The following is a 285,940-nucleotide window of genomic DNA, read 5'->3' as shown; positions in this document are numbered from 1 at the left end:
AAGTATGTGGCCCCATCACCGTGTGTATCATCTTTCAAGGACTCAGTCCCCTTCACCTGGTGTGAACGGGGCCTCTCCTCATAAATGAGCAGCCATGCCCTGCTTTCTGCCCAGGCACATGCTTACACACACATGCACACATGCCTGAATGCACATGTGCTTGCACACATGCAGACACAAGAGCATGCATGCATCCGTGCACACACAAGTGCAGGCACACACAAGCAGCAGTGCCCACTAAGAGCAGGGGGCAGGCCTAACTGCTGAACTTATATTAGGTGGCCATCCCTGGTAGACTCAGAATTGGACCCGGTGTTTCCAGGCTTCCGGGGAAGGCAGTGTTAGATCCTCGGGCTCAGGGCACAGCCCCCTGGGGAGCTGGCACACGGCGGTAACTGGTATCTCCTCTCTCACACTCAGCCCGCTGGGCTGCCCTCACATGGGGGACAGGCAGGGGCTGCATGATCTCATGGCTCCCCCAGGTCCCCCACAAGGAGGAGCAGATCAAGACCCTCCCGGCCTGGAGCCCACTCCCCCACCTGCATTGTCCCTGCAGCCGCCCACGCTCTGCCTTGTCATCGTGGTGCTCGACCGGCTGAGCAGACTCTGCTCATGGCTTTCATTATTGGTGGCCCTCACCCAGCATATTGTCCCCTCCATGGGACCAGGACAGCTCTGGCTGGTCACAGCAGTTTCCCCAGGGCCCAAAAGGGCATCCATGTTTGCCAAATGAATGATCACCATGGGATAGATGGGGAAACTGAGGCCTGGAGAGGAGAAGGGCGAGGCTCAAAGGCTGTAGCAAGCAGGGTCAGCACTGGCCTGGGCTCCAGGGCCTTCTCTAGTGGATCGCTCTGTGACTGGGATGGAGGCCATGAGGGACCGCTCCGTGACCAGGACAGAGGCCACGTGGGGACCACTCTGAAAGACAGTGATTGGTGACTAAGCACGGGCCTGGCCTCCGGTCACCCCCGTCCAGCTCTGCATGGCCCCCAGACAGTGTCACAGTACAGCCGGCTGTCTGTTCTGATGCCCGCAGACTCCACCCCCCCGAGAAATCCAAACTGGAGGCTGCGCTAAGGGGGTATCGGGGCACCGAGCCCTCGTGTCACTGTGGTGCAGGGCACAGAGCTCTGGTTGTCCCCACGTCTGTCCACAGCTCCCAGCACAACCACACTCAGTGCCAGGCAGGGCCAGCCCTTGGTCAGGAGGGGACAATGAAGCAGCCAGCTCTGGGACCCAGCTCATGGGGGTTTGAGAAGAGAAGTGCCCCAGGGACAGCCAGGACTGCCAGGCCTACCCATCCGCTGACCTCACCTCCTCTCATCCCGGCAGACCCCTCCAAGCCCTTGACACTCACAGAGTCGGGGATGAGGTTGGCTTTTTCTCCCACCTGAAAACGGCATCTGGCCAGCCCTAAGTCCTCATGGGCGCCCTGCTCCCCCTGTCAGTGTGGACAGGTGTCCACAATTCACCCGCAAGAAGTTGTCTCTCCCTGCCTCGGGCTCCAGCTCTTCTGGACGGCAGTGAGAGTGTCCACCCTCTGTCCCCTGAAGATGAATAAGCGACAGGACAAGAGACAGAGAGAGAAGGGATGAGCAGATGAACAAAGGGGGCAGGGGGTGGTGGCAGGTGCTGTGAGACTCACATAGCCTGCCAGGCCCCCCCCCCCCGGTTGACCCCATAAACCGTGAGACTGGTGATGCCCCAGCAGGAGGGGAGGGGTCCCCAGGCCTGGGGGCTGCAGGGAAAGGCTTGCTGGGCTGGTCCCCACGGAGGTAATAGCCCCATAAACTTTTCAGTAACACCCAGCTCAGGTCCCCAAACCCTGACCGGCTGGGCCCCTGGGCGGGTTTCGGATCCAGTGCCACCCCCAGAGGCTGCAAGCAGCATCTGCTCGGAGACAGCTTCCTTACCAATAAAACGGACACAATCACATCATCAAATGTGCTCCGAGGAGCACTGAGAAGTTTCGTCTCAGAGCACGGAGCTCCTCAAACACAGGGCGGGTGCACCTGCCACATCTAGAGAGGATGCCGGCACCGCGTGGAGTCCAGAGGCTGGATGTGCCCAGGATTTGCCAGCCCCCAGCCAAGGTGAAGCAAACATGGCCGGCCTTTCCCCACGAAGGGGACACCCCAGCACGGGGACGACCTCTCCCGCTACGCCTCCCCCATCTCCCTACACGGCCCGCTCTCTATACCAGATGCCCTCACCGCAGAATGCCCTGTCCAGGGTCACTGCCAACTGACCCCAAAGCACTCGGCCCAGCCATTACTGTGTCCTTCCGGGGCTCCCTCCCCGGGCCCCAGGCTGCACTGACGTCTTCTCTGGATCCTCCTGGCCTCTGTCCTGGACAATAATGGCCTGATTGTGTGACCCCATGGGCTACGGCCAAACTGAGCACAGTTGTGTTGGAAGAGGTAATGGCTGGAAGGAAGGATGGGAGAGAGGGAGTAATCGATGGATGGAGGATCAACAGATGGGTCAGTGGATCCATGGAAGGAAGGGTAGGTCATGGATAGATGGATGAACGGATGGATGGATGGACAGATCAGTGAATCAATGGATGGGCCAATGGAGTGAAAGAAGGAGGATGGAAGGATGTGAGGGCGGGAGGGAGGATGGACAGACTGGCCAAAGGACTCACTTCCTGTAATGGAGAGCCTCTCCTCGACGCCCCCTCGCTGCTGCGCCCCCGGGAGACAGAGCTGCAGAGTGACCCCACAGCCTCCCTCCATCATGAACTGTCCTCTGAAACCAACTTTAAGTTACCACGCGCCATCGTCCCAGCAACTCTCCTGCCTACAGCCCCGTGGGGTGGAACAAAGGGGACTGAGGAGAACCTGACACCCACAGCCACACCCAGGCATGCCGTGCCCCGGGGCTATCACCTGACCCACTGTTGGTGGTGTGGACCCAGAGGACCTCCAGATAGCTGTGCCTCCTGAGCCTCAGCCGCCCTCTGATGGCTTTGGACTGACCACAGATGGGAGCTCACTAACCAGCCGAACAGCCAGGTGTGGGCAGGGCAGAGGCCCGAGAGAGAGGAGCTGGAGCTGGGGCGGGGGCGCCCATAAGATAGAGAATCCAGCGGCCTCTGCATGAGGCCAGAGAGGGAACCGAGAATGGGGGGACTGAGGCACACTCCCACCTCCTCCGGGCATCCCTGATTCTCCTAGCTGAGAGTAACCTCTCCTTCCTCTTTCCGGAACTTTCTCTGACTCCTCTCATGCCATGCCTGTCTCACTCTCTCCCTTCTGCCAGCATCCTCTGTGCTGCATCCTGTATCTCTGAGCCCAGGTACCCCCGGTTTCCTCGTCTCTCTAGCCCCCCACCCACGGTCCAGCCCATGGGGCAGCTTACCAATCTCCTGTCTGCAGAGGGGACAGGGCTGGTGTGTCCCGAACTGGGAGGTGACTGTGTGCACCATTTGACCGTCATCTGCCATCTGTCCTTTCATTCAGCTCACACGCACACCCCAGGCGCAAACATCCCTGTGAAGTAATTAGCTAGACCCAATGCCGCTGCATAAAAGCCCCAACAGGCTGGTTTGACGGAAGCAGGAGCAGCCAAGACTGTGGCAACCGGCCTCCATGTGAGGGGTGCCAAGCATCCCCAGGATGGCCATCGAGACGGGCCAAGCCGGTGCTGGGCTGTGGTGGATGCAAATAAGGACCTTAACAGTCGGCGGGCCGCCAAGCTGCTTGGCATTTACCTGGCTCACAGGAATTGCCCCGTTGGCGAGAGCACAGCAGGAGAAGGACCCCAAAGCTCTCCCCATAAAACCCACACCTGCCCAGCTTCTGTTTGCCACTGCGTGCCCGCTGCCCACTGGGCAAGGGCCAGCCGTGCCACCAGCTCTGCATATGGTGGGCATGCCTGCGCGGTGGGCACACGTCTCGGACTCGGGGGCCCCGGGGGAGCCTCCAAGCCGGAGTCCGAGAAAGCTGCCTCCCTCCACACCCCCTCCCAGCCCTTCTGCCGCTCCGCACCTCCCAGAGAACATTCTAAATCAATACTTAGCACCAGTTTAGAGCCAGGGCTGAGGGAGAAAGCAGCGGAGGAAGCCAGTTTAGAGGAGAAATCTGGTGACAGCTGGTCGGTGACTCTTCCTGGGAGAAGAAAGGAGCTCAGGCGCCCAATTCGGAGGAGGAAGCTGGGGCTGGGGTAGAGGCCACACACACACACACACACACACACACATGTGCACGTGAGCACTGCAGCCCGGCTGTGGGGCCTGGTGTCAGGGAGGCCCCGGGGCTCTCCCTCCAATGAGCCAGCCCAGGCCTGCTGCCCCCTCCACTCGTCCCTCAGCAGCCCACCCAGCCTCTGTCATCACCCATGTCCTGGGGTCCCACAGAGCCCAGCCGGCCGGGTGAGGAGGCTCAGGCCTCCCCGATCCTGCTTCTCTGAGGGCGGCCCCAGGCCAGAGGTTCAGTGACACCCCAGGCCACACAGGAGTGGACAGAGGAGGGCCCCCTGAAACATCCTGTGTTTGGGGTGCAGGGGAGGGACATCTTCAGTCACATCTGTGATGGCATCAGGGACAGGCCTGGTGCAGGCCCCTCCCTCCACACCTGCCCAGCCTCCGGGGTCCCCAGGTCCCTCCACCCTCCGTGCCGTCAGTGCAGCACAAGGTGAGGGGCTGACCCAGACCTGCTCCTGGGGTCTGTCAGGGACTGGACTGGCCCAGGGCTCAGAGGGCGCCTCCTGCCTTTAGCACCCACAGCCACAACCTCGGCAGCTCCCACTGGGCCACTCAGGTCCCAAAACCTGATGGGAGAAACCCCAGCCCGGCACGTCCAGTTGGAGCTAATGGTCCTTCAAGTACCAGCTCATCAGAGGCGCCAGCCTGGGAGCGGCAGCTTCCGCCCAGGCCTCCAGCAGCTCAGGGACCCCAAGCCACCAGGACAGGGCACCAGCACTGGCCCTGAGCCTTGGCCACGCCCTCCTCTGCACCGTGGCAGTTCTGTGGCTGCCCCCAGCAGGGCTCAGGCTCAGACTCCAGCCGAGGGTACAGCCTGGGAGCTTGGGGGGCTCCTCCGAGGGCAAAGGCCCAGGACTCCCACACACGCTCGCTGCCACCTACCCAAGGAGGGCTGTAATTGGGGGCTCCAGGGACAGGCGGGCCCTGCTGCCAGGACACAAAGCACCCAGCGCTGGTCCCCCGAGAGAGATCAGGCTGGGCTTGGCCCCCTAATCCTCATCCCTGTCCCTGGAGGGTGCCCAGGTGCCCGGGCTGGGCCAGGCCTCCACTAAGAGGCTCTAATTGGTAGGCCCAGAACACGGCCGGTCCCCAGGGCCACTCACATGGGCGCAGGTGGAGGGAGGAGTATGAGCCAAGGGCTGGGAGGCCTCCATCCCCCCTACTCTGGAGTGGGAGGGTCTGTGGCAGGCCGAATACTGGGGGCTCAGAACCCTGCAAGGGAATCTGTGCTCTCCAGACCCTGGCGGCCTCGTCCATTGCTCCAGAAGTGGGGGACAGTCAGCACCCTATGAGCCCCCTTGACAAATGGAGGTCAGGATGGATTCATGCTTCGCCCGTCCTCCCCTGGGCAAGTGGGGGGTTTCAGCAGCTCCACAGACGTCCTGGGCACTAAGCACCCACAAGCCCACACCTGTGGGGAGACCAAGGCCCCCTCCCGGACTTGCAGCATGTCTGTCCCGACATCTGCCGGGGGCTGCTGCACAAGATGGCATAGGAGACCTCATCCCACACTCCACTGTGAGTGAACAGGGAGAAGGTGAAGGGCACCCAAAAAGAGAAGCCGCAGTCCAGGATCCGAGGAGCTCGTGCCCCCTGCTCCAGGCCCCCCCAGGGGTACCCCGGCCCGCAGTTTCCCACTCAGAAGTCCAGGACTTGCTAGCCCCTTCTTCCCACAGGGCCCAGCCATCTCCATAAGGGTTCCCAAGCCGTTCCCCAGCCACATCCTCTGTGTCCAGGGCCCCCACCATGCCTCCCTGCTGCCTCCACCCCACACTGTGCCCATGAGCCCTTCTCCTGGAGGCCGTAGGGAACTCTAAAAGGCAATCTGAGCCCTTCCCAGAACGTCCACTCCCCCCATTGCCCAGCTGAGTCCTCCCACTGGGATGCACTGCTGCCCGCTTCGAGGGGGCCGCCTTGGGAACACACTGGCCTCCTCCACAGTCCCGGAGGACAAACACCCCCACGTCTCCTCACAGCAACCGCACCAGGGGCCACACTACGGGATCCCAGAGGGCCCACCCACCCAGGTCAACCGAGAGGAGAGCCCTTCCCGGGCACACACATACACACACACATACACACACAGGCACACACGGCTAGCACTCCCCTATCGGATGTCCTGCTTGCCGGGATGCATAAGACACCTGCCGGCTCACCGTGTGACCTGCACGAGTCCCCTCCCTCAAGGGTCTCCACACGGGGCATGAGGTGGCTGAACGCCCGGGGCCCCCTGCCTTGCCCGGCAGTTCTGTGGGCAGCATCACTGGCGCTCCTTCGAATGAGGCGCCCCCAGAGGTAATTGATGATCCTGGTGCAGACAGGGGAGTGCGGGCAGAGCGTGAGATATTAAACTATTAATTGTGCCCATTGCTAACCCTGGACAGCCCCGCGTGCTAGACAAAGGCAACACGTTCCCCTTCACACACATAATTTATCCTCTATTAACGCTCGCAACAACCTGACAAATTGAATCTCTTTTAAACGCAATCTGTCTCTAATAATCAGCAGAAGGGGGAAAGCTCTACCTGGCTTTGAATATTTAAACCTCCATATAAAAATTTTAAGCCCCAGGAGTGCAGGGGCATCAAGGAACCTAACATTATCTTTCGGGAGGAGAGTCGCTCCACACCGTTCACTTCCCTGATGCAAATGTCCCGTTTTTATCTGTGGCTTGCAGGCATGTCACAAATAGGATTAGAAAACCATTTCATGAAATGGAAACGAACAGGATTTAATGGAAAAACCAAAAGATGGTCCAAGACCCATTTTTCTTTAATAATATTTCTGGCCAGGAGATTCCCCTGAATCAGCTCCCAGTGGCACCCCCCTCAGGACCCCTGCCCCCACATTAGAACAAAAGCCAGATGGAGCCAGGGGACCCCAGTAAGGAGGGGGCCGTGGTGAGAAGAAAGGGGGCTGGCCACCTGCCAGCCCAGAAGCCATTACGCAATTGATCCACCAGTAAAATTCACTTAACGGCTTCGCTGGGGCTCAATTGCCGTGAACAACTTAATCCTTTGCCCTGCAAGTCCATCCTGGGGTTACCTGGGGACTGCACTCTGAGCCTCGGGCACTGGAATGATGCAGCTGGGCACACTGGAGCTACCTGGTGGGACCTGAAGGCTGGCATGCCAACCTGCAGGCCAGTGACCCGCCCAGAAGGGAAGTGTGTGACATGGGGGCCAGCCCCATCTGCCCTGGCCCTCTGCCCACTGCCCTGGTACCCCGCAGGCGGGAATCCGCTGATCACACCCGACAGACGGGTGCAGTCCAGCCCCCAGCCCACTGGTCCCTCACCCCTTCCTCCTAAGCTGCAAAGGCGAGGAGACAGAGAATTCCAGAGTCTTTTATTGTGGCTTCACGGGAACCCTCAACCTTGCTCTACCCATGGGCCAGGCTCTCCCACACCCACGACCCCTTGCCCACCCCTGGGGCCCTGACTCCACAGGCCCACTGCCTCTGGGACATCTGTCTCCACAGGTGTCCACAGCTACCCCCAAACCAACACACCCTCACTGAGCCCCTATCCACCCCTCGGCCAGCTGCACCTCTCCCCAGTCTCCATCCTGGGAGCCCCTGCCAGCCTCCTCCCTGGGGGAGCACCCAGGCCAGCCCAGAACCAGAGATGGCACTTACTCCCTCCTCCACCAGGCCACCATCACCAGGGCGGGTCATTTGCACCCTGAAAAGTCTCCCCAACCAGCCACTTCTCTCATCACAGGGGCCCCCAGGTCCACGGCAGGCTCACTCAGTTACGTTTGCACATCGACCCGCCCCAGGCAAGGCCCTCTGCAGCCAGCCTGCCCTTTTTGCCCTCAGTCCAGACCAGACACCCTGCCTGGGCCCACCCCAGTATCCACGGGGTCCTCCCAACCCTGCCTTGTGTCCCTCCAGCCTGGCCATCCTTTCTCCAGCCCGGTGGCACTGCCTCATCGCCCCTAGCACGCCAGGTTCTGCCCATCTCCTGCCTTCCACCTGCTGGTCCCTCCGTCCAGAGGGCCTGCCCCCTCCTGGTCTTCTGGTGGGACTCAACTCAGGTGCTCCCTCCCCCAAGCAGCCTTCCAGGCCTGACTCCCAAGTAGAGCCAGTCGTTCACTCCTGCAGGATTCAGCACTCATCACATTGTGGTCCCCATGACTGCGGGGTGGTCTTCCCTGGCCCCAGACATCAGCAGTGTGGTGAGCCTGGAGCAGGCGTGGTGGTAGATGGGGACAGCCTGCAAACCAGGTGACCCAGACCTGACCCAGCCCCGCCTGGGAGTTACCCCGTCTCTCTCCTCTGACTTCAGTTTCCCCCTCTGAGCAGCTAGGAGGTCAGTCAGAAGGATCTTGGAGCCCTCTTTCCCCCTGGCTCAGGCTCCATCCCACACCTCTCACCTGCTCTGGCAGTCTTTCCCACCCACCAGCCCACCAGGGTCCTCAGCCTCCAGCCTCATTCGCTGGACACATGCCCCGCCATCACCCAGTAGGATGTGAGCCCTGGAAGGCAGAGCCCCTCTCATCTGCCTCCACCTCCCCCCATCCTCCACAGTGCTGTCTGGGACCTCATGGCTGCAGGATGGGCAGATGCCACCTGGTGACATCGTGCTGACTTGAGCTCATCTTTGTCCCGTGAGGCAGAGCAGGCTGGGGGTGCAGGGAAAGGCCAGGCCAACAGTGCCACCTTCCTTCATCGGGGGAGGCAGAATGTATTCACTCTTGTAAAGTCCTTAGGTCTAGCTGGCATGCACTGAACCCAATCTGTGTGGGCTGTTGTTCATTGAATGATTGAGTTAATGAAGGAAGGAGTGTGTATTTGGCGCATAACTTGCCTCCCCTCCCTCTGGCATCCTCGATGAGAAGCTCTCCAAATGCAAATTTTCCGGTTAGGTGCCAGAGCTCAGCTCTAGGGTTTGAAGTATCTTGGTTGGAAATAAGCACTCTTCATAACTGCACCCCACCGTTCGGCTCAGAAAGAGAGCAATGGATACGCCTTCTCTGTGTGATGTCCTGGGGTCGACCTTGAGTGTTTGAGGGGCTGGGATACAGAGGGACCCGGGGTCAGGCTGCCCCTGCTGATGAGCAGATGTCCTGGCCATCTCATGCTCCTGTGGCTGTCCCTTCCAACCTCGTCACCCCACCTGCCTCTAACGGCGCCCATCCTCCACCCTGTCTGCCCACCTGCTGCTTCCGGTCAGAAACCAGAGGACGTCTGCTGCAATCAGGTTTAAACTCTGGGTCTGAGTGCCGGCCTGGAGGGCTGAGCCCGTCCGGCTGCCTCTGCACAGTCCCTGATTACGTGGAGGTGGTACTGGCCATTAGAAATGAAACGTTATTTTAATAATAAATATTTAGGTTCAATCCTTTACACTTAAATTTTTTTGATTTTTTTCATCTATTTCAAAATAGCTCAAGGCCATCGTGGAAAATCCAAACAACACAGAAATGAAGGCGAGCCGTTGCAGCCCCAGGCTAACTTCGTGGGCCTGTTGCCCAGCATCCCTCCTGACCCCCAGGTCTTTGTCCGCCAGGGTTCAGGGCTTGGGGCAGACAGAGCCCTTCTCTTGGCATTTTGCTCCTGCCTCCTTCACACAGTGAGAGAGCAGGGGGTCTGTTCTGTGTATAACAGCATCTAAATTGCACCAGCTGGGGCGTCTTAAAGAGCGATATAGGACGATTTCCCTCCGACGGGCTGTCTGGGCAGAGGGCTGAGCACGGGCTCTGTCCCAGCTGACTCCACGGGCCCCTCCAGAAGGCAGGGCCTTGGGAGCTGGTGGCTTCAACCCTGTCCTAGTGGAGTTTGTAGGGACAGCAGGTCCATGGCCAGCCCACAGCCAGAGGCCACAGAGATCTCTTGACCAGCAGTGAGGCTGGTGACACAAAGGACAATGGGGAGCCCTCTGTGTCCCCACCACCCCAGGCAACCAGGCTGGTGCCACACGGGGGCTGAGGGTGAGGAAGGCCACACACACACCCAGTCACACTCTGCACACCCCAAAACGGGCCCCTACACATGTCCCCCTGGGTGGGTGTCACTGGTGGCCGGTGTGTCCCTCGGCTCAGCTCCAGGCCCCCGTCCGGAGGGGGTGGGGAGGTGAACCTGACCACTGACTGCCACAGGGTCAAGGAGGAAGCCACCCGGAGCTGACCGTTGAGAAATGAAGACAGGTCCAGAGCAGCCAGAGTCTGCCAGGGGATGTGGACACCCTCACCTGCCCCCGGGGGCCACCACCACCAGGCCCTGAGTGGTCACCCGCCTGGCGAGGAGCAGCTTCACTCCAGTCTGTCCCAGGGTTCACTGCTCTGGAGAAGCGTGGCTCCAGAGGGCCCAATGTTTATACAAGTAGCGTTTCACAAGCACTTCTCAGCCCGAGCGGCTTACGGTGTGCAATGTGCCACTTACACACGGGAAGCTCACCTGGCTCCCCGAGCCCCCTTGGCTGCCTGAGCTCCATGCCCACCAGAGTGCAAGGCTGAGGGCTGGAAGCTGGCCCCAGCAGCAGAGTGGGGAGCCCCAGCTGCATTGTGGGGAGCCCCAGCCTACTCCCTCCCGCCCGCCCTGCTGGAGGGGGAAAGGCCTATCCCTCCACCATCCACCAACTTCCACTGCTTGCGTGTCCGAGATGCCATGGGCTCCACTGTGAGTTCAGGGTTCAGGGTTCTCGGTGCCCGTGATCTTGAAGACAGTCGTCAGCAAAATGTAGAGACCAGAAAAGCATGGATCCCCCCGCTGTCCCATGGCTCTGTGGGGTCTTCTCCAAAGTTCAGGCCAGCATCATTCACTCACTCATCCATTCATTCACTCACCCCATGGCAACACCAGAGCCCCTCTGAGGACGATCCTCACTTTGAGGGCTCTGGGGGTGGGGGGGTGAGCCCAGACCTCACTTTGCCCCTCATGTCTCCCCGCAGTTTAGCTGTGGGGCCTCAGCCTGTGTGGGGAGGCGGAGAGGAGGACTCCTCAAGGCCGGCAGCCCCGCACGTGCCTGCAGAGCCCTGCCAACCACAGACTCATTATCACTGTGATTAGCACTAATGGCCTTCCTGGGCCGCCTCCGCAGGGCCCGTTCCAGGAGCAATTAACAGCAATTATCCCCAATCCCCGAGCCCCCCAGCCCACCCAAGCCAGAAACGTCAGGGCTGCGTGAGCCCCCCCAGCTGCCACAGGTCCCTGCCCTCTCTGGCCTCATCGTCTGTCCCAAGGGGGCTGTAATCTCCGGGTGGGAAAGGGGGTCAGGGAGGGTGTCTCCCAGGGCGAGGCTAGCTCCTCCCTGCTACTCTCTGTGCACCCCCCACCCAGCCCTACCCATACCCCCATCCCCACCCACTGCCCACACAGGGTGCCAGCCCTTCCCCCATGCCACCCCTCCCCACACTCACTAGCACTTTCTGAGTCTCAGGGTCATCCCACACCTTCTCTGGCCGTAGCAATCTGAGAGGAGGACCCCTATTCCTACCTCAAGGACAAGAAACTAAGGCTAAGAGACAACCCCAAGAGCTGGGAGATGAGCCCCTGGACAGGGTGGCATTAGGCCTGGCCAGGGCTGACCTAGAGGTGGGCCTCCGGCCCCTGCCCTGCCCCAGCCCAGAGCCAGAGCTTCCACCAGCCTGGCACCATGCGGGGGCCGTGAGGGTGACAGGGGGTCAGGGAAGGAGGCACCAGGATGACCCAGCTTTCTGGCTTGGACTACACGTGAGGGGCGGTCCCTCCTCTTGCCCCAGGGGCAGAGGCGCAGGGTGAGGGCAGGCTGGGGACAGCGATGAGTTCTCTTTGGGATGTGTTGAAACAGAGGCCCCTGGGGTGTCTGGGGTCCACACAAGGGGCAGTTGGAAACCTGGGTCTGGAGTTTAAGTAGCAGGACCAGCTGGAGGTGGAGGCAGGGGTGCCCAACACAGAGATGCGGCTGGAGGGCACGGGTGAAGCTGCTGTGCCCCGGGGGTCCCAGGACACAGTGGTGTGTGGGGCGGTGCAGACAACTGAGAAGAAATGTCCGAGGGTCAGGGGTGAGGGATTGTGGAGGCTGCTTCCTGTGAGCTCAGGGCCCCACCCATCAGGCCTCCACCCGCTCCCAGCAGAGTGACTGGGGGTTATGCACACGCCCTTCTCCTCCTTGGACTGTGGGGCCCAGGGGCAAGGACAACACCTTCTGGGGCCTGGGATGCAGGAGAGGCTAGAGGTGGGGGCACAGGCTGGTGGGGGGTGGGGCGGAGGCAGCCAGGCACTGGGGGATGAGGTGGGACCTTTCCCACAGTCTCCCTTGCAGAGGCAGCTGAGGAGGCTGGAGGCTGGAAGAAGCCAGCTGGATCTGGACACCAAAGGCTGTCAAAGGGCCAAGCTGGCCACAAGGAGGCTGGAATGGGCTGAACTATGTCCCCCCAGATTCATGCATTGAAGCCCTGATCCCAGCACCTCAGAATGTGACTGTATTTGGGGATAGGGTCTTCAAAGAGGTGATTAGGTTAAATGAAGCTGTTAGAGTGGGTCCTAAGCCAGTCTGACTGGTGTCATTATAAGAAGAGGCGATTGGGACGCACACAGAGACACTAGGCATGAGCGTGCAGAGAGAAGACCACGTGAGGACATGGCAGGAAGGTGGCCATCTGCAAGCCAAGGAGAGAGGCCTCAGGAGAAACGAGCCCTGCTGACACCTTGACTTTGGACTTCCAGCCTCCAGGATGGGGAGACACTAAATGTCTGTTGTTGAAGCCACCCAGTCTGGGTACTTTGTTCCAGCAGCCTGAGCAAGCAAATACAGATTTCGGTGCCGAGAAGCAAGGCTCAGGCTGAGGCCAAGGCCGGGCAGAGGGCAGACAGGCAGGCTGACAAGTCTCAAGTCCTGGCTCCAGCAGTCAGGACCCCAGCCCTATATCCTGGGCCTGAAGTGCCCCCCTCCCTTCCTTCACCTCCTGAAACCCACTCAGGTCCAACCCTCCATCCCAAAGCCTCCCCAGAGACCTCACTACCATTACCCCTCATCCTTCCCACCTCTACAGCCCAGGCAGCCCCCCAGAGCCCCTGCCCAGATCAGCCTCCCCTCACTTCCCTGGCCCACCCCAAACCAGCCCTTCACCAAACACAGTCAATAAATTATTCAGTTTGCAAAATGCCATTATGTGTGAGTTTACTTAATTGAATAGAATAATTTATGGCAAAACCTGGGGAAAGAAAGATCGATGAGGCCTGGCACAGAAGAGTGATTGAGTTTCAGTGAAGGCAATTTGATTTTTATCCCTCATTATAATAATGTTAAGGAGAAAACATCAACCAGGGTCAGAATCAATATTTGCCGAGTGGCTGGACCATGAATTTTAACTGGAGGTGGCAAGGAGGCGGGCAGGCGCGTCAATAGTTGATGCCGCGTCTGCCGCCACCAATAACGGCTGGGCTCCAGTGCAAATGCCCGCTACCCGCGGAGTCGCTGGTGATCATAAAAGATAATTTAGGAAGAAGTCTGTCCACAGTACGTGTGTAACACCCCCGACATGATTCAGGACGTGGTTACACGTCGGCTTCCCAGCAAATCACCCAAGACAAATGGTGCAGAGTTTCGGCTCCTTTTCCCTGGCACCCTGCGGCAGTCAGGCACGGAGCCAGCAGCTGGTGCCAGGTCGGGCTCCCGGCGCCCTGACCAGCTCAGCCTGACCGCCTGACCGCCCTGCACCGTGATGCCCAGGACTGGGCTGGCCCAGCCCGGGGAGGGCAGCTCAGGGGGACAGCGTGTCCCGCCATGAAAAGCACAGCCAGAGGCTCAGCCACCTGCCAGCTCTGGGACCCTGGGCTTGTCACCTCTGCCAGGACCCTCAGTGCCCTCACCTAGAAAGCAGAGCAGATGCCCCGCGCTCTGTGTCCTGTGGGGCTCGGGCTTCCCTGGTTCTGCGTAAGCGGCTGCTCCTGATGCTGTTTTCCTCTAGGTGACGTTTCCCCATCTGACGTGTTCAATCCAGACCCCAGCCCCATCCAAGTCCACAGGCACAGGTGTAACCACACCCACGGCCCACACCATCTGCAGAGAAAACCTTTGGTTTCAATCGTGCAGGTCTGGGGAGCCCCCCAGAGTGGCCCACTAAGCCACGGCCCCCAAGCTTCCTGCACCTCCCTGAGCCCTTCTGTGCCCCCACGCACACGCACCCATGCGGTCAGCACCAGGGAGACTGCAGCCCTGTGCATGTAGATTCAGGATTCCTGTCCCCATCTTACAGATGAGGAAACTGAGCCTCAGGGAGGCTGGGGGACTTGCCTGAGGTCACTCACCCAGTGGCAGAGCCAGGCCTGGGTCTGCCCTACCCAATTCCCCCTCTTCAGAGGACCTGGCCACATGTAGGGTCCAGCCCCCATGCAGGGCTCTGCAATGGGGGCAGAGCAAGGCAGACAGCACCACAGCCCTGGAGGCCTGGCAGGGATCCCCTGGCACAGCCACCACTGTGGGCCCCTTTGGGGACCAGGGACATCTGCTCAGCCAGCTATTGGCTTTACAGGCAAAGGGTGGTACCAGGGGCCTGGGCTCACTGGGTGACGTTGAGCATGGCTGTCCCCTTTCTGGCCTGACTCCCAGTTTCTAAGGGCCTCTCCAAACCCTCAGTGTCCCTGGGGCTGGGCAGCAGGGAGGTGGGCTGTGGGCCATGACCTGCCCTCTCAAATGCAACCTCAACTGACAACACAGGAAACCAGAGAGTCAGGGCCCCGTGGGGGAGCTATGCCCACCGCAGCCTCTCCCCTGCAATGCAGGCTATCCGGAACCCAGTCCCAACTGCATCGAGAACCAAGTGGCCTGAACATCTTCAGATTTGCACAGGCCCTTCAAACACATTTCCCACAGGTGCCTCTCCTACAGGCTGAGGGGTTGCCAAGAGCAGAGAACATGTCTGCCTCATATCTGTGCCCCCACCCCAGCTCTGCATCCAGCACCAAGTAGCCCTAATTGCTATTAGATGAGTGGGTGGGTGGGTCGATGATGGGTGGATAGATGGATGATGGGTGGGTGGGTGGATGATGGGTGGATGATAGGTCGATGAATAGATGATGGTTGGATGATGGGTGGATGGATGGATGATGGGTGGGTGGGTGGATAGATGGATGATGGGTGGATGGATGGATGAATGAGTGGATGGATGGATGATGGGTGGGTGGATAGATGGACGTGTGAGTGGGTGGATGGATGAGTGAGTGGATGGATGGATCACGGGTGGATGATGGATGGATGGATAGATGATGGTTGGATGATGGGTGGATGGATGGATGATGGCTGGATGGATGATGGGTGGATGGGTGAATGGATGGATGGGTGGGTGGGTGGATGGATGATGGGTGGATGGATGGATAATGAGTGGACGGATGGATGATAGGTGGATGGATGTATGGAGGAGTGGGTGGCTGAATAGATAGGTGAGGGTATGGAAAATAGACAGTAGATAGCTGGACACATAGCTGAGTGTTCGGGAACCAGGGAACAGTAGACAGATTGGAGTATTGGTGAATAGTGGACAGAATGAGAAGAAGAGAAGATGGTTGGATAGATGGGTAGATGGGCATATGGTTGGGGGAGGAGGGGCTTCAGGAGGGCAAGGACCATACCTGTGCCTGTTTCTGGCATTCAATAGATGTTTATCAAATGAATGAATGAAAGAGTGAGTGAATGGACAGGTGGAAGTGGGTCACTGGAACAGCGATTCCACTCCCTCTCACCATACTGAAACGACAAAAGGAGCCCAAAGCTCTGACCCTGCAGTTTCTCTCAGCATCCTGGTGGACAAAGCTGGAACAGACCCCAGGGGCAGCACCCCAGGCCCCAGTTCATCCAGCAGGACAGCGAGGCCAGACAGGGAAGGGGCTTGCCACAGGCCTCACAGTGTGGTCCCCAGCCCAGCCCTGCCTCTCTGTCCATTTGCCACCCCTCCTGCGGCTCAGGTCTTGGTTGGTGCAACAAGCTCCTCGGGTCAGCTGGAGGCAGTGACCCCTCGCCCACCCCTCTCGCCCTCTGGGTTCCCTGCTCCAGGCAAGCAGGGCCTGTCTGATCCCTAGAGCCATCAGGCCGCTGCCCCACAGAGAGCATTGCCAACTTCCCCGCCCTGATTGACAAGTGCATGAATGTTTCATCACATCTGCTTCGCTCACACTGGACTCCCCACTCATAACAGGGTGCTGGGCGGGGGCACCTGTCAGCATCAGGACAGGCAGAGGTGGGCTGAGGGCAGGCAGGCAGCCGGCTGGGGCGGGGGCTAATAAAGGGGCCTGGGTGGCTGCTACCCGTCATGACAAAGGAAGAGGGAGCGACAGAAATGGCCTGGAGGGAAATTGGATGGGGTGTGCTTTGGGAATGAGCCATCGTCGCGTCAGAAAGGAAACGTAAGCCTCTAGACCAGTCCCACCACTGCTGACCCCACCTAACAGTGCCCTGGCGCCCTGCCTTCCCACCCTCCTCCCCCACCCAGCCACACAAAGCCAACTTCTCCACTCTAAGCCACGCTGTCCCACCCTAAGAAGCACCCCCTTCCAGGCTGCCCCACGATGTGATGGTAAATGCTCAAAACTGGCTCTCTGAGGAAATAGCATATGCATATGTACAGATATGCAGTTTCTTATAATTTCAGTGCTATAAAGGATGTTTACACACAATTTACAAATAACAAGAAAATATACCGTACTCTCCACCGTGACTTCCACCCAGCCGTGATTCCCACAGCAGGCTCTGGGCGACTCCACCCCACTAGAGCTTCCATAGTCAACCCTACCGCTGCCGTGCCCGCAATGTGACAAATGAAGCCACCGTCCCACAAGGCTGACTCTTCCCAGGAACCTCGTTGTCATTAAGTCTGATATGTGACCCACTGCTGGACAATCTCTGGCCCTCATGCAAGTTTTCTTCATTCCACAGAAAGCTCACTCAGCGCCAGTGCTGCAGATTGCAATAGGGCTGGCTCTCGCGTTAGCTTTTCCTATCACTGTGGGGATGGGAAGGATTTCATTCCACATTATTTAATGAGAGGGATGCTTAACACTGACTCACAAAAGCCCTGAAAACTCAGCAGCTCGCTCTTGCTGGCCAAGAGGACCAGCTCCCAGCACGGTTTCCATCTCCACCCCTGCCTGGCATGAATGAACAAATGGACAAATTCTGTGTCTCAGCACAAAGCTTCCTCCCGGAGCTGCCTGTGGGTCCATTTGACCATCTGAAGCATCTCGGACTAAACAGGTTCCCAAAACAGTGTTGGCAACCCTGTAGTCCTGGGCCTCACGCCTGGCCAAGTCTCCTGAACAGCACGACTGTGGGCAAGGCCATGCCCAGGAGCTCACCACACCGGACACTAGCTCTGTGCTGGGTCCAGGCTCCTCTCTGGGCCCCGTTCCCTCTGGAGGGTCCTCACCACACAGGATGGTCTATGGAGAGACCTGGAGCCAGGAGGCAGGGATGCTTTGAGGACCGAATGAGGTCTCAGGCGCTCAGTGAAGGGCACTGCTCTCAAGTCTCCATCCATGAAGGACGAGGGAGGCAGCCAGTGCGCTGCTTCGTCCCTTAGTCCCTGTCCTCAGCCTGGCCGCTCCCCTCCCCCGACAGCAGAGGGAGCAGTGGAAGTAAATTGCTTGCCTCGCTGAGCACGTCCCCTGCCATTACACCTTCCACCCTTTTGCCAGGCTGTCCCTTCTGCCAGGAGGACCCTCACCCTAACTGTCTGGTCCTCTCTGCCCTCTGGGTCTCCACTAAGCACCTCCTCTTGCAGGAAGCCTTCCTTAACCACCCCTGCCCCAGGTGGCAGGCTTTCTCTTCCTCTGAGTCCCACACACATGTTCTCTGCCTTCCCTGGCCTGGATCACCTGTCAGACTACAGGTCACGTACTGAAAGGTAGTGGGTCTCACTGCCAGGACCGGAAGGCACTCAGCCTGGGCATCTGCGAGAGGGGCTCCAGGACGGCAGTCTCACTACCGAGCTGACTGGGCTTGTGGGCAGAGGCTGGGTCTCTGGGGAAGCTGCCCCAGCCCCTCACCTTCGCCCAACCTTGACCACTCACTGCACGGGGTGTGCTGTCCACCTCGGCCACAGGCCTCCCGGGGCTGAGCTGAGCAACAGCGAATCCTATACGAGTACTTGTTCCTTTAAACGAGCAGAAGATCCTCAGGTCCATGCACAAAGAACACGTCAGATGGGCCATGAAGTCCACTCCAGGACTGTGCACTGGTCCACGGCGGGAAGCCACGCAGCAAACAGACAGCAATGACCACAGACAGACTAAAAGGAGTGGATGAGATTTCAAGGGAAATAAACTTTCTTAATCTTTTCAAGTGAAACGCTGAGTTGTGAGCAAAGAGGCCCCTCTGGCCTGGGTGTTGCTGAGAGACACCCCCCTTCCTCTCTTCCCAGCCCAGGACAGAGAGACCTGGGTCCTTCCCAGCCATGCCAAGGGTCGAGGGCCGAGAGCCATGGGTCCGGACTGAGTGTGGCTGTGGGGTTGGGTTGGAGGCACTGGGGGTGGGACCCAGGTCACATGCAGGTCCTGGGAAGGGGGCGGAGCTCTCACACGGGGTGAAGGGCACAGGTGAAGGGGTTTGAGGGGAAGAGGGTGTGCAGGTTTTGATCCTGTGGGTCTGGGGAGCCCGAGGGGCACAGGGCAGATGCGGAGGGAATCACAGATCTGGAGTCTGGGGGCCCCAGTGTCTACAGTGGACATGAAGCCACAGGGTGGGGGCAAGGTGGTCCCAGGGAGAGTGTAGATGGAGGAGAGCCACCAAAGGGACACAGCAAGGACACCCACGAGGGCTGAGGGCCATTGGGGGGGGCGAGGAGAGGGGGACCCCAGACACCAGGCAGAGCAGCTCCCGCGTGCCTGCCTTTACCCACGCTGGGAGAGCACCCACGGTGACCTCAGTGTGGGGGAGGGAAAGCGGGGCTGCCCTGTGCAAGGTGCCCCCACCCCGCCTCGGTTTCCTCAGCCTTGCACTCAGGTCTCACCCTGGGCCTGCTCGCACTTGGGGCTGCGGCCCCATTTGCAAGTCTAATCTCCCCGTTCCAGCTCTGTGTTCACACCCCATATATTGGCACCCACAGCCTGAGGCCGCCTGGGTGAGCTGCCGTCTGTAAGCTCACGAGTATAGGGACTCCCTCCTCAGCAGACTTAAAGCGTGGGGGCTGGGAGGGAGAGCAAGCGCCAGCTAGCCAGGGGCGGGGGCATCCCAGCACCTGCCCCTGGCTCTGGGCGAGACCCTCGGGGCACAGAACCAGGGCAGCCCCCAAGGGTCGGGCAGGAAGGTGGGGGGACAGGGCCTAGGCTGGGCTGGGGCCTAGGGGGCTTCCTGGAGGAGGAGGCCAGGAACACACAGGGGCAGGGCTGTCTCCCCAACTCCCAGAGCTCTCCATGGGACCATTCCCCACGAATTCCCATGGGTGGAGAAACCCTGCCCACCCAGATCCCAGCCCGGCCCCTCTCCCCCTGCCTCCAGCCCTCCTGCTCTCTCTCTCAGCCTCCCTTGCCCACTACCAGTAGACACCACACCACCCACACATGCATACGCAGACACGTAGACACACCCTTCACCAACGTGGGGTCCTTTCTGAAACCTTGCGAGGTGGGTGTGAATAAGTGTCCCCATTTTCCAGATGAGAAACGGAGACACAGAGAGGTTCAGAGCGTGCCTGGGGTCACACATCTCGTAGGATTTTGCACAGACCGTCTGGTGGGGCCAGTCCCTTTCTGACCCTGGGTCCCTGTGAGCCTGGACCAGTCTCCAAGCCCTGTGCCTGGAGGCAGAGCCTGGCGAGCCCTGGGCAGTGGGGTGTGGCAGGCAGGCGGGTTCCCAGACAGAGGCCCCACCTGCTGACCTGGGCCGTCACGCTAACGGCCGCCTCGCTCCACGTGTGTGGTTAAGCTGACAGCAGCGCAGATTTCCCAGCAGCTCTTGGCCTTCCTGTGGTGGCCGAGCCGCCATTCCTGCTCCAGCACGGGCACCAGTCCCCTGACCTCCCAGGGGACTCTCTCAGAAGGAGGTGCGGGGGAGGCCTGGCCCAGGGCCGCCTCCTGCAGGGGCAAGATTCCCACCTGCATCTCCCCACCTCGGCCCCTCGCCTGCCGGCCTCCTCTACCCAAAGTCCTCTTCTGCTCTCCCACTTTGGGGGCCTACCCACCCCCACTTTCCAGGGGTGCCCAGGTCCCTGATGGGGAAACCGAGGCCTAGAGGGCTGAGGTCACAGACCAGAGCTGGTTCTGAGACAGAAAGGTCAAGGGTCAGTGTCCTCATTTGACCACAGATGACGGTGACAAACAGAGAGGTCAAGGGGCTTTCCTAGGTCACACAGCAGTTTTTGATAATGCAGCTGGGACTGGAGCCCCCACCCCGAAGCCCCTAGCATCTAGTCTGTGAGCTTCTGGGCCTGGCTCAATGTGGGGGAGGGGGAGAGGAAGTGAATGGAGGGGCTGGGGTTCAGGGCCCAACTCCAGGGGCAGCCGGCTCCTGGCAGGGAGCAGGGAGCAGGTGGGGCCTGACTCCGCCGGGGCCAGGAATGGAGAATTCCAAGGTGGCCACAGCTGAGCATTAACACAAGTGGGGGCCCTGAGCACCCCCGGGACTATACAGGCCTCAGCCCTGCCCCCCTCCCCTCCATCCTGCCAGCTCCATTGCATTCCACCTCCAGAAGCTTCCCTGCCCCTCCCTCGCTGCCCATCCCCTGAGCCTCCCTTCGGGGAGGCCTTCCAGGATCTGGGCCAGTCTACCTAGGCTCCAGACTGGGAGGCCATGGCCACTCAAGGCCCACCTTCCCCTTGCATGGCCTGGCTGGGTGCCAGCCCATGGACAACAGCGGCCAATAGAAGCTTCTGAAAGAAAATCTTTGTTCTGAACTCCAGGCTCCTTCAAGGGAGACTTCAAGGCAGCCCGAGGCCCTGAGCTAGACCCTCAGATCCCAGACTCTCAGATTCCTGAATCCTCCAACCCTCAGACCACAGACCCTGAGACACCTAGAGCCTCATCACCCCAGGCCCCCAGACCCTAGATCCCCAGACCCTCACAGGCACAGACCCCCTGACACCAGAGGGAGGAAGCTCAGTACTGCGGGTCAGAGCCCAGGCCCGGGGCCCAAAGAGGAGCCACTGGGACAGGAGTTGGCGGCTTGAGCAGAGCTTGGGATGAAGGCATGGAGCAGATGAAAAGCTCCTGGAAGCTTCCATCACCCACTCAAAGGAATGGCCCCCTCACTCGTGCCTCACTCAGACCTCACCTACCGCTTTCCTCCCTGTGAGCAGCGTGTCCTAACCCCAGCACTGGGGCAGGGGACACAGAGGGCCTGCCAGTCCGGGGGCAGGAGACACTCCCCGGCTGCCAGAGCCCCCGTTTCAGGACGGGGCTCTGACGAGGGTCCAGAGGGAGGCAGGGAGGCCCGAGCCCCCAGACAGCTGTGGCAGGAGGAGGCTGGGTCTGAGGGAGGCGACGAGAGAGGCAGCCAGAGCCAGAGCTGCCCCCAGCTGCCTCCACCCCTCCCAGTCCTCTTCCAGGCCCCTGCCCCGTTCCTGGGTGCCGAGGAACAGAAAGAGGGCCTCCCAGAGAGAGGCCACCTTGTGATCTAAATGCCAGGCCAGGCCTGAAAAACAGACAGATTGATGTCCCTGTTCCTTGCATGGCAGCCGGGGAGGGCCCGGCCAGGGGCTGGGGCAGGTGACGGTGGCTTGTGAGGGACAGTAAACGGGCCAGGGACAGAGCTGGTCAGTGAGGGACAGAGAGACAGTGAGAGGAAGCAGACGGAGGGGCAGGACAGGAAATGGTAGTGATGGAGACCTGGGGGCCCTGGGGGCCAGTCCTGACCCCTCCAACTGCCTGGGAGACCCCAGCAGGCCCTCTGCTATCCCATGTCTCAGTTTCCCCTCTCCTTGCTGAAGGAGGCTGTCCAGACTCTGCCGCTTGGGAGCTGACATTTGGCACCCCACCCCCGCAGGCCTGGGAAAGGAGCAGGAACCGGGGTGGAGGGACCCTGGACCGGCCCCCCGTGCATCGTCACCCGCGGACGACTGACCTGGCCCCACTGCTCCCGGGAAAGGCAGCCTCCCCTGCTGGCTGCTCCCAGTGTTTCCTCCTGGTCCAGCCTGGTCCGCTGCCTTCGCGGCTCCTGTCACAGCGGGACCACTTATTGACCTGGTCTCTGCCTTCCTTGCTGCACTACTGTGTCTGCTGCCCGGCTCGTGTCTCCCAGGGCCGGGCACAGGGTGGGCCTGTGCCCCTGAGGATGAAGGATGAGCAGGGGCCTCAGCCAAGAAGGGCTTTGTTTTCTCCAAACAAAGCCCAGGCCTGAAACACAGCAGAGCCAGCATCGCTGGCTGAGGGCTGACCCTGGGGGCTGTCAGCCTGTCCCAACCGAAACTGACCTACACCCCAGACCAGACCTCGCCCTGTGCTCTTGGACCCGGGCCCCTCTCTGCCCTGGAGCCACAGGGGCTCTAGAAAGGAACATTTCTGAAAAAACAAAGGATGAGAAAATAAACATTTTTTAAAAGATGAATTTCAAAACAATATCCACTCAGCCCGCCAGAATGCTGCCCTCACTCTGGGCAGTCTGGGGCCCGAGCACCGCCTCCCACACCCATCTCCTGCAGCCTCCCTGACCCCTGCTCCTCCAGCCCTGGGGCCCCCAGCCCCTGGGGGGCTCCCAGGAAGCCGGGGTCTCCTACAGAGCTTCAGCATCTCAACGTTGACTGCCGAGAGCTGGGACCCCTGCACGTGCCAAGGGGCCGCACCCACCCCACTGCAGAGGGAAGGAAGTCTCCTCAGGCCGGCCTCATGGAGACCGTAGACGCCCAGCTGAAGCCATGGGCCCACCCAGCCCAGGACCTGCTCAGATGCCATCAGCCAGTATGGACTCATATATTACACTGAAAGACCCCCGGGTGACCCAGCGGGGGAGCTGGTGAGGGGGCAGCTGGGCCACCGGCCTCCTTAGAGCACAGTGCCCACCAGGGCCTCCTGCTGCCCTGATGGTCTGAAGCTGGACTCTTGCTCCTGACGGCACCAGGTGTCCAGCAGGCCGAGTTTGGGACGCCCCGCCCGCCTGCCCATCATCTGCTCACGTGTCACACGCTGCTTCCTGCCGGGAAAGTCACCTCTCCTGCCTGGGGCCCTGAGTCGGCCGTCCCATCAGGACCGAGAAGATGGGGAAAGAGGCTGAGACCAGGGTTCTCGGCTCAGCCTCCCCTCTGAGCAGCAGAGACCCCTCCTGCCCATGCACCCCCAGGGCGCAGGGGGCAGGTTTTCTCTTTGCGCCCTGTGGGCCCCAGGCCAGGATCCTCTGCTCCCCACAGATGTGCCAGAAAGAACTGGGGGTGGGGGGACTGGGGAAAAGAATCCCCCCACACCGGAATTCCAAGAACTTTGATGTGACAAGCACAGAGCATCAGGGCCAAGACTCTAGCATGTGTGTGCATGCGTACGTGTGAGTGCATCTGTGTGCATGTGCATGTGTGTGTGTGTGCACACCAAGTAATAAATCTGGCCTCCTAGGGGAGGTGTGCTTCCACCGAGGTCTGTTCTCTGTGGCTTATTAACAAATTGCATGGCCCGACACGCATGTCCCCTGGGACTCAATCTCTCCATCGGATCAGCATAATGTGAAATAAGTAAACATCAGAATGCATGGCCTCCAGCCCCACCAGCCCCCACCTCCTCGCCCTGACCCCGTGCCCCCGCCCGGCGCCACCACAGGATGGCTGAGTCTTGACCTCCCTCCAAGGCTCAGAGCCATGCAGAGGGGTGGGGCTGGCACTCCCTGGGACTGTCCCCAGACCCCCTGGTTGCCCTCACATAGCTGCCTGCCCTGGGGAACCGCCTCCACCCAAGCCCTCCACCATCCCCCTGGAAAGAGCTAACTGGGGATGTTTGGGGCAGGACCCTGGGCCCACCATAGTGTTTGTAAGGAAACAATGACCTGTGTGTGGAAGGGCCCACCATCGGCCCACACAGGCACCCTCACTGTCAGGAGCCTGGAGACCATGAGGCCCAGCCTTGCTCTCCCAGGCCAGGCAGGGGCACCAACTGGTTTGTCCCAGGTCACTCCTCCGACTGCCACCTCCGGGATCCTGGATCCCCTTCTGTCTGATGGGAAGAGATGCTTTTCTCTCTAAGAGGGAGAGCACAGCGAGCCAGCAGTTAGGGCCACGGCAGGGAGACGGGACAGTATGATGCTCCCCGGTGCCTGGGACTCGGAGAAGGGGTCATCTGCCTGCACCACCCAGCTCAGAGTGTCTGCTCTGCTGCTCTGAGTGCTCCCAGAGCCTGGTGTAATTTTGGGGTCTCTTTCAGGGCAGCGTTCCCAGGCTCAAATGGCCTGAGGAGGGGAGGCTCCAGAGGGAGCTTGCCAGGCCCTGGGGGCATCCTCAGCCCAGAGGTGCCGTGTCAGCATCCCCCCAGCACATGACAGAGCCCAGAACATTCCATGCTTGGGAAATCCTGGGCGTCCCACTGCCTGGTGCCCCTCTCTGAATGGACCAGTGCGGTTGGGCCAGAGGCTTGAGGGCACTGGCTTCAGAGAGATGTGAACATCTAGGCACATGTCCCTGAAAGGGTCGGCCCTGCCCAGCCTCCAGAAAGCTTCAGAAACCCCCAGAAATCTGAGCTTAGAAGCCGTTGTAGGAGGCAGGGATGCCAGCCCATGGTTGCCTGAGCACAGCCCTCAAGCCCCGGTAGGCGGGGAGGTGCTTGACCTCAGAAGGACGCCCCAGAAGGCAGTGCACATGGCTGAGTGCACACTCGTGTCCCCTCACTACCACCCTGAGAGACAGGTTGTTACCCTCCTCACTTTCCCAGTGGGGAGACTGAGGCTCAGAGAGGTGAAGACACTCCCCCACATCACATAGCAGTAAGTGCAGGAATCCAGCCACACACCTGGCTCTGTCCTGCCCTGGAGTGTGGGCAGCACTGTGCTTCTCGGCTACGGAAGGGGAGCTCGCCAGTGTGTGTGTGACCAGCCTTTTGCAACCAGCTCAGCCGATGAGTGTGTTGGCTGAGCCTGGATCCCTCCAGAGGAAAAGCCCACGCTCAGCCAGAGAGGGACACTGGGCAGATGGTCACTTGCAGAGGAAAGAGCAGGGCCTCCCCCATCTGCAGGCAGTTTAGGGACCAGGATCCCAGACACGGGCCACACCTGCAGTCAGAGGGTGGTCTTGAAGTCGGGAGTGGCCAGCAGGCTTGGTAGCAGGGTGGGCCCCAGTCAGGGGTCTTTCCTGAAGCCCATCCAGGCAGACCGCCACCCCGGTAGCCAATGTGGCTGAGGTCCTCATGGGGGTCCGAGGCGAGGGGCTTGGTGGGAGCTCGAGGTGGGGTTGGTAAGAAGGGGCATAGCGGCTCAGAGGATTCTAAATGTGTCCTGGCAGGGACAGTCACCGAGACGTGGTGACCAACAGGGATACAAATACCAAGGGTGAGCCCCGAGCAAGGCCTAAGAGGGCCCCAGCGGGTCAGCTTCCCATCCCAGGGCTAGCTTTCTCCGCTGCATGGGCTGCCACTGCCCACCCCTTTGGGAGACCCGTGGGGCCCTCATAAGAGGCTGACCCTTACACTGGACCCACCACTCCTGTCTCTAGGGCCACCCAAGTGTGCTCAAGCCTGCCCCCTCCCCTCCTCCCACTGCCCTTCCCCCTCGGCTCCCACTCACCCCGTAAGACTTCATTAGAGTTGTGCCCACTTCTGGGCAAACCCAATCCCAAAGATGAGCCATCAGAAGCTGGAGCGGAGACCTTCGCTCCTGGGAAGGAAGCAGCAGGTTTCTTGGGCCTGGAGCGACACCGGAAATCCCCCCAGGGAGCCTTGATTTCGGGCCAGCTGCACTGACAGAAGTGGAGGGTCGAGAGTCAGCCCTGACGTCAGAGGAGTGGAGGCTGGCGCTTGCTGAGCACACATGTACATGCACCGGTGAGACGTGTGTGAGCACACGTAGTCCTCGTGACCCTCGCTGCGGCCTCGTCTGCCCATCATGGAGATGGTGAAACCCCAGGCGGCAGAGCTGGGATTCAACCCAGGCAACCTGGTGCAGAGCCCAGGCTAACACCAATGCTCTGTTGGCTGCTTTCAGAAGCACAGAGTCCGTGCCCTTCTGGCTCATCTACCCTCCAGGCCTGCACCACAGGCCCCTCCTGCCTCCGCTGCCTCCGTCACCTCCTGTCCCCAGGAGGCCCCGGTTCCCTGTAGCACGAGCTGGGTCTCCCTCATCTGTGCCCCTGGACTCAACCCAGCTCAGGGTGGACACATAGGGCTCAGGAAGTCCCTGCAGATGACTGGGTCCCATGAAAAGTCCTTTCTGAAGCTAAATTTCAAGGCTCCTAGAGCAAGCACGAACACCTTCTCGTCCTCAGCCTGGGTCCCAGATGACAGCTGATCCAGGCCCAGCTCAGAGGACACGGTGTACATGGTAGACAGGCAGGCAGGGGCGGCTGGGGGGACACAGAGTGACTGTGGACGGACACTATGTGAAGGGTTGACAGGCAGACAGAGGTGGCTCAGGGGACACAGTGTGACTGTGAATGGTGGATGGGCAGGCAGGGGTGGGTGGGGGGACACGGTGTCACTGTGGATGGTGGACGGGCAGGCAGGGGCGGCTGGGGGGACACAGTGTGACTGTGGACAGACAGGCAGGGGCAGCTGGGGGGACACTGTGAGTGGTGGACAGGCAGGCAGGGGCAGCCAGGGGACATGGTGTGAATGGTGGATGGGCAGGCAGGGGTGGGAGGGGGGACATGGTGTGACTGTGGACGGGCAGACAAGGGCGGCGGGGGGGACACAGTGTGAACAGTGGACGGGCAGGCAGGCGCGGCTGGAGGGACACGGTATGCATGGTGGATGGGCAGGCGGGGGTGGGTGGGGGGACACGGTGTGACTATGGACTGGCAGGCAGGGGCGGCTCGGGACACAATGTGAATGGTTGACGGGCAGACAGAGGCGGCTCAGGGGACATGGTGTGACTGTGGACAGACAGGCAGGGGCAGCTGGGGGGACACAGTGTGACTGTGGACAGGCGGGCAGGGCGGCTGGGGGGACACAGTGTGACTGTGGACAGGCAGATAGGGGCAGCTGTGGGACACGGTGTGAGTGGTGGACGGGCAGGCAGGGGCGGTTCAGGGGACGTGGTGTGAATGGTGGACGGGCAGCCAGGGGCGGCACGGGGGACACGGTGTGACTGTGGATGGGCAGGCAGGGGCAGCTCGGGCTGTAGATCACCCTATCCTGTCCCGAGTTCTCAGCAGAGGCTCCTCCTGCCTCATAAAGATGCCAGTGAGCCCCGCGCCAGAACAAGCAGGCCCACAAATCAGCGTCGGGCACTGAAGTTAGAGCGTTAACCCTCTGCCAGGCGGATCACCTCCCGGACAGCCACCGAGGCTGCAAGAAATACGGCCCGACGTCTCCGCTGCTGGAGAGACAGGAGAGATTTATTCCAAACCGTAGAGACCTGTGTCCAATGCCTGGGGCCGACTCAAACACAGCCAGGCACACCGCCTTCTACAGGAGGGGAAATCGAGGCACGGGAGGGGACCCGCCCAGGACTCACAGTGCAGCAGCCGTCCCAGGCCCCAGGGGTCCAGTCCATCGCCCTCAGCCTCAGAACCCATGATCCCTGACCCCAGCTGTGCAGAGCTTCCTTAGGGGGTGCCTGGGTCACCAACAGCCCCCAACTTGGAACTTTTCTCTCAGTGGGCACGTGGGTCTTCAGAGGACAGGTAAAGCCATTCTGTTAACCCAGACCATGTTTTCCCAAATGGCTGAGAAAAGCAGGGGCCAGCAAGGGGGAGCGGCCACCTCCCTTCTGGTGGCAGGTGGAGGCAATGGCTGTCCCCGCAGACGAGGAGGTGGAGGAGGCAGGGCAGACCAGCATGACTGATGGCGGGAGGCCTGGCTGCCCGGGGCGGGCAGCACGTCCCAGCTGACCTCACATTCCCCAAGTGACGAGAGCATGAAGGCGGGTATGGGGTGACCTCACCCTGGAGCCGCCCTGTCGGTTCTCAGGGACGTCACTGCCCCTTCTCCAGCCCCTGGGCCAGGCTGGGTCGCCAGGTCACAGCAGCAATTAGACCAGCATCAGCCCTGTGCCAGCCAGCCAGCAGGCGGCCTCCTGCATGCCCTCCCATGGTCAGCCTCTGAGTTCGCTGTGAGGCCCAGAGTCTGGCCCCAGCTGTGGCTGTGAAGGGGACCAAGCCAGCCTCAGGCAGCTCCCAAGGGCCCCATCACCGCTCCAGTCTCCCAGCTCTCCAGGGCTGCTCAGAGGTGAGGAGGGCTCCCTGATCACAGGGCCTAGGCTGCCTCCCAGGCAGTCTCTGTCCCCAGGAGCCCCCTGCGCTCAGGGAGCCCCAGGAGAGGCCAATCGCGTCCCCTCCACCTGGACGCTCTGAGATAGCACGCCCCCAGGGCCTCAGCCCCCACAGCTGTCATTTCTGAGGGTCAGAGCATCCCAGCGCTGCTGATCGAGGCCTGCGGGCACCGGACATCGAGCAGGAGCCTGGGGAGGACAGTGTGAGGCCGCTGACATAAGAGCTGGCGGAAAGGCCAGGCCAGGCCAGGGGACCACGTCTGCCTGGGAGGGCACAGGGCCTCCACCAACCGTCGAGGACTTTAAAAACGGCTCTCGCCAACAGCAAGGGCTCCCAGCGGCCAAGGCTGGACAATTTTAGTAACAAAATTAAGTAGTATTGGATTAGAACCCGGAGTACAAAATAAATACCACAAGAAACAGGTGATGGCACTGTGAATAAACGGGGGAGACGAGGCCCATCACTCAAGTAGGATAATCCCCAATACTTTGTGTAGGTGTCTCGCCCCTTCAGGGTGGTGTCCTGGCTGGGACCCTGGACCAGAAAAAGAACATCAGGAGAATCCAAATCAAGTATGGACTTTAGTTAACAATAAATAACGCATCAATACTGCTCACTCGCTAGTGGTAACAAACATACCACACACACCATATTGTGTAGGATGTGAATACTGGGGGAAACGGGTGGGGGGTATATGGGACCTCTCTGCACGAGCTTCAGAATTTTTCTGTAAATCCAAGATAAAGTTTATTTTAAAAAGCTGATTCTGAAACAAATACAGTTTAGCAAAAGGCTGAGGTTTGATGCAGCTGGGTGGTGGGTGCATGATGAAACTTGTCCTTGTCTCTCTGTGGGGGGTGTTTCAGGAGGTGAAAGGGGCAGGGAGGGGAGAGGAGAGGGAAGGATGGAGGAGAGGAGGGAGGGAGGAAGATACACATCCATGAAAGGCGTCCAGCCCCAGCTAAGGAGCCAGCTTTTGTTTAGAAAGCTGGGGAGGGCATTTGTGGTTTTAATGGGACAGGGTGACCTGCTCAGAAGGGCATTTTGGGAGGACCCTCTAGCTGCCCCAGGCTGGAGCTGGCCTGTAGGCTGGTGACCCTCAGGCAGGGCAGTGGGCATGGAGAGAGGGCCCACAGGACATGCTCCGGGTACACTCGCATCTGGGGAGGCCCCACACTGGCTCCCACCTGGCCACACCCTCTGCTCCCAGCCCTCCCAGAAGGCCCCTCCCCAAGATCTCAAATGTCTCTGTGCCAGGCTGCGCTGGACTCTGGGGAGGGGAGACACAACATCCCTCGGCCCTGTCACATCTGATGGGGAGATAGTCCCTGGGCCTGGGCCTCAGTGTCCCCAACGACGACATGGGGTGGGGGGCACAAGGACTTCCAGGGCCACTCAGCCCTGAGTGCTGAGTGGGGAGGGACATCTCTGGGCTCTTGGCTGCCCCCAACCCCCCCACCCCTCACACTGCAGGCCTAACCCACAGGAAGCCCGGCTTCTTGGCCGGCCTGGGGAATTCCTTCCCGGCCCCCTCCCAGCCTCCCGGGTTTCCTGTGTGGAAATGGGGCCTGGATCCCGCCTCGGTAAACACAATATCAGGAGGGAGAAATCACCCTTCGAGCTTCCTGTTTGCTGGGAGCAGACTCCAAGGCCAAGCCCCAGCCCCCCAGGGCTCCCAGGCACCCGGCTGGGGTGGGGCGGGGGCTGCTCCATCCCTTAGCTCCTGTCCCAGGAGTGGAGCGAGCAGCAGGGTCTCTACCCCTGAGACAAGCCCTCCCCGACCTAGGGCTGCAGGGAGGCCCCACTGGGGAGAGTCAGACTCCCCTGAGACCATGGGGCTGAGCCCTGAGCCAGCGTCGTGCACCCCAAGACAGGCCATGCACCCCTAGATGGCACCATGCACCCAGAGGTGGGCCGGGGGCTGGCACTGGGGGGAGATCTGGGGGTGGAGCAGACACCCAGCCGTGAACATACTCACCATCTACGACATGGACAGACGAGGAAACTGAGGCCCAGACCTCAGAAAAGCACCAGGTGCCCAGAGAGACGGGCAGGGCAGGCCAGTCACTGAGTGATGACCCCCTGCTCTTTATTTGGGACCTGTCACCTCAGGCTCGCCAGGCCACCCCCACCCGGCTGCAGGGCCCAGGCCCAATGGGAGCCCCACAGAGGCTGCTGACCTCGCCTCTGTTTCCTAGGGGGACACGGGTCAGGGGGTCAAGGCCTCGCAGCTGGCTTCACCATGGCCCGAGCCGGGGAGACAGGCGGCCCCACGGGCAGAGAAGGACCTGAGGCAGGCAAGACGTGCACTGCAATCTGGGCTCCAGGAGGCACCGGGCTGTCTGCCAGGCCCACCCGTGTCTGCTGCCCCCATGCCCACCACTGTCACCACACCACAGCTGTGTCACCCTCCCCACGGCCATTACTGCAGGTCACCTCCACCACCTGCGTGACGGTGACCACAGAAGAGGCTCAGAGGGCCAAACGCTGGCTCTCACAGCTCCAGGCTGCTCCCACAGCACCTGAAACTCAGGGCAGGGGCTCACCATGCCCATTGGCCCAGATAAGGCCCAGGAAGGAGGGGGCAGGACTCTGAACCCAGGAGAGGTGCCTCCTGGGGGCTGCAGGCCTGGCCCGGCACGTGGGAGCAGGGCGGGGGGTGGGGCAGCTCCTGGGGCCCCTGTGAACCAGGTGCTTAGCTCCCGCCCCACTTGCCTCCCCACCCACCCTGGCTCCAGCCTGGTCCCAGCCACCTGCTGGCCCCTGTAAGCCCCCGGCTGTGGTCAACTAGATCAGCCTGACCCCCACCCAGCCCCGCCTCCCCATGTGGCCTCCTGGTGCCCAGGGCTGGGGTGGGCAGGGCGGGCGGAGCAGGCCTGGACTCGCAGAGTGAGTCAGCCGGGCACCTCGCCCCGGGGAGCAGGCTGGCCAGGCGCCAGGCCAGCCTCGGAGGCCATGAGAGATGCCACCTGGGCGGGCTCATGCCCCCATCCCGCAGGGCCCAGGCAGGTTCCCCAGCCTCCTCTCAGGGCTGCTTGGGCTTTGGTCAAAGAGCTGAGTCCCAGGCAGCAGCACCTTTCCCATCCATAAAATGGGCATCCTCGCCCCGCAGCTGCTCCCCAGCTGGGTTCCCGCCTGTAATGACGGGGCTGAGAGCTTTGATGTCCCAGATGAAAGGCCGCCGCAGGCCCCCGGGCTGGCCCCAGGACAGAGGTTCCCACTCAGAAAAGCAGGCGCCGCCCTCCGCGAGCCGATCCCGGACTGTGGGAAGTGGGCTCCACTGGCCGGTCCCAAGGTCAGCCAGCCCAGCCAGGACAGGTGCAGGGGCGGGAGAGGCCCCTTGGCGAGAAGCAGGCTCTGGGCCCCTCCAGTGATCGAGGAGCAGGGAAGGGAACAGTGTTCTCTGCAGGAGGGGACCCACCCAGCACAGCCCACGAACCACCCACCCCCCACGCGGCCAGGTGAGACGGTGCAGGGCGCACTGGGAGCGAGAGTACAGCCCTCACAGTAGACCTGGGGCCCACGGGCAGGCCTCCCCCAGCCTTCCATGACCTCACCCGGACCCCAGCACCGCCCTGGCCCTCAGGACAGAGGGCTGGGCCAGGGCCTCTACACAGCCAGCTCAGACTCTGGGTCACGGCCAGCTGGACTGGTCATGGGAGCCGCGGACCAGGTGGGCTTCTCAGCCCCTCCCCTCAAATATTAGGTCCTGAAAGGATCTATCTCCCCATCCCTCTTCAAGTCCCACCACACCCACCCCGACCCCCCAGACCCCCCTAAATTCAGTGACAGAGCAGCAGCCTTGGGTGGCATCTGGCTGGGTTCCCGCTGGGAGCCAGATCTGACCTCAGAACAGAGCGAGGGGGTAGAGGGTCTAGGCCCCCAATGCCTCCTGTTCACATGTGACCCAATCCCAGGGGCTGTGGGCCCAAGTGCCATCAGCAGCAGAGAGCAAGGAGGCAGCCCTGGGCAGGTGGTTCCGTGTGGATGGCCCTGTGGCCTGACCCATGGAGGCCACACGGCCACGCAAAGGACCAGGCCTGTTCGAGGATGACAGGGAGGGTCCAGGGAGGCATTCTGCAAACTGTTAAATGCTGTCAATCTTGGACCTGCTTCTGCCTCCAGCCAGAAACTCCCTTGAGAAGAAGCCTTGCTCATTTGTTCATTCATTCGTTCATTCATTCAGCAAGTGCCACCTGAGGCCCCACTGGGGCCCAGCCCTGTGCCCAATGTGGGGGGTGCAGCAATGACTCAGACACCGCCCCATCCCCAAGGGATGGGAGACATCAAGGCTGGGAGACAGGCAGAGATCACACAAGGTGTGAGTGCCAGGCGGAGGGAGCCCAGGGCAGCGGGGCCACCAAGGAGGGGCCCCCACTCACCACTTGAGGGTGTGTCCCAGGCGTAGGGGCTGCAAAGGGCCCAGCCAGCTGGGAGACGCCATGGTGCCTACACCAGAGCCCGGGGTGGGGGACACCCAGATGGGGTGGAGCAGCACCGGGGGTGCCCAGGCCAGGACCAGTTTGAGCACCTGGTGGAGCAGTGTGAGGCCAGCAGAAAGGTGCATGGTGGGGAGGGCGCACAGACGCAGCCTTCAGAGGATGGAGTGGGGACCCTGACACCCGAACAGAGAAGCTAATGGGTTCACCTGAGGACACGCTGAGTACAAGGGGCACACAGGAGCCTGACAGAGACCAGGAGGCCACCAACGCCAGGTGAGGGACGGCCGGGGACGAGCCTAGTGGGCCCTGTCTCCCTCAAAGGGTCCAGGGGCTCTGGAGTCGACAGAGTCAGGGCCCAGTCCTCTAGGGATGAACTCTGACCCCAGCCCCAGAAAGAGGCTGGCCATGCTGAGTGGGGGCTCCTGCCAGCTCCGGGGTCCAGAGCCTTGACATGCCCACAGGGTGTCTGTTCGTCTGTCTCCTGGAAAGGCAGGCAGGGGGCAAAGGAAGGAGACCAAGAGTCTCCCAAGGGGTCAGCATCACTCCTGCCTCAATTTCCCCAGCTAACATAACCTCTGGGGAGGGGGCCAGGAGCTCACCAGAAAATACTATTTCCCATTAGCCCAACCCCCGCTCCCCTGCCTCAGCCTCGGGACCCCCAGAGCTAGGCGACTCAAGACAGTGGCTTAGGAAAGGGGACAGAGAGGAAATGGGGGTTTGAACCCCAGCCCTGCAGGAGACACCTCCTCCCAGGGTCGGTCCCCTCGCCTGCAAGGCGCGTCCCTGCAGGGTGTGTGGGCAGAGGCGAGTCCCCTGCTGTCCACGAAGCCCTCAGATCACGTGGTCGAGTCCCTCCTACACCCTGCGGCCCCCTCGCCCCAGGACCCTCGGAGGACAGCACGCCCAGTGAACTCAGGAGCCACGTGAACAATCGGTGCATCTTTTATTCACAAATAAAAGCTGTAACAAGATGTTATCTACACATTTGTACAAAGGTTTGGACGCCCCTAGAAAATGCACAACGGTCAGAAAAGAGAGCCCGTCGTGCCAGGGACACCACCCACGTCGACAGGCTCACCCCTGGTCTGCATTTGGCAAGAAGTGCCCCCCGCAGATCCCCACCCTGCCCGGGGTGCCCCCCAGAAAGAGCCCGGCGTGAGGGACACACTCCATAGAAAACCGTAAAAACATAGATCATTTGTCTTCAAATTCCCACTGCAAATACCGCATGTATAGGCAAATGATATAAAAATAAGAGCCTAACAGAACCTTACAAAACCCCTACCCCCCATGTCCTGTGTGTGTTGGTTTTTGTTTTTTGCATGTGGTTTTGGTAAGAATTCCTGCCGTGGAAGAAGGAGCCGTGTGCCTGCGGCTCAGCCCTTGGGCGCTGCCCTCCCGGTGGCCTCAGGACAAAGCGGGTCCGCGGGAAGGGAGGGTCAGCCACCTCGCCCGAGAGACCCCGCTGGCGCGACCTGTGGAGAACTGCGCGCAGACTGGGGTCTGGAGACCACTAAGGCGGGCCCTGCCGAGAGGAAACAGCGGTAAAGGAAAAGTAATCCTGAATCCTAACGTAGAATCCAGCCAGGCTGGCTGCTACATGACACTGCTTGGCTGTAAAGAAGGCGAGATCAGATCCAACATGGCTGGCTCCAGCCGGCACCCGGTCGGCCACAGCCACCGCCAGGTTGCGGCCCCGAGCACACCGTCTGCTGGTGTCTTGAGTCCTTAGCACCAAACGCAAAAAGGACAGAAGTCCAATCCGGTTAAAGGCACTTGTGTTGCTGTCTGGGTGGCAACTGTCTCCCCATCTCATGCACACTCACTTCCTCTGTCCAAGCCACTGGGCCCGCCCCTCTCCTCTCTCACGCTCCATCGCCTCTGAGACGCCGGGTCCCGCACCGGACCCTCTGCATCCTCGTCCCTCCAACCCCCACCACATCCTCGCTCCATCCACGTCGCATCCTCACACTCCTGCACGTCCCCCCCCCCCCGTCCCAGTGCCCAGTCTCAGACGTCCACCTCCTGCGGCCCCGGGGTGGCAGCAGGAGTGGTGACACTGATGTCGAAGCAGGTGACCATCATGACGTGGGCCTTGCACAGGTTCACGCACTGCTCCAGGGCGGCCGTGGCACGCTCCAGGGCCACCAGGTACTCAGCAGACTCCGGTTCCAGCTCTGGGTCCACCTCGACTGGGGAGGGACAGCAGACCCGGGTCAGGCCCGGGGTCCCCACAGGGCTGAGGAAATGCTTCTCTCCCCTCCCGGCTTCCAGGTCCCTGTCTGGGCCAAGAAAGGAAGGGTCCCTGCCCCATGTTAAGGAGAACAGCTGAGTTCTAGGAAGGAAGCGGCTGGCCTGGGGGCACACAGAGAGTAGGCAGAAAGGTCTGGGGTCCTGCAAGCCTGTGCGTCCCTGGGGTGGGGGTCTCACTACTCCAGTCAGCAGGGGTGGGGACTCACACTGCTCCAGCCAGCGGCCGGGCTGCACCATCAGCCGGCCCTGGGTCTCGGCCAGCTCCTCGCAGAGGTGCCCGTGCTTGGCCTGCACCTCTCGAAGCCGCTGCTGCCTGCGCTCAGCCAGCAGCTTTGCACTGACGCACACCAGGCCCTGGGCAGCAGGGGACGGACAGAGGGTGGGCTCAGGCACGGAGGACAACCCGCTCCCCAGGGGCTCCCAGCACCCCAGCAGTGGTCAGGAGCCTCCCTCCACTCTCCAGACCTGTGAGGTGCACAGTGGGGCCTCAAAGGCAGGCAGGGGTAGGACCTAGGCCCACAGGGCGGGGCTCTCACCAGGTGCTCCCACAGCCGCCTGCTGGTGCCCGTCTGAAACCTGTGCCCAGGATGGGTGAGCACGACGGCAGGAAGCCCCCACCTGGTGCAACTCCAGGGGACCATGGCGGTGGTCCCAGGACCCCTCCAGCCACCCACTCTCTGCACAAGGGTGACATCGGGGGCCACCACGGGCTCAGGGCTAGGCAGGGATGGTCCCTACCTTCTCCACATCCTGAAAGGGCTGTGGACAAAAGGAGAAGGTGAGGTCAACAGGCTGCCCGGCTGCACCCCCAGGGGCCACCCACCATTCCAGGGCCTCCCGCCACCCTGACCTCAGCTGGGTCCTCCCTTGTGGGCGGGCGGTGCCGCTGCAGGCGCTCCACGTCGTCAATCTCGTACACCTTGATCTCAAAGGGCTCCTTCAGCGAGCCGGCCAGGGGCAGGGGTAGGTCCACCCACTGCCCGGGGAGGCTGGGCTTGCGGCCCAGGGCGGCGGTGTCGGGCAGCGGGGCCGGGATCAGCCGTCTCCGCTGCAGACCTGGAACAGTGAGCCGGGCGCTGGGTGAGCGGAAGCCAGAGACCAGCCCCAGGCCCAGCCCCTGGCCAGGGTCCTGACAGGGAGAGAGCATGGGGCCCGATCCAGAAATCCTCAGCCTAGCGCCCAGCCTGGGGTCCCAGCCACCCCTGCCTCTGTCCCCAGCCACTACCAGCCACCTCTCTCCTGGACAGCCACCCAGCAGCAGCCTCACGGTCAGCCCTGCCCTGGAGACAGCCCTCCGACACCCCAATTTGCCATGCCACGTCCTAACTCCCAGCACTCCCTTCCTCCCACCACCCCCTCGACTGCCTCCTGAGCCAGACGTGCAGGCCCTCACTGGCCCCACGTAGGCCTCCTGCTTTTCCACCTCAGCTTGGCCCCCAGAGTGCGCCTCCCCCTCCCACATATCAGCCAGTGGCCGAATCCCCCAACCACACACCACGTGAGGAACTGGCCCACCCCACCTGGATCCCCAGAGACAGAGGGTCCAGAGGATGGGGGCAGTAGCAGCCCTGGTGGGGGGCTTCCAGGCAGCTGGGCACTAGCCCAGAAGAGCACCAGGCTTGGAGCCCCCAACCCAAATCCTCTCCCGGCTCCCCACACCCCATCAGGGGGACCCATGAGGGCCCATCATTGACAGCCTGCTCTGACAGGGACGGGGACCAGCCTCTGGGGCACTGTGTGGATCAGAGAAGAGCACACAGTGGCTATGCTTATAAACTGTAGAGGGTTATACACATCTATACGCTGAAAAGTCCCAGGCACCTTTGTAAATCTGGCAAGGGTCATATGTATCTGGGGTCAATGAAGGTCGTGCCCAGCTGTCAAGCGCCTCACAGACTTATAAACTGTAGAGGGCTGTGCCCAAGGAAGGCTGGTGCCACACCCACCTGTGGCCCTCTTCTTGGGGGACTTGAGGCTGCGGGAGCGGGCCCCTGGAGAGGCAGCGCCGCTGTCACTCATGGAGTCGGGGGCGGAGGAGGCACTGCCGGTGGCCTCACTGTCACGCATCATGCTCTCATAGCCGCTGCTGCCACCGCTGTGGTAGAAGAGGGCAGTGCGGCCCATGGCGGGCGGAAGCTCCCCGCTCAGCACGCTGCTGTTGTCGCTGCCGTGCCCGCTGCTGTAGCGCTGGGGCCGCCGAGGCGCTGTCACCTTGCTGTAGGGGGAGGGCAGCGCCGGGCCCGCGGGGGGCCGATCCTCGCCCACGTTCACGCCACTGTCATTGCCGCTGTCTGAGTCGGCCGAGCCCCACGAGGGGCCACCCCTGCCGGATGCTCCACCAGCCGCCAGCTCGTTGACACGGCTGTGGGCGGCCCGGAAGGCCTGTTTGGTGCCCATGATGGTGCCCCGGCTGGCCTTGGCCCCGACACCAGGCACTGCACGTGGGGCCACCCTGGGACCTGTCACAGTGCCACCGGGGGTCCTGCCCGCCGCAGAGGCCAGTGGCTTCACCGAAGCACCCAGAGCCCTCGACCCACCAGCCACTGGGTTTCGGCCCTTGCCCCCACCGGCTGGGGGCTTGGGGACCCCTATGCCCTTGGCCAAGCTGCCCCTACAGGCAGGAGCGGGTCCGGGCGTGGGGCTGGTGGGCGGAACACCCAACCTGGGCACAGCCCGGGCTGGCCTCCCAGGGGCTTCCCTTCCCTTGCCGCTGCCGTGCGCCAGGCCCTCACATCGCTCCAGAGACCCGTGGGTGGCAGGACGGTATGTTGCCTCTGCCTTGCTGGACCGGGCCTTTAGGCTAGACGTGGCCCTGGGGACCGAGTGGTCAGCTCGGCTGCTGGGTCTGGCGTCCTCCTCCCCTCGGAGGAGGGCAGCAGCCCCAGCCCGAGAAAGGCCCACGGCCTGGGGAGGGGCCAGCACCGGGCTGTTCTTGTGCTCCAGGCTGGACTTGCGCACAGGTGGGGCCGGGGGGGCCACCCCACCAGGCCTCGGGAAGAGGCTCCCCTTGGGACCCACACTCTTCTTGCTGCTGGGGGCAGCCTTCGGACTGCCCAAGCAGGCCACAGCCTCGGCCAGGGAGTCCCCACAGGATGTAGTGGGCGTGGTCACACCCAGGGTGGTAGCCCCCCTCCGCAGCAGCGGTGGGATCTGAGCCACAGCCTCGGGCCTGTGGGCCACCCTGGCTGCCACCTCACAGCCGTCCACCACCCTCCGGGCACAAGCCAGCATCGGGGCCTGACCAGGGGCTCTGCTGGCAGAGGCCACCTGGAATGGGCCACATTCATCTGCTCGGAGCAGCCAGGGGTCCTCGAATAGGCCTCCGGGGCCAGGTGGGCTCGGAGCCAGGTGAGCGCAGCCCGCACGACTGGCCGTTGAGGTAGTCCTCAGTTTCCGGGGAAGGCTGGAGTGGATTGTTTGTGCTGGGGCTGCCCCCCGTGGAGACACAACCTGGGGCTCCCTGCCAGGTCGAGCGGTGGCTGCTGCAGCCGGGTCCCCAGGATGAGGACTCCGGGGTGGGGCAGGACTGTCCGGTCTGTTGTTCTCTGAGAACCGAGAGCTGCCATCCTCTAGGGAGCTATCCAGTCTCGGGGGGCCCAGAGGCCCTACTGGAGAGTCAGGGCTGAAAGGGTCCGGGCTGGCCCGCGAGGGAGGCTGTGGCGTGGGGCCGCGGCTGTCGGCCGTGCAGACGCTGACTTCACTGAGCCAGGAGCTGATGGAGGAGCCGTGACTGCCGCCAGCCCAGGCCGCCCCCTCCAGCGGTGCGCCGGGGGCCTGCGAGGTGTACGCGTCGAACTCATCATTGATGCTGCTGATGATGCTGACTGGCCTCGAACCCGAGGCCAGGGCCTGCAGGGAGCAGTCACTGCCAAAGCTGGCCAGGCTGGCAGGGCGCCCGGGGCCGGCAAGCCCACCCAGGGACAGCTCCTCCACCACTGTGAACACCAGCTCGTCCTCGCCGTTGAGCTCCACGGGCTGCTGCAAGGTCACTGTGGTGGTCAGCAGGCCCCGCTCCAGACAGCGGCCACGTGCAGAGGGGCGGGGGCAGCCCGCCTGCCCGCTCATGCCCACAGGGGGCGTCCGTACCACACCGTCGGCCCCCCCTCCCCCAGGCTCCTCGGGGGCTCTGCCAGCTTCTTGCTGCAGAGGCGGCGGAGGGGCCGGACTGGGCAGTGGCCTCCTGCCTCCACCCGCTGTGGCCTTGTCCAGCACAGGCAGCTCAGGCCTGGTGCTGCCCTCCTCCTTCTGGTCGCTGCCTGCCTTCGAGGGCTCCAGGGCACTCCGGTGGGTGTCTGGGCCAGGGCTGTCTCGAGGCGTGCTGGTGGCCATCAGGGAGCCCACAGCCTTCCTGGGGGCCGTGGCCTCAGGCGGCGAGGGTTTCCTGCCCCCGCGGGCTGGGCTGGCCTGGGTTCCTCCGGCGCCGCCCGGGGCTCCCGAGGGGCCCTCGCTGCCGTCAATGCACTCCAGCCGCTCCTGCAGCTCCGCGAAGGTGCTGCAGCGGAAGTGGTCGGCATCACGGGGGCCCTCAGAGGGCCGGCGGCGGCTCAGCGCGGGGATGATGGGCACGAAGTCCGGCGGCCCCTCGCTGTCGGTGAGCTCACGGTCTGAGAGCGCTGCCCCACCAGGCCCCACGTAGATGACCGTGTCGCAGGACTGCTCGCTGCTGGACGAGTAGTCGGGGTCGCCGGGCGAGCTGGGGTCCAGGTGGTCAGGGTCCGGGGCCACGGCTCGGGGGTGGAAGGGACGCAGGTGCGGGGGGCGGCGGGCGTGGCCTTCCTCGCAGGAGCTGTCCCCACCCGAGGAGCTGGACGCATACTAGGGGCAGAGCAGGTCCAGGTGAGCAGCCGGCCCCCCACGGAGCCCCTCTTTCCCCCAAACCCCACAGCCGCACATGCCGTACTCCAGGGAAGGAGATGACAGCAGCGCCACCAACCACGTCCCACCAGGCACCGGAACAGCACTGAGGGTCTTAGATACTGAACATAACTGAGTTTCTCAGGACTTGCAAGGAAACAGCATTAAGCTGACCCACAGGGAGGTGAGAACGCGCCACAGCCACACAGCCCGTAACTGCAAACCCAGGACTCAGACCCAGGTCCATCTGATCCCAGGGCGCCCTTCATTCCACCCTCCGGCCCCACCGAGGCCTCCCAGGGAGTGAGTGCCCTGCTGCTTGGCGCCAGGGGGACCAGGGCCAGCAGGGTCACAGGCTGTGGGGATCCTGCCAGGCTGTCCTGAGCGCAGGCCCAGCCCTGGGCCGAGCAGACAAAGGCCTGGCAACCACAAGGCCTCCTCGCAAGCAGTTCCAGTTCTGCTCAGGGCATCCGGGCGACCTGGGGCGCAGCTCCCTGCCTCCTCCGGGCAGGGCCTTGTGGGCACCGCCCCGTGACCCCAGGGCACACAGGGAGTCCGAGCAGGGCTGGGTGTCTGGCTCCCCCACCATGCCGGGCAGGGGCCCAAGACCCTGGGCCCTAGGGGTGGGAGGGGCAGGTAGGAGATGAACCAACCTTGACCTTCTTCCTGCGCAGGCGGTGGACACGGGCTGCCAGCTGCAGGGTGCTGAGCGTCTCGGCGTGGTGGGCAGGCGCATCTGAGACGTGGGTGATCATGGTGGCGTGGCAGCTGGTGGTGGCCAGGGACTCCCGCAGCAGCATGGTGAGCCTGTGCTCCCTGGGGGCCGACGGCGAGCTCAGAGGCGGGGGCCCAGGAGGGATGTCAGGGCGGGGGGCTGGGCATGGAGGGCTGCAGGGCTGGAGGGAGGGAGTCCTCTGCAGGACCAGGGCCATGCCTGGAGCGCCACGGTCAGGTCTGGCATCCACCTCTGTCCCCGCACCCTGGGCACCAGGACCCCCTCAGCCCTCGGGCAGTGAGGCCCGTCAGGTGGTAGAGAAACAAAGAACCGAAGAGCTCAGGAGCCACAGACACACGGGGCGTGCCTGACACACATTCGGCAGGCTCCCCAGGGGCCACACGGCCAGTGCCTGCCGTGGAGCCCACCACTCACCTGTAGGGCACGTGCTTGGCTCCACTGACCAAGGCCAAGATGACACTACCCAAGGCCGACAGGGACAGACACAGGGGGCCTCCGGGGGCCTCCCCACCTCTGCCAGGCACCCCCTCACAGCTGCCCAGGTCAATGAGGTGCAGGCGGCTGCGGCCTCCGGACACTGAAACCAGAGGGCAGGCAGGTGAGGGTGCGGCCGCAGGGCACTCAGACCCTGCCCACGGCCTCCCCCCAGGGGACTCCCCCGGGGCACAGCCCTGCTGAGAAGGTGGGCAGGCCTGACCCCCAGCCAGCATGCAAAGCCCCTGAGCCAGGCGCTGGGCACGAGGCCGACACCTACTGCCTCCCCGGCCGCACTTCTCCATGCGGTACTGGTAGACATGCAGCGTGAAGAGCACATGCGAGCTGCGCCGGGCGTCCTCGCTGCAGCCGGCCCGGCTGGTGCTGCGGACGGCCAGGGCCGCGTCCAGGTAGAAGGCCGCCTTCTCAGCCGTGGGCGCCCGCAGCTCGCTCTGGTTCTGGAGCTGGGGACGGGCAGGGGACAGCGCCTCAGTGGCTCAGGGCTGAGCTGCAGCCCCCCGCCCACATTCCCAAGGCCACCCTCGCAGCCCCCCAAGACCGCCAGCCCCTGCTCCCAAGCGTACCTGCGCCCCACAGACAGGGTCCTCCCGCAGGTACACGCCCGGAGACGGGGCATCCTGGAGGCTGCCGGAGGCCACCTCAGCCAGCAGGTCCCGCAGGCTCTCGTCCCGGCCGCACACCTCCACAGCCGAGACGCGGACCGAGAAGCGGGTGCCCGTCTTCTCCTTGCGCTCGTCGATGAGCCTGAAGAGCCAGGAGATGGCACAGGGCACGATGCCCAGGCTCTGGGGAGAGCTGTCCTTCCCGATCATGGTGTATGACTTGCCTGGGGGCACGCAGGCAGTCAGCGCCCACCCCTCACTCACGGTGACAAGAGCCTAGCCAGCCCCAGCAGCCGCCTGCCTGGCCCTGCCCGGGGTCCTCAGGGCCAACCTTGGGCCACTGAGATCCCAGGGGCCTCCTCCGATCTGCTCTAACGCCCGCTGCATCCCAGGCCTGCAGGATTTTGGCTTCCTCTCCACGAGCCCCCCACCCCATGTGCCCACCCACCGCCCATACGGGATATGCCATATCCCCCTTCACCACCCAGAAACGCAGCCCAGCGACTGCAGAGAGGGAACGATGAGGAGGTTGCTTACCAAGGTTTGTGTGGCCGAAGGAAAAAATGCAGCCATCAGCCCCACTGACCACTGACTGGAGCACATCGGCCACTGTCCCCGAGCAGACCTCAGCCTGGGGGAGGGGCACAGAGAGTCAGGCAGGCTCAGCCAGGCCCAGCCACCCGCGGTGTCTGTCTGTCCCCATCACACGCAGGTGGCCAGCTCAGAGGGAGGCCAGGCTGACACACACAGGACCGAGGACACAGCGATCTCCACGTGCACACAGATGGACACACACCACACACGCAGCATGAGCTGGCCAGACACACGGCTGACTGAGAGGCACACGCAGCACACACGTGCACACACAGAAGTCCCACTGCCACGGCGGACACACCCTGGACACAGACCACACCACGAGCATGGTGTCGGCACACACAGGAGGCATAGAGGAGCATCTCGGTGCTCATACACATCCAGTGCTCAGAGAGCTCCCACGGAGGTGGGCTCCAAAAAACCAGGCGCTTCCCGGGAAACAGGGCCAGAGAACCAGGCCAGGAGCTGGGTGGAGATACCAGAGGGCCGCAGAGACCGCCGAGGAAGCGAGATGCAGCAGGCCTGCCCTGCGCTGCTCGGACGCTCCCGCACCTTCTCCCTCATCACTCGGCACAGAAGCAAGCACAGGCCCGACCCATGGTCCTGAGTAGGCAGCCGCCCCAGGGCCCCCAGGCCACCCGCCGCCCTCACCTGCTCCGAGTCCTGGGGGAAGACAGCATCGAAGGCAAACATCTTGGGAACCGCAGCAGTGGTGGCGCGTCGGGGGCCCGCGCTGCCCGGGGGCCCGGCAGCCGGGTCGTAGAGGGTGACTTGCTTCTTCCGTGGGTCCGCCTTCAGGAAGGACGTGGCCTCGGCCGAGCGCTGAGCCCCCTGCGCCGGCCAGATCCGCAGCATGACCTTCACCTGGGGAGCGGGCAGGAGCGGGCATCTGAGCAGCTGCCAGCCGCCCAGCCGCCCAGCCGGCCGCTAATCACAGGGCGGGAGGAGCCTCGCGCGAGTTGGGACAGCGGGCCAGGCCCTGGCATGGGTCCACACCGCAGGAATGCGCACGCCGCGCCCCAGCTCCAGGCCGGAGCGGATCCCATATGAGGTCAGTAAGGCAGGGAGAGCAAGGCCCAGAGGAGAGGCTGGCAGGGTGCAGAGCAAGTCAGCACAGGACGGGGGGCAGGGCCCGGGGGAGCACAGGGAGGGGTGGACAGGATGGCGGACAGGACAAGGGAAGGACAGGACAGAGGACACAGGACAGGACAGAGGACACAGGACAGAGGACAGGACAGAAGACAGAGGACAGAGGACAGAGGGAAAGACAGAAGACAGGACAGAGGACAGGACAGAGGACAGAACAGAAGACAGAGGACAGGACAGAGGACAGAACAGAGGACAGAGGAGAGGACAGAGGACAGAGAACAGAGGACAGGACAGAGGACAGGACAGTGGAGGACAGGACAGGGGACAGGACAGAAGACAGAGGACAGGATAGAAGGCAGAACAGAGGGCAGGACAGAGGGCAGGACAGGGGACAGGACAAGGGACAGGACAGAGGGCAGGACAGAGGGCAGGACAGAGGACAGGACAGGGAGCAGGACAGGGGGCAGGACAGGGGGCAGGACGAGGACAGGACAGAGGGCAGGACAGAGGGCAAGACAGGGGACAGGACAGAGGGCAGGACAGGGGGCAGGACAGGGGACAGGACAGAGGGCAGGATAGAGGGCAGGACAGGGGACAGGACAAGGGTCAGGACAGAGGGCAGGACACGGGGCAGGACAGGGGACAGGACGGGGACAGGACAGGGGACAGGACAGAGGGCAGGACAGAGGGCAGGACAGAGGACAGGACAGGACACAGGACAGGACACGACAGGACAGAGGACAGGACAGACGACAGGACAGAGGACAGGACAGGGGAGGTCAGGAGGGGGAGGCAGGCCTGGACGCCCCAGTGGGCAGAGACACAAGCCCGGGGGCTGTACCCCAGTGCACCCCACCAGCCCTGGACCTGGGGTCCCTCCACACCCCCTTGCTGACTCCAATACAGAGCCGGGCACCAAGGGGGCCGAGCCCAAAGGCACAGAGGCTTTGAGAGAGGAATCACCCCACACACGCACACCCACAGCTCTGCCCGCTTCCCCGAGTGGAGCGGCCATCACAGTGACCCCCAGACACCCGCCACCCTGAGGAGGGAGGAAACATGCTCAGAGAGGTCGACTGTCTCGCTCATGTCACACAGCCTGAGAGCAGTTCTCCTGAAATCCCAAACCCCAGATCTGGAGAAAGGGAATGAGAGGGGCACACAGAGCGGGGCAGCGAGACCCAGCCCACCCTGGAAAGGGAGGAGCCGCAGCCCCGCCGCCCCAACAGGGTCCCTCCTCAGAGCCCCAGGCCCGCAGGCTCCTCTGTGGGTGCGTTCCCCACACCTGATGGGGAGGGAAAGAGCTGCCTCAGAGCCCAGCCCTCCCTGTGGCCCCCCAGCTCCTGACTCCGCCGGCCGGGCTCAGTAAACTGTAAAGTGCAGCTCCAAGGACTGGGCTCCAAGGGCAATGGTAGAGGGACACTCAGGTCCCACAGCGCGGTCCACTCCCAGCCAAGAGAGGAGGAAAGAGTCCCCCATGCCCCAGCCCCCCAGAGGGCTCTGTGCAGCCTCCGCTCCTCCAGGGAGCCCCTTCCTCCCACTCCCAGCCTGGAAGGGAGACAGGAGTCTGTGGACAGGGAACAAATGGCGCAAAAGGGGGACCCGCCTGAGGCCAGTGATGCCCTGGGGGAGAAACTGGGGGGTCGGGTGCGTCCGACCCCAGAGCCACTGGAAGCCAAACTCTCAAAACCCCGTGTCCTGGCAGGAATCCGGGTCAGCAGAAGGCCAGAGGGAATCCTATTAGAGTGAGAGGCGGGAGGAAGAGGAAATGGTAATCCCACCAGGAAGAGACCTAATTCTGAAACCCAGGGCCTGGCCATGGAGAGATTGAGGCGGGATGGGGGGCAGAGGACGGGGACCAGGGGTCGGGGGGACAGAGCAAGCAGGATGAGGATGCTCTGAGCTCAGGGGCCGGCAGGCGACCAGGCAGCCTCTGCTCCTGTGTGTCCCCAAAGCACAAAAACAGGTGCCAAACCATGGCCCCAGGCGCATGCAGCTCCAGAAGACCCGGCTTCCCCGGGCTGGACCACCAGCCCCGACACCCTCGATGGAACAGAAGGCTCAGTGGGGAGGGGGGCCGGGAACCAAGACACAAGAGCCCCAAGCAAGCTGCACTGCAGATACCCCAAAACCTGCACCGAGAACGAACAGCCCGGAGCACATCTTGTGTATGGCCGTGGGGTGCTATGGGGCGGGCTCTGACCCAGGTGAGCCCCCTAAATTAGGGCCCCTCCTGGGAGAAGGCACCGGACTCCAGTTTCTGCTGGAAGACACCACCATCCACTCTCGGATGAAATCTCCGATTGCTCCACTACAGTGTAAATCAAATCACCAGACTCATCTCAGAGCCAATATTTTTCACGGATTTAATTGTAAGTGACAGATACATAACGCAGGCAAAATTGGTTTACCGTGGGGTAGTTCGCACGAGGCGCCATCTACTCCCCTTGGGCTCGTGGCAAATTGACATGCAAAATCGCTCCCGAGGAAGGAGTGTGGCGTTCTCAGGGGAGCTGCCTCGTAAAGAAACACTTTTCTATTGCACTCCTCCGAACTGGGGCTCCATCAGGCGAGAATCGATTCTCTTATTCCCCGATGACATGAACAAAACTATTTCATTTCCAAACGCCACTGCCAAGCAGACGAAAATGTGCACTTTCCAGTAATTTTTGGCAATTTTTTTTCAGCGTGAACTCTCAGCCACATCAGGAGCCAAATGGGTTCTGCAGATTGGAGAGGACTCCTGGGCGGGGGAGAGGCCCCCCGAGGAGCCTGCCATGGGGCTCTCGCAGGAAACACCACCGCTGCTGCTGATGGGCTGCGATATTAGTCCCCACCAGGGACCCACAGGCTGGCGGGGAGGGGACAGAGTGGGGCCACCACAGGGACATCGGCCGTCCAGCCTGCCCCACACACCCCGTCCTGGCTAAACACACAGGCCATTGTCTGTGAGAACCTAGTCATTACCGCAGGGAACCACAGGGTCTTCTCAGAAGACAAGCACGTCAAGTCGCTCCCCCTAAATGTTCAGATATTACAAAGCCCTGCTGAATAGCTGTAGGTAGGGAAAAAACACGTTTTGCATAAAAAAGGGCCTCCACGCCTAAGAGCGAGGGGGGAGGGGCACCGCTTAGCACCCACCGCGAAGGGGATGTCTTTTTTAATACCACGAGATGATGAATTCTCTTAAGTAGCACATTAATGTCAGGAACAGAGCATAATCTAACTTCTTTTCTGTGACAATATTAAATGCTTTTCAGGAGGCATTTCTGACTATGCGACATTCGTGCAAATAACATCCAGGGAGCAGGGAGGGGGCCCTGGGGGTGGGCAGTGAGAGGACTGGTGGCCATAGGCCCCTGGGTGACGGGGATGGAGGAGGCAGTCAGCCACAGGGAGAAGGGAGGAGGCCCCACCCCGGAACCCCTCGGGAGCCTGGCCCCAGGAGAAGGTGTGGAGGCCAGCTGGTGCCCTAAGAAACACAGTAGAAAACAGGGGTCCGCGCTGCAACACTCCTCAACCCTCCAGCGCCCCCCTGAGAGGTGGACACTATTCCCACCCCACACCCCTGTCTGCAGATGGAGAAGCCCAGATGGTACAGACAGGCCAGTGGCCACGTCAAGGGGTCAGAGTCAGGCCGAGTCTGCTCTGTCCGGTGTGCAGTGTCTGCCCACTGGCCCTGGCACTTCTGTGTCCACAGCCGGGCGGGCTGAGGTTCCCCACTCTAGCAACTCCCAGGCGACACCGATGCTGTGCAGCTTGTCAGGGGCCACAAGGGTCTCCGTCTCAGGGAGGGAGAGCTCAGGAGGCCCCTCGTGGGGGTGACGGAGAGCACCTGTTGCCATGACTCAAAGGTAAAGCCGGTGCTCACCGTGCCGCAGAGGGGGAGGCCCCAGACAGAGGGACTGACCTTCAGGGCGTGTGGGGGTAGGGCTGGGGTGGGGGTCTGTGGAGCGGCTGGGGGTGACGTGCAGGAGACCCTCTGCAAGTGAATCCAACCCCTCTGCATTCTGCAAATGCAGAAGCCCCCTGAGGTGTTTCCAGGGCTGGGCAGAGGGGAGAAGGCAGGCTGAGCTCAGGGGAGCATGGAGCCCGTCCCACCACAGGGTTGAGCCTCTGGGCACTGGAGAGGCTGGGACTGTGCCTGGGTGGTCGGCAGGCCAGGACCACCCCTACCCCACCATCACAGGCGGGCACCTGGGAGGGGCCAGTGGACAGCAGAGTGGACAAAGGTCAGGGAAAAGCACTCGGGTGCACAGTCAGGGTCGGAGTCCAATCCTCACCCCCTCACTGTGCTTTGGTCTCCCCACCCTCAGTGGGCACAGAGCCCACCTCACGAGAGGGGCTCCTGAACCCAAGTGCTCACACAGTTCCCACACATGCAGGGCTCCGATGCAGGTCACAAGTAACCCAGACGGGCCAGGACGGAAACCTGGCCTCGGTGAAAGGCCACGGGAGCCAAGGGGAGCCAGGAGCCAGCCAGCATGTTCTGTGACCAGGCAAGGCCCTTCAGCCTCTGGGCCTTGGTTTCCCCATCTGAACCAAGGCGGGGGCCTAAATCAACCACCACACGTTCCCCGTTTCCCCGTGGCGGGCTGTGGCTGGGATCTGCCTGGACTATGGAGAGCTGAGGGGTCCCCACCCTTGCCCCCCAGCCCCACCTGAGGGCAGCACCCCAACAGAGACGAGGCAAGGGGGGTCCTGGGGTCAGACACAGCCCCCAGTCCCCGGAAACCCTGGCTGTCCCGCCCAGCAATGAGACCAGCATGTGCCCCTGGGACCCCACCCATTTCCTGTAGCCCCATCACAGTCTTCCAGGCTCCCTGCCACCACCTTGAGCCAGCAAGGAGGGCCTGGGCCTCAGTCTCCCCATCTGTACCCTGCTGACCACCCTTGTCCACCCTGGGAGAAGGAAGCCAGATCTCTCCATCTCCTGCACCCCCTCCCCGCACCTGCTCAGACACCCTGGCCTCCTCCCAGCCCCTCCAGGGTTGCCCCCACATCAGGGCTGGGCCTACCTTTCCGACACTGCTGGGGTTTTCCTTGGCCTTGGAGGCGGCCCTGAGCAGGCAGGGGGGCACGGGGGGTGGCCACAGCTGCAGGACCCCGCTGAAGTCCGTGGGATAGGTAGAGGCACCTCGGGGGGTGGGGGCTGGTGGCGGGTGGGGCTTCTTGCGCTTGGAGGCCAGGCTGAGCTTCTGGGCGGCCCTGGGGAGGGGAGGAGAGGTGGGCGGGGGGGCGCTCAGAGCTGTCCCTGTCACCCGTCCAGCCCTAAATGCTGCACAGCCCACACTTCATTTCTCCCCCAGCCAAGTAGGGGCCCCTGGGGCCGAGGCCACCATGTCCAGTCCCTGGCGGCTAAGCCCAGCGCAGGGACCTGGTGCAGCCCGGCCAGGTGACAGACAGACAGACATGGGCCCCTGTGCCCCTCTCTGAATCCTGCACCCAGCGCATCCTCTTCCCACCAACCTCCACCTGCCCTGCGTCAACCTAGCAGCTGCTGTGGGACCAGATGGCACGTGCTAGGGTTAACCACTCACAGGCTGAGTGACCCAGGCACGCTGACTTTGTCTCTGTGCCTCAGTTTCCCATCTCTAACACGGGACGATGTGACCACCAGAGGCCCTCATGTGTGGCCCTGATGAGCACATGCATTCAAGGCCCCCAGCACATGCCAGCACACAGGAGACGCTCAATAAACGCTGAAGTCGTCCAATACCCTCCCCACACACCTGGGCGCCCTCGCTAAGGCCCTGGAACCTACTGGAGATGCCATCCCGGCTGCCTCGGCCTCGGCTCCTGGCGGCCACTCAGCCCAGTGAGGCACCTCCAGCGAAGCCCTGGGTATCCCTCCCCACCTCACCCCTCCTCAGCCTGGCACTGGAGCCCTGATGATGTGGCCCTGCCACCCTGCAGCATCCCCAGGACCTGCAGACCCACAGTCCGGCCCAGACCACCTGGGGTCTAACCCACCCGCGAGGGGATTCTGGAGCATGTTTGAGAACCACTGTTCTGGACTCCTAGGGGACCCTCGACACACATGTTTACACACACACACACACACACACACACACACACACACACACACACTGTGGGCCCAGCACACTCCTGGGCCTTGGCTCCCATGACCCTGGTGCCAGGCCTACCCGCAGGGGCCGTCGCAGCCCTCCAGCACGTCTGCCTGCTGCACTGAGTCCGAGTCGGCTCGGCATGCACCCCCCAGAGCCCCTACCCCAGACTGTGGGCCACCAGGGCTGCCCTGCACCCACCCCACGCCGCCAGCAGGTGACACCTGGTGACACAGATATGAAAAGACACACCCCCAGTGCCCAGATGGCCTGGGCCTCAGTCACCCCCTTCACACGGTGGAGTCCCTGGTGAAAGGTGCCGGAGGCCATGCCGCCAGCTCGGGGCAGGGCTGGAAGGACCTGCCCACCAGGCTGGATCTCTCCCGCATCCTACAGCGCCCGCCCTCCTCCCTAAGCCCCCGGCCTCTCCATCTGTTTGTCCTCCTCAAAAGGATCCCAACAGAAGGGACGGCACTGCCGGGCAGCGCAGCCCCTCAGCCTGCCTCCCGCGTGGCGAGACCGACCACGGCGTTTTGCTAACTCCTCTCATCTTTAATAGGAGTTGCCCTTTAAGAGACCCCAGGGACAGCTTCCCTCCTAGTGAGGTGTCATCGAGAAAAATAAAAGTAATCTACGATGCGTGGCAGATCCTTAATAGAGCTGTGGTGGCGGCGGCGGCGGCGCCGGTGCGCGCCTGGGCGGGGCGGGGCAGGGTGGGGTAAGGGTCCGTGAGCGGAACCCACGAGCCGCCCGGAAGGAGGACAGACCACGGGGCGCGGGGAGCCCGCAGCCGGGGCCTCGGGTTCTCTGGCCACAAGCAGACCGCGGGCAGCAGTGGCGTCCACATCCCAGGCAGGGCCTTGCGTCTAAGACCCTCCAACCTCACAGGGCATCATGAGCGTTAACCCGATTCCCACCTGAGCCCACGTGTTTGTAAACCTGGAAATGTCCCTGCAGAAGAGCCCCCGGTTCCGCTCTGCTGAGGACCATGCAGCCAATCAGGGCAGGCCGGAGGCTGCCAGCACGGCCTGAGCGCAGGGTGAGGAGGCCAGAGGGGAGAGGGGTGGGGCCCAACCCAAACTGCAGTGTGACGGTCTCGGGCTAGCAGAGGGACCAGGCAGACCTGGGCAGAGACCGGGGGAGTCCAGGGCCATTTCATCAGAGCCTCCCCTCACAGCTCCTCCTGCCCCGCTCACCACCCACCCTGGACTTCCAACCGCAACCACGGCGTGGGAAGGAGCTGCAGCCCCACCCCACGTGCCTGGCACTGCCCCCAGGGCTGGGACGACCCGGGAGGGTGGAGCTCCACGGGTGCAGGTGGGAAGCCCCTCGGCCCACCCGGGCGGGGCGGGGCAGGCTGGAAAAGGCCAAGCAGGGCCCGGGGTCCTGAGTGGTGCCTGTAACGGTCAGGAGGCCCCGTGGACTCCTTTCCCATCTGTAAATGGGTGCACTGGGGCTGTTCCCAGGACTTCAGGAAAGGGCAGCACACAGGGGCCCCCGCACTAGAGGATGTCAGCGGGGCCCTCAAGTTGATGGGAGGGGTCAGCAGATGGCCATGGCCCAGCCATGCCCCCACACACACAGCCGGCTCCCTGCCCCTCCCTAGGTCAGGCGGGATCAACCGGGGACCCCGAGGCTGTGGGGGCAAGGTACCCTGAACCCACACCCCCAAGCTTCAAGGGGATATAGAGGCCGGGGAGGGCCCATGGCCAACGGGTGGGGCACTGGGGGCCCCAATGCAACATCGGCTGGAACCTCCCATCTGCAGAGGCCACGACCACAGGACAGTGCTTCACCCCATGGGTCACACACGCAAGGCCACAGACAGCTCTGCATCCTCCGTGACCCTCTCAGGAGCCAGGGGCATACAGCACTGACGTCAGCCCTGCCCCAGGTCACCCTCAGGACCCCAGCAGTGGAGCATGGGCAGGTGTCCTCCCCACTGAACACACCCAGGTCCTGCCTGGACAGAGGCTGGGCCCGGCACCCTCGGAGGTCCTGCCTGCCCCAGGAACCTGGAATATTATTGGCCCCGTGGTCTGACCTAACTCGGGGTGCCCCCTCCTCCCTCCTGGCCTGCCCAGCCCTCCAGGCCCCAGCTCTCCGGGCCTCACCTCACCACGGTGACTCAAATGCACATCCCTGTGCACTCACAAGGCCCCAGGACGGGCACTCTCTCTTTTGACGAAACCCGGGCCCGTGAAACTGGGACAAATCTGCAGCCACTTGGCTACTGCACCTCGGCTCACACAGCCCAGGGCGGGATGGCCTTGGGGGGCCAGGCCTGCCCTCCAGGGCCCCAGTCTTCTAGGGGCACAGACCTGGTTTCTGAGCAGTGGGGGTAGAGATAGCAGGGGCGGGGGGAGTGACGCCAGACCTCGTAGAGGCTAAGGGAAAACACGGGCACCACGCTTAGGACTACAAACGCCCACTGTGTGGTTTGGGGGGGGCTCGAGGAGGGACTTGCAGGGTGAGGCATGCTGGGAGGTGAGACCCGAAGGGAGGTGTGGGCAAGTCGGAGGGCCTGGCTCTGAAGGGAAGACGTGGAAAAGCAGGAACTTCACCTGCACACACAGCCCTCCTCACCCTCAGAGGACACCTCCTCCAGGAAGCCCACCCTGATGCCCCCAAGCTGGGCTTCCCCAGACCCTGTGCCTCCTGCTACTAGAGGAACCACTCCCTGCCCTGAGACCCGGTTTACACAGCAATGCCCCACCAGGCAGGGGCTCGGGAAGGCAGGTGTTTGCCCAGCCTGGGTCTGAAACACAGGAGAAGCTCAGGACATGGCCGTGAGTGAGTGAGTGGGCTCCTCAAACATCCCTCGGAGCCACCACCCTCTCACCATAACCCCAGAGGCCTTTCCCGGTTTGCTGGCCCTGGTCATCGATTCATGTAAACGGAAAAGGATGGCGAGGCCCTTGATTACCCCAAGGAGACACACAGGCCTGTTCCGAAGCGTGTGGGGGTCAGTTACGGCCAACCCAGGGCTTCCTAGCTGGGCTGTGACGAGGCTGGTGGACCCGGCCGTGCCCCATGCCCCCACCCCACATCTACCCTGGGAGCTGCCCTCCACAGGCCCTGAGAGCCCCCCGGATCTGCCTACCGGGGGCCCAGGGGTGCAGTACCGCTAAGGGGGCCTTAGACCCCTGAAGCCAGGGACGAAGGTCCCAGGGGCCCTGACCCCTGACCCCTGCCATGGTCAGCATTTTCCACGTCACCTGGGAACTTCATGCAGATACTGCGGGCTCCCTCGGCCCCCCTGCAGGTGAGGGACACCTCTCTGCAGAGCCCCCTGCTCTGGGGCCCAGCTAGAGCACCGCGCGCCTCTGGGCAGTACCCAGCTGGTTCTGGACCTCTGCTGGGGGCCAGGCCTGACTTTCAGAGGGTGGGCATCCATGCAGACACCGGGGTAGGGGCTCCACTGAGGCTGCAATGGGGTGGGAGGTACCTACGAGTGCAGTGGGGTGCCCTGGCCCCAAAGGAACCCCCCATCTCCCCCTACCCTGCGCCTGCCAAGGAGACTCCCAGCATCTTCTCAAGGCATCTAGATTCAGAGTCCAGGAGGGGACCCCCAGAAAGGCCCAGAAGAGCAGGCAGGAGAGAGCGCTAATGGAGGCATCTCAGAGGAGGGAGACTGCAGAGGAGGGAGAGGGAGGGCTCCGCAAGGGGGAGTCAAGGTCACCAGCGCCTCCAGAGAAAATGGAATTACAGGCACCCGGCCCACAGAGCCGGCCTTTCAGAACTCGGTGGGGGTCGGCACGCTGAACTCTCAGTTACGGCCCACTCAGGCCCAGCTGAGGGGTGCAGGGCGCCAGGCCTCACCCCTGTGCTCCATGCCCCATAAGTGTTAACAAGACCCTGGGCACCCAGGCACCAAAGAAGCACTCCCACCTCAGCTCCCCTGCACGGAGGCGAGGAGCTCAGAGGTCGTCTCGAGGACCCAGGAAGGCCCTGGAGAGTGCCCGCCGCAGGGAGCGCTCAGAGACCAACGGAGAACCCAAACTCCTAACGCCCCACCCCAGTCTGCCTCCACTTGGGAAACGCCAGACTCCTACTCAACCCTCAAAGCCCAACTCCGTGGCCCACAGCACCATGGACAGCACTCTGCTCTGCCCCTTCACAGATTCTAAGCTGCCATTAAAGGCTGCCTCCAGGAACCCCCTCTCCGACTAGCTGGAAACTTCCAAGGGGCAGGGATGGGCTGGGGTCAGCTCTGCCCCTCCAGGTCCCCAGCAAGGGGTGGAGGTGGGAGCACAGAACATACACTCAGCACGTGCCTGAAGCCCCAGGGGGTGGGGTTCAGCAGCTCCACGTCTCTTGGGGACTCTGGACAAGCCCCTTCCCTCTCTGAGCCACAGCCCCCCACTCACAAAACAAAGGGGTGGATGTACGGCTGCAGGGCACCCCAGCTCTCCCCAAGGGTTAAGGGCACGCAGCCCCAAAGAGCAGACGGCTCCGGCCCCAGTCAGGCACAAGCTCGGGGCAGTGTTCCCACCCACCCCAACCTGGCCCACAAGCCTTCAGGAAGCCGCTGCGACTCGGGGTGTCCAACAGGCTGGAAGTAATGGCAGCCGGCAGCGCGCACCCCCTAGCCGGGCGGCCCCACGCTCGTTTCTATGGTAACTTCCCAAGGTCAGCAGCAGCCCTGCGCTGCTGGAGACAAAAGGCGGCCGGCGCGCACTCTGCCGGCCACGGGGTCGCTAATGAGCCGGTGTGGCCCCCAGACCTCGAGCCCCTGAAGCTGTTCTAACTATTCCCCAGGTCCCAGGCCTGGAATCCGCCTGCAAGTTCGGCCCGATGGAGGCGGCGCTGCCAAAAGCCTGGGGGCAGACTACGGGGCGGGACAGGCCCAGCTGCCCGGGTGTGCCCCTCTCTCCCCCATAGGGGCTCCTGAGGGTCCCAGCCGGGCTTTCTGCACCTAACCGTGGCGGCGGGCCGTGCTGCGCTGCGACAGGTGCAGTGTTCACCAGCCCAGCGCCCTGACAACGTCCCCACGGCCATCGCATGCCCCGTCACTCCCCAATCAGGCCATGCAGCCTGTCCCCCCCCTGCCTCTCTGGTACGGCGCCCTGCTCCTACCTGCCCGGCCGTGCACGATTCACGGACAAGCGTTTCAGCACCCGCCAGGCTGCTAACGGGACGGGGACCCTGGCAGGGCCTGCCTTTACCGCTCGTGACTGCCATTATGTCCCACAATCCAGTCCTCGCACCACCCCGGCCTGTCTGCAGAGCCCAGGGCCTGCCTGGAGGGGCTGCTCCCCACCGGCCAGGGCGGGAAGAGACCCCTGCACCCACACACCACTCCCCCCTCCGCAGCTTTGCCACTCAGTCCCTTGCCTGATCGGCCTCGTCCTCACCAGGACCTGGTGCCTGTGGGGACACGGCTGGGCATCCCGGGGACCAGCAAGCCCAGGGCTCCAGTCACCCCCGCACTCCAGAGCTCGGGCCTGGGACAGGGACCCACTCGGCTCCTGGCTGACAGCGGAGCTGGACCAAACAACGTGAGCACAGCTATCGCTACAGAATGTGCCGGCAGCCCCCAGGGAGGGGGAGGGCGACAGGGGTCGGGGTGCAGCCTGCCCTCCAGGACCCCCTCCTAGTGCACCCCACCCTCCTCCATCGCCCAGGGGCACCCCCTCGGCCCCGTTCTGCTCAGGAGCTGCCCTGAGGCCTGCATCAGCTCTGTGGCCCCAGCGCGTTGGCCCAGGGCAGGCCCCGGGACAGCAACGGCTGAGCGTCCTCACACTGGACAAGCCCATCCTCGGCGCTCCACAGACATCAGCCCGCTGCACCTCACGCAACTCTGAGAAGAGGGCCACCTGACAGGTGAGGAAACTGAGGCACGGAGAGGTTATGTGACTTGTCCAAGGCTGCACAGCTCAGAAAGGGCAGAGACTAGGTTCAAACCCTGTCCTTGGCTGATCCCACCCCTGGAGCAAGAGGCCTCCACCAGCCACGCCGTGGACGTGGTGGGAGGCCAGCCAGCCCATCAGCTGTGAGCTGCCCAGCAGCAGCGCCCCCCACAGCTCCTCTTCAGCTCGACTCAGCGGCAGCGAGGCCACGGCTCTCCCAGGGACGGCCCGCAGGCCATGTAGGCCAGGAGCCGGGGTCCTAGGCACCCCCCACTGTACCCGTCCACACCGAGAAGCCCAGGAGGACGCACCTGACGAAGAAGGAGGCCGCAGCCGATGGGCCCGTGGAGCCCCCCGCCGGGCTGCCTGGGGCTGGGGTGACCAGGGCCGCCGTGCAGGCCCCACCACGGCCCCACGTCTTCGGTACACCATCAGGGCCCACGCTGTGGGGGCCATCTCGGACCGTGTCTGCCACTGCGACCGCGGCCACCGCCGCTTCAGCCTGGAGGGAAGGAAGGAGCCGCGTGAGGAACAGACGCCCGCCACCTCAGGCATCAGGGAGCGGAGGGGGGCAGGCCCGTGCACCCCGAGCCCCAGCACGTGGGGCCCGTGCTCACAGGACCCTGCACGCTTGTGTGCACGGTCTGCCCAGCAAGGCCCCGTGGAGGAGAGGTGGACACGGGGGGCCGCCAGGCGACCTGACCTTCCAGCCCCTCCCCCATCGAGTACCAGAAATGCAGTGACTACAGTGGTGAAGGCAGATGGACAGGGACCCCCGTGCCCCGCACCACCAGGCCGTCATCCACTGGGAGCACCCAGAGGCACAATTAGAGAAGACCCCACAATAAATATTTGTCACAAACACTAAGTGTCCCGTGCATGATAATGTATGATGTCCCCATCATCTGAAATACTACTCTGGCATTTCCAACTAATTAGCTAAAATAAATTCCAGAAAGGGAGACAGCCTCATTATGAAGCACAAATGTAATTAAATGCTCCCCAGGACAGCACCAGGAAACCCGAGATCCAGCCACCGTACATGACGTTCATGTGCACGTGTTGGGCCCCGGACCCCCAGCCAGACCCGGCCATGGAGTGGGTGACGTGGCCCCTGGTGGGGGAGGGAGGCAGCCTGCCTCAGCCTAGCCACCCCCAGTCCTCGCCCCTTCCCCAAGGGCCCCCTGTCCCCAGGCTGCATGGCTCCCCAGCACCGCAGCCTGGTCCCTGCGGCCCCTGGCTCCACTGGGCCCAAGAACTGTCCACAGCCACTGCCCGAGGCATCCTCTGTGCCTGGCCTGGCAGGCGACTGGGGTCCTCGTGCTGAGAGGACATGGGCCTGTCTGGTGACCTCACAGGTAAGAAGCCCAGGCGGCAGCCACACTCTGGAGGGCCCAGTGTCCTTGGAGTCTCCCAAGTGACACGGCCAGAGGCCAGCGTGGCACTTCAGCAGACTAAAGGACCGTGGGCCCCAGGAGGAATGTTCTGGAAGGACATCCTGCCACCTCAGGACAGCATCCCTCCTCACCACAGCAGAGGGTCTTGCCCTGCCCAGCCCATGGTCAGCCCCAAATCCTTCTTGGGAGACAGTAAAACAAAGTCTGCAAAGGAAGTTCAGAGAGAGCCCCAAACCTCAGGCTGGATGAAAGCCAAGTGGCCCCACTCAGCCCCTGGGGCACCAGAAATTCCCCCAGGGCTGTGAGAAGGACAGGTCAGTAGCAGAAAAGAGTGAACCTGGAACAGCCCAAGCCCTCACTGGGCATTGTGCCAGCATACCATGCCCCGCCACCTGCCTATAGGGCAGGAACTCCTATGCATCCTTCAGAATCCAGCCCAGCCAGCCCTCTCTTTCTCCAGGTCACTCCCTGCAGCCATCCCAGGTGCCCTGCCGCAGCCTCCCGCAGCCCTCAGACCCCTCTTCAGCCTCTCCCAGTCTGTCTAGTGCTTCTAAGCCACAGAGTAACAGGGTGATGCTCAACCATTCAGCACCGTATCCTCCCATTCTACCAGCTTTCATGAGCACCCAGTGCATGCTGGGAGGCCCCTAGAAGGTGCCTACCACACCCACCTGGCCTCCTCCACACCCCTGTGTCTGGCACCTCGCCCGGCACACAAGAGGTGTTCCACATTATCTGTCCTCCAGAAGCACACGGCCTGGCGGGACACAGACGCGAGACAGACAAAACCCACGGCCAGGAGATGGGCCCTATGCCCGAGGAAAATGCCCACGGGAGCAGAGGGGGCACCAGCTCACGGGGAACCTTCCGGAAGGAGGGTCAGCCAGGCCTAGACCTGGGCAATGAGAACAAGAAGCTGCTCCTTTTCCAGGTGGCTGCGGAAGCTCAAGGCAAATGTGTGAAGGACGCAGGGCAGCCCAGAGCTCCTGGACGACCTGGATATCCGTCCCCGGGGTTACGGTATGTGACTGTCCCTCCCCTAGAACATAAATCCTTTCTTATCACTTAACCTACACGCTCCCTATGAAAGATCTAAACTCCTGTGTCGAAGCAGAGTGGTGCAGGAAGGAATGAACTGGAAAGTTACGTCGCATCAATGTCGACCACCAGGGCCCGAACTCCTCAGAACAGAGTTGGGTTTAGCTGAGCACCACTGGGTGCCACAGCCAGCAGCCCAGGGCCAGGCGCTCCTGGGGGGCCAGGGCAGGGGGTGCAGCACCCGCAGCCCCCCTGGCCCCCACACGAGCTCCAACCAGCCCCGTGACAGCTCTGCCACAGGGCCCACGCCCAGCAGCCCAGGCCAGGCCCAATCACCCTGTTCAGTGAGGCATCCTGGACAGCAGGGGACAGAGGATAGGGGGTTCACGGGGGAGGCAGAACTGCTGCACCACAGCCCTCCACGCCTCTCCACCTACCCCCACAGGGCCCGAGCCACCCCACCATCTCATGCCAGCATCTCCGCCTCCAGCAGGAATGTTCTGGCACCACCCGGAGACACTGCAGGCCGCCCAGCATGCCTGCTGCCGGCCGCGCCCCCACACTGACCTGTCTCGGGGGTCCCGCACGCACCTTGGCTCCACCATCCCACGAGCTGCCGAGACCGTCGGGATGGCCACTGCCGATGCCTGCCAGAAGCAGAACCCGGGCATGCCAAAAGAAGCCAGAGGGGACGGGAGGGGAGGGCAGTGGGAGGGAAGACCACAACACGGGGACAGAAGAAAGGGGGGCAAGGGGCGGGTGGGCAGCCAAACAGAAAACGTGATGCAGGCGCCAGAACAGCAACGAAAGAAAAGCGTGAAGAGAGGAGAGCGTGAGGAGGGTCACAGCATCCCGCGAGGCCTCCAGAACCGAAACTGCAGAGCCTGCTTAGGCAGAAGCCTCCTCAGGTCAGCCAGCATGGGGTCTGTCTTCAGAAGGTGCCGGCTGCGGGCGCCGGGATGCCACGGAACACAGGAAACGCCAAGTTAACCCATTTCTTAGGAACCTTCCAGGCCTGAACTCTCTATCTGTACGATTCTGGCATGCAGGACAGCGTTCACTAGCTCCTCAGGATAAACACCTCACTGGGGGCTGTTTCGTGCCGAGAGGTCCCCGGTGAGGGCAACGGGAGCAGAGGGCTGAGGGGCGGCCAGGGCTGAATCTTGCAGACACAGTCTCAACCCTGCGTGGGGCACGGGTGGCATCGCTCAGTGGGCGTGTGCCAGCCACCAGGGCCTCCGTGGGACTGACCCGCCTGCCCCCTCAAAGCCTGGTCGCCCAGAGGCCCCCCGGCTGGGAATGCCCCACCCCCTGCAGGTGCCTTGTCCCGCTCCCTCATCACAGAAGCAGCTGCACCCCAGCCTCACGTGGAGGAGGGGCCGTCCTGTCTAACCTCCACGCCGCGGGTGGGCAAACAGGCCAGGAGGGGGCGCCAGCCATGCGTCAGGTCAGAGAGCCAGGCCACAACCCAGTCAAAGCTCCCTCCACCCCAGACCATCCCAGCCAAGTCCCTGAGGCTCCACCAGGGCCCCCGCCAGGGCTCTTGGGGAGCGGGGAGGCAAGCAAGCTGGCACAGAGGCAGCAGGAGCAACGTCCCTAAGCTGGTGCCACGGAACCTCTGTGAACAGAGGGAAACCCTGGCTCCTCCCAGGCCTCCACCGAGAGTTCCCCACCTCACACTTTGTACATCAAAGCGGTGGACAGCACCTCCTCCAGGACTCCCAGTCCAGGCCAGGCCTCCACTGGCCCAGCCCCCATGGCCCGTCAGGAACCCACTGCTCCAGGGCTCCTCCCTGGACTGTGAGCCCCAGGACCCCAGGTAGGCCTGGCCTGTGCCCGCAGGACCCGGGACGGTTTGCACAGGCTCCGCTGGCCTGGATCCGAAGCAGCAGCACCGTCCACCCGTGTCACTCAGCCCCGCCCTCGGCCACCCCTCTGGGCATGTCTACCGTGCCACCTCTGGCCTACCACGGGGTCAGGAGGCCAGAGGCTCGGTCCCATGGCGTCTGGCTGTAAAACAAGTACAGGTGTCCCGTGAGCATCTGACAGGCACTCAGTCGGCATCAGGGAGACACGCCGTGGTTCATGGCCGGGACCCAGGCCCTGGCAGCCCGGGTGGAATAGACCAGGGCCGGGGAGCCAGTGGCCCCATGGCTGCTGCCCAGGGCTCTCAGGGCAGCTGGGGTGGGTGACAGGCCCAGAGCCCCCGTGAGCAGCCTCTGTCCTCCACGGTAGCAGAGCTGCCTCTACCTGACATTGTCTGGAAAGACCTGCTGGACTGTCCCACTGGGCGGCCCCCACAGCAAGGAAGCATCACTGGACACTCTGGAGGTGAAATGACCCGGAAAGGGCCGAGCTCTCTGCTCCCGGACACGGGAAGTGAGCTGGGGGTTTGACGACGGCCGTGGCCGGCTGAGGGCTGCTCCATCCAGACACAGGGCTGGCCAGATGGTCACGCCCACAGCAAGACCCCCCGCAGGGCCATGGGGACAGGCTCCCAGCCACAGCACCCTGCATGGTCCGGGCTCTGGGAAACCCGCCTCCCCCTCCAGAGACCATCATCTGGCCAGGGCCGGCATCCTGCTCCAGCATCCCCTGCCACGTCCTGCCCCTCCTCTCCGCGCCCTAGAACAGAGGCGGCTACAGCCCCACCCCACCCCACGGGCACAGACCCACGTCTGCCTGGAAACCACTGCACCCAGGCCACTGATGGGCTGTGGCGGGTTCACAGTGCATCTCTCCAGAAGTATTTCAGTCCAGAGTCTAACTTGCAATATTTTAACATTCCAGGGTCACCTCCAGTGACCGATGCCGGGTTCAGGGGAAGTGACCTCATCCGAGTCCTAAACTCCTATTTATGGTTCTCGTAATCTCCCTATTGATTGCCAGGACTATTGTCTAATTATAAATCCATTCCCGCCCACCCCAAATGCAATCAGTGCGCACATAAAACAGAGAGGGAACCTTAAACGCCCACGCTTCATGGGGTGCTGGCCGCTGGCAGAGCTGCCCGGCAAGAGGCCAGCAACCCTCAGCCCAGCGCAGGAGGCATAAAAACAGCCAAGGCCACGCTGAACTTCAGGTCAGACACGGGCTTCGTCCAGTCTAGTGGTGGGGCCGCCAGGCCAGGGAAATGGGAGGGACAGAGAGAGGAGGAGAGAGGCCCCTTTGCCCCCAGCCTGGGGGAGGAGAAAGCCCCTCTGAGCTCCCTAGTAGCTGCCCCAACCCCACCCGCTCCCACTGCCAGCTCACTCCCCTCCTCGGCCTCCCAGAGCCAAGGCCAATCCCTCTCTCCACCTGGCGTTCAAGGCTCCTGCAGGACATTCAAGGCTCCTGCAGGACATTCAAGGCTCCTGCAGGACGTGTGCTCAGCTCCCCAGGTAAGGAGCCCTCTGGCTATTCCCAGCAGCCTCCACTGTCCCCACCACACCTCCTCACTGGGCCCACCATACCTGACACGTCCCTCCAGGCCCAGAACAACGCCACTTTCTCCAGAAGCTGCCCAGCTCTCCTGAGCCACCTCCCCACCTCAGTGCTGCCCCCTGGCACACTCCTCCTGGGGAGCCCAGCTCTCAGGCCTCCCTCTTCTCAGCCACATCCAGGGACTTAATAAATGGAGTAGTCAGGAGCCGCGAGGCCAAGCTCCAGCCTCCAAGGCTAGTTCGGGTCCAGATGTTCTTCCAATGAGCCCCCTGTGCACCCTGTCCCCAAGCCGCCAAGGGCCAGGGAGGCCCCAAGGACAGGGCAGCCTCAGAAGGACCAGCCCCAGCAGTGGGTCATGGGGCCCAGCTCCCAGCAAGGGGAGGATCTCATCAAGGGCCACATTGGAGGTGGCACTGTCCAGCCAGTGCTATCTCACTGACATCACGAGGGCCAGCAAGCCCAGAAGTGGGGGCATGGCAGAGGTCTGTCCTGCATCGGGATTGTATGGGACTCTGCCCCAGCAGCTGGGGGTCCTCCCAATGCCTCTGTCCCCCACAGCCCCATAGGCTACACAGAGACTGCAAATGTCTGCCCACCACTCTATTTCAGAGACACTCGGGGGCAAGCTTGTGCAGCCAGCTCTGTAGCGACTGGAAAACACACCAAGCAAAAACTGTTTTCACAGCCATCCACTGATCTCTCCGCCCCTGGGGTTCCGAGGGGGTGGGTGACACAGGGGGGCTTCTCCATGTCACACCACACACCTGTGAGGCATCATCACCTGGTCCTACTTGACCCAGTCCCCTGCCCCCATCCACCTCCCCTCCCAACCACTGCCAGTCCCCTCTTCTGATAAGGCCTCCATGCTTCACACCTCCAGGGAGGCCTGGGTGCTTCACACCTCCAGGGAGGCCTCATGCTTCACATCTCCAGAGAGGCCTCATGCTTCACACCTCCAGAGAGGTCTCATGCTTCACACCTCCAGGGAGGCCTGGGTGCTTCACACCTCCAGGGAGGTCTCACGCTTCACACCTCCAGAGAGACCTGGATGCTGCAGACCTCCAGGGAGTCCACATGCTTCACACCTCCAGCGAGGCCTGGATGCTTCACACCTCCAGGGAGGCCTCATGCTTCACACCTCCAGGGAGGCCTGGATACTTCACACCTCCAGGGAGGCCCTACGCTTCACACCTCCAAAGAGACCTCATGTTTCACATCTCCAGGGAGGCCTCACGCTTCACACCTCCAGACCTCCACACAGACTGTTCCCTTTGCTTGGAGAGTCTGTCTTACTTTGTTTGCCTGATGAACCCCTATGCTGGACACTGCTGGGCCCTCAGTCTCAGTCCTCAACCAAGCAGATGGGTGCACTGAGGGCACAGTATCCCCAGGAGAAGGTATCCTCTGAGTCGTGCAGGGCTAGGGCAGAGCAGCCAGTGCCTTCTGGGGAAAGGCCATCCTGAGACAGCCCCCAAGACAGCTAACCCCATGCAGCTCTCCAAACCCAAACCCACTCCCTCCAGTGTCCCAGAAAACCTCTGACCCAATAACCCGCCCTCTCCTGATGCCCCATTCTGGTACCCCTTCTCCTGTATGGAAAACTGGGAGACACAAAGGACGCTTGGGAGAGATCCCACCAGCAAAGCTCTGTGGCCAGTGGAAAAGCAGCCAGGCCCCCAACTCCCCCTCCACAGCTGGCTTCATCTCAGACTGTGGGGCCAATGCTGGCTCAGGGACCCCCTGAGGACACCTAGCCCAGGTAGGCGGCAACCACAGCACCTACTGGTGCCCAGAGCTGGCTCCACGGAGGCCATGCCCACTGCTGTGGGTGACAATCTGGTGGGCCTGAGGAGGGGCAGCATTTGGTGTGGGGGGCATTCCACAGTCAACTGAAAAGAGATGGCTCCTGAGAGACCAGGCCCGGAGTGGAAGTGGGTACAGACCTCCGGCCACCTGTGGGCCTCACCCTACACTCCAGGCTCCCTGTGTCACCTGTCCACGGGTCAGGTCTGTATCACCCAGGCCATGCCCCTGGGGGCAGCCTGGTATGGTAGGAAAGCCTGGAGTGGGAGGGACCACTGAGGACACCTCCTCACAAGGAGATGCTCCCTCCATCCTTGACCCCAAGGAAGAGGGTCTGATATCCCAGGAGCCCATGGGGCCGTTCTGTCAGCCCACAGTGCCACGCATAGTCTCAGAAGCAACAGTCGCCAAACTGTCCACAACCACACATGCTGGCGCTGTGTGAGTGACACCCCAGGGGACGTGGGAGGACCCCGCCCAGAGTAACTTGCAGACGGACTGAGGAATGTCTGAGGGCCTCCCCCAACATCCACGGCCAGCCTCCGGGATGCTCCTCGACCTTGGGATGCTCTTTGCTTTAGGGGGAGCTGCACTGCAGGGTCCCCACTGAGCCTGGGCACCGTGGGCCATGGCAAGATGTGGACAGGGATCCCCAGAGGGAACTTAGTTCTGACTCAGCTGCCAACAGCCCTGTCCGGTGGTCCCAGGAGGCCAGCAGCCCACCCTGCACCAGGCACTCACCAGGCATGATGGTGGCAGAAAGCTGTTGACCCTCGAGACACTCCACATGCCCTCCAGGCACTGCTGGGCCTGGATGGTGACCGTGCTCAGTGCCCCACCCAGGCCGGCAGGTGCCACTGACACTTGGACACTGGGCCCGGATGGCCAGGCCAGCCCCTTCCTCCTGTCTGGCCCTGCTCTGCCCGGCTGCCTCCCTGCCGGGCCCGCCGGCACTGGTGCATCCTTCGGGCTGGTCATGGCGCTGGGGCTGGGGGATGCGAGGCCGGGGCCTCCATGAGGGGTGTCGGAGTCCTCGCGGCCGGCAGGCGCCTGCAGCAGCCGCAGGGCCTCCCGCGTGAGCTGGTTCAGGTGCGTGGCACAGACGTCACAGCGGCGCTCAGCCTCCGGGCGACACGCCGGCAGCTTGTCGAGAAGCAGAGCGGAGAGGCAAGGGTCCTGGGGGACAAAGGACAGAAGTGGTCAGTGCCCAGACACCAGGACCCACCACCCACTCCTCACCTCCACGGCGCCCGGCCAGCTCACGCTGCGGCCGCCGCATAATCCATAACTGACTAATAAGCCCCGAACGGTTTCGTCTGCACGTGCTCAGCAGGAAAATAATTATCACAGCTTAATAGTGAGCCCGCGGCGCCCTTGACAACTGCCCGCTCCTCCCGCCGTCACCACCACGCTTGCTGGCGGCTAACGAGGCATCTGTGCTCCCCAACAACAGGGCCACAAGCAGCCAGGGCCGCGTGGTTGAGGAGCATCCCAGAGGCTGGCGGCAGCGGGCCAGGACACCCCCACCCCAGCTCAGGGCCCTTCCACAGCACGGCTGGGTGCAGTCACCGCTCCAGGGCGCCAGTTGAAAGCAACATCTATCCAGAGGCACAAGGGCCTCCCTGGCTCTACTCCGGTGGAGGCGGGGCTGGGGGGCTGGAGACTGTCTCCCTGCCTTTGCGCTCCCTGGCTCAACTCTGGTCGAGGCGGGGCTGGGGGGCTAGAGACCGTCTCCCTGCCTTTGCGAAGTCTCCAGCCCAGGTCGGAACAGGGAGGAGAGACATGTGGTCCCACTGTAGGTGTGCCAACAGAGGTCAGGAGGTGCGAGGGAACCCCGCAGGAGGGAGCCAGGCAACTCCAGGTCCACGGGCAGATGGCAGCATTAGCGCAGGCCAGCAGGGAGGCGGGAGGCAAGGCTCGATGGCCACCATGCTCAATCACAGGTATGGACAGGGCCCCGGGCTCTGCGCTGCTTGGTGCCTGCCCCTGCAGCCCAGTCCCCCCGCCCTGCACTGGGTGGGGACACCTGGGTCTCCCTAACCATGCCTGGTGTACAAAGAAGGCTAAGAACAGGAGCCAGGGGAGCCCAGAAGGGGTCCTTGCCTAGCCTGCAGGTCAAGGAGGGCTTCCTGGAGGAGAAGACACCTCTGGAAGGAGGAGGAGGGAGCAAATCCTCAGAAGGAACCACACTGGAGGGAAGCTATCAAGAGTCGTATTCCAGGGCCCATCCCCTGGCCCTAGACCACCCCGCCAGGCTCTGCCTCAGTGCCCCCAGGCCAGCCCGGCAGGGGTCAGGGTCCGGGCCAGGCCAGCCCCTTGGCATCCTCGCCCCTTCCCCAAGGGGCAAGCCCCAACCACAGTGCCTGGCTGGAGCAGCACCTGGACAGAGCATTGGCCCAGCCTGGCTGTGGCCACGACTACCCACAACTTTCCCAGTGCCGCCCTGACAGAGCAAACCCCAAATGCAGGCCTGAGTCTCCACTCCGGCCTGCTGGTCAGCTCCCGGCCCTCATCGCTCCCCCGCCCCAGCCCGGACCTGCCACAAATCTGCAGAGCCGGGGTCTTCCTCCTTCCCCGGCCACAGGCCATTCCCTGCTTGCTGGCTGGCCACACCGCCCCGAGGGACTCTAGGCAAGGCCTGGCTCCAGTCCAGCCGCCCTGTTGGCCACAAAAGGGACTACGGCCTGCCAGACACAGCCACTCCTCAGATGAGGAAGCTGAGGCCGCTGTGCAACAGGGGTACCTCACTCACCCGACCCGAGCCTGACCTGTGACCAGCCCGACCTGTGTCCACGGACGCACGGGAGGGCTCCAGTGGGTGACACCTGTGGCCGGGTGGCCTTGCTGTGGGGGCACATCTGCTGGTCCAGCATATGCAGGCGATCGCTCTGCTCCTACGTCCCCAGTCCCCCCCACCCCCCACGCTCCCTGCAGCATAAGCCCAAAGCCACAGGGCTGCTCTCCTCACACGTCCAGGCAGACCAGGTCCAGTGAGAGAGTGACCCCGGCCAGGCCAGGCTGACCACCTGCCTGATTTATGGGCCACTCCGGAAGGCCTGGAGTTTCTCCGGCCGGGGGCTGGAGGGCCCCAGAGCCTCTGAAGTGCCCGGCGAGTCTGGTCCCAATTAGTGGACACCCCCATTCCCTCCTGCTCCCCCGCAGGAGCCCTGCAGAGCCAGGGGCGGCCGTGGAAACGCCGAGGGAACCCCCCTCGGTTGGCACACGGGCCAGGAGTGGAATCCAGACCAGGCCGGGCTCAGAGAGGGCCAGGCTCACTGTGCCTATGCCCGCGCCTGTTTCCAGGCCCAGCTCTGATTACTCTGGTTTTTCCACTCAGCGGGAGGCTGCTAATGGTGGGCCGGTGTGAGGGGAAGGAAGTGCCGCCTGCTAGAGCCATTAACCCGACTTGAAAGACCGCCAGACCCCGCCCAGGCCACAGCCCAGCCCCCACCACCCCCAGGCCCAGCAGCCCATTGTTCCAGGGCCTCTGCCTGTCTCGGGGACCTCAGGCCTCTGGGGGAGCCCCCCGGCACCCCCCTCCAGGGCCTGCACAGGAGGAGGCAGGAAGGAAAGCCAGAAGTGGAGGGTGGGGGCGCTAACTGACCTGAGCATGTGCCAGACCCCCACCAAGGCCAGCCAGGCATGGGGGTGGGGGGACAGGAAGCCAGAGCAGCGCCCCCCAGCTGCCCCTGCCCAAGCACCACCCCCCTCCACCCCCCACCCCGCCAGCTGAGTGATCAGGAATTCAGATGCAGCTGTTAGGGAGGCCCAGCTCCCCACCCAGGCCTCACTGACCATCCCCCCCAGGTGGGAACCATGGGGGTTTGCTCTGGGCATGGGGGGGCACCGTGCTCAAGCACCCCCCTCACAGGTCGGGGGACAAGCCCAGGGCTGCCTGGTCACATGCTCAGCAAGTCCACGGAAGGGGCTCACATGCTCACGGCCCCTCAGGCCCCGTCCTGCCCGGCCCTTCCCCCAGCAGCCGCCCAGGTGCTGAGTACTGCTTCAGAGACACACGCAGTCCCCACCCCATGGCCAAAGACCACTTTGGGGCCAAGCACCCCCCCAGCGCTGGGAGCCAAGCCCACCTCTTGGGGGACCCTCACCATCATCGCTGCAGAGGGCCTGGCTGATACCCCAGGCCACGCATCACACATGTGAGATGGCAGAGGCCGGAGAGGAGGAGAGAGCTGCCTCAGGTGACCACACAGCGACCCCGGTGGGCCGAGCCCGCCCGGCCCTGAGCCCCTCAGACAGGCCGGGCAGCACAGGTCAGGCCAGCCAGGGCCGGGGGCGTGTGCTGCTCGGGCAGAAGCGGGGCCTCCGAGCAGCGGGGACACTCAGTGCACACTGAGTCACCCAGAACCACACACCCTGCACCAGAGGAACCCGGGACTCTCCCGTCTGCCGGACCAGCTTTGGGCGGGACAGGCCCAGAGCCAGGCTCCCCACCCCCAGCACCCCGGCCCAGCGGTCAGGGCCCCGTGCGGGGCTTCTCCCGGGGGCTGGCATTGGCCACTCCCAGGACAGGCACCCTGGGCCCCCAGAAGGTAAGGGGAGGACAGTATCTCTCACACCACCTGCTGCCCCCTGGGTGGCCCTCAAGGAGACAAAGACCTTCCTCAGCCCACGGCCCCGGACCCTCCACGCACCAGCCATCAGTCCTCAGAGCTCAGCACAGGCGAGGCTGTGGGAGGCCCAAGGGGCCCCTCTCCCCGAGGCCCGCTCCCCTCTCCCAGCCCCGGGGCAGCTCCTGGCAGCTCCAAGGGTCCACAGACCCAAGCCCCCAAGGAGTCATAGGCCCAACTTCAGGAATTTTAACCCCTGAAAGCGCCTGCCACCCCGCGGCCTATCACCCACCCCTCCCCTCCAGAACCCAGCCCCTTCAGAAAGACAGTGATTACCCCGCTGCAAAATATTACTTTTAATTTCCTCTTTACGGCATAATTAAACAGATATTTTACTCGCATTTGGAAAATGTTTTTCTTCATTTGACTCAATGTAGCCTTGTGCACCACCTGCCCATCACGCCACCCGGGTTTCAGGGGCCTCTCCCCCCTTAAAAACGATGACTTTTCATTCTTCTTCGTTTCTGGGGTCTCCAAGTTGCTTTAAGTCATCCTTCCAACGCTCCCACGTGGGAGGCCCAAGGGACGTTACCAGGGACCAGCTGCATCATGACTGCCGGACAGGCATCTCCCAGCCCAGGGCCAGCCAAGCCCACACAGGTGACAGGACAGGAGCTGAGGCCACCCTGGGAGGGGAAGGGGAGAGGTGGGGTTCTGCTCCCAATTTGGAGAAGCTCCCAGACCTCAGGGCGGAAACAACCCTCTCTGAGACCTCGTCACCTGTCTTTTAAAAGGGGGCCCCAGCACCCACTGGCAGGGCTGCTGGGGGGCAAACAGGACCAGAGGCCCAGCCTGGAGGAGCACCTCGAGGCCGAGGATCCCCTCCCCTGGCCACCACGCTGTCAGGCACGGACGTGCAGACGGACGTGCTGGCGGCCGAGCGTGGGGTCCTCGCTGGCCGCAGCCCCTCTGCCTCGTCCTCCCTTCCTTCCACAAACAAAGCATGCTGGGCCATGACCCCGTGCAGCCACCGTTTCCGGAGTTGACAACAGGTCCAGGAAGGGACCCCTGGCTGCCGGGCCCGGCGCTGCCCTCTCAGGCTCTGCTGCCGAGGCCACTCCGATGTCACGTGCAGCCTGGCGGGACGGGGTCAGGGGGTCAGGGGCTCAGTTTTCCAGCCGGTAACCACTGCGGCCATGGTGGCCACACCTCGGCCACCCCGGGCCCCTCCTACCCACAGGCGCCTCATCAGGGACCTGACTCCGTGTCCGCTGGGTCCAGCGGGAAGACCTGGTGACCCCCAAGCCAGACCCTCCCTCATCAGCCAGCCAGGACCCTGGAGACCATTCCAGTCCCGCAGCTGACCCAGGCCTCCCTCCTTTGCCGGGGGAGGGGCTGAGGGAGTGGGGGGTGCAGTCTGTCCCACCCAGCACTGACCGGCACCTGTCCCCAAGGCTCTGTGCCAGGCGCCAGCCAGCTGGGCAGCTCAGGGCACACACTGGTTCATTGAGCCCTCCTCCCCTCAATGGTCTCCCCTGTCCTCTGCCCAGGGACACAAGGGTGCTGCGACCAGGCAAAGGAGGTGGGGGCCCTGGGGGACTAAGGCCAGGGCAGCAGGACAGCCTCAGCTGGGTGGGGGTGGTGGAGAGGTGGCTTCGTCAGGACTCGCTTCTCAGAGGGGGTGCTCCACACACTTTGGGGGGCCTGGGGTTCACCCGGACACGGCTTTCAGTCCAACTCTGTGGGTGCAGGCTGCGGCCCCCAGAGACCTCAGTTTCCTCATCTGAACAATGGGGTGACAGAGCGTCCACCATGGGCTGCCCAGATGCTCATCGCCAGGGTGGGGTACCCATACACTGCAAGCCGGGCCGACGCCAGGGCTCCCCAGTGCCACTCAAGAGGGCTCTGAGCCCAGCGAGGCCAGACGCTGACCCAGGGGGCCCAGCTGGAAAGGGGCAGGTGCAGACGCCAAATGGGGCCCCTGCCCCCTGGGCGGGCCCGGGTATCCCTGTTCTCCTGCTGGGAACCTCTGCACGCAGGTGGCCCCAGATCTGTCCCCGCCCACCAGCCCCCTTCAACAAGGCTGCAGCTCTTTACCAAAGGACTTCCCAGGACACCCCAGGCCCCAACCTCTGCTCTGGGGCTGGAGCGCAACTCCACTCCACCCACCTCCTGACCTTCAACCTTGTCCTGGCTTCCCCTTGTCACCCTACCTGGCATCCTGTGACACAGTCTCCTCATGTGCTCCAGGCATCTCCAACATGGAGCTCTTGATATTCCCTCCCCCGGAGACCCTCACTCCATCGCTGTGAGTCTAATTCTAACTGAGATCAAATGCCACCTCCTCCAGGAGGCCCTCCTCGATGTCCCTTTCCAGAGCCCTCTGTCCCACGGCCATAGCCCTTTGGTTAAGAGCACAAACTTTGGAGGGGGAGAAGCCAGGATGAGTGGCCTTGGGCAAGTTACTCACACCCCCACGCCCACTATTTCTCCCCCCGATACGGTAGGGTGGTGGGGTTTAGTGTGTAATTGCTCAGAGGCCTGCTGACTGGTTGCTGGCACCGTCCCTCCCAGCTCCTGGCTCCCTGCTCCACGACCCCGCAGGCCAGGTGGGCCGGAGAACGTCAGCCCTGGCGTCCACCCTGGGTACCCGCCCCAAGGCTCCTCTCCTCACCAGACCTCATGGGCAGCCTGTCCCACAGCACAAACCCAGCCGGCCCGCTTCACCCATCAGCCAGCAGAGAAGACAGATGCCCACCAGGCAGCGTGGGCCCCCGGCATCACCTCGAGATCCCACACCCAAACACGGCACCGCCAGGCACCCCCAGGCCCCCCGCGCTGGCTGGATAAGTTCGCTCAGAGCGCCAGGGCGACCGACCTCCACAGACACGCACCTGCTGGGAACCCCTCACTGCTGGCTCCCATGCACGTGCCCCCTTACAGACGGAGGCTCAGAGGGGCTGGGCAGCAGAGCTGGGGCTCAGAGTGTGAGGGGAGCAGGAAGGGAGGGGGGCCGAGGCGAGGGGGCCCAGGGACGAGACCAGGAGGGCCTGCGGCTGAGCTCAGGGCAGCCACCGAGCGGGCCAAGCCGAGATGGTTTCCAGACAATCCCCTGGGTTCTGACAGGCCAAGTTAGTGGGGCTGGCGGGGGTTCCAGGAGGCAAAGCTGGGCTGCAACCTTGCACCGAGGCTGTGAGGGAGAGGACGGGACATTTAGGGAGGGGCTGACCCTGCAGCCCACGCCCCCAAGCCGCGCACAAGGCACGGGCCAGCATCCATCACACAGGGCCGGGGGGAATGCAAGTGGCAGTGTAAGAACATTCATCTGAGGCCGGCCACAGCGGACACGGAGCGGCCTGGAGCCCGGCCGTGCAGGACCAGAAATCCATCAGCCCGGGGCGCCCGGCTGAGCCCACCCAACTGCCCCAGCCCAGCCCCACAGTCAAAGCCTGGGATGCTGCCAGGGGGACAGGGACCAGGCCAGGGAGCCCTCCTGCAGAGCGCCAGGAGCCCTGCAAATGGTCCTCAGGCCACCCCAGCCCCGTGTCCCCAGCCATAAAACGTGACACCAAAAGTGAAAGTGCCCTTTAACCCAGGGGAGCAAGAGTAACGACTCAGCCCATGGGCCCTGTCCACAGACAGGGAAGCCAAGGCCCTGCAGAGGGGAGACCAGCCGGGGGGGTGCCCCAGGCTCCTGCCCAGGCAGCGCCACCCATGCCCCGGGCTCCCCTCCACCGGCGGGTCCTCAGCCACCGTGGGGAACACAGGGCTCAGGGGTGGAGGACAGGGCAGTGGCTGCCACAGGCACCCAACAGGGGACAGCCTGGCCTCGACTGCCACTCCCCTCCACCGCACACCTCCCCGTCCCCGTGGAGCAGACGAGCAGACGGAGGCCAGATACGCCAAGGGGACACTCAACCCATTTTTATTCTATTTATTTACCCACACCCCACACCTTCTTGCACAAAAACTGTGTGGTGGCTTCCAGGAACTACACAGCATAAATTAAAAACAAAACCACACAACTAGAGACAGTCGTATTAGAAAAAATGAGAATGATCAGCTCCCATAAGACACATGAGAATGTGCCCATGTGGTTGGCAGAAGCTAAAGAGTACACTTGCTATGAGCCTCCTGGCAGGCAAAGGAAAAAAAGAAACTATATTTTCCTTGCTATTTAAGACAAGAACCAGCTCTTGTGATTCCCAAATAAGAGGCCCTTTCACGACACTCAAGGGAGCCTCGAGAAGGCCCCAGACCCATTCCGTTAACCCATTGCAAACCATCACAAGCTCCCTAGCAAGGCTCTGAGCAGCCCAAGGTACAGGGGTGACTTGCAGCCTCCCTCCCTCCCTGACCCTCCCCCTCTCGGCAGAGAAGCAGCAAGGCCCGTCACCACAACTCACGTCCCTGCTCAGCCCCACCTCTGACCACAGCTGGACTCGCCTCGAGCAAGCTCCCTCCCGCAGGACACAAAGCTCCCACCCCACACGTGTGGCGCCTGCACCCCGGCGGGCTCTGCTTCAGGCTGATGTCCAGAGGGCAGTAGCTCACAACTCTTAAGCTCACACCCACCCCCCCACTGCCTACTCTCACCCCACAAACCCCGGACCAGCAGGAGATGAGAGAGGCACGTCATTCCATCACTGGACGAAAGGAAGTCCCCAGGAACAGCTAGGGACACTGGCCAGACCACTGTCCATCTAGGGAGGAGGGAGCCAGCCCAGGCTGGGGAGGGGCCGGCTGAGATCACAGAGGCTGGATGGCGAGGCAAGGCCTGACCCAGGCCCGGTCCTGCATAGTGGCCTGGGAGCCTCCGAGCTCCGCGGACTGATCCCTTCCCAGCTGAGTCATCCGGGCCCCTGCCAGCTGGGACACTGCCCGGCAGCCAGCCCCAGGGAGCACCCGCCCCTCTCACACCTCCTTGGCTGCCTTGGAGCCTGCCAACACCTGGCTCAGCTGGGGAGCACTGTGACGCCGGGTGCCCCGCCCTGCGGAGCCCCGAGGCAGACACCGGCCCTGGCACGGGGGTGGCCCCAGAAGCTGGTGGAGCTCCAGCCAGGCTCCAAACACCATGGGGGGTGGGCGTCCAGGGGCTCTGACCCCAGGCAGCAAACGCCCAGCACCAGCTGGGCTCAGCCCCCGCCTCCCAGGACCACAGCCCTGCCACAACGACAGACCCAAGACCCCACCACTGCACAGCAGTGCCATCGCGAGCTGGGGCTGTGGAGACGGAGCACGCCCCCACCACGCGGTGGGGAGAAGGCTTCCTGGGGGAGTGACAGGGGAATGGAGGGCTGGCAGGACAGCTACTCCCGAGCCAGGCCCCCGAGAGAGGCAGGAGAGTGGTCAGGCCTCCCGCACTAGGAGCCCAGTCATGTCACCTGGAGTGTGCAGGGAACAAGAGCCCACAGCCTCCCTGGGCTCATCCCACTTGGTGGAAGGTGTGAACGGATGCTTGGGCCGCTCGGGAGGGCAAGCGGGGGTCAGCAGCAGCGGTTCTGGAGCTCACGGGGGGCAAAGGAGATGAGACCCCCTGCCTGGGTGAGCGAGAGACTTGCAAGAGCTAAATGAGAATTGATCACTTTACCCCATCAGGGGCGCTAATCAATTCAGCACCAGTATTGACACGTCGAATGTCACGGGGTCTCCAGCGGAGTCGCCACCTCCACGTGACGCATCTGAGGGGCAGCTGGAAGAGATCCGCAAGCAGGATCCCTGCCCCGACCGCTGCGAGGGGGCGGGGACTGCCATCCTCTATGGGCGCCGTCACCTGTCGGGGAGAGCTGGAATCCAGCCCGGTGGCCCTCAGGGGGAACACAGCAGGGTGTGGGAGGAAAAGCCCAGTCACTCAGTCGTTCAACAAACGTTTCTGGGTGACCTGAACCCTGTGCTCACCCTAGCAGAGCTCTGGGCCTGGGGGTGGCACAGTGAACACAGAGACCAGGCAGAGGGGTGTGGAAAGGGCTGAGAAAGGGTGGGGCCAGGTGGCAGCAGGGGTGGCCTCCTGGAGGGGTGGGGATGTGCAGGAGGGAAAGCTCAAGGCGGGAGGGGAGGCTTGAGGCATGTGGAGGGGCCGCCAGAGCTCAAAGTGAGGCTGGTCAGCGCGGCCTGAGTCCCTGGCCGAGGTCAGCTGCACAGGCGCCAGTACACGGGGCGCTGGAAGGCTCAGGCTGTGCTTCTGCCGAATTGGCACAGGAGGGCCGGGGGGCTGCAATAGGAGTGCCTGTGACAAACCACTGCGGGATGGAGGGAGAGAACGGGGCCTTCGGGGGGCTGCCCTGGGGCTGCGCCATCCAGGGGGCCTCGGGGGTGGCTGGCGGCAGGCAGGCATCTGGGGCTAGGCTGGGGGGATGATGAAAGGGTCCGCAGGGAATTGGTGACCAGTGAGGACACAGGCCAGGGAGGGCTGGGGGACAAGGAGGATGGAGTGGTCAGTGCTAAACTGGGGGCGCTCGGGTGTGGCAGAAGAGGAAGGCCTAGCTTTGGCCGCTGTGTGGGAGGCACTGAGGCCCCGCAGAGACTTCTCAGAGGCAGGAGGCACCTGGGAGGGGGCACAGATCAGAGCAGAGAAGCAGCAGACTGGCCCAGGGAGGCGGGGCGTCTGGGGAGGAGGAGGGCACGTGTCTGTGGCAGGGCCCCGGAGAGGAGGGGCCTGTGAGGCCACAGGAGGACAGTCCGGAGGGCGGAGCTCCAGGCCATGCAGAGGTCTTGAAGGGCTCATCCAGAGACCAGAAGACCCTGGTGAGAGCAGAAGGTGGCACCATGGGGGGGGCCAGCGAGGGGCACCTGGCACGGAGGTCCCGGCCCGGGTACCCCCTCCACACCCAGGCCCACTGCCCTTCTCGGTTCAGGTAGGACAGTCTCCCGGGCTCTGACCTGGGCGGGCAGAGCATGCTCCCTCCCCACGCCCCAGGGGCATCGGGGCTCAGAAAGGGGGGAGGGCATAGTCCTATCTCTGGATGGGGACCATGGTCACCCTCACTGCCCACATGGGGAAACCAAGGCAGGCCAGGGAGAAGAGGGTACACAGCAGCAAGAGAGAGGCGGCCCTTACACCCAGGCCACCCCACCGCTGAGCAGGGCTCCGACCACTGTGCCCAACCCCAATGGGCACCAAAAACCTGGGCACAGAGTGACCCTGGAGCCCACATCCCAGCAGAAGCAACACCAGCTGAGGTGTACAAGCCGCCCATGCGGGCACTGCCCCACACACCTGTGAGATGGGTACAAAGGTGGTGCCAGTACCAAGGGGGAAACCGAGGCCACAAGCTCTCAATGAACCCGCCTGAGGTCCCATTGCAGGGAGCTATCCGCTGGCAGGAGGTGGGCAAGGAGCCAGCCGGCCGAGGATGGGGTGACCGAGGCTGAAGGATAACTGTCCGTTGACCCTCTCAAGCCTGAGACCAGGCAGGGACCCCCGAGGCGAGGGCCTCTGACAGCCAGGTCAGGGTCCCAGCTCCACCCCACCCCCACCGCCTCCAGGTCTGGGCCTCCCTAGATGCAAGGTGAGACCAGTGAGGTAATGCGGGCAAAGTTCTTCATAAACTGTGAAGTGCCATCCTAGGGAGATGATGAAGCTCATCTCCACAGATGAAAACAAGAACGGGCCATCTGGGGAAATCCCAGACACCAACTCTCCAGCGCCTCACTGGCCTCAGTGCAAAGCCCAGTGCCTGGACCGTGGGCCAGACTCCAAGGAGGACCCACTGGGGCTCACCCAGAGCCAGCTGCACACAGGTCCCCTCAGCTGTCCCACAAAGCTCTCCTCCCCAAACCCAAAGCAGAGGCAGCTGCAGGTGCACATCCCCGGCCCTCCCTGAGGAAAGCTCCGGGGCAGGTCGGGCGAGGCTGCAGGCTGCGAGTCAGCCAGGACGCTGGGGAGAGCCTGGGTCACACAGGACAATGACACCCACCAATGCGCCAGGGTCCCAGGCCCAACCCCCCATGTCACATGCCCCAGGAAGCTCAGCCTAAGGGCCTGAAGCTCCCCTGCGCCCTGTTTCCAACCTCTCTGGAGGAACAGTAGACAATGGAACCTTCTCTCCTGGGGCACAGCACCCTACAGGTTGGACAGCACTCCAGAACGGCCCCTAGGCTGCCCGCAACTAACAAAGGAGGAAACACAGCGGGGTGAGCACACCACTAGGTGCCAGGGAAAGGGGTGAGCCCCCACCTGGCACAGAGAAGTACCTAGTGTCAAATGCCAAACTCAGGGGGGGCCGGGGGAGGTGGCAGGTGAGCCCTCTGGGTGTTCCAGGGGCTTCCTTGATGAGCCCTCTGCAGGCTTCCTTGATGAGCCCTCTGCAGGAAGAGACCACTGAGACCCCCCAGACAGGGGACCCCGAATCCACTAGCAACTGGTGTGACCCACAGCTCTCTCCACCAGGATCCCCGCCCACCTGCAATCAGCTGGCCACATGCCCAGCGCCACCAGGCAAAGCCCTGCTCAGTCACTGAAGCCCCCCCTCTCTCTGGCCTCAGTTTCCCCTAATGGGGTAGCAAGATGGCCCTGTAGCTCTGACAGGCCCCCAGCAGTCTGTCCCAAACCACCCTCTCCAGGGGCCCTCAAGGTCCTCTGATGTCTTTTCAGCCAGATTCACCGAGTGGGGCACGGAGTTTGGCAAGGCTGTACCCTGCCCAGAGCAGCAGATGCAGGAGGGTCCAGCCCCACCCCAGGACAAGCCACAGGTCCCCGCTCCCCAGCTGCAGAGAGAGGGTGCCCAGAACAGAAACCAGATTCAGGGCCCCTGTCCCTCCCCGCCCCCACCGCCCTGCCCTAGACAGGGAACATGGTGGGACCCCAGAACCCCAGGGTCCCCCCCACCCCCGCCCCAGACAGCACAGCCTCCTTGGAGAACTATATTTAGACTCAATGGGGATTATTCGGACTTCCAGGAACACTTTCAGAAAGACTGAAGGTCAGGCGGGAAGGGCTTCCTCTGGAGACCCCCACCTTCCCAGGCTTTGCAAACTTCCAGAGCGCATTGTTCCTTGAACAATGGTCCCAGCTCCTTCCAAAACCCGGCAAGCCCATTGGCTGGAAAATCTGGCAAAGCCCCCTGCCCCGGCAAACACCTTGGCAGCTGGGTCTGGAGCTGGGGGACCTAGGGGCCCAGCCACTCAATTCCCAGATGGGTGGCCACTGCCGAAAGTGGCAGAGCCCCAGGCTGGGTCCCGCACACAACTCTCATCCATGACGCTGGGAGGGCGCAGGCAGGCTCTCCGTCCCGTGGCAGGCCCACCCTCTGGCCCTCCAAGCCCTCCTGCCCCAGGTGTGCAATTTCCAGACACCTGGCTGGGGGCCCAGGCGGCCCAAGGGCGACAACGCACCAAGTAACCTCTTGCTGCTGGCGGGGCAGGAGCTGTCCCGCCCTGGGTGGAGTCCCTGCCATCTCTTTCTCTCCCCTCCCCCTTCCACAAAGACTGTGGTTCCAGCTGTGAGACATCTGTGGCTCCGGGAGAAACGCCGTCCAACCCCCCTCTGATCAGACCGCGGGACCCTCTTAGTACAAACTGCCCCACTCACACACACTGTGTTACAGACCGGGAAACTGAGGCCCAGAGAGGGGAGAAAAAGACTGGCCAAAAACACCCGGTGAAACCTCACCTCGCTCCGGGCCCCAAGGTCTCCCAAGTTCCAGCAGGGTCCCTGTCCCGAGGGGCCAGCCCGAGGAAGGGTCACTTACCCGGAGGGGTGTTCCGGGCCCGCTGACCAGCTTCCACGCCTGTCGCTTGAGCTCGGCGAGCTTCACGTGGCAGTGGCGGCACCAGCCGCCTCCGCCGGCCGAGTGGCCTTGCTCTGCGCCCGCCCCTGCGCCCTCGGGCGCAGGGCGGCTGCCGCATGGGTCCTGCTCGGGCCCAGCGGGCAGCCTCTTGCGGGGGGACACCTCCAGCAGCTGCAGCGGCTCGCGGGCCGGGCCGCCCTCGGCCACCTGCGGGGAGTGGGGGCGGAAGGGGACAGTGAGCCTGGGCCGTTGGGCGGCGCCACCCCGGGACCTAGCTCCGGTAACTCCAGATCCCAGCGCGTCCCGGCCCCAGAGTGACGCATTCAACAAAGTTAGGAGCGCTGGCGCGAACCTGCCGCCCACCCTCTCCTTCCATCCCGGGGGTCCGGATCCGGGTCCCTCCCAGCCGGAGGCCCGGCGGCCCCCGCGCTCTGCTCCAGGCCCGGCCCCCAGGGGGCGCCGCGCACCCCGCGACCATCCTCGGGGTCCCGGGCTCCGTCCCGGGGCGCCCACCGGCCCCTTGCCGCCCGCCTCCCTCTCCGGGCCCGGCCGCGCGTACCGCGGGTTGTGCTGCGCACAGAGGGGCGCCGCGGCCGCCCATGGCCGAGATGCAGGAAGGGCCGCGCGGACGCTTCGGGGCGGCGCGGGCTCCCCGGGGGCGCCGCGGCTACGTGATTCGGCCCGGGGACGCCCCCATGGCCCGGGCCGCCGCTCTGAAGTTCGCAGCTCCGGCGAATGACGGAGAGCGCGCGGTGGCGGGCGGGCGCGCTCGGGAGGCGAGGGCGGGGCCGGGGCGGGGCCGGTGAGGTGGGGCTCCGGGAGGGCTGTCCCGCCCCGCTCCGCCCAAGCTCTCTGCTTCACAGTGCGTGGGGGAGGGGGTCCTACTTCGCCGCGCGGCCCCTCCCGCTCCAAGGACCCCAACCTGTTTGGCGAGTCCCAGCCGGGGGAGGGGCGCTGGGGGCCACAGTGAGATACATGGTACACGCGCGCGCATGCGCCTTTTTGTTCATCTCCCGGGACACTGGGGTCTGCGCGTCTCCTGGGAGGCACCAACCCACTCCTCACTTTACAGAAGAGAAAACTGAGGCCATGGGGATGGTCTCACCCAAGGTCACACAGGGAGGCGAGAGGAGGAAGGGGCTGAACCCTAGCCCCCAGACTCCCGGTCGCTTTTTCCTGCAAACCCAGTGCGCCCCGCATGTCGCTGGCCACCCTTTGGGGCTAACTGTCGCGCGTGGGTGAGTGTCGCTACAGTCTGCGCCTCGGAACGTGCAGTGCCCGTGCCACTGTATCTGTGTCTAGGCGTGTCTGAGAGCTGCACGCGTGTTTTTGCAGCCGCGCGAGTGCACGACGGTGGGTGTGCGCGCTGTGCGCCCAGGAAGCGGGAGGAGGTGGCGCGGCTGGCCCTGGGGGTGTGCGCGGGACCTGTTGTCAGCCGGCCTGGCAGATGGGAACTTAGCTCCGGAATTAATTGCCTGTTTGTCTCTGGCTGGGAGGTCGCCCTCCCTCTCCGACGACCAGTTGCTCCCGCTCCAGCCCGGCCCTAAGAGTCACCGCTATCCGAGGCGGCAGGCGGCTCCGGGTCAACCCGAAACCCCGGGTCGGGCTCGGCGGGCGCGGCGCCCGGCTTCCCGTGACTCGAGCGCCCCCTGCTGGCCGCCGCCCACCCGCCTTCCTGAGGCTCAAGACAGACCCCGCGCCACGCGTCCCGGGCCAGGATGCGCGCCCCGGGGACCTGGAGGAGCCTAGCCAGAGCAGGGGCCGGCTGGCGGGCCGTGGTCCCGGCGGAGACTCCGGCCCGCGGCTCCCCGCACACAGTGAGACCCTCACACAGATTCGAGCCGCTCCTCGCCTCTCCTGAGCCCCTTAAAGTGACCCCTCCTTCATTACATTTTGCCCGCCCCCCTTTTACTTGGAAGGTGCTCCCCGCCCACGCACGCACTCTCCAAAAAAGAGGAGTGGATCATCCCCTCCTGGCTTTCCGAGTCGTTTCTGACCTGCAACGTGGGGGCGGGGGAAGATAAAGTGGCTGGGGCACCCCACTCTCACTCTGCGATCCCTTTCCACCTGGCCCGGGGACCTGAAGCTCTTCCCCTCTCCCATCTCATCGCAGGCTCCTGAAGGAAAACGGGCGTCAGCCCCCATATGCATCGGGGTACCCCGGGACACCTCCCCCCATTGCCTGCAGACAGCACCGCCCCCCGCCCCTCAACTGCTCTGGGACACACATACCCGGGCCCCGGAAAGCGCGGCTCTATACCACACACACACACTCCCCACATGCACCCCCAGAAACACACCGACGCCGGTAGCCCCGGTCCTACTCTGGTGGCCGCCCACACCCGCAACTTCGGTTGTCCTCACCGCTGCGGCGCTTCAGGAAGCACACGCTCACACCCTACGGGCCGGGACACAGCCCCGCAGAACCTGGAGGTACACGCGCGACCTGGAGTCACCTCAGGGACTCAGGATCAGCCACGAGATCCCCGACCCCTTGCCTCGTCCACCCCTGCAGGGCGCGTGGGGGGACCCGGAGTCCCTGCGCTGCGCCCTCCGCCCTGGCTGACTGCCTCCGGCTCAGGACGCAGCCTTGAGGATAGAGGGAGATGGGGACAGTACTAATGGGGGAAAGTGCAGCAGTGAGTCCCCGGCCCGGCCTGCGGGACCCTGCTCGGGACCTGCTGCCTCCTTCCCGGCGCCGCACCCGGAATCGCCGGAACCGCAAGCAAAGTCGCGGGACAGCGTCTCTGCCGCCAGCCGGGTGCCCCCGCCCGGCCCTCACCTTGGCTCGCCGCCGCAGGAGGTGGCTGGTGAAGCCCAGGATGATCTCCGAGTCCAGGCACAGCGCCCCCATCTCCAGCAGGCTGGGCGCCTTGCGGGGCGCGCCGCGGGGCGGCTCGGGCGGCCCAGGCAGCGCCATGGAGGAGCGGAGCGCGGGGAGCGGCCCCGAGCTCCTCCTGCCGCCGCCGCCGCCGCCGCCTCCCCGCCCGCGCGCTCACCGGCCGCGCGCCCGCCGCCGCCGCGCCCCGCACGGCGCGGGGCCGCCCGCCAGGTCCCCAGTCCTCGGCGGCCCGCGCCCGCGGACCCTGCGCTCTCTCTGCGCCGCGCGCCCCCGCGCCCCGGCCCCGCCCGCCCGCGCCGACAGCGCCCCCTCAGCCCAGGCGGCGAGCCAGACGCCCGCACACCAGGAGGAGGGGCGGGGGACGGAGGATGGGGGGGCCAGGACCCGGCCTGAGTCCGCACCCCCCTGCCTCATGCCCTTCCTGCCAGGAGCACAGGGAGGGAGCGGCGGCGCTGAGCAGGGCTCTCCCAAACCTCTTCCGTCAGGGGGCACATCGCAGCCCCTTCCCCTCCAATCTGTCCCGGGGACTCCGCGCCTTGGGGTCCCAATCCCTGGAGACATGTAGGTAGCCCGGGGACCTTGCGTTCCCTACTCTGCCCATGCTCCAGAGCGCCCTTGTCTGAGGCGGCTCTTCGGAAGCCTCCCATCCGTCACCCCAGCCTCGGCCAGTAGACTCCTAAGGCCCACGCCGGTAGGACCCCAGAGCGCTGGCAGTGGGACCCGATTCCGCTGCCACCAGCAGCCTTCTGCGCCCCTGACCCGGACCCTCAGGCCGCTCCAGGAACTCCCTGCGGGCTGAAGGATTCCTGTCCAAATTACTGTCCGAGTCTGTGGCGGGTGCTTGGAGGAGCGGGGGGCTCCGCCCGGATGCAAATTCAGACCCGGATCCCGCGCGCCTACTGTGCGCGGCCCCCGGCCTCGCATGCTGCCGGGCGCCCCCTGGAGGCGCAGGCTGGGCCAGCGGGACGCCTGCCTAGGGAGGGTGGAGCAGTGAGACAGGGTCGCCTATACAACCTAGGCCCCCAGGGAAGGTCTGGGGGAGTTAAGAGAGGAGGGCGCCAGGGAACACCGCCCGGGGAGATAGGCCTTGAACGGGACCTGGAAGGTAAGCATGCTAGGGGAGACGGAGACGGGGAAGCCAGTGCCTGGAGCTCAGCGCTGGGCCCTTTCAGAAGCGCCTGTGCACAGATGGCATGATGGGACAGCTTGGCTGTGGTGCTAGGCTGGACCCGTCAGGTGCCCTCTCTGCCCTCTGGGAGGGACCATGGAATCTCCCTACCCCCCACACCCTGGCTGGCCGGGAGACCCTCCTGCTTACTGGGTTCCTCCCCCCACTCTCCCCGGGAGGCAGCTGGAGGACATTGTCTCCACTGACTGCACCCAGCGTTCATCATGGATACCTTATCTGCGGCCACAGGGCCGGCAATTACCACCGCTCTGCCCAACCCATGCCTCACGTCAGGAGAGAGACCCCAGGAGGAGCTGCCTCCCTCCCTGTCCCCACAGGCACCCCTGGTCTGGGGCAGAAATCAGGGCAAGCCATAATGGAGGCCAGGCCCCCATTTCCCTCCTTAGCCCCATCCTCTGGACTCCAGGAGGACACCATGGGGACCTCTCACCCTCCTCCCTCCCCCATGGGCAGGCACTGGGGAGGACTGTCCTACCCACTCCCCCCAAGACCCTGGGCCTGGGGGGGCTCCCTCCAGTGGACCAGGCTCTTCTGGGAGGAGGCTGCCCGCCATCTCAATGGATTGATTAAAGTCATCGTGGAGATTTTTTTAACATTTAATTTATCAAGCACGCGGCGGCCGGTCACAGCTGTCCCCGGGGAAATCTAGGCCAAGGGAGCAAAACAGAAAAACTCCTGCAATTGAGCAGAGCTCTGATGGGATTAATTGCGGACTCAGCTCCAATCAGACCCCACGTGGCAATATTTCAGGAAGGCAGGAGGACACCCAGCTGGGGCGGTCAGATTCCTGCACCGGGTGTGGGGCGCCCTGAGCCCACCACACCACCATCTCTACACACAGACCAGTACCTCCTGGGCCCAAGCCCCCAGGGGTGGTCTCCGGCCCACCCCCAGCCAGCCTTTCAAGAGAGGCCCAGGTCCTTTCAGCCCGCAGTTTGAGAGCTGGGGAGGCACCCCAACAGGCTCCCACCGTGCACTCCGGAAAATGAACACCTGGCAGCACTCTCTCCGATGGTGGAAACTGGGCCAGTCGGGAAACCTTGATCCCCGGGGACAGTGGATGCAGGTCATATCTGGGGGCTCTTGGAAAGATGCCCCAGACACCGTATGTGGCACGGTTGGGTTTGTATTTCTAGAGACCGTTTATGCCCATGAAGTCCTGAACCTTTCCTGGGAGAGACACAGGACAGGTGAGAGTTGCTGCCTCTGGGGAGAGGGGAGGGGAGGGTCAGGGAGAGGCTTCTACTTCCACTTTCTGTCCCTCTGTGTGGCTTTAACTCCTGCGGGATGTGTAACCATGACTTTTAGTATTTAGTAAAGAGACCAGGGCCGGCCCCGTGGCTTAGCGGTTAAGTGCACACACTCCACTACTGGCAGCCCGGGGTTCGGAACCCCGGGCGCCACCTACGCCATGGCTTCTCCGGCCATGCTGAGGCCGCGTCCCACATACAGCAACTAGAAGGATGTGCAACTATGACATACAACTATCTACTGGGGCTTTGGGGAAAAAAAAAAAAAAAGGAGGAAGATTGGTGATAGATGTTAGCTCAGAGCCGGTCTTCCTCATCAGAAAGAGGAGGATTAGCGTGGATGTTAGCTCAGGGCTGATCTTCCTCACATAAGAGAGAGACCAGAAAGCCTAAGCTCCCAGAGATCCAAGCCCTGAGGTCCCCGTGAGGACCACACTCAGCATGGAGCAGACCCTCCATCCCCTCCAAGAGTGGGAGAGAGAAAGAAACCTTCCCCTTCATCTCAATGGGGCCTCAGGACCCTCCCACGATTCCCCGCCTGCTCAGCTCACCAGGCTCTCCCCTCAGCACCTCCTGGGAGGCTGGGCTCGTGTCTGGGGTATAGGAAGGATGCCCCAGAGAGCAGCCAGCGATGACAGCCCAGCCGTGTCCCTGAGGGAGGCCCACGTCGGTTCAGGGCGGGGCCTCCTGGGCAGCTTCAGGTCAAGAGGAGATCATGGTCATGGCACAGTCCTCCCTCAGGGGCATCTGAGTGCTGGGGGGAGGTTGTCCTATCTGCTGGGTTAGCAAACACTGGCACTTGCTATGGACCAGGCTCTGTTTTACCTGCTCAACAATAGTTGCTCATTTAATTCTCACACCCTCATACCCTCACAGGAGAGGGTATTATTATGATCTTCATTGTACAGATGAGGAAATGGAGGCTCAGAGTGAAGTAGCTCACCAGAATTCATCCCAGACAGTCTGGATGGAGAATCTGGGCTGGTAACCCTTGTGTCCCGCTGCCTTCTCACCCCCTCACTCCCAGGGCCTGGCCTCAGGAGTGTAACTGTGGAGGGCGGGATGGGGCCCTGTCCCGGGAGCTCCCAGCCTGGGGACAGAAGCAGGAGCAGAGGACGGCCGGCCCCACCGTGGGCTGTGGGATAAGGTTTGTCAAGTAGAGAGAGAGAGGCCAGCAGGGTCAGACCGGCTCCCTGTAGAACGGGGACCCTCACTGGTCACTGGACTGGCCCCACCTCCCCCTCCTGCCCTCTGCCTACCCCCTCCCAGCACCCCAGTGTGCCGCCCCACGCCAAGAGGAGCCCCAGGCCCAGAGTGCTGGGCCCTCCGAGGGCAGCATGGTTTCAGCACCTCGGCCAGCGCCGGCAGAGGGGGCTGGAGCTGGGCAGGGCCACCCCGCGTCAGGTGAAGATGGGCTAGAGAAGGGAGTGGGTGATGGGGTCCCCGGGCTATTGGGTTTCCCACCATTCCTTTCCTCATTCATTCACTCAATTCAATCACTGGGAGTCGGCCTTGACACCTGCTTGCTCTCACGGCCCCCGCGTCCTATCCCTCAGGACCTTACGGTATGTCCAGAGGCAAACCGCTCTTCACTCTGCCCTGCCCACGCCCCATCTTGGTCACCATCATACTTATTGCAGAGACCCTAGCTGGAGGGGACCACTGCCGCCCCCTGTTCTGGTCTCCACACAGGAGCCACGGGAGCCTTTAAGAAGGTGGATGAGATCACACGGCCTCTGCTGCCAGTCTCCAGCCTCCTCGCTGCTCCTCAGCAGCCCAACGTGCCTGCTCAGGGGCTTCCTCCTGTTGTTCCTTCTGCAGGTGTGCTGCCCCCAGACAGCCACACGGTTCTCCCCCTCTTTTCTGTAGGGTCACCTTCTCAGCAAAGCCTTCCCCACCCACCTTACCTACAGCCTCAACCCTCGCAGCACCTGCAGCCCTCAACTGCTTTAGTCTTCCTCCAGAGCACCTATCGTGAACTCCCTATAAATGTTACTCATTTTGTTCTGTCCATTGTCCATCCTCCCTACTGGGATTCCAGCGGTTTCTCCAGTACCTGGCACAGAGTGGATAGCCACTGGTGGTTGTTGAAGACTAAAGGCACGAGTGGATCCCAGGCATGCTTTCGTGGCCAGTTCCCGTGTGAATTCCCATTGCAGAGGGGCTCCTGTCCTCCCTCTCCCACCCAGACCCAGCCCTCCCACCACAGCCTGGATCTCTGCTCTGGCCTCCCCACTGGCCCCAGACTGGCTCTTCCCTCCCACCTCACCCACAGCAATGCTGCAGTGCCAGACCCCGCCCCTGGGATGACTTGACCAGGCCCACCCAGCCCAGCCCTAGGTCAGCCAGGTTGACCAGCCTGAGGACACTTCCTGGCCCAGAGGGAAGCATTCCTGGTCTACCTGCACCTTCCCAGCTCCGGAGAGGAAATGTGCGTGGCACTGAGTGGCCCCTGAAACCCCCCAACCAGTGCCCTCAGTGCGACAGGAGTGCACTCTGGCCCTCCAGCCCAGCCTGCCAAGGCTCCCAGCCCCTGGTAGACATTATGAGTCCTTCCATGACACCCCACCTAAAGTGGGAGTCCCTCAGCCAGCCTGCAAGGCCCCCAGCCCGGATCTCCTCCTCTCTGGGATCAACTCCCCTACCCCTCCTACCTGAGGGTCCGGCTGCCTCAACTTCTCTCCAAGCACCCAACACCCAAGCCCTTGCAGGCCTCCTGTCCTCTGCCTGGCCATCTCCAACTTCAGGTCAAATTCAGATGCCACCTCTTCCAGGAAGGCTCCCAGCTGTGGGCAGAACTAGTCCCCCAGTCTGGAACTCCTGCTGCACCTGGCACATTCCTGTGCCCCTCCAGGGTGGAAATCAGATCATCTCCCGGTGCCCAGAGTGCACCTCAGGCCAAGCACTCCCCGGGGGCAGTGAATGTTTAATGAAGACAGGCAGCTGGTCAGGAGGTGGACAGGAAGCAGGAGCCGACCCCTCCACCCTGACTCTCTAGGTTGATGGGGTCCGACAGGATAGCCAGGACTCCGGGAGCCCATCTCCTGTGTTTATGCAGCCACATCTGAAACGGCCAGCAGGTGGCGGACCTCAGCCACTGTCTCGCATTAAAGGAAAAGTATTTAAGCGGTCACCTCCTTCAGTTTCCCTGCTATGAAGATAGGAGAGGCCAGGGGCTTGCCCTAGACCCCTGAAAGTAAGGGGTGCCCCGCCAGCCCTGTGGCCTCACCAGCATCCCCTCCATGCGCCTCCCTGTGTTCTCCCCACCCGCCCCACAGGCCTCATCCCACCTACCCCACACCCCTGGCTTCCTGCTCCCCTTCGTTATTGCTCCCTCTCCCTCTGCCCCTCGAAGGCCTGGGCTCAGCCTCTAGCTCCAGGACAGAGGGATGGGGCAGAGGGACACGTGGCGGGGGCGGGAGTCCTACTGAGTTGCCCCCCACAGCTTGCCTGAGGGCGCAGTCTGGAAAACTATGGGACATCCCTCAGTGCAGCTGTGTCACAGCCCTGCCACCATGCCAGAAACGGCCTGCTGCTTCCTGAGGAGCCCTTCCAGGTGCATCTCCCACAGACAACATCCCCCGCCCCTTTCCAGGGCAGGAGTGAGTCCAGCTCAGCTCTGGATCTGCAGGGACCAGGGCTGGGCATGAAGGCGGCCTCGTGATCACAGGCTCTCTATGTGCATGTGTGTAATACAGCTTACACGAGAGTGTACACCACTGAGGTACCACCCGGAGAACGAAAGCAGTGTGAGCTGGTGTGCTGATGAATAAAGATGGGGGCGCTGAGGGAGCCACTCCCCCAGACCCTGGGTCCAGGCAGCACCCCTGACGGTGTCGGGAACAGCTGCATGCTCAGGAACCACGGTTCCCACCGCCCCCAGGATGGGGCATCCCCACACGCGTCCTGGGCATGGCTGTAGGGGGTCCTCGGAGGACGAAGAGAAGATATTGAGTTCCATGAACTTAAGTACAGATGTCCTTCAGAGAACAATGGAAAAGCCTTTGGGAGATAAAAATATGATAACGGAAATCTAATTTGAAAGACAGATTGAAAGATGAAGTCAAGACAACCTCCCAGAAAGTAGAGGAAAAAGAAAGAGAAAATAAGAGAGAAGGAAAAGAATGACAAGTTTATAGTAGGAAGTTCAATGTCTGAATAACAGGAATTCCAGAAAAAGAGTATAGAAAAAATATGGGTGGGAGAATAATGCAAAAAAAATCCAGAACTAAGGACTAGGAACCTTCAATGCCTCACACAATAAATGGGGGCAAAAGACCTACATCTTTGTGAAATTTCAAAAGAGCACCAGGAACAAACAGAAGAATCTAAAAGCTTGAGGTGAGGAGGAGTTCGCGTGTCAATAGAGAAGAGCGGCATCCAGCTTCTCCACAGTAACGACAAAGCTGGAAGATGACAGAGTAAATTCCCAAAACCCCGAGGGAAAAGAATTGCCTAGAATCAACACGTGCCAAACTCACCCAGCATAAAGCAGCATAAAGACCAAAAACACGGCCTTTGACCTTCCCTTTCTTGAAGCCCCTGGCAGATGGGCTCCCCCTAAACAGAGAACTAAACCAGGGAAAACAGGCCGTGGGACCAGGAAGGGGGACCCACCCCGGGAGAGAGACAAAGGGCATTTCAGGGTAGTGGGGATGGAGGTTCACGGTGTCAGCTTCAGCTGAGTCCTAAGGGGTCCAGATTGGAGCAGGCATCCAGAGTGTTCTACAGGGAGGCCTGGAGGAGGGAGGGAGCGGGGAGGGGGGAAATAGATTACTTAATGTATTTGAACACCTGTAGAATAGATTTAAACTTCCATCAAAGAGCACGGAGTTATTCACAATTACATAGAAAACTATGCGGGCCGGCCCTGTGGCTTAGCGGTTAAGTGCTTGCGCTCCGCTGCTGGCGGCCCGAGTTGGGATCCCGGGCGCGCACCAACACACCGCTTCTCCGGCCATGCTGAGGCTGCATCCCACATACAGCAACTAGAAGGATGTGCAGCTATGACATACAACTATCTACTGGGGCTTTGGGGGAAAAAATAAATAAATAAATAAAATTTAAAAAAAAAGAAAACTATGCAAATAAAAAAAGAGGCAATCAGGGGGCCGGCCCGGTGGCGCAAGCGGTTAAGTGCGCGCGCTCCGCTGCGGCGGCCCGGGGTTCGCTGGTTCGGATCCCGGGCGCGCACCGACGCACTGCTTGGTAAGCCATGCTGTGGCGGCGTCCCATATAAAGTGGAGGAAGATGGGCACAGATGTTAGCCCAGGGCCGTCTTCCTCAGCAAAAAAAAAAAAAAAGAGGAGGATTGGCAGATGTTAGCTCAGGGCTGATCTCCTCACAAAAAAAAAAAAAAGAGGCAATCATTTTCTTAAAAATTGTTCAGTTGTACCGGAAAGGAGCTGTGATCACATGTGCTAACCTGGGGTGGAACATTGAGGGCAGGAGGCTCCTGGTTTTCTTAACAAGTTTATAATTATTATTTGACTTTTTAAATTATATACATGTTTAAATTTCATTCTTAAATTATTTGCTTAGTTTAGAAATGTAGGCAAAAGTAAAAATTTTCTGAATTCACTTCTGAATAATTCTAGAGAAAATCGCAACGGAAATTACAAAGAAAGCAACTGAGGATGATATGTCACAGCTGTGGTCCAAAGGGGCTCCAAAGGAAAATGAAATCCTTACAGGGGTGGATACAACACAAGAAACGGACTTTGTGAAATGTACGAACAAATGTGGCCTTGGCCACGGGGTGTCACCTTGGCCTGTGTGTTGGGGTGTCATCCCAAGATGCTATTCAGGCACGAGGGGGTTTGGGTGAGATTTGGCCTGGAGCTAAAGGAAGGGTGGTGGATGAGTCTTGGTGGGGGGAGAAGGTGCCAAGAGAGTTCCCTCTGAAGGGACTGAGCCAGCTCTGCCACTTAGACATCACCTGTAGCCACTGCTGAAGGCAGCCACCTCCGTGCGGCAATTCTGCTGACCCCAGGCCTTCAGGGAAGTTGTGTGCACCTGTGAAGTCAGCTATGATGGAGGACCACACGCCCCACCGCTGAGCCAGCTGGTACATCTGAGCCCCCAGGAGAATCCAACATCGAGGGAGGGCATGAGGAGTCCAGCAGAGGTCTAGCTCCAAATGGGGGCACAACGGAGACCCCCAGGGTCTATCTGTAACAACATTGGTGTGCCTTGGGGAAGCCAGAAATGCCTCTGGGAAAGGAACGCGGTAGAAGAATATCAACAGTGCACAGGTGGAAATTCGAGCTGGGGTTCTCAGGGTAACAAGGAGATGGGAGGAGTTTCACTTTGGGCCAAGATAGAGTGACAGGGATCAGATTCACACTCCCAACAGAAATAACTTTAAAAAGGACAAAGCATATGAAACAACAGTTCACAGCCATTGGATATGGGGCAGGACAGGAGAGTGATCCCTCGAGAGGGGACACAAATGAAGTGAGCCCGCGATGGCCTGGCTGACCGCCTGGAGAGAGGTGGCCGGCCTCGGCACAGGGAGGGAGAGGCCAGGACACAGGAGGCACGGTTGGAGTCTGGGGAAGCTGAGGCTGCTCGAGGCTGCAGGGCAGACATCGGAGAGAAGAGAGCTGCACGGACCACGGCTCTGGAGATCCGCAAAGGGGTCTCCTTGAGTCTGTAGCTGAGGGCAGATCACTCAGGAAGGAAGGAAGCTCCCCAAGGCCAGAGGAGGAGCCACCTGAGAGGAGGGAAAGCTGCCTGCCTCTCAAACCGTGCTGGGGACCCAAACAGGTCTGTGCACATCCATGTTCACACCAGCAGCCAAACGGTGGGAGCAACCAGTGTCCACGGATGGAAGAATGGGTAAACAAACCGTGGTCCCTCCACACAATGGAATATTGTCCATCCTTAAAGAGGAAGGAAATTCTGACACATGCTACAACATGGATGAACCTTGAGGACATTATGCTGAGTGAAATAAACTAGTCACAACAGGACTAATCCTGTATGGTTCCACTCATATGAGGTCCACAGAGGAGTCAAATCCATAGAGACAGAAAGTAGGATGGTGGGTGCCAGGGGCTGGGGGAGGGGGAATGGGGAGTTGTTTAATGGGGACAGAGTTTCAGTTTTGCAAGATGAAAAACGTTCTGGAGATGGATATGGTGATGGTTGCACAGCAATGTGAGTATACTGAATGCCACAGAACTGTACACTTAAAAATGATTAAAAGAGTACATTTTATGTTATGTATATTTTCTCATAATTTTAAAAAATTTAAACAAAAAACATGCTAAGAATGGTGTGCGTTCCAACAACCAGAAGGAATAAGCCTCCTCCTTCACAAGGCCTGGGGGAGAGCCCTCACAAGGACTGCCTCATTATTGGGGAAATAGAATAAAATACAATAAAAGTTGAACTGGTCCTGCCTAACGAAGCCAAAAGCAATCCTCAAAACAATCAAACTCTCTACAAGTAGCTTAACCGTGTCCCAGAACAAGGTTCACAGATATTTATAGGATACAAAATTACCCAGCACCCAACAATGTCAAAGTCACCATGTTTGGCAACCAATCAAAAATTAGCAGGCATGCTAAGAAAACTACACAACAAGGAGAAAAATCAGTCAATAGAAACAGACCCAGAAATGATGCAGATGATAAAATTAGTAGACAAGAACAGGAAAATTATTTCGTAACTATATTTCAATAAGTTCAAGAAGATTTCGGACTGCTTGAATACAATACATTAGGTAGAAATATGGGAACCATAAAACAGACCCAATCAAACATAATGTCCTGGATGAAAATTACACTGATGGAATTAATAGCAAATTAGACACTGCAGAAGAAGAAATTCTTTAGATTGAAATAGAAACTATCCAAAATGAAACACAGAGAAAAAAAAAGACTATAAACAATGAGCAGAGCTTTGGGTCAACCTCAAGTGGCCTAGCAGATGCCACCTTAAGAAACCAGAAAAGCAGAACAAATAAAACCCAAAGTTAGGAGAAGAAGGGAAATGACAGACCTCAGAGTGGAAATCAGGTAAATAGAAAACAGAAAAATAATAGAGAAAATCAATCAAACCAAAAGCTGATTCTTTCAGAAGATCAATAAAAATGATAAACCTCTAGCCAGGCTGATCAGGAAAAAAAGAGAGAAAACACAAATCACCAGTACTAAGAATGAGAGATGGGACACTGCCACAGACTCTACAGATATTAAAAGAATAATAACAGAGTATTATGCATAACTTTATACAATCTGACAACTTAGATTAAAGAAACAAATTCCTTGAAAGATATAAGCTGCTAAAACTCACTCAAGAAATAGATAACCTGAATAGTCTTATATCTATTAAAGATATTGAATTTACAGTTGAGAACCTTCCAATAAGGAAATCTCTGGGGTGGGAAGGGAGGGTGGTACCACAGGGCCACGTTAACCCCATGGTGGGGGGGGTGTCTGCTGGTTATCTTGATTGTTCGATGGCCTCATAGACGTGCACACACGTCGAAATCATCAATCGTACCTTTAAACATGCTCACCTTGCTATGTGTCGATTCCACCTCTATAAACCGAAAGAAAGAAAGAGGCAGCTGATCCCCAAAGACTGGAGGGCTCAAGGAAAGCTTGCCATGGATGTGTGCCCTGCCACCCACCACCCCCTGCAGCCTCTCAGAACGACAGCAGATGATCAGAGAGCCAGGCACAGCTGACCCCAGAGCCCACCCAGAGCGGACAGATCTGTTTTCCCACAGGGCTCAGGGTCCCCTGTCCTTCCCCTTCTCTATGGTCATTCTCAACGGCACAGGCATCTGGAATTACACTTGCCATAGCGTGGTGCGAGCCCTCGGTGGGCTGTCTGTGCCGTAGGGGCTCGGGCAGGGACACAGAGGGACACGGGGGCTGACAGTTTCCGTTCTGGGCTCCCCTGCCCTGGGGATTACAAGCCCAGGACATCCCTAAAAGGCACAGGTTCGGGGGTCTGTCTCCCCTTCTTCTTCCAACTCTTTTCTCTTGCTGAGGTCTGCTACTTAAGACTGTGGTTCTCAGCCTCCGGCTCCATCGCAATCATCCAGAATGTGGAGACGCAGATCCCTGGCCCACCCCGCTCCGTGGAACCCGTGGTGTCCTTCACCAGCCCTCCCAGTGACTCAGCCACACGGAGAAGCTTGAGAACCACTGACTCAGAATACTGGTTCAGCCACTTTAACAGAGACCAAAATAACAGCAGCTTTAAAAAGACAGGTTTATTTCTCTGTGGAAAAGACAAGCTGGTAAGTGGTCCCAGGAGCTACGGTGGTGTGTCGTCCCCCCCGCCCCCACCAGCTGGTCCAGGGTAGGGTGACCAACTGCCCCAGTTTGCCCAGGACAGAGGGTGTTCCCCAGACATGAGGCTTTCAGTGATAAAAACAGAAATCCAAGCAAACTGGGTGAGCCTCCGTCTGCATAGCCAGAGCAGGCTCAGCACCGCGGTGGCCTAGTTCCGCCCAGAAAGGGGAAAGAGAAAGCAGAGGGCAGACAGTGTCCTCTAGGGGCAAGCCTGAAGTCACAGCCGCCTCTGGGACTCACTGCACTGGGCAGAGCCCTATGCTCGCAGTCCAGGAGGCCACATGCCCAGCTAACACTCGGGGCTTCCATTACTAAAGAGAATGGGCACCGGGGACCCTCGGCATCCTTTGTTGGGGCGAGCAGGCAGAGAGAGGAGAGGCTGGGAGTGGGGGACCGGTGTTGGGAAAGACAGGCCTTGTCACCACAGAGTAGGAGCTGCCTGCCTTCCTGGAGGCCCCAGGGACCAAGCGAGCCTGTTGTGAGACCCCACGCGATTGCCCCCTGTGCTGGAGGGCCAGATTAACCTGGGGCCCTCCCCACGCTGATCTTCCCACCATGAGGTAACACCATCCGAGGACAAGCTCTAGCCCTGCCCACAGCAGCGCTCTGGGAGTTTGGCTGCATTGTCTCAGTGGACCCTCCAGCGAGCCCGGTGAGGTGGGCACCACCACCCCTCTTTGCAAGAGGACGAAGTGGAGGTTCTGAGAGGATGAGGGACCAGCCAAGGACTTGCTTGTGGGTGGCAGGGCTGGGATTTGAACACACGACTGACTCTCAGTCTGTGCCAGGATGGGGAGGCCGGGTTGCAGAGAAGGGTCCTCCATCACTCCAACCCCTAAGCTCTCCAAACCCGCTCCTCCCAGTGGCCAGAGCCTCCGGCCAGGCATGGGTGACAGTCAGCCAGGGGACCAGTATGGGTAAGGCTGGAAGCAGGTGGGAGCCAGCTGAAATTGGGGCCCTGGGGACCCAGTCCTCTCCCTGGCCCAGCTCCTTGAGGCAGCAGAAGGGAGAGCGTGTGGTCAGGGGCCTGGCTCAGGTAGGTGGGCGGGTTTGCTGGGTCCTAGAGGAGGCCCCTCCCTGACTAAGAGAAGGCTGGTGGCAGGTGCCAGGGGCTTGCTGGGAGACCACAGTGCCAGAGCCAGGGCTGAGGCTGGAAGCCGGGCCCAGGTAACGACCTGGCCACCCCCACCCACAACCATCCTCATTTCTATTCCTCCGGGGTTGGAAGGAAGCAGGAGAGACCACAAGGCCTGGAGGGAAAGGCCACCCAGCTCTAGGACGCGGTGAAGCTCTGGAACGTACTTTCATTTTCAGCCACCTGTAATGTGTATATTCACACCGGACAAGATGATTCCAAGCTACAGAACAGGGAGATGCTGCTAACGCCCTGACCCCGAGCCCCAGCAGGGGCACCCCTCTTAGTGAGCTGCCAAGGGGCCCAGCAGACAGCACAGGGAGAACACTCTGCAGGATGAAATCCCCACCAAGGGGCCATTGGGGGTTGGGGGCAGCATCGTTGCTAAGACCCTCTGGACCCCCTAGAGCACCGCAGACCCAAGAAGTGGCCGCAGTGTAGTTTGCTGGGCAAAAGGGGAAGATGCTGGCCTGAGGGTGGACCCTCCTCCCTGGAACACAGCCCCCTCCCCAGGGGCAGCCAGGGGCCTGGGGCCAGGTCCTCCTGCAGCCCACGATCTCCCAGCACAGCCCTCCAAGTTACCTCTCTGTCCTCACAACAACAGGGTGAGGGAAGGGGCATCCCCCTCACACCTATGTGCAGGTGGGGCTCAGAGAGGGCAGGTGACCGGCCCAAGGCCCCTCAGCTGGGCAATGCCCTAGTGGGCCTCAAACCCGGGCCTGTCTGACTGGCCATCCAGGCTGCTCTGCAGCCCCCCTAAACACTGGGCCACAGAGGCAGGGACCTGAGGGAGACCCCCATTCCCCCCAGAGGGTGCAGCCCGGACCAGCGGGCCAGGCAGGCTCGGGGCAGGTCAACCTCATCTCCCTCCGAGGAAGAAGCCACCTCGCCCTTGGGGGAGATGGGAATGGAAGGACCCTTTGCTGAGCCCCTCCCGAGGCCAGCCGCTCCCGGGGCTTCACACACAGGCCCCGCGACTCCCACACGGTGTCTCCCGCAGCCGAGCACTCCCAAGACCCACTTCACAGGGGAGCCTGAGGCCCCAAGAGGGACGCTCTGGCACACCAGGTCTGCGGGCCTGTCCCCACTGCCAGGGGCGCGGCCTGCCCACTTCCTCCCCACCCGCGGCTTCTGTCTCTTGGGTCCGTCATTCATTCCACATGCTCTCACGGGACCCCTGCGCTCGTCCCCGCCCTAGGGCCTCTGTGAAGTGAAGGCTCCAGCCGTACAATCCCAGCTCCCTCCCGGCGAGCCCACCGCCAAACCGACGAGCGCCGGCTCCAGAGGGCGCGGCGGCCGCATCTCCAGCCCCAGGAAGCCCGTGGGGGGCAAGGAGCGCTCCTTCACCCCGCGGGGCCCAGGGCCAGGTCCCGGCTGGGAATTCGGCGGAGTTTCGAAAACGGTAGCGGCCCTCGGGAGCAGGAGGGCAGCAACGCGCCGGGAGCGTGGGCCGGCCCGGCGCGCCGCACCCCAGCGCTTCCCCGCGCTGGGCGCCGCCACGCCCGGCCACCTCCCGGCGGCGCTCGGCTCGCAGGCCCGGCCCCGGGGTCTGCCGGGCGCGGCGGGCGAGGCTCGGCCGGACTGGAGGGCGCGGAGCCGGGTCCGAGGGCTCCTCCCAGGCGGTCCCCGGCGCGCCCCTGACCCCGACCCTGCCCTGGGGCCGCGCGTGGGACGCCCAGTCGCTGTCGCCGCCGCTGCCAGGCCCGCCGGGTCTAGTGGTCCTAAACATTTCACAATTGCGCTACAGAACTGTTGAACTGTTGAGAACCACTGAACCCAGCGCGCGAGTCCGCGCTCCGCCGCGCTGTGGAGAGAAAGCCCCGCCGCCCGGGGAGCCCCGCCCTGCGCCCCGCTCGCCGTCCGGCCGTGCGCCCTGCGGCCCCGGACGCCCGGGCCCGGCGCAGAGGGAGCGCGAAGGCCGGACTCAGCCGCGCCCGCGCCGCGCCCGCCCAGCCCCCGCGAGCCCACTTGTCCCGCGGCGCGTCCCCTCGGACCGCGGCCCGCGTGGCCCGGCGGAAGCGTCGTGCGGTGGCGGCCAGCGCCGCGGCGCCTTTTAAGCGGTGTGGCCGCCCTGCCCCGCCGCCGGAATGCACCCGCGTTGCGCCGGCCCGACCGGTTTTTCCGGGCCGGGCGGCTCCCGGGCCGGCTGGTCGCGCGGCGGGTCGTCCGCGGCCCTGGTACCTGCTCGGCGCGCCCGCGCGGGGGTGGCCCTGACTCACCGGCCTCTGGGCCGCGCCCGGCGCCCCCGCCTCCAGCGCCCAGCCTGGGCGCACCTGGCGTCCCGGGGGTCCGCGCTCCAGGCCTAAGGGCCACACCCGCACCGTCTCGCCTGAGACCTGGGCGTCCAGACTCACTGCGGGGAGGGGGTGTGACACCGGCCAAGCTGGTGCCCAGGGCGGCCCTGGCAGGTGAGGACCAGAGCCGGCGGGAGCCCAGGCCCTGGTTCGGTCTATGGGTGGGGTCTGGACACGCCCATCCCCGAGCCTCTCACTTCAAAAGGAACTTCGTGGGAGGGGGGAAGGGGGGAACAAAAAGAAAGTGAAACTAGAGGGAGGGAGAGGGAAGGAGAGAACGCGCCCAGCAGGTTTCTGGCTCTTCCAGGAGAGTGAGGAAGGCAGCGCCCGACAGGGCCCCCCCACCCCAGGGCCCACATTGGGAGCCCATCCTGCCCCCTTACTCTGCACACGGGGGGCCCCAGCCCTGCCCCCCTCTCCACACCGGCCGGAGCCCCCCCCACCCGATGCGCTCTGGCCTGCCCACTTAGTCACCTGAAGATGTTGGGGCCTGACCACAGAGCCTCCGGGGACTCTATGTTACAGGGAGCTACCCACTTGGGGCAAATGGGGGCTAGTGGGGGGGGGGAGGTTCAAGCCTTAGGAAAGGCTTGAGAAAAGAGAAAATTTGGAGGGAGATGGCCCCTAAAGTCGGGGGCCACCTCAGCCCACATCTTAGCCACTGGTGCAGCCACATGGAGTGGGCAACAGAGGGTGGTTATAATCGTTCAGCTAAGTCCAGGGCAGCCACACACACACACCCAGCCAGCAGGAGACCAGTGTCCTCTTGGCTCAGGAGCCCTGGGTTGGTCCCAGAACTCAGCTACCAAGTTGTGATGGACCCTCCAGGTGTGTTCACATGTGCTGCGTGTGGCTTTCCTTTCACAGCACTCTGTAAAGTGAAGAACAAAGGTTTTATTTCCATTTTGCAATTGGGGAAACTGAGGCTTAGAGAGGGGCAGTGACCTCTCGGAGGTTAAACAGTTCTCCATGGTGGAGCTGGGACTCCACCCCAGGCTTCTCTGCTTAGCCTGTAGGCCTAAACGTCTGTGTGTGGGGTCAGGTGCTGGGGCAGGGGTGGGATGGGGGCACAGTGGTGCGTGACCAAGAAGAGGAGCTTGGGAATTCCTCCTCCTCACCACCGCCACCACCACCACATGGCCCAGAAGAACCCACCTCTCCTGTCCCCAATTCCAAGCCCTGGTACAGCCCAGTCCAGGGCAGCGTCACTATCTCTAGCATCAGAGGGGACTGGTGAGAGAGGGGAGGAAGGTGACAAGGACAAGCACCTGTGGCTCCCACCTGCAGCAGGAGGTATCGAGGTGTGACCAGAAGGGGAACTTCCTAGCATGAAAGAGAAATCTGGTTCCCTGTAGCTGTGGGAGAGGCTCTGGGGGGCCCTCTCTGAGAAGTCTGATTTTCTGATGGAAATGCTGGGACAACGTAGATAGCTGTCTAAATGTAGAGATGTTTCCCAAGATAAGCCTAAGATCCTGGCGATGCGAGATGGGCTGCTGGAAGCCGAGGCCTCACCCAAAATGAAATTACTGGGTGTGGGCAACGCAGCTCTCCTCTGGGGAGCCTGCTCCCTTCAGGACCCCGGGGGGCTCAGGGGACCTCCTCTGTTTATCCAGCTCTCGCTGTGGTAAGTCTGGCTCCCCCATCTCACGCCAGCCACATGCTGTGTCTCCCAGTGGCACTACCTTCAAGAGGTGAGGAGGCTGCCCCAGTGCCAGGCGGGCTCATAGCCCAGCTCTGCCATGTGCCAACATGAATCCTGAGCACAGGACTGGGCCTTAGTTTCTTCAGCTGTGAAATGGGAAGTAAGATGAACCAGGGCCCTCTCACGGGCATCGCAGGACGACAAGCCAGCACAGGCAGAAGGTGAGCCTCCAGCACTGTCACCTGCGGGCCACTCCACCTGACACGGTGTGCCTGGGAGCCCGGAGTGCAGGCCCTTCACTCCCCTGGCGCTCTTCGGTGATTCTCAGAGGAGCTGACTTACGGGGCCAGGCTGGCCTCCCCACAAGAAACACAAAATGGCCCTGAGGAAGTTTCCAGACATGTGCCTACGACTTTCCACAGCTTCCAGAGACACTTGCCCTGCCCAGGAGCTGCTCATTGCAAGGCTGTGTCCCACAAGCTTGTGGAGGGGCCTGAGAATGGGGGGCCCGCTGCCCAGTCCTGGTGGGGAGCTGCCCCCATCTGGCTGTCTGGCAGAAGCTTCTCCCCTGCCATCAGTGACCCACTGGGGAAAAACCAGCTCAGCATGTGCTCTCCACGGGACACTGGGGATACAGTGGGCATTTCTACACTGGCAGGTTGGCACCCGGGGTAAGCCACCTGTGGCTTTCACAGTCCGGGGCTCCACGGGGCCTGGGAGAAGTGCCGAGTGTGGTGTGGCCGTGAGCGACAGACTCCGCCCGTCTCCAGTCCCTCGGGAGCAGAGCCAGAGGGGGTGGGTGCCTCCAGTGAGCTGCTGTATGTGGGAGCCCCGGAGAGGACATGGGGGTGGCTGATCTGCCGTGGGACCTGAGAGGCGGCCTCATCCCTCCTCGCCTCCATCAGGCATTTGTCCAACTCCCACCGCCTCCCCTATGGCCTTCTGAGGGTCCCAACCCACCAGCAACAGCAGGGAATCCCGGCTCTCGAGCCCCTGCACCCCCACTCGTGGGCCCCCACTCATCAGGGTGTGGGGCAAAGGCTCCCCAGGACTTGCCATGCTTATGTGGCGTTCCCTGGTTGTGCAAGGCCCAGGCACACCCGTGTCTGGGCGAGAATCTGGAAGGCTGCCAGCCGAGGTGCCAGCCTGGGCCTGGGAACCAGGCTGAGAAGCCTGAGGGTGCAGGTGGAGCCGCCTCCAGCCCGGCCCACCTGGGAGAGGCCCCAGCTGCACGGTGGGTGCCAAGGGAAAACTCTTGGGGTCATACTTTTGCCCAATATCTCCAGGGCACATGCCCTCAGCCTGGGCCCAGCTCTCCTGAGCCCCTAGCCCAGGGACCAGATGGACAGACAGATGGGAATCCTCACGTGGGCAGTTAGAGAGGTACCAAGGTGGTGGGGGACCCAGAGGGAGGCAGGTCATGCCCAGCAAGGAGAGTTCAGGGACCATGAGCAGGGAGGGAGGCCCCTGGCCAGCAGGCCCAGCGTGGCATGGTGGGGCTGAGCCTGGGACATGCCCTCGCCCCACTGGACTGCTCAGTTTGGGCAGAGAACTTGCCAGGGGTCCAAACACCTGATTTCATTCCCAGCTGAGCTTCTGACAAGGCATGTGGCTGCCCACCGGCCTTGGAGAGCCACACCCACTGGGCCTGGGCCTGCCCATCACACACCTGCCCACAGCAGGGCCCGCCAACACCCGCCCACCCACCCAGGCTGTCACAACCAGGGCCAGCCCAGGCCACCCCCTCCCTGTCTCCCCAGGCAGGTGGCCTGGGTGGGCCTGGTTTGTAATGGGTAGTTAGTTAGGGGCTATGGGCAGATCAGGGGCTGGAATGAACCATGCAGAGGGGCCAGCATACTGCAGAGGCCCCTGTGAAAACTAGACAGCAACCGAGAGGGACGGTAAGGAGGAGAGAGATGGTCTGTGTGAGGACAATTAAGTAGGAGCAGATATGGGTGGGGGGCTGCCTGGAGGAGGTGACTCCAAGCTTCAAGAATGAGGATTCGGAGGAGAGGAGATGGGGCAGAGGTTGTCTGGAGGAGGGAACAGCCTGAGCAAAGGCCAGGAGGCAGGAAAGTGGGGGAGGGGCCAGCTGGCCCGCCCCTGCCCCCTCGGGCCTGGCTCACACTCACACTCATGCTGCCTCAGGAAGGACTGGCTGGGCGTCCCTCACCCCCAGGGTGCTGAAGACACCGCCCTTTGACCAGAAGCCTGGGACCCAACAGACCCACTGGAGCCAGGCTTTGGTGACCTAGGGAGGGAGTGGTCCCCAGAGGGACTTTATTGCCACTCTGCCCAACAAAGACCTTTAGGCTTTCTTGGAAACAGAAGGAGAAGCGTCCCAGCAGCAGGGGCACATCACAGTCAGAGCCATGGGTGGGGGCTTGCGATTCCTCCAGCAGGTCACAGCAGGAAGGTATGGCTTATGCTGCAGCAGGACAGCTTCAGGTTAGACAGCAGGCAGCACTTCCTGAAAATGTGAGGTCTCCTGGGACCTCTCTCCTGAGAGCAAGTGGAGGCCCAGGCAGCGTATGGGGGCAGGGCGGACAGACAAGCCCGGGCACCTCCTTGGTGGGGCCCAGCCTTTCACAAGGCAGGGACCCGAGGACCCGAGCAAACCCAGCCAGCCTTGAGCGTCTTCTGGAGCGCCAGATGACGGCGTAGGGGATGGAGGTGTCAGCTGGGGGCCTGGGCCATCCAGCCTGGAAGGCAGGCAGGAGCACCCAGCCCAGTGGGTCCTGGGGTGCAGTAGAGAGATCTGAGGTCCCCTCCAGGCTCGAGGAACATCTTGGCCATGGCTGGCGCCCTCCACTGCTGTGGTAAGGTGTGTCACAGGGTAGCCTGACAGGACAGAACTCAGGAGGTCGGAGGTCGGCCCTCCCTGACTGCTCCTATCTCCCTCGGGGCACTTTTCAGCCCAGGAGGGGCTCTGCAGGCTGGACTGACTCGGACCCACCCCGGCCTCTCCAGCTCTATCCCCAGGACCGGCCCTTGGACACATCCCGCAAGCCAGGGCCCAGCCACAGGGCTGGGAGCTCTGTGGGAGCACCATCAGCCCTGCCTGGGTTTGGAGGGGACTTACTGGGCCGGGGGCCTGGGCACCAACCCCACCCTGGAGGCTCTGCAGAAGGGTCACCACTTCCAGGTTCCCAGCTGTTTCTGCCTGCGGGAGGGTGCGGGGGGCGCTGCCTCAGGGAAGCTGAGCAGCAGCATGGCCTGGGCAGCCCCTCAGCCCCGCCCACCAGGACACCCCCAGCCCGCTCCTCCCGCCCAGGAACGCAGGACCCCGTGTCTCCTCCACTCTCCTGGTCCCCACAGCTCTGGACCCTGGGAAGGGCCTGGGACAGGAAGGGGGACAACCCCGCACAGCTCCCTCACGTGAAGCTCGTCCACCAAGAGAGCAGGAGTGGGGCATCTGGGGAGGGGTGGGGGGGGAGCGGTGGAACTGTCAGGGAGGCCTTCCTGGAGGAGGTGGCCTTGGCAAGGGCAGCGGGGGCAGTGGTGGCACTCACAACCAGAAGGGCGCTGCGCCCGTCATAGCCTGGCCGCTCCAGGTCAGCCCCTGCCTGCCACCATACCAGCAGGCCATCGCGGTCCCCGCGGGATGCCAGCCTGGGAGGGGAGCAGAGGAGGGGAGCGTGAGGGCCTGCCGGGCGCCCGCCCATCTGCCCACCTGCCTGCCCAGGGGTGCCCGGGTGCCTTTACAGAGCCAGCCCCAAACAGCTGACCCAGCAGCTGGGCCTGGGGCAGGAGTGCAGGCGTCGCTGGGGGCCGGCGGGCAGCCTGGAGTCCGGTTTCACCAGTGGGGTGACTGTGACTCAGGTCGAGCGCGCACACACATACTTGCATGCACACACCTGGGCACACGCACACGCATACACACACACCCCACCTGCTGAGTGCCACATATCAGCTTCAGATTTCACAACACAGCTCTCCCTGTGTGGGGTCCACAGAGGCAGGAAGAAAGTCTGAGGCAGCCCAGTGGTTCAAAGAGGGACACACAGGAGGCCCAGGGTTGGGGGTCCTGGATCCAGCAGGCTGCATGGGGGTGGTCCTTGGCCGGGAGAGGAGCCTGGGCCCGCCCGCCCTGGAGAAGGTGGTGTGGGGACATAGAGCACCTCCCAGGCCCTCACCAGGGTCCCACTCACCCTCCCGCCCCCACAAAGGGGTCTTGTGACTCCCTCCTGGTCAGGAAACAGCAGCCCCCACAGCGGCACTGGGTAATTTCTGGGGTGAATCATGCTGGATGGCACCACCAGCCCCTCCCCGACCTGCTCCAGGCCTCCCACACGGTTGCCACTGGGAAGGGCCAGCCGAGGGCCCCCAAACCCAGCCAAGCAGCTCAGGTCAGACCAGCCCTCTCCCAAGCAGAGGCCCGAACGAAGGTACCAGTGCTGTCGGTGGGACCTGGCTATCACTGGCCCCCTCCAGCTCAGTCTCCCCATCTGTCAATGGAGCCAACAAGGCCTGCAGCCCTGTCACCCCAGAAGTCCTTTAGAGCCTAGAGCAGTGGTTGTGGGCAAGCCCCTCCCTTCCTGGGGCTGGCCACCCCCCATCACGTCTGAGAGCCCAGCTTACCCCCGTTGTCACTGAGAAGGGCAGGGGACAGGCCAGCCAGCAGGATTTGTCCCCCAGGGACACTGAAGCCCAGGGCAGGAGCGGCTGAGGCCTTACAGGCACCAAGGCATGGGGGTTGGGGAGAAGCTGGCAGGTGGCGACGCAGGGCCAGAACTCTGGGTCCTCTTCCTGCCGAGCAGGCAGCTCACCCACCTCTCACTCCAGCCGGTCAGCCTGAGACACCACCGTCCTCACCCACTCCCCAGGCCTGGGGGCTCTGACTTTCAGGGACCCAGGCCCCAGCAGTCTCCAGCACCCGCAACCCCGGCTACCACCGGCGCCCTGGCCTGGCCTGGTGGACGGGCCTCTCCCTTTCTCCACTCCCCTACTCGGCCTCTCCCCCCTCCCTCCCTCCCTCCCTCCTCCTTGGCCCTCAGACCCTGCCCGTGGGCAGGCCAGGCTGGACACAAGAGGAGCTAGCGGGCAGCCTCGAGTCACCAGGCACAGGGAAGGCAGTGATGGGCATCAAAGGCTCCCCGGAGAGGGGGTCCAAGGGGACGGGGGGGAAGGAGCTGAGCTCTGCAGCCTCGGCCTGCCCTCTGCCTGGCCCACTGCCAGCACCCTCTCTGGGGACCTCCAGGGCCCCGAGCCCCTCATGCCTCAGTCTCCCCCAGGCCCGCCTTGGTGGTCATTCAGGGCAGCAGTGAGGTCAGACTCACGTTGGCAAGTGGCTGCTGTGCACCAGGGCAGGACAGCTGCGGGGCTGTGGTCAGTTTACCCCGTGACGGGGACCAGGCCTACCACCGTGCGGCCCACACTGGAGCTCACCCCGCTGGGGAGGACGGAGACTCTCGAGGCCTGTCACCATGCCCGGAGGGGGTCAACTCCCCTGCCCCCACCCCATCTACCCCAACCTCCCAAACGCAGCCCAGGCCTCCCCCAGCCCACACTCCAGCCCCTCTCCTGTGTGACGCCCCCGATAGCCTCCTCAAGCCCACACACATGCGTGCACGCACGCACACACACACACCACTTTGCTAGACTGTTCTCTCTGCCAGGAACAATGCCCAGATGCAGACCAAGCGCAGGGTGGGCTCTACCTCCTCTGAAGCCCCCACCCTGGCCAACCGTCCCTCCCTGCAAGCCTGGCATCCCTCCTGGAGGCCTGGCCCCACATCCTGGAAGCACAGGTGTGCTGTGGCCCTCACCTGCACAGCTCGGTCCCTGCGTCCTCCAGCTCCTGGGGGGACAGGCGGGCCCCGGCTGCCCGCAGCAGCCCAATGACACCCTGGTGCCTGCCGTAAGAAAGAGCGTGGTGACGTTGGCCCTGGCAGCCTCTGCTCAGATACCAGCAGGGCCTCATGTCCTGTGCACTGGACCAGGAACCCACCCACCCCAGACCAGGGCTGCTCACCCTCAGTCCCCAGCACTGGGCCCCACCCAGGGGCGTGGGTCAGCCCTGGCTGAGCAGCAACTCCATCCACAGAGAGAGGCCCCACCGTGGCCCCCCCCCCGGCCCACGCTGGGGCCCTAAGGCTTCCTGTGGGTGCCTGGGGACAGCTTGTCCTGGAGGACAGTCTCCACACCAAGCTTGTGGCCCCACTGCACACACCCACCAGTAGGCTCCCAACCAGGGCTGGGTCTGGGGAAGCTGAGTCAATCTGCCCAGATTCTGCCCTTGGAGTGAGATGAGGATGAGATAGAGATGAGACCGGCAGACAAACACCAACAGCGGGGTCAGGCTGGCGGCCCAGAGCAGGGCCCGGATGTCTGCGGGTGTCCAGAGGCCCCCACCCTGAGCCAAACCTGGATCCGCCCGCTGGGGTGAGTGGTCTGTGGGGCCTCGTGGGGTGGGGCCGGAGCTCAGGCAAGGTGGAGGAACAGAATGTGCAGAGGCCTGAGGCTGCCCAGCCTGCTGCACTGGGGACCTCGACTCTCATGGCATAATGGCTAACATGGTCCCCGTCCCGCCGCAACATTGGGGTGCACCATAAATTGCAAGATCACCCCACTTTTAGGGAGCCTGGGGAGGAAGACAGGGCCCCCCCAGGCCTTGCCCACAGCCCGCCCCCAAGAGCCCTCCAGGGTGAGGCAGCCCCTCCCCTCCACCACCCTAGGGCCCAGCAGGGCCGGGCAGGAAAGACTGGGAGACCGGTTTGGGGAAGAAGGTGTTGTGACAGCCGGAGGGATGAGGGGGCAGGACCAAGAGGGGTGAGCTCATCTCGCTACCCACCCACACTCAAGAACTCACAGCCTGAAATCTCCGGCCAGATCACCCCGGCCTGGATGCCAGGGGCATACCCCCGATGCAGCCCTTCACCTTCCGTCCACCAACAGGCCTGTTCTGAGAACCCCTCAATGCTCCAGGAGCCTGGGAAGGAAGATGCTCCCCCATCACCCCTTCACCAGGCTCACAGCGGGGGAGGGCGCCCGGGGCTCAGACACCCCCGAGGGCCTCTCTCCATGAGACTCATGAGCTCCCCCCAGAAATAACCTGGGTTCCTGCAGGCCAAGCACCCCCTGGGGAGAAATCCCAGGAGAAGCGGCGTCTGGGGGCTGCCGCAGACACCAAGCCCAGGTCAGCTTTGCATTTGGAAACAGTAAGACCACCGAGAATGAAGAGCCAAAGCCGTGACCTCAGCCCCAGAAACACACGTGCTCACACATGCATGCACACTCGCACACTCTAGATCTGACCCCGCTCTGGGCTTTGGAATGGGAGAGGGGGAAAGAGACCCTGGAGGGCCCCGCCCCCCCACCCACCAGGCCGAGGCCCACCAAGACTGCCTCGTGCCCACCCCCTTGGAGTATCAGAGTATTGACTGTCCTCAGAGCAGGCAGGGCCCAACACTCGGACAGATGCCAGGCGGGCCTGGGGAGGACAGGAGACTCCGCCCCACCCCAGCAAGGGACACGCGGGCGTCCTCAGGCCCGATGCCCACTTCTCCCGCCTCATGCTGGTGGGGTGTCCAGGCCCTGTGCCCTGCCTGCCCAACCATAGGGGCAAGGGGTCAGAGCTGGGTGGGAATGGGGGGAAGTCCTGTGACCCAGGCTCCTGGTTGGTGACCACCGCTTGGGCGTGTTTTCCTTCAACATTGATCCTCAGACAAACACCCCTGCAAGCTGCAGCCCCCAACACGCGCATGCATGTTGCAAGTGAGGGTGCGGAAGCCCAGGCAGAGGCCTGCAGGGAACCCCAGCCTCTCGCCCTGGCTGCAAGGCCGGGTGCCCCTACCTCTCCGCCCAGTGTCGTCTGCCCTCCTTAGGAGACTGGACCTCAGGTGCCCGCACCAGCTGCCCAGGGCCTCGGTGCCTCAGCAAGAGCTGGGCTCTGCGAGTTCCACCTGGGCGGGGGCCCCAGACACACCCCCTGTTAAAAAGCCAGGGTTTGTTGGGTGGGGCCAACTTGGGGGGCCCCCTCCCACTACTGTGCAGGCTGAGCTTGCCCCCAGGGGCACCTGTGCCCATCCCAGCCTGACGTCTGGCTCCGTGTAGCCTGCTTTATACCTGGCCCATCCCGGGGCTGGGTGGGGGGCTTCTTCCCTTGCCCCACCCCCCAGCCCCACAGGTGCGCATAGATGACTCGGGGAACACACTTTCTCCGTGTTTTTCTTTTCTAGAAACTCCGTGCCAGGGTCTTGCTGGGCCTGCCTTGCTCCATTTGGAATTCATCTCCTCCAGGAAGCCCTCCCTGACCACCCTGCCCAGAGTCCGTCCTCCCTGTCTGGGCCCTGTTCACACCTGGCCGGGCCACTGCCAGTACCTGGGGCCCAGGCTGGGGGTGGGCGAGGGTCTGGGAAGCAGGTGTCCTTGGCTCCATCCAGCTCTGCCAAGGGAAGCTGTGTGACCACAGGCAAACCGGCAGCCCTCTCTGAGGCAACTCTGTCCAGGCCCACCCCCTGCGGCATCCCCGCCCGTACATCCACCCGGGCCCCAGGTCCCCTGAGTACCTGCCCCTCACGGCCAGCAGCAGCGGACTGAGGCCGTCCTCGTCTCGGGCACTCACGTCCACCCCACTCTGCAGCAGCATGGTGACCACCCCGGCGTGGCCTCCCCGGGCGGCCGCGTGCAGCGGAGTTTGACCGTTGAAGTTCTCCAGGCTCAGGTCACTGCCCTGTGGGCACATCACCCACTGAGGGAGGGCTGGGCAGGGACAGGAAAGCCAGAGGGAGGGGACGGGGGGGTCGGGGTGCAGCCCAAGGGTGAGGCCTGGCACAGCCACTGTGACCCCCTTAGCTGCAGTGAGGCCCCGCCAGCTGGCCGCACAGCCCGGCAGACCAGGGCGCAAGGGTTAGTGGGCCCCAGGGAGAGGCCACCCCACCCACAGCTAGCCAGCACCCCCATCCCCGGGGCCTGGCGTGGCTGAGGCTGATCTCCAAGGGTGGGTGGGGGACTCACCAGCTCCACAAGCGCCTGCAGGGCCTCCAGGTCGCCGGCGTAGGCCGCGGCACAGGCCAGGCTGGGCATTAGGACGTCCCGCACGGCATTAGCCCCCTGGGTGGGGGATGGGGGCTTCCTGAGACCACGCCTTTCCCTGGGGTGCTCAGCCACACCCCCCAGGAGCAAGCAGGGTGAGGAGCAGCGTCCCCTTACACAAAGGAACCGGTGGGTAGAGCCGGCAGGGCCCAGGGCCCAGGGAATCCTGCCCCCACACCATGCTGGCAGTGGGTCCGGGACAGGGGTCCAGCCACCTCCTTAGTCACAACATGTGAAAAGAAAGAGCGTGAGCATCACACCCAGAGGCCCACCCAGGACCTCCCCCCGGGAGCAAGCCCAGGACATGAGGCTACGATCTATCTCCATCCTCACCAGCTATGTGGCCAGGGCCTGCCACCCGCCCGCCCGCAGAGGTCCATTTCCTTGTCTGTCTCCACCGCCACCAAGGATGCAGGCATAGACTCATAACGAGGCATGCGCCTGGGGGACTGTGGGAAGGGAAGCCTGGCCCCCTCCCCAGAGAGAAGGGCCTCCACACAACTGCACGGTCCCCGCAGAATCGCCAGCACTGGGAAAGGGGTGGGTCGTCCAGGAGCTCCCGGAGATGCCGGAAGGCCGGGGGCTCCCAGTAGAGGCCCCGCAGGCAGCCCCGCACCTGGCCCAGCCCATGCTCAGCCTGGCACCCATGGCCGGGCCTGATCACAAAGTGCTGCCCGCCGGCCTGCATCCCTCGTGTCATTAAGGCCCGACGCAGCCACCCTAATAACAAGCCATACACATCCCAGCCTCTTCCGTCTGACCATCGCCCGCCCCCACCAAGCAGCAGTTAACATCACTGAAGCTCTCCAAGACAGGTCTGTTCCCACCCCACTCTGCAGGGGGGAAACTGAGGCACATGACATGACCCCAGGCAGCACTGGGACATAGTGCTCTCTGTACCTGCTGGCCTCCCGCGCCAGGTCTGGACGCCTCGCCTAAAGGCCAGGTGTGCATGTGGTGGGGCACCAAGAGGCCCCAGTCACCCCTGTGGGCCTGGCCCAGCCTGAATCCCAGACCCCAGACCCTTAGCAAGTCCTCGGCACCTTCCTGGGTCCTGGCCTGGTTGAGAAGCCAGCCTTGCAGCTCCCCACTGCTCCAGGTGCAGCCATGGGGCCCGGAGCCCTGGTCTCAAGGGGCCCTGGTGTTCAGAGCCTGGGAGACCCCCGAGCAGGTGCCCCTCCTGCCAGCATCCATGACAGGCGGCACACCCACCTTGCCTGAGTGCTCCCCACCTCACGAGGCAGCCCTGCAACCACGGCCGGCAGTGACAGTCAGCAGGGCATGGCCCCCCGCTGCCCACCGAAGTGACCAGGCCACGTTCCGCCCACCGTCTGCACACCTCACACCCTCCGCTAACCCGCCCAGGTCCCTTGCTGCGCCGCTCCACCAATCCCTGAAACCCTCCCACTGTGGACCCTAGCCCTCCACCTGGGCAAAAACCAGGCTGTGCCCGGTGGCTTTCTGCTCGTGTGCTGGAGTGACGACAGCCGTGGCTGGCACCTGGCACATCCCTTGGGGACCCCCCACACCGCTCCACCCACACTGGGCAGTACCTGGCTCAGACTGAGGAGCTGGGCTACCCCGTGGCCCAGCATGCTGTCCGGCAGAGGGAGCCGGTGCTCATCCACCGCGGGCAGCGTCATCTCCCCCCGGAGGTCCCTGGCCAGCAGCTGGGGGAGGAGTACACAGAGAGCCAGCTCTACCAGGGTCAAGCCTCCCAGGTGTGGGGTGAGGGCTGCCCTGGGCCTCAAACTCCTCTGTTTGAGCTCCATCCATCAGGCCTGAACTCGATCCCACCAGGCCCCTGTACCAGGCCCGCCCTACCCTCCATCCCTATAGCTCAGGGTCTCCCAAGGCCCCAGTGGCCTCTGCCCAGCCCGAGGGCCTGGGGCCAGCTGTCTGAGGCCTGCCTGGGAAGCGTTGGGGAGGAGATATTCTGGAAGCAGTTTGAGGAACCTCAGCCCGAGCCAGACCTGAGGGACCCCAAGAAGGTGAACGGACAGACAGTGCTGGGGCTTGAGGTCGGCAAGGGGTTGGGGGACCACCCCCGTCCCTGTCCCTTTCCACACGGAGCTGCACATCCCCTGGACTGGGCCCCACTGTTGGCCCAAGTCACACCCCAGCCCGAGGGGCACGCACCTCCTTCCTGCTGTCCAGGCTCAGCCCCGGCTGGCCCAGCACGTAGGACAGCTTGGCCAGGGCAGCCTCCGACGTCATGTCAAAGCCCGAGACGATGCCTGCACCCGCCACGGCCTGAGAGGGGGGCACGGGTGGGAAATGCGGTGTAGGGGTCAGCCCAGCTCGCCCTGGGCCCTCCCTCTCCAGGCCTCGGTTTCCCCGTCCCCACCATGCCGGCTGCATAGTCCGAGGTCACAGCGCCCTGAAGGCAGTGGGTGCAGTTGACGATGACGAGGCCTCGCTCAGCCGCTGCCCGCAGCTCCTGCAGCAGGTCGGGCTTGGTGGGTCCGTTCCCTGAGCCAAAGGTCTCCATGACCACGCCCTTCAGGGGAGGCTGCAGGAAGGCCCGAACCTGCACAGGACAGGGAGGCAATGGTGAGGGCCTTTGCTTCCTGCTCCAGCCACAGGGACCAACAGGCTTGTCCTGTACCTTCCGGGTGCAGCCAGAAGCAGCACGGGGCACCCACCCCTCTCCCAGAATGGCCATGGTCCACGTGGAGAGCTCCCCACCACGTCCTCCCAAAGGGACGCCTTGTCCCCTTTTAAGTGTTTGAGGCCGTGGTTGGTGTGGTGATAATCAGAACACCATAAAATGGGTCAGAGGAGGTCACGGAGCCAGCTGGAGAGGAGCAGAAAAGGCCGTCAGAAGCCTCACCAACTGAGGCTCCACCAGGCCAGGCTGCTCCTTGGCCCCTCCAGGCCCCAGCCCCTCCACCGGCCCGCAGCTCTGCCCCATCTGCCACACAACAGGGGATGCTCCCAGCAGGCCGGTATTTGCGGAAAGGGCCTTGCAGCTAGACACACGGGCAGGGTTCCTCATAGGCCAGGGCTGCAAGGCTCCACTCAGAAGACAGTGGACGGAGCCTTGGGTCCACCTGGCACAAGTATGGTCCCCACTGTGGGGACACCTATTCCCCAGCTCAGCCATGTCCTGTGCCGGGTGCTGGTGGGTGCGACCCACAAGCCTGGGGCCGGCCACCATGTCTGTCCCTTAATCTGCCACACAAGTGGGAGCCCAAGGGCCAAGCCACTGGCCTGGGGGATGACACTTCTGTGCAGGCAGGCACGTCCACCCATCTGGTGTGTCCCCCATCAGAACCTTCATCCTTCATCAGAAATGCCAGGTTCAGCTCCCTCTGCCTCTCCAGGTAGAAGCCAGGGATGAACACACACTTGTCCCTGGCAGACACCCAGGAGCAGGGGGACTGGACACCAGGACCTGCTGCAGGCTGGTGCTCGCCACCAGTAGGCCCTGCCTGGACGGCCCGAGTCCGGGGAGAACCGTAACTGCCAGCCCATCAGACCCCGTCCCCCTGCCCAAGCTTTGCCCAGCTCTGGTGCGGGGGGAGAACAGGGCTGCGGAGCCAGCTTGGTGGCTCTGTATTCCCCTCACCACAGTGTGTTCTAGAAAGACTTCACAGGATGGCAGGATTTTCCCAGAGAGATCCTGTGCAGCTCAGCCCCACTGAGCACGGCAGGCTTGTGCAGCCTCTGGCTACTGTAAAACTTAAGACCCACCCTCACAGGCCAGGACCCGCCTGGTGGTGAGAGCCTTGAGCGTGGGATCCCTGTCCAGCAGTCCCGGCCACCAGCGTCAGCTCCTGGGACGACCCTCATCTGCAAGACCAGCCCTCAGTGGAGCGAGCCTCCGATACCCTCATTCTGGTCCTGCCCGTGAGCCGTCATCAGGAGGGTGCCGTGACCCAGGGAGGCCCCACAGCCTGGCCTCAGTGCCCTCCAGGACCCGCCTCCTCCTCTGAGGGTCTCTGCCCTTGGCAGGGGCCCGCAGAGGAAAGGCCATCATGGACCCTCAGCCTGCAAATGACACGGAGCCCCAGAGGACAAGTGACGGCAGGATGGCGGGGGGCACAGACACCAGGACCGGTCCTTTGCCTTTGTCTGCAGGGTGCTGGGGTCCTGGGTGCATGTGGCCCCTGTCCCGGCTCTCAGGAACAGCGTCCAGGACGATCTCTGGGCCAGTCCCTGGTAAGGCCGTGCCGTTTGCTTGAACAATAAGCCCCATCTTCCCCACCCAGCCATGCTCAGTACACACGTGGTCGCGTCTCACTCACTTGCCAAATACTGCAGAATGCCTGCCCTATGCTGGGTCCCGCAACAGGCATAGGGGACATGTGGAACAGAGACCACCCGTCTGTCCCCAGCGCCCTGGGAGGGCAGTAGGTACCACTTCACAGACTGCAGCCCAGAAGTCAGAGGCAGCCCAGTGCTGAGTCCTGGCAGCTGGGACTGGCACCCTAGCCACGCCCTCCTGCCGCCCTGCCGGGCCACCCTGTGTGTGGGGATGCACCCGTGAAGCCACATCTGTCCAGACAGAGGAGGGGGCCCCAGGGCCCAGCTGGTCACGGCACTGAAGCAAGTGTGTTCTGAGCTGTGGTGTCCGCCACCCCCGCCTCCCTGCAGCCTGGCAGTGCCTCCAAGCCCAGCGCCAACCCCCCCACCCACTCTAGCAAAGCCCAGAGGCACCTTTAGCCCAGAGACCCTCCGTCCAATGGGCTGCATGGCCTCGAGCCCAACTCACAGGGCAGGACAGAGGCAGGTGCTACAGCCGCCACAGTGACAGCTGGTAGCTGAGGGATCGATTGCAGGGCACAGATAGAGACCACCAGAGCAGCAACAGAGAGAGCAGAGTCCTGGGGCCATACCCCACGGGCCCCAGAGGAACCGCAGGTCCAGGCGCCGTGAGTCCATGGGCGTCCACAGGGACAAGCCCACATCGCCCATCAGGTGAGACAGGCCTGGAGCCTCGGCTGAGCGGGCAGGGGCGGAGGGGCAGGTCTCAGGACTCGCGCGGGGGCAGCGCACAAAGGGCTCAGCCCTGGCTGTGAAGGCTGAGGGGCTCAGTGCGATTGCTGTTCTCTGAGGGCCTGGGCCTGAAGTGGGCCTTGGGTGACGGGAGGGGAAGTGCAAAGGAGACAGGATGGGAAGGGAGGGGGACCACACGAGCTGGTGCAGGCCCGGGGGAGCCACGGGGGGTGTGGGAGCCGTGGAGGGGCACTCGGGGCCGGCAGGTGTGTGCTGGGCCGGGGCGGGTCCCTACCAGGGCGGCGGGGATCCCAGGGTAGAGACGCAGCAGGCCCACGTCACGCTCCATGCTGCTGTGCACCACCAGCCGCTCCGGCCCTCGGACCTTCCGCACCAGCTCCCGGGTGACTGTGAGGACAGAGAGACTGAGCGTGGACCTTCAGGCAACCTGCCAGCCAAGACCCCAGCCCAGCTCCTCCAGCCCCACTGTGCCGTCCAGTCTCCCTTGGGCGTTTTCAGAGCCCAGAGCCTTCGCATGGCCAGCAGCCCCTCCTGCCTTGCCTCCACCCCCGAGACAAATCCTGCCAGCCCTCGGCGCGCTCATGCCAGGGACGCAGCCCCAGTCTCTGCCAGGCTCTGTGGAGGGCACAGAGTTCAGGGGCAAGGAGGAAAGAGGCCTGTCGGAGCCTTGCAGGCTGCATAGGAGTGTGTGGGGGAAGGAGGAGGAAGGGCATTCCAGGCAGAGGGAACAGCGTGTGCAAAGGCTAAGAAGCACAACAGACGTGGCAAGCTGAGGAATCACAAGCAGTTTGTTGTCCTGGATCCCAGGAGCGGTGGGGGTGGCAGTCTCTGACCATCCAGCCTCACTCGCCCCTCGCTGGGCACCTACCGTGCCCACGGCCCAGTGAGTCAATGAACAAATGAATGTCTTCTGGACCCCTCACCTTTGGGGAAAGAAAGCCTCCTTCTGATTCACCCCCCAAGTCTGAGAGGCCTAATGTGTGTCCACCCCGCTCCCCACGCCCAGGGGAGTAACAGCAGATCCCAGCCCTGTGGAAAGTGGCGAGGGGCAGATATTCAGGGCAAGCGCTCCTGAAGCCCATCTGCAGAGGAGCACCCCAGAGGGTCAGGCTCCCCACGGGTCTGAAGGCCGCTGCTCTGCCAGAACCGAGCCACCAGAGGCCTCCCAGCCGTCCTGCCCCACCCATGGGCAGGGGCAAGAGGGCAGGGCAGCAGGCCTGGCCTTTGAACCCTCAGGAGCCAAGCGCATGGCCCCATTCTCTCAGCCCCTGGGCAGCACAAGGCGGCTCTGAGCAGGACAGAGGCCCGTGCTGATGACCCCACTGGCACTGACCACTGCTAGAGCTGGGCCGAGGTGGCAGGCACCAGGGAGCCCCCTAGTCCAGTCCAGGGAAACCGAGGCCCAGAGTGGAAGGGCCTTGCCCGAAGCTGCCCGGAGTCAGGTGCAGAGCCAAGAGAGGAATGAGGGCTCCAGGACCCCCATGCAGGGCTCCTTCCCATCCCCCACAGAGCCTGTGTGCCTCCTGCTATTTCTGCCAGAACAATTCACATATGATAATAAGCCAAGGAACATTCCGGACACAAGCTGCCATCTCACGATGCATTGAGGCAGACGTGGGGGTGCTGGGGGATGGGCAGCGGGAGGGAGAGAGCCAGGTTGAGGCCCGGAGACCCCCCCACGGGCGGCTGCAGCATCAATCAGCAGCAAGAGGCGTCCTTTAATTTAGGGCTGTGCGCCCCAGCTGGGCGAGCAGATAAGACAGCGGCAGGTGGGGGCACAGCCAGCACCCAAGAGTTATGGCTGCAGAGGAGTGTTTATGGAGACAAAGAGGGCCCGCACCCCCCGCGTGGTCGCCCATCCCCCTGAGAGCACATGGAACCCCAAGTCCTTCTGCTTGGGCCTGCCGGAGGCCAGGGGACAGCTGTCCCCACGCTCGGAGGGGCCCAGAGAGGAGGGACAGTAGCAGCGCAGCGTGAGGCTCACAGTGACCAGGCCAGCTCCCGGCTCAGCCCCCTGACAGCCACCGCAGGAAGTGACCGAGCCGCCTCAGGGCGGACGCAGCAGAGCCCTTGTGCACAGAAGAACCCCGGCTCTGCGTATCCCCCCGGCCGGGTAGGGCCGGCCGGAGCCCAGCAGCCTGACTGCCCCCCAGTGCTGCCCTCTCCCCAGGGCCAAGGGCTTCCACGCAGAGAGGACATGGGTTTCTGGGAAGTCTGGCGTGGCCCGCACAGGCCTCAGCCCCTCAGGAGGGGCAGGGCCAGCAGGGCCAGGGCCCCAGCACCACCGCGCACCCCTCCTCGAGTGGCTCAGCACTGCCTCCTGAGCCCCAAGCCCCTGCTCCGTGACAGCCTCACAGAGGGAAGTAAAAATGCAACATGGGGCCCGTGAGAGGGCGCTGACCACCGCCGTCCTGGCTCCGGCTGGAGGGTGGGGTACAGCCCAGGTGTCCCTCAGCCCCCACGGCCCCCCCTCCAGGGGCCCCGCCACCCACACCTGAGTAGAGCCAGGTGTTTCTTAACACCAGGTGCCAGAACCACCCGGGCCTGACAGCAGGACCGGGGCAGGTGGGAACGCAGGTTCTCACATACCGCATCGCGCCCTGGCTGGCGAGAAACAATCCTGGTGGTGTCAGAGGCCTGTGGGGACCGAGGGCGGCGTCTCCTCTCGGGCCCAGCCTCAGCTGGGCCCACCAAACCGCTGGGCCCGGCCCGCACAGCATGCCCTGTGCCTTGATGCCTGCTTGGGCTTGGCGCGGCACACGCAGAGGCCCTGGGATCCAGAGTGAGCTCCTCCGCGCCTGCCAGTGGGCTGCGTCCCTGGAAGCTCCATTCCTGAGCCCCAGAGAAGGCGGGACTCAGTCCCCAAGAGGGAGGCAGGCCTGTGGAACGGCCACTCGCTCCTTCATGCCCATTCCTTCCTTCCTCAGCTGGCTGGCATCAGGCCAGGAGGGGCTGAGTGCCACCACCCACCATAGCGAGGAAGCCAATTCATTCGCCAGCAGCAGCACACGTGCCACCTTCTCCAGGAAGCCTTCCTGACTGCTCTGGCGCTCAGTGAGCAAGTAGCCCCCTGCCCAGCCCCGGAGCCCTGGGCGTGCTGCACACATCTTAGATGCACCCATGAGTTCTGGGCCCTACAACCCCTGGAGGACATCCAGGCAATCGGGGTGGGGAGGGGTAGGGGGGTGCAGGGAAAGACCACCAGCAACAGGAGTCTGGGCTCAGGGCCCAGCCAACACTCCCTGTGTGGGCCTTCCCCTCCCTGCCAGTTTCCACCCTGTGGTCTCCTGCCTGGCCTGCTGCCGCCCCACAAGTGCCTGGCAGAGGGGCCGGGGGGCAGCCAGCAGGTCCTGCTGGTCACCGCGCCTGGATTCCCACATCTGTGTCATGTTGGGATCCGAAGGCACAGGGGGCTTTCAGAGTTATACGACCAGCCCACTCACCCCAGGAAAGGGCCCACTCTCTTTAACTGCTCTCCACAGACAGCTCAGCACCCCGCCAGAGCCCCTGAGCCCCTCCGTGCTCCCCGTCCTCATCACCGGCCTTCCCAGAAAGGCCCCTGCCCTGCAGCCCCTTCCCAGCCTGGCCCTGGAGCTCCGAGGGTCCTCGCCTGTGTTGGAACATTCCAGGAAGCACCACCCCCCTCGGAGGTCAAGGCCCTGGCCGCCCACAGCCCACCCCTCCGCGGATCTTGGTCTGCTCCTCCTCATGCTGGGAGGGGGCCTGCTGCACCAGGGGACTCCCAAGGCTCCTCCTGTGCCAGCGCCCCCGCATCTCCCCCTCCAGGCTCCCCCAGGCCCCGCCTCGGCCCAGCCTAGGCACAGGCAGAAGCCCGAGGGGGTGAGGAGGCCACCTCTGCCCTCCTGAGGGGTGGGATGGACGCTGCCGTCAGGCAATCCAAGGAGAAGGGCCGCTCGGTCCTGCAGGTCCCACAGAAGCACCCCACGCCTCCATGCATGCAGTGAGCAAGGCTTTAAAGGCCCTAACCTCCCCTAGAAGAAGGCGCTCTGCCAGGCCCTGAGCCCCCCGGGACAGGATCCCACAGCTGGTGGGGTGGGGACAGGTGCCCGGGCCCAACACCAGGCCCAGGGACCCCAGATCAGTCAGGAAGAGACACTGGGAAGACTTGGGGGACACGAGGGGCCAGAGAAGACGGCAAGGCCGCTGCAGAGAACCCACGTCACAGGCAGAGCTGCTCCTGCCTGCCCCACGGAGGGGTGTCCAGGGTGCTGGGTGGGAGGCAGAGGGGCTGGCTGTGCCCACCATGGACCCAGATTGGGGCCAGGAGATGGCTGGAGACACCGTAGGAGAGCAGACATCGGGGTGGACAGACTGCGGGCCGGGAGTGACTCCGAGGCCATTAGGGCAGCCCTGGGCAGACGCGGCCTGCACTCCGGGCCCAGAACAAGGTCGAGGCAGCTCCTACCCCCAGGGCAAGGGGGGGCTCCCTGGGGGAGGTCTCAGGACACACAACCTACTGGAGACCTCGGTCAGCCCCACAAGGGAAGCTGGGCTGCCCGCCTGGCCCAGGTGACAGTGAGAGCCCCTGGAAGTCCCAGGGATGAGGTCACACCACAGGAAGCACATCCCAGGGGCCCCAGACGTGTGGCAGAGCCACCCACGGACAGTCACTGAGAGGGACTCCTATGCTTGGGGCATTGTGGCCAGGGGGACACACCAGGGGCAGATCCCCCAAACCTGCTCCTCCCCTCCGTCAATCCCCCAGCTCCGAGCTGGGGTTACCAGCTGGGGCCCCACCTCGGCACGCTATGCAGCCCACCAGCTCCAAGCAGCCCCCCTTTTCTCCACAGCCTAGGGCAGAACGGAGCTGTGCTCTCGCCCGATTCGGAGGAATGTCCCCAGCCCTGGGCACAGTCTTCCTGCCCCCCACACGACTCCCGGGGCAGGCACCCCCCAGGCTGGCCCTGCTCACTTATGACGTCAGCGCCCACGACGGCCAGAGGCGGCAGGTTGGGGGAGCAGAAGGCGGCAAACCGGCGCGCGTCCACCTTGGTCACTCGGTTGCCCCGAAACAGCTGATTCTGGAAAAACAGGCAGACCTGCAGGAGGGGGTGGGGAGATGGCGGCTCAGCACCGGGGAGCCCCTGCCGCCCTCCAGCTTCCCCCTTCCATCAGCGGGGCACCTGGACCACGGCACTGGAGCACTGCAGACTGCTGCTCCAGCCAAGCGCCCCTCCCTCCCTGCAGGGGCCTGGGGAGCGCCAGGCAGGGGACTGATCACAGGAGGCCCCACGACCCCTCCCGACCAACCCACCAGCCCTCTGCCCCACCCCTGCTTCTGAGGGAGCCCCTGGTGAATTCTGCCCAAGGGTGCAGAGAGTCACCCCTCCCCACGGCGGCCGTGCATCCCTCTGGGGCTCTGCTCCAGAGCTCGGGTGCTGGGGGTTCTAGCTCTGCCCTCCAGGCTCTGAGCTGCTCAAGAGCTGTTTCCCTGGGGAGGGGCCAGGGGGAGACCGCGGCAGTGAGACGGGAACTAAAATACACTTCAGTGAAGCACCCTCCCCGGGGCGGGCGCCCACATGCCAGGGTTCCTGGTCCCAGCCCCTGCGATGTGAGGGGGAACCTTGTAAACGTCTTCCTGAGCCACCACATGACAGGGAAGACGCAGAAGAGGGAAAATGGCAGCTCTCAACTATGCTGCAAACAATCTATTTTCATGGAAACTTACAGACATACAAACGTAACATAAATACGTATATATATACACAATGTGGAAGAAAATGTGCCGCACTGGTAACAGCAGACGTCTCTGGGGAGTGAAATTCAGAGGACTGTTTCCTTCTGATTCTCTGTTCTCTGATTTTCTCCTCAGTGATGGTGGATTCCACTTGTCAGGGGAAAGACGGACCTTTGAAACCTGACCCCTCACCTGCGTGTGACTGACAGCCACACCCACGAGCCCCTCACCTGGGTTCCTCGGGAGCACACAGGCTCCGCCACCTACATAATGGACCCTGGACCCACTGGCCGAGCCCCTGCCCCCCACGCCGGGGACGGGCGGGTACCTCGGGGATCACATACTGGCCGGCCATGAGCAGGGCCCCCAGCAGGTTCTCGCGGCCGTCGTTCCACAGGGCATGGATGGGGACCTGGAGGAGAGGCCACAGAGAGGGGCTGGGGCTCGGGCAGCACCGGAGGGGCCCAGCCGAGGATCCCCCAGGCAGGGGTCTGGGAGAGAGGGCGGGGCAGGCACGGGCTGGTGGGTGGCTGGGAGTCGGGGATCTGCGGGGACCGGCCACTCAGACGGCTGCTCCCGCTGACAATACCGCCTGCCCCGCGCCCCGACACCCTCTGCTCCCCGTGCAGGGCCCAGGGCCCACTGCCAGTGCCAGCCAGTCCTCACACTGGGAGGAATGCATGCTGGGCCTCCTGCCCCAGGACCACACCACTGCCCAGTCCGGCCCAGCCCAGCCCCCCGGCCCCAAGGGCATCACAGCCCCACTCCCTTACTGCCCAGCCAAATCACAGGCTGGGCAGAGGGTGGCCAAGGGGTTACGGGTAGGTGGGCTGCAACGAAAAGAAACCTCATACAGGGCCCAAACGCCCGGTCACAGACCTGCTCCTGTGTCTACCATGGGGGCCAATGCCCCAGGGGTAACTCTGACCAGTGCCCAGCTCCCTATCACCCCTGCCCAGGATGGGCTGGACTGCTGTGGGGTGTGCAGAGGTCAGGGTGGGAAGAATGGGCAGAGCGTGGTGAGTGAGGAGTGGTTGGCACACGGCCTCCAGAGGGCCAAAGTCCTGTGTCCTCACCTGGATCTGCTCATCATAAGGTGTGCGGCCACGGGCAAGGAGCCTGGGGCCTCTGAGCTTCCGTTTCCCCTCAGGTATGAAGGGATAAGGAAGCTTCGTCACAGCCATTGTGAGGGTTAGAAGAACACGCATGATCCCTCCTGGGGCCGGCAGTGCTCATAAACCTGCCCTTCATCTCTCCAGAGAGGCCTGCATGGCATCCCACACCCCAGGGCCCGGGAGGGTCTAGGAAGAGCCAGTGTCAGCCTGAGCCCCATCCCTCTCATGAGAGTTTTGAACAAAAGATGGTCAGCAGCCAACGGTGTGTGGTGAGGCCCCGGGCCGCCCCCAAGTGGGCCGTCCCACTGTGACACCTGCTGGGGAACCAGGGGGACACAGCAGGGCAGGCAGTTGGTCGGCCCCTGGCAGGCCTGGCAAGAGGACTTCCCTGGAGCTTTCTGAGCTTCCACCAGGAACTTTTCAAAGGGACACGGCACTGGCTTCCCACACGAAGCCCTTGGCCTCTGCTCCCCGTCGGGGAGGATTCCAGGGGCCGCTGGGGTTTGCATTTCTGCAGCTGTTCTTGTGAAGCCACCGGAGGCAGAAGGGAGCCCAAGTCCTCTGACACAGGCCGTCACAGGGGTCCAAACTTCCTCTGCCACCTCCCCTCAAATCCTGCAGTTTTCTAGAACATTCCACCTGCCTTGGCTTTGGGGGTCATGCTGGGTCAGGGTGAGAGAGGAGGGGGTGGCATGTGCCCAGGTCCCCAAGGATGGCAGTAAGAAGCATGACGAGAGGAAGAAAGCCAGAGCAGCTCAATGAGGCTGATGGCAGGCTGCGGACACCCCACCCCAGGTGGTGGGGCAGGCACCAGCAGGGCCCAGGGCGCCGACCAGCACTGGCCAGCTGGTGGAGCGGGAGCCGCCTCTGGAGCTGCAGGGCTGAGCCAGAAGCCGGAGTCCCGCCTGGGCCCCAACAACCCTCGGCAAGGCCCTGACCCACAGAGCCTCGGGCCCTGGCCTGGGGTGTTACCTGGGCACCGGTGAGGATGACCGTTTTCTGCAGGTTTTCCAGCACAAAGGAGAGCACGGAGGCAGCGAAGGCCATGGTGTCAGTGCCGTGGATGACCACGAAGCCGTCGTACTGCTCATAGTGTCTCTGTGAGAGGGGTATGAGCTCAGGCAGCCTGGCCCTCGCCACTGCTGGCCCACTCCTGGGAACAGGCGCCCTCCACACCAGGAAAAGGAAGGAAAAGGCCCCAGATGCAGCAAGAGGGACTCGGGGGAGGCGCCTGCAGGACCCCAGTCACTGCTGGCCAGAAAGGCCCTCTCTGGAAAGCGAACCCCTGCCTGGATCCCAGGCCCCTATGCTCTCCTTGCTCCCAGGACGGCTTCCTTCTCTGACCCTTTGTGTGAGCCCACGGCGCTGTGGGTCTCTCCACGACACCCCTCAGCGTGTGAGAGAACAGGGGTCTGGGGGGGGTCTCTGGACATTCTCCGAGGATAGGACGGTCCCCCCCCCCAGACTTCTGGCCAGCGTCTCCCACAGGCGATGCCCAGTCAGGGCTCTCAAGAACACTGGTCAGGTGGCGGACTGTGCCAGAACTCAGCTCAGTGCTGCTGGAGAGCCCCTTACTGAGAGACCACTGCCTCCAGGACAGCAGGGGGCCGTAGGGTTGACAAGCCCACAAGCCTTGAGGTCCAGTGGGAGGACCAGGCGTGGACTCAAGCGATGGGCACAGCCAGTGCTGGGAGCCGGCAGGTGAACTAGGAGGCTGCCCGGAACTGGACCTGGGCAGGCGGGCAGGATGCTGGTGGGCAAACACAGAGACGGGCCCTCCCAGGCACAGCAAAGGCCAGAACGCCTCCCAGGCACACCGGCCAACTCTGCAGGGACGTCCTCCAGTCACCACCTCCTGGAGGGCAGCCAAGGCTGGGCCTCGGTGGGCAGCTGGCCTAGGCTGTGGTTGCGAGGGGCACAGTTCTGGGGGCCAAGGGGCCCAGCTCCTCCTGAGGGGACCAGCCTGAAGGGACCATCCCCCGTGGCCCATAGAAGGACAGAGCCAGGCTAACCTGGGAACTGCAGAGGAGCCGAGCTGTGCGGCGGGCTGGGGCGCCCTCTGCTGGCCACACACAGCACTGCCACAGGCCGGGCCACCCAGGCTCTGAAGCCCTTTGTGAGTTGGCCCTGGCTGGACCCTGCAGCCAGGCAGCAGTCCTGGGCGCTCAGCAGTGTTCAGGCCCCAACCAGAGGATGCTGCTGGCCACAAAACAGGAAGACTGCCCCAGACCATGGCCGCAGACATGCCCACTGGCAGCCAGTGGCCCCATTTAGGGACATAAGTGCCAGGCTCAGGGCCACACACTGTCCTAGGTGCTCACCATAAGGGGGGACGAGGCCCCACTCTTCTCCCCCAGGCAGAAGGAGACAAGCGTGTGATTGGGGTCAGGCACGGCTGCCTGGGAAGGGGAAGCCTGTGTGATGAGCCTCTGGGAGCAGAGTTTCTTAAGGGAGGCAGGTGATAAATGGGCCTGGAGGATGGGAGGGCCCCCCACCCGGGGAGGCAGTGGGGGTAACACGGGGGTCAGAGCCAGGCTTGCGCAAGAGCGGGGGGCTGGCAATGGTGGGGGGACGGAATAGAGAGGAAGGCTGATGGAGGGGTCGGCTCTGGCAGCAGGTAAGGCGTCCACACTTGACGCTATAAACCTCGAGACCTGTGGGGTTCTGTGCCCTTTTACAGGTCCTAAATCCACTAAGACCTGACTCCAGGGTGGGCCTGGGGTGGACATAGGGGAGTGGGCCAGTCATGGAGCTTGTCAATCTAGGGGAAGAATCGCGCTCCGGCCCAGGATACTAACTAGGACAAATCAATTGTACGAACAAACCAGGATGGCTGTCCCGCTGTTTCTTCACCAGGAAAGTGGACATGGCCCTCACTGCCCACTCTCTGCTTGCATGGGGCAAAGGGCCCAGGAGCCTTGCAGCTGAGGTGTTATCCGAGGGCCCAGCACTCTCCTAAAGCTGCCATTCCCTGGTGCTGTCACGTCTCAGGTCTTGGCAGGCAGACCCCACTACACACCCCACAATGCTTATGTGTCCTGGCCCTGCCCAGACCACCAGCCTGCCCACAAGTCCAGCCCCATCCACACCCCCCACTCCCGCCAGTACTGCCAGCCCCGCCCATATCCCAGCACCACCCAGTACTCCCAGCCGTGCCCACACACCCCAGGTACCTCGATGGTCTGGGCAATCTGAACCCACTCAGTGATGGTCATGTCACTGGAGTCGAAGAGGGGCTGGCACTCCAGCACTGTGTAGAGGATCCTCTGGTCGGGGCGTGCGGGCCTGCGGGAGGCAGAGGCAGACGACAGGCTCCCACTCTGCCCCCTCCTCCCTTGGCTGGCTCTGCTCCCCTCTGCCAAGCCGGGCCCCTGCACACAGGGATGTGTCCGTGGGCCCCACACAGCCACGAGCCCTCTGCATCCCGAACACAGGGCCTGCCTCCCTCCCACCTGGAGTCCCCAGGAACAGGGACTGTGGCGCCCCCCCAGGGGCCAAGGACAGGCCAGGCCAGGGCGGGGGAGGGTCCTAAGCAGTATCACCTTCCCACAACCAGCTCTGAGAGGGAGGCTGGGCCCAGCCCTGGATGAGCCAGGAGACGACCCTGGGCAGAGGATCACTGGCAGGAGGGAGGTCAGTGACCAGGAGGGCGACTGCCCACTCAGCCTGCCAGCTGTGAAGGGACCCGGCAGCCCTGGCTGAGAGCTGAGAAGTGGAGGGAACTTCATGCTGCCAGGAAAGGCCACCTGGGGCCAGCCCCCCCACCTCTTGACGGGCTTGGGTCCCTGAGTGGCCAGGGCCGAGGCCCGCAGCCCCCGAGGTGGTGGGAGCCTGCGGCTCGCTTGAAAGGGGGCTGTTGGTCCGTTCTAAAGCCACAAAAGTGCGAGACGACCTTAGTGATGGCCTCCTGCACTCGGCTCGCCATGGAATCACTGAGAACCACAGCCTGCTCCACGGACCCAGCAGGTGCCGTCCAGTCTCGGGATGGCCCTCCCCCACAACAGCTGGCCGTCGTCCCTACAGGGACCCTGGAGTAGCCCACACTCACGGCAGCACCAGCGTGTCCTCGGGGAGGCCACAGGCCTGGGCGTGCTCCTCATCGTGGAACATGGGCAGTGTCCGCAGGACGGCGGCCAGGCCCCTCCCGGGGATGAGCACTGCAGGCAGAGTCCAGGAGGAGCATGGGGTCAGAAGCTGGCAGCCACCACAGCCGCCGGCCCCTCCCTCCTCACCGGGGACACGTGCTAGGGGCCAGTCCCTGGGCAGGGGGCAGGGTTCCAGGACCAGTGCTGGGCCAGGTGGGCACTGGCCCTCAGGGAGTCAGAGGGTGGGCGGACGGGCCTGCAGCGGTCAGGGGGCCCTGGAGAGAATGGGCAGCCGACCCATGTCTGGACGAGATGGCTTCCTCCCTCCGAGCCAGTGCTGACTGCTGCTGTCACCCAGGGGCCCTGGCAGGGGTTCAGGTGGCTCTGCCCCAGGCCTGCCTCAGCTAATGCCCCTGTCTCCACGTGAGCCCACACCCCCAGCCGAGGCTCAGGGGGCCCTGGCCCTCTCTGGCCTTTTTCTCACAACTTGGCCACACGCACCCACTCTGCTTCCCCCACTCCCAAAATGCCCACACTCACTTCTGCCCACAGACACGCTGTTCGCTCTGCCTGGAAGCCTCTGCCTCTCCCTCCTCTCACCTGGCAGGTGCTTCACCTCAGCTCAGCAAACCACCTCCAGGAGGCCCTCCTTCATGTCCAGGCCCTGGTGCCCTTCCCACACACTCCCTGGCTGCCCTTGCTCCCTCGCTGAACTTCGTGTGACCCCCTGGGGTCCAGCCCAGGCCCGTCTGCAGCCTCCCTGTCCCAGAAACATGCATCTAAAGAGGCCCTGGGCAGAAATGGTGCCATGTTCCAACAGAACTCTAAAAGGTCACAAAACAACCCCTCAGCACAGGCTCCCAGAAGGATTACTGCATCTGAGTTCCGGCCTTTTGTCCCACGCTGCTCCCTACAAGTACCGTGACCTTGGGCAGGTTGGCTAACCTCTCTGAGCACATTCACCCCTCACCAACGTTCTGTTGGGCATCACCCATGTGCCTGACTGTGCTGGGCACCTGGACCCACCATCGAGGACAACAGGGTCCCTCCCTCAGGAAGCATCCTTGGCTGAAACATGTAAGACTTTCAGGACCAGGATCATTGGTCACTCCCAGTCCACGATCTTGTTCCCACCTTTCACCCCTGCCAGGTGTATCAGCCTCCCACTGCTGCATAACAAATTACCCCACACTCAACCACTTAAAACAGCACCCCTCTCTTATCTCACAGTTTTGGAGGGGAGAAGTCTGGTGTGTTCAGGCGTCAGCAGGGCTGTGATCTTACTGGAGGTGCTAGGGGAGAACCTGTGTCCAGGCTCCCTCGGGTGGTTGGCAGAATTCAGTTCCATGCGCATACAACTATTTCCTCGCTGCCTGTGCCCTGGAGGTCATTCTCAGCTTCTAAAGGCTGCCCACAGTCCCAGGCTTGGGGCCCCTTGCTCCGTCTTCAAGGCCAGGAAAGGCAGATCGAGTCCTCATGCCATGAATCTCTCTGATCTCCCTTCTGCCTCATCTCTTCCTTTTAAGGAGCCCGAACACCCGCTCGTCTCACCCGTGAGGACACCCCCGCCCCTCAGTCCTTAGACCACCGTGAGTCTGTCCCCTCACCAGGCTGGGGGCCGAATTCCCTCCCCAAATGTGAATCTGCCCACAGGCTCCTTTCCTTAAGGTCAGCCGCTCAGCATCAGGCCCTGACCCCCCAACCGGCCCCAAACGTCCCTCCTGCCCCATCCTCCTCCTGCCCTGCAGCTCCCGCAGGGGTCTGCTCCCCCCCACCCCACCCCCGCTGTATCACTTTCTCATGGCTGCGTAACAGGTCCCACAGGCAGTGAATTGACACGGTACCCCTTTATCATCAAGCAGTATCCATGGGTCAGAAGCCCAGCAGACTCCAGGGACAGCAGGGCTGTGTTCCTCACCCACATGTTTTCGTTCAGGCCATCTTCCCGCCCCAAATGCCCCCCTCCACATGTCCACCTGCTAAATCCCAGGCCCCAGCCCCCCGCCCCCCCGCCCCCCGCCAGCCCCAACCAGCACAGTTGCACTGGCCAGTGGATGTCTGTGGATGTTTCTGGCGCCATCTCTCCAACCACAGAAGGAGACCCGAGGGGGAGCACTTTGAACAACTCCTCTCCTCCCCCAAACCGCCCCACCTAGCACGAAGCCCCACCCCCGCCCCGCAGGGCCCTCTACATGTGTGCTGCAAGAGTATAGCTGTCTGTGGAAACACCAGGCCCACAGAGCTCAGCAGACAGAGGGGACATCGGTGCATGACTGCCAGCACAGCCACCCCACCAAGACACCTGAGGCGTGACCAGGACACACAGCTGCCTCCACAAAGGTCTGGACTCACTGGCCCTGCCAGTATCAAGGACTGAACTTCAAATCCTGGGTGTTGAAGAAGGCTCAGAGCCACCCGGCCACCCAGCGCTGGCCACCCATGTGCAGTGGGCTGAAAAATGGTCCCAAAGATGTCCACGTCCTGATCCCAGAGACCTTGAGGGTGACGGGAAATGCAAAGTCTTTGCAGGTATGATCAAGTTAAGGGTCTTGAGATGAGATGATCCTGGATTATGCGGGTGGGCCCTAAACGTCATCCCAAGTGTCCTTAGAGGAGGGAGGTGGAGGGAGATCCGACACACGGAGGAAACAGGGCAGGGCAGAGAGAGCCCTGCAGACGCTGGCCTCGAAGGCTGGAGTGACCGGCCACGAGCCAGGAAGAAGGAGGAGGGCACCTCTCCTAGGAGCCAGGAAGAGGGAGGAGGGCACCTCTCCTATGATGCATTTCTGTTGCTTTGGGCCACCCAGGGTGTGGTCATCTGTTTCAGCAGCCACAGGAAACAAACATCCATTTTCCACTCTACTCCCTTCGTGGTGGGTGGCGCTGGGGTGTCTGTGGAATCTGGGGATCCACTTATGGGGCAGGGGAAGTGGGGATCCGCTTGGTTTGGGTTTCGTGGGACAAGCTCGAGACGTGCTCCATCCCTCCACCCATAGCGAGGCTATTGCAGGCTGACAGTGGCAAGGGCTTCCAGGGACATCCCACGGTACAGCGTGGCAGAAAGGGGCAAGCCAGGGGGCCCCACAAGACTTGAACCCTGGTGTCCCTGCCCGAGGAGGGTGTGGGTGGCAGGGGCAAAACCAGCCCAAGAAAAGGCTAAATTCTCCTTCTATTCTCTTTTCTCTGTGCAAAATACTCCCAGTGCGTCACCATAGGGAGAGAGCACGGAAAATGCAGCCAAAAACTGTGGGGAAACAGCCCTGAGGGAGCGTCAGGAAGGTAACGAACAAAATATTTTCTGGGTCTTGTGATATTCTTGGCTTTTTAAATCTGGTCATTTGTTGTGATTTCCTTCATCATTCTAAATAAATACCCGCTTTCACACCTAACTCTGATTTTGTAAATTGTATTATTTTTCTTAACTTGGGTCCCCTAAGGCTTTCCGCCTGGCAAAACCAGACCTGCCCTGCCCGGGCCTCGTCCCCAGGCCACACAGGCAGGCAGCTGAGGTGCCTGTCCTCTCGGTCCCTGTCAACACAGCTGGAAGGGACGGCTCCCCCTAGGACCGCGGGTCCCCCTGGAACTGCCTGTAGCTGAGGCTGTGCATGTGAACTGTGAGCACGTGGACCATGTTCAGGAAGGAGGTCCAGGCCAGGGGCACAGATACCACGGTGGGTGACCAAGAAGCCGTGGACGTCACCCCAACAGAAGAGGCTCAGCTGCCAGGACCACCTGCGGCCTCCCCGGCCGTCTGGCACCTTTGGCGTTCTGGCCCCGAAGCTCTGCTCACCCTGCCATGCCTGCAAGGAGCTGGCTCATGAGGGATGCTCGGGTGGGTGGCAAGCAGGTGAGGGCCGCAGTTTGACACAGGGGACCTCCGGGTCCCTCTGCTGCGTGGGGGGGGCGGCGGGGATGCTGCTTGGCCTTGGGCTTGGGGTTATCGGATGTTTTTGCATTCATGATGCCCCTTGACCTGTGACATCTTTGATAAACTCAGAGAACGGACAGGCCAACGGGTGTCCCTAGCTGCCACCATCTCTGCCCTCCCGTTGCCATCCTGACCTTGGGCAGGGCTCGGACATGCGGCCTCGTGCCCTGCAGGCCACTGTTTACCAGCAGGCGCAGAACCCTCTCAACAGTGACAAGCCCAACAGCTTTGCTGTGGCCCGGCCGCCCCTCCCTGCCCCCAGAGGGCCGGGGCCCACGTCAGCAGTGCCAGGTAAGTTAATCATTGATGTCCATCGATCGGACTCGGGCAGGCGGGGCCTGGAGCCCCCGAGTTCAACAAGCCCCCCGCTGGGCTCACAGAGGGTGGGCAGGGGCTTGCCGAGGCCGTCAGAGCGCAGGCCTCGGCCCCCAGGCCTGGCTCCTCCGAAGGGCCCCATCTCGCTCTGGCCTAGTGGGCTGCCCTCATCTCTGGACACACAAAAGTCAACACAACCTGTGTGTCCCTGAAGAACGACAACTTCAGTCACCTCCCTGGTGTCCCTCGGGGTCAGGCGTCACACAGCCTGGCACCACGGCTCCCTGGCTACTCCTCTTCTAGGGGGACAGCCGCAGACGGACTAAGAGGGACAGAGAACCGAGAAGCAGGGACCGGATCTCATGTCTCTTCCTCCTTCATCCTCTGGGGCTTGGCCCATGGCTCCCTGAAGCCTGCTGCAAGTGGGGAAGGGTCGACAGCCACAGCAGCAGGGTCGGGTCACACAAAGGCCTGGTGCTGAGCAGCTACTTCCTTCTGGGAACAGAGCTGTCAGCAAGGAGCCAGGAGGAGCCGCCGTGCTCCTAGCAGACAAGGAGCCCTGTCCCTTGGATGGGACAGGAGCTGCCTCCTGCAAGACGACACCTCCACCAGGGCTCAGAGGACCAGCGTCCTCACCAGCTGGGCCAGGCTGGCTGCTCTGAGCTGGCTTCCGAGCACAAGCGGACACCTGCTGACCTCACCTTCACTGGGGCCTGAAGACCCCAGTGCCCAGAGCAGCTCCAAGGGATCTCGGAAGACTCTCCCCTGTCTGGAAATTGACCCCCACCACACCTCATCTTTCTAGCGTCAAGGTGGTTCGTCTTCCAGATGTGTGACTTAGCAGCCTCTTTAGGAAATGCAGCGCCTGTGACGGTGAACCACGAGGCTGCTGCGAGCCCAGAGGGCTTGGGGGCAGGGACGACAGTGCAGGTGGGATCAGGGCCAGAGTCCACCTGTCCCTGCAGCCCAGACCCTGGAGAACTATGTGTTCACCTCAACAAATCACATTTGGCCACGTGCCAAGCCTGGAGGGGCAGGGTCAGAGGTGGGACTGGGCCCCAGACAGTCTTCGCGCCAGCTGGCTCAGGAGCAGCTCCCCTCTCTCCATCCCAGCCCTGTCGGCTCTCCCGCCTCTGTCCAGCAGCCCTTTTGCCCTCAGGGAAGCCCTCCCCGAGGGCCGACACACACACACACACACACACACACACACACACACACACACACACACACGCTGGGCCCCGGCCCTGTCAAGTGCCCACAGCCCACGTCTCCTCGGCAGACGGCCTCTGTGATCGCTCCTTAATCGTGGACTGCTCCCTGTTTAATGCTATGAGGGCCAAGCTGAGGGACCACCACAGTGCCCTGCTGCTGGAGTCTCACTCGGGGCCTTCCGGCCTTCCGGCGATCACCAACCCGGGAGCTGACTCATTGGAGAGGCGGAGGGTGCAGCAGCAGAGGGCAGGCCCCCCGCAGCCCAGGAGGAGCAATTGATGGGGAGGGGTGGACAACCACGTCTCTGGTGCCTGAGCCCCTCTAGGAGAGGGCTCGATGCAGTTCTGAGTCCTGGGGCCCAGCACAGAGTGGGCCTCAAGAGACATCTGTGAATTGACCATTGGGTGTCGCAGATGGAGTAAGAGGGACAGAGAACCAAGAAGCAGCTGTTGGAGCCACCAGGAGAGTGCCAGTGGCATCTGAGTAGCTGCTTCAGTGGAAAGGGTGACCAGGAGAGATGGGGAGGGAGAGAGGAAGGGAGGGAGGGATGCGGAAGTGGCCCAAGGACGTCAAGGGCAAAGGAGAATGTTCTCTGGTGGGGGGAGGGGGAGGGGCATGAGCCAGAGCGGGTCTGAGGGAAGGCGAGGGCCCGGGGCCAGAGGCTCTGGCAAGGCCTGGACATGGGAGCTGGGAGAGGGTCTGGGTGGGACGACATTCCAGGGCCAGGTGTGCGGCTGCCCCAGGTGTGAGCTCCGGACGGGACAGGGCCTGGGGCTCAGAGGACAGGGGTTAGGAGTGGTGGAGGGAGGTCCCAGGGGCAGCAAGGAGGGGTCGCTGGCAGGGGAGGGCAGCTGGAAGAGGGTGGAGGAGAAGGACCAGCGTCCATGGGAAATGGACTCTTCAGGGAGAGTTCGTTCTCCACAGCAGAAGAGTGGAAAAGAGGCTCAAGAATGAGGCTGAGGGTTTCCCTGGCCCACCTTGGGGAGGGGCACCCCACAGGTCACAGAGCCCAGAGGAGCCTTTGTGGAAGGTACATGCAAGTCCCCATGCTCCCAAGAATGCTGGAACATTCTGGATGCTCTGTGCCACAGTCCTCTTCCTACCCCTGCAGGCCTAGGCTCCCCAAGCCGGGTCCCTCCCTGAAGGGGCTCAGCCCATGCTGGGGGCACCCTGTCTGGGCAGCCTGTGGAGCGCAGGTGCCCTGGCCAGGCCTCACCCCACATGGAGCAGTCACCCCCTGCTGACTCAAGTCAGGCCAAAGCCACATGGCAGAGAAAGCAAAATGTCTGACTCCCCAAGGACACCTAGTGCACCAGAACACTTCCCCATGGGTGTCAGACGCCCGACTGCCAGGCCAGGAGCCCAGGGCGCTGGGAACAAGGGGAACGGTGAGGGCCATGTTACAGCCGCTCAGGGGTCCCTGGTGAGGGGGCTCGCAGCCTCTAAACACCAGCCCACCAGCCCGTCTGTCCGGGGAGGGGTCAGACAGATGCTCCTGGTCCTCCTGGCCCCACACGCCGTGGGTCTAGGTGCGGGGCCCCCAGGGTGCAGGACGCGCAGCCCAGGGCAGAGGCTGCGACCCCGGGGCGCTGACCGCTGACCCCGAGCAGCCGGTCAAGGTGAGGTCCCGCTGTCCTGCTCCCTCCTCTCCCCGGTTGCGAGAAGCCCCTCGGAAAGACCACACCGCAGAGGACGACCCCATCCCGCCCCAACCCCGGAGGCCGCCCCTGCCCGGCGCCGTCGCCCACTCACCGCCGCGCTCGCTCCGCATGCCGATGGTGCCGCCGGTGTAGACAGCCAGGAGCCGCCGCTCGGGCTCCGCTGCGCGCGCCATGCACAGGACCAAGGGACCCTAGCGGACTGGGGGCCTCGGGGCACTGGGGGCACGGCGGGGACGCAGAGGAGCTGAGGTGACCGCGGGAGACTGAGGGGAGGCGGCGGGGCACGCCGAGGGCAGCCCGGGGAGGGCGGGGCCTGAGGGGAACAGGCAGGGAGAGGCCGTCTGGGGGCGGGGGAGGGGCCCACCTGCTGGGGGCAGTGCCCGTGGGGGACGCGGAGAGCTAGGTCTGCCCTGGGAGGTGCGGGGGGAGGGGCGGGACCTGCAGGGTGCAGAGGCACCTGCCGGGGTGGCGGGGGATGCCCGTCGGGGGGCGGGGCCTGTCCGAGGATGGGGGAGGCGGGGGCGGGGGCGGGACCTGTCCAGGGGCAGGAGGAGGGGCGGGTCCTGAGCGGCCCCAGGCGATCCGATTTCCAACTCTGCAGCCTCCCCGGCTGTTGGAGTTGCTGTGACATGTGGCGCAAAGGCCACGTGCCTCACGGATGGTGGTGCCAGAGGACCCCCAACGCGGAGTGGGGGCCGCCTCCCCTACCAGGCAGCCCCCACAAACCGTGGTGCTGCAGCTAAGCCCGTACTGCTGACCACGCCCTCAGTGTCCACTCCTTGGGGTAGCCCCAGCCTGCCCATCACACACGGTCCAGGAGAAGGGCCGGAGGGGATCTCTCCAGGGCTGGAGCCCACCCCCTCAGTCCCACAGAGCCCAGGGGGGAAGGGTGGCTGTGAGCAGGGTGCTACAGGATCCAGCTGCAGGCTTGACAGCACGTGGCTTCAGACCCCGCCGCCCTCGCTCTCAGCGCCAGCACACCAAGGCCTCACCTTGACCATGTGGGGACCATGATGCAATTCGGTGGAAAACTGCGTGTCCCCAGAAAGAGCCCTTCCCTATCTGATTCCGATGCCATGGAAGTTATTCTGACAACTGACAACAGTGCAGAAGTAATTCTTGTCTACACACAAGCAAATGAATTCCATCCAATGGGGCCGAATTAGTGTATCACTCTGCTCCTGTAGCCACAACAAAAGATCGAAGACTGGCGGCTTCAACAACATTTACTATCTCCCCGCCCTGGAGGCTGGAAGTCGGAGGTCAGGGTGTGGGCAGGACTGGTTCCTCCTGAGGCCTCTCTCCTCCCTTGCATGCGGACCGCCTTTCCTGTGTGTGTGGGTCCCTTTGCACATCTGTATGAGTGTCCAAATTTCCTTACTACATCAGATTGGATTAGGACCCGCCCCAATGGCCGCATTTTAACCTAATCGCCTCTCTAAAGGCCCTCTCTCCAGTCACATTCCAAGGTGCTGGCCGTCAGGGCTTCAGCATGTGAGTTTGAGAGGGACACAGTTCAGCCTCTCCTCCCCCCACCCCGGGGGAAACCCAGTTTTGCCTCCCTTTGCATGTTCATGTCACCATTCCTGCTCTGTAAGTGTGTCTTTCCTTGGGCTTCTCTTCTGAGGGGGTCCTCACACCTGCCTGGGCCCCCTGTGGTGGGTAAGTGAACTACTTCTCTGTCTGTATGAGAGCCACAATCCACCTTGTGGGAAGCCATCCCTTCACAACCACCGGCCACCATAAGACCAGGAAACCGAGTTGGGGTCCGGCAGGCCTTCTCTGGTGATATCCGAACACTGGCTTCTCTTCCAGGGGTGCGGGAGCCACACCAGGTTTTGCTACCAAACTGTACAAGAACCAGGGGTGGACTTCGCGGCATCTGCAGGTCCCAGCTGGTCTCCAGGCAGCTCAGCTGCTCTGCCGTCCTCTTTCCTGTTCTGCTGTGCTTGCATTTTTGCTCACGGCTACCTCTGTCTACCACATTCTCTTACTTAACCACTTGTGCGATACATGTGTACCTGCTGTGTCCGGGTGCCCGTCTAGGCACTGGGGACTCCGCCTGGTCCTCCTGGAGCTCACCTTCTAGTGGGGAAGGGCCCCAATAGACACTCCCTCCCCCAGCGCCTGCTGGTGACAAGTGCTGTGAGGATCAAGAAGGGAGCAGAGTGACAGCTGGCACCATTTCCGACAGGGTGGTGAGGGACGGCCTCTCTGAAGGGCTGAGTTTTGAACAGAGAGAGGGAGAGTGTGCCGGGCAGAGGGAGGCAGGTGCCCCGGCCCTGGGCAGGAACAAGCTCGGTGAGTCCGCACAACGCCCAGGAGGTCGATGGGGCAAGGTCACTCAGAGGGAGGGGATGCTGGCTAAGAGGCTGCGGGCCAGGTAAGGGCTTTGGATTTAACCCTAAACGTGACTGTCAGCCCCCAGAGGGCTGGGCTGGTTTGTCTTAACTCTTGACTGCTGTGTGGAGAAAGGCAGACAAGAGGGGTCGGAGGCCCACTGGGGGCTGTGGGGTCAGGGTCCAGGGGAGGGGTGACAGTGGCTGGGGAGGAAGTGACAGGTGGTCATACTGGGGACACGTTTGAAGCTGGGGTGTGAGGCAAAGACAAAAGTCAGGGACAACTCAAGTTTTGGCCAGAGCAGCATGTTCAGTGGGATGTTCTCACGGAGTTGGGAAGGCCTCGGGCAGGAATTGCGGTTGGGGCCAGGCAGGAGGGAGGCGAGGTGTGTGGGGAACATTACCTCTGAGATGCCACCTGGACAGCCCAGAGGAAACGATGGCTGTATGTTCTGCAATCATCAGCACAGGGGTGACGTTTAAAGTCGCGGGAACAACGAGGTCGCCTAGGAGTGGAAGCAGGGAGACCGAGGCCCAGCCTGAGCCCCACATCCCAGCCTACAGGCAGGAAAAGGAGGGAAGCCAGGAGAGCCCGGGCTGAAGCTGGGATCCACACCTCAGGGCCAGGGCTTGAGTGGAGGGTCGGGGGGTGACCATAAGCTGAGCAAGATGGAGGCCCTGGGCGACCCGACCCCCGCTCGCAGAGCAGAGGGGACAAACGCCCCACTGGAAGGCACTTCATTTTCCGCTGTGCTCCCTGCTGCTGGAGGGAAGCCTCCTCTCACAGGGACTGGGCTCCCTGACTGTGGTTAGGATTCCTCAGGGCTGGAGCTGTCCCCAACACCCTCCCTCTCCCTGGGGCAAGGAGCTGTCCCCAACACCCTCCCTCTCCTTCGAGGCAGGGAGCTGTCCCCAAACCCCTCCCTCTCCCTGGGGCAGGGAGCTGTCCCCAACCCTCTCCCTGAGGCAGGGAGCTGTCCCCAACCCCCTCCCTCTCCCTGAGGCAAGGAGCTGTCCCCAACCCCCTCTCCTCTCCCTGGGGCAGGGAGCTGTCCCCAACCCTCTCCCTTGGGGCGGGGAGCTGTTCCAGGATCCACCAAAGCGCCTCCACTGGACAGGCTACTCCAATGGCGCCAAGGCCAGGAGGTGAGTCTGGAGGACTTGGGCAGGCCCACAGGTTCTCATCAAACTCAGCCCCCCCACCGGCCTTTATCTGTTTTATTTCTCAAATTGTTCAGAGAAGCACGGCTTCTTGGGCCCAAGGGATCCCTAACACCCTCTTTTCTCTCTCACTTCTGGCCCACACCCTTGCTAGTGCCACTCCCTCCATGCCGAGCAGAGAGCCCACCCCACAGTGGGGGTAAGAGTGGCTTTAGGTGGGGCAGTACCTTTTCTGCAAGAAAACCCCCAAAAGGACTGACAGCTGAGGGCCATCTGCCAGTAGCCCCCCGGCAGCCAGAGGGGAACATCTGTCATTCCCGAAAGGAGCCAACGGTGTGTCATGGTGTCCCCCACCATCCAAGAGGACAGGGGCATCTGCCACTAGTCAAACAACTAGACAAACAACTAGACATCCACATGGAAGAAATAACCTCAGCCCTTATGTCACCTCACACAGAGGTTAATTTGATATGGTTCATAAACCCAAATATAAATGCTAAAACTATAAAGTTTCTAGAAGAAAACACAGAAGAATTTCTTTGTGACCTAGGGTTAGGCAAAGATTTCTTAGTGAGGAAACTCAAGGCACTAACCATAAAAATATTAAATTAACATAGACTTCATCAAAATCCCAAACTGCTGTTCGTCTAAACACCACTGTTAAAAAATGAATAGATGTTATAAAAATTAACTCAAAATGGATTAAAGTTCTAAATGTAAGACCTAAAACTATAAAACTCCTAAAAGAAGACATAGGGGAAGAGCCTCGTGACACTGGACGTGGCAGTGATTTCCTGGATATGACACCAAAAGCACAGGCAACAAAAGCAGAAATAGACAAATGGGATGACATCAACCTTAAAAACATCAAAGGACGCAATCAACAGAGTGAAAAAGCAATCCACGCTATCAGAGAAGATATTTGCATGTCATAGATCTGATAAGGGGTTAATATCCAGAACATATAGAGAACTCCTACAACTCAACAATGAAAAATCAAATAACTCAAAAAATTGGCAAAGAACTTGAACACATATTTTTCCAAAGATTATATACACATGGCCAATAAGCACATGAAAAGATGCTCAACATCACTAATCATGAGAGAAATGCAAATCTAAACCACAAGCAGATATCACCTCACACCCTTTAGGATGGCTACCATTAAAAAAATAGAAAACAACAAATGTTGGTGAGGATATGGAGAAATTGGAACCCCTGTGCACTGGTGGTGGAATGGTAAAATGGTACAACTGCTATGGAAAACAGTATGGAGGTTCCTCAAAAAATTAAAAATAGAACTACCATATGATCCATCAATCACACTTCTAGGTATATATCCCAAAGAATTAAAAACAGTGTCTTGAAGAGATATTTGCACATCCATGCTCACAGCAGCATTATTCACAATAGCCAAAAGTTGGAAGCAACCCAATGTTCTTGATGGATGAATGGATAAACAAAATGTAGCATATCCATACAACGGAATACGATTTAGCCTTAAAAATGAAGGAGATCCTGACACATGCTACAACATGGATGAATCTTGAGGACATTATGCTAAGGGAAATAGTCAGTTACAAGAGGACAAATATCGTATGATTCCACTTATATGGGGTCCCTAGAGTAGACAAATTCATAGAGACAGAAAGTAGAATGGTAGTCCAGGGGCTGGGGGGAGAGGAAATGGGGAGTTAGTAATTAATGGGGGCAGAGTTTCACACTCGCAAGAGGAAAAAGTTCTGGAGATCTGTTTCACAACAATGTGAACAGACGTAACACTTAAAAATGATTAAGATGGTAAATATGTGTTTTTTGCCACACTAAAATAGGCAAAGATAGACTAGGAGAAAATGTGTGCAAGACATATCTGACAAAGGACTTGTATCCTGAATAAACAAAGAACTCCTACAACTCAATACTAAAAATACAAACAACCCCCCAAAATGGGGTACAAGACTTGAACAGATACTTCACAAAGGAAGATACTGGTAAAATTTAACATAAAGAATGACTAACTAGTAAAGAGGAGTGACTACTAAGTGGGGTAAGCAGAATTCTAAAGAATACAGGAGGAAAAGGTATGGAGCAGCCACTACCTCTAGAGCTGAGGACAACACTCCAGGAAGGAACAGGCTTGGAAGAGGGCCCTTCCACTGCCGCAGACTGAGGCTCAGACCTCTTTGGAGAGGGTGTAGCTGAGGCCACTGGGTGGCCTAAGATGCAAAGGCTGGGACTGGGGGGCAGGAAACTGCTCACGGGTGAGATTTGACAGGAAGCCACCTGCTGGCAGAAAAACCCCAGAAGCAGAAAGAGAAAGGCCCCTTCTCTTGCAGTGGCCCTCCAGTGCCCTCTACTGGCAAGGCCTAACACCACACCAGCTGGGAAAGGAGAGATGTTTACAGGGCCCAGCTCCAGCAAGGAAGGACAGCAAAGAAGGGAGGATTGGGAGCTGAGGGGAAAAGGCTCCAAATAGCAGAGTGTAAGTGGTACAATCACTTTGGAAAACTTGGTAATGCCACCACTCTTAGGTATATACCCAAGAGAAATGAAAACATTTACCTATAAAGACTTGTTGATAGCAGCTTTATTCATAAGGGGCCAAAACTGAAAACAATCCACATGCCGGTCATTAGGAGAATGGATAAAGAAATTGGTATATTTAAACAATGGATTGGGCTGGCCCCGTAGCTTAGCGGTTAAGTGCGTGCGCTCCGCTACTGGTGGCCCGGGTTCGGATCCCGGGCGTGCACCGACGCACCGCTTCTCCAGCCATGCTGAGGCCGCGTCCCACATACAGCAACTAGAAGGATGTGCAGCTATGACATACAACTATCTACTGGGGCTTTGGGGGAAAAAATAAATAAATAAAAATTATAAAAAAAATAAATAAACAATGGATAATAAAAGAACAAATTGTTTAGACAACATGAATTAACCTCAAAAACATTATGTTTTTGCAGAATACAAAAAGCAGCCCGACATAAAAGAGAATGTGCTGTCGGATTCCTTTATGTGGACTTCTACAACAAGCAAAACTAATCTACAGTGAAGAGATCAGAACCACAGTTGCTGTATGTTTGGGAACTTTCTGTAGTGATGGAAGTACTCCATTATCTTTATAGAGCTGTGATTGCGTGGGTGTGTGAATTCACCAGAACTCACCGAACTATAATTCAGATCTGTACACTTCCCTGTATGTAAATTATACTGTAAACAATTTTAAAATGGAAAAAAAGAACCTCTGATTTAGAGCTATATGATAAAAGGAGGCGGGAACGCAGAAAGACCTGGTGGTATCTTTTACTTTTCTATTATCACAAATCAAAAGTTATTTTATAGTAAACCTAAAAATCAATAACATAAAGAAAGCAAAACTTACATAACAACTCTCCAAATTGTTTTTAAAAATGCTTCCACCAAGTTGGAAGTTCTGCTTTCTTGTAATAATTTCTCATCAATATTTCCAGCTTGTTCTTTCATTTATAAGGTATTCCCTACTATTAACAGTTTGCAAGCTAGTATTGAGAAAAGCTTCAAGTTTTGCCCGTAGAGTGACAGCTGCGGACAAACCTGCAGTTCTGAGAGAAGTGGGCTAGAGGGCAGCGCTGTCACTCACACGGACACTCCTCAACTGATGAGGAACAGAAATGTGCCTACACTTGAGCTGGTTTACTGAAACCCAGGTATAAGTAGTTCATCATTAAATGCAATTTAAGCAAGAAAATATGAGAGAGACAACATCCCACTTTCTATTTACAGGTCTTCAAGAGCACAGCCTAATTTATAATTCCTCTCAAGTCTTTGCCTGTCTTTTGACATTATACTACTTCTCAGAGGTTATAATGACGTTTTTCTTTTTTGCTTAAAAATCTTTTCAAGTTAATGTTGTAAGATAATTATTCCAATTCAAAAGCAAACCCAGAGAATAATCCAGAACACGCCTGAGAGCAGGGCACTGTTTCCTGCTCCACTTCCTCACATGGCATTTAATTATGCTTTCTCGCTACTGTGCTCGGGGTTCTGAGCGAGCCTTAACCTGCTGTCAGGGACTGGTCAGATGCATCTTTTGTAGTCCTTAAGGTAGACGGGTAACTTTATGGGGCAGAGAGAAGAGGCTTAATAGTATTTACTTATTATTATTTTTGTGTGTGTGTGAGGAAGATCAGCCCTGAGCTAACATCCGTGCTAATCCTCCTCTTTTTGCTGAGGAAGACCGGCTCTTAGCTAACATCTATTGCCAATCCTCCTCCTTTTTTCCCCCAGAAGCCCAAGTAGATAGTTGTACATCATAGTTGCACATCCTTCTAGTTGCTGTATGTGGGACGCGGCCTCAGCATGGCCGGAGAAGCGGTGCGTCGGTGCGCGCCCTGGATCCGAACCCGGGCCACCAGTAGCAGAGCGGGCGCACTTAACCTCTAAGCCACGGGGCCGGCCGTACTTATTTGAACTCTGATGGTCTAGACACCGTCTGTACTTCTAAAAAGGAAGCATGGACTTCTCAGAGTGGCGAGCAGGTGGTCAAGAGTTCCTTTGAATCCAGACAAGTCTGAATAAATAGCCTGGAAGCAAATATCAACAACCACACTTAATCTGGGACATATCCACCTGCCTTAGTCTCTTCTCATGACTTGTTTTTTTTTTTTTTTTGATGAGGAAGATTGGCCCTGAGCTAACACCCGTGCCAATCCTCCTCCATTTTGTATGTGGGACACCACCACAGCATGGCTTGATGAGCGGTGCATAGGTCCGTGCCCAGGATCCGAACCCGTGAACTCCAGGCTGCTGAAGCAGAGCACATGAACTTAACCACTACACCACTGGGCTGGGCCCTCTTCTCATGATTTTTAATACTCCTTCTGCAACTTAGCACTTTGTTGATGGAATGTGTACTCTTTTACTTTTTAAGGGGTTTTTTAAGGATATACTGTATCAAACAGGAACTATGTTTGGCTGCTTGTAACACAGACCAAAAATAACAGAGGATTTAAAAAGTTAATTTCTCTCTAGAATAAAAGAAGCCTGAAGATAGGCAGTCCAGGCCTAGTGAGGTGGCTCCATGGTTGACAGGAACCCAGATTCTGCCATTGTTTGTGGGTGGCTTCCATTATCAAGGTCTTCTCAAGGCTGAAGATAGCTGCTGAAGCTCCAGTCATCAGGTCCGTGTCGAAAGCAGCAGGAAGAAATCTAAAAGAAAAAGGCCCTTAGCACATCTCCCACCCCAGATGACAGAGGCCATTATCTAGAATGTATCCTCCCATCTTTTTCTCTGTGCTCTGAATCCCATTCAGACATGCATAAGCACATATGCACACTTATACAGGTACATGCACGCGGGGTTTCCAGTTACTGAGTTTTTAAACGAGACACTATGCACATTTCTGCGTCTTTCTGTTCCCACTCACCATACCTTGTGGAAATCCCTTCAGGTTAACAGCTACAACTCTCAACTCGCTCTCCACACGGCTGCACACTATTCCTGGATGTCGACGGCCATACTTTCCGCAGCCACTCCCTCTGATGGACATTCACTGCTTCTAGTATTCAGTCGTTACACTGTATAGCTGTCCTCACATATCCAAGTCGAAGGGGAAGCCTATTTTCAGTTTTCACACATGTTGCCAGACTGATTTCCAAAGAAGCTAAAACACTTCACATTTTACCAGCAATATATAAGATAAGTATTTTTCCCTCCACCTCTCCATCAACAATAAATGATACAGCTCTTTTTAAAATCCTGCCAGCCCGTCTATGAGCATAAAGCTCACGGATTTCTACTTCCCTTACTATTAAGGAATTTGAGCATTTTCATGGTTCTTGACCATTAGGATTTGCTCTTCTGGGGACCATCTACTCATATTAATCGTCCTGTTTTTCTGTTTGATTGTTGCTCTTTCCTGACAATTTTTAAAAAGGTTTCTGTGTAGGATATATTAACCCTTGGTCATCTACATCACAAACATTTCTTCCAATCTATCCACTAATTGGCTATGGTATCCTTTGCCATACAAAGTTTTTTAATGCACAGTCACGTTTGTATCTTTTTGTGTAGCTTCTAGTTTTCCAATCTAGGTTAATAAGGGTTCCCCTACACCTATAGTGGGATTCTATCCTTAGGCATTTATTCACCCATATAAACTTTAAGATATTTTTATCCAATTCCAAAAAGATACCTTATTGGGATTCTAATTGGAATTGTATTCATTTGCATATTAATTTGACATTTTTATTGGTGTAAAATCTACCCAACTATGCTTTTTCATCTGTTCAGATTTTGTGTATGTCTTTCAATAAGATCTCAGTTTTCTTCACATGTGTATAGGTCCTACGCCTTTATTCTGAAACGTGTTTTTTCACTATATAACATGGAATGTTTTCTAGGTTCTTATTGCCATAGTGGAAAACGCTAATGACTTCATATCTTTAGCACATTCAGGAGGCTCACCAAAGTATCTTATTAGAGCAGTGGGTCTTCCAGGTTGTGCAGAGAAGAGTCCAGGCAGCAGACCCAATATTGGACTCCTTAGATAGCCTGCTTGCAAGGTTGGCGTTGGCTGGCACCTGGGAGCTTGGATTTCAGGAGGGTTTCCACCATTCCCTAACTGACAGGAGTGGCTCACTGTGCCTAAACTGTCTGTATAGACAATGTGGTTTATGCAGAACTGGGAGTCTAGAATTCTAGTACATGCTAGGCAGAGGGTGCCTGTGTGACCAGCCTCCAATAAAAACCTCGGGCAGAGACTCTGATGAGCTTCCCTGGGAGACACCACTTCACACTGTTGTCATAACTCGCTGCTAGACAAATTAAACACATCCTGTGTGACTTCACTGGGAGAGGACTCTCGCAAGTTTGCACCTGGTTTTTCTGGACTTCGCCCCATGTGCCTGTCCCCTTTGCTGATGTTACTTTGTATCCTTTCACTGTACTGTATCTCAGCTGTGAGTACAACCATACACTGAGTCCTGCCAGTCCTTCTAGCGAATTACCAAACCTGGAGGTGGTCTTGGGGAGCCCAACACACAGGTAGACATCACATCAGCAAAAAGAGCTTATCTCTTCTTGTCTAATGTTATGGCATCTTTCTAGCCTTACTATATTTGCTGGCACCTTCAAGTTATTGTTAAATAATAGTGATAGTGGACCTCCCTGCCCAGTTCCTAATCCTAACTGACATGGCTTTAATGTTTTGCCATTTAAGAGAACATTTACTGTTGATATTTGGTTTTCATTACTTTTAAGTAACACCAGTCTCCCAACACCACAGTTCAAATATCAGTTATCACGGTATATGAACAGTAACTGCATAAAGCACAAACTGTGAGCTCTTCAGTCTACAGATCACTACGTAAATAACAGACGTGCATCATGATCAGGGACCAATCACATCATTGCTTTTTTATTTTTTGGTGAGGAGATCTGCCCTGTGCTAACATCTGCCAATCCTTTTTTTTTTTTTTTTTTTTTGCTGAGGAAGACTGGTCCTGGGCTAACATCCGTGCCCATCTTCCTCCACTTTATATGGGACACCACCACAGCATGGCTTGCCAAGCAGTGTGTCGGTGTGTGCCTGGGATCCAAACCGGCGCACCCCAGGCCGCTGCAGCGGAGCGTGCACACTTAACCGCTTGCGCCACTGGACCGGCCCCAACTTCATTGCTTTCTAAGTCCATCTGTCACTGGTCACTGAGCATCTGTTATTCAGTTTACACACAGACAGCAAAGTCTGTAGGTGTGTTGCCTCCTTGTCTCCCAGGGATAAATTCACGTGACATTTTAAAAAATGGATACTTGAAAGAGGGAATTGGACAAAAAAGGCAAAAATGCAGCAAAGATACAAAAAGTGATAAAGTTGGAACTGAAATTCGAATCAAACAGTACTGGAGTCATAGACGAAAGAGCCGCTGGAGGGAGCCTGCACCCAGCCCCACTCCAGAGACTCGACCTGTGCAGCCAGAGGACCCTGGCGAGGGGGACTGGTCGACACAAAGGAGGAAAGTGGTTCTGATGAGAAGGTGAAGCTGTCCCAAGGAAGGGATGCCAGCAAACACTGCCTGGTAAAGGATTCTCATAGAGATTTCACATCATCAAAACATAAAATTTATATAAGTATATAAAATGTTGAAAAGGGATCCAAATTTAGAGAGGACTGTGACAGTTCACCAAGGCAAGAGGTAAGATGCTCACTCCACAGCATAAGTTATATAATGAGAAGAGACAAGCACTGTTCAAATTACTATTGACAAGTTTTTTAGAGATAAAACTTTAATTCTCAATGTTTCTAATGTTTTAAATTACAGTGTACTAAATAAGTTTTACTATTCTCATTATTCTATATATTTATAAGCGACAGTGAGTGTTTTTTACTGTTTGACAAAATATTTTCAAGGCTAAGGAACTATCAACTCTCCTCATTAAGATCGCTTTGCACCGAGTCAGCTCCCACAATCATTTCCACGGTCCTGACCAACCTGGGGAAAGCAAGAACTGCCTGTAGCTTTATCCTATTCCTAATTCACTTCATTTTTTCCTTTTAATGTAGGAACGGATGCTAAATTTCATAATCCAACTTTCAGCTTCCATTGACTAGAATCATATAATTTTCCTGCTGTATTTGTTGGACTTGGTTGATAGTTCTTGATATGAACCTGCTCTTATACTCCTGGAATAGGTCCTGCTCTATCAGTTATTTTTCTGAAAACCACTCAATTCTCTTTGCTAATAAGTTAGTTTTTCCACCTATCTTCATTGTGAGCTTTGTGTGCAGTTTCCCCGCTACTGATACTATCGTCACATTACTGCTAGGAGCCAGCTTCTTAAAGTGGACTGAAGGCACTCATTCTCGTGGCTTGGGGTAGTTATGCAGCAGTTCAATGACCTCTTCTCTAAAAGCTGGGAACCCAGCTGAGGCTAGACCCTTTTCTAGCAGTGGAATTTTATCCCATTCAGCCTTTTGCTTTTTCTCGTTTTTTCTCTTAATCAGACTTGTGATTATCTATTTTTACGGAACCAACTTTTGGCTTTATTTATCCTGATTAATTTCTGTTTCTTGATTTTATGTCTTTAATACATTTCTCTTCCTAGCAATTGTTTTTCTTTGTCTAATTTCTTAGCCTTAGTTCCTTTTTTAGTCTGAGCATCCCACAAGTGTAGTATCTTTTCATTGCCTTCTTGGTAGTTTGTATTTATTCTTTTAATTCACTCTTCGATGCGAGAGTTATCTAGGAGGATCTACTTTGTTTTCTAATTTCCAAGTAGTTAAATCTTGGAAAGGAGGGGCCTCCTTTTTATTATTGATGTTCAATTTTACTGGATTATGTGACCATAAAATGTGGCCTTTAAGATCCCCTCATTTAAAAAATGTGTTTTTTTTTGTGGTCAAGTACATGATCTATTTTTGTAAATATCTCACAAACATAAGAAAAAAGGATACTTTCAACTCGAGGAATGTTGGATTCTATACACATAGGATATCAGCTTTATTGACTATATTATTTAGTTCTTGTGTCCTAATCAGTCAGTCAGAACTCTCAGAAGTGAACAGAGCTGTACCAAGACCGCCCATCATCATCATATTTACCCCTGCATTTCTGAAAGCCTTTTGCTTATATCATGTATTATGTCATCACTGTGCTGCCTGGTGCCCACGTGTTCATAACATGTTGTAACTGCCGCTGACATTAAATAACATTCCTCTCTATCCAGAGCTCTTGACGTTAAACTTCGCCTTGTCTGTGTTAAAAGTGCAGCTCTGTAGGGGGCTGGCCTGGTGGCGTAGCCGTTAAGTTTGCACATTCCACTTTGGCGGCCTGGGGTTTGCAGGTTCGGATCCCAGGCACAGACCTACACTGCTCATCAAGCCATACTGTGGTGGTGTCCCACATACAAAATAGAGGAAGACTGGCACAGATGTTAGCTCAGCAACAATTTTCCTCAAGCAAAAAGAGGAAGATTGGCAATAGATGTTAAGCTCAGGGCCAATCCTCCTCACCAAAAAAAAAAAAAAAAAAAAAGTGCAGCTCTGCTTTCTTTTTGTTCGCATTTATCTGGTATCTTCGCCCAGCCTTTGTTTCTGACTGTTCTCACTGTGAGTGTATTCTCGTGGATGGCACAGAGCCACGTCAGTGACTCTAATACGCTGGGTTTCATTCCCTTCACCCTACGTGTATTACTCATCATGGGTGGACTGTGTCTTGTTACTCCTCCTCCCTGTGTCTGGTGTGCTTGAGCTGCGGCTGTGCACCTCCCCTTGTTTGTCCGGAGGTTCTGATTCAGGGCTCCCTCGCCTTCGCCACTCTCATGGTCACGGCTATTATGTGAAGACTTATCGCCAAGGATTTCCCACACCGAGATGTTTTCTTCCCCCTGAGCCCCAACATGGTAAGACACAGCTTTAGGACTCCCACCCCCACACCCCATGAGACTTGTGGGACACTTACTGTTATGAGCTGATCTGCATTTTTAAAAGAAAGAGTGCTGTCTATAGAGTGGACAGGAGGGGAGGAAGAACAAAAGCCGTGGAGAAGCCAGTTAGGAAGTTCCTGGGTCAGAGAGGCTGGTGGCCAGGATGGTAGCCACATAGATGGTGACACGTGACGGAATTTCAGATCTGTTTTGAAATTAAAATCTGCAGGGCTTTATACGGAATAAGCAGGGGGGAAAAGAAAAACAGTCCAGCCACCATCTGTAAACTGCAGCATCCAGACCCCTCCCATCACCAGACTCCTCTCCTGACCTCCTGGCACCTCACAGCTTCTCACACATCTTCACTCAACAACCCCTGGGCACTCCAAGCTCAAATCCATCACCTTCCCTACTCCACCAAATCTGCTCTTTTTCTTCTTATTTTCCTGGCGAAGGACATCACCACTGACCCAGTTATCTAACTGAAGCCCTAAAGGTCATCCCAGAAAACTGTTCATTGCTCACTTCTAGTCAGTCACCAAGTCCTATGAAATCTACCTCCTTTAGGGTTTTGAAAACCATTCTTCTCTGTCTCGCCAGCCCCAGTGCCTGAATCCAGGCCAGGTCACTGCTTGCCTCACTCCTAGAAGGCCCTCCTCTTCTCCAAGAATCTGTTCTCCTACCTTTGGTCTCATCACCTGCTCACGTCCATCCCCATCTATCTATCCGTCACCCTAAAGCCAGAACAATCTAAAGTTCAAATATGAGTATGTCACTGCCCTGCTTAAAATCCTTCACTGGCCAGGCACTGCCTTCATTATAAAATGCCACGCTCACTTGTGACCTGGCCATAGAAACCCAACTTGAACCAGCTTACAGAGAAAGCAGAATTTACTATCAGGCTCCCGGATGGTGTCACAGAATCCAGGGGCGGGACTGTGGCTGGAACCAAGGATTCAAATGTCCACCAAGCGCCCCTGCTCCTCCTGTCCCCGCTGCTCTGGGCACAGTGGCTTTGGCTGTCACTCTAGCAGCAGGCCGGCCTTCTCCCCACAGCTCCAGAGCTTCAGGCCTTCTGGTTGTGGCCCCTTCAGAGAAAGTGGCCTGACACCCTAACTTCCAATTTAAAAACCTGAAGGGTGCATTGGTCCAGTGAAGGCAGGCGCCTACTTCTGGACCAATATGGGATCCACTCTATCGATGGCACGGGAGGAGAAGCAGAATGGGGGTGTTCGGTATCAGGAATTCGCAGAACTGGGTCGGGGGAGGTATTGTACGGCAGACAAAAAACATTAAACGCTCTCTGTTTCTCCAGTTTCTTCTCGTGCTAATTTACCCCCTTCGATCCTGCACCCCAGCCTCCCTGACTATTTGGTCCTCCAAACGTGCAGGCTTTCTGATCGTCATCACACAGTTCTTCAGAAGGGCTACAATGCCCTCTCCATGCCCCAACCACTTTTATCACCTGACTCTCCATCTTCCTTCATAGCTCAGCAGAAATGCCAAGTCTCTGAGGAAACATCCCCACATCCTACCTCCGCCAGGTCGAGGCCGGGCCCCACTAGGAGCTCCCCAGCTCTGTCTACCTCCGTGACAGCACAGGCCTCATTTCTTTTTAGTGGTCTGTCACCCTCCCCACTAAACTGTGAGCTCTTCTAGGCAGAAAGCCTCTTTATTTCTACCTCCAGCACCCTGGACCTGGCACCCAGTAGGTACTCAACTGTTTAGAAACTTGTCTTTTTCTAAAATTATTTACACTGATAATAATTTATTTCTGCACTTCTCGTCACTGTCACCTGCTGTGATTCAGTACTCTATTTTACATTTAAGTCGCTTTTACATCTGAATACAGCACCTTGACATCTCCATAGCAACAAGCCCTGTGACAGAGGAGGAGGTGGCTTTGCCAGCTGCTTAGAAGCACATGCGTGAGGCACAGGGTTCAGAGCCATCGGGTCATCCTGGTTAGAGACTGGGACAGGCAAGATCACCTTCTTGGTGCGTCTGTGCCCCTGGCTTTCACCACACTGAGCTCCCTCCGTCCCATCCCATCCTTCTGCTCCTACAAACACGAGCGGTCCCTGGAAGCCTTGCCTCTCCTCTCCTGACAGACGTGGGTGGGCCCTCCCAAGCAGACAAGTAATTGCCTCCCCAAGCTATTGTGGGATCTATTCAAATGTATCTGAATATTAACTAGGTGTCAGATACTTCAGAGTCAGAATTTAATAAATACAGAGTCTACCCTCAAGAGACCTATAACACAACGTGAAAACTCTCTTAGGAGGCTCAGCACTTACTGAGGGGCTGGGTCATTGAACTACAAACCCCTAAAAGGCAATCCAAAAACGCCTGTGGAATAAATTAACTGTTTAATTCCGGCAGCATAAGCAAATCTGGGGACACAGGAAAAGAGATACTTAACTGTGTCCAGAGACTTATGGACAGCTTTGCAGTAGAAGGGACACCTTTAGTGGGCTGTAGAGAGGACAAGGAGGATTTCACTAAGGGAGCAGGCAAGGGGAGACGTTAGTCCAAGTGGAAGGAGGTGTGTGTGCAAGGAAACGTGAAATGTTCAGGGCCAGGACCAGGCTGCAAGGTGGGGCAGTGACAAGACAGCCAAAGGCGCGTCCAGACTGGACTGGAGGCCTCCCTCTCCCCCAGACGCTGAGGCAGCAGAGCGCTGAGGTGAAGGCACCTGAGGAACAGAAACACAGCCACAGGGCGGAGAGCGAAAGAAGAGGCAGCAATTAGAAACCGGGCATGAAGCTTCAGCTACAAGGCATTCTGACTCCCAAGTTCCTACCTGGCCATTCTGACACTATTTTGACAAAAAGTGTTTCTGAATTTAAAACACATTAATTGCCACTTTATTCATAATTAAGCCAAACCTGAAAATAACCCAAATAACCACCAACAGGTAAGTAGCTCAATACACAATGTATAACAAGGAATGAGTACTAAACACAGCAGCTTGGAGAGATCCCAGAAACATGCTGAGGAAGGAATCCAGACACACAGGGTACACCCTGCCTGAGCCCACATGCAATTCCAGAAAGGGGAAATCTGCTCTACAGCAGAGGTTCCCAACCAGCGTGACACGTCCGGAGACATCTGTGGTCATCACAACTGGAGTGGGACGTTACTCACGGCTCCATCTTTGAAGCAGCAGTTTTGCCCACAACTAACTGTCTGTAAAGCAATTTTGCCATAAAGGAGAAAATAACTTGTTGACAGTTTTGATTTTAAGATGGTTTCATTTGGTTACAAATGGTTTTCATATTGAAACATGAAAAATGAATAACAACATTAAAAAGACACGACTGCAAAAAATGAAAATACAAAATATTTGAATACAAATATTTTAATATTTAAATGTGCATGGACTCATGGCAACAGTGTGCAAAGAATTAATTTTGCGGATTGCTACCTGAGCACTTTGTCCTCCCAGTCTTTTGTTCAGAGTATCAGGCGTTTCTCTTTTGTTTTGCTTGTTGACTCATATCCTCGTTCAGCATCACACTTTTTTTCTATTTTTCGCTAAAATGTTTTCCCTCCTTAAGAAAGGTATCAGTTTCCTCCAAATACTAGGATGCATATTTGTAAGCAAATGAACCAAAGGAAAACGATTTGCAACCAAATGAAACCAAAACTGCCAATCAATCAGTTATTTTATCTTTTACAGCAAAATTGCCTCTATGGCCAATGAGTTGTGCAGTAAAAATGCTTGAGGCAAAGATTCTGACAGTGAAAACACTGGGCCCGGTCACTTACACCTGGTGGGTAGAGGCCAGGAATGTGCTGAGCGTCCTACAAAGCACAGGGTCGCTACCACGGCCAAGAAGCATCTGGCCCAAAATGACAACAGTGAGAAACCCAGTTGTCTAGCGACAGAAAGCAGCTGGGTGGTGACCCTGGGCAGCAGTGGTGGTGGGAACTAACAGAGAGGAGCACAGGGGACTTCTGAGGGTGACGGAAATGTTTGTTATCTTAACTGTGGTAGTGGTTTCATGAACGTGTACATCTGACAACACAAACTGCACACTTAAAATGGGTGCATTTTATGTTATGTAAATTTTACCTCAATAAAGTTTATTAACGAAATCATAAAAGAACTAGAAGGAAACACGGGAGATATTCCTAATAATCTCAAACTAGGGGGGATCTTTTTAGAAGGCATAGAAGATTCATAAATTTGACTACATAAAAATAAAAAGATAGATTTTAGGGGCCTGCCCGGTGGCGTAGCGGTTAAGTGCGCACGCTCCACTGTGGCGGCCTGGGGTTCGCAGGTTCAGATCCCAGGCGCGCACCGACGCACCACTTGTCAAGCCATGATGTGTGGCATCCCATATAAAGTAGAGGAAGATGGGCACGGATGTTAGCCCAGGGCCGATCTTCCTCAACAAAAAGAGGAGAATTGACAAGGGATGTTTGCTCAGGGCTAATCCTCCTCACATACACACAAAAGAAGATAAATTTTACATGGTAAAAAGAAAGCATCATAAAGTCAAAAGATAAATGGGCAAATATTTGTAACTCAGTTCAGGAAAGACTGACTCCTTACTGTAAAATGAGTTCTTAAAAACAAATAAGAAATAAGATATAACACAAAGAAAGCTTGGCAAAAGATATGAACAGTTCACATAAAAGGAAAAACCCATGGGCCCTAGTGTATAAAGATGGTCACCTCACTCATAAGGAGACACTCAAGTTAAAGCTACTGCCCTGACAGAAATGGTATCTCACAGCTATCACACACTTTCCTACCACGGCGACGGCAGGCACGTGGAGAAGAGCACTGTGTGCTGCTAGTGGGAGTGGACAGAAACCAGTACAACCCCGACGGAGAGCATGTGGCAGCGTCTGTTAATTGAGCTATTTACTAAATACCCTTTTACCCAAAAATGCTAACTCTAGGAATTTATTCTATAATACATTATACAGACGTACAAGGATATTCACTGCAACACTGTATATAACAGGAAGAACAGAAACTATCCAAACATCCATTGTGAGGGCGTAGTTAGGTTAACTGTGAAGCATCAATAAAATTATACACATGAAGCACTTGAAAAGAATGAGACAACTCTGTGTAGTGATTTAGAAATATGATCCACAGCAAATATTAAGTGAAAAAATTAATGGACATATCAGTGTACATGGTATGCAACTATTTGTGAAAATAAACTAAATCCGTGTCCATATATATAAGAGACTAGCTCTGGAGGGATACAAAAGATACTGGTTGGATAAGCTGTCTGTGTCTGCCATAACAAAGTAACACAAACTGAGGGGTCTAAAACAACAGAAAGTTATTCTCTCACAGTTCTGAGGCCAGAAGTCCAAAATCAAGGTATCAGCAGAACCTTGCTGCCTCCCAAGGCTCTAGGGGAGAATCCTTCCTGCCTCTTCCAGGCTCTAGCGGCCCCCGGCCTCCTTGGCCTGTGGCCACATCGCTCCATCTCTGTCTCCATCTTCACATGACCTTTGCCCTCTGTCTTCTGTGTGTCTCTTATGAGGACACTTGTCATTTTGCTCTAGGCCCTACCCTAAATCTAGGATGACCTCCTCATCTCGAGATCCTTAACTTAATCACACCCACAAAGACCCTTTTGTCAAATAAGGTCACATTTATAGTGGGTCCTGGGGGTTGGGACATGAACATAGCTTCTGTGGGACCACCATTCAGCCCACTACCCTGGTCCCCCGAGAAGTCTCTTCATCTTTATCAAATCTGACTCCTCTCCTCGAGTCTGTTCTCCCTCTGGCACACACCCCAGTCTGCCACCTAATCTGAGTGCCAGTGTCTCTCCCTGGGTCTTACCTGCAGTGGTGTCATTCTGTGCCCCATGCAGCAGCCAGAATGGTCTTTCTCAAAAAGTTAGTCAAGGCATGATACTCTTGCTCAGATCCCTCCACCTCACTCAGAGCAAGACAAAATCTGCACCATGGCCCAGCCCTGGCTTCTAACATCACCACCTAACCGTTCTCTCCCCAGCGACAGGAGCCTCCCGGCTGGCTCCCCACCTATACCAGGTGCACTCTCTCCTCCGGGCCTTTGCATGTTTTCCTCTGACCAGGACACCTTTTCCCCAGATATGGGCATATATCCCAAATCAGGTCCCTACTCGCTGTCCCCTCATCAGAAAGGCCTTCCCTGGGCCGGCCCCATGGCTTAGCGGTTGAGTGCGCGCGCTCCGCTACTGGCGGCCCGGGTTCGGATCCCGGGCGCGCACCGACGCGCCGCTTCTCCCGCCATGCTGGGGCCGCGTCCCACATGCAGCAACTGGAAGGATGTGCAACTATGACACACAACTATCTACTGGGGCTTTGGGGAAAAAAAAAGAGGAAGATTGGCAAAAGATGTTAGCTCAGGGCCAGTCCTCCTCAGCAAAAAGAGGAGGATTAGCATAGGTGTTAGCTCAGGGCTGATCTTCCTCACAAAAAAAAAAAAAAAAAAAAGGCCTTCCCTGACCGCTCGCTCTCTAGAGGACAGCATCATTCCCCTGCACTTGCCCTCTATTGCGGAGTCAGCAAACTACATCTCACGGGCTGACACTGTTTTTGCAAATCAAGTTTTGCAGGAACACAGACTCACTCACTCGTTTCTGTATCGTCTATGGCAACTCTTGAGCTACAACTGCAGAGATGAATAGCAGCAAACAGACACAATAAGGCCCACAAAGCCTCTAACTTCTACTGCCGGACCCTTTACAGAAGAGTGTGCACACTGCTGCTCTATCCGTTTACTTGCTTTAAGCGACTTCACAGCTCTGACGGCTGCCTGACAGGTTGGTCTATCACTGTCTCTCCCACTCTACTATCAGCTCCAGGACCACAGAGAAGCCTGGCACATTTTGCTTCCAGCTGGGCTTCAGTGTCCATAATAGTGCCTGGAGCATAGTCCATGCCCAGTGAACACTCGTTGAATGAATGTACAAATGAAGAGACGACGACTGCCTCTGACGAGAACTCGGTGGCGGAGCGTGGGGCTCAGACAGACATTTACTACACTCTAAAACTCTGTCATTTCATATCACGTACATGTACACTGACTAAGAACAAAAATAACTTTTAAAAATACGTGAATAGAGAATTACGCATATGAAAAACAAGGCAATTACCCTCTAAATTAAAGTTATACAAGGAAGGAGATGCAATCAAGTACACTATTTGGTTTTTCAGAAAATATTTACAAAGTCAACGTTATAAAGACTAATGCATGATTTAACCAGCTACACTGATGTGACTGCACTGGGGGATGGGAAATGAAGGTGGAGAAGGATGTAAAGAGCTCGATCCTCATCTATTATAGCAGCAATTAAATAATTACTAAAGTGGAAATCATGAAAAAGTGTAATTTACTTAATAAAATGCTTAGTAAGAATGGAAGCAATTCCAGAAAAAAATGGGTAAGAGTTAGAAAGTTTTTCTTTGAGGGTCAGAACCAGAGAAATCAAGATGCTGGATTTCCTCCTCCTCCTTTTTATTTTTAACAAGACTTTTGGTACTATTTAATTTTTTAACCATTCCTGTAACTTTGATTAAAAAACAAAGAGAAAGAGTGCTCGACTGCTCAGGACTGTCCCGCTGCACTGCTAACCCCACACTGTGGTCACTGCCAACCACGGATAACCACTCACTCTGGGAAAGCAAAGGGCAAACAGCAGCCAACACAGCCTACTTCTTCTCACAGACGTCTTTCTGAAAAGGCAGGCCAAATTGTAACCTGAAAGCCAAACATAACTTTGGTTGCTCTTAGGCATCGCAAAGTACTGTGTTGCCACCTTGGTGGCACCACCTCGAGTCTGAGGCTGGGAGGGCCTTCCGCAGATCCCCGGCCTGGAATGCTTTCACTCAGAGCTGGTCTGAGAAGCTGAGCAAGACGGGGGGGCACAAGTGAAACAGGCAACATAACAGCGACAACGACAGACACACACGGTGCTGCCTGGCACACTCGGCATCCCGCTGGCTTCCCCACTGCAGCCCGGCTGACCAGCAGAGGTCCAGCACAGCACTTGGCTGGGCCCCAGGTAACAGAAGCTCTCCCAGATGTGGCGGCTTCCATTCCTCTACAGGAGCTCCTGGTCATGACCCCACATTGGTGACCAAATACATGTGCTTTTCATATTTTCCCACGACCTTCAAATTGTCCACCTGGGACAGTCAGCTTAGGCGGACGGTTTCTCCCGTCCTTCAACGCGCCCCTTCCAGATCTTCACGTCAGCTTCTCTCACACTTGTGGAAGAGCCAACTCAGATATCTTTTACTGCTATACTTACAGTGGCTCTGTTTTTCTGATGAAACCCTGTGGTAGGAGTTGACTTTTAAAAAGAGACCTATATCCCTTTATCAGTTTTATAAATTAAGATTTTTTATAATAAAATACATTTTAATCTCCTCTGACTAAAAACCATCAGAAACAGAAACTTAGTCTAATGCTTTTATTGTTTTAACATAGAAATAGTTGCCAGGTAATCTCTCCGATTTCCAAAATGTGGACTAAGAATTGTAACTTAAGTAAAAATCTAAAATATACAAAACTGAAGTTAGTTTTACCAAAATTAGATATTTTCCATCATGGAAAAAAAAATTAGAAAATGCCACATGGTTTTTAAAAAAACACAACCTTTCCCTTGTGGTAAACTGGGAGTCCTGGTTTTTCCTGTACCCCAGGTTTAAATCACTATAACAAAACAGAACATACAAGTACATTCTGAAACCATACATGTAAGATTAGCTACTTATATTTACCTTAATAAATTTAAACGAAAATATAGTTCTTTTTCCAAATGAAGTCATATTTCAGAACAATTTTTCCCAAAATGTTCAATACAGTGATTTTCTGTTTCTGGAAAGGACTAGACTTTCCGATCCTCTCCATTTGAACAGAAATACCACTCACCAGCCAACACCCAAAGAGAAAAGAAACCAGGATGGAGAAGACCTTTCGGACGCAATGGGTAAAGACTGTAATGCTCAGATACAGAGAAACGTTCAGTCTGCAGCGGAGCCTTTAATCCACGCTCCACGGCTTCCTCCGGGAGGAACTGAGATACAACGCACCAGCACACCTAGGTACTGAGAACGATCAGTTTGTGAAGCTGGTAGAGAAAGGTGTTCCCTCTGCTGCTCTCCGGGTCAGCCTGCTCCATGACCAGCTTTGGATCAACCTATCAGGGCAGACAAAAGGACCAGTCAGGCTCTGCAATGGGGCTTTTCTAGACACAAAGTAAAATAAATAAAATGAATAAATAAAATTATACACACACAGACATGTAAGACAATAGAAAGTATTCTTTTAGTTTTCCAAAAATATTTACAGAATGCTTCTCTACTTTCTCAACACTTAATAATAGAACTCTGATAATTCACCTTTAATAATATGGTAATCTTTACTCAGAAATCTCCCACACACTCCTTCCTATGTAAATGTGAACAGTAACTTCATTATAGGCATTTAAAGCATGTAAGTTTTCTAAAATGTTATCAACCCCAAAATGAAATTCTGCTTTTGAATTAAATCCTGCTATTAGCTTCAAACACCCCCGACTGGGACTGCAGGAGAGGTGGCTGGTGCACCTCCCCTCCTGTCACCCCGGGCAGGGTTCTGTGCACACGATGCAGCTGGCTCCAGTGACTGATCCTAAGGGCTCTAAAGAGTGACACCACTCAAGGAGCACATGGAGAGAAGGAATGTCTTGCAGCAGAAGTGACCTTTAGACTCAGGATGGCAAAACACCACCTCCAGGGACATCATCTCACTTAAGTGGCGGAAGGGATGAGAACTACTGCCCCAGCTGGGTTATTTATAAAAGTATCCCTGAGGGACCCGTCCGGTGGCATAGCGGTTAAGTTCATGCGCTCCGCTTCGGTGGCCCGGGGTTCGCAGGTTCAGATCCCAGGAGAGGACCCACCCACTGCTTGTCAAGCCATGCTGTGGTGGCGCCCCTTATAAAGTAGAGGATGTTAGCCCAGGGCCAATCTTTCACGGCAAAAAGAGGAGGATTGGCAACAGATGTTCTCTCAGGGCTAATCTTCCTCATCAAAAAAAAAAAAAAAAGTATCCCTGGCTCTAGAATTAAAGCTTAAAATTCCTCCGAGTTCTTTTCTCTGAAATCACATTTTATTCAGTTTTCTAAATCTTACACAGGAAATGTCAAGGTGCCCAAGATAGGCCCTGCTCTACTTCACAACTGCTGAATTCACAGTTCACAACTGTCCACTTCACAATGGACTACATTGTGTCTCCCAAATTCACATGTTGAAGTCCAAATCCCCAGTGTAATGGTATTTCAAGATGGGGCCTTTGGGAGGTGACTAGGGTTAGATGAGATCATGAGGGTGGGGCCTCCATGATGGGATTAGTGCTCTTTTAATAAGAGACCACAGAGTGTATGCTCTCCTCTCTCTGCCATGTGAGGACACAGTGGAAAGGTGGATGTGTAGAGCCAGGAAGAGGGCCCTCACCAGAACCTGATCTCCGATTCCAGCCTCTAAAACTATGAGAAAATAAATTTCTGCTGTTGAAGCCATAGAGTTGATTGCATATTGTTACGACAGCCCAAGCAGACTAAGACAACAACCAATGTACCCTAAAAGCTAATCCCTGCTTTATCTAAAATTACAGGACAATTACCGGGGTCTGACTTTTCACCAAGGTGTTACATGGAGTATACTACCCAGAAAGAGCTTGTCTGGTCTGTGACATCACCCTGTTAACCAAGAGAACCAGCCACGTGGCCTCTAGTCTCTCTCTGCTCTCCCGGCATCCTCCACCTACCCTTGCTTTGAGCCCCCAAGTCCATCAAGTGGTCTGTTCTCCTCAAACCTGGTGGCAGGCTGCTCATACAGCATCCTATTTCTCACTCACCTGATTCCACTCATATGGCTTCTCATGCCAATTAGGAACAATTCTCTCTCTCGGTTTCAACCGACAGAACAAACTAAAATTAAAAAAAAGAGAATTAAGTCATCTTAATTATATGTTAGTAACTGAAAACACTACTGTGATTTATTTTAAAAGATTTAAATCCTATGTACTTTCCCTCAGAATTATAACTACAATAAGTTTTTAAAAGGTCAAAATTTATGTAGTTATGATCAGAGAATATTTTAATGCACTGTACTGTCAAAAACAGAAAAAGGAGTGAAACAGTTCTATAAGACCGACCCTTGTTCTCTCTGTTCCCTTAACAACCAGTGGAGGTTGCTCCATTACCACACATTGCTGCATTACTGAGTCAAGCTCTGAAATGTAACAGGATATTTTATATCATCTACTCTTAAGCAGCCAGGACAAGTTGGAAATACCATCAGCTTAAAAAGGCAGAGAGATAGAGATTTCTAGCAATGAGAGACTAAAGAGGTCTGCAAATATTCTGGCCCCCCACCAAACAACTATAAAACTAGATAAAATTTTCACACAAAAAAAAAGAAACTGAAGGGTCTGGAAATTAACCAAAAGCTAAAAGTTAAGAAGCAACCATTCGTGAAAAACTGCTGAACTCCAGGTAAGAACAGTGCAGTTTGTGGAGTTCTTGCCTGGGGCTACTCCCACCCACCGCCCAGGGCCAGCTCAATCTAGCATTACCAGGGCTGAGCTAGCCAGGAAAACCAGCATTGTCACAGCCAGATTGAGCCTACTTGATTTGGAGAAGAGGGTGAAAAACCTAATGCCTGGCAGCACTATCAGTAAAAACAGCGAACTCAGTAGGAAATAAATGGAGAAAGCCCACAGCTCTGCTAGTGTTAGGTCATGGTCCTGCTTGGGGCCAGCAGCAGACCAGCAGACAATCCAGAAACGTAAGAGGGAGACCTTGGAAATGAAAGTGCCACAGAGGGCAAGACAGGCTGTCCACACATTCCCTAGCTGACTGGGAGGCTGAAGACACACGCAGAGAAGAGCTACCCAAGCCAGCCCCACAGTCCAAGCTGACTGCAAGGTGGCAGGGATGCACAGGAAAGCCCTGGCAAAAAATAAAAGGCGGGGAAGAGTGCAAAATTGCCTGAACCTTGGATGTACTGCCCAACCCATTCCTAGATCCACTGGCAGAGGGCAGACACCTTAATAGCTTAGATACTTAAGCACAACTTCTGACTAATCACTGGCTGAGCACTAAGCAATGCAGACACCAAGACAACCTCTAGCAAGCCAGGTTGAAAAATACAAAGGAGAATTAAAAAAAACAAAACCCAGGCATCAGTGGCCTCACAACGTGGTGGGAAACAGATCTACAGAACCCTACAGAATTCTGCAGGGGGAAATCAAAATCCTACATTGCTACACTACATTACCTAAAATGCGCAATTTTCAGCAAAAAAAAATTATGAGGGATTTGGCAAAGAAACAGGAATGTATGACCCATACTTAGGAAAAAAGAGCAGCCAACAGAAACTGACTGAGTGGCCCAGATGTGGGTTTAGCACACAAAGATTTCAAAGCAGCCATTGTAAGTGTGTACAAAGAATTAAAGCAAACCATGTCTAGGGAAATAAAGGAAAATATGATGATAATTACCTAAAGATAATCTCAACAGAAATTACAAACTATAGAGCCAGCTCTGATGGCCTAGTGGTTAAAAGTTCGGCGCTCACCGCTTTTGTGGCTTGGGTTCGCCTGTCTGTCAGTTGCCCTGCCGTGGCGGTGGCTCACACAGAAGAACCAGAACGACTTACAACTAGCATATACGACCACATACTGGGGCTTTGGGAAGCCAAAAAAAAGAGAGGAAGATGGGCAACAGATGTTAGCTCAGGGCAAATCTTTCCCTGAAAAAAAAACTAAAAACTACATAAAACAACCAAATAGAAAGTCTAGAGTTGAAAAGTACAATAGCTGAAATGGAAAATTCCTTACCGCAGAGCAACAGCTGCAGGACTGAGATGGAAGAATAAAGAATCAGTAAATTTAAGGACAGATCAACAGAAATTAAATGGTTTGAAAAACAGAAAAAAGACTGAAGAAAAATGACCAAAGCCTCAGAGACCAGGCACAACATCGAGTGTACAAACACATGTGAAATGGGAGTCTCAAAGGAGAAGAGAGCAGGCATGGGATAGAAAAGAACATTTGAAAAAATTCAAAGATGCAAATAGGTTATAAGTAAAAGGACAGAAAAAGATATGCCATGCAAACAGTAACCAGAGCTGCAGTAGCTACAGTAGTATCAGAACAAAGAGACTTTAAAAAATATTACTAGAAGGGCTGGCCCAGTGGCCTAGTGGTTGAGTTTGGCACACTCTGCTTCAGCAGCCTGGGTTCAGTTCCTGGGCGCGGATCTATACCACTCATTAGAGGCCAAGCTGTGGCAGTGACCCACATACAAAATAGAGGAAGACTGGCACAGATGTTAGTTCAGGGCGAACCTTCCTCAGCAAAAAATATATATATAACTAGAGATAAAGAGATATTTCATAATGACAAAAGGGCCAATACATCAGGAAGATATAACAATTATAAATGTATACATATCTAACAAAAGAGTCCCAAAAGACATAAAACAAAAGCTGACAGACTTGAAACAAGAAACAATTCAATAATTATGGTTAGAGATTTCAATACTCTACTTTCAATATTCATAGAACTAGAGAGAAAATCAGCAAGGATAGAGAATACTTAAACAACACCATCCACCAACTTGACCTAACCAACATCAACAGAACACTCCACCCAAAAACAGCAGATACACATCTTTTCAAATGAACATGGACCACTTTTCAGGAAAGACTGTATCCTAGGCCACAAAACAAGTCTCAATAAATTTTACAAGACTGAAATCATTCGAAGTACACATAGTGCCTACATAGAAATAAATATCAACAACATAAAGTAAGTTGTAAAATCCTCCAGTATTTGAAAATTAAACAATATACTTCTAAATAACCCATCAGTCAAAGAAGAAATCACAAGGGAAACTAGAGAATATTTTGAAAAGATCGAAAACGAAAATACAACAAATCAAAAAGTATGGGGTGGGGCCGGCCCCGTGGCTTGGCGGTTAAGTGAGCGTGCTCCGCTGCTGGCGGCCCGGGTTCGGATCCCGGACGCGCCCCGACGCACTGCTTGTCAGGCCATGCTGAGGCCGCGTCCCACATACAGCAACTAGAGGGATGTGCAACTATGACATACAACTATCTACTGGGGCTTTGCGGGGGGAAAAAAAGGAGGAGGATTGGCAATAGATGTTAGCTCAGAGCCGGTCTTCCTCAGCAAAAAGAGGATTACCATGGATGTTAGCTCAGGGCTGATCTTCCTCACAAAAAAAAAAAGTATGGGATGAAGCTAAAACAGTGATGGAGGGAAATTCATAGCTTTAAATGCTGTAACAGAAAATAAGGTCTCAAAACAATAATCAAAGCTTCTAGGCTATGAAACTAGAAAAAGAGCAAATTAAACCCAAAATAATCAGAAGGGAATAATAATTACGATAGTGAACATCAATGAAACAGACAAAAGAAAAACACCTGGGGAAAAAAATCAACGAAACCAAAAGTTATCAACAAAATTGAGAAACTTTAGCTAGGCTAACCAAGAAAAAAGAGAGAAGACATACATTATCAAAATCAGAAATAAAAGGACATAACTACCATTGCATAGAAAATAAAAGGATTATCAAAGAAGATTCTGAACAACTTTATGCCAATAAATTAGCCAGTTTAAATGAAATGAACAAATTCCTAGAAAGACACAAATTACCAAAACTGACTAAAAAGAAACAGAAAATCTGAATAGACCTAAAACACAAGAAATTGAATTAGTAATTAAAAATTTCCCCACAAAGTCCAAGCTCAGATGGCTTCATTGGTAAATTCTATCAAATATTTAAAGAAGAAATAATACCAATCCTAAACAAACTCTTTCAGAAAATACAGTAGCAGGAAATACTTCCCAATTCATTCTATGAAGCCAGTATTACCCCTATACCAAACCAGACAAAGATATCACAAGAAAACTACAACCAATAACCCTCATGAGCACAGATGGAAAATATCCTTAATAAAAACATGTAGCAAACAATCCACAAATTTATAAAAAGGATTACAAACATGTGGAATTCATCCCAGGAATGCAAGGTTAGTTTTAACACCCAAAAAGTAATTAATACAACACACCACATAAATTGAATAAAAGGACAAAAACCCCTCAATTATCTCACAGACATAGAAAAAGCATTTGGCAAAATGCAACATCCTTTCCTGATAAAAGCTCCCAGCAGCCTAGGAATGGAAAGGAACTTCTTCAACCTGATCAAGAGCCTCAGTGAAAACCCTACAGCTAACATCATACTTCACAGTGAACAAACAAATGCTTTCTCCCTAAAATTGGGAACAAGGCAAAGACATCTGCTCTTACCACTTCTATTCAACATTGTACTCGGGGTTCTAGACAGTATAATAAAACCAGAAAAAGAAATTATGAGCATACAGATTGGAAAGGGAGAAGTAAAACTGTCTTTACTCACAGATATGATCCTGTATGTAGGAAATCCTAAGGAATCTACAAAAACTACTAGTACTAATAAACAGGTTTAATATGGTCACGGGATAAAAGATCAATATGTAAAAATCAATTGTTCATGTGAATTTCATTTGCAATAGCATCAAAAGATTAAAATACTTAAAAATAATTTAACAAAAGTGCAAGACCTGCACACCAAAAACTATAAAAACGTGTTAAGAGAAATTAAAGGCTATCTAATAGACATTCCATCTTCCTGGATTGGACAAATCAATATTGTTAAGATGGCAATTCTCCCCAAATTGATCTACAGATTCAACACAATCCCTATCACAATTCCAGCAAGGCTTGTTGTAGAAATTGGCTAGCTGATACTAAAATTTATATGAAGAGGAAAAAGACCTAGAATATCAAAAACAATTTTGAAAAGGAAGAACAAAATAGGAGGACTAACGCTGGCCAATTTCAAAACTTACTATAAAGCTACAGCAATCAAGACAGTATAGTATTGGCATAAAAATAGACATAAATCAACAGAACGTAGAAAGTCCAGAAATAAACCTTTATATATACAGCCAATCGACTTTTGATAGGTGCCAAGGCGATTCAATGGGGAAAAGAGAGCTTTCCAGCAATGACGTTGTAACAACTGGGTATTTACACGTGAAAAACTGAACTTAGACTCTGACATCTCACACCACGTACAAACGTCACCTCAAAATGGATCAAAGAACTAAATATAAGAAGCAAATATAAGAGTTAGAGAAAAACAGGAGAAAACTCTTTTGACCTTGGGTTTAGCAAGGTTTTTCAGATATAACGCCAAAAGCATAATCTATTAAAAAAAAAGATAAAGCAGACCTCATAAAAATTAAAAACTTGTGTCCTTCAGAAGACACCATTAAGACAATGAAAAGACAATGGGGAAAATAACTGCAAACTACATATCTAATAAGAGAGTTTTAGCTAGAATTTATAAAGAATTTCTACAATTCAACAATAAGATAACAATCAACCTAATCAAAAAATGAGCAAAAGGTTTGAACAGATATTTCACCAAAAAAGGTACAGGATTGGTTAATAAGGATATAAAAAGATGCTCTATATCATTAGTCATTAAGGAAATGCAAATTAAAACCACAATGAAGTACTACCACACCTCCACTAGATTGACTACAACAAAAAATATACTGACAATGCCATGTGCTGGCGAGGATGTGGAGAACCTGTAACTGTCATACACGGCCGGTGGGAAGGTAACATGGTAGTCACTTTGGAAAACAGTTTTAACTTTCTTGAAAAATTAACGTAAACTTACCATGCAACCTACCAATTCCACTCCTAGATATCTACCCAAGAGAGGTGAAAATATATGCTGACACAAAGACTTTACATGACTATTTATAGTAGCACTATTCATAATAGCCAAATACTGGAAACAATCCAAATATTGCATCAACTGTTGAATGGATAAATAAAATGTAGCATATACAGTGAAACATTATTCAGTAATAAAAAATAATGTTATGACATGGATGAACCTCAAACATATTATGCTAACTGAAAGAAGCCAGATTTTAAAAAAAAAACAAAAACACAATTCCATTTATACAAAATTTTCAGAGAAGGCAAATCTATACAGACTGAAAGCAGATCAGCGATTTCCTGGAGGTGGGAACAGGAGTTCCTCACAAATGGGTAGGAAGAACTTAATGTTTTTAAAAACAGCTTTATTGAGATATAATTTATATAGCATAAAATTAATCAATTTTAAGTATACAATTCAATAATTTTAGTAAATTTATAGAGTTGTGCAACCATCACCACAATTCAGTTTTAAAATATTTATGAGTGAACTTCCAGGGATGATAGAAATGTTGTAAAACTGAGTTGTGGTGATGGCTAGCACGACTCTATAAATTTACTAAAATCATTTACTTGTTACTAAAAAACCCCACCTATCTATGGCATAACAAGTCAGGACATAGTTACCCTTGTTGGGGGCAGCAGAAGAGTGATAGTAGCTGTGAGGAGATGCAAAGCAGCATCAGGTCACTGGTCCTTCCTCGCAGGAGACAGTGTCCTGCGCTGCTGGAAGTCCAGTTGTGTGAGAACAGGTAGCATTCGATATCATGGTGACTTTCTGCTCCTTCCCATATACATTTTGGGTGGATTTCTTTCAGTTTTACAAGCACTTCTAACGTTCTGCAACATCGTTTCTGATCTGGGTGACAGTCATTTGGGCACGTTCACTTTGTGCAAATACACCAAAATGACCTGGTGCACTTTATGTATGTTAAACTTCAACACAAAATTCATGTAAAAATATTTTTATGTGAAAAAGTGAAGAGAGAAAACTAAAATTAGCCTTTTTCACAATTATCTTTTTCTTTTTTTTTTTTTTTGTGGGGGAGATCAGCCCTGAGCTAACATCCATGCTAATCCTCCTCTTTTTTTTTGCTGAGGAAGACCGGCTCTGAGCTAACATCTATTGCCAATCCTCCTCCTTTTTTTCTTCCCCCAAAGCCCCAATAGATAGTTGTATGTCATAGCTGCACATCCTTCTAGTTGCTGTACGTGGGACGTGGCCTCAGCATGGCCGGAGAAGCAGTGCACTGGTGCGCGCCCGGGATGCGAACCCAGGCCACCAGTAGCAGAGCTCGCGCACTTAACCGCTAAGCCACCAGGCCGGCCCAAGCTTTTTGTGTGTGTGTGTGAGGAGATCAGCCCTGTGCAAGCATCTGCCAATTCTCCTTTTTTTTTTTTTTTTTTTGCTGAGGAAGACTGGCCCTGGGCTAACATCCGTGCCCATCTTCCTCCACTTTATATGGGACGCCGCCACAGCATGGCTTGACAAACAGTGCCTGGGTGCACGCCCGGGATCTGAACCTGCGAACCCCGGGCCACCACAGCAGAGCACACGCACTTAACCGCTTGCGCCACTGGGCTGGCCCCTTTTTCACAATTACTAGGGCAGCTTTGTATATTTAATACCTTTTTTAAAGTGCTGGTAAAACTAAAAGAAATTTACCCAAAATGTATATGAGAAGGAGTGGAAAGTCACCATGATATCAAATGCTACTGTTCTTACACAATTTGACACCCAGCAGCACAGGACACTGTCTCCAGCAAGGAAGGATTTGCCACTAGCCTGGGAGAGCTGTCTGAAACCAGAATGCAGGACCACATGTGTTAGAAGCTTTCTGTTCACTCCTCTACAACCACTGCCCAATCATCCTGACCTCCTCTAAGCCATCCAGGCTGACCTGGGCTCATGGGCTACACCAATAGCGGCCCTTGCCCTCAGGATTCTGGTTGGGTTTGGCCAATGGGGAGTCTAGCAAGTGATGAGAGGGAGGGAAGGAGAGGTCAGGATGCTTATCCCCAGACCTCCTTCCCTGGGGGAGGCTCAAGAGAGGGGCTGGGCTCGGCTCAAGAGAGGGGCTGGGCTCTTATAAGGTGGTCCTCTCCACACAGACTCTCAGCCTCCAGGTTCGACCCTCTCCCCTGGCCCCCAAGGTACCCACTGTTAAAAGTGGGCACTACACTATCCACTGCGGTTTTCCTATGCCCTGCCTGCGCTGTTTGAAAGGGTCCCTTTTACATTTTCCTCAAATTACCCAGTTTGAGTGTGCCTACTATTTCCTGCCTGGATCCTGACTGACACAGGACAAAGGTGGCTGCTCTCCACAGTAAGTTGGTGCCCACAGTCTGATATCTCCTAGATGCTGCCTCCAGCACTGGAATTCCACTTCAGATGACTGATCTACCATATCTCCTAAACAATTCAGAACATTCACAAACAAGATAGCTAAAGAAATTGACTGGAAAGGAAAGAAGCCCATGTCATCACACAACTCACCCTAAAAGTTTCTGACGAGCATTGTCCTGTAACTGTGCAATTCTTTCTGGCCCAAGATACTTCGCTCCATTTGGTCCATCACATACTAGCTTGTTAATAGCAGCCCTGAGAATATTAATCTGTAAATAAATGGCAATATAAATACTCACATGGTTCTACTATAAATGAATTCCATTTCACATTTAAATAATTCATAAGCATTCAGAGTTCATATTCTTATGACTATCATCAACATGGTTTCTGGAACGAATGATTAAAACAACACAAATAACATCAATAACTGCTATTATCATTTAAGAAACAATAACAAAAGAAAAAAAATTAAAACTCAGCAAGAAAGGTTCAGACTTTTTAGTACAAGGACACTTTTTAAACTTCTATCTTAAAATTTAACATAGTTTAACTCATGGGGTTACACAATTCAAAATCCACTTGCATCCTATTGATTCCTCTCACTTTTTCACTTTATGTGGAAGCCTAAAGAGTATCTCGCCCTCCAGAGGTACGAGATTCCTCTCACTTTTTCACGTTTATGTGGAAGCCTAAAGAGTATCTCGCCCTCCAGAGGTACAAGAGGCCGTGTTTTGTTACCAGCCTTTGTCACAGTTTTTAAATAAATTTTCTACTTTGAATAATCTGAGATTTACGGGAGAGCTGTAAAGATACGACAGACAGTTAAGTATGCCCACCCCTCGCCCAGTCCCCCCATTGCTAGCACCTCACATTTCCACAGTACATTTGACACAACTAAGAAACCAACTTGGGTGCATTGCTATTAACTAAATCCAGGCTTGATGTGGATTTGACCAGTTTTTCCACTCATGTCCTCTTTCTGTTCCAGGATCCAATTCAGGTCATCACATTGTACCTGCTGTCATGTCTCCCAGGTCTCCTCTGGTCTGGGGCAGTTTCTTAGCCTCTTCTTGTTTTTCAAGACCTTGACAGTTCTGAGGAGTTCTGGTCAGGTGTTTTGCAGGATGTCCCCCAATTTGGGATTGTGTGATGTTTTTCTCATGATTAGATTGGGGCAATGGGTTTGTGGGAGAATCCCACGGTGGGGGGTACCCTCCTCATCTCATATCAAGGTGTGCGCCATCACCAGGACAGATCCCTGGTGAGGCTGGCCTTAAGCGCTTAGCTGAGGTGGCGTCTGCCAGGCTTTCCCACTGTAAAGTCTCTGTCTTCCCTTTCCTACTCTGCTGTTTGGAAGCATGTCACTAAGTCCAGTCCACCTCAAAGAGGGGGGTTCGGAGGGTCGGATTAAGCTCTACTTCCTGGAGGGAAGTATCTACAGGTAATAGTGGGAATTCTTCTATACGGAAGATTTGTTTCTTCTTCCCATTTGTTTATTCAATCATTTATTTATATCCTTATGGACACATGGATAATTATTGTACTACATATTTATTTTGTTTGGTTTTGGCCAGTGCGAGCTCTTTCACTTGGCTTCTGTGTCCTTTTGCCATGCTCCCATCCTTTGGTTTTTTGAGCAATTCCTTACTTTCTGGCACTACAAGTAGCTCCAGGCTCATCCTGTATTTTCCCTGCACCAACCCTAGAAAAAGCCATTTCTCCAAGGAGCCCTGGTTCCATTTATTGGACAATCCTATCAGAAACCACAGTCTGGGCACTGGGTTTGTTCATGGCTATAGGGGTCATCGTTTCTAGGCCCTCACAGGGCTAGGTAATTTATGTATGTGGATGAACTCACATGTACACTCATCCTCCCATCTGTGCATGTCTTAAGGCACATAAGAACTCACGCTGACTGGCGTCTCAGACTAGCCCTATACCCAGGGTGCATCCAGCCTTCCTTTCCCGCTTGCCTGTCAAGTCCCCCATCCAATACTAAGAAACCTGGATCCCACATCCAGTACCAGTTTGTTCAGCCCCAGTAATGTGCAGAGCAGGTGCAGAATCAACTTGCACTCCACGAGAAACAACTTTACCAAGGAGAGTACAGCGTTTATGTGCACTTTCTTTTTGCCTGTAGTCTGACTGTTTCCAGTCAAAACACTGTTTTCCAAAGCTCCTTTTCCCCTCACCCCTTCAGTGCAACTACCCCCACATCCTGGTTGGTGTGTGTTTCGATCACACACAGAGTTCCACTCTCTCATGAGTGACAGTCTATGGGTTTTGACAAATGCACAGAGTTGTGCACCTACCACCCCAGCACCACACATAGCAGCTCCTTCACTCTTGAATCCCTGTGGGGCTCTTGAGAGTCAATCACTCCTCCACCCCCCGTAACCACTAATCTGTTTTCTGTCCCTGTAGTTTAGCCTTTTCCAGAATGTCACATGAATAGAATCACAAGATACGTACCCCTGAGTCATGGCTTCTCTCACTTAGTAACACACATTTAAGATTCATTCATATTGTTGCATGAATCAATTGCTCATTCTTTTTTATTGCTGAAGAGCATTTCATTGTATGGCTATACCACAGTTTCTTTATCCACTCCCCTTTGAAGGGCATCTTGATTGCTTCTGGTTTTTAGCAATTATGAATTCTGAATGCTGCAATCAACACTCACATACAGGTTTTACACGGATGTAAGTTGTCAAATCTCTTGGATAAATGCATTGAGGTGGGATTGCTGGTCTTGTTACCGCACAAAGGGCATGATCTGCTCGCCGCGAGACAAAAGTCAATCATCAAGAGGCAAGATGGTGGCAGAGAAAGGGCAGTTTATTACAGCTTGCTAGCAAGGGGGAAGATGGCCAACTAATGACTGAAAGAACCATCTTACAGAACAAAGACTACAGGCCAGTCATATAGGGGGCTGGTCTCCGGGCGGAGAGGCATCTGGTCTCAGGATAGGGGCATCCATCTGGTCTTAGTTCCTGATAGTCTTTTGTTTTACTTGATATGCATCAGAGACCAGAGCAACGCCCTATACCCTGATCTTTCAGTTGTCATTGACGATGGCTATCAGCATGGACTTTCTGCCCAGCGGTCATCACATTCCTAAGGAACTCAAGAGAACAAAGTTATCAACTTATAGTAGCTGGGGGGACCATAAAATCCACAGAGCATGTCTGGGTTAGTTAACCAGACGTCATTCAAAGTTACAATAGGGTTTCTTTTCTACAATATGGCTTCCCTCATGTCAACTTTGTGTTGAGCTGGTATCAGTCTTATGGTAGGTATATGTTTAACTTTTTTATTTTTGTGAGGAGGACTAGCCCTGAGCTAACATCCGATGCCAATCCTCCCCTTTTTTCTTGAGGAAGAATGGCCCTGAGCTAACATCCGTGCCCATCTTCTTCTACTTTATATGGGACGCCGCCACAGCATGGCTTACCAAGCGGTATGTCGGTGTGCACCTGGGATCCGAACCTGCGAACCCCGGGCCACCGAAGCGGAGCATGTGCACTTAACCGTCTGCACCACCAGGCCGGCCCGTATATGTTTAACTTTTAAGAATCTTGTCTTCCAAAATAGTAGCTCCATTCTGCATTGCCACCAGCAATGAACGGAGTTCCTGTTGCTCCACATCCTTGCCAGCATTGGTTATTGTCAGTTTTTGGATTTTAGCCATTCTAATAGGTATCTATAGGTATGTCATTGTGGTCGTAATTTGCATTTTCCAAAGACATATGATGTTGAGCATCTTTTCATTTGTTTATTGCCATCCATATTTTAATTTAGTTGTTTATTATTGAGTTTTAAGAGTTCTTTATATATTATGGATAAAACTCCTTTATCAGATACACGATTCACAAATATTTGCTCCTAGGGTGCAGCTTGTCTTTTCATCTCTTAATGGAGGCTTTCGCTCTATTTTAATTTTGATAAAGTCCAACTTATCGATTTTTTCTCTCTCTCACAGATGTGCTTTTGGTGTTGCATCTACAAACTCAATGCCAAACCCAAGGTCATATAGATTTTCTCCTATATTTACTTCTAGGTCTATGATCTAAGGAGTACTTTTAAGCCCCAACGCCCCTTCATGTGAAAGAGCAGTTAAATCAACAAACAAGATGTAGAGAACTTTGAACAGCAGGCCCTGGGGGTAAGGACAAGCTCAGAGGACTCACCTCAGTGCCCTCTGCCCCACCCCCTTCTATGCAGTTACGCCAACCTCAACTATTTGATGAACTTCTGAGAAGAGAAAGGATTCGAGTACTCCAGAGCAGTGTTTCTCAAACTATCTGTGGTGAAGGACCAGCTTTGTTTCTCGCTTTGTAAATACAGTAAAACTGAATTACCAGAACAATGAAAGATAAAAAGAAAAGCATACAAAAGATAAGCCCCCAGTTTTCATTATTAGATTCAAAAGTCTCTAAACGCTTACCCCTAGCTCCTGTATTTACCACACCCCAGATCAGCGCAGGCACTGCCACTGCAGAGCCACGTTTGCACCCAGCTGTCAGCTCGGCAAGCCCCCGTGCCTGTGACAAGAAGGGGGCAGGGCAGGACTTTGCTTCCTCGGTTCCCAGCATAAACTAGCAGGATGTTCAGTGAGTTCGGACTTGGAAAGAGACCTGGATAGAGACCCACAGCAGTCCTACTGCCCTGGGGCTTCTTTCCATCACCCAGAAAGGCTTCCTGTGCCAGGAGATACTGAGTAAGAAATCCAGAGAGTACTCTCTCTATCAGGAAGCTACTTTGCACAGGAGAGGTCAGGAAAACAGGCAGGTTAAAGGCGAGTGAGAACCTCCAAGACCAGAGGTGGACATCTGTATTTAAAGCACCGTGCCAGACAGTACACTCATGGTTAATGGGCGTACAGGCCAAACAAGAGAGAGAAATAGCTATTACACTGTAATGAACATGTCGGTCTTACCTCTACGATATCCTCCACGCTGAACTGAACGTCAAACGCTAGTTCAATGTCATGCTCTGGCAGTATAGGGGCCCCTGTACTTGGATTCCACCCCAAACCACAAAGGACTCCAGTATAGCATTTTCCATCCCGATCAACCCTACATGAAAAGTTTTGAGAAGAGTTAATATTTCAAAATTGTTAAGCCACTATTTTAATGTTAAAGGAGCTGGCTAATAAAATCATCCTAAGTTCTGCCAACCCTAGTACAGCAACTAATTTCATTTTTGCATTTTCTCATCCAGGTTTTATATTAGAAATAACAGAGCATACACAGTTATAAGAACAGTAAATTAAATGTTTTTTATTAATCCATTATTTACGTTTCTAATTCTCACTGCAGCAGATAACATAAAGAATATTTTATCAAATATAGCTTTTTCTCTACCTTTGAATTCTTTCCATGGGTTAAATTCTTATTAGTGCGATTTCTGGACAAAAGGTTATACACATATTTATGACTTGCGAAAGAAGTCTAGCACTTAGTAAAAGCTTGTTTGTTCCACCTTCCCATCCTAAAACCACCATACAGACTTATAACATAAAGCGTTATATCCTCGTTCTACCAAAAGCTCACCGCTCCCCTCCAACCACCAACACGTCAGGTCTTTCCATCTCTCAAAGTTTCCTACATCTGTTAGTCCTCTCCATCTCTACTACCACCAGCCTGGTCCAAACCACCGCGATTTCTCACCTAGACTCCTGCAATCACTTCCTGACTAATTTTCCTCACAACTACTCCTGCTTCTTCCAATCTCTCTTCCATACAGCAGACAGTGTTAGGTTTTCAAAACAAAGCCAGTCATCTTACTTCCTTGCTTAAGGGCTTCTAGTGGTTTCCTGTTACATTTTGAACACCACAAGCCAGGGTGCAATCCAGTCTCTGCTTAGCTCCTCCATGTCCTCTCAAGCCATTTTCTCCCTCCCTCGCCAGGCTCCAGCTTCTCTGGCTCCCCTTCAGGCCTCTCTCCAGCCTAAGGAGCTCAGCTTCCTTCAGCAGGAACCTTTCCAAATCCGCCAAGCCCTCCAGAGCCCTCGGCCTGCCAGGCTCCTTCTAGCATTCCAGGCACTAGTTTAGAATGCCAGTACTGCAGCCCATAAATAGGCTCAACAAATAATTATAAAATGAATGAACAGACTTAATATTTAATATTTTTTAAAGTATTTTGCTAATTTTCTTTAACACTTAATCAACTCAGACCTTTTCTCATTATCTAGATCAATAAAGCTTTGATGAAAATAATCTAGGTAAAAACAGAGTTTTCCTCTTAGTCCTAAAGATATACACACATGTGCACAAACACACACACTCCTTTTTTCACATTAATGAAAATGAAAGAGAATCCCACTTTAAGTAAACTCAAAGAAGACAGACCCAGAATGCAGATTTATAAATTAAGTGCTAAGAATCTGCTTTACAAAACAGTCACCAAAATGTTTCTTTAAATAGTTAGCTCCCCTACAGTATTTTTAATAGAATATAATTTATTACTATTTCAATCTACATAAAACCTTTCTAAAACAGAAGTAATAAGGAGAGGTCACCAAAATTAAGAGTAATGCTACTTCTTCATCAATGTTAATAAAACATCATGTTACCCTCGCCTGATACTTGCTGTGAGACTTAAACTGATGGCTCTCGTATGATAACATATGTACCTCAACAAGGACGGTCCTAAAAGATTCAGCCTTGAACTGACCCATATCGGGGTAGTAATTCTTTGCTCATCTGATCTGAATCTTAAATCAATAAAGGTAACCAAAGCACTGGGTTTAATTCTTTTCCAGGGATCCTAAATATTTATGTGAACCTAAGAAACAGTAAATAAGACCACAGAAACAGTTTTACTTTCTTTATAATGCATATTCTAGACTCAAACTGAAAAGTGCAAAACTCCTGATAAGAAAAAGGAAAGCATCCTCCACCAAGACGATGGCACGGGAGGCTGCACACAGAATTCATTCCGAAACAACCTGCCTAAGGAGCTGAAGTCTATATAAGCTGACTCCTGCTATGTTTGGAAAGGCGACTTCTCCAGACAATTATGTTGAAAAATACAATAGAAGAGGAACTTCTATTGCAACCTAATATTCTAGAATCCCCGATATGAGCCAAATATGGAAATATATTTCCTCGAAAGTTAAAAGTTAGTCAATCTAACTTCTATATAAAAAAGCTCTGTTAAATATTCTGTAATGTGCATTACGTTAATCTGCAGTGTTAAACAGCAGTATTTTTTTAAAAGTCCAGCGATATTTCCAAATCCTGCTTAGGCTACTCTCTGTGAAGCACCTTCTGACTCTTCCCCCCAGCAATGCTGTCAGGGAAAACTGGAGCAGGACTTATATTAGGATTACAGCGGTCAACAGTTGTGGAGGGCTTGCCATGCCTCAGATGCCGTGCTGAGCATTACACATCTAACTGATTTCCCTCAACAGTCCTGTGAGATCAAGACCGCCCTTTTGACAGCTGGGGCAACCTCAGAAGTTGGAGGCCCTGCCCAAGGTCAGGTGGTACGTGGCAGGGCAGGAGTGCAACCCCAGCTCCATCCACTGCCACAGCCTTCCCACCAGACTTGACATCAGCAGCTGTTCTTGCAACGGGAAGTGGACACTTTCCGGTGAGAAGTGGGGTATCTGACCCCGCACCTTGAGTCTGGGTGGGACGTAACCGTGGCGAATCTCCTGCTGTAGGACTTCTGAGGTTGGTCACAGAGGGCGACTCAGCTTCCACCTGGCTCTCTCTCAGGACACTGACCTTTGGCACCCATCTACCATGCTGTGAGGAAGACCAAACCTGCCCCTGCAGGGACCACATGGGGAGGCCCTCATGAGGAGAAACTGAGGCCTCCAGCCAGAGTAAACCACCAGGCATGTGCGCAAAGGAGCCGAGGCACGATTTTCACCTACCGGCCTTCAAATCTCCCAGCTGAAGACCCAGAAGCCATGGAGCAGAGACAGCTGTCTGAGTTCCTCAACCACAGCATAAAAAAGGGCTGTTTGGAGTAATGTGTTATGCAGCTACAGTGAGTGGAACAGTTAAAAAGTGCAAGTCTCCTTTCAGTCTACTCTCATCTAATTTTTAACAGTTTTACCTGATAGGGTTTTTTGTTGTTGAAAGATCCCACTTCACTCGTGGCCTGCTTGGAAGCACCACCTTTCAAGGCTGGAGTACTGCCCTGCAGAACATGACTTAACCTCCAACCATGAAACCACACAGTGCGTCTCCCCAACAGCTGCAACATCTGGTTCCAAGAACCAAGCGGAGGGGGAAGGGCAGCATTCTCGTCACTGCACCCAATAATAACTTGTTCTCAGATTTTTGCTGTCCAACCTGGAGATGCCAGACTCGGCGACTAGGGAGCATTTCACTCACCTAGAGGAGGACACTACCATTAGGTACTAACTAATGAGTCCACTGAACTGGCAGCGACACCACAGACTGCTCCGACCTGGGAAGGCAGGCAGTAAGAAAGGCGAAGCACATCTGGGCCAGATGTGGGGGAGGTGAGCTCCTCGGCAAAGATGAAAGGACATCGAGTGCCCTTACTTGATAGCACAGCCGCCAAGGTCGGTGGTCACCCTGACTCACTGCGGGGCCAGCTGAAAGCAAAGGGGCGTGGCAGGAAGAGCAGACGAGGGAGTCATAAATAGCAGCTGGGCCAGTCATGACCAGGAGCAAGAAAAGGGACAGTGGTCTCTCCTTATATTTCTCTGCTTGCTAGTGGAGAGTAGCACACATCTCCTTTTCCTTTTTAAACTGAAACAAAACGTAATATTTTAATTCTTCACTTATCTTCCTTTCCTCCCACCATTGCAAAAAGAGTACGTTGGAGGTGGCAAAAAATTACCTTTTAGTCTTCAAGTTGCCATCAATTGTGACCAGATAGTGACAGGACCTAGAGGACCTTACCGACCCAGAGACAACAGGCTTGGTTTTTTTCTGTTTTTGTTTTTTGTAGCCTCACTTGACAGCTTTTATTTTTATTCTTTTTTAATTGAGGTCATAATAGTTTATAATGTGAAATTTCAGTCGTACACTGTTATGTGTCAGTCACCACACAAGTGCCCCTTTACCCCTTATGCCCACCCCCCAAGCCCCTTCCCCTCTGATAACCACTAATATGTTCTCTTTGTCCGTAAGTTTATCTTCCATATATGAGTGAAATCATATGGTGTTTATCTTTCTCTGTCTGGTTTATTTCACTTAACATAATACCCTCAAGGTCCATCCATGTTGTTGCAAATAGGACCATTTTGTCTTTTTTTATGGCTGAGTAGTAATCCATTGTGTGTGTGTATATATATATATATATATATATATATATATATATACACACACACCACATATTTATCCGTTCATCAGCTAATGGGCACTTGGGTTGCTTCCACATCTTGGCTATTGTGAATAATGCTGCAATGAACATAGGGGTGCATAAGATACTTGGAATTGTTTTTTTTTTGTTTGTTTGTTTTTAAAGATTTTATTTATTTATTTATTTTCTCCCCCCAAAGCCCCAGTAGATAGTTGTATGTCATAGCTGCACATCCTTCTAGTTGCTGTATGTGAGACGCGGCCTCAGCATGGCTGGAGAAGCAGTGCGACGGTGCGCGCCCAGGATCCGAACCCGGGCCGCCAGCAGTGGAGCGTGTGCACTTAACCGCTAAGCCACCGGGCTGGCCCTGGAATTGTTGATTTCAATTTCTTTGGCTAAATACCCAGTAGTGGGATAGCTGAGTTGTATGGTATTTCTATTTTTAATTTTTTGAGACATCTCCATACTGTTTTCCATAGTGGCTGCACCAGTTTGCATTCCCACCAGCAGTGTATGAGGGTTCCCTTTTCTCCACATCCTCTCCAGCATTTGTTATTTTTTGCCTTGGTAATTACAGCTATTCTAACAGGTGTTAAAGTGATATCTCATTGTAGTTTTGATTTACATTTCCCTGATTATTAGTGATACTGAACATCTTTTCATGTGCTTGTTGGCCATCTGTATATATTCTTTGGAAAAATGTCTGTTCATATCCTCTGCCCAGTTTGTTGTTGAGTTGTATGAGTTCTTTATATGTTTTAGAGATTAACCCCTTGTTGGATAAATGATTTGCAAATATTTTCTCCCAGTTGGTGGGTTGTCTTTTTCGTTTCCTTTGCCTTGCTAGACGCTCTTTAGTCTGATGAAGTCCCACTTGTTTCTTTTTTCTTTCGTTTCTCTTGCCTGAGTAGATATGGTATTCGAAAAGATGCTTCTAAGACCGATGTCAAAGAGCGTACTGCCTATATCTTCTTCTAGGAGTTTTACGGTTTCACGTCTTACCTTCAAGTCTTTAATCCATTTTGAGTTAATTTTTGTATACAGCAAAAGATAATGGTCTACTTTCATTCTTTTCCATGTGGCTGTCCCATTTTCCCAACACCATTTATTGAAGAGACTTTCCTTTCTCCATTGTATGTTCTTGGCTCCTTTGTCGAAGATTACCTGTCCACAGATGTGTGGTTTTATTTCCGGGTTTTCAATTCTGTTCCATTGATCTGTGTGTCTGTTTTTGTGCCAGTATCATGCTGTTTTGATTACTATAGCTTTGTAGTATATTTTGAAGTCAGGGATTCTGATGCCTCCAGCTTTGTTCTTTTTTCTCAGGATTGCTTTAGCTATTCAGGGTCTTTTGTTGCCCCATACGAAATTTGGATTCTTTGTTCTATTTCCATGAAGAAATGTCATTGGGATTCTGATTGGGATTGCATTGAATCTGTAGATGGTTTTATCTAATATGGACATTTTAACTATGTTTAATCTTCTCACCCATGTGCATGGAATATCATTCCATTTCTTTATGCCATCACCGATTTCTTTCAATAATGTCTTATAGTTTTCAGTGTATAGGTCTTCCACCTTGGTTAAATTTATTCCTAGATATTTTATTCTTTTTGTTGCGATTGTAATGGGATTGTATTCTTGAGTTCTCTGTCTGCTAGTTTGTTATTAGTGTCTAGAAATGCAACTGATTTTTCTAAGTTGATTTTGTACCCTGCAACTTTGCTATAGTTGTTGATTATTTCTAATAGTCTTCCAATGGATTCTTTAGAGTTTTCTACATACAGAATCATGTCATCTGCAAACAGCGAGAGTTTCCTTCCTTTTCTATTTGGATACCTTTTATTTCTTTTTCTTGCCTAATTGCTCTGGCCAAAACCTCCAGTACTATGTTGAATAAGAGTGGCGAGAGTGGGCACCCTTGTCTTGTTCCTGTTCTCAGAGGGGTGGCTTTTAGTTTCTCCCCATTGAGTATGATGTTGGCTATGAGTTTGCCATATATGGCCTTTATTATGTTGAGGTACTTTCCTTCTATATCCATTTTATTGAGAGTTTTTATCATAAACGGATGTTGGATCTTGTCAAATGCTTTCTCTGCATGTATTGAGATGATCACATGGTTTTTATTCCTCATTTTGCTAATGTGGTGTATCACACTGATTGATTTCTGGATGTTGAACCATCCTTGTGTGCCTGGTATAAATCCCACTTGATCATGGTGTATGATCCTTCTGATGTATTGCTGTATTCGGTTTGCCAATATTTTGTTGAGGATTTCTGCATCCATCTCCATCAGCGATATTGGCCTGTAATTTTCCTTCTTTGTGTTATCCTTGTCTGGCTTTGGGGTTAGGGTGATGTTGGCCTTGTAGAATGAGTTGGGAGGTGTTCCGTTTTCTTCAATTTTTTGGAATAGTTTGAGAAGGACAGCTATTAAATCTTCTTTGAATGTTTGGTAGAATTCTCCAGAGAAGCCATCTGGTCCTGGACTTTTATTTTTTGGGAGGTTTTTGATTACTGTTTCAATCTCTTTACTTGTGATTGGTCTATTCAGATTCTCTATTTCTTCTTGATTCAGTTTTGGGAGGTTGTATGAGTCTAAAATTTATCCATTTCTTCTCGATTGTCCAATTTGCTGGCATAGAGTTCTTCATAGTATTCTCTCATAATCCTCTGTATTTCTGTGGTATTGGTTGTAATTTCTCCTCTTTCATTTCTGATTTTATTTATTTGAGCCTTCGCTCTTTTTTCCTTAGTGAGTCTGGCTAAGGGTTTGTCAATTTTGTTTATCTTCTCAAAGAAACAGCTCTTTGTTCACTGATCCTTTCTACTGTTTTTTTGGTTTCAATTTCATTTATTTCTGCTCTAATTTTTATTATTTCCCTCCTTCTTTTCACTTTGGGCTTTGTTTGTTCTTTTTCTAATTCTGTTAGGTGTAGTTTAAGATTGCTTATTTGGGATTTTTCTTGTTTGTTAAGATGGGCCTGTATTGCTATGAGTTTCCCTCTCAGGACCGCTTTTGCTGCACCCTATATGAGTCGGTATGGTGTATTTTCATTTGTCTCCAGATATTTTTTGATTTCTCCTTTAATTTCTTCAATGATCCATTGGTTGCTCAGTAGTATGTTGTTTAGTCTCCACATCTTTGTCACTTTCCCAGCTTTTTTCTTATAGTTGATTTCTAGTTTCATAGCATTATGGTCAGAGACGATAACTGTTATGATTTCAATCTTCTTAAACTTATTGAGGCTGGCCTTGTTTCCCAACATATGGTCTATCTTTGAGAATGTTCCATGTGCACTTGAAAAGAATGTGTACTCTGCTGTTTCTGGATGGAGTGTTCTATATGTATCTATTAACTCCATCTAGTCTAGTTTTTTGTTTAATTCCACTGTTTACTTGTTGACTTGCTGTCTGCATGATCTATCCATTGATGTAAACAGGGTGTTAAGGTCCCCTACTATTATTGTGTCACTGTTAATTTCTCCTTTTAGGTCTGTTAACAGTTGCTTTATGTCCTCTTGGTGGAGTGTCCCTTTTATCATTATAATCTGCCCCTCTTTATCTCTCATTGTCTTTTTTTTCTTTTTTCTCCCCAAAGTCCCCAGTACATAGTTGTATATCCTAGCTATAGGTCCCCCTAGTTGCTCTATGTGGGACGCCGCCTCAGCATGGCTTGATAAGCAGTGTGTAGGTCCACGCCCAGGATCCAAACCTGCAAACCCCAGGCTGCTGAAGCTGAACACGCAAACTCAACCACTAGACCACTGGCCGGCCCCTCTCATTGCCTTTTTTATCTTGAAGTATACTTTGTCTGAACCTGCTTTCTGTTGTTTGCCACTAGCTTGGAGTATTGTCTTCCATCCCTTCACTCTGAACCTGTGTTTGTCTTTAGAGCTGAGATGTATTTCCTGGAGGCAGCATATTGTTGGGTCTTGTTTTTTAATCCATCTAGCCACTCTGCGTCTTTTGATTGGAAAATTCAATCCATTTACATTTAGGGGCCAGCCCTGTGGCGTAGCGGTTAAGTGCGCATGCTGCGCTGCTGGCGGCCCGGGTTCAGATCCCGGGCATGCACCGACGTACCGCTTGCCAGGCCATGCTGTGGCGGCGTCCCATATAAAGTGGAGGAAGATGGGCACAGATGTTAGCCCAGGGCCAGTCTTCCTCAGCAAAAAGAGGAGGATTGGCATGGATGTTAGCTCAGGGCTGACCTTCTTCACAAAAAAAAAAAAAAATCCATTTACATTTAGAATGATTATTGATATATGAGGGCTTAATACTGCCATTTTATCACTTGTTTTCCAGTTGTTCTGTAGTTTTCCCTTGTTTCTCGTCCTGTGTATTTCCAACTGCCAATTCAGTTGGTGATTCTCTATGATGGTTTTCTCAATCATTTGTGTCTCTGTTCTGATTATTTAGGGGTGACTGAGAGGTTTGTATAAAAGATCTCGTAGATGATACAGTCTATCTTCTGATCACCTCATTTCCTCAGTCTAAGCAAGTTTCATCCCTTTCCTCTTCCCCATCTAAGTTACTGCTGTCACAACTTATTCCATTTTGTGTTGTGAGTTTGTGATTAAAATGAAGTGATTATAGTTATTTTTGATGCTTTCCTTCCCTGTATCTTTAATGTTATAATTAAACATTTGCTAACCTATTCTCATAGAGAGCTGCAATTTTCTGATTTTGTCTGTTTATATCCTTGCTCAAGGCTTTGTAAACTCTTTTTGTTTCAAGTATGAGGGTCTTCTTGATCATTTCTTGTAGGGGGGTTCTTGTGGTGATGAACTCCCTCAGCTTTTGTTTATCTGGGAGTTTTTATTGCTCCATCGTATCTAAAGGATAGTTTCACTGGATAGAGTATTCTTGGCTGAAAGTTTTTGTCTTTCCGAATTTTGAATATATCATTCCAATCTCTCCTAGCCTGTAAGGTTTCTGCTGAGAAATCTGTTGAAAGCCTGATAGGGGTTCCTTTGTAGGTTATTTTCTCCTACCTTGCTGCCCTTAATATTTTTTCTTTGTCACTGACTTTTGTCAGTTTTACTAATATATGCCTTGGAGAAGGTCTTTTTACACAGATGTAATTAGGAATTCTATTAGCTTCATTTACATGTAATTCCAGCTCCTTCCCCAGGTTTGGGAAGTTCTCAGCTATTATTTCTTTGAACAAGCTCTCTGCTCCACTCCCCCTCTCTTCTCCCTCTGGAATGCCTATAATCCTTATGGTGCATTTCCTAATTGAGTCGGATATTTCTTGGAGAATTTCTTCATTTCTGTTTAGTCTTAGTTCTCTCTCCTCCTCCATCTGAAGCATTTCTATATTTCTTTCCTCTAAATTACTAATTCTGTCCTCCGTAATATCAGCTCTGTTTTATAAGGATTCCAGATTTTTCTTTATCTAATTCATTGTGTTCTTCACCTCCAACACTTCTGATTTTTTCTTTTATAGTTTCAATATCTTTTGTGAACACTTCTGTCTGTTCATTAATTTTATTCCTGAGTTCACTGAACTGTCTCTCTGAATTTTCTTGTAACTCATTGAGTTTCTTTATGATAACTCTTTTGAATTCTCTGTCATTTAGATTGTAAATTTCTGTGACTTTGGGATTGATTTCTGGGTACTTTTCATTTTCCTTCTGGTCCAGAGTGTTAATATAATTCTTCATGCTGTTTGATGGGTAGACTTTTGCCATCACATAGTGGTAGTACCTGGTCACAGATTCCACCTGCTGTGTTTTCTGAGCCCACTGCGACCCCTGGCAGGTGTGCCTGTCTGCTGGGAGCTGTAGCGACAGGCCCCATCATTGTTTGCCCACTGGCTGCTGCTGCTTTACACACACAGGTGCAGGTGCTCTAGCAGGGATCCCCAGCTCTGGCCGACCAGCCAAGGTGATGCACCAGGTGGGATCGGGGGATGGGATGCCTTCTTTCCTGCCCGCGCTCCTGCTATGCACTCACTCTCTGCCCACCTGGGCTGCTTGGCTTGATGGGGACGCCCCCTTGGTTGCTTAGCCTCCTGGGTGTGGAGCATTTCTGTGGGCTGGGAGGCAACTCCGAGAGCAAAAGCATTCCCACAGAGGGCTGCGCTTCCCCCCTTCTCCTCTCACAGTCACATGCCAGCTGCTGTGCAAGGTCCCATGCCCTAGATTGCTGCCACTGGGGAGGAAGAGGAGATCCCCTTCCTCCTTCCACTGCCTCCCTAGGCAGTCCAGCAGGCCCACCTTCAGACATATGGCTGCGTGGATCTCTCAGACATCTTTTTGTTGTGTGAATGCCCTTTTCGTTGTATCTTAGAGGGGAGAGACTATGGGAAGAGCTCACTCTGCCATGATGCTGACGTCACACCCAGGCTTCGTTTTTGACAGCGGCCCTGGGCCAGCCTCTCTAGAGCAGCAGCCAGATGCCTGCTGAGGCATGCTGCATGAGCAGCGCATGAGCTCCCATGCAAATGGATATGAGGAAGGTGGGTCACAGATGGAAGGGGAGTGGGGCTCACAAGGACAGCCCCTCTCTGGGAGCATACCTAAGACAGTGATAGGGCCCCAGGCCAGGTCTGCTTTGAAGAGTTGTGGGAAACTGAGCATTTGGGGTGAAAGGAACGTGCTCACCCAAGATCAAACACCTCTTTCATCTTCCAAAGTTTCTCAAAACTAGTTGCTACTGACTCAACAAATTGAAAAAAAAAAACCTCACACCAGTAATGAGAAGCAGACTTTGGATGAAAATCCACCAGGCCCCTTCTTCCCCTCCTAGTGATCACTCAGTTGAGCCTACAGATACAAAGACAACTAGTCTCACTGATGCTGTCATATAAACTGCCCCACTCTGGCGCATTTAAACTAAATTCAACAAAATGAATACAAATTATCAGCTATGTACTGTTTATATACAACCCTCTCCTATTAAGCTTATTTTTTTCCTAGAAAGATGGTATTTTAAATACCAATTATTTCAGCATTTCTTGAATGTCTACAACATAACCACTTACACTCTGCAGATTTATAAATAATACACTGTATTACTCATCCTGAAAAAGCTCATATTTAAAAGAAAAGAGTTGAAGCAGGAGTTTGGTCTAAAGAGGTAAGAAGAATATGAGAAGCAATTAGAGGGGAATTTACATGTTTATGTATTCACTAAGTCATATCCCTACCTCTGCACGGTGGGATATTTTCTTATGAGATAATCACATGCAGTGTATTGTTTTTACATGTCTGTCTCCCCCACGAGAACTCAGAAGATACCTTTATTCATAGAGACATTTATCACACTATTATTGGAAAATTAGAAGCCAAATTCCAACATTTTAAAAGCCATTTATGTCCACTCATTAGTATATGATGCAATTATTAAAATGGATATTTACAAAGATGTCATAATAATATGAAAATGCTTGTATTTATGGAAAAGGGTGTAGTATGACAAAAATCTAAAAACAAAATAAAATGTATATATATGAGAACATTGAAAATAAATATACTATGGGGCATGCCCCATGGCATAGCAGTTAAGTTTGCGCACTCCGCGGCTGGTGGCCCGGGGTTTGGATCCCGGGCGCACACGGAGGCACCACTTGTCAGGCCATGCTGTGGTGGCGTCCCATATAAAGTAGAGGAAGACGGCCACAGATGTTAGCCCAGGGCGAGTCTTCCTCAGCAAAAAGAGGAGGATTGGTATGGATGTTAGCTCAGGGCTGATCTTCCTCACAAAAAAAAAAGAAAAGAAAAGAAATATACTACATGGTTAAAAATGATCATGTTAATTTTTTTCCCATTCAGTTTTTTCCAGATTTTTCTAAGTAGCATATATTTTTAATGGGGGAAAAAAGAACATACACTAAATATTTGAGATCACGAGAGTACATTCTAAATAGGTTTAATGGCAGAGAGGACTGAGTAAATAGCAGGGTCCTTTCAGCTACCTTAATCGAACTCAACCAACCAGGCCTATCAACCATCCCCATCCCCACCCACAGACTAAAAAAGAACACTCCTATCACATAACTCTTCAAGGGCAAGAAGGCCCCTACTGCAGGATCTGTACTGACCATTTCCGTGTTGCCCACCAGAATGTTGGCTCCTACAGACCAAAGCTTATTTCTTTTCTAATCCCTACCCCTCTGCGAAGGCCTATTTGTGCTTCACCCACAATAAATGCTCTGCAAACTCTACTGTTCACACAAACACGTACGAAGAGGTTGTCCCTACTGTGAGGCTGTTGTCAAGAGCTCTGCTCATTCTATTACACAGTTCTCTTTACTAAAGTCTCTAGGAGAAATTTCCCTTGAGCTAAAAATGAGCTAAAATCTGCTGAGCACTTGGTATTCTTACCTCACAGTTACCATTGTTAAGCGTGACTGACAGGTTTCCTGTGGACAACTGGTTGCTAGAAAGCTTAGAACCACATTCAGAGCTCATTAACAATAGGATATCCATCATCACGATATTTGCTTTGAGCCTTACTCTTAGCTCCATTTTTTATTTCTTATGTCCCACTTTTAACTCCAGCTCCTATGTGATATTGTATGTATCTTTACAAGCTCTCTGAGCTTCTTTCTGAAATAAGTACAAGTATAGACATATCAATAATAATAAAGGCTTCTTTAATCACATTGAAGCATAGGGAAGGATCAACAAGCAGCCAGACGTGCTGTGGTCAGGTTTTCCGCAAATGCCTTCTCTCCAAAAGGAAGGAGGGGGAGGTGCCCTTTTCTCCCACGGGGTTCTCATTTACAAAAGCCTATGGACAAAATGAATGACCATACCCATACCTTAACTCCATCACTGGTGCAAACAGCATGCTGATGAGAGCCGGGAGGCCAGGGATATGCGGCATCAGAGAGGTTTCTCTCAGCAGCATAGTAGACCCTGTTAGTCACATTAAAAGGTAACATTAGGCATGTAACTATACTGAGCAGAATGTCACTCCCTCCTGGCAAACTCCTCCTCATCCTCAGGCATCCCCTCCTCTGCTGAGTCTGTCCCCATAGGCACACCATCAGTGAAGTGCTCCCTGGTGTCCGCTCCCACAGCAACCTACAGACAGACACCTTATTAGAAGGCTTAGGCCTTTATCCTGTTTGGGGATGACTTTTGTTTGGTTACTCTTTTCTTCTTTTTGTCTTCATCAGGCTACTGGGTTTATCCCAGGGCCAAGAACTTGGATTTGTTCTCCTTTGCAGCCAAGTATGATGGAATGAATGAATGAGCAAGAGATCAATTTCCACATCCTTGTATAAAAGGAAAGGTGAGAATGCTCCATTTCTTAAAGTTGCATCAGCCAATATACTCAGAAAATAGCCTAAAAATATAGCATAGAAGCATAAATTTGTTCACTCATCATAGGATAAATTGTTCCTAGTAAGTGAAGTCAAGGGAAAGAAGAGAAAAGCAAGCAATGAAGGAACAGAAGCCCTTCACTCACCGGTTGCATTGACTGAAAGGGAAGCTGCAACCAGCATTCTCTGGTGAAGGTCTTCAGGGGTGTCACTGATGATGACAGAGTTGATGCTCTCCTTCTCAATCCAAACACATCTGAAAGAGGAGTCGTCAGGAGATGGCTGCTGATCCACCAACTAGGCAATGTATGACGCCCAACCCATAATTAAAACATTTCAAAGACATGGTCAAACACAGAACGTGGTGATCAACAGGTGAAACGCATTTACCAGCCCAAACTCCTCTGCACCTCCTCTTTTCATCCTGGACCGCAGTCTCTTCACGCTGGAGTCCTGGAGCTGGGCCTCCACCCTCTTCTCTCCTCCACTCCCTCCCACGTGATCCCAAACATTCCCTGGCTTCTAGTACCACCCACATGCTGACAACGCCCAAATCTCTACCTCTATCCCAGACTCTCTGTCCTGCACTCCAGACCATAACGGCCACTGCCTACATCCCATGCAGGCCATCCATGGCACGTCCAGAGGAAACTCGGCGTGGTTCACCAGCCCCCTCCTCTTTCACCTCTCAGCAGACGCCCTGCAGCAGCCCAAGCAAGGGCATCCTCCACTCTTCCTCTTCCTACATCACTGACTGTAGTCAAGCACCAGCCTGTTGATTCCACACCCAAAAGCTCTCGTAAAACTGTCCATTTCTGCACCTCCCACCATGGACTCAGCACAGTCCACAACGTCCCCAACCTGCATTACAGCAGTGACCAGCCTCAGAAGTATGCTTCTCCTGAGGATCCTTCTACTCGGAAATCCAACGCATTCATCACACAGAGGCTCCGCAAACTTTAAAGTGCATATAGATCACCAAGAGATCTTGTGAAAATACAGGCTCTCATTCAAAAAGTCTGGGTGGGGTCTGAGCTCCACCCTTCTAACAAGCTTCCAGGGGATGCCTATGCTGCTGGTCCTAGAGGATACTTTGAGAAGCCAGGGTTTACCTTGTAGTCGAAGTGATAATTTTAAAACGCACATAATAGAGCTTCCCAGCTGTCTTAGGATGAAGTCTAAAATGTGGCTTGTGAAGCTCACCTCATCTTCACAAGCTCTGTAGTCCCCTCTGCATCCCCCCCCTGACTCTCCAGTCTCACTACACATTCAGAAGTGCAAACTATCAAATTCAGGCCTCTATACACGCTGCTGGAACCCCCCCACCTAGCCTGCAACTGCCCTCCCAACAACTATACCTTGGCTAACTCCTCTGCATCCTTCAGGTCTCAGATTTCACTGGAAAACTTCCACGGCCTTCCAAGCACAGTCAGGGTCCCCTCCTAGATGCTTTCACAATGTTCTATGGCCCCTATCAAGACCCTCGTCAACTTATTAAGTAATTGCCAGTTTTCACTTGCATATCCCCCCCACTGGACCCATGATTTTTGGGAGGACACCAACTGCATTTCATTAACTATTGTTCCCCCCAAACATGCACTGTTCCCTGAACACAGTGGGCACTCACAGATTTGCAGAATGAATAACAATTATAAGTAAGAACAGAAAAAATGAAGTCTTTGATGGAAGATACTCAAAAACGTCTTAGAATGGCTTTGATATGAGAGAAAGTACCTCAGATTTGGAGCCAAGAGAGAAATTAGAAGAAGTTAGAAAAGGTGACACATTCCAACAGTTTAGATATAAAGAAAGATTCATTTCTGTAAATAAACAGAGGAGCAGAGAAAAGAAAAATGTCATGGGAAACTTAAGTTTATCATACCTGAACTTGGATATTCTGGTCAAACTATGACACTTCAGTTCATAAGGGTTAAAAGGCCCATGAAGTATTGCCTGTACTCACAAAATACACAGAATATTACCATAGGCAAGATACCACTTCATATATATCTTAAAAATCCAAAAGTCAGCTCATATTTAAAAAAAAAAAAAAAAGAAAAAAGCTACATCTTAGTCATAATGTTTTCAAGATTCAGTGGGGGGGGGGGAATGTCTTAAAGAAAGTATTTTTCTGGGATGCAACTGATTCCTTCAATGGTTTCACTAACATTCCTCAATATATATACTTAAGAAAGTCTTTGGCCAAAAAGGAAATACTGCCAAACACTTTAAGAAGTACTATTCTCTTCACTGCAGCAGACCAACTCCATTGAATAGGCAGGCCTGAGAGCACACAGCCAAAGGCTGGGGTAGTAAAAGTAGAGGCCCTGACCAAGGAGGGACACCCCAGCCAGCCCTCTTCTCCAGACAGGCAGCTGCCCAGACTCCAGTGCCCATCAGGTGGGCTGGAGCCCTCAGCAGGAGGAATCCAGGACAGGGCACTGGTTCTCAAAAGCCCATGCACTGTTTCCTCTGGTCAGATAAACAAGCACAGGTCGCCTCTGGAAAGGCTGGGTTAAAAAAAGAACTAGTCAAAGCATTTCTCTGTACTAAACACCAGGTCTTTCTCTTATTAATATAGGCTCCATTGTAAGAAAGTATCAGCATTAAAAACCAGGAAAGAGAAAACCATTGTGACTACAATTCAGCATACAAATGATTTTAAGTTTTTGAATTGTATTCTAAAACGACTTCTATAAATTACCTTGCAGTTTGGGGTACCCAGTTTATTAGAAGAAAAGCTCTCTAACAAAATCCGGATCAGATACTTTTCCTCATCTTTCACAGGCGATGGCACAAACATGTCTGTCCCATTTTCTACTGATTTAGAAAAGAGACCCTTGAGAACTTCATGGCTTTGCTGAACAAAATAAGAAAAGTTTGTTTTGCTAAAAGAAAAAATTGTATTAAAAGCACTTTATTCAAAACTGATCAAAATATTTCACAGGCATGACCTTATTCTTAGCTGATCTCTAGGTCATTAAGGTGTTAGGAGATAATTTTATCAAGTACCTTTTAAAATTCAAACAAAAGAAATAAGACAGGGGCTGGCCCGGTGGCATAGCAGTCAAGTTCGTGTGTTCCGCTTCAGCGGCCCGGGGTTCACCGGTTCGGATCCTGGGTGCGGACCTACTCACCACTCATCAAGCCATGCTGAGGCAGCGTCCCATACAGAAGAGCTACAACTCTACAACTATGATACACAACTCTGTACTGGGGCTTTGGGGAGAAAGGGTAAAAAAGAGGAATATTGGCAACAGACGTTAGCACAGGGCCAATCTTCCTCAAAAAAAAAAAAGAGAAGAAATAAGACAGGATTCATTAAAGGCTCAATTTAGTAGCCTTTACTACCTTTCAGCCATGAGAGAGTTGAAAACAGGGAGAAACATTTTTAAAAAGAACCTGTTGTAAACAAGATTTTGGTTTCACACTGGGAATATTACCAGAATTCCTGAAAGGATTTTTCCCACATGGAATACAAAATGCAGCCAGCTCTCTGGCTAACATTTTGCTGCTTGCTTATCCCTCCCCAATCCCAGCCCTCCTCATCCCCAGCAGAAATCACGGAAGGAAACAAACGGCCTTCCACATCAGCCTCAAAAATGGCATCTCTGAAACTTTCAGAAGAAAGCTTCAGAACTGATTTTGAAAGAAATAGGTGAAACACATTTTGAAATGTTTGAAACAATTGAAACAAATATTTTATGAATTACCTTCATTAGGGAGATAAATCTTGGAATCCATTTAAAAAAAAACAACTCCCCAAATGGAGAACATTTGCACATTTAATTTTCATTCCAAGAAGGAAATGACAGTTTAACAACAGGAAACCAACAAAAACAACACCCAGCCACCATAATTTAGTCTCAAAGAAACCTAGAAGACATTTAAAATGGTACCACAGATCTTAATACACACATACCAAACACTATCCAGCTATTTATCCCTCAATATACTGAGAAAGGAAAGAAGTGCCCCCTTCTCTCTCATTCTCTCCCTCTTATGCGCGCGTGCGCGCGCACACGCACACACACACACACACACACACACACACACACAGAGCCACAAGTGCTCCAACAATAATGACAAAAGGGCATACTTTTGACTCATAGGACTCCTCTGCGAGCTCGGCATAGCCCTCCTTGATGAGGATGTCTCTTAGGTCGATGGTGTCCTGGACCCCCGAGTACCGGTACACGTCTGCGTGCAAGACATTGTGCACAACAGAGAAGACCTTCACAAGGAGAGTGCAGCCCCTCACCAAGGAGGCAAACCGCCGGCTGGCCGCACCACTCCAGTGCTCACCACACACCAGAGACTTTGCAGACGGGCGCATTTTGCAAATCTTAAATTCCAAAGCCTACAGGACAGAAGAGCACAGCTGAACCAGTTTTATAAACGAGTGAAACACTCATGCCAAATAACACTGAAAAGTGACCCTGTCCAAATATCTTCATCAGTGTTCTCATAAAAATCCTACTAAAAGCAATTTTGGGGTAAGTGAGGACTTCATAGGTAAAGAAAATTGGTTTTGCTTTTCAGCAACAACAAAAGTTTAGAATAACTTTTAGATTGTGCTCTATACTGACAGAAAGGTATGTGTGAATATATCTCCACCTCTCCTAAATTCTGTATGGTTTCAACATAACCAGAAATCTTAGAAACTGTATTAGAAAATGCTGCTGAATTAAAACAACTACTTTTTTGCTAAGTGTGAAACCCTCCATATGTTTTATTTTTTAATTCACTCCCAAAACAAGATTGGCAAAAATATCTGTGGCAATACATATTTTGGAAAAAAGCAGAAACCAAATTTGGGTAGTGTGACAAAACAAGTCCCTTCCCACTCTGGGGGTTGACCCCATCTGTAAGATGACCTCTGGAATCCTTTCTAGCTTTCAACGTTCCTCTCCTTACCTGGAACGGAAGTTCAAGAAACTGACAGGGAATCTCCATTAAAAGAGCCAGCTCTACGTGAGCTCTGTTACCATAGTCTACGAAGAAGACCTGGAGGATAAAGAAACAGCACACGCTGATACAGGGCCAACCCCAGGGCCCGTCTGACCAACAGCGACACCAGGATCGACGCCAGTTCTATGATCGTGGGATTCTTAGTGACCTGAGCTTAAATCTACATGTTGCTGAGGGAAATAACTTTTCTAGTAGACTACTTTTCTAATTGTAATTATTTAATTTCCAATTAAGATTAGAAAAGACTTTCCATAAACTGCTCTAAATTTGTCTCATTTCCCTTTGAGTGATTTGTTCCAGAAAACATACCTCAGCAGAATTCCCAGAAACATAAAGGATTTGAGCTCTAAAGTAGCTTTCTCTATCAAAATCAGCAAAAGGAGCCAGACAGACCAAGTCTGGATGTGGGTGAACAGCCAGGGGAACCAACTTCAGTCGGTTTATTTCAGTGGTCAGCTTTTTCAGAATCTCTGAGTTTTTTGCGTCAATCCTATATCCCCAAAAGTGTCCCACTTCAACCACCTAAAAAAGAAAAGGGGCAGAGATGAAATCTCGGAAGGATTTCTGTAAAGAGGAACATAAGCTCAAACTGCAGGGCTGACATATTGTACCCACCACATTCCACAGGTTTTTAACAGGGGTTTATGAGGAAAAAAGGTGGTTCTCTGGCCAACTAAGGTGAGGAAACGTGCGTAATACATCCCTCTCTCGGAGGTATGAGGCGCGCTAGCATACTGAAGCACGGAAGGCTCCGAGAGAGCGTGGAAGACCGGGACTGTCTCATCTCTGATTAGCCCCAAGATGACAGCCAGCTCCACAAAGCCTGCAGGTATGGTGTGAACACACAGCCCACTGGAAGAGCAGCGGCAAATGACAGGAATGGGAGAGTGGACGCCCCGTTGCCAAGAGCCCCATGGGCAGCTGCCATGAGACCACGACAGCCCACACCACTCAAGTTTTCGAGTCTGCCTGGAATCCAGGTTTCTATCTGAAATCTTGCAGTAGAGTGTAGCCACAGTTTTACCAGGAAGCATGTATGTATTTTAATTGATATTTTAAAGAAGTAAAAACCATACCCTAAAGAATAATGGTGCCAATGCCAGTTTGTTGACATAAACTGAATTATACAGCACATATCATTATGCCAATTAATATTTTTACACGTTATTGTGTTGCTAAAACTGATTTTTTAGCATTTTAAATGTACCTGACATTTTAAAAATTAAACTTTGATTCTAGAATGAATATTGTTTCATTTTGTGTCACAGCCACATCTCAATTTAACAAGTACAATAATCCAAGCTCACCCACATTTACTAGGTTACTAAGGTGCACAGGCTGTGTGTGTGTGTCTCTGGACATGTATTATTGCATGTATACAACAGGACAACTCTAAACTGAGAACAGCTCCCATGACTCGGTCACAACATCCTTACCTCTGTAACGTCGATTGTTAAAAGGAGATCTGTGGTTGTCCGAGATCGGTCTGACGTATTAAATGAGACTTGCATAGGATCTACCGTCTGCTTCTGGAAGTCCACATTCACCCTATTTAACGTAATTTTTTTTTAAAAAGACAATAAAAGTTTAGTGTTACAAAGAAAACATGTTTATATATGTGAAGTTATTGTCTGAACTATTCCACTGTTTCTATAAAAAAAGAACATTTTAATAAAATACCTAAGCCAGAGAAGATGAATTTGATTTCATCTCAAATGTGAGTTTCTGGTGGCTTCCTGAGCTGCCCTGGAGGGAATATGCACTCCAATAGCTACACACTACCCTTAAGGAATATATTCTAAAGGTCAAGACTTACAGAATGTCTACTTTCAAGGTATAAATCTAAGATGCGCAATGTTTCCTAACTTGTGGTTTCAGAAGTGAGTGGTTTTGACCCTCAGAAAATTACAAGAATCCATGCCTGGTTCAATGTTATTAGAAAACACACATGATTTGCTAATAGACCCAAGAAATATTATTCATCTCTTAAAGCAATAAGATACGAAATGCTAAATTTCAAGGATATGAAATAAAAATTTGGTAAAATATAAAACTCTCCTAACACTTTTATTCTAAAATGAAGAGGAAGAATTCTAAGAGAGACCTTCATCTAACTCTTTGCGCAATTTTCAGACCCACTTATTAAATAAGACTGACTCAGGCAAAGTTACTGTTAAAAAAGAGACAACAGGCCCAAAATGGAATCAGTTATGCTAAGCTCCACCAAAACTTCACACCTAACCTAACTGCAGTCTCACCCTTCCCAGGAAAGGGAACTTCAACCAGCCAGCCTGGAATTTCCTGGTCAGCACTAGGAGGTCATCTGCCCTTAGGAGGGCAACTTTGCCTAGAACAATGCGTTCTTTGTTAATAATTTCCTTTTTTCTGCTCCCTCTCTGCCTTTAAAAACCTTTCCTTCCTGCAGCTGGATGGAGCTCCTTTCTATCTGCAAGATGAGATTCATGAATTGTTCAGTAAAGCCAATTTGATCTTTTAAATGTACTCAGATGAATTTTCTTAACATCACCCAGCAAGACAGGTCTTCTCTATGCTACAGACTGAACCCACTACACTCCCAAACTCTCAGAATCAAAACGTCCCACACTGGATGAAAGTAGACGGAACGTTTTCCCCTTCTCTCACCAATGCCTGTCAAGTTCTTCATGGGATTAGAAAGATTACAAAGAAGAAATGAGAATTCCTACATATGGTACTGTGAGAATATGACCAAAAGGCAAAGTAATCTGTTACAAATACTGAAGGGTGATTTGAAGGGTGATTTAATTCAGTCCAAGAGAAGCAAATCCATGAGTTTGATGGCAGCTGCCAAGTGACAATACTCTGGGCCGACCAGACCCATGCAGACAGCCCAGCCCTCCTCTACCAAACAGGGGTGGAGGAAAAGACCCCGCTCGACAAGGAAGGGTGGCTTGTGCTGGCCAGCAACTGTGTGCTCCCAACTGCATCTCCATTTTGTCCCATTGTCTGCTCTGCTGAGGTCAAAGAATATTCCACTTTGCTTTAAAAGAGAAAATGCGGGGCCGGCCTAGTGGCGCAGAGTTTAAGTGCATGCGCTCCACTTCGACGCCCAAGGGTTCACATGTTCAGATACCGGGTGCGCACCAACACACCGCTTGTCAAGCCATGCTGTGGCGGCATCCCATATAAAGTAGAGGAAGATGGGCGTGGAAGTTAGCCCAGGGCCAGTCTTCCTCAGCAAAAAGAGGAGGATTGGCATCAGATGTTAGCTCAAGGCTGGTCTTCCTCACAAAAAAAAAGAGAGAAAATGCATAACTGCAAAGACAAAGAAATGAAACTAATACCAGGTTCAATCTCTACTATTTAAACTGAAAATTACATAAATGATTCCACTCCATCCTCCCAGCAGCCTATAGAACAGGTGTCACATTTATTAAACAGATGAAAAGCAGTGAGGTTCAGAGAGGTCAGGTAACGCGTCCAAGGACATACAGCTAGATGATGAAACCAGGACTCAAAGCACCTCTACCTGGCTGCAAAGCCAGTGCTTTTAATGTGAGCTTAAGCAAGGTTAAACAGTCATTTAAAAACAATATTTGAAAATGTGAAAGCAGGTAGACAGAGTCTTGCTGCCTCCCTTCTGAAAATACCTTGTGTTCCTGAGCTTGGAAACAGTCCCTCCTTGCACCTTCCCTTCAATCTCCTCTGCAGAATGAACACTGAGCTCTAGGGAAACTTTCAGGTGAGACATCTTAATTGCCATATACACCGCAGGAAGAGTTTTAAATCTCTCTGTTGGATTACGTGAAAACTCCACAAAGGCTCTGCTCCCCACAAATATAAACAAAAAAATAAATTTATCAGGCATCTGAAAAAAAGAACTAAGTGCATATTAATCTCTCAAGATTAGAAATTTTCAGTTACAACTCTCCTCAAAATGCCAGTAACTCTTCATTCTATGATTAATCAAGAAGTATTTAAGTGAAAATTATTCACTTAAGAGAAATAAAAATTACAATGACATATCATTAAACTAAAACCAAGTATCACCCTTATGTATTATGCAGTATAAGGCCGAATAAACACTGAGTTCAAATGGAATTTTCAGCCAAGAAATCTTAATTCTCATAATTAGACAAGAATGACAGTTTTTTGGTTTTGGGTGTTTTTTTCTATTTTATTATAAAATAAAACACAGAGAAAATCACACAAATTTAAGTAGTTCAGTGATCTTTGTGATCTCCTTTCAAAAAAACCATCCAGTTATTACCCAGTAACATTGAGGAGCACCCAACCCCACCCCCCTCCCACGTCTCAGAGTCCCTTCCCATCTCTTTCTCTGGGGGAATGAGAATCAAGCACACAGCAAGGCTGCCTGCTGGACACTTCCTGGTACAAAGAAAGAAAGCTTCAAGTTTACATGAGTTGGTATATGAAGGTCAAAATGTTCCTAGGTCAAAACATCACACTCTTGCCAACAGACTTAAGACCCCTCCAACTACTGTCATAAAAATGCATAATTCTGAGTGATCTGGAAAGATACCGAGCCAATGAAGAGCGTCAAGTGGGTACAGAATTAGCCTCCACGAGGAATGGAGCAGCTTGTTCAGTCTGCGTCCCTTCTTGGGCTTCACGCTGCTGCCTTCTAGAACACACTTCCTCCTCTCACGTTGACCTCCTACCCTCATCTCCCCTCAACCCCCTTATCTCTTGGTAAACTCACTACTAAACATACGCATTTCCCTCCTATCCTCTGCCCAATTTATTCACCTTCATTTCTACCGTCTTTCTCTAGAGGGCTCCTAAGTTCCCTAGAAATAATGTCTTTTAAACTCTAGACCACATTTCCAGATTCTAATCTTACATGAGTATTTGCAACTGGACATCTCCACAGCCAAGCCTGACATTCCCCGCCCACCCCTCCACGCCCCTCCCGTCCCCTGGCCTCAGTGTCTGCTCCTGGCAGCCCCATCCTCGTCAACACCCAGGCTGGAAGACCTGACCCTCTTTGGCTCCTCTCTCTTCTTTGTCCTCCACATGCAATCAACAGCCAAACCCAAGAAATCTCCCCTCTCAGGGGTGGCCTCTTTTTCACTTCAAACATTATCGTTCTGGTTCACATCTCGTTACCTGGTTTGGACGACTGCAAAGACTCTGGATGGTTTCCTCGCCTCATCATTCGCTGATTACATTCCATGAAACACAGTTCAGATCAGAACACCCAGGGGCCGCCAAATGCCTATCTATTCATGTTCACACTTGTCAGTCAGCTACAAAGGACCATTTACAAAGGACGCTTTCCAAAAGAAAGCGCCTGACCTCCCACAAAACAGACTCAATTTGACACAAAGCCACCTCCCAGCAAAATGGCTTCTGGCTGTGCCTATGCTTTCCACAGTCACCACTCAGCTCACACTGGGCTCCTGTGGGAGCACCAACACCACCCGGCCCCACCCGCCACCTGCACCTGCCCCAGACCTCCTACTCCCCAAGGCTCACCTCAAACACCTCCGGAGCAAGTCCCAAGTGAACGTTCCTGCTCCTACTTTGAGCCTCAGAGAGAATGTCTTCTTTTGACCACCTGGGCCTCTCCCATGACATCTCACGACAGACAAATTATCTGTGGAACCAACTCTACTCTCCACTCCCCCCACTAAGTTGAAAGCTGCTCATGGGAGGAAACCACGTGCCTACATACTACTTGTGCTCGCGTGCCCTCCGCACCTCACACAGGTTCCACGCTAAAGTGGGCCCTGCTTGATCCCCAAAGAAATACAGCCTTTACTCTTTAAATTACTATTTTATGTCATTCTTTGCCTTTAAATATTTGACACACAAGAAGTGGTACCAGTATAACCAGAATAACACTGTTACTTCCCCCAAGTAATAGGCATGACACTGATATTGTGACCAAAAAGCCAGAAATACAAGGAATCGAGTAAAATATAAAATACCTAGAAAGAGGTCTCAGACAGGAAAAATATGAAACACAGACTCCAATCCAGTAGTAAAGACTAGTGAGAGAAGTTGCTGCAGCCTTAGTGAGAATCCAGACCACTAACCACTCAAATCCATCACGAGAATGTCTATGCACAACTGGAACCCCAACCAGGGCAAACGGACTTGCAACGATCAAGAGAAGAGCTAGCTGTGCGATCCCAAGGCTGGATAAATGACTTCACAAATATGATTAAGAATCTGTTTACAGTTTGTATTAGAATATTTAAGAAAACTTGAGACGCTATAAGATTCATTAGCTAAATCTGTAACAGTTGTTAAAGTACTTAGATTTTTTTTCTTGTTAGAGTTATGAATTTGCCATGTGAGGCATTTACAAGCTTACAAAGAAAATCAATATATTAATCACAGAAATGGAACTTAAAACGTTTGAGGGAATTAATCCAAACTGAAAACGAATTGAACATACTCAACTTCAGTTATTAAACATTAATCAAAGAAAAAATAAAACTGTTTATTTACTAGATTTACAAAGCTTTGTTAATTAAATTTTATAGAACACTAGAAAAAATTTCTAATTTAAAAAATCCAAAATCAATTTAAAAATTGTAAAGTCTTTTCTGTGCCTAAACATTTCCTCTTGGAAATAAAAACTCAAAGTGATACTCCAAAACATGTCATTTGTTTCTTATCTGCAACTAAAATAAGGTCAAATATAATTGAGTTTTTGAAGTATTTGTCTTCCAAAAATATTCAGAACATTTAAGTTCTAAATAACTTGAGGCAGATAAACAATTTTAGGGCATCTTACAGCCTACAAAGTAACATATTACTAGTGACTCACCATAAAAATCTAGGAACAGATGCATTAAAGTGAAGCACACTTTCAGAGCATCAACCCTAGAACCACGTTACATTACGGAATCTTCTTGGCATTAGACCACTGACCACACAGCTTAGTTCCTTTAGGAGGTCACATGGTTGAAAGAGAAGATGAGTCGCTACTGACAACAAGATAAACCAAAGCTACATTTCAAGAGCTGTCTGTAGCAGCCCATACAAAGACCCATTTCCACATGCACTCAGTTTTAGGAACTGGCTCTTATAAACATTAAAAACTTTATGCCTCTTTCATTATTGCACTTGATGAGAAATACATGCCACTTACTTTGCACCATCAAATACAATGGATTTGACTTGACCACATTGTCTAAAGAGAGACTGTAGTTGTTTATAGTAGAGAAATCCATAGGGAGGAATGTGTTTCAACTGTAAACATAACACAGTATTAATTAGAGCAGACATAAGAGCTAACAAAATGGTCATCATGTTCATAAGCTTAAAGCTGCTACACATTATTTTAGTTCACAATAACAGAATTTACTGTCTTCAGTAACTCTAAGATGTAGACTCTATAGATCAGTGTATTTAATGACTAATGACTCAATTATAACTAAGTTTTAATAATAAACATATGTTAAATAAAGGCTAATTCTTCCTCTGTTAAAATAGTTCAAAAGTCTAATACAGAAAAATTAGGATTTGGTTCTTTTTTATTTTACCTTAAAATAATCAGGCTGACTAAACACATCTTTTTAAAACATAGTATTTCTACTTACGGAATAATGAGAACTTAAACTTTAAAGGAAAATGTACTACTAGTTAGAAGAGGGAGTGTCTCCTCATCACCAGAGCCAGAAGTAAATTTGCATCCCACTAACCCAAATCGAGCTGTTGTAAATCTCTACCCCCTCAGTGCTTTCTCCCTTCATCAGGACAATTTGTGTTCCAAGCTCTGGGTCTGGCATGAAACCTAGACTAGAGTCCCCTGCCCTGCAACATGTCCTGTTATCTCAGAGCCCATCACAACTCCACAAGAGCTGGGTGAAAAAGCCTGGGCTGTGGACTCAGGTCTGAGTTCAAATCCTGTCTTGCAAATTGTCCTACGACTCAACTGCCACGTCATGAAATAAGGATGTGATAAATCCCCAACTCAAAGGGTCAGTGCGAGGCCTACAGAAGAACGAATAAAAAGGACTTTCAGGCCCTCTCGGATAAGTGCTAAGTAAATACTAGCTATCATTTCATTTTTATAATGCATACAGTAGGTAATTTCTGGCCTCCTGAGGGCACGGTGAACAGGCTGGCTGGTGGGTGAAGGAGGCAAGCACAGCTCCACGTCTCAGGAGGTGTCCTGTAGGCCCCTTCCCCTAGCACACAGGGGTGGGGAGAACACCACAGAGGGGTGAGAGGAAGCCAACCAAAAAAGCTTGGTCCACCCCATGATCAACAAGAGCAGAGGCCCAGCCACACTTCCTCAAACATAATAAAAAGCTAATGACCGCCTTTTAAATTAAAATTCCTTCCCTAGGTATAAATTGGATCTCAGCTGTCTCTCGTCTCCAGCGTGAGTACTGGCTCCTTTTAGCACTCTTCAAAGATCTCTGTAAAGCTCTAGCAATCTGTGACCCTCTCCTTGAGGACTCTTTTATTTCTTCAGTAATAGTGGTGATGACAACAATAACAGGAACAAAAGCTAGCAATGACTGAGCGCTTACTGTACGCCAGGAACTTTGCCAAGTACTTCACATCCCCCTTTATGAGATGTAGGCGAATCATGAACCCAAGAGCCCAACAAAAGTCCAATTCCCAAAGGCTTTATTCCAGTTGTGTATCCTGAGGTTACCATGTGCTTAGGGTTAAACAAACACTCCACGAAAGGTGATCCAGTAGTCAGTGCCTGTGGCCACTCATCAGATTCACCCAAAGCACATGCTGTTTAAATGCTAATTTCCAGGCCATACCTTCTAGTTCAGATTCTGTGGCATGGAGCTCTCAAATCTGAATTTAAAAATAAATAAATGAACACTCTCCAGGGGATTCTATTGGACATTCAAGTCTGGGGATCATAGTTTAAATCACAGCACTAAGTTGCCAACCAATAATATTTTACTTCATGTAAAACGAAGTTGTTAATTAACTAAATGTTCTTAAACTTATGGAGAAGTGCCTTAAATCCTTCAAAATGGCCCATGATCGGTCAGCATTAGCCATGAACACATAATTTCTCAAAGCTTTCTTTTAAGGATGGGTCTGTGAAAGGAAACAAGACTGAGGAGCAAGAAGATGCACATGAAAAGGGCAAACAAGTGACAATATTAGCTTCAGGGGAAAAAATCCACTCGGTACTTATAAAAACAGAAACAATGGGAGAAACAAAATGCTCTGTTAGCCACACTGAACTGAAGCTCCATTTGAAAACCCGGGGCTCCTCTCTCCCCAGGGAGGGCTGCTCCTCCTCTCCACCTACCACAACGGTTGTCTTTGGGTCTTTGCCAGCCAGCTCCCTCACCGCCATCTCCTCATCAGGTGGCCCAAAAGTAAAGTAATTTGGATAAAAAGCACCTGCCAATACAACCTGGAAGAGAAACTTATTTTCATGAAGTAACAGCATTACTTTATCAGTTTGTCTCACCAATATTCTAATCTCATCCTAGAATGATATGACATCTATAATGTAAAAGAAAAGCTTAGGGGGCCACCCCGTGGTATAGCAGTTGAGTGCGCGCGCTCCACTGCTTGCAGCCTGGGTTCGGATCCCAGGCGGGCACCGGTGCACCGCTCGTCAGGCCATGCTGTGGCGGCGTCCCATATAAAGTGGAGGAAGATGGGCACAGATCTTAGCCCATGGCCAGTCTTCCTCAGCAAAACAAGAGGAGGATTGGCATGGATGCTAGCTTAGGGCTGATCTTCCTCACCAAAAAAAAAAAAGAAAAGCTTATATTAAAAAAACTACACCTTTTAGCAATCAAGCAGAAAGTCACAATTCTGGTTATTTCACCATAATAGAAACACTTTATACAAGGTCTTTCTTCAAAGGAGCTTGAGCACTTCTCAAAATGAAGTTTAGGAGACAGTGGTGAGTTGAACAAGGATACAGATGATTATACATACACAGCCCTGGAGGTTGGCCAACTTTTTCTAACTTCTCCCAACATACTTAGTTCTACGTGTCAGGCACTTTCCCAGATGTTTAGATAAAATTCCAATCTGGACACTTAGATCTAGAGCAGCAGGCTCGCATCCAACATTCACTTCTAAAAAGCACTCTGTAAAGAGTCTCCTCTTCAATAAAAATATACCATTTGAAACATACACCCATGGAAGATTCTCCCCCACACTTAAAGCAACTTGACACTCAGAAAAACACTCCATTTTCCAGGATCACCCAGTTTACAGGCATCTACCTAGAACCCAATTCTGTGTGCATCGGCCAACATGCTGACACACAAATGTACTCATCCTCTGAACCCCTGTGCTAGAAGCAGTCACCACCTTTCTAGGGTACACTTCCCTCTACACAATTTCTGTAAGGTTCCATCCAACAAGCTAATCTGATCATGTTTAAATAACTCCAAATTTAAAATAATATTTTCAGTGTAAAGGAATAGCTACATACACTAAATAATATTAAGAGCATTTTGACTTTCTTAAAAGCTAAAACAAAAGAATCTCTCCTGAAGCAGTAATAACAGTTGGTGCTCTATAGAAACACTCCTGCAGAGAATAGAAACAGGTCTGGATCAACTCCAATGACACGGAAAACCTAAACCACGCAACACTCAAGTTCTTCCTGGTTCCCAAATGCAACATGAACACTGGGGACTTAAAATCTCCTATGAGGCACCATTTCTATCAGAAAGGAAGAATCACTTTCTCAACCACAAGACCTAACAAGCAGAAAAACCAGGAAAAGATGTCCAGGAAACTCCCACACACCTGAAGGACGAATCGCTGCTTGTGTATATACTCTTGGTCCATGACAGGCCGCCGAGAATCAACATACATGTTGAATTGTGAGATTCTATTCTTCAATTCTTCATACAATTCAGCCACCTAAGAAAAACATCAAAATACAATGTCTCAAAGTACAAATGTTATTTAGAATAGAGAAAACACTAGAAAATAAGTGCACAATGGGAAAGTATTAATATGTCTATGGTATGAAACACTGCAGCTATTAAGAGTCATCTTATTAAAGATTAATTAATAAGGAATGGAAAGGATGCTCAATACAATACTAACAGAAAACACGAGGATACAAAACTGTATATGCTTCATGATCCCAATTTATAAACACACACACACACAAATCCAAAACCACTGCAAACACACAACTACAATCACCTATGGGTATGAGAAGAGGTGACCATAACCACATCCTTTGCTTTAAGTCCTTTAAACATTTCCAAAACCTCTGCCATGAACGTGTACTGCTTTTGTGATTAAAAATAAGCCAAGTGACCTTAGGCTAAATAGTTGCTCTGAACAAAAAAAACAACCAGTTACAATAAAAATCATTTCACACAAAACATCAAACTTCAACATGTACACACATACGAGAATACACACTCCAAATACCTATGAACTGATCATACATTAACTTACCACAAAATTATCTCACTAAAAAATCATACAAACCACAAGTGTGAACATAACTGGAAAAAAACAAGTAAAAAGAATTGGAAGGACAGAAAACCTTAAAAGCCATGCCCTGTAAGGAAAACAGAAAAGCCTGGGGACATGGAAAGAAGGGCTCAGCCCATGAGCATGTTAGCCTATGTACTTCCATATAACTGAAATCTTTTATAAGACTGTGGTCCAGATTAACTTCTCTAATCAAAAATCAATTTAAAATTATGTAAGTCACTTTCTCTGACCAAAATACAATAAAATATGAAATTAACAACAAAACAAGATATCCAAAAGTATTTCTTTCTACCTGAAAACTCAGTATTCTTCACAAAAACTCTTGAGTCAAGGAGGAAACCAACATTAAAAAAAGTTACAGACAGGGATAACAATGAGATCCCCTACATGTCAAAAATCAACGGGCTGTGGCCCAAACTGTGTGCATAAGAAAATTCACAGCTTTAAATGCCTTTAATTAGAAAGATTTAAAATATTAATGAATTAAATTCTCATCTCAGGAAGACTAAAAAAGTAAACCAAGAGCCAAAGAAAAACAAAATTAATAGGAAAAAGCAAAAATCAATCAATTAAAATCCTCCACCTTTCCCCATACCCTAAAAACACCTACACAGTAAAACTAACAAATCAAACCAAGAGTAAGTTCTCTGAAAATAAAATAAAACAGATTAAGCACCTTGCATATCGTGCAGTAAAGGATTAATTCACCTGGCCTGGATTGTCCACATCCTGTACATTCCAAAGAAAAGTTTGGCTCTTGGGAGGTCACCTCTAAGCCCCTGGAATATTCTGCCTCATACGAGTGTCTTTGTTTACCTGAGGCCTTGGTCATGACAAACAGTTTCGGGTGGCAATGTGATTTACGTATGGTGGGGGCCGTGAGCCATGCAATATCAATGTGACCTCTGGAGGGGCTAAAACTAAGTGACTAAGGTCTGCCACCCATGCAGCCCTGCCTCTGTAACCAACCCTCAATAAAACCCTGACACCAAAGCTTAGGTGAGCCTCCTGCTTGGCAATGCTTCATGCCTGCTGTCACACATCGCTGCTGGGAGAATGCTTCGCACCGCGAGACGCCACTGGGAGAAGACAAGGTGAAAGCACCTGGTTTCTTCTGCGCTTCTCCCATGCGCCTTTTCCCTTTGCTGCCTGTAATCTGCATGCTTTAGCTGTACAAACCATACCCGTGAGTAGATCAGCTTTTCTGAGTCCTGTGAGACCCAGCAAATCACCGAACCCGAGGGTGGTCTTGGGGCCCCCTGAACACAAATCTCATCAAGAACCAAAAAGAGGACACAAGTACACAATATTCAGAATGAGAAAGATGATGTGATCACTTTTGAAATTATAAATATATAAATATAGACCTGCCTTACAAGATATGTTGAAAGGAGCTCTCCTACCTGAAACAAAAAGGCAAAGGTATACAAAGCTTTGAGCAAGGTGATAAACAGATAGAAAGAAACAGAAAATTGCAAATGTGTGTCAGAATAGGATAGTATACACTTAAATATAACATAAAGGTTAAAGGGAAAGGAAGTATTAAAAATAAATATAGCCACTTCAATTTGGTAATGAACCCAGAATACAAAAAGGGATAACTGGTGATAACAAAACATAGAAGGGGAGAGGAAAAGGATGGAACCCGCATAGGCAAATGGAGATAAGAGGCTATCGGTGGAAAAAAGGACTATCTCACCTATGAGACATTTTATACAAACCACATGGCAACCACAAAACAGAAACTCAGAGCAGAGTCACAAAACATAAAAAAAGAGGAAACTGAGAAACATATCACAGAAAACCACCAAACTGAAATGGCACACAGAAACACAAGGAAAAAGGAACAATGGAAATATGAAGCAACAAGAAAACAAAAGATAAAATGGCAGTATTAAGCCCTCATATATCAATAATCATCCTAAATATAAAAAGACCGAACTCACCAATCAAAAGATACAAAGTATAACCCACCAGCTGGGAGAAAATATTTGCAAAACACATATATCTGACAAGGGGTTAATCTCCATAATATATAAAGAACTCACACAACTGAACAACAAAAAAACAAACAACCCAGTCAAAAAATGGGCAGAGGAAATGAACAGACACTTCTCCAAAGAAGATATACAGATGGCCAATAGGCACATGAAAAGATGTTCAACATCACTAATCATCAGGGAAATGCAAACCAAAACAACACTAAGATATCATCTCACGTCCGTTAGAATGGCTATAATCACCAAGACAAAAAACAACAAGTGTTGGAGAGGATGTGGAGAAACAGGAACCCTCATACACAGCTGGTGGGAATGCAAACTGGTGCAGCCTCTATGGAAAACGGTATGGAGATTCCTCAAAGAATTAAAAATAGAAATACCCTATGATCCAGCTATCCCACTACTGGGAATCTATCCAACGAACCTGAAATCAACAATCCAAAGAGGCTTATGCACCCCTATGTTCATTGCAGCATTATTCACTATAGCCAAGAAGTGGAAGCAACCTAAGTGTCCCTCAACTGATGACTGGTTCAAGAAGATGCGGTATATATATACAATGGAATACCACTCAGCCATTAAAAAAAGACAAAATCGTCCCATTTGCAACAACATGGATGGGCCTGGAGGGTATTATGTTAAGTGAAATAAGCCAGAAAGAGAAAGACAAACTCATGATCTCACTCATATGTGGAATATAAACCAACCCATGGACAGAGAAAACTGTATGGTGGTTACCAGGGGCAATGGGGGTAGGGGGTGGGCACAAGGGGTGAAGGGAGACATGTAGACAGTGATGGACAAACAAAAATGTACAACCAAAAATTTCACAATGTTATAAACTATTAAAACATCAATTAAAGAAAAAAAAAAAGCTACAAAGTACAGGGGCCGGCCTGGTGGCATTCTGGTTAAGTTCGCATGCTCCACTTCGGTGGCCCGGTGTTCGCAGGTTCGGATCCTGGGCACAGACCTACGCACTGCTCATCAAGCCCTGCTGTGGCGGCGTCCCATATACAAAATAGAGGAAGATGGGCACAGCTGTTAGCTCAAGGCTAATCTTCCTCAGCAAAAAGAGGAAAATTGGCAACAGATGTTAGCTCAGGGGCCAATCTTCCTCACCAAAAAAAAATACACAGAGTACAGCCAGCCTAGCGGTTAAAGTTTGGCAGGCTCCGCTTCAGTGGCCCAGGTTCAGTTCCTGGGAATGGAACCACACCACTTGTCAGTGAGTGGCCATGCTGTGGTGACAGCTCACAGAGAACAACCAGAAGAACTTACAACTACACACAACTATGTACTGGGGCTAGGGGGGTGGGGGGATGAAGAAAGGAAAAAAAAGGAGGAACACTGGCAATAGATGTTACCTTAGGGCAAATCTTCCCCTGCAGAAAAAAGAAAGTCCTTCCTGCACATGCCATTTGAAAAAAAAAGACAGAGTGGCTGGATGGATTAAATCACAAGATCCAACAATATGCTGCCTCCAGGAAACACATCTCAGTTCCAAAGACAAACATAGGCTCAAATTGAAGGGACGGAAGATGATACACCAAGCAAAGGGCAACCAAAAGACAGCGCGTGTAGCCATACTTATATCAGACAAAATAGACTTCAAGACAGAAAAGATAACAAGAGACAAAGACGGACACTATATAATGATAAAGGGGATAATCCATCAAGAAGACATAACATTTACTAATATATGTGCACCTAACATAGGACTAAAGTATATAAAGCAATCATTAACAGACCTAAAGAAGAAATTGACAGCAACACAGTAATAGTAGACTTTAATACAAAACTCATATCAATGGATAGATCATCCAGACAGAAAGTCAACAAGGAAACATTGGCCTTAAATGAAACATCAAACCAGATGAACTTAATAGATATATATAGAGCACTCCATCCAGAAGCAGCAGAATACACATTCTTTCTCAAGTGCACATGGAACATTCTTAAAGATAGACCATATTTTGAGAAACAAAACAAATCTCAATAAATTTAAGAAGACTGAAATCACATCAGGCATCTTTTCTGACCATAACGGCATGAAACGAGAAATCAACTACAAGAAGAAAGCTGGAAAAGTCACAAACATGTGGAGATTAAACAACATGCTAGTGAACAACTATTGGATCAATAAAGAAATCAAAGGAGAAATTTAAAAATACCTGGAGACAAATGAAAACAAACACAGAACATACCAAAATCTACGGGATGCAGCAAAAGCCATACTAAGAGGGAAGTTTATAGCAATACAAGCCTACCTCAAGAAACAAGAAAAATCTCAAATAATCTAAAAATACACCTAAAGGAACTAGAAGGAGAATAAATGAAGTCCAAAATCAGTAGGAGGAAGGAAATAATAAAAATCAGAGCGGAAATAAATGAGTTAGAGACTAAAAACACAGTAGAAAAGATTAATGAAACTAAGAGCTGGTTCTTTGAAAAGATAAGCAAAATTGACAAACCCTAAGCCAGACTCACTAAGAAAAAAAGAGAGATGGCTCAAATAAATAAAATCAGAAATGAAAGAGGAGAAATTACAAATACCACCAAAATACAAAGGATTCTAAGAGAATACTATGAAAAGCTATATGCCAACAAACTGGATAAGCTACAAGATATAGATAAAATTCCTAGAATCATACAACCTTCCACAACTGAATCAAGAAGAAATAGAGAATCAGAAGAGACCAGCCACTAGTAAGGAGATTGAAACAGTAATCAAAAACCTCCCAAAAAACAAAAGTCCAGGACCAGATGGCTTCTCCGGTGAATTCTACAAAACAGTCAAAGAAGATTTAACACCTATCCTTCTCAAACTATTCCAAAAAACTGAAGAGGAGGGGACACTTCCTAACTCATTTTACGAAGCCAACATCACCCTGATACCAAAACCAAACAAGGATGACAGACACTCAAAAAAGTACAGGTCAATATCACTGATGAACACAGATGCAAAAATCCTCAACAAAATAAGAGCAAATCAAATACAACAATATATTAAAAGGAACATACACCACGATCGAGTGGGATTTATTCCAGGGATGCAAGGATGGTTCAACATCCACAAATCAATCAACATAATGCACCATATTAACAAAACTAAGAATAAAAATCACAAGATCATTTTAATGGATGCAGAGAAAGCATCTGATAAGATTCAGCATCCATTTATGATTAAAACTCTCAATGAAATGGGTAAAGAAGGAAAATACCTCAACATAATAAAGGCCATATAAGACAAACCCACAGCTAACATATTCAATGGTAAAAAACTGAAAGCTATTCCTCTAAGAACAGCAACAAGAAAAAGAAAAGGATGCCTACTCTCACCACTCTTATTCAACATAGTACTGGAAGCCCTAGCCAGATAAACCAGGCAAGAAAAAGAAATAAAAGGCAGCCAAACTGGAAAGGAAGAAGTAAAACTGTCACTATTTGCAGATGACATGATTTTATATATAGAAAACCCTAAAGAATCCACCAAAATCTATCAGACATTAACGAATACAGCATAGTTGCAGGGTATAAAATCAACACACAAAAATCAGTTGTGTTTCCATACACTAACAACAATCTAGAAGAAAGTGAAATCAAAAATAAAATCCCATTTACAATCAAAACAAAAAGAATAAAATACTTAGGAACAAACTTAACCAAGGAGGTGAAAAGACCCGTACACTGAAAACTGAAAGACACCATTGAAAGAAACTGAAGAAGACATAAAGAAATGGGAAGATATTCCATGCTCATGTATTGGAAGAATTAATATAGTTAAAATGTCCACATTACCTAAAACAATCCACAGATTCAATGCAATCCCAATCAAAATCCCAACAACATTTTCCATGGAAATAGAACAAAGAATCCTAAAATTTATATGGAACAACAAAAGACCCCGAAGAGCCAAAGCAATCCTGAGAAAAAAGAATAAAGCTGGAGGTATCACACACCTTGATTTCAAAATATACTACAAAGCTGTAGTAATCAAAACAGCATGGTACTGGCAGAAAAACAGACCACACAGATCAATGGAACAGAACTGAGAGCCCAGAAATAAACCCACACATTTATGGACAGCTAATTTTCAACAAGGGAGCCAATTACATACAACGGAGAAAGGAAAGTCTCTTCACTAAATGGTGCTGGGAAAGCTCGACAGCCACATGCGAAAGAATGAAGGTAGACCACTACCTCACACCAGACACAACAATTAACGCAAAATGAGTTGAAGATTTGAATGTAAGACCTGAAACCATAAAACTTCTAAAAGAAAACACAGGAAGCATGCTCTTTGACACTGGCCTTAGCAGTATCTTTTTGAATATGCCTCCTCAGGCAAGGGAAACAAAAGAAAAAATAAATAAATGGAACTACATCAAACTAAAAAGCTTCCACACAGCAAAGGAAACCAACAAAATGAAAAGACAACTAACGAAATGGGAGAAGATATTTGCAAACCATATATCCAATAAGGGGCAAAAATCCAAAATATATAAAGAACTCATACAACTCAACAACAAAAAAACAAACAACTCAAAAACTGGGCAGAGGAGCTGAACAGACATTTCCAAAGAAGATATACAGATGGTCAACAGGCACATGAAAAGATGTTCAACATCACTACTTATTAGGGAAATGCAAATCAAAACCACAATGAGATATCACCTCACACCCAACAGAATGGCTACAATTAACAAGACAAGAAATAACGAATGTTGGAGAGGATGTGGAGAAAAGGGATCCCTCATACACTGCTGGTGGAAATGCAAACTGGTGCAGCCACTACGGAAAACAGTACAAAGGTGCCTCAAAAAATTAAAAATAGTACTACCATATGATCTAGCAATTCCACTTCTGAGTATTTATCCAAAGAACACGAAATTACTAATTCAAAAAGATATATGAACCCCTATGTTCACTGCAGCATTATTCACAATAGCCAAGACTTGGAAACAACCTAAATGCCCATCAACAGATGAATGGATAAAGAAGATGTGGTATATATATACACACAATGCAATTCTACTCGGCCATAAAAAAAAATGGAATCTTGCCATTTGCGACAACGTGGATGGTCCTTGAGGGTATTATGCTAAGCGAGATAAGTTAGACAGAGCAAGACAAATACCATATGATTTCACTCATACGTGGAAGATAGATAAACACATACACATATAGATACAGAAAAGAGATCGGTGGGTACCAGAGGGGAAGTGGCGGGGGGGAGGGCAAAAGGGGCAAAGGGGCACATATGTATGGTGACAAATAGCAGCTAGACTTTCGGTGGTGAATACGATGTAGTCTATAGAGAAGGTGAAATATAATGATGAAATTTATACAATGTTATAAATCAATGTTACCTCAATTTAAAAAAAGAATATTACTTAAAACTGTAATTATATATTATACCAAACATATAATTACATATAATATAAATTATATATGTATTATATTATATGAAAACTGTAACTGTATCTATAAATATAAATATTTATAAATTACTATATAGATATAATAACTGTATTATAAAGATATTATATATATAAATTCTACTGAAGCTGGAAGCAGAGGATGTACTTCTTGGAACACTCATTACTACCCTGTGTATTGCTGGTGTTTGATAAACATTTGATAAGCCATCTTTATTTGCATCCAAAGAATTTACAACTTACCTCTCTAATTCTCTTGATTTGAATGTAATTTAACCATCCCCAGTCAAGTTCATCCTTTAAATACATAAAAGTATAATATTCAATATTAATGTAACAAATCAGAGTTGATTCAGCTACTATAACATATATATCTCATCCAAATATATATACCAAAAAGAATATATACCAAAAAGAAAAATAATACGGCTGACTCTTTAAAAGGTAGCTTTAACCAGTAACTCATGTAGTTCTTTTAAGAATGCATCTAGGCATGGCAAATTTAAACATACAGGCAGACCTATCAACAGTCTTTTGAAGCCAATCAGTTCAGAAGGAGAAGAACAAAACCTGACCAAAAAGAAAATGAAGGCTAAGAGAGTGAGTCTTTTAAGCCCATTATCTAAAACTTAGTGTAAACAGCAAACGGAGGCTTCAGGGTTCTTCGTTTTGAAGCAACACCTCCAGGCGCACACTCACAGGTATTAAGCACCTCCAGCTGAAGAGGCTCCCGACACTACAGAAGGATCACCGCTCCATGAGGCCGTACAACCAGCAGCAGGCCTCCACCGCAGGCCCCGAGAGCGGCCTCTGGGAAGTGACTACAGCAAAAGGCAGGCACATAAGCCGCTTGCAAAGGACTAGCCCATTCACTGTTAAAGCCTGCCGGTCTCTGAGGACAGCCCCCTGAAAACTGTCTACAGGGACCTCAACTCAGGCTCAGCGTTGTCATGCTCCACATGCAGTGATCAGGCTGAGCTAGAGAAGCCTCAGGAATCTTCTTGGATCGCTAGCAGTGTCTACAAAGAAACAAAAAGCAATAGCTAACCAACCTTTGGATGCCGTAGCTCTCCTCTCTGTCTGCAAGCCTGCCACGTCTAAAAACAAATGATCCAGTGTGTCAAAATACTTTACTGGCTACCTGAATTTTTTAAGTCCAATTTCAACACATTTTGCCACAGAAAATTTATAAATTTAAGTTTTTCAATCGACTTCATAAAACTGGACTCCCACCCCCATCTACTTATTCCAACACAGTTTATTTACTGTTGGACACCGATTACCCTAACAATATTTTCCACAGGGAAAGGTGTACGGTACGAAAATGTACCAACAATCTACAGTAGCTGCTTTTGTAGCTGGCACAGAGAAAACTTACTTTAAATGCCTCAATAAGTGCAATACAGTCACTCTTACTGTTGCCAGAGAAATTCACTTTGTTCCTATAAACAGATAACAAAGAGTGTCATTCAATACCATTAAAACAAAGTGACTTTTAAAAATATGAATGTTAAATACCTATATCCATCAAGATGCTGCCTAAAAGGCATTGCAAAAAAATTCTTCAAAGAAAGAGCTGCAGCTAACAATAGAAAAAACGAAGAGAATATGAGATTGTTAGAGTGGCATTACCCAACGCTTCCACTACCCTTTCTTTGTTCTCACACTTACCTATGATGAGACATTCATCTAGACATCCAAACACATGCCCGAGGACAATGAGTTTACCAAGCTGCTGATTAACAGGAAGCTGGGCTAAGACTCTTCCTAAGAAGGTCAATTCACCATCATGGGGGTTTTCATCTTCTCTCTGCCCACTAACTGCAAGTGCTCCAACCTACAGAAAATAAATTAGCACTATTGGCAAGCATTGACTTATTCACGCTCTTTTTTCCCTTAAGGCAGGGAGTCTAAAAGAGGAAATGAAAACCAAATCTTGGTGAATAAGTTTCTAAAAGACATCTAAGTTGACTTATGAAAGATTGATGCTACCAAAAAATTTTTTTAATTTGCTTTTTGGAACTTTAGAACACATTCTGTTATTTTTCAAAAAGGATGATACTGGGGGGCCAGCCCGGTGGCGCAAGCAGTTAAGTGCGCGCGCTCCGCTGTGGTGGCCCGGGGTTCGCCGGTTCGGATCCTGGGCGTGCACCGATGCACCACTTGACAAGCGATGCTGTGGCGGCATCCCATATAAAGTGGAGGAAGATGGGCATGGATGTTAGCCCAGGGCCAGTCTTCCTCAGCAAAAAAAAAAAAAAAAAAAAAAAAAGAGGAAGATTGGCAGATGTTAGCTCAGGGCTGATCTTCCTCACAAAAACAAAAAAAGGATGATACTGGGAGGTAACACTCAAAGATACTCTCACAAAAGTCTATTTAACTCACAATTTAACAAACATGGCATGCACAATACTAAACCAAAGATCCAACTGCCAAATCATGATAGTCACTCACAAAAAATGTATTAAACTGCATATGGAAAAAAACCTTTCTTAATCTGACACAGTGTATTTCGTGGAAACCCATGCAGGTATCAAAATAAAGGTAAAACACCAGAGCCACCCCAACCGCAAGGGCAGAAGCAGAAGGTCCACAGCCCCAGCAAACAGTATGTAGACCAGGATGCATCGTGTGCCAGGCACAGGCTGCAAGCAGCAAGAGCAGAGCATGAGTCGGGGCTAGAGTCAAAGAGTCCACAGTAGGCAGAGGAGAGTTTCCAGAAACGAAAGGAGAAAGCTAGAACGAGAGTGAGGAACAGAATTCAAGAGAAAGTGAGGAGAAGTCTGATGGAACAACAGCAGGAGAATATGCTCCGGTGGAGTTGTCCCAGAACAGCACCTGTCAGACACTCGTCCTGCACGCCCTTCAAAGGAGGAATGTTCAAACACCATTTGGCATTAATTACTTTAACATTCGCGTAAGATATATTTAAGAATAACCATTAAATATCATTGATGCTGCTTCTTATCCCAGCACTTTTCGACACTGCCAACAAAGAGCAAGGGGCGGTAGTGGGCAGGTGGCAGTGGGGGAAGCGATGGAGAGGTAAGAGAGCAGAAGTTTCAGCAAAACAGCTAACAACGCTGGTATAAACAACATGTATGGACTCTGAAATCAACACTTAGTCATTACACAGGATTTTTCAAGCAAATGGTGATTATTTACAATAGTCAAAATACCTTAAAGATATCCATATTTTAAAACTTTCAAAATTTACCAAAAAGTCTTCGCTTTTGCCAAGATGAACAAATATCAGACAGGCCTACCTCCTTTAGTAGAAGGATGGTACGTTCTATGTCACTCAGACTAGGCGGAGAAAGGGCAGTGGCCAGCAGAGCTCTTGGTTCGCCCATGTCAAGTAGCTTCACTTTCAATATTGTGCTTCCTAATGGACAACGCTGAAAGAGCACAACTTAAATTCAGAAATAATAAAATAACTAAACCAATTAACCTACTCACATGACTAGTACTTTACAGAGAGAAGCAGAAAAGAGGAGAGAGAGAAGGAACAATAGAGGCTCGAGGAAGAGAAAGAGGGTGAGAGAAGGAGAAAGAAAAGGAGAGAGTGGGAGAGAGAGAGAAGGAGACAGAGACTGGGAAGAGAAGGAAGGAGGAGAAAGAAGCAGCAGCAAAGAGAGGGGTAAGGAAGAAAGGAGAGAAAGAGGGGGCACAGATAGGAGGGCGAGGAGGACGAGGAGAGAGCAAGAGACAGAAAGAGGAAAGAAAAAGCCAGATCCACAACTATGAATCACAAAAGGAAACAGAAAGCAGCAGTATTTAAGGATGATCCTATTATGGAGCCAAGACACACCAGGAAGCACCGCTCTCGGTAAACACTTAAAATTCACGTGAAGTCCCTAATAGAGCGCCTGGTGCTTAATAAATGGTAAGCTAGTACTGTGGTTAAAGACTAGTTTGGTCAGACAGTGATCTTTCTGGAATCAAAATTATACAACACTTAAAGTTATATTATTTAGACTGTTCCGTAAAACTCTGTCTACAAAAAATAAACTTTGAAAATGACCAGAGTATATTACCAACATCTCCGGAACCACATGGTCGGGGATGGAGTTGTCCCAGAAATCCTTGTGTATCAGTCTATAACAGTACCCTTTAGACACTCGTCCAGCACGGCCTTCAAAGGAGAAACGTTCAAACACCATTTGGCATTAATTACTTTAATATTAGCATCAAGATTTATTTAAGAATAACCATTAAATATTAAGAAAAACTTTCGTTATCTTCTACCTCTACCAGACCAGGTCAGTAAAAACCTTAGAATTAGTGTTAAAAGTCATCTCATACTCTTACTTCCTTACATCTCATACATCTCATACTCATACTTCTACTCAATGATCAGTAGTATTAAACCCAATGTGTATTTTTAAAGAAAACAACCTTGGTCCCAATATGCAACGCAAACCAAAACATTTTAAATACCACACATTTCCTGCAAATGCATAGTTCATACTAGTAAAATCATAGAGGTCACCAAACAAAAGTAATGAAGTTGCCAAGAGAAGCTGAGGTCGCCCCAGTGAAATGGTTGTGCAATGAGACGTGTGCAGGAGGCTGTCACGATCTCCTTAAGCTTCTCGCTGCCTCTGTCCATCCTAACACCTCTGCAAAGGCATCCTTCAAGACAGCTGCTTCCTAGTAAATGAGTGATCACGCGCAAAGAGCTCAGAACTAGGCCTGGCCCACGGAGACCATCATATAAATGGCCATTCTCTTGTGACTGTATCACTTGTGGAGTAGAAACTCCTTTACCCCAAAACATGATAAAATCTCCTAAGGAGAAAGAGAGTGGGCAGAGGGCAGGGGAGGCATCTTTAATAAATACCCAGCTTTAAAAAAATGAGGCAGCCCAGGGAGGTACTTTCCTTCCCCACCTGCGGAGTGTGGGCTCCTATTCCCTTCCACCCTCACCTGCCCTCCCCCGGTAGTTCCCCTCACCACCAGGAGGCTGAGTGGAGAGTCCAGACTTCCTCCACCACCATCTCCTCACCTTGTCTGCAAATGACAGGATTGTCTAAGTAGAAAACCCCAAGGTAATGACAAAACCCAAAACCAAAACCAACTCCTAGAACTAATTAGTGAATTCAGAAAAGTCACAGGATACAAGATCAACACACAAAAATCAATCACATTTCTATATACTAGTGATGAACATGTGGAAACTGAAATTTAAAATGCAATGCCATTTACAATCACTCCAAATAAAACTAAATACTTAGGGGTAAATCTAACAAAACATGCACAGGATCTGTATGCTGAAAATAACACAATGCTGATTAAAGAAATCAAAGACAACCTAAATAAATGGAGACACCTACTGTGTTCAGGGATTGGAAGACTCAACATAGCAAATGTATCAATTCTCCACAAACTCATCTACAGGTTTAACACAGTTCCCATCAAAATCACAGGAAGATTTTTTTGTAGAAATAGACAAGCTTATTCTAATATCTACATGGAAAGGCAAAGTAGACTAGCTAAAACAATTTTGAAAATGAAGAAGAAAGAGGGAAGAATCAGTCTGTTTTATGGTAAGTCTTACTATATAGTAATTCAGACAATGTGGTGTTGGGGGAGGGAAAGACACGTAGATGACAGAACATAATAAAGAACCCAGAAATAGAACCATCAAGGGATGTTTCACAAAGGCACAGATGCCACTCCATGGACGGGGGACAATGGTGCTGAACCAACTGGACATCCACAGGCAAAGAAGTGAACCTCGACCCAAACCTCACACCTTCTACAAAAATTAATTCAAACATATCAAAGATGTAAATGCAAAACAAAGCTATGAAACTTTTCGAAGAAAACACAGGAGAAAAATCTTCTCAACCTAGAGCTAGGTGAAGAGTTCTTACATATGCCACCAAAAGCATAATCCATAATAGGAAAAAATGATCAAGCAGACCTCATCAAAATTTAAAACTTTTTCTCTATGAAAGACTGTTAAGAGGATGAAAAGACAAACTACAGACTGGGAGACAATATTTGCAAACCACATATCAAACAAAGCACCAGTATCAAGGTTATATAAAGTCAAAACTCACAGTAAAAATACAAACAATCCAATTACAAAAAGGGCAAAAGACATGAACAAACATTTCTCTGAAGAGATACAGATGGCAAATAAGCACAGGAAAAGATATTTAACTTCATTAGCTATTAAGAAAAAGCAAATTGAAATCATAGCGAGATATTACTATATACCTTTTAGAATGGGTAAAATAAAAAATAGTGTGTTAACACCAAATGCTGGCAAGGATGTGGAGAAAATGGATCACATACATTGCTGGTAGGAACGTAAAATGGTACAGCCACCACGGAAACAGTCTGGGGCAGTTTTCTTATAAAACTAAATGAAACTTACCATATTACCCAGCAATTGCACTCCTGGGCTTTTATCCCAGAAAAATGAAAATTTATGTCCACAGAAAAACCTCTATATCAATATTCACAGTGGCTTTATTTGTACTCACCAAGAACTAAAAACAACTCAAATGTCCTTCAACAGGTGAATGGTACAACAGGATTCAGCAATAAAAAGAAATGAACTGTTGATACGTGCAGCAACTTGGATGAGGATGATACGGCAAGTGAAGAAAGCTAATCTCAAAAGGTTACATACTGTAGGATTCCATTTATACAACGTTCTCACAACGACAAAACTAGGAAGGACAGATTAGCGGCTGACAGAGAGCAGTGTGGGAAGAGCGGCAGGACGATAAAGGGGCGGCACCAGGCAGTTCCTTCAACGAGGTGGAATAGTTCTGTATTCTAACCACGGTGGTTACGCGAATCTACACATGGGATCAAACTGCATAGAAACACACACAGGAGTGCGTGTGAAACCAATTAAGGTCTGTGGTCTGCGTATTGTACCGATGTCAACTGGTGGTTTTGTACTACGGTTACCTAAGATGTCACAGCTGACAAGCTGGGAGATGCTGGGGTAAGGATTCAAGAGACTCTATGTATAACTACTTTTGCAACTTCCTATAGGAGAAAATTTTTCTATCACAGAAATTTGAAGAGACAAAAATATTGACAAAGGATAAAATTATTATAATCTCAAGACTGACTCAAAGATAATTACATGTAATATTTTTGTATATTTCTGGTCATTTTTTCTAAGCATAGTTTTTGGTTTTGCAAGGTTTTTTGGGTGGGGAAGGTTAAACACAGTGAGGTGATTACAGTTTAATACCATGTTTTCACTCAACTTTATAACATATATAACTCAACATAAGGTTCTTCCAAAGTGATGAGAAGCTCTTCATGACCATGCTTTAATAACTACTTAGCCGTTCTCTCTTAATCCCTCTCTAGGAAGTCATTTCAAGAGAGGAAGAGAGTAAAGTGGTTAAGAATGTGGCCTGCAGCCAGATTTCTGGGTTCCAACCTCAGTCCCACCACTTCCCAGCACTAGCTGAGCAGGCTACTTCTCGGAATCTTGGCTGAGTGATTGAGAAATGAGGATATCAAGGGTGTTCTGCCTCACAGAGCCGTGACGAGAACTAAATGAGGGAGCACACGCACCCTACTCAGAACCTTGCCTGGCACACAGTAAGCACTGGGTGAATGCAGCTTTACTGCCCGACAGGTGTTCTTGGAATGGTCCTTCACCCACCCTCCCCAAAAGGGTCTCTAAGAAAGCACAAGCCACATTTCCTCCACACCAAGAACACCATCCTCTGGAGCAACTCCCTCGCAAGAGACTGTGGCAACCTATCCGAGTATGTCACGACTGCAACTCCACTGTGGACAAAGCCCTCCAGCCACTGACAGACGACTCCACACCTTCGTCTCCCCACTGATACAACATGTGCACCTTGCAGCAAATGCTGAACCCTCTATGGAGACAGTTCAGGAAAAATAACCCTAGCAAGATCGAAATTTGGAGAGAAGTCAGAGGAAAGATTATCAAAAATTAATAGTGATCCACTTTGCTTCCATAACTATTCATCAAAAATTTTTTAAATTCACTGTGAAAACTGACAGTGTTGAGATGATAGGAGGCTTATCCATATGTACAAAGACTGTCACCTAATTCAATGGATGAGAGGAGAATCGTGGATTTAGGGGAGAGTCTGACAATATGAGATGTTGTGGCTTATAACTTAAAGCTGGTTCCAATAAAGGAAATATCCAAATAAGAGTAAAAATACAAAACACACATAAATTTTAAAAAGACATCTGAACGTGTCAACGACTCATTATCGTACTAGAACACAAATGTCTTACCTTTTCTCTGATCACAACTTGTTTTAGAGGCCCAACTCAATCGCAGACTCTGATAATTCGTATCTTCATCACAAACCAGAGTTCTAGTCAAACAAAAATCTATAACTGTCATTTAAAAAAAGGAATGTAAACACCATGCTAACAAGAAATAACTTTGTAATAATCACAATGCATAGTGATAAAACAATACAGCAGAAACACGCAAACTTTAGAATCAGCACACACACAGAAGCCTCTGGAAATGCACTGGCCATTCATTACTACCACTACCCAAGTAGGCTGTGGTCACATTCTTTCTTTTTGTTGTTTTTTTTTTTCTTGTGAGGAACATCAGCCCTGAGCTAACATCCATGCCAATCCTCCTCCTTTTGCTGAGGAAGATTGGCCCTGGGCTAACATCTGTGCCCATCTTCCTCCACTTTATATGGGACGCCGCCACAGCATGGCTTGACAAGCGGTGCCTCGGTGCGCGCCCGGGATCTGAACCCCGGCCACCAGCAGCGGAGTGCGCACACTTAACCGCTACACCACGGGCCAGCCCCTTCACATTCTTTCTTCTAAGGACTGGGAGTCTTTGGGTGTGAAGAATGTATTCCCTGTAAGATCCAATATATCATAAGAAGAGCCTATCCGGACTGCACCCACATGAGCATCGTCACTGGGATACAATCTGGTGGGGGGAGCTGCTCCGTTTCTCGGCACTATAGTGTCCTCATGTGTAAAACCCAGGTGACAGCAGCCCCTGCAACTCTTCTCTGGACAGACCTCCCCCGTCCTGTCTACAGAATGCAGGCCATGCTCTGCAGGCAGGGGTGCTGTCTTCCCTACCGCAAACCTCACACATTGAGCCTAAAGGAGCAGCAGGCGTCCTCCTGACTCCTCACTGGCACTTCCCTCCTGGAACACCTCCCGCTCATGAACTAGGCCACCACGATCAGCCTCTCCTTCCTGGCTCCCCAGTCCTCTGACACGTTTCAACCTCATAATTTTGTGCTGACTTTGTGGGTGATTTCATACCCACAAAAACAATGCTGGCAGTATCCAGGCTCTCAGTTCCACGAATTCCTCTCCTCCAGTGATCTCCTCTTCCACCCTATGTCCGCATCTCCTTCCCATCACCATACCAACACTGTCATTACCAGTGACAGCAACCCAAACCCTCCTCAATCTCAATTTCAAGCATCCCTCTCCCTGTCTTGTAACCTACCCCAGCAATCCTAAATCTCCACAGATGGACCTACAATCTATCCATCTTAGGACCTGCTAACTGCCCCTTACCCCTTTGCCTCATGGCCTCATTCCTCTCCTGACCAATCCACAGGTCCATCATCTATCATTTTTTAATTGATGTTTTAATAGTTTATAACATTGTGAAGTTTTTGGTTGTACATTTTTGTTTTCCATCACCATATATATGTCTCCCTTCACCCCTTGTGCCCACCCCCTACCCCCACTGCCCCTGGTAACCACAATACAGTTTTCTCTGTCCATGGGTTGGTTTATATTCCACATATGAGGGAGATCATACAGTGTTTGTCTTTCTCTTTCTGGTTTATTTCACCTAACATAATACCCCCTCCAGGCCCATCCATGTTGTTGCAAATGGGACAATTTTGTCTTTGTTTATGGCTCAGTAGTATTCCATTGTATATATATACCACATCTTCTTGATCCAGTCATCAGTCGAGGGACACTTGGGTTGCTTCCACTTCTTGGCTATAGTGAATAATGCTGCAATGAATATAGGGGTGCATAAGCCTTTTTGGATTGTTGATTTCAGGTTCGTTGGATAGATTCCCAGTAGTGGGATAGCTGGATCATAGGGTATTTCTATTTTTAATTCTTTGAGGAATCTCCATACCGTTTTCCATAGAGGCTGCACCAGTTTGCATTCCCACCAGCTGTGTATGAGGGTTCCTGTTTCTCCACATCCTCTCCAACACTTGTTGTTTTTTGTCTTGGTGATTATAGCCATTCTAACGGGCGTGAGGTGACATCTTAGTGTTGTTTTGATTTGCATTTCCCTGATGATTAGTGATGTTGAACATTTTTTTTTTTTTTTAAAGATTTTATTTATTTTATTTTTTCCCCCCAAAGCCCCAGTAGATAGCCGCATGTCATAGCTGCACATCCTTCCAGCTGCTGCATGTGGGACTCAGCCTCAGGATGGACGGAGAAGCGGTGCCTCGATGCGCACCCGGGATCCGAACCCGGGCCACCAGCATCGCAGCGCGCGCACTTAACCACCAAGCCACAGGGCCGGCCCTTGAACATTTTTTCATGTGCCTATTGGCCATCTGTATATCTTCTTTGGAGAAGTGTTTGTTCATTTCCTCTGCCCATTTTTTGACTGGGTTGTTTGTTTTTTTGTTGTTCAGTTGTGTGAGTTCTTTATATATCATGGAGATTAACCCCCTGTCAGATACGTGTTTTGCAAATATTTTCTCCCAGCTGGTAGGTTGTCTGTTCATCTTGATTCTGGTTTCATTTGTCTTGTAGAAGCTCTTTAATCTGATAAAGTCCCACTTGCTTATTTTTTCTTTAGTTTCCCTAGTCTGGGTAGGCATGTCATCCGAAAAGATTCCTTTATGACCAACCGTCATCTATCATTTTAATCACTCCTTGCACATACCTTGAACTCCCTTGCCAATCCCTCTCCTGGCACCCTCTGTCACATACCCTCTCTCCTTCCCAAGGACAAGCATGCAGCGAGCAGGCCCTCTCTCCTGCCTCATCCTCTCTGCACCTTTCCCATCACCCAACAAAAGTGCCGTTGGGTCTCCTGTTTGGGAAAAATGTTCTCTTGGTCCCACCTCCCCTTCAGCTACTGCCCCATTTCTCTGTTCCCCTTACAGCAAAAGCCTTAAGAGTGCTGTCTGACTGCACTGTCTCCAATTCCTCTCCTCCTATTCCTTCCGGAACCCATTCCAAGCAGGCTTTGCCTCCACTGAGACTGCCCTTGTCAAGGTCACTGATGACGTCCATGTTGCTAATTCTCACGGCCAATTTTCAGTCTTCCTCAAACTTGACCTATCATCAGCATGACACACTTGTTCACGAGTCCTCCACAAAATGCTTTCTAATTTGGTTTTTAGGACTTCACTGGCCGCCCGTCTGCAGCTCCTCTTTATCTGCCACCTTTAAACAGCAGAACTGCCTTCCCTCCGTGCACTCACTCAGAGCTGTCATCCACTGACCACTCCAGGCTGCTCCTCTGCTCTGGGCTCCAGGCTCACACAGCCAACTGCTTCCTCAACATCTCCACCTAGACACCTAGCAGGTGTCTCAAACTTACCATGTCCAAATCTAAGCTCTTCGTTTGCCCTGCCCCTACCCCACCCCACCCATAGTCTTCACTATCTCACGGGGGACTCCATTCTTCCAGTTCTCAGGCCACACGTCTTGAGAGTCAACCTTGATGTGTCTCTCACAATCCCTGTACCAGATTCCTCAACCAATCTCCATGGGCTCTGCCTGCAGAATCTATGAAGAAACTAACCCACTTCTTATTTCTCCTGCCGCTACCATCCTGTTCTAAGCACCCGTCCATCCTTGCCCAGATTACCGTGATAGCCTCGGAACTCACCTCCCTCTTCTCCCCTTTGCCTCATTTTGGTCTCCTCCCTGAGTGATTTTGTTGAATGAACGTTGGGTTCCATCACTCCTGGTCGCAAAACTCTCTAACAGCCCTCCGTCTCACAGTCAAAGTCAGAGTCTACAATGCCCTAATGGCCTTGCCTCTCTGACCCCTCGCCCAGCAACTTTCTCCTCCGCTCACCCAGCCCAGCCCCCCTGGCCTCCTTGCTGTTTCGTGCTCTTGCCTTAGGGACTCTGCACTTTCTGTTCCTTCTACAGAAACACTTCTCCCAGACAGTGGTGTTGACTCATTCCCTCAACCCCCTCCCCCCACTCCATCTACACCTTCAGGTCCCTTTCTCTAACACTCCCTACCCACAGTCCCCTGCTTTTTCCTCTTACATATGCCATAACTTAATTTATCACATATTTTTATTTATTGTATTTATTGTCTATCTTTCAAAAACCCACCCCTGCAGGTGTTATGAGAACAAAGACTGATAGGTTTACTGCTATTTCCCTGGCACCTAGAACAATCCCTGGCACAAAGACAAAACACTAACCACCATTTCCCCTTGTTTATCCGTTCCAACCACACTGGCCTCCTTGCTGCTCCTCAAACCCACTCCCTCTGCCAGGACCACATCTTTCCATGGCTCACTCCTCACTCAAGTCTTGTTCAAACATCACTTCCTCGAAGAGGGGTTCCCACATCACCCTATCTAACAGATCATTTTTCCCAATAACTGAAACTCCTTTCTCTCATTTATTTTCCTATATAACATTTCTCTCTACCTGAAATTATACTTTTTTTTTACCTGCTAATTGTCTGTCTCCCACCAGAAGGTAGTCGCCATGAGGACGGGGCCTTGGTTATTCATCACTGTACTCCTAGCATCGAGAACAGTGCTGGCACATGTTAGGCTCCCAAATATGAATTAATGAATTTAGAAAATTCATTAAAGCAATCTCACAAAGTAATCAAGGACATATATCAGACTACAGGTGGAGTGGTTTCACTCCTGAGTTGACGTGGTATCCTTCTGAGCTACCTCCCTTAACAGATTCCCCAAGCTCCTCCCCGACATCTGCCTCCCTCCAGTCACAGAACTCCACTTGGGGTGGCCCCAAAGCTCTATTGCCCACAAGGTCCCTCAGAATACCCCAAACACTTCCTGACAAGAACCTTGGCCCGAAGGTTGCCCTGTGACATGGCATGCTCAGAGGAAGAAGTGGCAAACTACAAGTATAAGAGAAACCCTATGAACCTACTTTTCTAAATTCTCTTTTCCAAAACAGGATTGAGCTGGGGAGGAGAGGGGAGAACAATTCCTGAGGGGCAAATAAATCTATAAATACTACAGTTTATGTCTTGAGGAAAACAGAGAAGCACCTTACCATATTTGACATCTGGAACTGTGACAGAACTCTCTGCAATGTTGGTGGACAAAATAATCTATCAAACATCAAAAAAAAGAATCTGACATTCTTACTATATTCTGGAAATCATTAGGCAAAGTTAAAAAAAACTCAAACTCAAAAATTATTTAAAAGTTTCTTAATGTAAATAGTGGACTCAAATTTTGAATTACTCATTTTCCTACTTTACATAAGTCACAATTAATCACAGGTCCTGGGGAAGGTGGACGAGGAGGAGTCAGAGCAGCCTGGGCTCTACAGCCAAACTTGCTGGAATCCCATCTCCGCTCCATACCAGGGTGGCACCGTGGGCCAGGTACTGACGTAATTTTTCTCATATATAAAATGGAGATAATACCTATCCTAACAGGGTTGTTGTGACAATCATATGAGTTAATAAGTATAAAATGCTTAGAACTGCTCCTGCATGAGCCAAGTAGTCCACAGACACCAGCTCTCGTCTGTAGCGCTATCAGCCCTTCACTGGACACCTACTTCACATCAGGCACTGCAGCACTGCTATGGTTTTAGGTACCGAGATCTATCATTATAATTAAGCCTCCTAACAACTCTGCACGGTACATATTGACTCAACTCTCAAACGATAAAATTAAGTCTTAGAAAAATTATTTGCTCAAAGTCACACAACTACAGGTGACAGAGACCCAAGTCACCTGTCCAGTTTCACATACATGCTCTTAATCCCTATACCTCAATATCAAGTGACATCCTCTCCCTGACGGACTCACTCTCAGGGGTCCATAGGAAGCCCCTGATGTACAGAAAACCAGGCACATGCAACACAGCAGGTGCTTAAAGGAAAAGGCAAGAAACAGAGCAAAGACAGCTGTCCCCGAGCTCAGACAGGGTAGTTTCAGGGGGTTCCTGGAATTACCCAGGGGCAAAAAGCACAACCAGTCTAAAATCCGGAGGAAGGGCTGTAGCCTGTAATTGCCCTAAGAAACCTGCAAGGTCTAGGCTGCCCCTGGAGATTCGGAACACTCTCACTGAAATCAGGGGGCTGGGGTGCACACTTGGGGTCCCTGATCATCTCAAGCAGCTCTAGAAGGGTTGTGATACGACAATCCCACTGTTCACGCACAACCTGAGATTAAAGAAATCCTCCTAAACCAGGACCAAGAATGTGGGTTCTAACCAAAGTCTCCAGAGCAGTGCCAGAGACACTAGAACAGTCCTGTGCTTTGAGAAATGCCAGAGAGTAAAAGGCATTGAAATCCACTAGCAACAATGCCCTGAAGTTGCAGAAATAAAAAAACCTTAGCAAACTGATTTACAAAATAAAAGACAAAATTAAATAACATACCTGGCTCATCAGGCGAGTGAGTACATGTTTAAGTGACTAACCACTGGCTACAGAATACACGTACAAATAAGCTGAATTGTTAGCCTTTTTCATTAGAAGAGTCTCTAAGGAAAACGTACCAAAAGTGCTCAGAATTTGTCTGCCAGCTCTCCTACCTTTCTGTACCCAGGCACTGGGCTTAAAAACACATTATTCTGTTCTTCCAAAGTCACACTTGAATGAAGTGGATAGACCTGTAACCTAAGAAACAAAAATGTAATGAAATAAAACATCCATAAAGGATAAACATACATGAGAACTTACAAAAACAAATAACTATTCATTGAGATGATTAAAATTATTTAAGCCAGAAACAATACAATGGTTTACAAGTGAAAAATTAGCTGTATCATTTTAAACATACCTTTTGTGAACCATGTTTGTGAGAAGTTCATGCATGTAGTTTATTTCACCCAGACCTAGGGAAGAAAAAACATGGAGGGAAAAAAAAGATTTGTATTTATTGCTAAAAACCAACTTTTAAACTAAGATGACATCTTTTCCAAAGAAGGCCCTACTATTTTATTTGACTTTTTATCCTCTTCACCTGAGTACATCAGAATTATAAGTAAAAATATACCACAACATTGACCATTAGTAACTCAAAAATATGAGAAAAAACATACTTTTCCAGTGTCAGTATTCTCCTCTCCACAACAGTGACTGCCTGTGAATGTGGCCATGTGAGTAATTCTACATTTCTTTTTTTTTTTCTCATTGATTTTCCAAATTTCCTACAACGAGCATGCACAATTTGACAACCAAAACATAACACTTAAGAAGTGCTGGTCACAGAGATATGTTAAATTATTTTCATTAGGTTTAAAAAATGCTTATTGATATATAAAGCTAGCATGTACTTTTGCCTGATCCTGAATTACCAGTATTTGAACGTGTTATGGGTTAAACTGTGTCCCCTAAAAAGATGCTGAAGTCCTAACCCCACTACCGCAGAATGTGACTTTATTTGCAAATAGTATCACTGCAGACACTATTAGTCAAGACGAGGTCACACTGGAGTAGAATGGGCCCACGATCCAATAGGACTGGTGTTCTCTTTTAAGAAGGGACGAAAGACAGACAACACGCACAGAGAACGCCACGTAACGATGCAGAGACAGGAGTGACGCAACCACAAGCCAAAGATCACGGAAAATTGACGGCCAGCACCGGAGGGTAGGAAGAGGCAAGGAAGGATTCTCCCCAGAGCCTCGGGGGAGCACGGCCCTGCTGACACCGGGATTTTGAACCTCTAGCCTCCAGAACAGTGAGAGAATACACTTTTGTTGTTTTAACTCTTCCAGTTTGTCGCACTTGGTTACAGCACCCCTAGAGAACTAATACAGAACCATCCCTAAAAGATCAACTACCAAAAAAAACACACATCAAACCTGAATTCCCAAAAACACATAACAGAAAGACAACAAACTACACTGTAAAATATCATTTATACATATTTGATTCAGGCAATGTTTAGCACTTAAAAAGGATTTATCTCATTTTAGGTATATTCTTGAGCTAGTATCATCATGGCTCTGCTTTGGTCATTTTTTTCCTTAATAAAGTATTACACACACAGTAGTTTTTGATAAATATTTATCGGGTCAAATGCAACTCCACTCCGCTGTCAGCAAATGGTTATTTTCTGGATATAAAACTAATCCATATCAACCTAAGCACAACATGATCGAAGTTTTAAGCTCATATGTTGCATTCCAAAGATAAATAAGTTACTTTTATTCATGCTTTTTGTTCTCCATCAGTATTAACACAAATACTCATATGCTCCAAACATTACCTTCCAACAACAAAAAATATTTGAATTATTGTCATAATGTTTCATTAAGTTATACCACTTGATTTAAAAAAATCATTTCAAAAAAGTACAATTTAACATAAATTAATCTTTTCAGGTATTTTAAGAGCCTATTTTCTCAAATATTGAGAAAGGAACTCAAGGACTACCCTGATGATTTTCATGGCATTATAATAACAATACTATTATTTAATAATACTTAATTTTTTTTTTTTTTTTTTGGTGAGGAAGATCAGCCCTGAGCTAACATCTGATGCCAATTCTCCTCTTTTCTTCTGAGGAAGATTGGCCCTGGGCTAACGTCCATGCCCATCTTCCTCTACTTTATATGGGACACCGCCACAGCATGGCTTGACAAGCAGTGTGTCGGTGCACACCCGGGATCTGAACCTGCAAACCCTGGGCCACCGAAGCGGAGTATGCGCACTTAACCACTGCGCCACCAAGCCGGCCCCCTTATTATTATTAAATAAACTTTAAAAATAGATTTATGACAATTACCTAACATTTATAATCATATACATGAAATAGCAAAGTTAACAAAGTCAAGTATTTTATTGAAAATTTTGAAGGTGGTAAGACTGCCTTCAAAAAATTAAACTCTTCATTACCAATCTTTTTAGTAATACAAAAGTTATAGTAAGAAGTCAAACTGAAACCACATTTGTTCACACTCTCACGGTCTAAAAAGAATAAACCCATAGAGTGAATACCATTTTTCATAACATATGCTAGAATCAAACTTAGCCTCTATCCAGGGCATTATAATTCCAGGTCACAAAAGTATGACAATCACCTGGCAAAAACACCAGCACACTGCTCCGCTCTGACACACACTGGGCATCTGACCAGGTCTTCTTCCTGTTAAAAATGTGAGGTGCACAAATATTAATCAAGGCTAAGATAGCCATTGTTTTTCCAGAATCTTATTATTGCAGCTTCTGATCCTGAAAGGCTCTTACAGATCACCCAGCATAATGTTCTTTCTTTTACATAAGGAAACACAGAGTCCCAAGGATGAGACACTATCCAAGCCCTCACGATCATTTGGGGAACCCCAAGCCTCTTGAGTCCCATTATTATCTCTTATAAAACCACACTATCTGCACAAGTTTTCCTTGAAATTTTGTTATTGTAATCCAGAACCTCAAAATACAAAACATAATAAATACAAGCAAAATTTCAACTCTGAAACTATTATTAGAAACTATTATTAGAAAGCATTTTTACAGACCAAGATCTCAAATCATCCGCTCGCCTCCCTGCTGTCAATACACTATTTAGTTTGTGTGAGATCAGAACTTTCCTTCCTCTGTGCACTGTGGGCCCTCCTGTGTGCCAGGCCCTCCTTTGTGCAGGCAGATACAGCAGTAATGAGACAGATAAGGCCCCTGCTCTCTGGAGCTTACATTCTAGCTGGAGAGACAGACAAGAAACCAGTAAACAAACAGGGCAGCGTCCGTTTGGCAAGAGGACCGTGACAGAGACAGATGGGAGCACGGAGCACCTGCGTAGCAGTTACCAGTCTACCCCTCACACCCCTCCTCCTCCTTGGCAGTTACTGCTCCCAGGCACTGCCTAGATTGTTGTTGCTTGGCTTTTCCAAGAAATAATAAAGATTAGAGTAGAAATTAATGGATTAGAGAAAGAAAAACAACACAGAAAAATCAATGAAACCAAAACGTGGTTCTTTGAAAAGATCAACAAAATTGACAAATCTTTAGCTAGTCTGACCAAAAGAAAGAGAGAGAAGACTCAAATTACTAGAATCAGAAATGAGAGGACATTACTATTGACTTCACAGAAAAAAGGATTGTAAAAGAATACTACAAACAACTGTAAGCCAACAAATTAGACAGCTTACATAAAATGGACATATTCCTAAAAAGACGCAAACTATTGAAACTGACCCAAGAAAAGACAATATGAATAGGCCTATAACAAATGAAGAGATTGAACTGGTAATTTTAAAACTATCCATTAAAAAAGCTCAGACCTCAACAGCTTCATAACTGAATTCCAACGAACATTCAAAGAATTAATACCAATTCTTCACAAACCCTTCCAAAAAACAGAACATTTCTCAACTTATTTTATGAGGCCAGTATCACCCTGATACCAAAACCAAAGACATCACAAGAAAACTAAAGACCAATATTTCTTATGAATATGAAAGCAAAAATCCTCAACAAAATACTAGCAAACCAAATCCAGCAACATACAAAAAGAATTATACACCACAACCAAGTGGGATATATCCCAGGGATGCAAAGTTGATTTAACATCTAAAAATCAATTAATGTAATACATCATATCAATAGAACATAAACAAAAATCACATGATTATCTCAATAGACACAGAAAAAGCAATTAACAAAATCTAACAGTCTTTCATAATAAAAACACTCAATAAATTAGGAATAGAAGTGAACTTCTTTAACCTGATAAAAGTCGCCCACAAAAAGCCCACAGTGAACATCATACTTAACGGTGAAACTGGATGTTTTTCCTCGAGATCTAGAACAGATAAGGCAAGACAAGGATATCCACTCTTGCCACTTCTATTCAACACTGTACTAGAGGTTTTAGGGCAATTACACAAGAAAAAGAAAGAAAAAGCATCCAGATTCAAAAGGAAGAAATAAAACTATCTCTATTCATAAACGAAATGACCTTGTATATAAAAAATCCTAAGGAATCCTACTAGAACTAAGAAATGAGTTTAGCAAGGTTGCAGGATATAAGATCAATATACAAAAATCAATTGTTATTTCTATATACATTTGCAATGAAAAATCCAAAAATGAAATTAATAATTTCATTCATAATAGCATCAAAAAGAATAAAACACAGGAATAAATTTAACAAGATAACTGCAAAACTTATACTCTGAAAACTATGAAGCACTGTTGAAAAAAATTAAAGAAAATCTAAAGAAACAGAAAAACCTCCCACATTAATGGACTGGAAGACTTGATATTGTTAAGATGGCAATACTCCCCAAACTGATCTACAGACTCAACACAATCCCTTTCAGAATTCTAGCTGGATTCTTTGTAGAAATCAACAAGTTGATTCTAAAATTCACATGGAGATATAAGGGACTCAGAATAGCCAAAACAATCTTAAAAAAGAATAAAGTTAGGAGGACACTCACCTCTAATTTCAAAATTACTTCAAGGCAATGGTAATCAAGACAGTGTGGTACTGGCACAAAGACAGACATAACAGATCAATGGAATTCTTGAGTCCAGAAATAAACCCACATGCCTATGGTCAACTGACTTTCACCAACGGTGCTGACACTAGCCAATGGCAAAAGAATAATCTTTCAACCAACAATGCTGGGACAACTGGATAGCACACATGCTAAAAAATGAAATTGGACCCTTCCCTCACACAAAAATTAACTCAAAATGCATCAAAGATTTAAATGAAGGAACCAAAACTATAAAACTTTTAAAAGAAAACACAGGGGTAAATCTTCATGACCCCGAATTTGGCAATGGATTCTTAGCTATTACACCAAAAGCATGAGCAACAAACGAAAAAACAAATAAACTGGACTTCACCAAAAGTATAAAATTTTGGGGGCCGGCCCGGTGGCACAAGCAGTTAAGTGCATGCGCTCCGCTGCAGCGGCCCGGGGTTTGCTGGTTTGGACCCCGGGTGCGCACCGACGCACTGCTTGTCAGGCCATGCTGTGGCGGCGTCCCATATAAAGTGGAGAAAGATGGGCACGGATGTTAGCCCAGGGCCAGTCTTCCTCAGCAAAAAAAGAGGAGGATTGGCAGACATTAGCTCAGGGCCGATCTTCCTCATCAAAAAAAAAAAAAGTATAAAATTTTCTGCTTCAAAGGACACCATGAAGAAAGTAAAAAGACAACCTGTAGAATGGGAGAAAATATTTGCACATCATATATCTGATAAGGGGCTTGTACAACTCTTACAATTCAATAAGAAGAAGAAATAATCTAATTAAAAATGGACAAAGGATTTATGTCTCTAAATATAAATAAGTAAATATAAAACATATGTTTCTAAGGAGGATATACAAATGGCCAATAAACACATGAAAAGATGCTCAACATCATTAGTCATCAGGGAAAGGCAAATCAAAACCACAATATGATACCACTTCCCATCCTAGGATGGGCAATATCAAAAAGTCAGATATTGGGGCTGGCCTGGTGGCGTAGTGGTTAAGTTCACGTGCTCTGCTTTGGCGGCCCGAGGTTCGAGGGTTCAGATCCCGGGTGCAGACCTAAGCACCACTCATCAAGCCATGCTGTGGCGGTGTCCCATATAAAGTAGAAAGAGATGGGCACGGATGTTAGCCCAGGGCCAATCTTCCTCAGCAAAAAGAGGAGGACTGGCAACGGATGTTAGCTCAGGGCTAATCTTTATCACCAAAAAAATAAATAAATAAAAGTCAGATATTAACCAGTACCCCCAAGGATGTGGAGAAATTAGAACCCTCATAAGCTGCTGGTGGGAAATGATGCAGATGCTCTAGAAAACAACCTGGCAGCTCCTGAAATGATTAAACATATGATCCAGCAACTCCACTCCTAGGTGTACACCCAAGAAAAATGAAAACATATGTCCACGTAGAACCTTGTACACAAAAGTTCATAGCGGCATTATTCATAAAAGCCAAAAGGAGAGAACAACCTAAATCTCCATCAACAGACAAGTGCATAAACAAAATGCAGTATATCCATACAATGGCATATTATTCGGTCATAAAGAGGAATAAAGTACTGATATGTGCTACAACACAGATGAACCTTGAAAACGTACGCTAAGTGAAAGAAGTCAGTCACAAAAGACCCCACACTATGTGACTCCCTTCATATGAAAGTCAAGAATAGGAAAATCTATAGAGACAGAGAGTTGATCAGTGGTTGCTTAGGGCTGGGGGTGAGAGGAAGGATAAGGTGTGACAGCTAAAGGGTGCAAGGTTTCTTTTTTGTTGTTGTTAAGGAAGATTCGCCCTGAGCTAACATCTGCCAATCTTCCTCTATTTTTTATGTGGGACCCCACCACAGCATGGCTGATGAGTGGTGTAGGTCCATGCCTGGGATCCAAACCTGGGAACCCAGGTGACCAAAGTGGAGTAAGCCGAACTTAACTACGAGGCCACAGGGCCAGCCCCTCAAGGTTTCTTTTTGAGGTGATGAAAATGTTCTAAAATTGGCTATGGTGATGGCTGTACATATAAACGAATATACCAAAAACTACTGAATTGCACATTTTAAAAGAGTATATTGGGGCTGGTCCAGTGGCTTAGCGGTTAAGTTTGTGCGCTCTGCTTCAGTGGCCCGGGGCTCACTGGTTCGGATCCTGGGCGCGGACCTACGCACTGCTCATCAAGCCATGCTGGGGCAGCGTTCCACATAGAGCAACTAATAGGATGTACAACCGTGACATACAGCTATCTGCTGGGGATTTGGGGAGGAAAAAAAGGGAAGGGAGGAGGAAGACTGGCAACAGATGTTAGCTCAGGGCCAATCTTCCCCACAAAAAGAAAAAAAAAGGAGTGTATTGTAGGATGTGTGAATTATATCTCAGTAAAGCCACTTTAAAATGAGGGGAAAAAAAGCAGAATGGAGAGGACGTTGATAAGGGCAAGTGCAATAAGTTCCTTGTTAGCCACAAAGGTAACAGGTGGAACTGAGAGAATATTTTAAGGGAACAAATATCAGAAGCCTATATAATGGAAAAGAAGACTATGGGCCTTATATAAAAGTATTCAAGGTAACCAGTGAAACAAAACTATAGGGGCCGGCCCCGTGGCTTAGCAGCTAAGGGCATGCGCTCCGCTGCTGGCGGCCCGGGTTCGGATCCCAGGCGCGCACCGATGCACTGCTACTCCGGCCATGCTGAGGCCGTGTCCCACATACAGCAACTAGAAGGATGTGCAGCTATGACATACAACTATCTACTGGGGCTTTGGGGAAAAAAAGGAGGAGGGTTGGCAATAGATGTTAGCTCAGAGCCGGTCTTCCTCAGCGAAAAGAGGAGGATTAGCATGGATGTTAGCTCAGGGCTGATCTTCCTCACAAAAAAAAAAAAAAACTATAAACCTTCCTGAATACCAAGAAAGAATTCAAAAAATAAAAAGAGAAGGAAAGATCACATAGCAACTATGACATATCTGAGACTAAATCCAGCAATCATATCAATAAACATGGACGGCTGAACTCAATGAGCAAAAGAAAAAGACTTCTGAATGGCTTGCACAGCAAAATCAACTCTATGCAAAAGACACACTTAACCCAGCAACTCAGAACAGAGTGAAAACAAAGGGGTGGCAAAGGGTTTATAGGCAAAGACAAATAGAAAGTAGGGGCTGCAATCTTGACACGTAACAAAGCAAAATTCAGACCCCACAGCATTAGGCAAGACAAAGAAGGGCACAGGATAATGCTACAGGCCGTGGTTCACAGCAACACCCTGATAGAAACATCTGTAAACACCAGAAAAATGGAGCAGCCCTCTTCACAAAGCAGAAACCACCTATGATGGAAGGAGAAACAGAAATATGTTAATAATAAGAGATCTCAACATATCATTCTCATTCCAAGACCAATCAAATGGTCAAAAAATAAATTAGGGGCCAGCCCAGTGGCGCAGTGGTTAAGTGCGCACGCTCCGCTGCGGCGGCCCAGGGTTCACAGGTGTGCACCGAAATACCACTTGCCTAGCCATGCTGTGGCAGCGTCCCATATAGAGTAGAGGAGGATGGGCACAGATGTTAGCCCAGGGCCAGTATTCCTCAAGAAAAAAGGGGAGGATTGGCATCGGATGTTAGCTCAGGGCTAGTCCTCCTCACAAGAAAAAAATTAAATTAAATAAATAAATAAATTAGAAGAACTAAACAACAATAATAGGGTGCATCTTATGGCCGTACACCAAACTTTTCAATCTGATAATAGAAAACAGTCATTTCAAGTGTACACAGAATATTCATAACAACTGACCATATGTTAGATTACAAAAAACACTTAAGTTCCACGAAAGCAGAAATAATACAAACAATATTTTATGATCACAACTCCATCAAACTTGACATTATTAATAAAAAATGTTTAAAGGCCCTTTTATGAGAAAATTTAAATTTCTCTACTAAAAACTCTAGGGGCCGGCCCAGGGGTATTATGGTTAAGTTCGCACACTCTGCTTCAGTGGCCTAGGGTCTGCTGGTTTGGATCCTGGGCGCAGACCTAGACACTGCTCATCAAGCCATGCTGTAGCAGCATCCCATACACAAAATAGAGACAGACTAGCACAAATGTTAGCTCAGGGACAATCTTCCTCAAGCAAAAAGAGGAGGATTGGGGCTGGCCCGGTGGCGCAAACGGTTAAGTGCGTGCGCTCCACCGCGGCAGCCCAGGGTTCGCCGGTTCGGATCCCGGGCACGCACCGACGCACCACTTGTCAACCCATGCTGTGGCGGCATCCCATGTAGAGTGGAGGAAGATGGGCACGGATGTTAGCTCAGGGCCAATCTTCCTCAGCAAAAAGAGGAGAATTGGCAGATCTTCCTCACAAAAAAAAAAAAAAAAAGAGGAGGATTGGCAACAGACGTTAGCTCAGGGCCAATCTTCCTCACCAAAAAAAAACCTCTTGGGTCAAAAGAGAAATATAAGCCAAAATTTAGGTTGTCTCAAAAATAATAAAAACACACTATACATCAGAATATATGGGATACAATCAGAGAAGTGACGAGACAAAAAAATCATGGATTAAAGATGTATATCAATAAAACAAAAGGATGAAAATAAAATAATTAACTATTCAATTTAAAAAATTAGAAAACAATAACAAAGTAAACCAAAAAAGCAGAAGAAAGGAAATTATGGTAAAAGTAAATAATGACTTAGCTAAGAGAAAGAGAATAACAAACTAAAATCAGGTTCATTACAATGTTTTAAGTAGGCACCTAATAAACAAATGAATCTGGCTGTAAAATAAAGTGATTACCAAGCAGAGAGAATGATTATTTCAAGTAACATTTGGAAAGAGATCTCTCTGACTGTATATCAAGCAGAATTACATTCCAAAAATAAAAGGAACATCAAAGAAGTTTTATACTTCACTCAGTAGGGTTTAGTTTTAGAAGGAATATCACTATTACACTTTTGAAACTATTTTATTATTACATTATGGGGAAAACAAATAAGTAAACAATGCTCTTAACAACCAAGAGATTCTGTGTTTAAGAAACAGCACTGGGTCAGCGCCATGACTTAGTGGTTAGGTGCGTGCGCTCCGCTGCTTGCGGCCCAGGTTCGGATCCCGGACGCGCACCGACACACCGCTTCTCCGGCCACGCTGAGGCCGCGTCCCACGTGCAGCAACTAGAAGGATGTGCAGCTATGACATACAACTATCTACTGGGGCTTTGGGGGAAAAAATAAATAAATAAAAATTTAGAAAAAGCACTAAAAATATGAAAGTTAAAGTAAAAACAATGTTAAATTTGAACTGAAATTCAATATGAATTCATAGTATTTTAAAAATACATTTCCAGCTATATCCACTGAAAAGGCTTAGAAGCAATGACACCCCAGTAACGATGAGCCCACCTAGAGTCAAGATCTTGATTTCTAAAAACATTCTTCACTGCAAGAATCTGGTTCCTTGGAGAAATGGATGGTTCCTGATCTAGTGCAGAGAAAGAATAAGGTGAATAGCTTGGAACATCTTGAGCAGAAAGCAAGTAAATGCACTATGAGTGAGGGGGTCATGTCAAAAGACACAAAAGACAGCTCAAAAAGGTTCCCACTGGCCAAATTTTGGACAGCTGATCATGAAAAAAGAAAACTGTAACTAACTTTGACTGAGAGAAAACATTTGAAAAGACATATATGATATAAAGGAATGTTATCCAAAATATATATAGAACTCTTAAAACTCAACAAAAAGAAAATGAACAACCCAAATAAAAAATGGGCAGGGGCCGGCCCGGTGGCCCAAGCAGTTAAGTGCACGCACTCTGCTGCGGCGGCCCGGAGTTTGCCGGTTCGGATCCCAGGCGTGCACCAACGCACCACTTGTCAAGCCCTGCTGTGGCAGCATCCCATATAAAGTAGAGGAAGATGGGCATGGATGTTAGCCCAGGGCCAGCCTTCCTCAGCAAAAAGAAGAGGATTGGCAGATGTTAGCTCAGGGCCGATCTTCCTCACAAAAAAAAAAAAATGGGCAAAAGATCTGAACAGAGACCTCATCAAACAAGACATACAGAAATCAAACAAACATATGAAAAGATGCTCCATTTCATATGTCATTAGGTAAATGCAAATTAAAACAATGAGATACCACTACAGAGCTATTAGAATGGCTGAAATCCAGAACCCTGACAACACCAAAAGCTGTCAAGGATGTGAAGCAATAGGAACTCTCCTTCATTGCTGGTGGAATGCAAAATGGTACAACCACTTTGGAAGACAGTCTGGCAGTTTCTTACAAAACTAAACATACTCTTACCATATGATCCAGCAATCGTGTTCCTTGGTATTTACACAAAGAAGTTGAAAACTTATGTCCACACAAAAACCTAAACATGGATATTTATAGCAGCTTTATTCATAATTGCCAAAACATGGAAGCAATCAAGATGTCCTTCAGTAGGCGAATGGATAAATAAACTATAGTACATCCAGACAATGGAATAGTATTCAGCACTAAAAAGAAATGAGCTGTCATGCCCTGAAAAGACATGGAGAAACCTTAAACGCATATTACTAAGTGAAAGAAGTCACTCTGAAAAGGCGGCCTATATATGATTCCAACTATAGGACATTCTGGAAAAGGCAAAACTATGGAAACAATAAAAAGATCAGTGATTGCCAGGGGTTACGGGGGAGGAAGGGATGAACAGGTGCAGCACAGAGGATTTTTAGGGCAATGAAAACACTCTGCACAATACTACAATGGTGAATACATGTCATTACGTATTTGTCAAAACACACAGAATGTAAAACACAAGAGTGAGCCCTGATGTAAACTATGGACGCTGGGTGATCATGATGTGTCAATGTAGGTTCATCACTTGTAACAAATGTCCCACTCTGGTGCAAGATATTGATAGTGGGGGAGGTTATGTATATGGAGGAGAGGGGGTATATGAGAACTCTGTACTTTCTGCTCGATTTTGCTGTGAATCTAAAACTGCTCTAAAAAATAAAATCTATTTAAAAGGAAAAAAATCCCATGAGTCCATTGTGACCTTAAAAGAAAGAGAGAGAGGGGCTGGCCTCGTGGCCAAGTTAAGTTCGGCATGCATCACTTCGGTGGCACAGGTTCAGTTCCCAGACGTGGACCTACATCACTCGTCAGCAGCCACGTTGTGGTGGTGACCCACATACAAAATAGAGCAAGACTGGCACAGATGTTAGCTCAGGGTGAATCTTCCTCAGTAAAAAAAAAAAAAAAAAGAGAGAGAGAGATGGGGAGAAAAGAGGCAGGGTAACAGAAGGAAAATTTCTCTTTACAGACTAATCTCAGGATGTCAGGGAATAAATAAGAACAAATAATAAAATTAGAACATCACTAACATAATAATTGATTCAGACAAGACCGTGAGTGGATGCTAAAGCTATTAGATGTGAGGTTGTTGGGCAGCCACAAGGACACCAACGTGCAGAATCTGTAAGTCCGATGAACCTCCACCAAGATCAAGGAAAAGAAATCCACACCTACTCACAGCAGTCCAACCACAGAACATCAAACACAAAGAACGCAGCTGAAAGTCAGCCAGAGCAAAAAGGCTGATTTACCTACAAGGAACCATTAGACCAAAAGCTGATTTCTCACCATAGTAAGAGAAGCCACAAGATTATGGGAAAATATCATTTAAACATAGAAAGAGTAATAAATATGCATGCATCTAATATATGTAAATTATATCTCACTAAAGTAATTTAAATAAAAACATCAGAAAAAGTGGAAGTATGGAGAGAATTAAACTGCAACCTAAATTTCATACCTAACAAAACTGTATTTCAAGAATGAGAGTGAGAGGCCAGCCTGGCGGCGTAGCGGTTAAGTTTGCGCGCTCCACTTCAGTGGCCCGGGGTTTGCAGGTTCGGACCCCAGGTGTGGACCTACACACTGCTCATCAAGCCATGCTGTGGCAGCATCCCACATACAAAAAAGAGGTAGACTGGCACAGATGTTAGCTCAGGGCCAATCTTCCTCCCCCCAAAAAAAATCAAATTAAAAAAAAAGAATGAGAGTGAAATAAAGACATTTTTAGCTAAATAAAAACTGAGAACATTTACCAGGAGACTCTAAAGAAACTTTTGAAGGGTATACTTTAGGAAGAATAAAAATGATCTAAGAAGGAAAGTCTAAGACATAAGATAGAATGATGAATAAATGACATATATTTGGGTAAATCTAAGCACATTGATGATATAAAAACTTTGTGGGAGCTTAAAAACAGAGCGAAGATAGCACACAATGGCATGTAAGCTGAAGGGGGATAGGACTGGAATGCAGCCACCTCGTTTCAAGGTATTGCCCAGGAGGAACTAAGACAACGAGTAACTTTACACTTCAGCTATGTTTCCATTTCACAACCAATGACTAAAGGAAGAGAAATCACAGATGTGTGTGTGTGTGTCTCAGGCCTGTAAGAGAACGGCTGTCCCAGCAATCAAGTTCTGGTTGCTGTGAGGAGGTGGACTCCACATCCTCATCGTTTGTTCTTCCAACATGTACATTGTGTTCATGAGCTGCAGTAAAATAAGCGCAGTAAAGGTTCATAATACAGCATAGTGTTTTTAAAATACAGACCCTACCCATCACTTATGACCTAAAACTGTTCCTAAGAGAAAATATGTTCCAGGTTTCAAAAAGCCAGCTAAACAAATGAACGTCTGGAAGACAACAGGAGACTGCTGAGTCAGGAATGTATCTTTCTAATAAATGCAAACAAAGACAAAGCAAGGCTTTCCACAGTTTCTCCTAATGTAGCCCCTTAAGTTTTATCTCAGGACTACGAGTGACAAGACTTCTGCATGTCTGGAAAAACTATTCCATCTTCAAGCTGTGGTTTCTAGCTTTTAAAATTGTCAGTCCTAAAACTATACTTGGTATGGTTTTAACTACTTTAAAGTGGAAATTTCCAGTAAAAAACTTACAAGATATTAACTTTACTTTAAAATACATACAGTGACTACTGAAAAAAGTATCTACAGTTATAGCTTAATATTATAAAAACACTCAATAGTTTCAAAGTGAATAACAGATTTTTTTAAATCATATATATGCTAAAGTACATTGCCAACTGGAGTGTTTCTTACCCACTTTCTTTCATATCCAAGTCATCAAACATCTGAATTAGGGAGACAGCAACTTCATATATATCCTTAGTTATCACCGGCTCCTCCAGGAGATGAGGAGAGAGCTAAAAACAGGAAAAGAAAAAGCTGGAATATCAAAATAGAATTACGAAGGGAATTCTCGGGTTGGATGGGTGACTCTCTCCTTTAGTACATTACTGTAATACTCCAAATAAAAACAGTATCATTTGCAGCCACTATGTAAGCATCTGCCAAGCATCAAACACTATTCAAGGCACCTGACATATACAGCACATTCTAGTACATCCCCTGACACCGTCACTGCAGCAAGGATGGAGTCAGAGTACAAACATACAGAGGTGAAATGTATGGCAGGAAATCACAGAATGAGTTGCTCCCAATGTCTCTGGAACCAGGAGGAGTTCCCGATCCCAGAGCCAGCGCTCTTCCTCTCCGTCAAATCCCCACCTCAAAGAGCCCTCGGACTGCAACATTGTCCTGTGAGGGAAGCAGCTTTGAAAATCACAAGTACCAGGAAAATCTACTATCCCACCTGCATCTGCCAGTTTACAGTAATACTATAACCACATAGTGTTGTATCTACCAAGGTTTAGAGGGTCATTAGACTACTTTTAATTGTGTATTAAAGCAAAGCCAAACTGAGCCCAGCTCACTTTAAACTGCCTTCAAGCACCTCTGCAGAACACTGGGGCTCAACCACAAATGGCAAACTCCCCAGTGAGGTTAGAATTACTGGTCTGAGCTGATGGCTTTCATGGGACTGAGGCTACCGCCATGCAAGTATCTCTCTATGATATCCAGCATGACAATTATGCCATAATTTCCATAAAACCTATTTTATAGCCATTCTGGGGTTTTCTCACCAAGTATAAGAAGGCTTTTTTCTTTAATGATTTTACTTACCAAGTACTATATGCAAGATATAGCATTTGATTTTGTGAAGGACACATCAAAAGAAGGCTTCAGGTGATGAGAAGTTAGCCATAAATGCAAACTTATTTCCAATTTTTACTTACAGTAAATTAAGTTAGCTAGTATTTAAATAATTCAATTTTTATTATTATTACAATTCTACAAATATAAATATGACAAATTGACCTTTATTTAACCAATAATCGTGAAAAAGTGTGCCTAATAAATCCTTTTTTGATGTTCAACCTTTACCTTACATAATTTTATCCAAACAATAACCAATATTTACCATAACAAAACTGTACAAAAAGAAACAGAAAAAAAGGTATACTTTTCACGAACTCCAATAGTGGCATCCAAACCCACCTAGAATTGTTTTTCCACAAACAAAGAAGCCATGGAAAAGCCATGTCATCCATTCACACGTAATTTCACTGAGTTCTAGAATCCAAGCCCAGAGACTGTTTTTTAGACACACAGCTAAGATACCAAATATAGCCATGCTTTCTCTAGGCCAGTCTTGACACAGGTGACAAAGGAAATACATCAGTCATGGCCCACTGATCCTCCTGTTGAACTTGTCCCCTCCGTGCGCGGGCATCGGAAAGAAACACAACAGACAAGGCATCCACTCTCCTGGACAGCACAGTGTGGTCCGAGAAAACAGACAGGCAGACAAGTCAAAGTGCACCAGGTCACAAAGAATGCTCTGACAAAAAAAAAAATTAGGGGGCAAGGACAGGAATGTGGAGGGAAGCACTGTTATTCACGCAGGTGGAGTTGGGGTGACTCTGTCATTCCTCCCACTATAGTGTTCAGTGACCATGACCTTGTCAACAGAATGAAGGCAAAAGCACCAGTGTTTCTGTTCCAAGCTGAGATCTTGGAGCCCTGCATATCTGCCCTCACCATTGGACAGTCATGCCCAGGCTAGCCAGCCCATCCCAAGAAGAGAGTGAGAGATACATGCAGCAAGGGAGAGAATAGCATTATGGATGGTAGGGAAAAAGAATGGTGCCTCCATACGCAGGAAAAACGGAATTTCAACCCATCTCACATCATCCTCCAAAATCCCCTTTAAATGGATTACGGCAAAACTATGAACAGGATTACATGAAAGCCACGCTCTACAGAGGAGGGGCGTGATCCTAAATAACACATGGGGAGTCCTAAGTGGTGGGCCATGCTCTACTTCTGGACTTAGGTTGTAGATCACAGATGTTCACTATTTCACTATAGCGCACATTTCCATTTTATGTACTTTTCTAAGGATTAAAAAAGTTGAAAATAAAGGATGAAAAGAACTCTTCAAAGGACACTGAAAGGAACAGCCAGAGTTGGTGACAGAAAGACCAGGAGGGCACCATGGGCCCCAAGGCAAAGTGAGTTTCACGAAAATCAAAGTGCTCAACAGCGTCAAATATTCCCGAGAGGTGAGGTCAGTTAGGGCTGAGCACTCTTCATGTAACCAGGAGTGACACTGGCAATGTCGTCTCAGCCGAGTGGGCACAGCAGAAGCCAGACTGCAACGAATCAAGAGTGTATGGGAGGTAGAAAAGACGACACTGGTGTTCAGACAGAGTTTGGCAAAAGCTACAGAGAAACATGGGACGTAAGGAGGGTGCTTTTTAAGACAAAAAGAGACTCAGTTCTGCTTAAATGTGAACAAAGTGGGAGGGTGGCGAAGGAGCTACTGAAGGTAAGGGGAGGGGGAGCAGCGACTTACCCCTAAGAAGGTGGAAGGGGGTGTAAAACACAGGTAGGAAGGCTGATGCTCCACAGAAGGAAGGATGTTTCTCCCTTGTAACACCACATAGTGTGCTTAGGTCACATGACAGCCGTAGTAATAATAACAATAAAACTGGAATTTTAACAAAGGTCCTCTTGACACCAAACACCATATAGCAGGATCTATACAAGACACTGTTGTTGCTAAGTCTTAATCTATAGTTAAGCCTTGAGTATTCATTCATTGAAATATTTACTGAGCACCTATAAGGTACTAAAGACAGGATACTTGGTAAATAATGGTAACGCCAGGTATTCTCTAGTCTGCTGAACATAACCCACCCATGGAGAGGGGCCCTGGCTGCCTGGAAGCTGGGGTGCCTTGACCACACAGGCTCAGGGGGCAAACGCCCAAGCCTGACCCCACCCCTCAGCACGTCCACAAGGAATCACCTAATGTGACAAACAGGTGAGCTCTGACACATAACACAACACAAGCATCACCAGGAATTAATCGAATTTTGGCCAGTTGTAGAGAAGTCTAGTAAACCATCATTACTCTCACATTCCAAAATGGGTCACAAAATGCAAAATTTTTAAATGTTATATAAGCACCCTCTCCCCTCCACCTTGAATATGGGCTGCATTTAGTGACTCATTTCCAAAAAGGACAGTAAGAAAAGGAGAGACATGTCCCTCCTTACCCTAGTTACATCTTAGGAGGGGTGACAGACAATAAGCAAACCAAAAGAAAAGGAGAGGATAATAACGTCACACGACAAACGGCGCCTCGGCCAGGAGATCAAGGCCAACACCACCAGTGAAGAGAAGCTCTTCACCCCTGTGGCCTTCTTCCCCAAAAATCATAATCCCCAAACCCATAATCTAACCACAAGAAAAATTCCAATAACAGGGCATCCTACAAAATACCTGACCAGTACTCCTACAGTCCAGGTCATCAAAAATAGAAGTCTGAAAAATTGTCACAGTCCAGAGGAGCCTAAGAAGACATGACGACTAAAAGCAACGTGGGGGCCAGCCCCATGGCTTAGCGGTTAAGTGCGCGCGCTCCGCTGCTGGCGGCCCGGGTTCGGATCCCGGGCGCGCATTGACGCACCGCTTCTCCGGCCATGCTGAGGCTGTGTCCCACATACAGCAACTAGAGGGATGTGCAGCTATGACATACAACTATCTACTGGGGCTTTGAGGGGAAAAATAAATAAATAAATAAAATCTTTTAAAAAAATAAAAAATTTAAAAAATAAATAAATAAATAAAAGCAACGTGGGATCCTGGGACAGAAGAGAGACATCAGGAAAAACCAGTGAGATCCAAATAAACTGAGGTTTAGTTAATAGCAATATACCAATGTTCGTTTCTTAGTTCTGACAGTTTTTTTAAGCGCTACAGAGTAAGTGTTAACTGTAGAATCTAGGTGATGGATATACGGGTATTCCACAAAATGCTTTCAACTGTTATGTTCTTTTGAAATACTGTCATTTAAAAAGTTGGAAAAAAAGAAGTGCTCCATTTTCATGGCCATCAGTGGCCCCCCTCTGACATAATTAGATTTGACAAAGTATGTCTTCTTAGGTTAGGTGAAACCTAGTCAGCCAGCTCATTTTAGAGGAGACCACTGTTTACTTTAACATTACAAATGTTTTTAATAAACGTCAAACTCCTACACAGAGCAATATGGCAGTGTCCATCAAAATGACAAATGCATATATCCTCTGACCCAGCCATTCCACCACCAGGAACTTATATTTAGGAAGGCACACACAGAAGTCCTCAACAGGGGCGTTTTACTTCCCAGGGATGTCTAAAAACATTTTTGGTTGTCACAAGAGGGGAGGGGGAGCCCTACCTGCATCTAGTGGGTCAAGGCCAGGATGCTGCTAAACACCCTACAGCGCACAGGACGGCCCCCAGCACACAGAACTATCTGCCCCAAATGTCAACAGTGCTGAGGCTGAGAAACCCTGGCCTACAGGACACACTTGACATGTGTGCAAAGTTGTTCTCTGTAGCATAATTTTTCATAAAAAAAGCCCAGAAACTTGGAGATGAGTTCAAATAAAAAATGGTATATTCACATGAAGGAATGTTATGAGCTCTAAACAGAGAATGAAGAAACTACATACTGATATGAAAAGAAGTGACTACGGAAGTGAAAAGAGCAAGGGCACGTAGAACAATGCCACGTCTGTGAAGGAGACACAGCACATCCCTACTTGCTTGCAGAGCCGTAGAAGGACATAACAACAATGGCTGCCTCTCGTTAGGAGAGGAGCTGGGCAGAGATAGGACAGGAGTAGGAAGAAGATCTTTTACAGCTGCTTATACTTTTCATTTTCAAATCCCGTAAATGTATTACCCATATTAAATTAACTGTGACTTTTCATAAGAATATATTATCACAGTTCCTCACTGTTACAATACAATCCTCCTTCAGTTTAGATCAATACAACTTACAGTAGAAAATTTGTTTAATCAAAATAAAATTTGAAATAAAATTACCTCCCACACCCACGTGACTCTACAATTTTGTAGCTGACTAAAATCTCACATTTTATTTTTCATCATCAACAAAGTATGCAACCAGCCCCAATCATTTTCACAGGGATATACAATGTGAGCGTTTACTACATTCACAGATCAGAACTATAAACCCAGGAGTTTCCTGCCTCTTATTCTTCTCTAGTCCTGATCCACACCACCTCTCTTCTCTGATTTCAAGCTCCAGTAGAGCCTTGCAATCGTAGCTAATGAATGCCAGTTTCATCCAACATAAAAGTTGAGTCACTATAAAAGAAACAATGGGGGCCAGCCCGGTGGCGCAAGCAGTTAAGTGCGCGCGCTCCGCTGCGGCCCAGGGTTCACTGGTTCGGATCCTGGGCGCGCACCAACGCACTGTTTGGCAAGCCATGCTGTGGTGGCATCCCATATAAAGTGGAGGAAGATGGGCACGGATGTCAGCCCAGGGCCAGTCTTCCTCAGCAAAAAAAGAGGAGGATTGGCAGATGTTAGCACAGGGCTGATCTCCTCACAAAAGAAAAAAAAAGAGAAACAATGCATTCCAACAAACCCTGCTGTGATGAACATGCTCCAAATCATTAAGATAATACTCTTCAATTGCATAGGGCTTTCCTTCCACTTCAAAAATATATGCAGGGTTCATCTTGTTCTGAACAGGAACAGCAAAGTAATCCGCAAAATCTTTACAGTTGATGGTGGCTGACATCAGGACTACCTATAGAGTAAGAGAAACCATTAAAATAAACAAAATAATGATAATAATAACTGATTTAATAACTTCTGAAACTTCAATAGAATATGCTGATTTAATCTCTAGTGTAATACAAATTATTGCAGTTTTAACAATACTCAGAAATAACAACTTTTACTATTTCTCTTCAATTATTTTATCAAGTGAGAAACTACATATCTCCAATACAGCTAAGTCATAACCATTTATCTAAAAACAAACTTTGCATCATAAAACTAATTTAAAACAGAATAAGTTACTAGATATTGTGTTCCAGAAAAATGAGGCAGTGAAGCAGCAAAGATGAAGACAAGACAGCCAGAAAACCTTGGCGCTAGGCCAAGAATCTGGAGCAGTCTTAGGACAACAGCTGTGCAGCAGCAGGGAGGAACCAGTCCAGACCAGAGCAGAACAGAGAAGGCTCAGGGACTGACTGCAGGCTTCAGCTTTGCCAAAAAGCAAATATGGGATGATACCCTTAAGAAACTCAGCCACGAATGCCAGGGGCAGCATCCATAGCACAGCAGATGTGCCCTGGAGGAGGCGGCAGCATTACGAAGGATCTGCACCATTCACCAGTCTCCGAAATGCTAAGCAGTAGGTAAACACAGCTATCTACAGCCTGCTGACCACTCACTGCATCCGGCAATTTTAGGATTTCTGTAGTGTAAATCTTGCCAGAAAAGCAAACTATAGGCATTATCAGTACAGTTACTGAATAAACAAAATATCTGTATTTTCTCCTTTGATGTTAGATACAAATGGTAAAAACCATATTGACCAGAACTCACTTTGAATGAGACGCCTGAAGGAAGGCTCTGAGAAGCCACTTGGCGAGTAAGAGTGGCCCCCCTGGGGCACACCCAGTCACAGGAAGTGATCCTCAACTATCTTCTAAGGACCAGTGAGGTTAGCCAACTGCAGGGCTTTTGTTCTGTTGAGGCAGCATGCAGACATAAGGCCAAATCTAGACTGCTCAAGGCAGCAAAGATTTAGCTTCACCACCAGCCTCGTCATCCTGCGCCCTCCCCCAGGCAGATCAGCCTCTCCTCCAAACCGACATCTCGGCAGCCTGCCCAAGACGCTTGTTCAGGGTGGGCCTGGGCTGAGTCTGGTCAGCCAGCAGTGACAGCAGGGTCACTGGGCTGGGGGATGGCACGGATCCAGGGACCTCTAAAGGTTTAGGTGGGGAGAGGAAGGGGAGACTTTAAGGCCCATCTGCCTATGCTCCTGCATCTAAGTCTCTGACAGCAGCTCTCTTTTTAAAAAAGAGATAATAATAAAAAAAATTTTTTTGAAAGTTTCATAAAACTTATTCCTAAACCATCTAGAACTTGATTTCTAATTTCCTGGCCCAACTACATACATTATATAAGGTTCTATATTTAGAACATATTCTGCTTCATATACTTTTTAATAAATCATGAAAATACTGAAACTGACAAACCATTTCCTACCACTGCTACAATAAGTACCAAACTCCTGACCACCATTTTCAGCAGTGTGGTAGATTTTTCTAAATTCACCAACACTCTTAACTCTCTCTACTACTGAAAAACTAAAAAAACATGTAATCAAGTCATTATCTTAGAGTAAAAAAGAAGAGTCTTAAAATGACAATCAAGAAAGGCCCTGATATGTTCAACAATCCTCAATGCCATCTTTAAGTTAAAATTCCAGAAAGGAATGAAATAGCCAAATTCTCTCATTCATTTTACAGTCATCTCAAGCAATAAGACAACTTACTGCAAATTTCAGGTTCCATTTATTTAGTGCCCACCAGGTAAGAATGTGAACATTCTAAGGCTGGGGGTGGGGAAGAGGAGAAGAAATGTTTCCCTAAACGAATAAACAGATAAAACACTTGAAGGCAAAATATTTGATGATTTAAAAAACAATTGTTTTCCATTGCCAGTAAATCCTCTCGCAATCCCTTTACATAATGATGTGCACATCCCAATCACTGCTACCTTTTATAAAGCTGTTTCCAGAAGACCTCCAGTAAGCATAGTTGGACAGACCCAGCTATGGGTGGATCGCATAATTATTATAAATCCTTCGTTATTTTGGCCTAGTTCATGCCTTTCTTTTTGTTCAAGTTAAGATGTAAACAATATTTACCATTCCCATGGACTTTCAGTTAACTCATAACTTAAGTCTCTAAAATAGCAATGCATGTAACTGTTCCCATACTTTAATGTGCCTTCGTGCTATTTTTAAAACAGAGGTTGCAAAGATATTCACGTACCTTTAAATTGCGGTACTTATTCAACTAAAAGCAGTGCTCTGATACCCAGCATTTCATTATTGTCAACTATTATTAGATCATTTTCTGAGGCCTGGAGAAAATTTTAGAATTTAATGCAACATAATAACCAAAAAGTATTCCATACTCTGGTCCTAAGACAATGCCCTTTAGCCAGCTTCCTAGCAAGATTTGGAATACTACACATGACAGTGAATTTTAGGAGTCACTGCTTTCAACTGTTTCTGTTAAAATAAGAGAAACAGGGGCCGGCCCAGTGGCACAAGCGGTTAAGTGTGTGTGCTCCGCTGCAGCGGCCCGGGGTTCGCCGGTTCGGGTCCTGGACACGCACTGATGCACCACTTGTCAAGCCACGCTGTGGCGGCATTCCATATAAAGTGAAAGAAGATGGGCGTGGTTAGCCCAGGGCCAGTCTTCCTCACAAAAAAAAAATAAAATAAGAGAAACAAAACTAAATAATAAATCTTAACCCTAAATATTTCTGTTACTCATGAAATCAAATTTACCTTCACAAAACGTGAATTTGTTCTTAAAAGTTTGCGGACTACCAACAACAGGAAATCCATTTCTTCAGTACGTTCATGGACCTACAAAATAAAAAAGGGGGCACCCCCACATGGCATCAAGCACCGCACACATCACTGCTGACTGAGCAGAGGGAAAGGGGGTTACTGGTGCCCCTAGGACACTGGGGACAAAGCAGCTCTCTGTAATGGCAGTTCCTCAAGGACTGGTATTACTCCTGGTTAAGAAGATGCAAAGAACATCAGCTCACAAACCAAAGAGCACAAAAGAGGCCCTTGGTGCTTCTCTCCGGGACCCTGCTGGCACTGGAACAGAGTACTATTTAGTATTCTTGGCCCTGCCCACTCAATGCCAATGGTGCTCTTAGGCACTGTGACAACCAAAATCATCTCCACCATCCCCAGCACAGAAAACCACTGAAACAACCTCCCTATACCACCCCTTGCCTACCACACACCTCTGCACAGCCTCCAGCTAGACTGTTATTTCAGCACATACGTACAGGGCAGAAGCTGTGCCCGGGCAGCATGTGTTTTGTGATGCGGAGGACTGCAGTTCCCAAGAGTGGGCAGGGTTGGCCCTGGAAACGCTGGATCAGTCAAAAGCACGTAAAGCAGGGGCTGCCCTGGTGGCGCAAGCGGTTAAGTGCACATGCTCCGCTGCGGCAGCCTGGGGTTCACAGGTTCGGATCCCGGGCACGCACTGACACACCACTTGTCAAGCCATGCTGTGGCAGCATCCCATATAAAGTAGAGGAAGATGGGCACAGATGGTAGCCCAAAGCCAGTCTTCCTCAGCAAAAAAGAGGAGGATTGGCATGGATGTTAGCACAGGGCTGGTCCTCCTCACAAAAAAATAAAAAATAAGCAGGTAAAGCAGAACTAGGTTAGGAGCTGCAGGAGCACTCGGGGAGAGCGTGGCTTCACAGCCCTCCTCAGACAGAGACCTTCCGGGCTCAGCCAACCCAAGGACCTCCAGCTCCCCCAGCCTCCCCACCCTGCCCCACCCCAGAGCCAGCTAGGGCACAGGTGGCTACTTTTCCACCACTTGGTCAGGATACCTCAATGCACAAGGGGACAGTGAGATTCTATTCGGGGACATTTCTCTGTCAAAGTGAAGATTAGCTACTGAGTGTGAAGGAGGGAGAAGTTTTCTCAGTGTGAAAAGCCTGATCATTTAGTCTGCAGCCAATGCCATTCCGGTCCTACTATCTTCTTCACTCCCCACTGACGCAGAAGCGTAGGGAAGGAGTATAGAGAAAAGAAGAGAAAAAACCAGTAGCAGAAAAGTATTTCACGTTCATGTACAACGGCTGGAAATCCTAATAGACAGCACTATAAATCTAATTCTTATTCATTCTATCATCAGACTCCCTCACACTTCCTCAACACAAACCTTCTGTCTCTGACTTGAGGAAGAAAAATAAAAGCTATCCTCAGTGAAGACCCCAAAACGATGTCGCCTCAGCATTCAGACCCCCACCTCCTCCACACTCGGACTTTACACAACCTGGCTTCTCCCCGGCTCTTGTGGTCAGCCCTGCCTCCGCCTCCCGCCCTGAGGACCCCACTAGCCCCTCTATCTCCAGGATCCACCTCCCGCCCTGAGGACCCCACTAGCCCCTCTATCTCCAGGATCCCCAGAGGCTCTCTCCGTAGCACATGAATACACATCCCTCAGGAGGCACCTGTCTCCCCAGGAGAGTGGCTGAGAGCAGAAACTACGACTTATCTGTCTTTATAACCTCAGCACCTAATGAGGCAGGTACTCGAAAAACCTTTATTGAATAAATGATTTACCTGAAGCTAGTTTATTCTTTTTCAACAGCTAAGAAGTTAAAAACATTATCATTCCATTTTCAACTGCGTGGTCTCCTTCAACTTCTGCTCTTAGATTTCTTTTGAAATTCAGATCAGACCACACAATAGGAACAATACTGCTTGTAAACCTAAAACTTCAGGTGTATCCAAGCTATTCATTTCTTAAGCAAATAATTATTAGAGCGCCTCCTAGCCGCTGGGATACATGGTAGAGTGGGAAGTTCTATCAAAGAGACAAGACAGTTCTCTTCGAGCTACCTCTCCCTCGTAGGGCACACTCTTGCAGAGAGGAGCCAACTTTTGTTCAACTATTATGGTGCAGCTTCAGGAATGATGCAGTGTGGATGGGTATGTCCGAGTCACTCGTGTATGTGTGTGCAAAGCAGCCTACTTGGCCAGTCAGAAGGATCAGCGGGAGAGCTCCAGAGTAAACCAGCCAGGGTGAACTCTGCGGCACCATCTGCTATGCGGAGCCCTCAGTAACAGGCTCAATAAACGGTACTGACTGTGGCCTTTATAATACCACCTTTGGGTATACCGCCTATTAAATTTGAATTTCATCTCTACCTAATCTAAAGACGCTCAAAATTGCCAAAAGCCAAAGAAAAATTCTGAACCATAGTGTACGTCACATATCTTGTGAAGAATAACAACAAATCATTTTTCCACCTTCTACTCTCCTGAACAACCCACAGCAATTTAAAACCAAGGAAATGTACACAGATCGCAAGTGCACCCACTCAGCTTTACTGCAGGATGTTTCAGAATTACTAATGACATGGCAAGAGAGTAGAGAGACCTTACGCTAAACGGCTGCCCAGATGGTTTCGGTTTAGCCTCTATCAGGCACTCCAGCCCCATCTTACAACCTCCCACAAATCCTATTTATTTGCTGAAGTTTCTAATTTCTTGAGAAATCAGTAAAGTCTCTCAAGGCATAATCATTGATCACGTTTAAAACTCAGAGTTTGGAGTGGAGGCATTTCCAAAACTCCAGGGAAAGTTGTTTGAACCTAACATCCCCCCACCTCAAAAAATTCTTGCTAAAATACAAGCAAAATCAATGAACTATTCCATCCTTACTGAGAAAAGTCTGGAAAGCTAAAACTGGCACAAACAAAGGGTTCACAATACTTAGAGTTTTTTTTAGAAAGGTGAATAAATCAACATCTTATATTTATTGGGTTTTTGGTAAAGATACTGTCCTTGTTTTATTAGATAGAAAGTACCTGTAAGGTGCTAAAAATACCTACATACAATTAAATTAACTAGACAGTTAACTAAATTAACTATCTGATGTGGCTAACACTCTAAACCAGGGACTGACAAACTTTTCCTACAAAAGGCCAGAAAATAAATATTTCAAGCTTTGCAGAACATACAGTCTCTGTCACAACTACTCATCTCTTCTGTTGTAGCACAGCAGCAACCATAAACAAATGAGAAAACTGTGTTCCAATAAAACTTTATTACAAGGAGAGGTGCCAAATTTGGCCTGAGGGTTGTAGTCTGCCAACCCCTGCTCTACAGAAGGAATCTTTCCATAGTCCTCAACCTCTCCACCCCCATTTTGGAACAAAGAGCAAAAAATAAAAACAGAAAATCAACATTCCTAAGTAGAATAAGCACATATAGACCCCAGGTACTTTATGACACTTTACAAGTAGACAACACTTACAGTAACTTGCACTGTATTCTCTTGTAAAATAAGAACACGAACATAAGAGCAGAGCTATGTAAAACAAGCACTTACTTCATCAATGAAGACATGTGTGAACTCCATCAAACTCTTGGCACTAACTATTTTTTGAAGCAGGACTCCCGTTGTCATATAAATTAACTTAGTGTCTTCCGTTGCTATTTTCTCCAACCCTACCTAAAATTGGGGAAGAAAAAGAGAAAGGAGAAAATTTTCAGGTTTCAATGGCACGCATTTAACTACCAAACCAGTCTATGTCCATTTTATCATAGAGGTAAGAAGGGGAATAAAAAATTATTGTATATCACAAAAAATATGGGATCCAAATTAAAACTGAAGTTAAGCTGATTTTTTTTCTTCTCTTTTTTTTTTGGTGGGGGGAGAGTTTGGCTTATCTAGTCATTCTATCTATATCATTTTTACGTTAAGTGAATTGTGTACAAAGACATCTTCTACGTACAAAAATATAAATGAAAGGATAAAATTATAAAAGCCTGAGTCTGAGAATTCTCACTTCTTTCCTATTCAACTGGGAAAGGAATTAAAGTTATTTCCAAGAAACTCAGAGTTGCACTATTTTTAAAAGTATGCCATAGTCCTGCTTGATAAGCAACTGGCTCTATAAGCAACAATTATCCAACAGAAAATAATCACGTCCTATCATCAACCTACATAGAATAAAAAACCAACAAGGAGAGAGATGATTCTCTCTGTCTCACCTGATAGCCCACCAAACCCCCCAAAGTCCAGGCGCGCTCTTTACTAATCCACCTGGCGATGCTGCTGGCCCCTATCTTCCGGGGCTGGGTAACAACAATGTTGCAGTAGGTAGAGCGTTGAATGTAATGATCCAAGATGTACTGTGGGAGCTGAGTACTTTTACCACTCCCTGTGGCACCGTGAATAATTACCACAGAATTACTTTCTATCAAAGAAATAACCTAGAATGTAGAAAAAAAATTCTTTCAAAATTGCTGCAAAATTAACAACAATGTAAAGTATTACCTATGAACCAAAAGCTTTATCCTAGGAAGACTTTCAGGATTTATTTTCCTTTCATCTTTAAAAGTTAAATTAATAACCATCTAAACATCACAAAAGAGAGCAAGAAGGTTCCACATGGTTGCTATGTTTAAAACCAATCTGACCACTATGAACAGTAACTGTTATGGCTATGGAAAAACCAGGCCAACTTCAGCTCTCTAGGTCTCAGTTTCTTCATCTATAAAAATAAAAATAACAAACTAGATTTCTATAGCTCTTGCTAAGTCTAAACTTATATTATTTTAAAATTTTAAAATAATTCTACTGCACATGAAATTCTGAGAAACATGAAAACACAGCTGTTATTACACTCAAGCGGTTTTTAAATTTCATTTGAAATTCTTCAGACACATTTTTAAACAATTCATTTCCACTGTCCCACTTACAGAATGAATGGAGCATTTTTAATTTTTTTCGCCCCCCCTAAAGCCCCAGCAGATAGTTGCATGTCACAGTTGCACATCCTTCTAGCTGCTGCATGTGGGACTCGGCCTCAGCATGGCCGGAGAAGTCGTGCGTCAGTGCACACCCGGGATCCGAACCCAGGCTGCCAGCAGCAGAGCGCGCACACTCAACTGCCAAGCCACAGGGCCGGCCCAAACAGAGCATTTTTAAAACTTCAATCCAATTCCTCCCCAACACTCCCCTACGTCCACCCCAAATTTATCTAAGCTCTTATCTCTCTAGCAATTGCTACGGTCAGGGAATACAAATCAACTTGACTATTGGTCTCTAAAAATTAATGAACTATATCTACTCTACAAAGTTGTGTGATTCAATCTAAAGCAAAATAAAAATTAAATTTGAAACATTTACACTTTTTGTTTTCTCTGTAACCACTTCTTCCACTAGTATACTTGACAAAAGTTTCAATATGCTTACTTTTAACCATGTTTAATAACACATAACTAATTAAAAACGTAATCATCCTGCCACTACATCTGGCCCAGCATTGTTCATAAAATGATATATCAATGATTGATCAAATCGATCACTAGGCAGAAAAACGAGCAAAAGCGTAAAGAAAACCCAATGAAATGCTGGAGAGTCCCGGGGCTCGGGTGCATTATTTGCATTATAAAAAGACTGGGCAGCGAGCTTCTTTCCATAAGCAGTTCTCCCAGGGATGAGCAGGTGTTTACTCACAGCTCTTCTAGGGGAGGGAAGACTAGACAACAAACTCAGTGTGAGGAGATGAGCTCAGGGGAAGGCTGAACAAATGAAGCACAGTCAAAGGAAGACCCTCAATGTGGTTACTGTATACAACCAGCTCCCATGCCCGACACACCCTCCACTGGCTGCCACAGGGTCTTGCACACGCCAGGTGTGCTCACCTGGCACCTCATCACTTTCAAACTACAAGCCAAAAGTGCTGAGCCTCGAGCATTTATTCAAACATCAAAATTACATTACAAAAAAAATAATTTTACCTCTTCCTTACATCGATTTATAGGCAAATCAGGATATTTATAAGTTGTCTCTGGGACGCAGGTAACATTGCTTAACTTAGCCAAAGGTGGCCTTGGACCTGGATTCAGAAAAAACAATACAATGCTATTTCTTATCTGAAAAAAGACAAAGTAAGCAACCCAGTGCTCTATCTAATCTCTATATACAGCATATATATGTACACATGCACAAATACAAAAATACATGTTCTACAGGCTAACAGTGCAAGCAGAAAATTTGCTTTGTACCCACTCTTAACAACTTATATAAGCTAAGCACATTCTTACCCCTCCTTCACAGCCATCAATGATGTGCTTAGTACTACCTTCTATGATAAAAGACCTGTAAAACACAGTACTCATCACTTGAAAATGGTACTAAAATGGTTAGCTTACAGAACAAACTTTTATTTGAAATTTCAATAGAACACACCAATTTGTTAAGTGTTCATTCCTTGCTACTAAAATAAATTGGTAGTAGACAACCAAACACAACTTACGAACTACCGCTATCATGAAAAGGGGCAATTTGAGTCTGATAATGACACACGATGTGGCGCTCTGATAGTCTGACCTATCCAACATCCTCTTATAAACAGATGCGCTACTCTCCAGCTATGCTACAAATTCTGGACCTCTGATCATCACTTGACAAACTGACATATCATCAAAATTCATGGGATACAAACTTTTCCTGGGAAATAATGTTTACTTCCAAAATCAATCAACTGTTAAGCCTCCCTGTCTCTCCTGAATGGTCGGACTGAGCTGGTTCTCCTCCCAGGTGTCTCTCCCCCACGCCCCACCCTTCCTTTTCCTCCCAGCCCTCACTCCTCTGCCCAACCTCTCCCCTCCACATTCTGTCATCATCCCTTCCCACCTGATTCACACATATCCAAGCTTTACTTGTGCTTGCCTACTTTTTTTCCCTACATATATTCTGAGTTTTGTAATTGGCCTAATAATATATAATTAAAATATGGCTATTTTCCTATATTTGAATCAAGGTGTGTAGTACCGGTTCTGAATTTTAAAAACAGAGGAGCCAGATCTGTTATAATCTCCCAAAGCAAAAGTGTCTTCTTTGTGGATAACTGTTCTTTCTAGGGCATCAGTGGCCACTGACTTAGGGGGAAAGTTCTCTAAGTCCTGCCCTGAATGGCTTTCTAATCCTCCAGTCAACCTTACTACTGACTGCCAAACTCTCTAAAACATGCATTTTCTTTCCATTATTATATCTCACTTTCCTTCCACTACTCCTTTCAGCTTTAAAAAAAAACACAATCACTGATGTCTTCCTGTTTTCCCAATTGATATACTTATTCCCAGTCTCACCCCTTCTAGGAGCACTCTCAGCTAGAGTCCTTAAAACTAACCACACTACCTTCAAAACACTGAGTTTCAGCAAAATTCAATGTGTGGCAGTTCCTAACTTACAAATGGTTCCAACATTTCATTAAATTATTTGGAACTCCAAATGGCAGCTGAGGACGCAGGCCAGCCCACAAATATAAGAACTGAGATAATATATACACAAATTGGGAAAAAACAAACATATACCTTCCCATTCTTAACGCTGGTAGGTTCATCAATCGATAATAGGCCTTTTTAACGTAATATGTTAAGGGGTGAGAATCCATGCAGCCCTGTGAGTGAGGACAGACAGGGGACACTGCTGGGAGACGGAGGGAGGGAGAAGCAGTGGGGACAACGGGAGTGAGGGGCTCTGGGACGAGCTCTGCAAAGGGGAGAGGTGACAGACTCCTTTAGAAAAACAAAAAGGCAGCAGCTGTATTTTTTGCTGAGAGACTTTAAGCCCAGATTCAGTGCTGCTACACGAAACGGTACTCTGTGACAACACTGATGTGACTTACATTCCTTGATTACATGCATTTTGAAGGTTGCGACTTAAAGACAAATTTTACACGAAAAAAATTCCAAAAGTCCTAACAGTACTGTCTAAACCCTAGCCCTTCCTCCATGTAACACAAAACACAGTCTGACATTTTTAGGTCACTGGCTGAAGCAGACCCAGCACAAATCAGGTCCTGCCTCCATGTCTACCGCCAGAGGGAGGACAGGAAACCAAAGAGAGAGATGTTCACGGCCGTCCGCTCTTTCATCTGTGCATCAGCAGGAAAATCAAAGGTAGGTGACCAGGAAAGCATCATGGTTAAGTTCTCAAAGAAAATGGATAATTAAAGGCAAATCAACAAACTACATATGGCAAAGTGTAATCCAAAAGTGACATGAGAAATATCTCAACCCCAAAATTTGTTATTTTTAGTTTCCTGTTATCGCTTTATCCTAAATTATTAACATTAAAATATTTTACATGAACTGGAAAAAACTGGAAACCATAAAAAAATGCTAGTTTCTCTCCACTAAGCCACCCCACTATATCACCATCAACCAAATATAAAATCTAACGAAAAATTTCAGCTGTTAGGGGTTCCAGACAGTATATAATGGATTTTAACTGGAGAACACAATAATATTTATCTTAAAATCTAGACACTGTACATTATAGAAAATAAGTTTAATTACTGTATTACTGATTTAACTATAAAGTTAAATCTTCAAAATAAACAATTATATATCATTTTATCCAAGTATGGGATGGTATTATGATTACAAAATTAACTTAACTTGAATGTTTCCCTTTTCAGTTATATATTCCACATAGGCTATTCTCTTAAAACCGGGAGAAACACTGTAAGGGGGATGAAAACAACCACTGAAAATATCACCAAATTAAAAGGGAGGCAGCATCGCAGCATTTAATCACAACCTAAAGACACCATCCCAGGACAAATTCAAAACTGTCACACAAAAGCATCAGAAACCTTGTAGGAGTCCACAATTTGGAACCAGGCTCAAGCTGTTAGGAAATGCTATTAAGTCTCAATTTTTTTAAGTGATTCAGCTTTAACTATATAAAATGATTCTAATGTAATCTATAGAAATTCACTGCATGTGTGTTCTGGGATTTCTATTTAGAAATAATTTTTAAAAACACTTACATAGATGAAATGGCACCTCTATCACCCCAAAATTGAAAGTATTTTGAATCAAAGTATTTTACAACTGGATAAAACAGAATGTTCATGTTGAAACCTGTGGTTCTGGACTGGAATTAGAGGTATCGGTGTGATGTCATGGTTTTAATATAAACATAGAAACAGAAATAGGTCTGTGTACACACACACACACACACGTATGATAACCTCATCTCTCTTCTTCAGTGCTCCAAAGGCACTTCAGCACTTCACAATGTGGAGCAGCACCAGCACCTCCCTGCCTCCCATGGCCCCTTCTCTCTCACATCCACACCCAACACATCACCAGGTCCTGTCAGATGAGTCCCCTGACCAGCTTGGCTCCCCAGCTTCACTGCCATCCCCTAGTCATTGCCATCGAGTCTCTCCTGGACTAGTGGGACTCCTCCCAACTCTTCTCCTCAAGTCGGCTCTAGCCCCTCCAATCCATTCCCTCCAATATGACCAGAGTGGTCTTCTCAAAACACAAATCTAATCACATGACATTCCTCTCCTCCCTTCACATTCATCCCAAGAAAAACCTAGAATATTTAAAGTTTCCCAATGCTCTGAATATTAAGACCAAAATTCTTAGTTATGGCCCATGGCCATTACTACTCACGCCTCTATCTCATCCAGCCTCAACCAATACAACTGTATTAGTTTTCTATTGCTGCTGTAACAAATTACCAGAAATTTAGTGGCTTAAAACAACATACATTTATTCTCTTACAGTTCTGCAAGTCAGAAGTCCAAAACCAATCTCACTGGGCTAAGATCAAGATGTTGGCACAGCTGGTTTCTTCTGGAGGGACGGTCTGTAAGGAAGAATCCGTTTCCGTCCCTTTTCAGCTTCTAGAAGTCGCCTGCATTCCTTGGCTCATGGCCCCTTTCTCACATCACTCCAACCTATGTCTATTCTATTGTCACATCCCCTACTACCAGCTCTGATCCTCTTCTGCCTCCCTCTTAGAAGAGCCCTGTGATTGCAGTGGGTCCACCTGGACAATCTCCCCATCTCAAGCTCTTTAACTTAGAGCTGCAAAGTTCCTTTTACCACATAAGGTAACACATTCATAGGTTCTGGGGATTTGGAATGTGGACCTCTTTGGGGGGTTATTAATTCAGCCTACAACTGACCCTGCCCAGGCCCACCCATGGCCACTCTAGACTCCCTAGCATGCTGGCCCTCTTTCAGGGCTGGAGCCCCATGCTTTCTCCCACCACAGGCTCTATGCACACATTTTCCCGTCCACCCTGATCCCATACTGCCCAGTAACTTCTATTCATCCTCCAGCTCCAAGCTCAACTGTTACTTTCCTGATATCCCAACTCAACTCAGAAACCCTTGTCTTAGGCCCCAGAGAGCTGCCTTTCAGAGGATTTACCTCCAAAAGCAATTCTCTGTGTAGCTACGTGATGAAACAATAATCTTCGTACGAGGAGGGACCAGGTCTTCTCACCTATCATACTCTCACTGTCTCATGCAGTCCCTGGCACACACCTTGATAAACACTGGTCATTGAATGAATCCTCCAACTGCAGCCAAAGCTATAATTTATGTGAGTGTCTAGTGAAAAGCTCCAAATATATTAAGATGTCAGGGACAGAGAAAGAAAATAGCAGTTTCGAATGTGAATCCAAATCAAAAGTTACAAGAGCAGACACTTTGAATTGCAGGCATTCATTTGTAATCTAGCTACTTCCAAACAGAGGCAATCCCATATGGCATGCTCCAGGACCAGCAGGTGGTGTGCGCTGGGTTTGTGTGTGTGCCCCAGGGCCACTATATACAAATGTAACAAGAGAGATCACATCATTTGTCACCTGAAAATTAATATGCTTCCCCAAATGGAAATATTAGATGATGGATGTCCTTCCACAATAACACATACAGCTATTTCATGCTTCTATTAAAGTTGCAGAGTACTCTACTATACAGATAAAACCACCAATCCTCTGCTACTGACATTTAAGAGGCTTCTAAGGCTTCCCACAGATAAGCAACAATGTAGTAAACATTCTTATACGTATAACTTTGTACTTTTCTTGGCATAAGTATAAATTGGATCAAAGAACACGCACATTTTGAACTATCACTTCTGATAATAATGTACTGGGTTGTTCAGACAAATATTTCTCCAGAGGGCAACTAAAGATGCTAGGTGAAATACACAAACATCATCTTAAAAGAACTGAAGGGTCAATGAGATAGTGAGGAAACACCAGGCTGAAGTCTATAAAAGGCAAGAACACAGGGAGGAAGGCAAAGAACTCAAAGCTAGTTTTACTTTAAGGTGAAAGACAGACAATGAGAAATTAACCTGAATACAGTACAGTGGCAAAAAAAAAATGAAAAGTAAAAAACTAAATGAAAGAGTGGAGTACAGATAATGGCTCAGAATTTTCCAGAACTGATGAAAGATACCAACACTCTATATTGTCAAGAAGCCCAAATAAATCCCCAGAAGGATAAGGATTAATGTACTATTATTATGGACTGTATTTCATAATTTTTAAAAAGGCTGAAAAAGAAAAGTATTACTCTAACCCCAACTTCTGTCCCTAAGTCTGAGCATATGTACCCAGGGCAGAAGGACAGGAAGCAGAGCTTCCTGGCTGAATTGCTAAGAAGTCTGATATACATAACCCTTTATAAAGCAAAGACTCAAAAGCTGACTTCTACTATATGAATAGGGCCTGATGCTAATAAGAATCAGCTCAGAAAAAGAAAACTGCATACTCAAAGAAAGTAACTAGCTTAATTCAAATTCTGAACAGGTGACCCTTGGGGGGAGGAGGCATTAAGAAGGTCCTTTTATCTTTTATTTTATACATTTATGCATTGTTTAAAACTTTGTTTTAACATGTTTATTGTAAAAAAAAAAAAACTATAATTATTTTTAAATAAAAATTTTACGTAATTCTAATTAATAGTAAAGTAAGGAACCACTACTAGTCTTCCAAAGAACAGACTTTTTAGGAACTATATTTAAAAGAGAAAAAAATGAGCAATTTACAACCTACCATATATTCGTGCCCCCAAAAAAATCCCGAATTTACAAGCAGTATGGATTCTTTATTGACCAAAGTACTACATTTCTTAAAGACTTTTAGGCATTTAACATTTTAACATGTGAACAACTCACACATCATTTTTTACGATATTTAAATACTTGTTTACCTGGCCCAGTGGTGGACTGATCACTGCCATACATATCAAAATCTTGCGCTTCAAGCTGTCTGTATTTGTTAATATACTCCATTTCTGAGCTCTTGTGCCTAAGTGGCCTGCAAAGAATACTAAAAGTTAGTATATTGTTTCCGAAAAGCCAAGAAATCCCCATGTGCTAGAGGAATTCTTGAACAGTCACTTTTACACTGTCACAGAAGAAAAAATTAAAATGGTCAATAAACAAATGAAAATACGTTCAAATTCAGATAGTTGCCAAGTCGATGCAAATTAAAACAAAGAGAAACCGGGGCCAGCCCCATGGCTTAGCGGTTAAGTGCATGCGCTCTGCTACTGGCGGCCCGGGTTCGAATCCCAGGCGCGCACCGACACACCACTTCTCCAGCCATGCTGAGGCCGCATCCCACATACAGCAACTAGAAGGATGTGCAGCTATGACATACAACTATCTACTGGGGCTTTGGGGAAAAAAAAGAGGAGGACTGGCAATAGATGTTAGCTCAGAGCTGGTCTTCCTCAGCAAAAACAGGAGGATTAGCATGGCTGTTAGCTCAGGGCTGATCTTCCTCACAAAAAAACAAAAAAAACAAAGAGAAACCATTTTTTCATCCTTCAAATTGGCAAAAAGAACAAATATTCTTAGATCATAGGAAGAGGGTGATAAATGGTTATGAGCATTTATTCTGAAGGGCAATCTGCCAGTATCTATTAAAACTTATACACATCCTGCAAGTCAACACTTTTTCCCTTGGTATCTTCCTTAGAGCAATATTTGCACACGTAGACAAGGAAGCACGTGGAAGGACACGCACAAAAGCATTCATTCATTCAGCAAATACATACTGAACACCTGGTACATGCGAGGCACTGTCTTAGACACAGAGATACAGCAATAAGCCAAACAAAGTCCTTCCCCTCATGAAACTATCATTCTAGTGAAGGAGACAGATTTATATAAGATACTCATTAGTGATACAGAAGAAAAATAAAACAGGATAAGGGTATAAAGGATTCTAGGGAGGAAGGGTACCTTTTCATAATATTTGTAATAGTTAAAACCTGAAAAAAATGTCTGACAGAGGGACAAGCTAAATTATGGCATACTCTTACTTAATATGTATCATTTTTAAAGAATGCCACAGCTACACTCATACTAATAGATAAAAATGTCCAAAACATTACACGAAAAAAGACAATTGCAGCGTGATATGCAAAATTTGCTATCAATTATGTTTTTGTTACCAATGTCTAATTTAAATGCACTGCTCTCAGAGAAATGACTATATGATACCCATTCTTGAAATTTGAGGTTTAATTTAAGAAAATGCTATTTGCATTAAAATCTACTTTTGCCTGATATTAATAGTTGCATCGGGCCAGGCCCGTGGCTTAGCAGTTAAGTGCGCGCGCTCCGCTACTGGCGGCCTGGGTTCGGATCCCAGGCGCGCACTGACGCACCGCTTCTCCAGCCATGCTGAGGCCACGTCCCACATACAGCAACCAGAAGGATGTGCAGCTATGACATACAACTATCAACCAGGGCTTTGGGGAAAAATAAATAAATAAATAAAATTATTTAAAAAAAGAATAGTTGTATCAGCATTCTTTTGGTTACCGTTTGCCTGACATTTACTCATTAATTCACTCAACACATTAATAATTCAGGGCTGACTTCATGCCAGACACTGTCCTTAGCACTTTGGATAAAGCAGTTAGCAGACTGCCCTCACGGAACATACAGTCTAGCTGAGGAAGAGGAACACAGTGAAACATGGAATATGTTTGACAGTGATAAGTACACAGAGAAAAGGCAGAAGAGATGGGGTGAGGAGAGTTGCAATGTTAATAGGAGGATAAGTGACATTCAAGCAAACATCCGAAGAAAGTTAAGAGAAAGGCCATGCAGCTCTGTAAGCAGGAAGATCTCCTGACCCAGAACAGAAGAAAGCAGAAGCCCTGAGGCAAGTGAGCCAGGGAGAGGCGGGAGGCCCATGTGGCTCCAGCAGAGGGAGCCTGGAAGAGGTGGGGAGTGCCTAGAGGTACTGGAAAGAGCTGGAGTTCCCAGAGGAGGGGAGGGCGGGGTACTGGAGGACTGGCAGGGGTAATTATAAGGATTTTGGCTTTTGCTCTGAGTGAGATGGGTTTTGAGCATAGAGAAATAACAATATCTGACTCCTATTTTAACAGGATGGCTCTGACCAGGTGAAGGAGGGTGGGGTAACAGGGGCATAGACACAGCAGAAGCAGGGAGACCACCTAACAGACCACCACAATAACCAAGGCCAGAGACCATGCGGCTTAGATGAGAGAGGCAGCCGTGAAGTGGAGCCCACAGAATATGCTGACGTATTAGACCTGTGGCATGAAAAAACAGAAAAAGAAGAGTCAAGAATGATTCCAGAGTTCCAGTTTCTGGTAAGATCAAGTAAGCACATGGCATCTTGTGTCTCTCATGGAATGAAGCTGTCAACTCTGGACAGAATGCATCAGCAGCTATTTGAGGACTCTGAAAAGGAAACGGTAACAGGCAGACTGTGGAAGAAGACCAGAATTCAGAGCACCACCAAATCAGCGGCGAGTTTACCACTTTTTAACTGGTATCCCCTGACCTGAACTCGCCACAGTACAAAATGCAGAAGTGGGCACTGGCATAGACAGAGCACCCTGGAGAGCAGCTCTAGTTATGCCTCGGGCAGGAAAGGGGACTCTGAATGCTCCAAATGGGCAGTCACCAGTTTTTATTTTTCTTTTTTCCATTCTCTCATGTTCCAGGGGCAGCACGTACCTCAAACTCTGAGGGAGAACTCCCTCTCCAAGAGGGTGGGGCAAACCCTCACTGCCTTTTCTTTCTCTGTCTTCCCTCTGCTTGGCCAGGGATGTGGATGTAGGCGGATGCAGCTGCAGGAAGTGCATGGCAGAGCAGGGCAATAAAGCCCCAGCCTTCCGGCCAGAGGACCAAAAGCGGGGAGCCCCAGGGACAGGAAAGCACTTGGGAAATCGCAGACCCCTAAGGCCATTTATGAACAGCCGGGCACACCCCTGGGCTGGGCGTGCACACACTGACCGCACACAGCCCATCACAGACTTTGAGAATTGAGCTACAGAATGGCCACTAGGTGGCACAGTGCAGGACAGATCCAGATGGCACTGCAAAGGCTCTAAAACGCAATGGACCTTGAAACCACAGCCCACAGAAGCCTGCATTCTACACAGGATTTAAACAAGACCCAGAGCCCCATAACACAATATTTTAAATGCCCAGGATACACACCACAATTACTCAGCATACGAAGAACCAGGAAAATCTCCTGGGTGTAGCAATGACCACTTACTTTGGATACTGACTATCCAACATGGGGACAAAAAGAGCCTAACCCCCAACACCTCACAGCAATCTCAAATCAACTCAACACCCAAGTACTTATTTTCTGAAGCCTATAAAGCTAATATTCCTCTGCATGTATAACTTTGGAGTAGAGAAGGCCTTCTTAAACAAGAGCACAAAAAAGGAAAAGGAAAATATCAATAAACTTACCTAAATTATAATTTAAAACTTTTAAACAATGTCTATAAAGGTTAAAGAGCAAGAACAGCAGTCACTGGAAAGAACACTGCAGTACACAACACAGGAGGACACTGAGAAACCCTATAAATCAACAGGATATAAACAACCCCATAGAAATAGATTTTAACTTTAAAAACCACATGTATTAGTGTATTCTAAATATTTTAAAGAAGAAATAATATTGGTAAAAGAAATTTAACATCATAGTTTCTCCTCAAACGTTAACTACATCTTTAATCACCAAAAAAATAATAATAATCCAGAACTTTTAATTCAGTAGCAAAGGAATTAGAAACAGAAGGATATTAGTCTCCTTACAACAAAAAACCTTCCTTTAATTGCAATCAAATGCTGTACTATATAAGGAGGCCCCGACTGTAAATACATACAAGTTGTGCCTGGCTCCTTAGCTTGCCCTTCAAGATTCCAAAAATTTATCTTTCCAAACTTATCTTCTTATGTACTTCCTTACATATCTTAAAATTTTACATACACACAGACACATTATGAATGATATGGTCCTACTTGGAGTCTTATAAAATTTTATACTATTCAACTAACAAGATGTAGCCTGGAAAACTGTGACAACGACCAAAAAGAAACAGACCTAATTGCTTCATAGTTTAAGCTTTATGTCTTCCACACAAAATATCCTAATGAGGTTGCAATTCATTAGAAACAATTCATTTTTTTAACTTACTAAAATGTTCGATAAATAAAACCCAATGTGAACTTGGCTATACCCTGATAAATAGGAAGGGTTAATGCAAAGGTCCTTCCTTACCTTGATCTACAAACATTTATGTTCTCTATCCACATGGTATAGGAGAACTACTGTAATCAGAGAATGATATTTGGCCTCTATTTCAATCTCATAATCTCAGTAGATAGGGCAGAAAAAATAAAACATAATAATACAAGTAACACACCCTAAGTACCAGAAAAATTGGTTTACACTAATAAGATCAAAGGACGATGTACTGAATGTGAGCTGAGGTGGTAAGAAAAGTTCTGTGATGGTCAGACTTTAGCAATAGTCTCAATGCTAAGATAGGTATTAAATGAGTCAAGTGGAAGAGGGAGATTGCCTTCAAGAAGCTCTTTGTGTGGCTGGCTCATTGATCTTTAAGTCTCCACTCAAAGGACATCCCCTACCCAGAAAGGCCTTCCCTGACCTCCACATCTAACTGGAGGAGGCCTGGAGTATAGTATACCACCCCTGGCAATCCATGACCACCTTACTGGATGACTCGTGTACTCGTATTTGTCTTCCCACTAGAAGGCAGGCTCCAGGAGGGCAGAGACTAAGTCTGTCCTGTTCACTGCTGCATCCCCAGGCCCTAACCAGCCTCCAGGCCACGGCACAGTCAATAAACATCTGCTGAGTGACTGAAAGCCAGCAATTACAGTGGAAGACAAAGCAGAATCTAATCGGAAAAGATCAGAAAACAGGAAGAAAGAAGAGAGAACAAGAACACAGAGCAATCTCTCCATAAGTTTACCATGAAACATAAATAAAACCAGAGTTCAAAGGAACAGTAGGACCAAAGAAAAAAAGGTGACGTTCTCCCTCAGACAGAAGAAAAAAATTACTTGGAGTTTAAAAATTAGTTGGGCTCTGAAAAAGAAAATTACAATGTGTACACGGAAAAGACAGAAAATAAGCTCCTCAGAAGACAGAGTCAGTGTGACCAAAGCTGAAGGTCAGAGGAGCGTGGCAGCATCGGGGCAGTCAGGCCTGGCTGAAACAGAAGAGACTCTGGGGGAGAGCAAGAGAGAAAGCCGGGCAGGAAGGGATAATGCAAGACTGCAGGGGGCTTGAACAGAAATTTCGTTTATGTTCCGTATCCAATGTATTTCTGATATTTTTGTTACCATTTCAGAGGCAAAAAGTAAAAAAGTTAAAGCAATATCAAGAAGGTTATTCAAAAGAAGAAGCGGCAGGATTCATCATAACTTGAATAGAAAATCTGGGAGGATGGTTCTGTCATGATAAACATTACTCCTTTCCTTTTCATAGCACTAACTACAATGTAACGTGAAAACCTTCTAGTTGAAGATGATGAATCCTGACGCCTGGCTTTTTCTAATGTATAAGTAACAGGAGCTGTAGGATGACCACACACATCACTCTTTATCATGCATGACATGCAGGTCTGATGTAAACGATGTCTATTCATCATGGTTCATTTGAAGGAAAAAGTAACAGAAGAAAGAAATATTATACAGTAAAAAGAAAAGCCACTATATAGTCATTTAACACAGAAGTAAAGAGTAAAGACCCGTCTGCAGTTGAGCAGAAGACACAACATGTGAAATGTGAACAGAAAATTAGCACAGAAAGGACCATCACACAGCAGTACTTGCCCAAATAGTGCACGTAAATGTTTCACCTTCAGCTCCAAAAGAAAACACTAAAATGATTTTCTAATGAATTATAAGATTTTGTTTTGAACTTTGTATGTTCTTACATCTCTATTTTTTCCGGACCTTAATCTCTTATTGCCTTATTACCATCTTTTTAAAAAGATTATAAAGTATATTTTAAAGTTATCTACTTAAGCGTATATAACGTCCTCTAGCATTACAACTTGCTTAACTATAAAAATTTAACTACTACTTAGAAAAACAAAATGAGTACAAAATGTAACATTTACTAAATATTTCACACACAACTGATATCTGCATTCTTTGTCTATTTTGCTCAATTATAATGAGCCTTCTCAGAATGTATATTTTGCAAATAGTCAAACGTGATCTGTTTTTCCTGCTTTCATTAGAGGGGACAGTGACCTGGCTTCTAAACGGCCTGAAAGTTAAGCTGAAGAATAAAAGCAACGTGTTATTTTTAGAGCTCTACAGGCATAAAAATACAGCACTAAACTGTGACCCACAGCTATGCACAGCAGAGCATCACATCATGCGACAGTCTTCGCTTTAGCTGGGAGCGCATCTGTGGTGCTTCAGACAACCGTGCTTCATTTCATTACCAAAGATACGTCTAAATGCATTTAGGACCGGAATTCGTAGCTGCCGGCATCTTTTTCAAATAGATGGAGCTACATTCAAAAGTCAGACCATTATATAATTTGTGAAGATTAAACAGTAAGTTATTTTTGTCATTTCTTCTAGCTTACTTACAAGGTGAATTAATGAGCAGTCTCTCCAAATGAAGACATCACAACCTCATTCCTAACACAGAAAGTTATTTATTTCAAACACAGTTTCAGTGGATAAATAAGGAGGCTCATTCCTTCAACAGGGAACACATCCAGGAGAACAAGATACGCCTGAGTAAAAAACAGCTTCAGCACCAATTCAAGTAAACTCTTGAGCAACATCACCACATCGGATCCATCCACTTAACAGGTATGCTTTAAACCTTTTCTGTACAAAACCACAGTCAAAAGTATGTTTGTAGATAGCACTTTCCTATATGTTAATATTTTAAAGCCTCCTAAGAACTTTTAATAGCAAGTGTTAGTGTTATTTTCAGAAAATGTTCAGTCTGTAGATTATCTCTGACTTTGTATTATTTCATTTCTGCTTAGCTATTTAGTATCTTCAAAGCTTGGTTTTTGGCATTGACCTAGTTAGAAATTAAAAGACTTTAATCCATGTTCTAATCTTATTTTGACCTAGTATATCTAACCAGTGAAAAATTCATGCACTTTTTTGACAAAATTATTGTAAAGAAACAAATATTTGCTCATCAGAACCATAACATTTTATGCAAATAAACAAGTGAGAATGTTTCCATAGGCTAAAAATGCCACTTTTCGGCTGGATGAAATGGCCAAAATACAATTCCTACAAACCCACACAGTACCCTGACTCAGATGTAGTAACAAAGACTCTGCTTCGAGAATTAAAATGGCATCTAAAGGAGCGAGAGAGATTAATACAAGAGATTGAAAATGAACAAAAAGTGAAAAAAACAAGTGTGGATTACAACTGGCTGAGAAACTATCAGAATCCACACACAACCATCCCAGCTACTGAACAAAGACAACTTGAAGTTCTTTGCTCACAAGTTCAGCCTTGTCAAACCGGAACCATTCTCAGCAGGTAAAAATACTATGTTCTCTCCTTATGATATTTGCTACTGTCAAGTCTAAGCTCCTCATACATTTAAACGGGAAATTGTATTCTACCATACAAAAAAAATTTTTTTTTTGAGGAAGATTAGCCCTGAGCTAACATCTGTTGCCAATCCTCCTCCTTTTGCTGAGGAAGATTGGCCCTGGGCTAACATCCGTGCCCATCTTCCTCCACTTTATATGGGACGCCGCCACAGCACGGCTTCACAAGTGGTGCATCTGTCCGCACCTGGGATCCGAACCCAGGAACCCCGGGCCCGCCAAAGCTGAGTGCAGGAACTTAACCGCTATGCCACCTGGCCGGCCCCCGAATTCTTTAACCATATGTATCAAATACCCAGCAACCAAAATCCCTAAGGAAAGGCTGGACAAAAATATCTGTTGATATCTTACTGGCTAGGAAATGTTTTTAAACCACATTCAGAAGTTCTTTATTAGAAGCATAACTTTAAAGCAATGTGCAGATTACTCACAAGGTGGTTAACTACTATATGATTCCATTTTGTAAGCTGTACTTTGGAGATAAAAGGATATGACAAAAGAAATTTGCTGAATTGAATACTCATTACTGCTTTTCCTTTAGATTTCGAGAAGTTTTGGCAGAAAATGATGTACTGCCATGGGAAATAGTCTACATCTTCAAGCAAGTTCTGAAAGACTTCCTAAGTAGTACTGACAGAGGTGGCGCGCAGCAAGAGGACCTGGAAGAGTCTCGGACCACAGACTGCCCGGCTCGTTCTCCGAACCCAGGTGAAAGCCCCAAGAGTCCAGACAAAGAGGAAATACCCACCATTTCAAGTTACGTAGACAAAAACACAAAGAACAGGTTCCCAACATTCTCACACACAATATGGAACCTACCATACTATTACCCATCAAGTTAAGTTACTTATAACCAGAGGAATTTTTATGACCATCTTAGTATCAGAACTCTTCATATTAAGAATAAGAAAAAGTGATGTGACTTCATGTTTCTCTCTGTCGCAAGTTCAGAAGTTAGAATTCTCATGGATATAGCCTATGTTTTAAATAGTGTTCCTTTTTTAACCACTCTAAAAATGCAATGTTTTCATTGAAGAGTATGCTTTTAACTAAAATTTTTTGTAAATATTTTGAAAAAAATGTTTGAAGTATTTTCTTATACCTCAAACACATCTCACAGGAACTAAGGTATTTTATTTAATATGAAATTTGACAAATTCTGTGTGAAATTTAGACATTAACCTTGACTTTTATTCTAAAAGGAAGCTAATTATAAAATAAAACAAATGATTAATGTGAATCTTATCTTTACAACATAACATGAATCGTCTCCGGATCAGTCAATCTCAGTGTGGGAAGGGGAAGACAGCAGCAAAGGAGGAAATAATGTACAGTTTGAAAATAAAGTTGTGTTTCATCCCAACACTCAGATTCATTTTTAATCTCAATCAAAAATAAGGCAAAGTATAAAAAACACAGCTCTATATTATATCAGTAAAAAGAAATGGACTGGTTTAACATTAGTAGCTACTACTCAAAAAAAAAAAAAAAACCGGGGCAGACACATAATTTAAACCGATACTATGTTCATTTAAAATAGCAAAATATTTAATATATAAAATTCAACATTTCATAATTTCATTAAAGTAGGAAACTATTCATTAGTCAGATTTATTTTTATGATAAAGTGCTAGAATCTTTACCATTCTTAAAGGTAAGTCCAAGGAATCTAATGTCTATAACTTTATATTTGGAGATTTTTTGGTTTCTTTTCTTCATGTAAAAAGAAAAAAGAAATTCAAGATTGGAACTAAGTATACAGTCCAAAAAAAAAACCTTCTCACTCATTTTTCCCTGCTCTCTTGGCCAACTTCTACCCCATTCTGAATTGGCCTCAATTTGGTCTTAAATCCTAACCATGTAATAAATGGTGTCAATCTGACCAGGGTTTAATAAGACAAGGTAAATGTTAACACAGCCCTAAGTGGATCTAAAATAAAAATCTCTCTCATTCCTGTTCCCTTTTTGTTCAGTTTTCATGACATAACTATCTATGGGCTTCTTCAATCACTGTAAGATTTCTTAGAGGGAAACTATTTGTGGGAGAGATAAATGTCCCCAAAAGTACATAATTGCTTATTGTTCAGTGAGTATAAAAAGTAGCAAACAAGAATTTCAATATTATTGCCTTAATGGTGAGAACAAAATTTTGTTTTAAACAGAACTTAGAGTTTGTCTATGAAATCCAGCACTAGAACTGGCAACCTCACCATGTATATCAGGAAACATACACCATGAAGAAACCCAAAACATTTCATTCTTCCTCCAAGGCACCTCAAATAGCTACTGAACAAAAGAAATGACTCAGCCCGCAGCACTTTCAAGAGAGGGCCATCCTCCCGGTTCAGATGGAAGATAATTTTTTTAAATAAAACTCCTATCAAAAAGTTTTCAGTGACTCAAGAAGCTATAGACAGCTATGTCATTCCACTAGTCCAGGATGAAAATGAATCCTATGCCACTCTAAGTCACCCAGAATGCAGTTAATCAATTCTACAACCAGACTTGAAAGGGAGTGGAAAAATACAGAGTTTTGGTATTCCTTCTGAGTTCTACCTCTCACTTTGTTTTCGGCAATAACCTATAACCATGTTTCCTGGGACAGTACTGGTGTATGTAACTTAAAACTATAATTGTTTCTAGAAAATCTACTCTACAAATCAAATGGAACTTCTGACACAAATAACTTCCTGAATATTAGGAGATACACACTTCTATACATGGGCTGTTTATAGTACCTACGGTTGGTAAAGGAATGAGGGTTAAAAATAAAAGGGGGGATGCAGACGGAGGAGAGGACTACTAGGAAAGCTTCAGCTATGCTGTATAAAGAGAAAGCAGTATTGGCACAGTAGCTAAACGCTTCAGCTAGGAAAGAGTAAAGATTAAATATACTAATCCATGTAAAAGTATTCTGCATACCTGACACATCGTAAGCTCTCAAAAGTTAGCATTATTCACCAGCCCAAACCATTTAATAATATGAAAGTCATTCTTCTACATCCCAGCACTGTGCTAAGCACTGTATGTATATACTCACTTAATCCTAACCTTCCAAGTAGGTGATATTATTCCCATTTGACAGATGAGCAAATAGCCTGAGACCTGTTCAATGCCTTGCCCAACATCACAAAGACAGTAAACAGCAGAGCTGGGATTCACATCAGTCTGTCAGGCCCCTGCACTGCCTCCAGCCCCAACTTACCCTCTGAGCTCCAAATGCAGAAAGCCAACAGCCTACCTGACACCCCCTCTTCAATGCCCACAAGCAACTTAAAATCAACATACTCAAAACCAAAGTCACAGAGGTCTGTTTTGTAAAAGGATAAATAAAAATCAAGAAAGGAATCAACACACACACGCAAACTAAAAGCATTGAACTCTTCAAACACTTCAACTGGCGTTTTCTATCTCAGTTAATGACAACACTACCAATTCTACAAGCCTCAGAATATTCTGGTCCCTTCCAGATGGTGGAGATGCCAAAAACATCACCCAACAAATAAAACTTGGGGCATGTGACAGTGCTTTAGAGGAGGAAAAAAAGTTGAAATAGACTAGAGAGACTGGGAAAGAAGGTGGCAGGAAGACTTCTGCAGCCATGGAGGTCACAGGAAACTTCTCTAAGGAGTAAGCATTTGCACAGGGCCCCAAAACAAAGAAAGGAGCCTGTCACGGGAAGAAATAGGGCAGAGGGAGTGGAGAAGAGGGCAGGCACTCCAAGCAGAAGAAAGAGTAGATGTGGAAGCCCCAAGGGGAAAATGAGTTTGGTATCTTCAAGACACCGGAAAAATGCCAATGTGACCAGAGTACAGCATAAGAGAGCAGCAGATTAGTCAGGTGCCAGATGGAGGAACGCTCCGTAAGCCACGACAGTCTACATTTCGTTCTAACAGCAATCTATCCCACAAAAGTCGCACGTGTGCTCAAAGAACCTTAGGTGTGAATCTTTACTCAAGAATTTGTTCACTCAACAAATATTAACTGAGCATCTACCTCTCACACCAGGTATTCTTCTAGGTGCTAGAATAAATTATTGGGGACAAGGATGAGAAGCCAGGAGATTAAAAATAGAAGGCTTCTGTGGTAATCCAGGCAAGAGATGAAGGTGGTTTATTTAGTCCAGGGTGGTGATAGTATAAACAGTGAGATACACTCTTCTGGAAATATTTTATGGTACAGATGTGAGGATATTCTGATTTCTATTGGATTGACTGTATACACTGACACATAGGGAAATCAGCCATGGTCAGAGGAATAAGGCAGATTTTACGATTCAATCAAGGCAGGAGTGGATAAGGAAGCAACTCTCGTTTCCAGAATAAGGACCCGGCACATTGTAAGCTCTCAATAATGGAGCCTACTAAGGCAGTTCATTCATACACACAACCATCTGAGTTCCTACTACATGCCAGGTGCTGCACTAAGAGGTGGAAATTCTGTGATAATAAATCTGAATACCCTCAAGCAGTTCCTATGTGGGGAAAACAACACAAAACAACTCCACACAAGTACTAAAAGATGACATACAGGACACTACGCAAACAGTGCTTTACTTAAAGTGGGCTGGCTACTTAAAGCCAGTGCTGGGTTTTCCTCTAACCCTTCTAGCTGTCCCTTGTCAGTCTCCTTTGCTCATTCCACCTTATCAACCCCTAAACGTCCAAGTGCTGCAGGCCTGGGTCCTTGGACCCAGAGAGCTCTGCCCCCACCCACTAGGATCTATCACCCAGAGTCTGGTGATCTCCTTTCACTGGTCTCAAAGCCTTAAATTCCCAAACATTTAGGCTCCAGCCAGACTTCTTTCCTCAACTCCAGACTGCCTACAGTTACTGCTGTCTCACAGAAATTTCATAGTTAACATGTTCAAAACCAAACTTGTGGTATTCCCTCACAAACCAGTTCTTCCTGCAGTCTTGCCTTTCTCAGTTGATGGTAACACCTTCCAGTTGCTCAGCCAGAAACTCCGGTGTCATCCACGATTGCTTTCCCGCTCATATTCCATATCTGATCCAGCTACAAAGTCCTTGACTCTATCTTAGAAATATATCCTGAATTGCACCACTGCTTACCACTCCACTACTACCATCCTGGTCTAAGCCACTGTCCTACCTCTTGCGTGCATGATGTATTAGTAACGGTTCTCCAGAGAAACAGAACCAACAGGATGTGTACAGAGAGAGAAAGAGAGATTAACTTTAAGGAATTAGCTCATGCAATTATAGAGATGCAAATCCAAAGTCTGCAGAGTAGGCCAGCAGGTGGAGACCCAGGGAAGAGTTGCAGTCCAAGTCTAAAGGCAGTCAGCAGGCAGAATTCCTTCTTGCTCAGGGGAGGCTGGTCTTTGTTCTATTCTTCAACTGATTGCATTAGGCCCACCCACATTATGGAGGGCAATCTGCTTTACTCACAATCCACCAATTTAAATGTTAATCTCATCCAAAAAAATACCTTCACAGAAACATCCAGAATAATGTTTGATCAAATATCTGGACACTATGGTGCAACCAAGGTGACACATAAATTTGGTATCACAGATGTTATCAGTAGACTCTTCCCTGATCTCCCTGTTTCTGCCCTGGGCCCCCTTCAATCCATGCAATGCAGCAGTGATCCTGTTAGAGCCAGAAGTCACATCATATCACAGCTCTGCTCAAAACCCAAAAGTGCCCTCCAATGGCTCCCCAGCTGCCTCAGACAAAGCAGCAGAGTTCTCAGTAAGCTGTAAGAGAGAACTCTTGATCCAGCTCCCTGTTACCTCCCTGACCTCATCTACTATCCCCCTCTTAATCACTCTACTCCAGCTGCATGTAGTAGACATAGAAGAGATACACAAATACTTTAATTAATGGGAAAATAACCTAATAAAAATAAAAAACATGGACTTTGTGGGTGAATAGAAAATAGGAATCCTTGGAGGGTAACACAAGCATACACTAACATCTAGCCAGCGCCAAAATACTGAAAGGCAACAAGGAAAAACTAATACGCTTTGTAGTCAAACACATCCATTTTACAACCTAATAGGTAGATATGTAGACTGGCGTAAGTTTCTCAACTTATCTGATCCCTGATTCCTTCAGCTATAAAATGGGACTTCCCGTCTGTCCGAGGACTGAGACCGCTTGTACTGCCCATGTCACCTGACACAACGCCCAACACAGTAGGCATTCTCCTTACAGAACAACTCACCACGAAGGAAAAGGGAGACTCAGAAGAAAGGTACTGGGTAAAGTGCCAGCAGACAATGGCTGTCTGAAAGCTTTCTGTGTGAAGTTTCTCTGGGACAAAGTACACTGTCAGGTGTTGGAGAATCAAAGACACAAAAATGAGAACTAAGCAAGACCGTCAGGAGCCAGTTCACATGAGCTGTGAAGACAGAGGAAAGTCCACGCTGAAGCTCAAAGAAACACTGGGCAGAGGACAGTAGGAGCACTACAAGGCTCCCAGCCACAATCAGAGGATGGCATTCCAAAGGAAACCTTCACTGAAGGAAACTGCTCAAAATGGCCTAACAGCCACTAACTTTTTCTTTATCATATGCTAAGGTGAAGAAACAGGAATGTAAAGATAAAGGAAAGCATTCTCCACAATCAAACAATACCTCACGGAAAACAAGAAAGGAAGAAATCCATAATATCATTGAAAATACAATTTATAAACCATTCAACTACTCACACACTTCACCGATCCCTCCCAACTCCCCACACAGTGGGCCCTCTGTATCCGCAGCTTCTGCATCCACAGATTCAACTAACCGTGAATCCCGCTATGTTTACAAGATCCGAGGCTGCAGAACCTGTGGATCCTGAGGGACGACTGTACTCTCCAGCTTCTCACAACAGGAACTCAAGCAGTGCTTTTTTCCATAAAGAAACTCACCCTATGATCCTGTACTCAACACACAAACACATGTCCATCACACAGAATTCTTATCTGAACTACCCATGATACAGTCTGGTATTTTCTCTCTCTCTTCTTTTTTTAACGCAGGTGGTCACTACTCATGCGACTCATTAGGCCAATTTAACAACATTCTCACAGACTGGATTCCAGTGACTCAATGCAAGCTCATCTTACCACCTGACTGACTGTCCCTCCCAAATACGTTTTCACTAGGTTATATCCTATGCTTATAAAGCCTGCCTTCCCCTATGCCAAATGTTTTCTCACCAACCTCAAAACCCCACCCAAAACTCTCCTTTACAGGAAAGACATCATTTAACAAGTATCTGAGGCTCTGCTGTGTGCCGGGCACTGTGGTTGAGACCGCTTCACAGTCAGCTCACTCTAAATCTGAATCCAGCTCTACCACTGTATTAGTTTCCTGTTGCTGCCACAGCAAATTACAAGTTTACCAGTTTAAAACAACACAAATTTGTTATCTCACAGTTTCTTTAAATCAGAAGTCCAGATGGACTCAACTGGGTCCTCTGCTTAGGTCTCCACAAGGCCAAAATCAAGGTGTTGGTAGAGCTGCCAGAAGCTCATTTAGGTTGTTGGCCAAATTCAGTTCCTTGAAGTTGTAGGACTGAAGTCCCCATTTCCTTGCTGGCTGTCAGCCGGGATCCAATCTTTGCTCTTAGCTGTCCACATTCCCTCTCATGCTTTCCATGTGGCCCCCTCTAACAATGACCTATCAAGTCCCTCTCATGTTTCAAATCCCTGACTCCAGTCAGAGAAGATCTCTACTTTTAAGGGCTCATGTTAATAGATTAGATAATCCAGGTAATTTCCCTATTTTAGGATCTGTAACCTTAATTACATCTGCAAAATCCGTTTCGCCACATAACGTAATATATTCAAAGGTTCCAGTGGCCATCTTGGGGGGGTGGGGTCATTCTACCTACCGTGACCATTTATTACAGGAAATTGGGCAAGTCACTTTACCACCCAAGTCTGTTTCCTCATCTATGAAATCAAGATAATGCCATTAACCTCAAACGGTTGTTTCATGGATTAAATTACATAGCAAAACAGTCATGCATCTCATAACGATGGGGATATATTCTGAGAAATGCTTTGCCAGGCAATTTTGTCCTTGTGCGAACATCACAGAGTATACTTACACAAACCTGGATGGTATAGCCTACTACACACCTAGGCTATGTGGTACTAATCTTATGGGACCACCATCATATATGTGGTCTGTCGTTGACCAAAACATCGTTATGTGGGGCATGACTGTATTTAACTGAGTGCCTACTACATGCTAGAACCTCTGACATTAGATATGCAGGTGTTAAGGGCCCAGGAAGGCACTTCCAAAAGAATTACTAATCACAGACTCACAGATAGGCAAACGTCAACATTGTTTGCCTGCCACTAGTTAAGTACAGAAGTTGAAATGTTTACGGCAATTTTACAAAGAAATTTTGCATATGTTGATTGTAATAATTTTAAAAATGAGGCTTGTATTTTGTCTTTTTTCATTTCATTACTCTGAAAATTCATTTTTATTGATTTTACAAAAGTCTCAGTCCATGAAGGACTGGAAATTTTAAAAACTGGTCCTTAGTAGTTAAAAAGACATTTAAATCTATACTTTTCGTTTCTGACAAGGTCAATAAAAATTTACTTCCAATACCACAATGAGTTATTTAAAAGCAATACTGTTCTGCCCGTTAAGTCTAGGGAGCAAGAAGGTAAGGAGGGGAGGTGGCCACGGCATCATTCACCAGCGTAATTCAAGGAAACAGTGTGCAAAAACACGAACAAAACAGCCACTCTGAAGCTACACAAGGGTCTCTTTGTCCCTTCCCTGCCTCCAAGAAACAAATTTACCAAAGATCCCAAGTTGCACTTGACGCTACAAAGGCTAGAAATAGCCCAAGAAAATTTGACCCATACTCTGAGCCTATCCACTAGATCAGATGGGGCCAACAAACAAGGGTAACTTTAAAAAATTAAAAATCAAAAGCCGCCCTCTCGAATGTAAAGGGTGTTGAACGTGGGGGGAGGGGGACCAAGCAGTGATGGAGATACTCCAGGTTGGGGGTACTTCCACAGGGGCCTGCTGTAAAGAGGCAGCAGGTGTTTCTACTCATCAGATCTAGGTCTCCTAAAAACAAAATGCGTCCTCTCCCCTTTTCATTTCCACCAAATCATGTGAACAGATTAACTGACAGCAGCTACTTAAGACAAAGAATAGTGGCAGGAGAAACACTAAGAAAAGTGAACAAAGGTCCAGCCTTCGTCCTCCTGGGTATCTACTCAAAGGAGTTGGAAACTTTCGACCCCACAAAAACCTGTACAGGAATGTTTACAACAGCTTTATTCATAATTGCCAAAACTTGGAAGCCAGCAAGATATCCTTCAGTAAGTCAATGGACAAATAGAACATGGTATACCCAAACACTGGAATAGTATTCAGCATTAAAAAGAAATGAGTTATCAAGCCCTGACACTGGAATAGTATTCAGCACTAAAAAGAAATGAGTTATCAAGCCCTGAAAAGACATGGAGGAACCTTAACCGCATTCTGGAAAACGCAAAACTATAGAGATAAAAAGATCAGTAGGTGCCAGGAGGTTTGGGGAAGAAACAGATGAAGAGGCAGAACACAGAGTACTTTTAGGGCAGTGAAACTACTCTGTGTGATACTAATGGTGGATACAGGTCATTACACATTTGTCCAAACCCACAGACGGTACAACACCAAGAATGAACTCTCGTCTCAACCACGGACTTCAGTTAATAATGCAGCCATATGGGTTCATCAGTTGTAAGAAGAATACTACACTAAAGCGAGGTATTGACAGTAGGAGAAACGGGTGGGGGGGGGAGGTACATGGGACTCGATACTTTCTGCTCAATTTTTCTGTAAACTTAACTCTGCTCTAAAATCTATTAATAAAAAACTTAAAAACGGAATCAAGCTCTAGAGTGGCTCCGCTCCTGACAGGGAGAAGTTAACTGGTCCAGGTCACCAGATGGGGCTCATTTGGTGGTCACGGCTTGGGGACGGCGGGGCATCCCCAAAGCGGCCGCAACCAGGGATGTCACGCGGGGCCTCAGGGCGGCCCAGGCCCCGCACCTGCTCCCGGCCTCGCCCCCACCTCCTACCTCCCAGACGCCGCCCGCTGGGCCTAGGCCTGAGCCTGAGCCGGGGTCTGGGCCTGGGCCTGAGCCTGCCGGGACCGGGACCGCAGGGTGGCCCAATCCTCATGGCCCAAGCCCCGCACCTGCCCCCGGCCTCGCCCTCGCCCCCGCCTCCTACCTCCCAGACGCCGCCCGCTGGTCCTGGGCCTGAGCCGGGGCCGGGACCGCAGGGTGGCCCAATCCTCATGGCCCAGGCCCCGCACCTGCCCCCGGCCTCGCCCCGGCCTCCCACCTCCCGCACGCCGCCCACTGGGACTGGGCCTGAGCCGGGGCTGGGACCGCAGGGTGGCCCAGTCCTCATGGCCCAAGCCCCGCACCTGCCCCCGGCCTCGCCCTCGCCTCCGCCTCCTACCTCCCGGACGCTGCCCGCTGGGCCTGGGCCTGGGCCTGAGCCGGGGCCGGGACGGCAGGGCGCGCACCGGGTGCCGCGTCCCGGCGCTGCGCCTCGTCCCTGGCCGCCTCGGCTGGGAAGGCGGGCGGCGAGCCCAGCAGCTCCACATTGGCCACGGTCTTGCCGATGGTGAACCAGTCGTTGATCTGGTCGACAGTCAGTTTGCGCAGCATGTTCTCAGCCCTGCGTCGGCGCCGCCTCAACCGCCCTCGAAGCGGCGGGAACAGGCGACGGCGGGAACGCGACGGCGTGACGTGCGACTGCGTGCCTGTGGCCCCGCCCTGTCCCGGCCCAGGCCCTCCAATCAGAGCGCCCCACCGGCCCGCGCAGCCTGGCGTCGTACCGCCGGCCCCGCCCCTCCGCGCTAGGCCTGCTGGGAGCGCGGGCTGCGCCACCGTTGTGGCGAGGTGTGTCTGTGGTGGTCGTGCTGTCGTGGGCAGAGCCTGAGCTCTATCCCCCATCCCTGGTCAACGAAATGAGACCCTCAGAGCTCCCGGCTCTCTGGGGTCAAGGCCAGGGCATCAGTGTACCCGGATGTGCAAGAGTACAGCTTCGAGTCTCTCGACGCTCTTCTGAGCGCTACTACATCTGAGGCCTGGTGCTTCAGTCGACAAGGGACAGACATTTACAGAGCACCTGCTGTGTGCCCGGTGCAGTGCAGGGCAGCTGGGGTAGTGGTGACGGCCCTCAGAGTGGGAGATGGAAGGCAGATGAGAAGAGGGATTTGAGTTTGTATTGGCGGGGTAAACGACTGGCTGCTGGACTGGGACACCTTGCACCTAATTTGGGGGAGAAGAGCCAGAACGTCAGGGAAGGCTTCTTGGAGAAAATCGCACCTGAGTGGACACCTGCAGGATAAGCAGCCCAGTGAAGGAGGACTCGGAGGGAGTCACGGGAAGGTGGTCTGCAGGTGCAAGCGGCCCTAATGCCTGAGTTGAGGGCCTGGAGAGGTTCTGCGAGAACAGAAAACTAAACTGAATTCGTCTTCCTCCTTCCTAAACCTTCATCTCGGGTGCAGTATCCTGCACACGGCTAGACAGAAACAGGCGGCTAGAGGTGCAGATTTAGAGGTCATCAGCAAATGGATGGTGGTTCAAACCCTGAGAGCGACTGAAATGGTCCAGGCCAAGCTCTAGAAGAGTGAAGGTGGAGGACAGAACCCTAGGAAACAGCCTGAAAGAAAGGACGGAGGGAAACAATTCAGCAAGGTATACAAAGGAAGGCAGGTGACAGGGAGAATCAGAAGAGTGACATGGCTGCTCACCCACCATCATGCCCGCAGTGCCCAGTGCAGCGTCTGGTACAGTGTGGGCTCCCTGGAAAGAGCGGTGTGAAAGAACGCAAAGAGGGCATCAGGAGCGTGTCAGTGACCAACGGTGTGAAGTCCAACCAGTTAAGGACTGGAAAATGCCCAGAGGGTGGCAAATAAGAGGTCAGCTTGAGAACAGTGCAAGCAGAAATCAGACCAGGTGGGGGTTGAACTATTGGTGTCTCAGAAAAAAATGAGCCCAGTGGGGTACTGAGCCGGGTGTCCCAGGTCCAAATCTTGTCCACACCAGTGATTTATATTATGAGCTCTGGGCCTCATATTCTGACTTTTCCAAATACTGCAGCCTCCAAAAAGTGCCCCTCACACACACATTTTTTGGCAGGGAAAAAGAACCTTTTTTTCAATAAATAACAAAAAATGTAATCATACAGTCATTGAGATTCTTAGTATGTCATTGAGCATTGATTGGAAAATGTTGCAACTTCATACATCATGTGAACACTAGCACGTGTTCTTAATTTCACAAAATATATTGAAACCACTTCACACAACTCTGGAACTCATGTTTGTGTTTCCTGATACGTTACTGTTCCCACATGCTATCATCCTTTGTTGATGTCACAATAAATATGTGTTTAGGTGGAAGTTGCTCTTTTTCTGAAGATGGTTCCTCTCCTGCACATATTTTCTGGAGGGCTTTTTCTATGTTCTTTGATCCTTTGGGGTTACTATCTCTCTCAGTCCTCTTGAGTTTTGAGTTTTTAACTGTAGTTTGAGGACACTGTCTTGATGCTTTTTCAGTTTTGAAATTTGTTCTCACTAATTGCCATTTTCCTGACAAAACGTTAGATAACATTCTGTGTCACTGAATGGCTTTGCCCCCCTTCATGTGATTCAGTAGCTCCTGATGCTCCATGCTCACTTGGGCCAGCTCATCCTGCATTCCTGTTTGAAGAGACAGCTTGACAGTTCTTAATAGGCTTGTAAACATCTAGGCCAGAGCATGTGGGAAGGCCACCGAAGGCCTCATGGGCCTTGGTGGAGATTTTGCATATTTGCATTCCCAGAGCAGCTTGAGCTACAGAGCCAAAGAGAAAGCAAACAGCTGAGAGCAATTAAAAATGATGTTGATGCCTTTAAGCAGCACTCTTGATAAAGCAGGAGAAGCCATGCACAAAGTACCTTCTTGTCTTCGCTGACCCTCTCTCCCACAAAATGCAGTATTCTGCACTTTGCGTAAATCTGCTGTGGTGGCCCTTTCTTTAAACATTTTGTTTTCTTTGAAGATGTGTTTTTCATAGGGTATTTTGGATTTGCAACTGAAGACATTAAAATTCTGTTGATCTCAAGTTGTGTTTGAAGTTTAAAAGCTTTGTCCTGAAATAGCTTATAATGATGCTCTTAAGTTTTTCCTAAATGCTTGCTATTGTCCTCAGCAGTTTTCTAACTCGTTATAAGTCTGAAACATTCTTTTTCTAAGACAGTGGTTCTCAAACCCAGTCCTTATCTCAGGGCCCCTTTACACTCTTAAAAATTATTGGAGACCCTAAAGAGCTTTTGTTTGTGTGGGTTATATCTACTTTATTAGGGATTACTACTGAGACATATTTTGTTTACTTATGAATTCATTTTAAAATAACAATAATAAAACCATTTGATGTTAAAGAGAATATTTTTATGAAAAGTTACTATGTTTACTCTCCCAAATTTTTGCGTGTGAAATGAGTGACACTTTTACATTTTCGCAGATCTCTTAACGTCTGCCTTCATGGAAGGCAGCTAGATTCTCATATCTGTTTCTATATTCATTCTGTTGTGACATCACAAGTCAGCCTCTGGAAAACTCCACTGTACACCTGTGAGAGAATTCTAGTGAAAAAGATAAATAACATCTTACCATTATTATGAAAATAGTTTTGAGCCCCAGCGGGCCTTGCAAACCCACAAACCACACTTTGAGAAGCACTACCCTAAAATGGCAAGCTTTTCAAGTTGTGCCTACAGCTTCATTTGATCCTAAGCTTTTTTCCCTTCCGAACAGGACCATATTTGGTGCTCTTCCTTCTGGCATGCCCCCTCCTTCCACCTGAGCTCACTTTCTTTCTGCCTGAATAATGAACGCTGAATTTTTTTTAACTGTAGATCTGCTGGTAATTATTCTCTCAGTCTTAGGTTATCTGAAATGTCTTTATTTCACCTTCTTTACTGAAGGCTAATTTCTGTATGCATAGATTTCTAGATTGGCAGTTATGTCAAGATTTTCTATTTGTCGTTAGTTTTCCATGGCTTTATTATGAGGTTTCAAGGTGTTGGTGTATTTTCCTTTATCTGCTTGCTTGGTTTCTATAAGGCTTTTTGAATCTTTGGTGTGATTTTTTTCCATCACTTTTGGAAAATTCTCAGTCAGCCATTATCTCTTCTAATATTTCTGCCCCATCTCTCTCTCATTTCCTTCTAAGCCTCCCATTACACATATGATGGACTTTCTTGCTGTATCCTCTCTCTCATCTCTTTTGTCTCTCTGTGCTTCTTCTAACCTATCTTCCAATTCAGTTATTCTTCAACTGTCTAATCTGCTGCTAAACCCATCCAATTTCTATTTAGCTGTTTTTCAAATCGGCTAAGTGGTTTTTTGTTTCGTTTTTTTACAATTTCCAGTTTTCTGCTGAAATGAGTCTTATTTTTTATTTCCTTGCACATAGTAAGCATGGTTATTTTTAAAGTCTGTGTCTTAGGTCCAGTGTCTGGAGCTCCTATGGAAGTCTTTATATTGTCTATTGAGTAGAATTACTATGCATAGAATAGATGGATAAAAATATGCAGAGCGAAAAGTTAAATCAAAGAGAAACGGCAAGAAAAGCACAGAGACGGGAGACTCGACTTCTCAGTCTGTAACATGGCAAGTAAAGACGGTCCCTTTTTCAGGTTGACCAACTCGTCCGCTTTGTCCAGGACCTTCAGGTTTCAGCGCTGAAACTCCCGCGTCCCGGACAAATCCGGACGATTAGTTACGGTATTATGACACACCCCCCCACGCCCCCTCCCCCGGCACTCCGCCCGCCTCGCCTCGCCGGCCGGCCTCCACACGGCCATCACCGGGGAGGCCGCTAGGGGCGCTGTGGTGCGCAAGCGTGGTCCGGGAGGCGCGCTGGTCTTGGGGCGCCGCCGCTCCTTTCGCCTTCCCGGCAGGCCCTGCGCGGCGCCTGCGCACTCGGTGACCTTCCCGAGTAGTTGGCCGTGCGGACTGGGGTGGCGTGAGCCGGCAGTCGTGCGCCGAGGTGAGTGCGAGGGCCCGGGCCAGGGCCAGCTGCGCAGCGCGGGGCAGCCGGGACGCTGGGGGCTGGGGCGGCGGGCGGCGGGGGCCGGGGGCGAGCTTGGCCCCCGCGAGGGTAGCCGGCGGCGGGCGGGAGCCTCCCCGGCCCTTCAGTGCTCCCTACTGACCTTGGGTCCGACCCCTCCCCCGCGTGTCTTTCTGCCGCGTCCCCGAACTGTGAAGGGAGGCGGTCCAGGGATCAGCTATCAGTGGGAAGTGGGAAGTCACGCCTAGGCCGCGTTAGCCTTTCTGCTTTGCGTTAGCGCGTCTCAACGCTCCTGCACCATTGTTCTCTGATGAGGGGCTGCTTTGGCTGTGAAGCTCAGCCTCCTGACCGAGGTTTCGCGGCCAGTTACTGATGGAGCCAGAGTCCAAACCAAGAATTCTCCCCCCACGCTTAGTACTTGATGTGCTTTGTACCTCAAGTTCCCTTGCAACACGCTTGTTCTCCAAGTTATGCTGTGCGTATGGCAAGGGCTTGGAAGAGGGGAAACGGGATCAGAGGGCATGACTGCGCTTGTATGGAGCTACGCCTGCGAATCCCCTACTGGAGCGTTCCCTATATCCAGTGTAAGGGCAGGTAATAGTTTGCTGTTAATGTATTGTGCCAAAACCTTTGCAGACTTACACGGAAACAGTGGGCACCCATTTGACTTTTGATAGGATGGGCCTTTGAAGGAACGGGGGCTATAAACCCCACACAGAGAGCTGGGAAATGTGGCTGGACAGAGGGAACTCAGGTGGAAGAAGTAGGGGGAATTTACTAAATATTGGGAACATGTCACTTGTCCAGCCAAATATGGCAACCTTGGCGCAAAGGAAAGTCGAGGGAAAAAGGGTATCTTCAAGACACTGTGTAGCAGTCCAGGATCCTTTTAGGTGAGGAAACAGGTGGGGCACTGGCGCCCTGAGCAAAATATCAAGATAACTGAAGTGTCTTGAGCCCCTTGTTAGCTTCTCTGCACCCTCCCTGTTGACTCTGCTCTTTTCCCTCTAGATCTTCCTCTGGCCTTGCTCTGATGCCCATACCTGACCTCACTGAGTGAGGGCATCTTCTTAGATCCTCCCTCTTAGAATCCCAGTAGGTCAGTACTATGGCCATCAGCTGGATATTTGTAGCGTTCTTTCTGCTGTTGATGTGATCATTTACTGACTTCTTACTCCACCTCAGGCACCAGGCTGGGTCCTTTATGTTTCCTCCTTGAATCCCATGGAGAGCCCCGTGAGGCAGGTGGAGGCACCCTTGTTTCACAGAAAGGGAAACCTCTGAAACGACAGCTTCGAGACTTGCCCACGGTTAAGGGCAGAACAGGCAGAGCTGCTGTTGGAACCCAGGATTCCCAGTGTAGGGGAGGAAGAGAATTCCTCTACCCATCTAGGTCCTTCTGGCCGATCTACAAATTAAATTGACATGAGACAGAATAACAGGAGAAAATCGAACGAAACTTTATAATGTGTATACATGGGAGAAACCCAGGAAAACTGAGCAACGCGCCAGAACGGCTGAGGTCACCGCCTTAAATACCATTTTTAGCTAAAGACAAAGGAGGGTGTTGGGGTAGTGTTTTGGGACTTCAAGGGGGAGGAAGGCAATTTACATGGAGAGGGGAATGCAAAGGGGCCAACTATAGACGATGTGACCTGAGAGACACATTTTACATTACATTACAGTGATCTTGTGGTATTAGCTCCTTCCTGGAACAGGCCCTTCTATTTTAAATCTTTTAGGCAGTTGAGGGAGGAGGTCAAAGTTTCTTTCAGGGTCTTCTGTTCTTAAGAATAATCGAGCCAAAAAGACACATTTTGGGGTGGCCAATTCTGATTCCCCCAAATCAGGCTTCCAGCCCTGTTGGTCGTCTGGACCACCTTCCTCCCCAGACATTGCTGGGTGCAGGGAGGGGAGGAGGCACTCAGTGCCTCTGAACTTTTCCCATCTGGGGCTTCCACAGGCCTCCTCTGGGTCCTGTTTGGTCCTCTCAGGCACCTTCTCAAGGCAGGCCTGTTGGTTTCTTGGAAACTTGTGCCCTGGCAGAGCATCCTGGGATAGTCTGAGGACAGGAAGTGTGAGGGCAGACGTGTCTACAAGAGGTTCCAGGAGGAAGACACAGCTGCATCCTTCAGGGTCACACTCGGGGGGCTTGCTAGCCTTCAGGACCGTGCCTCAGCCTGAGTAAGTTCTCTCCTGAGAAGAGCTGGAAGCCAGGCCTTGGAGCAGGGGCCTGGGTGACTCAAATCCAGCTGTGTGATCTCAGGCAACTTCCTCCAAGTACCCATCCCACCTTCTAGGGGTTGGGGAGTAGTGCAGGAAATAAGAATGCAAAGCACTTCATGAAGCTGTTAAATTTGCATGACATTCTTAGAATAAAAGCTGAACTTTTTACTGTGGCCTCCAGGCCCTAAATGAGCTGGCCTACCTTCCCTCCCATGGTCCAGCCATGGTGTTTTCTGTACCCAGCAGTCGATGTAGGACAGCAGACCCTGTGCATACTTGATGCAGAGGAACTTACCTCATCTTCTTAACAGCCGTTTGAGGTGGGTACTGTTTTTATCCCTGTTTCATAGAAGGGAGAACTGAGGCAGTTACGTTAGCTGGAAAATGGCAGGGCCAGGATTTGAGTCTGGGCAGCCACAGTGGCCTTCTTCCCATTCTTCCCCGCTCTCCGAGCTCATTCTGACCTCAGGGTCTTGGCACATAAGCTGCCTCTGACGAGGACACTTTTCTCCCAGATATCCTAGCTCCTGAAACAACGCTCAGCACCTAGTACACGCACGGTTCGCCTTTGCTGAATGAATAGTGATCCGCGAGCCAGGTTTCAGTAATGGGAGACCAGAGAAACTGAACGGAAGTAAAATTCTGTGTAGCCCAAGTAGCAGTGTGAAAAGAACAATAGATGAGGCTCTGCTGGGGAGGGCATGAGGCAGCCTTACAATTGAAGCCAAAGTAGCATTTTCAAGTAAAATGGAAAGTACTTAGATCTAGTTATTCCTGACAGTGATTTGGATGACTGTAGTTTAATAGACTACTTCAGGTGTTACAAAGCTTATTAAAATGAAAATGAGGGCATCTAATTTTAGAGTCTGCAGTAAATTATAAATGTAATCAAAAGCATTACTTTGAGACCTGCACATAAAAGTGAGCTGTGTCAGTTCAGAATTTGATGGCTTTTCCCAATCAAATCCAGTAATTAGTTAAATATTTTTATTCATTAAATAATTTGTCGTAATTGCAGCTCTTATGAAGTGACCATGTCGCCTTATGCTATCTACTTTGTATTTAGCAATGGACTTCAAAGACTGAGATACATGTAAAACATTGTGACTATTGTTATAAACGCTGTATTGTATCATTGAAAGTTGCTAAGAGAATAGAATTTAAAGTTCTCACCAAAAAAAAAAAAAATAAGATGTGAGGTGATAGATGTGTTAATTAACTAGATGGGGGAAATACTTTCACAATGTATGCATATATCAAGTCACCACCACAATGGACGTTTAAATATCTTACAATTTTATATGTCAGTTATACCTCAGTAAAGCTGAAATTACAAAATAAAAAGGACTGAGATACAGCTGATCAGCATGTGCCCAAGCCTGGGTGTTAGTCCCACAAGGAAATCACCTTGCCTTGGCCATGCTCTATTTCAGCTTTGAATGCCAACAGTTCTTAATATGACGATGCAGACGTACCAGTTTTTCAATTTAAAAGTTAAAAAAGTGGTGTGTGATTTTGGGCATAGTGTTAGTGGAGGTCAGCCATCAGAGAGGGGGAACATTTGAAGACAGTGCAGGACGGCACAGGCTGGGAGAGCTCTGGGGCTTGAGGAGTGAGGTGACTGAGCACAGAGGTGGCCACGGTCAGGGCGTTGAGGGGTGAGTGGAGCTTGAAGAGCTGCTGAGAGCAGCAGCTTCCATGCGGATGTAGGAATGGCTTCCGGGGAGCAGGTCTGGCATAAGAGCAGTTGTGGGGGTAGTTGTGGGAAGTAGGGTTGAACTTCATGAATAAATGGAGATCTCTTACCAGTTAGGTTTAAGACAATAGTCGTGTTAATATTTATCACTGTATTCCTTTTCAGATGCTTCAAAGCCTTATTAAAAATGTTTGGGTCCCCATGAAGCCCTACTATACCCAAGTTTACCAGGAGATTTGGGCAGGAATGGGGTTGATGGGCTTCATCGTTTATAAAATCAGGAGTGCTGGTAAGTTTCTATAATTATGTTTGATCCATTAGATGTCAGGAAGAAAATGATTTTCAAAAGGAATCACAATTCATATTGTAAAGGAACTATGCTTCTTAAGTGGAGTGAACATCAGAACCCTCAGTGGTCCTTTGTTAAAATGTGGGGAGTACATGCCAGCTATGAGACATTTGGGGACTATTGGGTAAATTTGAACAAGACCTTGATATCAGGGAATTGTGAATTTTCTTAGGTGTGACAGTGGTATTCTGAATGCATAAGGAGATGTCCTTAGTTTTAAGAGATGCAGGCTAAAATAATTAGGAGTGTCATGGTATAATGGTGTTTTCGTGTACCTTTTCCACTGTTCTGGATGTTTGAAATATTTGCCTCCTAAAAGTCGAGGCAAGGTAATCATTTGGCCCTTAGTGGGGCAGAGATGAGGCCCAGTCATGTATTGACAAGCGATTGGTTACAAAGAGGAGGAAAGGAGAAAGCTTTGAACTGAGACTGGAGTTTGGGATATGGTAGGATGTAAGAGCCCTGCAGATTCTGAAGGGCGGTTTACTGTTCATAGGACAGTTTTGGTAAATTGTATCACTTCTTGGCTATGAGACGCTATAGTAACTCCTATTTTCCAAGAGCTTCCTGTAACAGCTTCGCCTGACCTGTCAACCTTTCAGCCAAATGTTGATTTCGACAGGGAATTGACAAAAGGCATTTTTGTAAAGCATTGATATGACCAATTTTTCTTTTCTTTTATTTTAGATAAAAGAAGTAAAGCTTTGAAAGGTAAGATTTTTGCTTCTTAAAATGGGTGGGGAAGGAAAACCACCATCATTCCTTTCCAGGACAAGGTGTATCCGTGTTCTGAATTGAAGCCGACAAAGGGTTCAGTAAATGTATAAGATGCAGTGGGAATCCTTCAGAACATGATGTTTACTATGCCTGCTGGAAACAAGAATTCTGAAGTTCTCTTTCCTATAGTCTGAATGTTAAAAACCATTGCTCACCCCCTTGGGCCAAGTAAAACTACCTGGAGTAATGGAAAAATCAGAGGTAGCTGATGCCACCGATGAGGAAGCACAAGTTAGCTGTGCAAGGGTGCTGCCCTGTAAACTGTGTTTTGAGAGAAAGCACCACGTAAACTTAGGCCCTACTGCCAAACATTTCTTCACCGTGTCCCAAATGACAGTGAGACGGTAGTTATTTGAGGCCTACTGAAACCCAGGGCTGCTCAAGGCCTCAAGACACTCACCTGCTTCTTCCTCTCTGCCCCTGCAGGAGGGCTGCTGCGTGCACGTTTTGATAGACAAACCCATCAACACACTGGGTGTTCCATATAGGAGTAACTCTCTATACTTCTTCATAGTATTGGAGATTGTCCTGTGCACTTTCTGACTTGTTAATAGTTACATAAAAAATTATATTCTCCTTCTTCCTTTCTTCCTAAATTGTCTCTGTATTGTGCTTCTCTTTCAAAAGCTTCGAGTCCTGCGCCTAGTCATCATTAACCAGCTTTCCTGGAGTGCACATCAGATGGAATGTCAGTCTGTCTGTCAGTTTCAACAAACTGTGTTAGATGGGAATGTGGGACATGGCTGTACACTTGTAGAAGTGCTATTTCCTTTGTGGAGTGAATAAATGTACCTGTAAGATGCACCGCTGCCTGCTCTGGGGTTCCTCTCGCTCCCTGTGTGCCCGTCGTGCCCTGAGTGGATCGCTGTGGCACAGCAGGTGCAGCCAAGTCTCACTGAGCTGTCCATCCTTAGGAAACCTGAGGAACCGAAGAATAAATATCTCGATTGTCATAGGAGTTGGGGATCAGATCTAGGCACTCACACTGCTGACGTTCAATAAACATTTGTTAAACAGGTGATCCTGCTGCTTACTCTTGTGACCTCTGAGCCTCCATTTGCTCGTTTGGAAAATGGAGATGCTGCTGTTTAGTTCTAGCTTAGAGTTACTGTGAAGATCAGTAACAGAAGGTCTGGAAAAGCATTACGTAGACTGTGAAATGCTTCAGAAATAAGGCAGCAGTCGATCACATGCCAGGTGAAATGAGCTCTGGGAGAAGCCTTTATCAGGAGGTCACTTTTAAGACAAAGTACATAGTATAAAAACTCAACTGATAGTTCTGCTAGTTTGGCTAATATCAAATGAATACTGCATAATGTTTTTCTCCATATAAAGCAATTACCAAAACCCCTAGACGTGCATTTAAAAAAAGGATTCTAAGGCAGTAAGCGTGGGGTGGGAATGAGTCCAGTTTGAAATCTGGTACTCTGCAGGTTAGTGGGGGTCTGGCTGTGGAATAGAAATGACAGCCCAGATCCTGGTCTCTCTCCTTTTAAGACCAGAGGCCATCCCTGTTTTTGTGTGTCTCCAGCATGTAGTGTCGAGTCTGGCCCATGGTCAGTGCCCAACAAATGACTGCCCATTGTGGGGTCTCAGAGCCTCGGTTTCTTGTAAAATGGGGATAAAACTTGCCTCATCAGCCTCACTCACCACCTCCTGGTTGGCTGAACGAGGAATTGGCATGAAAGCGTTCCACAGCCCCGGTGGCAGTCAGCATTGGAGCTGGAGGATGGGAAGGGCTCTGTTCTGACACAGGAATCACGTTTTCTCTAAGCATTTGTTCTGTTCTGCCTCCTGAGGATGACTCAGCGGTGTGGTTCAGCAAGACCCTATCTTAAAAATGATTCCTCTGGGCCATCTCTTCTCATGCTTGCGCCTCCGTTAGAATCTCCTGGAGGGCTGTTTTCAGGGCGAGTGGGCCGGGTGTTTCTGATTCCATCTGGGAAGGAGCCTGAGAACTTGTATTTCTCACAAGTTGCCGGGGTGTGCTGATGTTCAGGGACCACACTTTGAAAACCGCTGATCCAAAGAATGGCACACCAGGGTCCTTAGGTCCATTACATCAGCGTTCACCCACGTGCCTGTCGGGCGCCCCAGGTGCCAGCTCTGTGCTGCGCTACTCATCACACTCAGTCCTGAGAACAGATGAGGTGGAGCTACAGTTCCATTTTCCAGAGGCGGAAACTGAAGCCAAGAGGCAGTGGTGGGCCACAGGTCACCTCGCCAGTGCTGGGGCTGGGGCTTGGACTCTGGGAGTCTGAGCTGTCATCCAGAAAGAGAAGGTGAGGACCGAGGGAACTAGCCCCTGAAGGGGATAGAGGGGCTGGTGTGCCGGCCCCAGGAACACATCCGCTTACTACCTATGGGTTCCTTCAGTTAGGATCATCTGGGTAAATAATTTGTAAAAGATGCTTGTCGCCCCTCATGGACCGGTTGCTCATATCACACCTTGTGCAGAGTGGGATGAGGGGAACTTACACAAGATGGAGCGTGTCCTCTGAAAGGTAGAGCAGTCTGGATGGTCGCCTACTGCAGGGGGCAGTCTGGATAGTGATTGATACACAAAGGCAGACCCCCCACCCCCCAGGAAATTTTGTCAGGGACCAGCCATGGCTTAAAAATGGTTTCTTGTCCCTAAAATCCTAAGTGGAGGCGGTGTGTTTCAGGGTGTAAAGCAGGCTTTCGTCGCTAGGCCAGAGCCCACTCGCTGTTCGCACATTCTAGTTCCTCGCGGCTTTTGGGGGCAAGCAGGTCGTGGCCTGAGGTGGCCTGTAGGTGGAGCCAGTGCATGCTTCCAGACGATCGTCAAGTGCAGGTGAGGTGGTGACTGCCTGGAACCGTGCTGGGCACCGGGGGATAGAGGGGACCCCTGTTCAAAGGAGCGTTAGCAGGCAGGATGAAAGGCATGCTGCAGAAGCAGGCCCCGCGGCCTCGCCCACAGCAGGGAACAGCAGTTTCCAGGAGGAACTCCAAGGAGGCTTCTGTCCTAAAGTCCACACATTCACCCCATCCTTGCTCAGTGCAGTGCTTTTCAAAGAGTACCGTGGAGTAGCCGAAAGGCGAAGGGAAGAGAACACGGTCGGCATCTGAAGATGTAACTTGAAACAATGTGCTCTCAGCCTCAAGGGAGACCCTGGGAGGAGTCGCCGTGTTTCTTCCTGTCACTGCATACCCCAGGGGTGTGTGCGCCCCAGTCGGAGACCCTAGAGGGTGTGGTTCCCATGCCCTCAGTGGAGTTGAGCCCCGAAGTGCCAGGCCCAGTCCATCTGCCTTGCTCTTACTGAACCCACACAACACCCTGTGAGCTCCTGCTGTTACCCACTTCACAGGCGAAGATGTGGAGGCCCAGACAGGACAGTGAGCTTGCATTAGAGGATAACTAGCGGGTTACTGAACAAGCTGGTTAACTGGTAGAGCCAGGGTTCATGATCCGATTGTCTGCTTCAGAATCGGGACCCGGTCTTGCTGTTCTGCGGTCTGGCTCGCAGTAGCGTCTTCACCTGTGCAGGGCCCATGCGTTAAGCTATGGAGATGTTAGCACACAGTCCCTTTCCTCCCAGAGTTTAGAGTCTAGAGAACAGACTTGTGAACAAATAACAACAGCGCTAACAGCACCTGCAGCAGGGGACATCTGTGCTGTACAGGTGCCGCCAGGTGGGCGATGCGTAGGTCGGACCTGGCATCAGCAGTCAGCACCTGCTCAACAGCTGACTCTGACTTAGATCTTTATTCAGACAAACCATTCCAAAAAGGCATTTCTGGTACATTTAGGGAAATTTGAACATGGACTGGATGTTAATTGATAGCAAAGTTGTTCATTTTATTAGGTTAATTTGTTAATTACCACAA

At 51.7% G+C, this 285,940-nt stretch overlaps 6 protein-coding genes across 25 annotated transcripts; 3 read left to right on the top strand and 3 right to left on the bottom strand.

Moving 5' to 3' along the window:
- Positions 1-34,869: 34,869 nt before the first annotated feature.
- KIF26A (kinesin family member 26A) lies at positions 34,870-80,278 on the bottom strand. 4 transcript variants are annotated; one of them, XM_058567845.1, is made up of 16 exons: positions 80,175-80,278; positions 77,354-77,599; positions 63,838-64,272; positions 55,747-55,937; positions 48,534-48,723; positions 43,078-43,290; positions 42,370-42,463; positions 41,794-42,056; positions 41,490-41,673; positions 41,150-41,312; positions 40,653-40,815; positions 37,092-39,960; positions 35,996-36,201; positions 35,884-35,904; positions 35,352-35,499; positions 34,870-35,084 (listed from the first exon to the last, which is right to left on the bottom strand). In XM_058567845.1, the coding sequence occupies exons 1-16, from the start codon at positions 80,244-80,246 to the stop codon at positions 34,903-34,905; spliced, it is 5,640 nt and encodes a 1,879-aa protein (XP_058423828.1). In that variant the 5' UTR covers positions 80,247-80,278; the 3' UTR covers positions 34,870-34,902. The 4 variants fall into 4 exon arrangements, with proteins under 4 accessions (XP_058423828.1, XP_058423829.1, XP_058423825.1 ...); XM_058567846.1 differs by lacking the exon at positions 80,175-80,278 and adding an exon at positions 77,952-78,086; XM_058567842.1 differs by having other exon boundaries at positions 34,870-35,499.
- Positions 80,279-80,310: 32 nt separating this feature from the next.
- On the top strand, positions 80,311-99,313 carry LOC131421195 (basic proline-rich protein-like). The gene is made up of 9 exons (XM_058567915.1): positions 80,311-80,714; positions 83,701-83,810; positions 83,943-84,077; positions 84,230-84,238; positions 84,366-84,494; positions 91,709-91,932; positions 94,321-94,788; positions 94,903-95,530; positions 99,207-99,313. The coding sequence occupies exons 1-9, from the start codon at positions 80,311-80,313 to the stop codon at positions 99,311-99,313; spliced, it is 2,214 nt and encodes a 737-aa protein (XP_058423898.1).
- On the bottom strand, positions 98,811-129,468 carry ASPG (asparaginase). 17 transcript variants are annotated; one of them, XR_009223771.1, is made up of 18 exons: positions 129,162-129,468; positions 121,918-122,026; positions 121,043-121,154; positions 118,842-118,967; positions 117,083-117,166; positions 115,990-116,116; positions 111,331-111,443; positions 109,791-109,889; positions 108,442-108,624; positions 108,234-108,347; positions 107,648-107,764; positions 106,017-106,112; positions 105,569-105,732; positions 103,033-103,295; positions 102,827-102,913; positions 100,571-100,670; positions 100,141-100,221; positions 99,846-99,899 (listed from the first exon to the last, which is right to left on the bottom strand). XR_009223771.1 is itself a non-coding variant. In XM_058567827.1 (17 exons), exons 1-17 carry the CDS (start codon positions 129,241-129,243, stop codon positions 99,508-99,510), a joined length of 2,349 nt encoding a protein of 782 aa, XP_058423810.1. In that variant the 5' UTR covers positions 129,244-129,466; the 3' UTR covers positions 98,814-99,507. The 17 variants fall into 17 exon arrangements, 14 of the variants coding, with proteins under 14 accessions (XP_058423821.1, XP_058423822.1, XP_058423810.1 ...); XM_058567827.1 differs by lacking the exon at positions 100,571-100,670 and having other exon boundaries at positions 98,814-99,899; positions 129,162-129,466; XM_058567833.1 differs by lacking the exon at positions 103,033-103,295 and having other exon boundaries at positions 99,816-99,899; positions 129,162-129,466.
- A 21,941-nt stretch (positions 129,469-151,409) lies between these two features.
- Positions 151,410-272,680, bottom strand: TDRD9 (tudor domain containing 9). Its single transcript, XM_058567826.1, has 36 exons — positions 272,445-272,680; positions 254,267-254,385; positions 248,027-248,124; positions 246,272-246,493; positions 245,607-245,729; positions 242,015-242,095; positions 239,063-239,227; positions 233,314-233,417; positions 221,793-221,857; positions 219,545-219,599; positions 219,297-219,381; positions 217,797-217,854; positions 212,823-212,927; positions 208,598-208,695; positions 207,827-207,958; positions 206,232-206,397; positions 206,079-206,142; positions 205,939-206,002; positions 205,613-205,657; positions 204,804-204,857; positions 196,409-196,525; positions 194,940-195,047; positions 192,798-192,898; positions 189,322-189,495; positions 187,129-187,240; positions 186,002-186,214; positions 185,639-185,728; positions 184,821-185,081; positions 183,426-183,581; positions 182,604-182,674; positions 180,868-180,977; positions 180,215-180,311; positions 167,087-167,225; positions 162,295-162,413; positions 153,846-153,918; positions 151,410-152,145 (listed from the first exon to the last, which is right to left on the bottom strand). Exons 1-36 carry the CDS (start codon positions 272,645-272,647, stop codon positions 152,047-152,049), a joined length of 4,146 nt encoding a protein of 1,381 aa, XP_058423809.1. The 5' UTR covers positions 272,648-272,680; the 3' UTR covers positions 151,410-152,046.
- RD3L (RD3 like) lies at positions 261,610-262,824 on the top strand. The gene is made up of 2 exons (XM_058567825.1): positions 261,610-261,908; positions 262,524-262,824. The coding sequence occupies exons 1-2, from the start codon at positions 261,610-261,612 to the stop codon at positions 262,822-262,824; spliced, it is 600 nt and encodes a 199-aa protein (XP_058423808.1).
- Positions 272,681-276,938: 4,258 nt separating the features above from the next.
- Positions 276,939-282,895, top strand: ATP5MJ (ATP synthase membrane subunit j). The gene is made up of 4 exons (XM_058567824.1): positions 276,939-277,022; positions 281,131-281,254; positions 282,002-282,025; positions 282,719-282,895. The coding sequence occupies exons 2-4, from the start codon at positions 281,131-281,133 to the stop codon at positions 282,745-282,747; spliced, it is 177 nt and encodes a 58-aa protein (XP_058423807.1). The 5' UTR covers positions 276,939-277,022; the 3' UTR covers positions 282,748-282,895.
- Positions 282,896-285,940: the final 3,045 nt, after the last annotated feature.

The sequence above is a fragment of the Diceros bicornis genome, chromosome 24, assembly GCF_020826845.1.
Source record: "Diceros bicornis minor isolate mBicDic1 chromosome 24, mDicBic1.mat.cur, whole genome shotgun sequence".
NCBI classification, from domain to species: Eukaryota; Metazoa; Chordata; class Mammalia; order Perissodactyla; family Rhinocerotidae; genus Diceros; species Diceros bicornis.
Note: the sequence above shows the minus strand (reverse complement) of the source record. Positions and strands in the feature narration are given on the sequence as shown.

Bases quoted from the DNA above. Each gene is read 5' to 3' on its own strand.
- KIF26A (XM_058567842.1), bottom strand. From the start codon at position 80,246: ATGGGGGCGCTGTGCCTGGACTCGGAGATCATCCTGGGCTTCACCAGC. The intron at 42,057-42,369 runs GTAAGCAACCTC...GCGTGCCCCCAG, and splicing joins CTTCGGCCACACAAACCTTG to GCAAGTCATACACCATGATC. The intron at 40,816-41,149 runs GTGAGTGGTGGG...GTCGGCCCCCAG, and splicing joins GCCAAGCACGTGCCCTACAG to GGAGCACAGGCTCACCATGC.
- LOC131421195 (XM_058567915.1), top strand. From the start codon at position 80,311: ATGGAGGAGCGGAGCGCGGGGAGCGGCCCCGAGCTCCTCCTGCCGCCG. The intron at 83,811-83,942 runs GTGGGATAAGGT...ACCCCCTCCCAG, and splicing joins GGCCGGCCCCACCGTGGGCT to CACCCCAGTGTGCCGCCCCA. The intron at 95,531-99,206 runs GTGAGGACCAGA...ATGCTGCCTCAG, and splicing joins GCCCAGGGCGGCCCTGGCAG to GAAGGACTGGCTGGGCGTCC.
- ASPG (XM_058567827.1), bottom strand. From the start codon at position 129,243: ATGGCGCGCGCAGCGGAGCCCGAGCGGCGGCTCCTGGCTGTCTACACC. The intron at 118,968-121,042 runs GTACCTGGGGTG...CCCCTCTCACAG, and splicing joins AGATTGCCCAGACCATCGAG to AGACACTATGAGCAGTACGA. The intron at 99,900-100,140 runs GTAAGTCCCCTC...CTGTCCTGTCAG, and splicing joins GTGCCCAGGCCCCCGGCCCA to GCTACCCTGTGACACACCTT.
- RD3L (XM_058567825.1), top strand. From the start codon at position 261,610: ATGCCACTTTTCGGCTGGATGAAATGGCCAAAATACAATTCCTACAAA. The intron at 261,909-262,523 runs GTAAAAATACTA...CTTTTCCTTTAG, and splicing joins ACCGGAACCATTCTCAGCAG to ATTTCGAGAAGTTTTGGCAG.
- TDRD9 (XM_058567826.1), bottom strand. From the start codon at position 272,647: ATGCTGCGCAAACTGACTGTCGACCAGATCAACGACTGGTTCACCATC. The intron at 242,096-245,606 runs GTAAGTGCTTGT...TTTATTTTGTAG, and splicing joins CACATGTCTTCATTGATGAA to GTCCATGAACGTACTGAAGA. The intron at 204,858-205,612 runs GTTGGTTAGCTA...ATGTATTTAAAG, and splicing joins GAGAGCTACGGCATCCAAAG to GATGAACTTGACTGGGGATG.
- ATP5MJ (XM_058567824.1), top strand. From the start codon at position 281,131: ATGCTTCAAAGCCTTATTAAAAATGTTTGGGTCCCCATGAAGCCCTAC. The intron at 281,255-282,001 runs GTAAGTTTCTAT...CTTTTATTTTAG, and splicing joins TTATAAAATCAGGAGTGCTG to ATAAAAGAAGTAAAGCTTTG. The intron at 282,026-282,718 runs GTAAGATTTTTG...CTCTTTCAAAAG, and splicing joins AAGAAGTAAAGCTTTGAAAG to CTTCGAGTCCTGCGCCTAGT.